At 41.2% G+C, this 288,358-nt stretch overlaps 1 protein-coding gene and 1 pseudogene across 1 annotated transcript; both read right to left on the bottom strand.

Moving 5' to 3' along the window:
* Positions 1–106,323: 106,323 nt before the first annotated feature.
* On the bottom strand, positions 106,324–231,221 carry TTC39B (tetratricopeptide repeat domain 39B). Its single transcript, XM_030292952.1, is given in 21 exon segments — positions 106,324–109,445; positions 112,661–112,777; positions 114,547–114,664; positions 124,986–125,094; positions 129,219–129,345; positions 133,832–133,923; positions 134,787–134,948; positions 136,389–136,448; positions 136,538–136,605; positions 137,507–137,615; positions 139,130–139,195; positions 140,585–140,690; positions 150,028–150,092; positions 153,288–153,355; positions 156,783–156,859; positions 157,833–157,964; positions 160,376–160,486; positions 164,627–164,722; positions 198,059–198,093; positions 230,978–231,178; positions 231,180–231,221. Coding segments are annotated over 21 exon segments (2,052 nt in total). The 3' UTR covers positions 106,324–109,354.
* A 36,721-nt stretch (positions 231,222–267,942) lies between these two features.
* Positions 267,943–268,559, bottom strand: LOC115499644 (annotated as a pseudogene).
* Positions 268,560–288,358: the final 19,799 nt, after the last annotated feature.

Consider the following 288,358-nt stretch of genomic DNA (forward strand, 5'->3'; position numbering starts at 1 on the left):
ACTTGTTAGACCGGCCTCCCTTATCAGCCCCCACCATTGAGTAAACTCAACCCCAGCAGTGCTTTGTAGCCACCACAGCAGTGGAAGTGTGTGCTCGAGGACTGGAGAAGTAGGAAATGAAGGAAACGAAAGCCATTTCTCTCTGATCAGCAGTGACTCTTGTGACAGCTGTGTGGCTGCCCTCTCCTCCACCCAGAGGGTAAACAGTGGGTCTGAGCAGGGCCAGGGAGAGCATTCATCCTTTCCGAGGCACTGCACTTTTAATTAAAAGCTCTAGATTTGGCAGGAAAAGCCTTTAAGTACCATAAAAAACACGAAATATTTCAGAACAGGTCTCATTCAGGATGAGATTTATACAGACTCCTAAGGGTTAAGTAAAGAACAGTCATTAATAAAACACACAGTACTTATTACCCAAGGTCTCTGAATGTGGGCACTGGCCTGAACAGGAATCCCACATATTAAATAAGCCTGGGCAAGATAAACCATCAACTGATGTGTGGCTCATTCCTCCTACGAAATCCTTCCAGTAAAAGAATACTGGGCTACTTTTTTTAACGACAAAGGGTTATTGTTAAACTTTTAGGTGAAAAGCCAGAGGGATGAGAGCCCCACAAAGACTGAAATCCTGGCTGTGCTGCTTCTTTGCTTTATGACTTTGGGCAAGTTCCTTCACCTCTCCCAGCCTCTGTTTTCTTAACTGCAAACATAAGGCAATAATGAAAATAGTATAACTATACCACCCAAGGGTATCATGGGGGATTCAGTAAGATAATTATGCAAAACACTTAGCATGGTAGCTGGTACATAATAAGCACTGAATAGTAGTCATCTATTACTATCATTACTCTGACACTGAGGGTTCAACTTGGCAATACTTTTCTCACTGTTACCATGATCTTGTTGTCTAGAGCCCAGAGAGTGCCTGTAAAGTAGCAGACACTTAATAGATATTTGCTGAATAAACGATTCGCTGAAAATCAGTGTCTGCTTACAACACTAGATTTCAAGTTTCACTGAGATGGGGTCCAAGAATTAACCATCCCTACGTTTTTTCAAAATATATTCACTGGGCTTCTGTGGTATTCCAGGTACGATGCCCTTGTAGAGTCTGTTTCAGACAAAGCGAGTGCTCAACAAAATTTTTATTTAAAAGAAGAGTTCTTGATCCTGGCCCCAAAACTCACTTGCAACACAAAGGCTAGTCCAGTGGACCGTTAAAAAGCCCCACTGGGCTCTCTTACATGGAGCCCACAGTTCTCTGGAATCCTTCATTCTAGAGAAACCAAGTCTATAAAGAAGCCTAGGAAATAATTAATCTTCTCAAGGAACATAGACCCTGGATTAGGCACTAATGTGTCAAAAGTGAATGGATGCTCCTTGACGGCAAGGATATTTTGTTTTGGTTTTCAGCTTTATGCTTTTTCTTTTTAATAAGTAAGTGAATGCTTTTTTTTTTAAAAATAAATAAACGAACACACACACACACACACACACACACAGAGGCCATAAATGATCACCTTTAGTTTATCACCATAATCCCAAACCCTCTTTGAGTTCTATAAGTCTAAGAAAAGGGCTCTTATTCTACAGAACAAAGTCAATTGTATAGTCACTGTTCTCAGCAACATGCAGGGAGGAAACTAAGTGTGTCTCCATAACCCCAAGAACTACCCATTAAACAAAGTCCCGTCCGACCACTCAACCCCAGTTCTTGCCATCCCCGCAACTCGGCCTCCAGTGACCTTCCGTGAGATGCCATTACACAGAGCACCGGAACCAGAAACTTGGCTCAGAAGAAGCGCCCAGTCACCCAAACGCTTTCCGGAACAGAGGACATATAAAGAAATTAATTTTGCAATGAGTGCACTTCCTGAGAAAAACAGCTTGCCTTTGTATCCAGTGCACAGTAAATACCTGATACGTATTTATTGATTGAAGGCACGACCAATCAAAATAGAGATTTTACCGGTCAAAATAGAGATTTTTCTGGTCTTCTGGACAGTCGTCCAATCCTTAGTGGCTGTTGAGTTCTATCAATGCCCGCAATCTCTTTCTTCCTTTCTTTTTCTGTTCTTTAAGAAGAAAACAAAACTACAGAATTTTGTAGTAATCACTTATACATTCTGGCAATTTGAATAAGAAGGCTTAGTATTAGAATGTCAAAATATATGCCTGACTTAACCAGGCTTAACTCTGGCCTGGACTTAACTGAGCTTCTAAGCAGTTGCTGTCTGAGGCATCGGCAGGCTTTGGCTTGTCAGACTCTTGGAGTTCTTCAGTGAAAAATCTCACAGATAAGGTAATTCTCTCCATTTAACTGCAAATGGGGGCAAGGCCATGTAACGGTCTTTCCAGACTCTCTGAATAAAAGATTTTTTAAAATAGGGGTGTCAAACCTTTGGTTGGGTTGGATGAACTTCAAACTCTTAATTTGGGCTCAGGTCAGTATCCCAGGATCATGGAATTGAGCCCCACATTGGGCTCTGCACTGGGCGTGGAGGCTGCTTAAGATTCTCTCTCTATCTCTCTCTCTCCCTCTGCCCCTCTCCACCACCCCCCTCTTAAAAAAAAGATTTTTTTAAACACTCTAGCTATTTTTTACATTGGATTTGGAAAGCTTATTATTTTTAAGAATTCCGGAAAGCAACATGTCACAGGAAAAACAAGATAGACTATAAAACATGGTTGTGTCACATTCTCTGGTCTGCTTTAAGGTGTTGGTAAAAAATCGTCAAAATGAACCCAGGGGTGCAACATTGCCTTCTTTATGTTGCCTTCATTTTGTTCATTCTCTAGGCCAAGTGGGTGCAAACTGGAAAGCCAAACAGTAAATAGGTATTTTTCTCCTCAGTTTCAACCAGCAGCTTGTGCCTCCCTTTGGAAAGGAAAAACAAAATGATATTTTAAAACATCTGAATAAAGAGACCAGGTTTTCTGCATGCAGGGTGCACTCAGCGAGAACCCGGCAAAGAAGAGGGTTCTAGAGGCTATACCTTTCATGTCTGGTGCAATTATTTTAACTGCTTCCAGGATTGCCCTAGCTAATGGTTTCATGGCCTCTGTACAGCTAAGAATGTTTGGGAGACAGATACACACACACAAAAAGAAGACAGGAAAGTTTCACAAAAGGCCACGGAGTGTGACGGAAGCAAAACAGATTTCAGAATCAAAACGCTATGTTCAAATCCGTAACCCAACACTTCCTGGCTATATGGCCTTGGATACATGTCACATGCTCTTTGAATGTCCAGTTCCGATGTAAAAAACAAAATGTAGATAACAGTACCTAGAAGGTAGGACAGAATTTTTCAAAATGCAAGTTGTTATACATTAGCAGGTCATAACATCATTTTGAGGTACACTCGACATTTTAACAAAATGAAAGAGTATAGAATAGAAAATATCAAGGGTCCATCACAAGATTCATAAGATAAGCATTGTTTCATGAATTTTTCTTCCATTTTATATAGGCGTATAATTACGTTATCTATGTATATTACATACAAGTATATACACAGACATAATTAAAATGTATTTCTTGTTAAAGATCACAGGAAAGGCTTAAAAAATTATTGTATGGAGGGGCGCCTGGGTGGCGCAGTCGACTTCAGCCAGGTCACGATCTCGCAGTCCGTGAGTTCCAGCCCCGTGTCAGGCTCTGGGCTGATGGCTCGGAGCCTGGAGCCTGTTTCTGATTCTGTGTCTCCCTCTCTCTCTGCCCCTCCCCCGTTCATGCTCTGTCTCTCTCTGTCCCAAAAATTAATAAAAAACGTTGAAAAAAAATTTTTTTAATTATTGTATGGATTTCATATAGATTAGAAGGTATGTATATGAAAATACGTAGCATGTAGTAGACGTTCTGTTATTGGTGGTTTCCTTTCCAAGGAGAAATGACTATATCTGGACAAATTTGTTACGAAATCACCACTTGTTATGGACTGAATGTTTGTGTTTTCCGCCCCCTGCCAAATTCACATGTTGAAATCCTAACCCCCAATGTGATGGTACCAGGAGGTAGAACCTTTGGGAAGTAACGAGGCCACCATGGCAGAACCTTCATGAATAGGATTAGTGCATATAAAAGGTGCCCCAGAGAGTTCTTCTGCTCTCTTTCCACCATGTAAAGATAGAAGTAGAAAATGAAAGTCTGCAACCGGGAAAAGGGGTCTCCCAGTGACCCAACAATGTTGGCACACTGATTGCAGATTTCTAGCTTCCAAAACTGTGAGAAATAAATTTCTGCCATTTATAAGCCACCCAGTCTATGGTATCTTGTTATAGCAGCCTGAACTAAGACACCATGTTTATGTATATGCCAGTGCTTCTCATTGCCTTCCTTTTTAAAAAAAAAAATTAATGTTTATTCATTTTTTTGAGAGAAAGAGACCGAGCACAAGCAGGGAAGGGGCAGAGACAGACAGACAGACAGACAGAATCTGAAGCAGGCTCCTGGCTCTGGCCGTCAGCACAGAGCCTGATGTGGGGCTCAAAACCACGAACTGCAAGATCATGACCTGAACCGAAGTCCGAAGCTTAACCGACTGGGCCACCCAGATGCCCCGCATTTTCTTCCTTTTTAATACAAGCTGTAACTTTTGGCATTTTGCTAAAACTAGCTTCTATGAGATATGAAGTGTCCCACCAAATGTTTGGACAGACCACTTTAAGATTATTTAGGAGGGGAGTTCATAAAACAAACTTCCTTACTTTGCGAAAATAGTCACCTGCCATTTGCTGTGGGTGCTTAGTAAGAGAAAAATCAGCTCTTGTGAGTTTGTCTTTACTAATTTTCTGGATGTAAAAGCAACATCTACAGGAGAAAGGGAGCTCACTGAACGCCTTATACGTACTAGGCTCTGTAACTACCTCCCCCTTTATTTTACAACTCTGCGAGGTATGTATTATTTTTGCCTTTGTGCTCATGAAGAAACTGAAGCTCGGAGGAGGTGAGTTATTTGCCCCAAATCACGCAGCTAGTATGGAACGGAGCCTGGATTGAGATCCAGGTCTGACCACAAAGACTACTCCTTTTTCCTCTGACAAGAAATAGCCATGACCCCACATTTTTCAAAGCAATTCATTATTCCCTTTCCCTCCCAGAGAAAGATGGCTTTTACCCACTGGTAAGACAAGGGCTTTTTCCACCAGTAGCGGTGTTCTCAGTCAGAAAAAACAACCCACCGCTAAGTGCACGAAGAGCTGCCAGAACTTTATTTGTTCCCACGCACACGAAGACTACTTTTCCAGCCTCCTCGCCCTTCCTACGGATGACCAGGTAAGTCCCACACTCATTCCCCAACCACAGTATTACTATGAGATTTAAAGAATGCAGAAACCAAAGACCTCACATGTGTGACCACGTGTATGTGGGCGCGCACGCGCGCGCACACACACACACACACACACACACACACACACACACATACCATGCCTCCCCCAGGAGTTCTTCTCAAAGTGCAAGCCCCCAGGAGCATAAAGAAGGTCATCCATCGTTATCTTACATTTGGCAAGGGCTGGAGTGGACTGTCTTTTCTTGACAAAAGCCAGACCAGGCGATGCACAGCATGGAAATGTCTGTGAAAACCAGTATCAGGAAAACAAAATGTTCTTATCAATGACATGTTAGGGGATGAATAAAATCTCCTGACTTAGCTCCAAATACCAGGATGGAGCACCGTCATAAGTCAATAAATGAAGAAGGTTGGTCCCACATTGTGTCTGAATCTCAAGGTGAAAAGAATAGGTTTACCAGTCAATCAGGCCCATTCAGTATCTTCATGGGAAGTGGGTGATGTTTATCTCCCTACCATTTTGCTTGTACCTTTCTTGGTCAGAGATACTTTTGATTTCAACGTTTCTTTTCCCCTCCTTGCATCAAAACCAACCCTCAAAAAAAAGAATTTTTTGTTCATTTGCTCCTGCTAAGGTGAAAATTAGTGATGTGACTTGATATGCTACCTATTCTAGGGGCTTCTGCCTCATAAGCAGGGACAAATATAGCAAATACTTTTAATTGTCTAATTTTGTTCCTTAATGGAGAAGCTAGTTTTTCTTCCTGATCCCTTTTTATCATAAAAGGTAAATAAACCATGAGGCTGGGAAGGAGGAGAAAATGACAGAGACAAAGTCCCAACCAGTCGGGGGAGGGGAGGGGCATAGAAATATCTGTCCTTCCTAGATGAAGGGCTAGAACAGAAGGGAAAACTCAGGTAAAGCAAGAAGGTTAAGCTCCAGATATCTTTTCCTCTTCCACTAGCTACCTCGAAGATGAGGTGACTTCGGAAACATCCAAAACATTGGAGCTGGTGACCCATCTTAGTCTAGCATTGTATTGGTGAAGTCGTGGTCCAGAGATGAGCCTTAACCTTCAGCTATACATTATCTTGACCATAGTGTAGGCAAAAAGGGGCATGGGGTAGGGTGTCAGTGAGAGGTTATAAATAGACCCAGGCATAAAGAGACTGTTTAATTATACCTGGATGAATTTACCACTGCTTTGGCAGTATAAGCAAGAAATAGATTGATTTCTTTCAGTAGATGCCTCCAATTCTGTTGAGCCCCCTTGACACTGAGTGGTACATCCCTTAGTGACATCCAGGACAGATTCCATACCTTCCTAGTCACTTTCAGGGATTAGAACAACCACTTTTCAGTATTAAAGGCTTAATTCTATTCCCTATACTCCTGCTACTGATCTCAAACTTACACCAGTTTGGACTGAATTTAAAAAATGTTATACGTGGTTCCCACTTGTGACAAATGCAAGGACTAAGAGATGGCTAAGTCATGAATATTACCTTCATGATAACTCAGGATAACTCAAAAGCAGCAGACAAGGAAAGAGTACAAAATTCAGCTGCGGAAGCTAGGTTCGAGACGCAGAGCTTGGGCAGGGGAGACAGAATGGTTAGCTCGTTAGAAGGGGGACAGGAATGAAGGGGGCCAGGAAGTAGCGACATCTGAACTAAATGCACAGAGGGTCAACGGGGCATTCCCAGAGAGAAAGACATTCCAGGCAGAGTCGGTCAGGAGAACAAAACCACTCAAACATTAGGTGTAAATAACTCTCAGAACAGCTTAGGAGAGTAGGAACAGTGATGCTAAAGCCATGTGGAGAGGATGCAGAAATAATCCTCACATGATTGGTTCTTTCATCGACTCCCTCAAAAGCCTCCAGAGGTGAATCCCAAAGGAGGTATTTCTACGGGGAACTAAGTGAAGGAAATTTAAGTGCATTGTTTTCAAGCATTACTTTCAAGTAACCTCACTGGATTTGAGGGAAGACATGGGGGTTCTAGAAACTTCGGTCTCTCTTTTTTTTCACACTAGTCACTCATTTTAATTCTGCTTCCAGGAGGGGCCAGAACCACCAACGAAGTAAAATAAATAAATAAATATGCTCTCTGGCGAATGTCAGAAAGACATTTGTTTCAAAATATACTGAGCAGTAGGCCTGTGTAGCCCCATCACCTAAGCCAAGAGTGGAGACAATGACTTCTGTTCTCTTCCGAATCCACTGTATGTATCTGGAGGCTGAGATGCTCAGGGTGATAGGTGACGAATGTTTGCTTAGTGTGTCTCATGGTTAAGTGCTTAAAAAGCTTCAAAATTCTTTCCCACCTGACCCGTTGTTCATAGCCAAGACTATTTACGAGATAGAATTGAATTTCCAGAGGACGTATTTCCTTGTTACAATCCTTAGTAATTAATATTTTATGGACAATTCTCACATTCTGCTAGATATAACTGAGGACGTTGTTAGCCCTTAAGACTAATAATGTCTGAATTTCATTTTATGGAACAATAAAGATTGTAAGAATGTCATTTTTCTGGTTTAGAATCTTCATTTATTGCATTTGCTTTAATATGGGTACTGCTGTTTGAGCTGTTATTATCTACCTTTTCCCTTTCAGATGTGATCTGGGGAAACAGTTTTCATCCCCTTTCACTCAGAACAGTGTCTGTCCTATGGTAGAAGCTCAATAAACACCTGTAATTCAGCAAAAGAACAACCATGGGAGAAAGGTAAGAGGTTGGGTTACGGAGTCAGAAACCTGATCCAAATCCTAGTTTCACCATTAACCAGTTGTATAAACTTGGGTGGTCAAGTCACTTAATATCTGGGAATCTCAATTCCTTCATCTTTACTCATGGGATAAAATACTCACCTCACCACACAAGTTACGACTGTCATGTGAAAGGATGTACATGAAGAAGCCTGGCACAAATATAAGGAATCAATAAATCCTAGTGGAACCGAAACTTTAAGCCAGTGCTAAAATTATTATTACCTAAATATAGCTCCAAGATGTCGTCACCTAACAATTCAACATGGCTAAACCTTTAGTTAATGCTGAGTGGTCACAAAGACTTCAAACTTCAGTGCGCTTGCAAATTTTGCCAAAGTGCAGATCCCTCCGCTGTGCCCATGAAGATATGGATTCATAAAGGCTCTGTATTTCTAATAAGCACCTTGGGTCATGCCTGCACAGGTGGTCTATGGCCCAAACTTGGACAAAAATGAAACTAAGGGCAGCGGCATAATTTAATTGGAAAAAAAAAAATTTAGATTAAGAGGGTGATAGCCCATAGCCAACTTGCATCCCAAACTATGGAGGGCCGGAGAGTGGGAGGGAGATGGAAAGCAAACAGGAAAGTTTTCACCAGCCTCTTCCGCCCTCCCCCACCAACTCACAAGAGTTGTAGGATTCCAGATGAATGGCAGGATTGTTCAAAGAAGGAGGATATCTGTACCGCTGGGGGCGGGGGCGGGGGAGGGGGGGGGAGGAGTGTGTGACTGACCCAGAAATATTTCTAAGTGTTTGGATGTTAGAAAAGGCCAAAATGCCTTTTTCTCTCCCTCTCCCTATGCTACCACTACCACAGACAAGCCTTAAAGCCATGTTTATTTCAGAACAAATCTAATCCATACATTTGTCTTGTTTAGACTTGTGTCAAAAATGTTTTTAGCGTTAATATAGAAGCAAGAAAAACCTTTTTTACTGTAAAAACAGCAAAGAGAAACAAATCTACCTTTGGTAAATATATTTTAACAACAGATATTCAGAATTGAAGACGGGGCTAAACAGAAAAACAATGTTGCAATTCAAAAGCAGTCAAGACAGATCTTTCTATAGCTGCAGAATGTTTAATTCCATCCAAAGCAAACATTCTCAACGGCTTTGAACTCTTAATTTACTGCTCTTGTGCACACATCCTTTCACTATGGCATGTAAAAAGGACACATTGTAATTAAGAGTAAATTAGTTTTGATACTTCATCATGATGCTTAGATTACTTCAAGCTACTTTTTAAGAGATAAATTTTTTCATGCAAGAGACTTGCCTTTAATCACAAAGCAGCCACAATGCTATTTATGTTTACTTCCTGAGGGTGAGCCAAGCACATTAGGGAAGTAGGACAGCTGTACTGTCTTGTAGTTCTGAATTTAGTGAAGGCTTGTATGTGGTTCTTTTCACAATCAAAGCTGACATCATAAGAGCTTTATACACCAAAGACAACCAAAGTATTTTGTCATCAGGGACACTGCCCAAAGTGGTACACTACCCTCCATGAGGGGAGAAGCTGAAGTGAGAGCAGAGGTAACCTGCCAAATCCTAGAACAGAAAAAAACTTGCATCCTGATGTATTTTCCAGGCTGCCTTGAGGAGACAGGACAATGTGGTGGGGACAGCACAGGTTTGCACGCCTAATATGCTGAAATACTAACTCTCTGCTCTTGTCCATCAATGTCTTTGAGTGAGCCTTGAGTGTCCTTCAAGGCTCATCTAGAATATGTGGGTGATAACACCTTGTTGGATCCTTCTAAGTGGTGAAACAGATAATATATAAGGGCACCTGAGTAGTTCAGTCAGTTGAGCACCCAACTCTTGATTTCTGTTCAGGTCATGATCACAGAGTCATGGGAATGAGCCCTGGGTCGGGCTCTGTGCTGAGTGTGGAGCCTGCTTGGGATTCTCTCTCTCTCTCTCTCTCTCTCTCTCTCTCTCTCTCTCTCTCTCTCTCCCCCCCCCCCCCCCCGCCATTCTCCCCAACTTGTGCTCTCTCTGTGTGTCTAAAATAAAAAAAATAAAATAATAAAAAAAAGAAGTAGGGGCGCCTGGGTGGCTCAGTCGGTTGAGCATCTGACTTCAGCTCAGGTCATAATCTCACAGTTTGTGAGTTCAAGCCCCACATCAGATTCACTGCTGTCAGCACAGAGCTCACTTTGGATCTTCTGTCCTCCTCTCTCTCTGCTTCTCTCCTGCTCAAGCGCACTCTCTCTCTCTCTCTCTCTCTCTCTCTCTCTCTCTCTCAAAAAATAAAATAAACATTTTTTTAAAAAAAGAAGTAAAATAGATAATATATGAAAAGTTCAAAGTAGTGGCATACCAGGGTGGGTACTGAAAGGAGATGTTCACCCAGGTATAGGTAAAAAGTTGATACACTACCGTAGAGATTTAGAAACAATAATAAAACTGACTAAAAGTCAACTTGTCTTTTGTTAGTACAATCCACAGACGATTCTAAATGAACCCACTTACCCAATACTTCTCCCACGGGTAGGGAACTCCCACTGAGCCACTCCCCTACCACGGTATGTACTTGGCTTAGTGACTGGAGCACAGTAGGTCCTTAGGAAATGCTAGTCCTCCCTTAATGGAAATAAACTAAATATATGTGAAAATAGATCTAACATAAGAAAAGAGCCTTCGGGCATGAATCTTTTTCAGCTCAAACTGAGCCCCAGTTAAGAACAGTAAAAAATAACATTTATAAGATTTTACAAAACTGATTTCTATCATCCAAGTGTTGACTGTCTTTACATGCTGTCTCCCTGTTCACCCTATACTTCACCTCCTCCACGATGAAGAGATTATCTACCCCATAGGCATCAGGAAGCAATGTGGATTTTGTGATGTCTTGGGGGAGATGGAGACGGTTTCTATCACACACAAAGTATTTCTCTCCAAAAATCCCCATTACACATCTCCATTTCTCCAAAATTCATCCTGAGCTCCCATCCAAAGGTCACCTCTCTATCCTTCCTGACGTAGACTTCCAGTCTCAGACTGCAGTACCTGGCCGTGGGTCTTTCCTTTGGGTCTCCCTGTATCTTTTAACCAGACACATTTAGATCCATCCAGATCCTTCCTGCTGTCTTCCAGTCTGGGAAAGACCAGCAAATATCAGATCCTTCTGCCGCCGTGTGTGAACTGAGTCAATAGTATATAACAACAAAAACAGCAACAAAATCTTCCTTCTTTTTTGTTCACATACGGAAATTTGCACATTCCGCCTTTGTGATCATTAACACCCAGAACTAACTGACCCACAGGAAGGGACAGAAAGAAAGGCACTCCAGTAGCTTTATCATAAATCACCCAGTTGAGTTTTAGTTCATACAATTAATTCAAAACACCCATAAAATAGCCCCATGGCCGTTAAGCATCAAATCCTAGAACGGTATCATACTGATACTAACGGTTCTCTGCCCTTTACACTCATCTTTCCAAAAGACAACCCCAAGAAAAACTAAAAATTTAAGCTGAATATCACATTGCTTTTATTTATTAAGAAGAATAAAAACTTCACAACAGTACACACATTGATGAAACAGAAGCGACGTAATAATAGAGTGGAAAAGAAGGCAATCGTGTAGAGGTCATTTTTAGCCCAACTCTCTCATTTCACAAAGTTAGAGTTCATGGTTGCAAACAGTAGAAACTATTTAAGCAGAAAAGTTGTTTTCTGGAAAGCTATTGGATAGCTCACAGAATTCAGATGAAGAGTGAAAAGCAAAACTGACAATACGGGCAGGAACCAAGGGAGTAACCAGTTGAGAGATGATCAAAATCATTCCATGGGAACGGTTTTGGACTCTGCCACTGGGGGCACCAACACTGGAGACTCATCGTTAACACCACTGGACTCTTACATCCACCATCACGTAAATAATCACTGGCTATCCTGGCATCTCTCTACCATGCCTTCAAGAGTCAAAGTCCTACGGTCAATTAATCTCTGACAAAGGAGACAAGAATATGCAACAGGAAAAAGACAGTTTCTTCAATAAATGCTGCCGGGAAAACTGGGCAGCTACATGCAAAAAAGGGTGAAACTGTACCCCCCCCTTTTGTCATACACAATAAGAAACTCAAAACAGATTAAAGACCTAAAGGTAAGACACAAAACCATAAAACTCCTAGAAGAAAACATAGGATATGGAGAAAAAGAAACCCTAATGGTGTCACCACTATGAAAAACAGTATGAGAGTTCCTCAAGAAATTAAAAATAGAAATATCATATGATCCAGTAATTTAACTACTGGGCATTTACCCGAAGAAGATGAAAACACTAATTTGAAAAGATATATAACTCCTACATTTATTGCAGCATTATTTACAATAGCCAATCTATAGAAGTAACACAAGTATCCATTCATAAGGGATTGGATGAAGAAAATACGAGGTATAGATATAGATGATATAGATATAAATAGATAGTGATAGATAGATCGATCGATACATAGATAGATAATGGACTATTACTCAGCCATAAAAAAGAATGAGATCTTGCCATATGCTATAATGTGGATGGACCTAGAGTGTATAATGCTAAGTGAAATAAGCCAGAGAAAGACAAATACCAAATGACTTCAGTTATATGAGGAATCAAAAAAATAAAACAAATAAAAAAACAAAAGCAGAAACAGACCTATAAATACAGAGAACAAACTAATGATTATCAGAGGGGAGCGGGGTGAGACGGATTGGCAAAACGGGTGAAGGAGAGTGGGAGACACAGTCCTGCAGTTGTGTAATGAGTAAGTCATGATGATAAAAGGTACAGCAGACGACATACGGTCAATGCAATGGTGATATCACTGTGTGGTAACAGAGGGTAGTACACTTGTGATGAGCACAGCATAACGTAGAGACTTGTTGAATCATTATGCTGTATACGTGAAAATAATGTAATATTGTAGGTCAACTATACCTCAATAAAATAAATTAAATAAATAATGAGATCTACTTACTTGGGGAAAAAGAAAGAGTCAAAGTCCTAGGCTACCTTGCCCAATTGGATCAACCTTGGGTCACATTTCTAGGGGCAACAGCTCCCTCACCCAGATACCATACATACACATGAATGCCCAGCGGGCTTCTGCTAAGTGTTTCAGCCTGCAGTCTCAGAGAATCTCTGGGGTAGAGAGTGAGAGGCATGTGGCACAGGGCCTGGGTGAGGTGCAGTCAGACTGTACCTGCAGGAAGCTGGTCGAAGTCCACACACATCTGGTCATCTGATTCTACAGTGGCCATGGAGGCCAAGAAGATTTAAAGTATAAACAAGAATGTGGTTTTTTCACATACTCCAATATTAACATCAGTGACACTGGGGTTTTTCAAAATATGGCAAGATCACAGGAAGCCTTATTGGATTGTATTGACCCTTTCAACAATTAAAAACTGTAACTCTAGGGACACCTGGGTGGCTCAGTTGGTTAAGGATCAGACTTCGGCTCAGGTCATGATCTGACAGTTCATGGGTTTGAGTCCCGCATCGGGCTCTGTGCTGACAGCTCAGAGCCTGGAATCTGCTTCAGATTCTGTGTCTCCCTCTCTCTCTCTGCCTCTCCCCAACTCATGCTCTGTCTCTGTCTCTCTCTTTCTTGAAAATGAATAAACATTAAAAATTTTTTTTAAAAAACCCATAACTCGGGGCGCCTGGGTGGCGCAGTCGGTTAAGCGTCCGACTTCAGCCAGGTCACGATCTCGCGGTCCGGGAGTTCGAGCCCCGCGTCAGGCTCTGGGCTGATGGCTCAGAGCCTGGAGCCTGTTTCCGATTCTGTGTCTCCCTCTCTCTCTGCCCCTCCCCCGTTCATGCTCTGTCTCTCTCTGTCCCAAAAATAAATAAACGTTGAAAAAAAAAATTTTAAAAAAATAAAAATAAAAATAAAATAAAATAAAAAACCCATAACTCTAAGCAATAGATTCCACATCAGTTTCATAGGCATTAACAATAAAACAATTAGAAAATTAATATGAGCCAGAGGAAGAAAATGAAAATCATCACTGGTAAATATCTTTTCATATAAATAAAAGCCATTCTACAACATCATTTTTCTGACTCCATTTAAGCTATTAAAGTTCGGCTAAATATGATTTGCAGGCAAAATACAGTGCTTTAATGGTCAGTAGATTGCTAGCTATAACTCTTAAAACTGTTGATTACAGTAACAGCCAAAGTAATGTTTCTAAGAGCAGAAATAAAATTCATAGAAGAAAAAAAAAACTTCCCGACTAAGTAGCTAATTGAGCAGAGTTTTAATGATCTTCTCTCAAGATAGTCTCAAAGGCCATGCTTGCATAATTATTCATGTTAACTCCACACTAACCCAAGAAATCCTATACCACAGAAAGGTCACTAAGGAATGAAAGGGAAAAAATAAAGAATTGATGGCAAACAGCAACACGATCAGTTACTATACTCAGTCAGATGATTAAATCTCAGCTGCCTGCGCGAGCTAAGTCTCAAATAAACATTTGTTTGACTGATGAGTGAATGACTGAGAAAGTCAAAAGGAAAACCATGACCTGTTTTTGGCTGCACAGCTTGAAAAATTCAAGGGAAAAGGAGAGAAAAGAATTCGATTTCAGTATTTCTCTATCAGACTATGGTGGAAAGTTAATACATGGGACCCTATACATATGTGCTCCGTTTTGAACTTTATTTTTTAATATATTTTTAAATGTTTGTTTGTTTATTTAGAGAATTCACATGAGCAGGGTAGGGGGAGAGAAACAGAGAGAGAGAGAGAGAGAGAGAGAGAGAGAGAGAGAGAGAGAGAATCCCAAGCAGGCTCCACGCTGACAGCACGTGGGGCTCGATGTAGGGCTCGATCTCATGAAGCATGAGATCATCATGACCTGAGCCAAAACTGAGAGTGGGACGCTTAACTGACTAAGCCACACAGGAGCTCCTGTTTTGACCTTTAAAATAAAAACTGATTTTTCTTAACTGCAACAATATCAATCGTAATGAGTTTACCAGAAACTGAAGCACAAGACAAGGCTTATCTGTAAGGGAAGCTTGTAGAAATGGCGGGGTCTCCTGTTCAAGTGCATCTTTGGAAGCACTTTGTCTTTTAGACAAACCATGGCAAATTAGTCATGCAAATTGGTCATGGTAAATTGGTCATAGAGGATGATGATACTCTACAGAAGTGTACACGCACTGGGGATATAGGATCCCCAAATAATATAAATTCAAAAACCTTACATTGGAAGTAGTCTTAGAACTTAATCTTCTCAATGACCCCACTGAAGAATCAGCTTAATACAACCCCTAGAAAATGGTACTCACAGAAGTCTCTGGCAGAACGAAAATGTATGTAAGGGTTAAGCAAGATCAAAAGATCTTGAGCATATACAAGTAAAGCTCTTTTCCCATTTTCCCTGAGGAACCCAGCAGAAAATAGTTACAGGAATGAGATTCACAGTGAAAGATTTTTAAAGAAAATTGGAACACCATTCAGCCTTGAGAAAAGACAATGACAGTGAACTTCAAGATTTTTTTTTTTTTTTTCTCTCAGGGTATGATCCGTTTCTAACTACCCACAGAAGGCCACAAAAGGAAAATTTTTAAATGATAAGTCATTTCATTCTTTTTATTCTATTTAAATTATAAAGCAGAAAAAGTGTCCTAAGAGGGAAAAAATCCTGAAGGTATGTGGCTAAATTCACTAATTCTGTGGAGATATTGGAAAAACAGCCGGATTTCAGTATAGCCTAAAGGCAAGAATAGCTGGACCACCTCCAAGACCCCATCAGTCTAGCATCAAAAACATCAGTGCTCTCATCAAGTCTTTCATGTGCCTCAGAAGAATTCAGGAAGTTCAGTGACTTTGGAGGTCAAAATTAAGGAGTCCAAGAATTCTATCTATAGCATTGCCAAGAACCTCAGAGTTTATGAATGTTTTTTAAAGATGGTTGAACAACTTCATGAGGGACAGAGAAAAAGAGAATACATTAGTGAAGACTCAAGTTCTTCCAAAACTTTTCTGGAGGGGCACCTGGGTGGCTCAGTTGGTTAAGCATCCAACTTCAGCTCAGATCATGTTCTCACAGGCCGTGAGTTCGAGCCCCATATTGGGCTCTGTGCTGACAGCTCAGAGCCTGGAGCCTCCTTTGGATTCTGTGTCTCCCTCTCTCTCTGACCCTCTCCTATTCACACTCTGCTTCTCTCTCTCTCTCATATAAATAAACATTAAAAAGAATTAAAAAACCTTTCTGTAAACATTTGTATTCCTTTCCATTAGGTCTGAGGCTTGATTTCAACATATCTACAAAATAATAAATAAGCTCATTACTGTTTCCAGGATGCTGGAAGAAGACACGAGATCTCTGGGTTAGAGACAAAGGACTTTACTCATGGCAAAGCATGCAGTATGAGCATTAGTATTTGGCACTAGTCACTTGTCTTCCAAATCCTACAGAGGGACAGAGGTCCCAGAGGGACTTCTGCACACATTGGTGGCACTAAAGGCAAGGAACACAGAACTTGCGGAACTCATCATTCCATTGGAAGCAAGCCTCCACTCTGTCCCAGAGGCAGACATTACTTATCTCTCAAGGCTGCTGAGTGCAAACACAGTCCTGAGAAATGGCCTGGGTATAAAGTGATGTTGGCCTTGCGTTCTCGGGCTACTCAGCAAGATGTTTAGGAGTATAGGATAACTACGGACACTATGTCTCCCATTATTTCCTCTCACTATCCCATTCTCTTACCTAACCCTCCTTCCTCTCCTAAAACTGTGAGGCAAAGGAAATACCACTGAATGGACTCAGACCCTTCCCCCAGCCTAGCTCATCACATCTTTAAGGTCTATGGCCTGAAGACAGCCCCTCAAACTCAGTTTCTTATACCATTTCGGATTCTGAGGACCAGTATCATCCTCTCTTGGTTTCCTTAAAGACTAGCTGTCTACGGCTTTAATATGCCCCCCCCCCTTTGGTGTCTAACTTCTATCTCCTTGTTGTCTTGACAGCACTAGAATGATCTTGTACTACACCATATACAGATCCCTCAAAAGATCCATTTTCTCACTCTGTCACTCATCGAGACCCTACATCCATCAGCATTTCTGAGAGAGATGAATTTCAGCAAACAGAACATCGATTTATGAAAGCATTATGGCTCTACTTTGGAATCAACACTGGCCTAATGCGTTCCATTTTCTGCAGTTTTGTCTTCATAGAAAGTGCTCACGATAGCTGTGACCAATAATGTTCAAATCTTGGGTCAGGGGAAATTCCCAGCCACCAGTCATAATACAACTCTCCTTCCTTTACCCAGGAAAGCATAATAAAAGCAAGTAAAAGTGATGTCATTATAGAGAAATTTTTGAATTCATTCCCATTTATTTGGTTAGAAAGTAAATCGCTTTCGGGACCCTTGGGTGGCTCAGCTGATTAAGCGCTTGACTTTGGCTCAGGTCATGACCTCACAGTTCATGGGTTCCAGTACCGCACTGGGCTCTCTGTTGTCAGTAAAGAGCCTGCTTTGGATCCTATGTCCCCCCCTCCCTCCGCCTCTCCCCCCGTTTGCACGCACATGCACTCTCTCTCTCAAAAATAAATATTAAAAAAAAAAAAAGACCTACTGAAACCTTCAGAGTTTAGCCAACATAAATTTCCATAAAAACATTTCCTGACTGCATTGGTTTCAGTCTATTTTAAGGTTAATTTAATGAAAGTACCAAGAAACTGTAATTGAGATTTTTTAACTCTTAGAAGCATTTCAAGTATTGCTAAGAGAAGAATTTGATTCTATGAGCTTTATGACACACACCCACATGCACAACCACACAAACACACAGAACATTGTCTTGTGTAACTCTTACACTTGAAAGTCAGGTTTTTTTTCTTTTCTTCTTTTTGTTATTTTTTTAATGTTAATTCATTTTTTTTCATTTTTTTAACATTTATTCATTTTTGAGAGACAGATCGTGAGTGGGGGAGGGGCAGAGAGAGACAGAGACACAGAATCTCAAGCAGGCTCCAGGCTCTGAGCTGTCAGCACAGAGCCTGACGTGGGGCTCGAACTCACAGACCGTGAGATCACGACCTGAGCTGAAGTCGGATGCTTAATCAACTGAGCCACCCAGGCACCCCTAACATTTATTCATTTCTGAGAGAGAGAGAGAGAGACAGCACGAGCAGGCAGAGAGAGAGGGATACACAGAATCCAAAGCAGGCTCTAGACTCTGAGCTGTCAGCACAGAATCTGACACAGGCCGAAACCACAAACTGCGAGAGAGTCAGTTTATCACATTTGCTTGGCTTCTTCACCAACCAGATATTTGTGCCATGCCTCGGGGTGGGGGGGGGGGGCAGAGGAGGGGCAACTCCAGGGGCAGGCCTTCTTCCATAAGTCCTTTTGAAAAAAGTTAATTCGGCAAATGACAGGTCCACCATTTCTCCTACATCCATATTGGGAAGCTCCCAAGTGTAGTCACACATCTACCAAAAAGGGGGGTTGGTCCCTATGCACAGAGGCACGAGGTATGGAGGCCAATTGGCTATCTCTGCTTCTCCCTTCCTCTCAATATCTAATGCTCTTTGATCTCTCTGATTTTAATATTCTCAGATCACACTCACTGTTTATGGGTCATGTAGAGGTAGGAGGGACAATCTGGAGCATTCCAGAGCCTCCTACTGTGGGGGTTCCAGAGGCGTCTGCCCCCATTTCTCAGTATCTCACCACATGTGGGCGCCATGCTAAGTGTTCCGACAGTTTACATACCTTTCGTTATCACAACAGTCCCCTGAATGTTCTCTAATAGTTGAGGAATCGGATGCAGAGAGGGTGTAAATGCCTCGCCCAGGGACCCAAGTGTCAGGCTCCAGAGCCCATGCTCTGTCCATGGACTGTGCTATAAAAGATCCAAAGGTGATCTTGAAGCCATTTTCTAGAACTTGAACTGTTACCTCTGGGAGGTCATTGTCCCTTTGCTCTTTCTGCTAAGGCTCAGACAAAAGAACGTGAGCGCAAACTACACAGCAAGAAAATTTGGGTAGACATGATAATAACGACACACTGAAACAGGGAGCTGGGAAACCAGCGACACTCCATCTTTAAGAGCACCTATAGAGGCAACAGCAACTGCCCATCTTTAGTTGTTTAGAGAAGACACAGGAGATCTTTCTTCTTTCAAGGTCAACTGATCCAAAGGGGAAAACTGAATCAAGGGAATACTAATTGCTAAGATTTAAGGTATTGGTTCTTCTGTGCCAGATTTTATTCCAGTGCTTTCCATTAGGGAATAAAACGAAGATCAGAAAAAAGCGAAGCACAACTTTTTCCTTGGAAAAGTAAACACTCTCCTCAAACTATTTTTTTAAATTACAAACTCGTTTCCGATTCTGTGTCTCCCTCTCTCTCTGCCCCTCCCCCGTTCATGCTCTGTCTCTCTCTGTCCCAAAAATAAATAAAAAACGTTGAAAAAAAAATTAAAAAAAAAAAAGGGGGCGCCTGGGTGGCGCAGTCGGTTAAGCGTCCGACTTCAGCCAGGTCACGATCTCGCGGTCCGTGAGTTCGAGCCCCGCGTCGGGCTCTGGGCTGATGGCTCAGAGCCTGGAGCCTGTTTCCGATTCTGTGTCTCCCTCTCTCTCTGCCCCTCCCCCGTTCATGCTCTGTCTCTCTCTGTCCCAAAAATAAATAAAAAACGTTGAAAAAAAAATTTTAAATTACAAACCATAAACCTCTATTTCACTAATTCTTTAGCTCTATGGGCAGTTAAAAAACTGTGTGGAGGGGTGGGTGAAGAAAGTGAAGATAATAAAAGCGATGCAAGGGTACAGCAGTGGAGAGGCGGGAGTAAGGAGAATATAGGAATAAAGGAGAAACACATTTAAAGGGGAGAAAGGAAGAGAGAAAGACTCAGAAGGAGAGAACGGGAGGAAAAATGGAGAAGCAAACTAATGAAGAGAGAAGACGAAGGAAAGGAAACCATGGTAAGATTTTTTTTTTTAAGTTTATTTTTTTTTATTGTAGGAGAGAGAGAGAGAGTGAGCAGGTGAGGGGCAGAGAGAGAAGGAGAGAGAAAGAATCGCAAGCATGTTCCGCACCATCAGCACACAGCCAGACGCGGGCTCCAACTCACAAACCATGAGATCATAACCTGAGCCGAAACCAAGAGTCGGACATGTAACTGATTGAGCCACCCAAGTGTACCAGAACACCATAGTAAGATTATTTTTACTTCACACTCTGCTGTTCAGTTAGGTTGTGAGTGCAACTTTAGGCCAAAATGTCAATGGCTTATTTCCTTCTACAATGCCTCGTTAACTGCTTAACCATTGTTCACAGGTCTCTAATGTCTCTTATTACGTTTTCAGAGTCTTGGCACCAACTGATCTAACTACAGCAGCTATTTGGAAAAAATATTGTTCCGACCACTTGCAGGGAGCCAGGGACTATCATTTTCATACTGAACAAAACCAAAATGAAAGACAAACTGACCAAGTCTGAAGCAACTTCAATACTACGTGAGGAAGCGAACTGGATTACACGGTTCACACTTCGGTTCAATGCCAAAAAATAAAATTAAGTTAAAGCCATCAAGAAGCATAATATACTTGTGATGCATTCTCACATAAAGGCATACTCTTGGCTGGATTCTAGACTTCCTCCCTTTGCTACGTCTGTTCCTCAAGCTAGTCAGAGTCTATTTATCTTCCTTCTCTGCTCGGTAAGTTCTTTTGGCCAGTCTCATCACCTCCTTAACATCTCCAAGATGTTAACTACATCATAACAGCAACGTGGCTCTCCTAGCCTCATTCATCTTGGCTTCCCATTCATTACTATATTCCACCCTAACTCAAGGTACTGAGGAATAGTAGCACACTTTTTAAGTTCAGTGGAAAATTCAGTCCAAGTTCAGTCCAAGTACATCTCTGCAGGCAAGTTTACAGATTTGTATGACACAAAATGGAATTTTGGAAGCAGAGTCGAGATGTTGTGGAACAGTCAGGAAGTCACCAGATGTTACTGTTACAGAGACTATAAAATGCTTTCTTCTAAATGTGCATGTGATTAGATCTTGGGGGAGCTACTCTATCATTATAGTAATGGGTTTGTTGTTTTTTTTTTCTTACAAAGTTGCATTTTTCCTACTCAAAGTCTCTTTTGACTAAATGAATTTCATATGTGTAATCAAAGCATTATGCATGTCATTGTACTTGGAGCTAATTTGAGCAATTTTTGTTAAAATTTGCCCACATGGTAAAGCACTCTTTGAAAACAATCTCATGAAAGAGACTTTTTAAAGTTATTATTTTAAACATAACCATGCATCTTTACTTCAGCTTCAGTATTTTTGCTCTTCAACCAAATGGGCATCCTTAGACGCAACATGTTTTTACATCACTGTGGGAATGACATTTTGGTTCTTAAGCAGTAACCAGAAGGTTGTATATTACACTACAAGAAAATTTTAAAACTTCAAAACCTCCTAGAAGTAAACAAATTTTTTAAAATATTATTAATAGTGAAAAATTGAAAATAACTTCAAGAGTATTCATTCATTCACTCAATAAGTGCCTACCTTGTGCTAGCTCTGTTCTAGGCACAGGAAAACCACAGGACAGGGCTTAGAACAGTCCCCATCTCATGAAGCTCTCATCCTAGAGGAATAGGAAATTGGTTACATAAATTATGGTGTATTCAAAGAGTAGAATACTGTATGATCCTATTAATGATGTGGTACAAATATATTTATTAATTAAAGCGACATTCATAGCATAGTAAATACATAGATAACAGAGGATTACAATGTGATGATTTTTATTTAATATATATAGTAACATACGAGGTAACAATTATTTGTGAGAATTCTTGGTATCAAAGTTGTGGTTACAGAAAAATTATTCGAATTTTACTATAGGTTCTAAATACTTCACATAAATGATTTTCTCTTATCCTCAGTCCAACTTTGTGCGGAGCTTGGGGTTAATATCATATTAAGTCCATGTTTAAAACAAGAGAATGAGGATTGAGGCACAGAGAGATTAATTAGCGTGCCTAAAACCACACAGCTTGTTGGGATTTAAACCCAGGAAGTTTGGGGGCGCCTGGGTGGCGCAGTCAGTTAAGCGTCTGACTTCAGCCAGGTCACGATCTCACGGTCCGTGAGTTCGAGCCCCGCGTCAGGCTCTGGGCTGATGGCTCAGAGCCTGGAGCCTGTTTCCGATTCTGTGTCTCCCTCTCTCTCTGCCCCTCCCCTGTTCATGCTCTGTCTCTCTCTGTCCCAAAAATAAATAAACGTTGAAAAAAAAAATTAAAAAAAAATAAAATTAAATAAAATTAAAAAAAAAAAAAAAACCAGGAAGTTTGGCTCTGGAGATGTGCAGTTTGAACAAGGTGCTATCTTGACTCACATGTGCTTAGGCTCATACTGTGTGAGTTCAAGTCCAGGCTAAGCTATTTGTCAGTCATAGGATCTTGAGCACGTTATTTAACCTCCCTAAGCCTTCACATCTTCCATTCTGAAATGCAGAAAACAGTAGCCACCCTGTCACATACTGTTAACATGTGGATTCAGTGAGAAAATCTGTGTAATACCCGGCACACAGGAAGTACTCAAAAAAATTACCTTCATCATCTTCATTATCATCATCTTCAAATTCTGGGGGAATAGATGCCCAAATATTAACAGTGGTACTCTCTAGAAGGTATAATCACAGAAGAAGAGCTTCCTTTTCTTCTTTTCATTTAACAGCACTTCCTACTTTCTCCATAATATATATGTATTGTGTGGTTCACAAACTATGGGATATAAAGTAAAATTCACATTTCTCAATTGCTGCATGCAACAAACGTAATCATTTCTATAGAGATAGACACAATGCTAACAATGCTAAACTTTCACGGAACACATTCCATTTATCAGGCACCACCTGGGTTGAGGAAAACATAAACATGAATAAGACATACAGCAAGCTCTGACAGATCTTACATTTTAATAGGCAGGGGAAATAGGATAAAGGGAGAAGTGTCAAGACATCAAGGGAGTATTTTAAGAGAGACACGCATACAATGTTATACGAGGCCACCAGAGACTAGAGCCTGCCCAGGAAGCAAGAGAAGAATTCACACTGAAGTGGATGGAAGTGTGAGGCACAGGGATCAGGAAACATGTCCCCCAACTTCTCATAGGAAAAAACAGATTATAACTATAATATGAGAGAAGTATCAAAAGTAACAAAAATCAGCTGCATAAACTATGGGCTGTATGTAAGTCACAGTTCTACTTATAAGGGACTTAAAATCTACCAGTGCCCTATCTAAGCACTCTGTGCACCCCCCTGGCAATCACATCACCTCTCAGCATGACTACAGTTGGGCCTTTAGCCTAAGTCCTAAAAATGAGTAGGAACTTTCTAAGTGGATAAGTTGGGCTGGGAGCATGGGAGACTTTTCTGGACAAATTAACTGAAGGTGGCGGGGGTGGTGGAAATGACACAGGGTTCTTAGAGAAAAGATGCAGGGACAAAAAGGAGCCTGACCCCTGGGAGGTGTCCATATATGAGGAGGACTGATAGGAAGAAAGATGAAAGGTCTTATGTGAATTCCCAGAAAGCCATGGGTGAGAGAAAAGGGGGGCTGGCAAGACAGAAGAGTCCTCATGGGACATGAGCTAGTAGATCATAGATGGCATGTTTCATTCTCATGCCCTACCACTCCCTGAGAGAGCAGTATTGACCAGAAACTCTCCCTCTGATCAAAAAAAGTGAAAATCTAAAAATAAAGCGTGATTACCAGTGGAGCAAACTGATTTTTGGATGTTACTTGGATCCTGTGGCTCATATATTGTTATTCTTTCAATTCCTGAAGAGATGTTTATTTTTTTTTTTAAAGACAAATAAAACTCTCACACTATCTTAACAAATTAAACAGAAAATCTCCAAGGTTGTCAACTGGGAGAGTTTCTCAACATAAGGGCAAACGTTGGAACTACATCAATGACTTAATACAAATCACTATGATAAATGGGAACACTTCCAAAAGTAAAACATGTAGAAGTCCTGAACAGGTAATTTACACACACACACACACACACACACACACACACACACACACACACACAAAGTATAAATGTGTAATAAACATAAAAAGATTAGGATTTTCCTCAGTAATAGAAGAAATGTAAATTAAAACAATAGAGGTGTCTGGGTGGCCATCAGTTAAGTGTTTAACTCTTTGTTTTGGTCAGGTCATGATCTCACAGTTTGTAAGTTCAAGCCCTGTACCAGGCTCTATGCTGACAGGATGGAGCCTGCTTGGGATTCTCTCTCTCTCTCTCTCTCTCTCTCTCTCTCTCTCTCCCCCTCTCTCTCTCCAAATAAACAAACAAACAAAAACAGTGAAGTACCACTGTTTTTTCTATGAAATTGAAAAATACTTTAAAAATTATAAGAGCCAATGGTAGTATTAAGGGAAATTTACAGAATAGTTTGATAATAGGTGTAAAAAATGCATACACTTTGACCCAACAATTTCACTTCTAGGAATGTATTATAAGGAAACTAATAAGGATATACATAAAAATTTATGGCAAAGATATTCACTCCAAAAGTATTTTTTCAAAAAAGAAAATTTATAGGGCTCCCAGGTGGCTCAGTTCGTTAAGCATCCAACTCTTGATTTCGGCTCAGGTCATGATCTCACAGTTCATGAGATCAAGCCCCACATCATGCTTGGTACTGACAGCACGATGTCTGCTTGGGATTCTCTCTCCCTCTCTCTCTGCCCCTCCCCTGCTTATTCTCTCTCTCCCTCAAAGTAAATAAATTTTAAAAGAAAATAATATTTAGAAACAATTTAAATGTCCAATAATCAGTGACGAATGAACTGAATAAATTATATTATCTTTAACTTTTTCCTTTGAAATAATTTTAGACTTACCAAAAAATTGTTTAACAGAACAAAGAGGTCTTTATAATAACTTTGAAACAAATTCCGGGGGTGTCTGGGTGGTTCATTCGGTTAAGCACTCAACTCTTGATTTTGGCTCAGGTCACACAATCTTACGGTTCTGGTTCACGAGTTTGTGCTCTGTGCTAACAATACGGAGCACACTTGGTATTCTCGGTCTCCTCCCTCTCTGCCCTTCACTCTCTGTCTCTTTCTCAAAAATAAACTTAAAAAAAAAAGCAAATTCAGACTAAATTTCTAGTGCCTAGAAAGGCGTTTTGGTTAGAGATTTCTAAATGGCCAAGGGGAATCTACCTACCAATTCTGGATCATTTTTGTGGGAAGAGTGTGGATGAAGTGCACTTCTGACATGCTCAGTAACCCAATGGTCATATTGACTTTGTCCACACTAGTGTAAGGCCATGAACTCCCATACTGCTGATGGCTTCATTATAAAATAGTCATATTGTCGGTGTTGCTGCCTGTAGAGGAAAGTTGGGGAAACATAAATGATCAAACAATGTTCAGATAAAGATTTGGAAAAGTACAAACCAGTGAAATTGACAACCGATGCCCAGGAAAATTCTAGAATTGACTATCGCTGAGAATTTGGACAATTTTATTTACAAAGATAACACCACTGTAAGACAACATGGGCTAACAAAAATGAATCAGTCCAGATAAACTTCTTTGATTTTTGACAGAGGGCCTCAGGAGTCATAGAACAAGAAACTATCAGTTACACTAAATCTAGATCTCATCGAAGAATTTTGTCTTTCTTTATATCTGTGACCAGCAGCAAATTTGCTCATTGACTTATTAAAGCATTTATAATTTATTAAATGTATTTGTGTCAACATAGCCCACTCTCATCTTTTTATTCCTTACACAATGTGCAGATACAGTAGGTACTCCATAAATGCTTGCTAAGTTAATGAGTAAATGATGCTACATATTAATTTTTGTTGGCAATTCTAGTAAACGCTTCAATGGAAGGTGAGTTTTAGAGAAAAGGTCCTAAAAGATAATTGTGAACAAAGGGCTCTGATTTCCTTTAGTAGTGGAAGGGGAAATTGAGTTTTCCTCTCTAGTTCCTAGATGAGAAAAAAATATATTTCAGACTGGGTCAGATGAGGGGAGGAATCTGTTAGTGCTTATAAAACAAACACTTGGGGTTCCAGTATAGTCAATCAGTCCACAATTACTTGCACCCCTTTTCTAAATCCCAAACCCTGGGAGGTGTTAACCCAGCTCACTGTCCCTAACATCCTTGGAAGTCAATTTTTCAGGATAATAAGATTTAGTATGATCTGAACTATAACAAGATAGTAAGGGACATGAATAAGGGAGAAGAGAGGCACGTGATGTGATCAGCTTGGGTCTCAGAAACCTAAAAAAATGTCCTCCTCTCATTTAGAAAGCCAGTATGGTTAGCTTTGCCTCATTTGCTTATACTTTTCTAGATTGAAACTAAGTACAAGTATATGTTTACCTTCTGAAATGCTGCCATTTTAATAATTCCAACTCTGTGCCAGAGAACCAAAGTCCTGATTTTCTAACCACCTTGCTGGTGGTTAAATATTTGTAGGAGTGTTGAGCTTAAAAAAGAAAGGGAAGGGAAGGGAAGGGAAGGGAAGGGAAGGGAAGAACAGATTTCAGGTCTTTAAATGAAAGGAAACAGCTAATCTTCTTAAATGTTCCAGTTAGAACATAAATTACAGGTAACTCCCACCATAAACACAGCTGCACTATCTCGTCTTGTGACATTAAAGACAAACACTCTTCTGTCAGGATCTCAGGAAAAGCAGAAGTCTGCCTTTGTGGGGAGCAAATTAAAACAGTTCTGTTGGCATCCCCAAAATGCAGTGTGTTTGAAGATGTGGGCAAACAACTCCTCCCTCCCATCCACTCTCTCTCTGGCTTTGAGATAAGTAGAAACATTTCCTTTAAACAGCTTCTACATGAAAGGCAAGGCTTTCCAGCTGGAATGAGAGCCTATGTGTCAATGACAAACACATGCACTGAATGTCAACAACACAACAGTTTGAAACATTACAGGAAGCGCCTTGAATGACTCTGTTCACTGTAGGCCTGACTGGCCATGCTGTTGAGACATAATTATAAAGGGCCCACAGGCACAGCTCCAGAGCTGGGCCCCATACGAGCAGAGGCTGGGCTGAGCTAGTATAAAGGGGCAGCTGACAAAGTAACTCATTCTTGAATACCTCAGATAATCTCAGTGTCACTGAGACAGTTTCAAAGCACCAAAGGTAAATTAAAATTAAAATGAGGCCATTTTGTATTGATTTTTTTAAATAGAACTATGGCTTTGACCTCTCTAAATGCAATGGCCAGAAATAGAAAGAGGAAGGGAGAAAAGAGGAAAGCAGAAGACCTAATCCTACCAAATCTTGGGCTAGAATCACAGAATGTTAGATCTAAATAGAACATTAATGGTATAATTCAGTGGTTCTCAAGCCTACTTGCATCTCAAAATTACCTGAAGAGATTAGGAAGAGTGAGATAGATACATAGACACATAGACACACAGACAGACAGACATTCCTCCCATTCCCCACCCCCATGAATCTGATGGACTTGAACTAGGGTAGGGTTAGGGCATAAGTATAGTTTAAGCTCTTGGGCAGAGAATTCGCTAGTAAATTCAGGGCGGATAAACAGTGATTACACAAAAAAAGTGTGTTCAGGGCTAGGATACCGAGGTTTAGGATGCTACAGAATCACAGACAAGGTATCACAGGCTAGAAGGAAGTTGTGATAGGCTGCTTAAATTGACCCTTAGGAAAGATGTCAAGGAAAAGAGAGGCAGAAATAAAACCGTACAGGTAGACAAGGCTATATGGCATGCTAAGGAGTTTGGTGATTATCCAAAGACATTTGGAAGCTGGTGCGAGACTTTAAACACGGAATGTCATGGACATCTGTTGTGTTTGCCTGCCAAGGCTCCCTTTTCCTCTCTGGCTAACAAGGGAACCCATTCACGGGGTTTGGGTGGGGCTGACTCCATCTTCCACGCCACAGGGATGGATGGGTAACCCAGGTCAGCCCAACGAAAGGCCCCCGTGACTGCGGCATGAGTGATTGAGTCATGGATAGGCCTGTGGTCTTCCTTGGGACCATGTTGCCAAAACCGTGTGGGAAGATGTTCTGTTTCTGCCTGGTCGTGCCGCTGGTAGAATCTGAGTCCTGGCCTGCCAGTGACCAACATACCCAGCAGTGGGTATATCTGAAACTCTAGGTCCAGCCGGAGCTCCCACCAAACTCCTATCTTTGGATTTCCCAGTGAGATGCGCCAACAAATTTCCTGATTTGCTTAATATAGTTTAAGTTTCACTCGCCCGCAAACAAACAAAAAACCTGACTAACGTAGGAGCATTATTGGGAGTTAGAAAAACCAAGCCAACTGCAGGGTAGAGAATGACATACCATTTCAGAGGCCACCTCAGTAATGCAGGCCGGACCTAGGCCATGAAGATGGTGAGGAGGTGATAAAAGACAGAGAGACAGGAGAGAAGGGCCTCACCATGATGTTTGGGAGGTGACTGATGGCAAAAGAAAAAAAGAATCACCAGATTTATGCAAATATTCATGGAATGGTTACTGTGCATAAAATGGGACAAATACCTCAGGAGGAAGTTGTGAGAATCCAACGAGTTGATACATATAAAGAACAGGCCTCCATTGCTGCCAGTAACCAGGGTCAGTGTAAGAGCTAACTTGAGTTATGATAGCTACATTTTGATGTCTTTGGTTCTGCACGCAGTTTCCCAGTCACTTTCTATTCCAGTATTGCTTGATGCATTTTGAGGTATCCTGCAAAAAAAAAGTTACAAAAATAGGAATTGATCTAATGAATATTTCAGGAAGAAACTCTTTTCCAAATCTGTCAGCAAGCCCATCTCCTTATATATGATGATGTGATATTCATAATGACTTCATAATTTAGAAGAAACACATTCTATTGAGAACTACTTGCTTTTAAAGACAATTTCAGGGTGCCTGGGTGGCTCAGTCGGTTAAGCATTTAACTTCGGCTCAGGTCATGGGCTCACGGTTTGTGGGTTCAAGCCCCGCGTCAGGTCCTATGCTGACAGCTCAGGGCCTGGAACCTGCTTCAGATTCTGTGTCTCCCCCCACTCTCTGCTCTTCCCCTGCTCATGCTCTTTCTCTCTCTCTCTCTCAAAAATAAATAAACATTAAAAAAATTTTTAAAGACAGTTTCATTAACTTAAGCTACTATAAAGTAATACCCAGGGCTAAAAGAATCAGGTTCAGTAAAAATAAATGATGTGCTTCTAGAGATTCTTGTAGACCTCATTTCAAAAATAAGAAAAGGGGGGCGCCTGGATGGCTCAGTCGGTTGGGCATCTAACTCTTGATCTTGGCTCAGGTCATGATCTCATGATTTGTAAATTCAACCCCCAATGACAGCATGGAGCCTGCTTGGGATTCTGTCTCTCTCCCTCTCTCTGCCCCTTCCCCCCTTGCGCACTCTCTCTCTCTGAAAATAAATAAATAAACTTTAAAAAAAGAAAAGGAAAACCATTCGTGCCTGCTCTTAGATGAATTTGTTAACAGAAGATTAATGGACAGAAGTATTGGAAATTCATAAAAAATAAAAAGACAGTTCGATTTCAGTGAAATACCAGCAATTAGGTATAATTGACACAAGTAGAAAGCCTAATACAATGCCTCAGAGAGACCCCAAGAGATCTAAGACCATGTACCAAGGGGATCAATGTACCAAGGTATCAATATTGTACCAAGGTATCAATACTGGGCCCCTAAAACCAAACCACCAGTTTTATTTTTTTAAATATCTTTCTATGTTTATTTATTTTTTAGAAAGAGACAGAGTATGAGTGAGGGAGGGACAGAGAGAAAGGGAGATGCAGAATCTGAAGCAGGCTCAGGCTCTGGGCTGTCAGCACAGAGCCTGATGCGGGGCTCAAACCCACGAACCACGAGATCATAACCTGTGCCAAAGTCGGACGCTTAACCAACTGGGCCACCCAGGCACCCCACACCTCCAGTTGGAGAAACGAGTTCCTACAAACTCAGTAGGCTCACTGTATTGTTCAAGGTAAGTGAAGAAGTCACTGGGAGATTGGCAGAGATCACGAACACTGCAACATGGTACACATTGGCAAGAAATGTTTCTCTAACATAAAGCAAGACAGCTTCATCTCGGTGCTTGCTCATCGGCATACAGCGCTCAGTGTTATTTATGCAGGAAAAAAAAAAAGTTATTCTCCTATCTATTTTGCCCCGTGCCTCCTGTTATTCAGTAAGATATGTCAGCCACCTCTGGGTGTGCACCAAAACATTTCTTCACAAGGTATTGATGTATACCAAAAACAACAACAAAAAAACACAAATGAACAGAAAAACTCTATTTCAGCTGGATCTGTCAGGTTTGTGTCATACAGACACAGACAGATGTTTCCACATGAGGACATTGGATATTATTTCTTGACTAGTTTCATTATCTCTTTTTCATTGTTGCATGGCATTTAAATGTTGTCGCCCTTCTATTGATTTTAGCTTGTGCATGCAACGATCATGGACCAGAATCCTTCACCAGGTTCAGAAAAACCCAGACCCAGACAACCGTAAGATAGCCTAGTCCCACCATGGGTTAGGGCAGGAATCCCTCCCACATCCTCGTCAAGTGATTTCTCTGCCTCTGGTTACCACTTCCAAGGGTGGGAAACAATCCTACCCATGCTACATTCTGAGGCATCCTTTCACATTTTCCCTTTTGTAGAAGAAGTCCTATCCCTTACAATACTACTTTCTGAGGAATATTTCTTCTCTCTATAAGCTACCAAGTAAAGAGGTACTCTTCAAATCCCCTAGGCTGGAGGCCAGCTTGCTGTCGTTACAGGTATGATTTTTGAGATGCAGGCAGATAACGCTCAGATTGCTAAAGCAGAGCTTCGCAATCCCCACCTCCCAAGAATCAAATGAAAGAGTTCTCTGAAGCTTTCTCTACAAATGCCCTCCGTGAAGTACAAAAATACTGCCTATTTCTGTAGCTGCTCCCACTCTCCCTACCCTGAAATTTCTTGTCTACATCTACTTAGTCCTGCTATCTCAGAGCCAAAGTCAGTAAAGGTTCCTCTTTGCTACAGATTCTACACAGAAACACTGATGCTGAATAATTTTCATCTTGACTCACATACTGTGCAAAGAGGCATCAGTTTTTAGCTAGAGTCAGGGATGATTCAATAATCACCTAAGGCTTTTGTTCTTAAACGTCTGTGGAGCCCTTTCAGAAATGCATGAAAGCTATGGCTCCTCTCGCCAGAAAAAAAAAAAAAAATGTATAGATCTTACATGTAAAATTTCAGAGTCAAAGGACACCCACTGGGGGAAGTCCTATGGGTAAGAATGTTAATCCAGGCCAAGCTTTACCCCTGAGAGGTAAGAAAAATAAGAAACATAAAGACAAATTACTGGGGTGCCTGGGTGGCTTAGTTGGTTAAGTGTCTGGCTTTTGATTTCAGCTTAGGTCATGATCTCACACTTCATGAGATCAAGCCCCCCACTGGGTTCTATGCTGACAGCACAGAGCCTGCTTGAGATTCTCTCTCTCCCTCCCTCTCTCTCTGCCCCTGCCCTACACACTCTCTCTCTTTCTCACTCTGTCTCAACATAAATAAACATTTAAAAAAAGACAAATTACTTGTCCAAGATCTTAACACTTAACAGTGGCAAGGCTTGCATTACACTCAGGGTCTCCTGATTGATTCCTGGTCTGGTGCCCTTTCTACCACCTCATGTTCTTGCTTATGTTGGAGGATAAAATGTTATTAAAAATTGGGAAGAAAGTGGAACTGTGATTCAGTTGCAACAAAGGCCTCGGCCAAACCCTGTAAGGAACTCTGGAACCAGGGTCACCATTCATAGTTGTCCTCACTGGAGGCAGGGGTGGAGGGTGAGATAGGTAGCCTAGACCCCTATCTTCCATATCAATAGATATGAGCTGCCTAGAAGACACGTGACCTTGGACTAGGAAGAACTCTTCAGGGCCTCGGTTGAGAATTGCCAGCCATCAATACTCCCAGCAGGACAGTGGAATGAGAACCTCTGTTCTAGGGAGGGGGGATTCTGGGCAGGACACCATCACTTCCGCTGTAGTGGGCTTGGAAACATTTGCAACTAGCCTCCTATTTCTTTTCAAACAACCCTCAAAATTTTAGGGTAACATTTCCTCTCTCCCTTTTCTTCTCATAGAACTATAATCAGCCCATCAACCATCAAGAGCAGGAAAAAAAAAAAAGCAACTACAATATCCCAAATATATCTGAACTATGGTTAGGACTCCTCTAAACACTATAATGACAATTGACCTTGACAAAATCAGGGAAGTCCATTTCCAAAAATAGTCTCTGGAGGATCCCAAAAGTAATGGAATGAAATTCATTGAGCAATGCACTGTTTCGCTTTATAGCCTTTCCATTTGTCATACAAATTATAATGAATACTTATTTCTTGATTTACATTTCGGCCTCCACACAATTTGCAGCTCCTGCCATGTTTACATGCACCATCTGGAAGAACTAATGAGCCCAGGAGCACCAGAAATTATAACTTGCTTTGACTAAACCTAGAAGATTTTTACTGGCAATAAAATGATTTTGCTTTTTTTTTTTCTTTCTGGATTTGAAAGGAGATTAAAACAGGAGTTTCACTGAGTATAGGGCAGAAATATGCAAAGCTAATTTTAATAGAATGAACCTGAAGGCATCTGGCATTACTAATCAATTCAGAATAATTTAGTCATAATAGCAATAGTCTCATGATAGAAAGTCTCTTCTGACACTGAAATTCTTAAAAACGATTACCTAGCCCATATGCAAATGTTGCTGTGGGTCTCAGTGGGCATAAGAGGGCACACACAGGAATGCTGAACAGCAGAGTCCAAGAACTTGGACTCTAGCCTCCCTTGGGCCTGGGCCTGGCTCTGGAACCTGCTGTTCATAGGACTCTGGATAAGTTACTTAGCTTCTTTAGATATTAGATGCCTTGTATATGAAACAGGGATAGTAGTAGGAACTACGTAATGGGGTGCTGTGAGAATTAAATGAGGTAATACAAGTGAATTTAGTTGAACTATTAGGGTATTGACCTTAAAGAAATGCTTAATCACTGTTAGAAGTTGTCATTTTCTGTCTTTAGAGAGTTTGCCAAAAATATATAACATATATTACATATGTCATATATCTAGATAGATAGACAGATATCATGTATATATTGTATATATGTAATCTTCTTTCAAAGGCAATTTAGTCTTTCTTGGGTCAAAGTTGCCCTGGGTGGAGAGTAATTAAATAATCTATACACGTGCTTGGTCCCAGTGCTTGTTTTTGTCCCATGACATGTGAAGGTCCCATGACATGCGAAGGTTAGTCCTGGTCTAGCCATCCAAGTCCAATGGATTCCAAGAAATGTAAGTAGGTATACAGATGGGGCCAACTGCTTAGCAGACATTTCACATTCTATTCTTCTTAAAAGCTAAATTTAGAAAAGGAAACAAGTGACTGTCCTAACCATTTCTCTTGCCATGGCAAACATCTCCCCAATGGCAAAGTGAAGGAAGGAGGCAAATATTAGGGCTACCCACGAAATCCAAAAAGATGTATTATAGTCCTTGGAAGGCTCTTCTAAAATTAATATACTTGACTTAGCATGTTAGCATTGATGTAATTTTGTAGTTTTTTGTAAAATACTATTTATTTATGATTATAAAATGAAAAAGTGTATACTGCATAAAATGTATTAAACTTTGAAGGAAGATAACAGAAATCACCCAAACCCTACAATCTGTGGAGGCTAAACACCTAACACGTTGATGGGCTTTCTGGTTTTTTCCTGTGCACAAATAGAGTTGTTTTTTATTTGGTTTTCAGAATTGTGATCATACTGCCTGTTTAGTATTTGACCCTACTTTTGCCATTTATATTACATGTAAACACCAGTATCTTTACACACTTTTTGAAAATATGACTTTAGCAATACGTAGTATCTCTTAACTTAAATTCCCTTTATGAATCATTGGTTGTTTTTAATTTTTTACTGTAAAAAACAGCTTCAATAAATATATTTACATATTAATTTTTATCCAAATATCTGATTTTTTTTTAATTTTTTTTTAACGTTTATTTATTTTTGAGACAGAGAGAGAGAGACCGCATGAACGGGGGAGGGGCAGAGAGAGAGGGAGACACAGAATCGGAAGCAGGCTCCAGGCTCTGAGCCATCAGCCCAGAGCCCGACGCGGGGCTCGAACTCGCGGACCGCGAGATCGTGACCTGAGCTGAAGTCGGACTCTCAACCGACTGAGCCACCCAGGCGCCCCCAAATATCTGATTTTTTTAACAGAAAACTAGAAATGGAATTACTACAAAGACTGTATTTTTAAGCCAATTATTGTCCATTAATTGCTCTCCAAAAGGACAATACCAGCTTATATCCCCATCGGCAATGCATAAGTACCTACCGTACCAAACCTCTGCCCACACCAAATTTCAAACCTTTTCAAATTGAAAGAGTATCTGATAAAAATAATTGATATCTTGGCAATAAGAATATTTTAATTACCTGAATTAAAATTTTCATTTAACTGAATTTTTAATTCTAAACTAAAATGTGAAAGTGAAGTCATGACAATTAGATCAACGTTTAATTATATTTTCTACTTGGGTGAGTCTTGTGGTTGAATTCTCCGTTGCCACCATCACTAGTTTCTGAGTCTCTGGAGGGAAGCACAGGGTTTTAGGCACCTCCCTTACCACCAAGCACAGTGTCTGCGTGCAATTCATGCTCAACAATTATTTGTGGCATGCAGCTGGTTGTGTTATCCAGCCTTTATGGTGACATAAGCCCATCTTGTGAAAAGAGGCAGATACAGATGACAAAACTCAGAAATGCCTACCTCCCCATCATCAGAGTCTTATATGGATCAGAGAAAAATTCAAACAAACCACAGAAAAATGGCTCTGCAGTGATAACATGGTACATCGTAGGCTAGAGCAAGAGCTTTCCTACTTCTTTTGACCATGACCCATGATAAGAAAAACATTTCCCTCATGACTCAGCACACACACACATATAGAGATATATAATAAAAATAAATACCACACATTTCTCTTACTATCTATGATGCACTCTGGTGTTTTCTATTCTATTTCCATTTTTAAAGAATGTTCATTACAAGTCATCAAATTATTTCACCATATAAGATGCGGAAAACAACTCAGCCGGGCAGGATCTGAACTGGCTCCAAGCTGCGTGGCAGCCTCAGAGGCCGTCAGCTCCCATACCTTTCAGGGGTTAGGGAGACCTTCCTTGACCCTCCGCTGCCCCTCCCCATGTGGGCACGTCTGTGGAGGATGCTTTCATTCTGTGTGGTCTCACTGCTGTGTCCGTGTTTCCTTAGGCCACAGATCCAGGCAATAGTTGGCACCCCGGACCAGTGTTGCAGTCTGGCTTGTGGTTCTAGGCCATGCAATGACAATAAACCTTTAATTATTAAAGACGAAACTTACGCAGTGAGAATGGATGGCAACTGTAATCAACCAGAATAATGAAAACCGTCAGGAAAGAGGCATAGATTTCACATCAAGGTCTCAGATGCAACAAAATTAGTTTGTTCTAAAAATCAGAGCAACTCAGAAGTAGAAGACTTCTAGCTTTATCACATACCAAACGTCAGCGTCCCTCACTGATTGCTGAAGGCCACAACACCCTCAAAGGGTGCCGGGAGCCCCTTTCTTCTTAGATGTTCTAGCATCCATCTCCTGACTCTGCGATTCACAACCACCCAACCCTCCCTACTGTCTGGGACGCAGATTTGGCAGTGGGAGCTGGAGCAACGTCTTGGACCAGAAAATAGAAGCTGATAGAACAAGAAAGGAGATGCCATAAAGTTGTCTCATCAACCCTGAAGCACGTACTCTGTTATGCAGAAGGGACACAAGCTTCTATCCTGTTGAAGCCACCTTACTGTGTCCTTTGCTACAACAGCTGAATCTGTATCACAACTAATTCGTGATCCGGTCACATCATGAAATACCAGAGTCCATTACGTGAACTCCAATCTGTATGGATCTAAAGCCCAGGTACTTATGGACCACACGGTGCCGCCCACAAAAACCAAAAGGAGAAAGTGTATCAGAAGGAGGTCAGGCTGGCGTCCAGAGAGTGCTAAACGCAAACGAATGTTCACTCTTCAATGCCTAGAAGAAACCTGTGCCACGTCATGCTGAAAGTTCAGGCCTCCTGGTCTTGAATTAAAAGCCAATAAACAGCTAGAAGGACAGAGAGGCATCCCACAAACCCCTCTTATGCAAGCACGATTCTGACAGTTGCAGATCAGAGCTGGACTCAGGTTTGCCGTGGGAAGCAACCACTCACTGTCAATAGCCCATGGAGATAACACTGTGTCTCTGACACTTCCCAGCTGAAGTCCCAAGAGGCAGCACCGGGACTGTGGGTACCTCTCATCCCACTCACCAAAGGCATTGCTACCACCTGGTTCCCAGTAGCACCCTGGAGCCTGACCTCGGAAGGAAGCCTGTCTAAAATCTACACTTTGAAAGAACCAAATCTGGCTTGCTTCAAGGACCTGAGTCCTTGTAAGCAGCACTCGTCAGCAGGAAAGCCTCACTTTCCATCATGAGTGGAATTGGGGGCGTTAGTTTGCTTTAGCGGAAACAAACAAACAAATGCCGGAAGTCCTGCTTTTCGCCCTGAAAGATTTTCAAATCCAGCCAAGTAAGCACTCTTCCCCTGTTTTAACTGATGCCCTGCCTGCACCCTCACCCCCTTCCCTGCCACCTTGCCACCCTGGAACACTGTGCGGAAGCACTCTAACAGAAACAGGGGGATCTGGAAGAAATTACAGAAATTTCTCTTGTTCCTGTGGACCTGAAGGAATCACTGAAATCAAGTCTGACCCCAATGTCAGAACTAAGGATCACGTGTCACAGCCAAGCAGCAAGGCTTCCCAACGCCATCAGCCCAGCTGTTTGTCCCTGTGGAAGAATGTAAGGCCGAGAACAGTTTCCAGCCAGCCCGTGGGCAGAAACAGAAACCCAACACCCCAGAGAAAGTCCCGATTCCCTGTAAACAAAGAAGGGAAGAACTGTTCATTACAGCCACTGAAGTCTTTTAATATCAGGCTCCAAGTATGTCAGGCACACCACACAAATTTAGCTTCACCACCTGTTCCGGAAAAGAAACACTCTTGCCAAAATCCCCCTAAAAGCGCATAGATATTCTCAGTGTGGATTAGCTGGGAGCCTTTTCAAATATGTTCTATATTAGAGTTTGTAAACTGGGCACTGGATGTACACCACATGGCTGCCGTGTAAGACATGTGAAGTTTTTGTTCTGTGTCTTAAAAAAAAATCACACTCCTTTGCTTTACAGTTTTTAGACAAAATTTGACAAAGTGGTAAGAAGTCCTAAAAAAAAAAAAATACCTACTTTGGATGTGACTCTAATTGGGGTCTTACTGCAGGGAAGAGACATACAATTGACAAATTCCACCATCCAAGAGAGGTGCCAAGAGAGAGTGTGGCTAATTGCCAGCGGAGTGGGCTAGACAGTAATGGATAAAACACAGATGTGTAAGTATGTTGGTAAGAAAACGAATAAAATGCAATGCTACAGGCAGGTAACAGAAAAAGTAATGGCTTGGTTAAGCCATTTAAAGGGTTCAAAAGCAAAGTTAGAGGGGCACCTGGATGGCTCAGTCAGTCAAGTGTCTGACTTCGGGTCACATCATGATCTCGCGGTTCACGAGTTCTATCCCCGTGTCGGGCTCTGTGCTGACAGTTCAGAGCCTGGAGCCCGTTTTGGATTCTGTGTCTCCCTCTCTCTCTGCCCCTCTTGCACTCGCACTCTGTCTCTCTCTTTCTCTCTCAAAAATAAATAAAACATTTTTTAAAAAGTTAGAGAAAATATCTATCATCTCAGTCAACATTTACTTGCAAAGTACCTTCCAGTCTATGAATTCTGATAGAGTAAATGAAATAATGTCTGTAAAGGGTTTAGGAAGATGCCAGGCACCTACTAAATTTTCAATACATGCTTGTTACTATGGTTGCTATGGAGATGAACCTGTGCTCCTGGGTACAATGTACCCCACCCATGAACTTGTTGAGCTCCTATCCTTCCTTTAAGAGCTAACTCAAAACTCCCCTAAAATCCTTTAGCCATTATTTCCTGCCCCAGGCAGTGTTTGGAGCTACTCTGCCAACAATTTCCAAGCACAGACTTACATTCCCAGATCCCTGCCCGTGAATTCAAGAATAATTTAAAAGCGAGGCATACAGACTATTCATCTGTGCATCTAACATGTAATTTGAAGCATGTTCAATGAATGAATGAGCCCCAAGTGCTAGAAGGAAAGACGTCAAGAAAGCAGGCCAGTAGAAATGGGCCCAGAGCGTGCCCCCAACCACCCCAGCCAATGGCTACAGATGAGATCTCACCAACATTCACATCTCAGTGTCAAGAGGTGATAGGCTTGTTAGCCTCTCCATACCACTTGGGCAGGAATCCAATCCCTCACAAAGTTCCTCTGAATTCTTTCTGCACTTCTCCAGAGGGGCTCTCGCATGCTCTCAAGTCCGTTCTGACCACCGCCTCTCCTCCTCCTTGCTAAATCTAAGCCCACTCCTTCCCCTGTGATACTTTTGCCTCGGCAGCCACACCATGGCACTGGGAACAGCCCCTCCGCCCGGGCCCAGATCCCTGAGGATCTGCCCAGCACAGACTCTCGATTCTGGCTGCAGGAATACAGGAATACAGAAGTGAGGAGGGAGAAGCAAGCTCTGTGTCCACCATGTGCAACTCTAGGAAGTGGGTTGGGGCTGAGGGTGGGGGGTGCGGGCTGAAGAGTCAGAGAGCTGAAACGGGTTTCTCAGGGAACACACACAGAAGCCACTTCTCTTTCTCCCTGAGCCCATGGGAACTCAGGGAGGTGGTGCTGGGAGGGGAGGGGTACAAGTGCCAGCCCCAGGGTCCTCATGCCCACTACTAGCGTCTGCGTTGGGATGGCAGCCCTCTCCTCCTCCTCCACAGAAAACTCTCGCAAAGGGCCCTCCCTGCAGGGCTTTTTAGCCACTGGGCATTAGAGACACAGTGCCCATGGCCTTCCAGCTATCTGGCCAATAGCCTCTGCAAATATTGAGACCTAGCACAGACAAAAAAAAAGTATTTGTTCCGGGGGTGCCTGGGTGGCTCAGTCGGTTAAGCGGCCGACTTTGGCTCACATCATGATCTCGCAGCTTTACAAGTTCGAGCCCCGTGTCGGGCTGTGTCTTGACAGCTCAGGGCCTGGAGCCTGATTCACATTCTGTGTTTCTGTCTCTCTCTGCCCCTGCTCACGCTCTATCTCTCCCAAAAATAATTTAAAAAAAAAAATTTTTTTTAAAGGTATTTGTTCCAAAATTTTTTCAAACCTGCAAAATTAAAATCTATAAACTCAAATAAAATGTTTACCAAATGTAACATTACATCAGCTCAAATAATATTTCCACATTAAGGAAATGTACCGTAGGACACGGGTGCATTTTCACGTGTCAGAATGACTTGGGATGGGTTCTTAAAAAATAAGAGCTCTGAGAGCCTCTGAAGGTCAAAACTGGCCTTTCATCCCTGCAGCCAGGTTCCTCCGACCATCTCCAGCCTCCTCAGTCTGCCAGACTCATCTGAAAAGACTGAAATGCAATTGTAAGTACACTTCAGTCCTTCAAAAAAACAAAACAAGATAAGCCTTTTGTTAAAGAACTATTAGAATATACACAAAGAATAGAGCGAACAGGAGAAACTTCCTCACTCTGAGGGACTAATTGCTGCTGGTCTCCGATGGCACGAGCACCTCCCTGGAGACTTCATCAGCATCGCAGAATAAGCCTCACGAGCCCGCTCCTCTTGAAGAGAAAATAAGTTTTTAAATGGATTTCATTGCAAGGTGGACTGACAACTCAACAGACACAGGCAGGCACAGTTGGCACAGAGTCAACAGCAATTTTTTATTTTAATCCACATCATTATGCAAAACAAATTAATTTAAGTTCTTAAAAAAATGTTTTCCTTTCACATCCTTCTTGCTGAGAAAGGAAAAGTTCCTTCTCCCTCCTTCTGCTGAGGAAGACCTGTAAGCATTGTGGAATCAAACAGAGTTGCGCAACACTGGGAAATGTATCTATACAGTTAATTTCATCATTGCTTGTTCTTCCTGTATAGTCCGATCCTGGCGGCTTCTTCCTCTCTGTGTGACAATACCGTCTCTTTGCCCTAGAACCCGGTCAATGCTCCCCTGACCTAGCTGACCTCAACCATTAATGCTCCCCAAGAAATACTCCTCCACCACAGATCTCATCTTCTTAACTGTTCCTCACCTTCTTTCAACCATCCCCCCAAACCTAGCTCTGTGCAAACCCTGTCCTCTCCTGATACGCCCATCACCTCTCACTGAGGCACAGCTGAAGCCCCACTTCCCTCCCACAGGCTTTCAGTTTGAGGAAACCATAACAACCCTTCTCCAAAGTCCCATAACATAGAGCTTTACCCCCACGATTTTACCCTTAAGTTTATGCTCTTGCATGTTATCTAAAATTAGTTCTGCTTATGTCTTACTCCACTAGTAAGATTCTGAAATTCCCTGAAGGAAAGAACTGGGACTCATACATCTTTTCTATCCAGCACAGTGCTAAGCACCTAGTAAACATTCATTGCCTGTTACATTAATTTGCTTTGGAATTTTAGATCTAATGTGGGAACTGTTACTTCAGCTACTTGCCGGCTTAGCCAGGGGGATTTTATAACTCCATAAATACATATGCAGAGGCTTACATGTGTGGTATAGTGACAGTAAAGTATTGCAGCATCTTTTCATTATATTTCCATTAAAAACAAAAACAAAAAACTACCATTGTTATTTTGACCAGTTCACTGATTGGAACCACAGAGGACTATACCAATATAAGCTGACAGACAAGTATATCTGCCTTAGTGTTCTCCAAAGAGCACACGTTGACCTTTCTTTTTTGTCCTCCACGTCAATATTGACTAATACACTCCTGGCATTCTGTTCAATGAACTCCAGAAAGAAAGAAGGGAGAGTAATTTATCACTAGTTAACTTTAATGTAACAGGGTAGGAAAAAAGTATCATTGTAGCAGCTTTTATCATACCCTCCTAGAAATGGAATAGTCTCTGAGAAACACTTTGATGAGCACTCAGAGTATCAATTCAAACAGTAAGGATATGGCTGTCCAAGAAGAGCTTGAAATTGCTGTAAGAGAAACAAGGAAAGGAGTTTCTTTGTTGTTTTAGAATGAGTGGAGGAGGGGCACCTGGGTGGCTCAGTTGGTTAAGCCTCCAACTTTGGCTCAGGTCACGACCTCATGGTTCATCTCAAGGTTCAGGAGTTCAAGCCCCAAATCGGGCTCTCTGCTGTCAGCTCAGAACCAGCTTTGGATCCTCTGTTCCCTCTCTCTGTGTCCCTCCCCCCTCCATCTCTCTCTGAAAAAGAAAAAGGAAAAGGAAAAGGAAAAGGAAAAGGAAAAGAAAAAGAAAGAGAAAAAAGAATGAGTGGAGGGGGCAGAGGAGAAAAAGAAAGGGAAAAGAAAGAGAGCAAGGAGAATACTTGTGATAAAGCCCTTCCCCCTTTTCCCTTTAGAAAGACACAGAAAGCCCCCTGCCAGCCAAAAAAGGAGGGGCCCAAAAGGATTCTGGAGAATTTATTGTGGACTTTTGTTTGTTTACTCTACTATGTGAAATATGACCCTTAATCCAACCATATGTTACTCAAATCCACTACCATGCTATTCAATTAGTTCTCTGCAGAACTCAATCTTAATGAAACTTAATCTCTGTACAATTCAAACTTTTCTCCACTCAACCTCTCCCCAAATCAAATTATTCTCAAGTCACTCTCTACTCAGTGAAAACCCTTTTCAATTCAATACTTACAGATGCTTTGAGTGAGGGTGGTGCTTTGGAATTTGGAGAGGTCTCAATTCACATCTAGGCTGTAGCAACGTAGCCAGAAGAAAAACACAGATGCAGTTGTCAGAGACCTTCCAAATGCGAGAGCTCCTTGTGAATTTTCAGAAATCTTGCTGGTGATAGATTTCTACAGACCATGGTTTCAAGGCACTCAAGTAAACTTACTAGATATGAAAGGAACAAGGGCTCTAGTTGATGTGAGTTACACACATTGTTTAAAACAGGGAATATGCATACGCAGACTCCGTGAAAGTAGGAAAAATCCTGCAGACCTGCTCAAGTCTAAGGTGATGTTTAACGTTGTCTATGCTTCTGGGAAAATCATTTCTAGCTAAGAAGTTATTCTTTATACCAAAAGGCATAGAAATCACCCAAGCAACATCTGTCACCACCATGCAATACCACTGGTGCAACATCAGAAGAACAAAGAACTCAGAACCCAGAAGCAGGGCCCAAAGGTACCCAGCCCAGAATTTGCAGGTTGGAGAGCAGGACAATGACAATGAGCAAGTAGAAAAATAAGTCATTATCAGGTAGTCAGCGACAGGCATTTTACAAAGCATCCTTTAAAGGATAACAAACCGGGGCTCCTGGGTTTGTCAGTCAGTTAAGCATCTTGATTTCGGCTCAGGTCATGATCTCACAGTTCGTTTGAGCCCTGCGACAGGCTCTGTGCTGACAGTGTGGAGCCTGCCTGGGATTCTCTCTCTCCCTCTCTCTCTGTCCCTCCTCAGCTTGCACACACATGTGCATATGCATGCACTCTCTCGCTCTCACTCTCTCTCTCTGTCAAAATAAATAAACTGTAAAAACAATTCAATTCAATTTAAAAAATAAAGAGCTTTACCTTAAAGGTACATCTGACATAGCAGGGTGAAATGAAGAATGGCAATTATCTACCACCTTTTGAAGTGCCACTAAAATAAATTACAGGAACTAAAAATGCACAAAGACAAAGAAAAAAATGGGGAAGAGATGACTGCCAGTAAGTGAGAAAACCCAGTATCTAAGAGAAAAATTATTTTAAAAACAGAGCCAAATCACCCACAGTACCTCGGAAAGGCTAAGGAGTGGACGCACCAGGAACCAGGAAGTGGAATGAAACCTAAGAAGGAAAATCTGTACACAAAGAAAGGAGTGATCAGACACTAAGGGCCCTTCTCCTTTCCTTACTTCTCTGCAAACAGGCCCTGGCTGTCCTCCCATTGCTTAGGAGACTGGAAGTTTAGTCTCTGAAGAAAATAGAGCAGAGAGACTTACAAGTAGCAGCTAGTGGAGGATTGGGCTGAAACACGGAGCTTCAGGGATGAAGGAAGGCCTTCCTAGTAAACGTTGGGTGTACATCCCCTTACCGTGCTGCTGGGAGACATATACTCTGTAGGAAAGATAATAACATGTACCTATCTAAAGAAACTGAACAGCATGAAAGGGGAGAGAACTCAACCGATATTGATATAGTCATTCTCTCGATGAAAACATTAGATCATAGCCCTAAGCTCACGTACTCTATTTCCGCTTCTAATGTGCTTTTAAGTGATTATCATTTTAATGATAAGATAGACCAGGATCTTCAGACACTTGAGCAAAGTTCGTAGCCTCACACTACCCAATTTCAAGACCTAGGATAAGCTGAATTAATGTTCACATAGGATAAACATAGAAAAATGAAACAGCAATAGACCCCTAGACATACGGTCAGTTGATTTTTGACAAACATGATAAGGCTATTCTCTGAGAAAAGAATCACAGAAGGATATCTATATAAACAAAAATTAACCTCATTGTATGCACAGAATTTACTCATAATAGCAAAAACCATAAAAGTTCAAGCGAAAACATACAAAAACATTCTTACCACCACAGATAGGCAAAGATTTTTCATACACAAAACATAAAAGACAAAAACAAAAGAACAACCTTAAAAAAATAAGTTGATAACATGTTTTAAGTTAAAATTAAAAAAAAATTTTTTTGAAAGACACATTAAAAAATGCAAAGGTCAACCACAATTTGGGTGAAAATATACAAAGGATTTGTACCCAGAAAAGAACTCTTACTTCTCAATAAGAAGACAAACAACCAGGGGTGCCTGGGTGGCTCAGTTGGTTGAATGTCTGGCTCTTGATTTTGGCTCAGGTCACGATCCCAGGGTTGTGGGATTGAGCCCAACAGGCTGAGCATGGAGCCTGCTTCAGATTCTCTCTCCCTCTAAACGATGCAGCCACTCTGGAAAACAGTATGGAGGTTCTCAAAAAACTGAAAAGAGAACCACCCTACTACCCAGCTATTGCACTACTAGGTATTTGTCCAAGGGATACAGGTGTGCTGTTTCAAAGGGGCGCATGCACCCCAATATTTATAGCAGCACTATCAACAATAGCCAAAGTTTGGAAAGAGCCCAAATGCCCAATGATGGATGAATGGATAAAGAAGATGTGGTGTATGTATGTGTGTGTGTGTGTGTGTGTGTGTGTATACCTCAGAGAAAGACAAAAATCATATGACTTCACTCATATGAGGACTTCTAACATACAAAACAGATTAACATAAGGGAAAGGAAACAAAAATAACATAAAACCAGGGAGGGGGACAAAAACATAAGAGACTCTTAAATATGGAGAACAAACAGAGGGTTACTTGGAGGAGTCATGGGAGGGGCGATGGGCTAAACGGGTAAGGGACATTAAGGAATCTACTCCTGAAATCATTGTTGCACCATGTGCTAATTAATTTGGATGTAAATTTAAAAATAAATTAAATTAAAATTAAAAAAGATTCTCTCTCCCTCTGCCCCTCCCCTGCTTGTGCTGTCTCTAAAATATAAAAATGAAAATTAAAAAAAAAGAAGACACATAACCCATTTTTTTTTAACCAGGAAAATACTTCAATAGGTAATTCACAAAGGAAGATAAACAAATAACAAATAGACACATGAAAATATTTTGAACATCATTAATCATTAGGGAATTTCAAATTAAATCTCAATGAGGGGTGCTTGGGTGGCTCAGTCTGTTAAGCATCCGACTCTTGATTTCGGCTCAGGTCGTGATCTCACAGTTTATAGGATCGAGCCCCCGGTTGGGCTCCATGCTGACAGGGCAGAGCCTGCTTGGGATTCTCTTTCTCTCTCTCTCTCTCAGTACCCCCCTGCTCGCTCGCTCTCTCTCTAAGTAAATAATAAGTAAACTATAAATAAATAAATAAATATCAATTATATACCATTATACACTCACTAGAATGGCTACGATTTTAAAAAGTAACAATATCAGTGTTGACAAAGATGTAGAACTCTCATACATTGCTAGTGGGATTGTAAAATGGTACAACCACTTGCCAATTGACCATATACTTTTTAAAATCAACATAAAATACCATAGAACCCAGTAACTGCTCTCCTAAATATTTCCTCAAGATAAATGACAACCTACCTCTATACAAACACTTGTGTATGAGTTTTATTACAGTTCTGTTCATAATAGCTCCAAGACAGAATGTCCCAATAACCCAAATGTCCATGGATAAATGGATAATCAAAGGTGATATATCTGTATACCTCTCAGCAATAAAAAGCAATAGAGGCAGACACAAGAGGATGGATCTCAAAAACATTATGATGAACAAAAGAAACTGACCACACAGTGCATGAGTCCACTTATACGCAACTCTAGAACAGGCAAAACTTATCCACTATGACAAAGAAAATCAGCGGTTACCTGGCATGGGGGCAGACTGACTGCAAAAGCGTATACAGAAGTTTTGGAGATGATGGAAATGTTATAAATCTGGATTGCAGTGGTGGTTACCCAGGTGTAAAAAACTCATCAAACTGTAAATTTATAATAGGTACATGTGATTACATGGAAATTATACCTTAATAAAGTTGATTTAAAAAAAAATCTCAACACTGACTTTTCCTCCTGCTACTCTGCTCTGTGCTTCTTGCTCCCTTACACCACACTCTCAGAAGGGCTATCTATTATTGTTATATTATTTTCTCTGCTCCCATTCTTAACAGCCCATTTCAAGTCAGGCAATGACCAGACCACCAAAACTGCAATTAGATCACTAAGGACATCAAGTTTCCTGATTCTATTATCAATTTCATACAGTTTCTCAATTACTTTCTTCTTGATATTCTCAGAATCACCCTTCTTTCTTTTTTGGTTCTCCTCTTACCTCACTAGCTTTTACTCACTAGTCTACTTTATTAGTTTCTCCTCGCTTTCCAACATCTATTTGGAATTACCCATGCTTAGTAATTCTCAATTCCTTCTCTGTATTTATTTGCTAAGTGATCTCATTCAGCCTGTGGCTTTAAAATTTTTTTTAATGTTTTTATTTATTTTTGAGACATAGAGAGACAGAGCATGAGCAGGGGAGGGGCAGCGAGAGAGGAGACACAGAATCTGAAGCAGGCTCCAGGCTCTGAGCTATCAGCCCAGAGCCTGATGTGGGGCTCGAACTCACGGACTGTGAGATCATGACCTGAGCTGAAGTCAGATGCTTAACTGACTGAGCCACCCAGGTGCCCCAACCTGTAACTTTGAATATTATCTATAAACTGATGATTATCCCTGACCTTTTCCTTCATTCCAAATTAACATACCAGCTGCCACTTGACATTCTACTTGAATGTCTAAGAAATGTCTCAAATTCAAAGTGCCTATAGAGGCTAAATGATGGACTGTATAGATTTTGAAGTCCTAATTTCCGGCACCAGTAAATGTTACCTCGTATGTTAAGGATCTTGAGATGGGGAGATTATCCTGGATTATCCTAAATGGCCCTAAATGTAATCACAAATGTCCTTATAAGAGAAGAAGGCATTGACATATTGACTAATGATGCCTAAAGTAAAACTTAAGGCTGTTGGTTTTGAAGATGGTGGAAAGGGCCAGCCAAAGGATGGAAGGAGTGAAATTCTAGAATCTGGAAAAGTTAAGGCAAAAGACTCCCCATTAGAACCTCCCTAGGGAGCACATGTAGCCTTGCCTATTCCTTGATGCAGGCTTGGTAAAACAAATTTTGGACTTGTGACCTCCAGAACCATTAGAGAATAAATTTCTGTTGTTTTAAGCCACTGAGTTAATGGTAATGTGTTACAGCAGCAACAGCAAACTAATACATTTCCTAAAGTTAACTTTTCATCTCTCTCATCTAAGTACCCACGCCACCTCATTCTCAATAAATGTCTCAGGCTAAAAAAATTCTTGGATAAACATTCCATGAAAGCAGGGACCATGTTGTATGCAGTACTGTATCTCGAAGCATGAAATAATGCCAGACACATAGCAGGTATTCAAGAAGCATTTGCTGAACAAATGGTTGAGTGAATACAGAACACAGAAGATCAATATCAAACCACACTTAATATGCTAAAGGTTAGAGACAGATATTGCATCCATGAAAACAAGAAAGAAAAAATGTAATATTAGAAACCAGGGCACCTGGCTAGCTCAGTCAGTGGAGCATGGGTTGTGAATTCAAGCCCCACAATGGGTATAGAAATTACATAAAAATAAAATCTTTTTTAAAAAATCAAAAATCAAAATAAAGAACTCTTGAAATTGAAAAATAGTGCAGCTAAATTTTTAAAATCTCATTATGAGGGTTGGAAAGGTACAATGAAAAAGCCAAGAATAGTATAGAAGATTAGAAAATTAGGATGCTGGAAGGCCAGAAAGGAGTGGTAGGATATATTCAATGTGCTGAATCAGAAAAAAAATGCAGCCAAGAATTAAGGCTGTCATTCAAAATAGAAACAGAGATAAAGAGTTTCCCAGACAAAACTAAAGGAGTTTGCGACCACTAAACCAGCCCTGCAAGAAAATTAGGGGGGGACTCTCTGAAGGGAGAAAAGGCAAAACAAAACAAAAATACCAAAAGCAACAGAGAATAGAAAGGACTAGAGAACACTACCAGAAACCCAACACTACAAGCAACATAATGGCAATAAATTCATATCTTTCAGTGCTCACTCTAAATGTCAATGGACTCAATGCTTCAAAAAAAAAGATATAGGATAACAGAAAGGATAAGAAAACAAGATCCACCATCTATATGCTGTTTACAAGAGATCCATTTTAGGCCTAAAAACACCTTCATATTGAAAGTAAGGGGATGGAGAACCATCTATGATCTAACGGCCACCAAAAGAAAGCCAGAGTAGCCATACTTACATCAGAAAATCTAGGTTTTAAAATAAGGATGTAACAAGAGATGAAGAAGGGCATTATATCATAATTAAGTGTTCTATCCACCAAGAAGATCTAACAATTGTAAACATTTATGCCCCCAACATGAACACTCAAATATATAAATCAATTAATCACAAACATAAAGAAACACATTGATAATAATACCATAATAGTAGGAGAATTCAACACCCCACTTACAGCAATGGACAGATCATCTAAGCAGAAAATCAACAAGGAAACAATGGCTTTGAATGACACACTGGACCAGATGGACTTAACAGATATATGCTGAACATTTCATCCTAAAGCAGCAGAACACACATTCTTCTCAAGTGCACATGGAACGTTCTCCAGAATAGATCACATACTGGGACACAAATCAGCCCTCAGCAAGTACAAAAAGATCAAGATCATACCGTGCACATTTTCAGACCACAATGCTATGAAACTCAAAATCAACCACAGGAAAAAATTTAGAAAGACAACAAATACTTGGAGATTAAAAAACAATCTACCAAAGAACGAATGGTTTAACCAAAAAGTTAAAGAAGAAATTAAAAAGTACATAGAAGCAAACGAAAATGATAGCACCACAGCCCAAAACTTTTGGGATGCAGTAAAGGTGGTCATAACAGGGAAGTATATAACAATCCAGGCTTTTCTAGAGAAGGAAGAAAGGTCTCAGATGCACAACCTAACCCTTCACCTTAAAGAGCTGGAAAAAGAACAGCAAATAAAACCCCAAACCAGCTGAAGATGGGAAATAAAAAGATTAGAGCAGAAATCAATGCTATCAAAATAAAAAAATAAAAACAGTAGAACAGTAGAACTGAACAATGAAACCAGGAACTGGTTCTTTGACAGAATTAACGAAATTGATAAACCACTAGCCAGTTTGATCAAGAAGAAAAAGAAAAGGACCCAAGTAAATAAAATCAAGAATGAAAGAGGAGAGATCACAACCAACACTGTAGAAATACAACCAATAATAAGAGAATGCTATGAGCAATTATATGCCAATAAAATGGGCAATCCAGAAGAAATGGACAAATCCCTAGAAACATATAAACTACCAAGACTGAAACATGAAGAAACAGAAAATTTGAACAAACCCATAACCAGGAAAGAAATCAAATTAGTAATCAAAACTCTTCCCAAAAATCAAGAGTCCAAGGCCAGATAGTTTTCCAGGGAAATTCTACCAAACATTTAAAGAAGAGTTAATACTTATTCTTTTGAAGCTGTTCCAAAAAATAGAAATAGAAGGAAAACTACCAAACTCATTCTATGAGGCCAGTATTACCTTGATTCCAAAACCAGACAAAGAACCCACTATAAAGGAGAACTATAGACCAATTTCTCTGATGAACATGGATGCAAAAATTCTAGACAAGATACTAGCCAACCAGATCCAACAATATATTAAAAGAATTATTCACCTATCTATTAAAAGATCAAGTGGGATTTATACCTGGGATGCAGGGCTGGTTCAATATCCACAAATCAATCAATGTGACACATCACATCAATAAAAGAAAGGAAAAGAACCACATGACCCTCTCAATAGATGCAGAGAGGGCGCCTGGGTGGCGCAGTCGGTTAAGCGTCCGACTTCAGCCAGGTCACGATCTCGCGGTCCGTGAGTTCGAGCCCCGCGTCAGGCTCTGGGCTGATGGCTCAGAGCCTGGAGCCTGTTTCCGATTCTGTGTCTCCCTCTCTCTCTGCTCCTCCCCCGTTCATGCTCTGTCTCTCTCTGTCCCAAAAATAAATAAACGTTGAAAAAAAAAATTAAAAAAAAAAAATAGATGCAGAGAAAGTATTTGACAAAATATAGCATCCTTTCTTGATAAAAACCCTCAAGAAAGTAGGGATAGCAGGATCATACCTCAAGATCATCCTCAATGGGGAAAAACTGAGAGCTTTCCCCCTAAGGTCAGGAGCAAGACAGGGAAGTCCACTCTTGCCACTGTTATTCAATGTAGTATTGGAAGTCTTAGCCTGAGCAATCAGACAACACAAACATGTAAAAGGCATCCAAATTGGCAAGGAGAAGGTCAAACTTTCATTCTTCGCAGACAACATGATATTCTATATGGAAAACCCAAAAGACTCCACCAAAAAACTGCTAGAACTGATCCATGAATTCAGTAAAATCGCAGGATATTAAAATCAATGCACAGAAATCAGTTGCATTTCTATATACCAATGATGAAGCAGCAGAAAGAGAAATCAAGAAATCAACCCCATTTACAATTGCACCAAAACCCAGAAAATACCTAGGAATAAACCTAAGAAGTGAAAGAAGTGAAAAATCTATACACTGCAAACTATAGAAAGCTTATAAAAAAACTGAAGAAGACAGCAAAAAATGGAAAAATATTCCATGTTCCTGGACTGGAAGAACAAATCTTGTCAAAATGTTGATAGTACCCAAAGCAATCTACATATGCAATACAATCTCTATCAAAATAACACTAGCATTCTTCACAGAACTAGAACAAACAATCGTAAAATTTGTATGGAACTAGAAAAGACCCAAATAGCGAAAGCAATCCTGAAAAAGAAAACCAAAGCTGGAGGCATCACAATCCTGGACTTCAAGATATATTGCAAAGCTTTAATCATCAAGACAGTATATTTCTGGCACAAAAAAGTAGACATAGATCAATGGAACAGAATAGAGAACCCAGAAATGCACCCCACAAACATACGGCCAACTAATATTTGACAAAGCAGGAAAGAGTATCCAATGGAATAAAGATAGTCTCTTTGGCAAATGGTACTAGGAAAACCAGACAGTGACATGCGAAAGAATGAACCTGGGTCACTTTCTTACACCATACACAAAAATACACTCAAAATGGATGAAAGACCTAAACGTTAAGATAGGAATCCATCAAAATCGTTGAGGAGAAAGCAGGCAAAAACCTCTTTGATCTTGCCAGCAGGGACTTCTTACTCAACATATCTCTGGAAACAAAGGAAGCAAAAGGAAAAATGAACTATTGGGACCTCATGAAAATAAAAAGCTTGTGCATGGTGAAGGAAACAATCAGTAAAACTAAAAGGCAACCGACGGAATGGGAGAAGATATTTGCAAACAACATATCAGATAAAGGGTTAGTATCTACAGTCTATAAAGAACTTCTCAAACTCAACACCCAAAAAACAAATAATCCAGGGAAGAAATGGACAAAAGACATGAATAGACACTTCTCCAAAGAAGACATCCAGATGGCTAACATGAAAAAATGCTCAACATCACTCATCATCAGGCAAATACAAATCAAAAAGACAATGAGATACCACCTCGCACCAGTCAGAATGGCTAACATTAACAACTCAGGTAATGACAGATGTTGGTGAGGATGCAGAGAAAGAGGATTCCTTTAGCATTGCTGGTGGGAATGCAAACTGATGCAGCCACTCTGGAAAAGAGTATGGAGGTTCCTCAAAAAATTAAAAATAGAACTATCCTATGACCCAGCAATTTTACTGCTAAGTATTCATCCAAAGGATACAGGTATGCTGTTTTGAAGGGGCACATGCACCCCCATGTTTATAGCAGCACTATCAACAATAGCCAAAGTATGGAAAGAGCTCAAATGTCCATCGATGGATGAATGGATGAATGGATAAAGAAGATGTGGTGTATATATACAATGGAATATTGGCTGGCAATCAAAAAGAATGAAATCTTGCCATTTGCAACAACATGGATGGAACTGGAGGGTATTATGCTAAGTAAAATTAGTCAGAGAAAGACAAATATCATAGGACTTCACTCATATGTGGAATTTAAGGTACAAAATATGAACATAAGGGAAGGGAAGCAAAAATAATATAAAAATAGGGAGGGAGATAAAATATAGGGGACTGTTAAATATAGGGAACAAACTGAGGGTTGCTTGAGGGTTTGTGGGTGGGAATGTGGGCTAAATGGGCAGGGGAATTAAGGAGGACACTTGCTGGGATGAGCACTGGGTGTTATATGTAGGGGATCATCACTGGATCCTACTCCTGAAATCATTATTGCACTATATAACACTATATATATGTATGTATACGCATATACATATATATACATACATATATACACATACATATATATGTATACGCATATACATATATATACATACATATGTACACATACATATATATGTGTGTGTGTGTGTATATATATATACACACACACACACTATATAACTTGGATGTAAATTTAAAAATAAATAATTTTTTTAAAAAGAAAAAAGAAAGAAAATTAGGATGCCTAATTCTAATTTAAAATTAGAATGGACATCCATGATCCAATTAACAGAAGATCCAGACAGAGAAAACAGAAAAGAAGAACAGGAAAGGAAATTGCTAAGGAAACAAAACAATTTTCCAAAACTGAAGGATGTGGATCTTTTTTTTTTAAGTTTGTTTTTATTTATTTTGAGAGAGAGAGAGAGCAAGTAGGGGAAGGGCAGAGAGAGAGGGAGACAGAATCCCAAGAAGCTCCCCACTGCCAGCGCAGCGCCTAATGTGGGGCTCAAACCCGCAAACCATGAGATCATGACCCAAGCTGAAGTCAAGAATCAGACATTTAACTGACTGAGCCACCCAAGCACGCCAGGACATGGGTCTTCTTGATGAAAAACCTATCGCTTTAAGTATCTTGCAATTTTGTCAATTATACCTCAATAAAGCTGGAGGGAAAAAAAGCTACATTATAAAAGACAATAAACAAGGCCTCAAAATCCTGACAGATGTGAACAGAATGCTATACCCTACAACACTATTAATTAATCAAGGTGGCATACAATAAAGACATTTTCAGACTGCCCAAGAATTCAAAAACATGCTTCTCATGCAAGGCTGTGCTTCAGAAAACCAAGATATAGACAGGAAAGACAAGGAATCTGCAAAATAATTGGCCCAAGACCCGAGAAGTCCCACACTGATTCCTGTGCTACAGACCCAGAGAGCAAAGTCTCCAGGGTGGGCGAGGGGCCAGAGGAAGATGAAGGAAGATGGGGGTGAAGGAATGGAACCCACAGATTTTTTTCAACTGTTTTATATGCTTAAAAAATTATTGAAAGATGTTTGACAAATCTATTGAAGCATCTGGGAAACAAACTGTTAATGCACATAGAGTAAACAAAGCAAACGAAAAGATAAGGCAATTGCCAACATCAAGATTAAAAAGTTATATGAGAGGAAATGTAATCGTCGCACATTACTTGCATCTGCAGTGAACAACTTATATGGTCATGATGCTGTAAATGCTAAGCAATGATTTCACCAAAACTGTGGGTACAACTAGAGTACGAGGGTGGAGACAGGAGCAGAATAAGCAGTGAGGGCAGAGACGGGGTGAGGAAGAAAGACAGCGAAAGCCTCATCCACAATGAATGAAAAATGTCTACAATTGGGAACAAGTACAGACAATCAGCATAAGCATATTAGTTAGAAATACTATAATACACCAAAAACCATAAAATACCTAGGAATAAATCTAACCAAAGAGGTGAAAAATCAATACACTGAAAACTACAGAAAGCTGATGAAAGAAATTGAAGAAGACACAAAGAAATGGAAAAAAAATTCCATGCTCCTGGATAGGAAGAACAAATACTGTTAAAATGTCGATACTACCCAAAGCAATCTACATATTCAATGCGATCCCTAACAAAGTAACACCAGCATTCTTCACAGAGTTAGAACAAATAATCCTAAAATTTGTACGGAACCAGAAAAGACCCCGAATAGCCAAAGCAATCTTGAAAAAGAAAACCAAAGCAGGAGGCATCACAATCCCAGACTTCAAGCTGTAATCATCAAGACAAATCATCAAGACAAAGCTGTAATCATCAAGACAGTATGGTACTGGCACAAGAACAGATACTCAGATCAATGGTACAGAATAGAGACTCCAAAAATGGACCCACAAACGTATGGGCAACTAATCTTTCACAAAGCAGGAAAGAACATCCAATGGAATAAAGACAGTCTCTTCAGCAAGTGGTACTGGAAAAACTGGACAGCAACATGCAGAAAAGTGAACCTGGACCACTTTCTTACACCATACACAAAAATAAACTCAAAGTGGATGAAAGACCTCAATGTAAGACAGGAAGCCATCAAAATCCTCAAGGAGAAAGCAGGCAAAAACCTCTTTGATCTTGCCACAGCAATTTCTTACCCAACATGTCTCCGGAGGCAAGGGAAACAAAAGCAAAAATGAACTACTGGGACCTCATCAAAATAAAAAGCTTCTGCACAGTGAAGGAAACAATCAGCAGAACTAAAAAGCAACTGACAGAATGGGAGAAGATACTTGCAAACGACATATCAGATAAAGGGTTAGTATCCAAAATCTACAAAGAACTTATCAAACTCAACACCCAAAAACAAATAATCCAGTGAAGAAATGGGCAAAAGACATGAATAGACCCTTCTCCAAAGAAGACATCCAGATGGCCAACCGACACATGAAAAATGCTCCACATCACTCATCATCAGGGAAATACAAATCAAAACCACAATGAGATACCACCTAACACCTGTCAGAATGGCTAACATTAACAACTCAGGCAACAACAGATGTTGGTGAGGATGCGGAGAAAGAGAATCTCTTTTGCATTGTCGGTGGGAATGCAAACTGGTGCAGCCATTCTGGAAAACAGTATGGAGATTTCTCTCAAAAAACTAAAAATAGAACTACCCTACAACCCAGCAATTGCACTACTAGGCATTTATCCACGGGATACAGGTGTGCTGTTTCAAAAGGACACACGCACCCCCGTGTTTATAGCAGCACTATCAACAATAGCCAAAGTATGGAAAGAGCTCAAATGTCCATCGATGGGTGAATGGATAAAGAAAATGTGGTATATATACATATATATATATATATATATGTATATATATATATATATATATATATATATATATATACACACACACATACATACAATGGAGTATTACTCAGCAATCAAAAAGAATGAAATCTTGCTATTTGCAACTACGTGGATGGAACTGGAGGGTATTTTGCTAAGTGAAATTAGTCAGAGAAAGACAAAAATCATGTGACTTCACTCATATGAGGACTTTAAGAGACAAAACACATGAACATAAGGGAAGGGAAGCAAAAATAACATAAAAACAGGGAGGGGGCAAAACAAGAGAGACTCACAAATATGGAGAACAAACTGAGGGTTGCTGAAGGGGTTGTGGGAGGAAGGAAGGGCTAAATGGGTAAGGGGCATTAAGGAATCTACTGAAATCATTGCTCACTATATACTAACTAATTTGGATGTAAATTTTAAAAAATAAAAAATAAAGTTAAATCAAAAAAAAAGAAATGCTATAATAAATAATGGGGCACTTGAATGTTAGTGATTTCAGCTCAGGTTGTGATCTCACGGTTTGGGAGTTTTGAACCCCACGTCTGGCTCTGTGCTGACAGCATGGATCCTACTTGGGATTCTCTCTCTCTTTCTCTCAAAATAAATAAATAAACTTAAAAAAAAAAGAAACACTATAATAAATAGTACAAGCAGCAACTAAAAGAGCTTAACAGGATCACTTTCAGGGAGGGCTGGAACAGAGGGTGGGAGGAATGAGAAGTGACTTTTCCTTATTACTTCCTAGTCCTATTGTATTATGTTTACACGTGTATAAGTATTATAGTACTTTGATACAAGACTTAATGATAAAGTCAAAACTAATAAAACTAAACAAAGGGCTCAGAGCCAGTATAGACGTAAAGAAAGAGAATTTCCCAACAAATAGCAATATGGCCTGTGACACAAGATAAGTGACGTCCCTCAGTCACCTGGAGCCAAGCAGGACCAGCAGAGTAAGAACAACCAGAAAAAAGGGAACACAGGCGTGACAGAACAAAGCGCTTTCTAGACACGCCTGGCTCAGAGTTTTTACCAACCCCTTTGTGAGAAGGAAACTGGAGAGCACTAAAACCATATATTGTTTTTGTTTTCTGCACACCATTTCTTCCCACGGAGAGACGAGTCTTTGGTTCTCTTCCCCAGCGTAGACGCAACCACTCTCAGCAAATGTGCTCCTCGCCCTCAGCAAGTCCTGGGGTCAAGAGCCCTTCAGGCAGGTCACAGAGAGACATCTGCACTGGCCCGAACCAAGGGACAAGTTCGAGGAAAGTTCCTCTGACAGAAAGCTAATGTATGAACTGTTTTAACCACGCAAACACACGTACAAACACATGCATGTACACACATGCGCGCACACACACACGGTGTCTAATTGGGAGGGATCTCTTCTTTTTAACTGTTGTCCTCTGGCTTTTTTAGTCAGTAGTTGCACAACATTTTAATTGAACGTCCACTTTCATCTTGACTAGGACGGGGAAGTGTAAATTGCATCGTGCGAGCTAAGCAAAAAGGCCCAGAAGGTTCTCGTCCATGGCATGACTTCGAGCAACAGATTATGTTCCTGCCAAAACTGACTCCAAAAGCAATTTACCTATACTACAAGACTGCTTGGATATAAAAGGATCTTGCTGTATTAGAGACTTCTTACAGCTAAGGCTGTCTATGCCATGGCTGTCCAGCTACATCTTCATGAACATATATTCATTGTTGAAATAGCCCCCCCCAGGCTTGAAGGTCTGCCATTTGTAGTCCATAAAATAAGCTGTGATTTTTTTTTAAAAAAAGTCTTTGTTTAAAAATAATGCAGTTACTTTAAAAAAAAAAAAAATCAAATTATGTTCAAAGAGTCGCGTGTGTAACCCAAAGGCAGTGGGGATTAAAGAATCAACTGGCAAGCCCAGCATGTGGGCCCGTGCCGAGTCTCCAGCAAACCCGAGCTAGAAGGAAAATAGGTGGGAAGCTGGTACACACAGATGGGGGTACTTCTAAATAAACTGGGAGACGCCGGAGCATTTTTGCAACCCAAAGCCAAGCAGGCTTCTAAAATCCTTCCTTCCATATTTACAGAAAAGACCACGCTGCCATAGGCATTATCAAGGCAAGTTCACCGTAAAGAAGAGACCTGGTGACTTTGATACTGCTGTGCCCCTGGGAAGCCATGTCAGTCACTTGTTGCCGGTGGTCGGCGCGAGGTCCAAGTGGAAAGCTCCAGGGCGACCCTGCCAAAGCCCATACCTCATGTGCAGCAGCTCCAGGAGGACCCACGTGCACGTGGACACAGGGACAGGAACCGCTCAGCCGTATCCGGTCGAGTGTTGTGGGATGAGGGAGCTATGCCGCTGGTTACATAGTGGGGGTTCAACTGGTCAGTGACAGCATGGTGTTGTCGTCCACGCCACAGACCCTGACACTCGGTCTGGTCTCAAATCCCAACTCAGCCACCTTCTTGCTGTCTCTGCTTCTGTTTCCTCATCTATAAAATAAGGATAATACCTCCTTCATAGCATTTTCTGAAGGTTTCTCTTTTCTCTTTCTTTTTTTCTTTTTTTTTAGAGAGAGAGCGAGCATGAATGGGGAGAGGGACACAGGGGGAGAGAGAGAGTCTCAGGCAGGCTCTGGGCTCAGCACAGAGCCTGATGTGAGGCTCGATCCCACAACCCTGGGATTATGAACTGTGCCAAAATCAAGAGTCGGACACTGAACCAACCGAGCCACCCAGGCACCCCAATTTTGTGAAGGTTAAATGAGTGTGTGTGTGTGTGTGTGTGTGTGTGTATATAAAATCACTTAGAAGAGTGGCACAGAGTAAATACTATGTGAGGATTGGCTATTAATATTATTCTCAGTTTCTATCTTTTTAATAATTTTTTAAAGTTTATTTTATTTATTTTGAGAGAGAGAGTGAGCACATGTGTATAAGAGTGGGAGAGAGGCAGAGACAGAGAGAGAGAGAAAGAGAGAGAGAGAGAGAGAGAGAGAGAGAGAATCCCAAGCAGGCTCTGTATGCTGTTAGCACAGAGCCCCATGTGGGACTCAATCTCACCAACCAAGAAATCAAGAGTCAGCTACTCAACCGACCGAGCAACCCAGGCGCGCCCTCAGTTTCTATTTTTGTTACCGTAAAGTCTGAGCTGAAATATGGCAGGATGATTAACAAAAGGGAACTGAATATGATGGAGGCAGCCAATCCTTGAAGCCAAGAAAGTCATGTCCACATTGGTGTGGCCCGATCAGCTGAACCTCTGGGTTCAAATCCCACCTCCCCCCATGTTTGCCACTGGAATAAAATAGAAATTACTCTAATTACGCCCAACCTGAAAACGCAGTGTGAGGATTAAATGAAATCCCATCAGTGAAAGTAGCTGAAAGTGAAAGTAACACAGCAGGCACTTCCTGAACCGTATTTTACTTTCCATTCCCTTACAAAGTGGCAACATACCAGGCAGCAAGCTCCCTGGGGACTGAATTAGATCTAGTGTCTTGGTTCCTGCTGTTGTCACCAGTGCAGTAATAAATGGCTGCAGCGAATATGTGCTCAGTCAATGGCAGTTGAGTGAATGAAGAAATGAATGAAGGAACCTGCTAACCAATTATTGATTCATAAGTGAGCAAATACATTTGCAAAGGATGTGTTTCTACGATCATCCCAAAGCAATAGATACAGACGAAATTAATATAAGAGGTGTTGAGAGTGACCACAATAACAAATAGTTCTGGGGTGCCTAGGTGGCTCAGTTGGTTAAGTGTCTGTCTCTTGGTTTCAGCTCAGGTCATGATCTCATAGGTTCATGGTCTTGAGCCCCATGTTGGGCTCCATGCTGACAGTGTAGAGCCTTCTTGGGATTCTCTCTTTTCTCTCTCTCTCTCTCTGCCCCTCCCCACTTGCATGCATGCACTTTCTTCCTCTCTAAATAAATAAATAAATAAACACTTAAAAATAATAAAATACAATAGTTTGCGGATATAGGAAATTATGAAAAGATTGGGAATAACCTAAATTCTCTATGATAATTGACACTTAGTCCAAACACTCTGTAATAAAACATAGCAAGCCTTCAAAAAGAATGAAAAAATTGAAAATGGAGGGAGATTACAGAGATGACAAGACACTGTATTTTTATGTAAATTAGAGAATACGTTTCTAGTCCTGAACATGTTTGACGTCAGAGATGAGGGACTCCAACAGAAATGGAAGAGGCCACCACTGAACACACTGGCAGTGTAGAGACCACTGAAGTTACTTATCTTTCAGGTCAGACACTGACCTGAAGACACTCTATGGAGTAGAGTCCTCTATACAGAACTTGCAAGTGAGAGAATATTAGAAACCTGTCCTGAGAGAGGAGAGGAGATATTAGTGCGTTTGTTTCCCCTAGGGTGATACAAAGCTCATGGGATAAATACCATCTGGACAGCACAGGAATGCAAAGGTGCACAAAGAATTAAGAACTCAGAATCCATGGAATGACCTCAGGACGGAGCTGATCTTGGGGCGCCGGGGTGTCTCAATCGGTTAAGCGTCCGACTCTTGATTTCAGCTCAAGTCATGCTCTCACAGTTCGTGAGTTCAAGCCCCACGTTGGGCTCTGCACTAACAGTGGGGGAGCCTGCTTCGGATTCTCTGTCTCCCTCTTTCTCTGCCCCTCCCCCACTCTCTCTCTCTCTCTCAAAATAAATAAATAAATATTAAAAAAAAAAAAGAACAGCGCTTATCCCATTACAAAAGGCTCTGAAATAAAACCCAAAGAGAAGTGTTAAAATGTTTTCAGACACTGAAACATCACTAAAATAAATAAACCCTTCCACAGTTTCTCTGAAGAGCACAATGTATATTCAGAGGTACACATTTCAATGTGCTTGCTACATTTTAATCTCAACTCCTTATACTGTACTTGGTTTGTACAAATAAAGGGAGATAGTTGGAGGGCAAAGTGATCTTAGGGGTTGGATGATCCAAGGAAAATCCCATGGGAAATAAAATTTATAGTGGTGATTCAAAGTTCTGGAAGGTTACTACAAGAAAAGGCAGTGCATCTATTTTCCAAGTGAGATGCCTTAGTGAGTAGCAACAAATATCGAGGTGCGACCTCAGAGAGAGAGTGGTCTTAAGTAAGTGCAATGCTTGCATCATGCTTCCAGAAAAGTCCAGGTACCAATGTGCCTGTGTATGTTCCAAACTTCCCCATTTCATAAAGCAACCAATTTTCAAATATTTTTGTTAAAGAGAACGAATTCTAAATGATATGCCCAGTTTTTGATGTTTTTCTTTCCAATTAGCAGTCTATCGTTGTGTTTTTAAAAACATTCTCCCCTTCTAATTGTTTTTCATGATAAAGATCCCCCTACAAAATTTTAATATTGTCATCATCTTATGAGAAGAAAAATTCCATACCAAAATTGGAAAAAGAATCATGATTTCTCCCTTATTCTCTGAAAACAAAAAATAATCAAGAAGGGCTTTGTTTTGGTATCTTCTGGTCTTCTAAGCACATGAGGGCTGGAAAATGGAATCGCTTAAATAACAACCCACATTGTTTCCCCTCACAAAACAGAATAATAGTGGGAACATTTTTGTGACTCCAAGGAAGCAAATGTTTCTAATTAGTGAACAAGATCAGCTGAGGTAGCTGCTCCGGGGCATCTGTGCCTCTCATTAGGGACACTATCCTGTAGAGCAAAACAACAAAACCGCCGGAATTCTGTTTGTGAAGGGTGCCACCTACCGAAGAACAAGCAGTACTACAGCCAGCGTCAAGGGGGTGGGGGTGGGGAACGATGGGGGAGTCAGGAAAAAGCGACAGTCCCGCCGTCTGGCGAGATTTCTTTGCCAAAAGGAGGCAAGAGGAGGGCATGGCACCGACTTAGCAGATACAGATACGGGTACGGGAGGGTCGGACTGGAAAGGCTTTGTGTGGAGAAGGTACTTACAGGGCCTTGCGGGGTCACTAGGGTTTAGCAAAGGGAGCGAGCATGGGAAGTGGAACTGGTTTGGAGGCAGGCAGGGGGGTGTGGAAAGCTCTGAGGAGGACAGCGTCCCGTGAGGAGATGAGACCGGCTGTAGAAGAGTGTTTGCACTGGGAACTTGCAGGAATGAGACGAAATACCGAGGGCAATACCCCTGGAGGTATTATCAAGGCCTTGGCAAATGACTCTCAATTAAGAACACGGGGTGGGGGGGAGGGGGAGAGTTGGCACCTGGGTGGTTTAGGCTTAGGTCATGACCTCAAGGTTTATGAGTTCAAGTTCAAGCCCACACGGGGCTCACTGCTGTCAGCACGGAGCCAACTTCAGATCCTCTGTCCCTTCTCTCTCCGCCCCTCCCCACTTCCCTTCTCTCTCTCTCTCTCTCTCTCAAAAATAAATCAAACATTAAAAAAAAAAAAAACACTGAGGTAATCATTTCACAGTATATACATGTATCAAATCAACATGCTGTATAGCTTAAATTCACATATTGTTATTTGTCAATTATACCTCAATAAGGCTGGACAAATGTAAAGTAAATAAATTTAAAAAAAAGTAAAGAACCAATGGATTATGGAAACAGAACTCTGTGAGAAACTACCGTACAGATGGCAAACCTCTTGACTCTTTGGAAATTCTCTCAAAGGCAATTATTGAGACTGAAGGTTGACATAATGTTCTGACAGGTAAAAATAGTGACCCTAATACCATCCTGGGCCCCCCAGCATTAAGAGCTACAGCACCTGTGGCTACCCCCCTAGATCATCAGTATTAGAGACCCAACCCTGCCCCCAAGACACCGAAGCCTGGATTCTGCCCACACATGCACCTCCTTCTCTGCTCCCATAAAAGTAATATTCTCACTTCTACTTCATTTTTTTGTTCTAAATATATTAATAGAGACCCGGCCATGTTCCGGGCGTGGGAACAAAGGTGAAGACAGATATGGTCTCTTTCCTCATGGCACTCACCATCTAGTGGAGCATGGAGACATTAATTACATAACTACACAAATGCTAGTATAAAAGTCACGAGTACTCTAAATTCAAGGCTGTGAGAACCTAAACAGGGATAACTGAGCTAGTCCAAGGGTGGAGGAAGCTATGTAAGGGGATTCTTACCAAGGAAACAACATTTGGCCAATATGGCTGCAGAGGGTGTCCTTCCTGGGGGTAGGCAGGAGACGGTTTGGAGTCCTCAGGCCAGGTTCCACCTTTTAACAGCTCTTTTTCTCTGGACAACTCACTTGAATTTCTTAGTCCTAGGCATGAAATGGGAAAACTAGTGGGAGTTAAATAATAAAATACACAGAATGTGCTCAGTGCAATGACTAGAACATAGTATGCCTACAATAAATGCTAGCTGATATTATTTTTCATATTAGTAATCCTCTCTGCTTTTATGCTGGAGTGTGGACAGTGAGGCAGAAGAGGAAAAGGAAAGATTTGCATTTAAAGACTAGAATTGGCATATGCTATTTATATGTGATGTGTCACTGAACTTTTGGATTCCAGGTAGAACACAGGATTCATCATAACACAGAAGCAAATAAAAACTCATAATACTATTAGAACTCTTTCTTAGTCAACTGGCTGGAAATTGAACCATTATGTTTAACATCATTTACATGGGAAAATGTGTTCCAATCCAAACTGAATTAACCAAAAAATATTTTTGAATACAATGCATTTGTTATTGGCGACTGTCCATTCTTCCACACAGAATTCTATAGGTGAGAGCAGTATTTTACATAGGATGGAAAGCCCCTGAAACATGGGGTAATGCCTTTCCATGGCTGTTGGCTATTCCACTTAGAAATGACGATAGTGATACCATAGCCACAACCTCATCACACCTGGGAAATTGTCATGGAAATTACATGACTTACCCAGGGACAGGTAAATGCACCTGAGAGCTAACGTCTCTTAATCAGGTTCCTTTTGTACATTTCATTAAAGTGTTACCCCTAACTAAAGGGAATGCTGTCTCTCTTCTAAGCCCTCTATTATGTTCACAGAACCAGTGTATAACAGGCAGAAACAAAACAAGCAATTTGCTGAGTTTCTGATGACTCTGTCCATTTGAATAATTGGGTGATTCAGAGAGATATCTGGCTTAAATTTTTCAAGTTTTATTTGTGCTTATTATGAGGGGGGGTGCAAGGGGGTAGGGGTGGAAAAAGAGAAGGACAGAGAATCCCAAGCAGGCTCCACACTGCCAGCACAGAGCCTGATGTGGGGCTCAATCCCACAAACCGTGAGATCATGACCTGAGCCAAGATCAAGAGTCAGACACTTAACCAACTGAGGCACCCAGGTGCCCCTATCAGGCTTAATTTTTTTAAATAAACTTAAGTGAGTATTTGACCTAAATGGAATAGTAAAATGTTTTAACTATGTTCAGAATGATTTACAAACATGTGAGAAAAACCTATGCACATATAGAAAAGATGGAGAAAATGTATTAAAATGTATTAAAACTGGTTGGTTTTCTGTGAAGATGACACAGAGAAATGGAAAAACAGTCCAGGCTCATGGATCTCAAGAACAAATATTGTTAAAATGTCTACACTACCGAAAGCAATCTACACATTCAGTGCAATCCCTATCAAAACACCATCACCCTCTTTCACAGAACTAGAACAATCCTAAAATTTGTATGGATCCACAAAAGACCCCCTGAATAGCCCAAGTAATCTTGAAAAAGAAAAGTGAAGCTGGAAGCATCACAATTCCAGACTTCAAAATGTATTACAAAGCTGTAGTCATCAAAACAGTAAGGTACTGGCACAAAAAGAAACAGATCAATGGAACAGAATTAAAAAACCCAGAAATCAACCCATATTTGTATGGTCAATTAATCTTCAACAAAGGAGGAATGAATATCCAATGGGAAAGGACAGTCTCTTTAACAAATGGTGCAGGAACAACTGGACAGCTACATGCAAAAGAATGAAACTGGACCACTTTCTTACAGCACACGCAAAAATAAATTCAAAATGTATTAAAGACCTAACTGTGAGACCTGAAACCATAAAAATCCTAGAAGACAACACAGGCAATAATTTCTCTGACACTGGCTGGAGCAACTTTCTAGATATGTCTCCTTAGGCAAGGGCACTGAAACCAAAAATAAATTGCTGGGACTTCATCAAAATAAAAAGGTCCTACACAGCAAAGGAAATAATCAGCAAAACTAAAAGGCAACCTACTGAACAGGAGAAGAGATTTGCAAATGACATATCTGATAAAGGGTTAGTATCCAAAATACAGAAAAAACTGATACAATTCAACACCCCAAAAACAAGTACTACAATTAAAAATGGGCAGAAGACATGAACAGACATATCTCCAAAGAAGACATCCAGAGGGCCAACAGACACATGAGAAGATGCTCAACATCACTCATCATCAGAGAAATACAAACCAAAACTACGATGTGGACCCTGCCCCTGCCTCAGTCGTGGAACTGTCTTCAACAGTCTCTGCAAATGGTTTCTGTGGCCTAGCGTCCCCTCCCCCATTCATGATTGTGCACTGAGGGCTGTGAGGGGTCACTGCCAGGGTTTCCACCAGCCCACAAACAGCCATCCCCTCCAGCGGCTTGTTCATGGCCGCCCATGACTGTTACCAGTACTGCCTGAGTTCCATGTCCAGTAACGGTTCTTGGGGAGTACAGAGTATACTGGGGAATCTGCCCCTCACCACCCCAGTCTCCCCATGGGTCACTGGTGGGCAAGCTTCTTTTTTGGGAAGTCCACTCTCCTATTCATGGCTACAGTGTTTGAGTCCCTAGAACCCTTGGAATCTCCTCAGGCCTTCAGCAACACAATCACCTGTGACTTGGTCCTAGAAGCCATGAAGAAGCAGCCTCGTGGCCAGCCTGGCAAAGCCAACACCGGGCCCCAATCCTGAATGGCCACCACCAGGATTCAAGAGGTGCTAAGCTCATCAGAGCCCCTCGTATAAACTCAGTAGGCTGCCACAAACAGAGACAATATCAAAACAGCAAAACACCAAAAAGGAAGTTGAGAGAATCCCACTCTACCATCCAAGTGGCACACAAGCCTTCGTGACACCCTGTAACTGTGTGCCTTGCACCCAGTAGAAAATAAACTCCAAGCAGCCAGTAAAAAAAAAGAGGGAGGGCACCTGGGTGGGTCAGTCAAGCACCTGACTCTTGGGCTCAGATCGTGGTCTCACGGTTTGTGAATTCGAGCCCCACATTGGGCTCTGGGCTAATAGTGCAGAGCCTGCTTGGGATTCTCTCTTTCCTCTTCTTGCCCCACTCTCTCAATGTCAAAATAAATAAATAAAAGCCACCACCACCACCACCACCAAAAACTACATGCAATATCACCTCACAGTCAGAATGCCTAAAATCAACAACACAAGAAACCCATGTTGGTGAGGATGTGGATAAAAACCCTCTTGCACTGTTGGTGGGAATGCAAACTGGTGCAGTCACAGTGGAAAACAGGATGGAGGTTCCTCACAAAATTAAAAATAGAACTACCCACGACCCAGCAATGGCACTACTAGGTATTTACCTAAAGAATACAAAAACACTAATTCAAAGTGACACCTGCACCTTTATGTTTATAGCAGCATTATTTACAATAGCCAAGATATGGAAGCAGCCTAAGTGTCCACTGACTGATGAATGAATAAAGAAGGGGTGGTGTGTGTATATATGTGTGTGTGTATATTTATATTTATACTTTTATATTTTTATCTATGTTTGCATATATATTTATATATGTTTATATATATTTATACACACACACACAATGGAATATTACTGAGCCACAAAAAAAGAATGAAATCTTGCCATTTGCAACAACATAGATGGAGCTAGAGGGTATTATGCTAAGCGAAATAAGCCAGTCAGAGAAAGACAAATACCATATGATTTCACTCATATGTGGAATTTAAGAAACAAAACAAATGAGCATGGGGGGAAAAAGAGAGAGAGGAAAGCCCCAAAACAGACTCTCTTGATTATACAGAACAAACCAATGGTTACTAGAAGGGAGGTGGGTGGGGGGATGGGTTAAACAGGTGATGGGGATTAAGAAGTGCACCTGTCTCGATGGACACCTACCAGGTGATGTGTGGAAGGGTTGAATCACTACATCGTATTCCTGAAACCAATATTACATCGTGTTAACTAACTGGAATTACAATTAAAACTTTAAATATATGTTTTCTCGAGGCACCTGGGTGGCTCAGTCAGTTGAGCATTAGACTTCAGTTCTGGTCATGATCTCATGGCTTGAGAGTTCAAGCCCCGCATCAGCACAGAACCCACTTTGGATCCTGTGTCCCTCCCTCTCTGCCTCTCCCTCATTCACGCTCTCTCTCAAAAATGAGATAGATATATATAGATATATATATAGATATAGATATATATAGAGATATAGATATAGATGGATAGATAGATATCCACACACATATATCTATCTATATGTTTTCTCTATTTTTTCATATTTTCTCCAATGGGTGTATAACACATAAAGTAAAACCTTTCACTATGTGGGATCAAAAAAAAAAAAGGCATATAACAGATCAAAAACATGAAATTTCTCATAATTGGAGAAAAGGGTATTCACTTCCCACAACTCTCAATAATTTCTCTTTATACTCAGGCACCATGGAAATGCCAGAGGAACGGGCGTAAATATTTTTATTTTTTAATCATATCGCCTGGAAGCCGTCCAATTCACTAAAAATCAATTCCCAGAAAACTATTTCAGTGAACTGCCAAATTAGAGCAAACTGGTTTTCGGGGGGGGGGGGTGGTGGTAAGGACCTGAAGCTGCATTGCCCAATTGTTTGATAAAACACACCTAATTTATGTTATAAATAGCAGTGCTGGTGGTGAGTGGACACTCCCTGATTCTTCTGAATTTAACTGCTTATTATTTACCTGGAAAGAGCTCAGTGATTTCTAAGACCATTTCAGTAAAGGGTTGAAACTCACAAGGGATCCTAAGAAAGACGCTGTTTTTCTTATTTTGCCTCTGAAATAACACAAAGGATTGGATACTCAGATCAGACTCACCAGAATCAGAGACATTACCCTTTCTGAGGCTTTACGGAACATCAAGGAGGGATCCGGGACCTGTGATTCAGCTTGCAAAGTCCTCTCTTGTGTCGTTTGCCAATATTTAACATATGCAATCATTGCCTTCACACACAAAAAGCTATCTCTATCATAAAACGTCTTCTTTATTCCTATAGTTACATAGCTGTGGCTCTCAAGCTGGCCCTAGTATATGGAGGGTGAGGAGAGACTGAAGAAAGAGGCCGACCACCCTAGATGGATAGAAGGCAGGTTTAATAAGCAAGGGGAACTTAACTTACAAGGCTTGTCTTGAGTGATGACAAGATGAGTAGGTCTCCACACTCGGCTGCCAGTCTTTAAAGTTTTTACAGAGGTCTTCATTGGGTTCAGTCACATATTCAGGCCAGATGATCTCTCTTGAGGCTGTGTCCTTAAAATGGCTCCAGCTCTGAGAACGGTGAGCAGAACCAACACTCCAAGGACAGGGGAGGGAGCAATGAGCCTCTGATTGCCCCGGAGCCAGCTGGAGGGTCAACCAGCAGTCATGCCTTCTCCATGACCTCCCCCAACAATAGCTTATGTGACTTCTTCCAGGAAGCCATACCCCATAAAACCAGATTCCTGGTCTGTTTGCCATGATCAATTTTAGGCCAGGTATATTCTGCAATGCTAAAAATATTCCACAATTAAGGACTCTCCCATCAGAGAATGCCATTAGTGTGTCTGCCAAGAAATCTGTCATTCATTAATGTGTTTACAAAGAGATGTGACCAAGTCTTCTTTCTGTACAGAGAGTCTCTCAGTAAAAGGGAGAACCGGCTGCATGCCTGTGGTACCTCTTTCTTCCCAGCCATCAGGAGAAAAATAATTTGTATTTATTTGCTTCTTTTATTAAAAGCTTTTCTTTCTTATTTCAAAAAAAATGTTTGAGGCAAAATACATAGATGAGCAAAATAATTTTAAAATATTTGGAGGACTTAAATCAACCTAATTCCTCATCCAGAGATGACCATTAATAGATGGATTATATATTTTACCATCCTTTTAATAAATGCATACTATTAGTGAAATGACATCGGGCTAATGGTCCTTGAGACACATGTAAATTATAAACAAGAATGGGGAATAGATTTCTTTTTTTTTTCAATATATGAAATTTATTGTCAAATTGGTTTCCATACAACACCCAGTGCTCATCCCAAAAGGTGCCCTCCTCAATACCCATCACCCACCCCCCCCTCCCTCCCACCCCCCATCAACCCTCAGTTTGTTCTCAGTTTTTAAGAGTCTCTTATGCTTTGGCTCTCTCCCACTCTAACCTCTTTTTTTTTCTTCCCCAAGGGGGAATAGATTTCTAGGAGAACAGTGTGAGGAGCTTTGCAAACCTTCTACCCAGCAAAACAACCATAACTAGTAAAGATTTACTTTTATTTTAAGTCTCTAGAAATTCTCCTAAAAGCATACAGCACTTAGTGAGTTACTCAAGGGGTACCTGGGTGGCTCAGTCAGTTAAGTATCCAACGCTTGATGTCGGCTCAGGTCATGATCGCACGGTTCATGAGTTTGAGCCCCATGTCGGGCTCTGAGCTCTGTCAGCACAGAGACTGCTTGGGAGTCTCTCTCCCTCTCTCTCTGTCCCTACGCTGCATGTGCTCTCTCCTTCTCAAAATAAATAAATGCACTTAAACAATTTTTTAAAGAAATATTTACTCAACAAAAATCTACTAAATCTCAGTAAGAATAACAAGAATTGGTGGCATCTCCCCTGAGCCCAGATCAGCACAATGGAAGCAGTAATCTAGCTGGTGCAGCCCAGGACACAGGGTTTCCATTTCCCCCAGCTCTCAGTTTGGGGCCACAGCATCTCTCCAGGAGAACCAGGCCATCAGCGTGTCTCATGCCCGCACAACGTTCATGTTGCCGAGGTCCTACCCCAGGCAACAATAGCTAAGAGCTCCCAGGCTACCTTCTATCACCCTCAAATCATGGGGCAGAAGCCCTATCCCAGGCATGACAGGCTGACAATACTAGGACCCAAATCCCCTTGATCTCAGCTCATTCATGGTCAGATTCCATGTCAGGAGGGGCAAGCTGAGAAGACCACAGGCTACTTGCCCATGCAACACACTGCTCATCAATCAGGGATGTCATTCTGAGAGAAGTGGACCATGTCCCTGCCCCAAGACGTCAACAGTTGAACATAGATTTTGCCCACTGTGAGAGACAAGCCATAAACACAGACAGCTTTGAATCTCTCCTTAAAGGAATGATTTTATTTGGAACAGGGTACAGGGAAGTTTAAGCCAAAGGGCACTATTGAAACAGTGGAGATTTTGGAGATAAGCAATTAAGATGAGACTGGTGACTTCAGAAGAATAATAAGCTAACTTGTAGACCAGTGGAAGTTTAACAGAGAACTAAGGAAAAAGACAGCTAAAAATGAGCCTCCTGGGATCAAAACAAAGCTCAAAGACTGGCCTCGAAGAGTTTTCCTCCTGAAAAAGGACCCAAATTTAATTAGATAAAATTATCAAGCAATTTATGTCCCAGGGCGTAGTTCAAAGCAATAAAGCCACCCAGCTAGAAATCAGAGAAGCCTAATAGCTGGGTGTGGTACCAACAGAGGTGGCCAGACTTTTAGAGAGATGAGGGAAAGAGACAGTCAAAGCAAGCCCTGCTAATGCTACCGTCATCCCACCATATCTTTGGTTATCCCCACAGCTGTACCCTGTGAGATGCAACATCAGAGGCTTTACCCCGGAGCACAGAAACTTCCAGCCAAGTCGCTGAACAAATAAAAGACAAAGACACATGAAAGTAACTACAATCCAAAGGGACAAAAGACCCAGAAAGTAAATAAAAAGGGTTAATATAACAAATACTATAGGTAAAGGGTTAATAATCCTTATCTATGAAAATTGGCCCTTCAGTTAACATTCTAGCTCTATCTTCTGGAGACCTGATAAAGGTAAGGAGTCTCACTCCATGAGGGAGATACAACACTGGGAGGCAGGTGCCTCTTTTGGTGTCTTGCTTGCACTGAGTAAATAAAGGTTGAGGTTGGACTGTCACCCTCAGTTTGGCTCACTGTCTTAAACTGACCACCTAAACACCTGAATCCTCAACAGGTGGAAGGTTAACCGTGACACTAAGTGTCAGTCCATTCAGGCTTCTATAACAAAGATAGCCTGGACTGAGTTGCTTATAAACAATAGAAACTCGTTTCTGACAGTTCTGGAGGCTGGAAAGTCCAAGATCAAGGTACTAGCAGAGTCTGATGAGGGTCACTTCCTAAACCACCTTGCTGTAACCTCACGTCGGGGAGGGAACAAGGGAGCTTTCTCAGTCTTCTTTTACAAGGGAATTACTTCCATGCATGAGGGCTCCGCCTGCATAACCTAATCTCCTCTCCCCAAGGCATCATCTCGGGGACAGGATTTCAATATATGATTTGGGGGGAGGGGATGACACAGATATTTAGTCTACAGCATTAAGCCATGTTTCTTAATGATTAGGATGACCCTTGGCTGGTAAAATTCATCTGGATCAGGGAAGACTGGAAATGAGCTTTAAATACTTGATCAGACAAGGGAGCCGTGGGTACCCCTGAGTGTGGTGACTCTGGTAACTGGAACATCCCTTAGAGGCCCTAGAAGCCTATCAAGCTGTTATTAAAAAAAAAAAAAAATTGGCAGGGCACCTGGGTGGCTCAGTGGGTTAAGTGTCCAACTCTTGATTTCGGCTCAGGTCATTATCTCAGTGCCCATGAGATCTAGCCCTGCGTTGGGCGCTGCTTGGGATTCTCTCTTTCCTTCTCTCTCAGCCCCCACTCCCCCCCCCCCACTTGCTCACACTCTTGCATGTGCCCTCTCTCAAAATAACTTAAAAAAAAATTAACTACTGTGAGATATGAGGCTTCCAAGCAAATGGGAGCCCTTGCCTTGCCTGTTGCGTCTCTCCTGCTCTCGCACCGGAGCTGAGCCGCTTGACCACAAAGACTGCTTTGGCCCATGGTTCCCACTTAAAATATGATGGCCATCTTTCTGGTATGAAATATTCTAAATCATTTGCAATAACTGCACAGTATCCATTGAATGAAGGTACCATAATTTCCTAAGCCTGGTGTAGGGCATAAAGGTCTTTTATGGCTTTTCTGCTATTTCAAACTATGCCTTAAGAAGTAAGTATGATATTAGTTTAATAGAGATATGATTATTCTAAGGATATATTCCTAAAAATGAGAAAGTCATATTTACTCTGCCTGAAATTTCTACAAAAAACCTTCTATGACCATTTCTCTGAAATGAATGCTTTTACTCAGCTCATCAATTCACTAGGTAAAGGCCTTATCCATACCTATTTTTCAATTATCTGGTACTGTATTTGTAATATTAACTAAACAGTAAATATTATTTTCCAGAAAACTTCCATAGAATAAATCCACTTGATCTAGGCAAATGTACTGCTTAATAGCTTTATAAATCTAACAGTCATAGCTTTTTACTTAGAGTTAAGGAATAAAATTAAGTTTATAGCCCGTGCATTTCTTTTTTCTTGCCAGCTAAACTAAAACAAGGAGAAGTTTCTTTGGTTCCTGGAGCATGTTTATAAACCTCTTCTAAAACTGGAAGTAATTTATGACTGAATGTTCTGTACTATACAGCTGTGTATCCATCTGGCCCTGGTGCTTTATTACCTGATATGTCTTATAGGGCACTTTTAAAAAAATATCTTTTCATCCACAGAGCTTATTTAATTTCCCTTTGCGTCTGGCCTCAATAATTCCAAAACTCTATTTCATCCTCATGGCAAACACACAAAATAAATCCCCAAATCCTACGTGCTATCTTCCCACAGTCATATTTATAAGGTCCATAAATCAAGGAGAAGCTTTGAAAAGAATTTTTCTTAAATTATATTTAGAATTTGTTCATCCTGTGCATAAGCTAAACTTCAACTGATACTGGAAGTTGGCTTTTGTCCCAAGTGGGAATATGCCTTTTTGGAATCATACATCTATCTACAAAGAAGTTGCCAACGTCTTACAAATGTTTCTTCTCAAAGAAGAGACCATTTCTAAGAAGTTACATTATTTCAAGGGGCAACATACAGAGGGCAATTATCCAATAAGCATTCATCGGCTTTCTCTGACTTTCAACCAAAAAGCAGCAAGAAAACAATGATCGCCTTTGGTTCCAACAAGACTGATATGGAGGGCTATCTCCTGGAAAGACCAGGAATCCTGAGCCATAGCTTCCAGGTGTATGCTGTGGTTAAATATCAGAGTGGACCAGGGTGGGAGGTTTGGTACGGGCCCGTAAGCACAGTCTTTGAGGACCCTCACTTACTCTTATCCTGCTTCTAGACTTGAGGGCACAACGATGAGAGAGGCAAGGGGATGAAGTCATTGTTTATGTCTTGTATAAGCCCAGATGAGGGGAACCCCATATCCACCGTCAATGCAAAAGGACAGTATACTTGTGAAATGGCATAACCTGGAACTTGAACTCAAGCAAAACCTGAGAAAACAGCACTGATTACCTTGGAGAGGTGGTGAGCCCAAGTGACAGAGTGAGGGAAAGTCTGATCTGCTTGGGTCACTCCACTGACCCATCCCCAACAATAAAACCAAACTTCCACTTGGTTTCGATGCCAATGGAACTATGGCAAATGAGGTGATTGTAGAGATCCTCCCCCCCACCCCCGCAAAAGCAGGCACATTGTCTGAGTTTAGGGAAGACGGAGGTAGGGGTGTGAAGGGGTGCTTTGTACAGTTCTAGGGCACAATGGAAAAGAGAACCTGGACCACAAGATCAAAAGCCACGTATCTGTGTTTTGTTTTTAGTGTTCCTAAGCAACAAGGAGAAGAAATTTGAAATTTCAAATTATCCATAATGTTCTCTTCAACTCAAAGCATTTAACTAAACAGCTAATAACGCCTACCATAATTTACTTAAAGCTTACCCTATTCTAGGCACCACGGTAAGCACACCATGAGTGACATCTCATTGAAGAAGTATCAAAAACAGCAGAGTATAAGAGTTAAGTAATAGAAGATTACTGTAAGATCCTCCCTAGGTTTCCTTTGGAGCAAGAACTGCGCCTTGTCTTTGCATCCGTCAGACAGCACTGGGCATTCATTCAGTGAGCACTCGATAAATATTAAACTAAATGATCTAAAGCTGTAATGAATTCAAGCAGTGAAAATTCCTCCAAAGAGAAGAAAGTCTTACAATTTTGGCAGTGATTCAGTGTTTATTTTTAGGAATGTAAATGACATCATAGAAAAGTTATATCGCCTATAGCATATTATTCTATTTGCTTTAAATATGCCATCTCGGAATACAAAAATCAAATCAAAGCCTGAGCCTATTCCAGGAGCAGCATTCAATTTTAACTTCCTTGCTAAGAGAGGACTTGCAGAACTTTCCCACAGCGGGAATAGTCCCCAAAGTATATCCCGCAGGGGACCACGTGCAGGTGGTGGTGCACACAATCAGCGACGCCAGCAAATGCGTTCTGGGTCAAATTAGAGAGGGCTGAGAACAGTTAAACTAGTTTCCTTGCTGGAATGCATACTGGCATCTTTATACTGCCCCATGTATGTTGTAAACCTCCGCAAAAGAGGATTGGGGCTGCGGCATTGCTCAGATTCCTGGTGTGAGGAACTGCTTTTTCGGTGCCACAGCTTGAGGAGCGGTGTTCCATGGAACCCACTTTGAGAAGCACTGGCCTGGGTCAGCCATGCCTCTTTGCCTATGTGTCCATCCAATGGTACTCTTAGATTCTATTTTCCTCATCGGCCAACCGTTTTCACTAGCTGGGACTTCTCTGCCTGTGGTCTAGCGTATTAGGAGAAGAGACAAGAAACAGCTCCAGAACTATCCCTTCTGGAGTACCAATCTCTTTTCTTTTCTTTTTTTTTTTTTTTTTGAGAGAGAGAGAGAGGATACAAGTGAGCAAGGGGCAGAAAGAGAGGGGGGTGGGGAGAGGGAGAGAGAGAAAGAGAGAGAGTGAGAAGTGGGGCTTGAACCCATGGATCGTGAGATCATGACCTGAGCCAAAGTCAGATGCTTAGTGACCCCAAGCACCAGTTTCTCCGGAAGCTGCTAAGACATGCCTTCAGAGGCACTGAGAAGATGGGCAAAGATGAAAGAACAATTGAGTGGGGCAAGGGAAACTGAGGAGAACACAGGACAAGGAGAAAAGAGAAAGAGAAAAAGACAACGTACGAAGGAGTACCTGGTGAGAAGGGATGTGACCCCACAACAATTAATGCCCACCTTCCACACTAACGTGACCATCCCAGAGTTGAGTTAAACTGAAGCCGGCAAAGAGGTGGTCGTGCTGGAGCAGCTGAAGCCCTCAGCCCCTTAGCCTCAGCCCCCTGAGCCAAGCAAGGGAAGTCATCTGCATACACAGCAAACCTTTACCAACCCTTGAGGTTTTCTTAACATTTCTATTCGGGATTCTGCTATTTTGAAGGATAATACACCATTCACGAAAATTATTCGATCTTGACAAAAGCAAAAGCACACAAAGGGTGAGTGGCAGGCAGGGACCACAGCCATTTGGCTTCAGAATCTCAGATTCATAGATGTTCCACGGGTAAGGACCTCAGAGGCAAGCTCGTTTTGGTGACTGTCTTTGCAAGTGGCCATCAGAAATGGGTGTTCTAGAAACGTTCTTTCTCTGAAAATCATTAAAGGTAAACTGCCAACTCACCCGTTCACTGCAGCTTCCTGGCAGGAGGGACATTCTATGGGATTCCTCGGAGCATGTCCCCTGTTACTAACATATTTGCACCGGCAGGATCAGATGCAACCTGGGGAATTTGAAATGTTACCTGCAACACTGACACCTGGTGGCTTCTACGTCCTACTGCACCTAAGTCAGGCAGGAAATAAGGCCTGGATTGTAAGCAATAAATATTTGGTGACAACATAAAAGTATTACATGAGTTCTGGAAAAGGAATCCAGAAATGTTAAGAATGAACAACCTCCACTCAGAGCTTATTCTGCTCACTATATAAAAAAATTATGACAAAAGCACTATTGTGATATAAGTCCTTCTTTCTACAGGGGAAGTAGCTAGGGAAATATCCAATTATTGGGATTGCAAGGATCACAGCATGTCTCCAGGTGATGTTTTAAGTGAGATTTGTTTTCTGCACTATGCCTCACCCGCACACCTGCCAGTGACCCTGCCCACACACTGCAACTTGAAAAAACGAAACAGACAATGGCATTCTCTCCTAAGAATCATGGGACCGGGAGGGGCACCTGGGTGGCTCAGTCGGTTAAGCGCCCAACTTCGCTCGGGTCATGATCTCACAGTCCGTGGGTTCGAGCCCTGGGTTGGGCTCTGTGCTGACAGCTCAGAGCCTGGAGCCTGCTTCAGATTCTGTGTCTCCCTCTCTCTGCCCCTCACCAGCTCACGTTCTCTCTCTCGTTCTCTCTCTCTCTCAAATAAATAAACATTAAAAAAGAAAAGAATTGTGGGACCGGGAGAACAAAAAATAACACTGTTTATCCAGAGAGATGAAGGCCGAGTATCCCATGAGGTAGAAAGAAAGCCAAAGAGGGCCCTGTACATGACGAAGTTTTGAGGAGTCAGGGTCTAAGAAGATACAGACACCGCTGGCCAAGAAAGAGAGGAATGTAGAGTATGCAAAGAGAGGCCACAAAACATGAAGAAAGGTAAAACAATGGAGAGAGAAGTGGACACAGGTGAAAACCCTTGGTTTCCTGGCCCTCTTGTGAACCTAATTTTTCTTTAATTAAGAAAAAAAAATCAAAGATTAGTTGGCCATACGTTTGTGGGTCCCTTTCTGGGTTCTCTATTCTGTTCCATTGATCTGAGTGTCTGTTCTTGTGCCAATACCATACTGTCTTGATGATTACAGCTTTGGAGTATAGCTTGAAGTCCAGGATTGTGATGCCTCCTGCTTTGGTTTTCTTTTTCAAGATTACTTTGGCTCTTCAGGGTCTTTTCTGGTTCCATACAAATTTTAGGATTATTTGTTTTAGCTCTGTGAAAAATGCTGGTGTTATTTTGATAGCGATTGCATTTAATATGTAGATTGCTTTGGGTAGTATTGATATTTTAACAATATTTGTTCTTCCTACCCAGGAGCATGGAATATTTTTCCATTTTTTGGTGTCTTCTTCAATTTCTTTCATAAGCTTTCTATAGTCTTCAGCATATAGGTTTTTCACCTCTTTGGTTAGAAATATTCCTAGGTATTTTATGGGTTTTGGTGCAATTGTAAATGGGACTGATTCCTCGATTTCTCTGTTGCTTCATTGTTGGTGTATAGGAACACAACTGATTTGTGTGCAATTCATTTTATATCCTGCAACTTTGCTGAATTCATGGATCAGTTCTAGCAGTTTTTTGGTGGAGTCTTTTGGGTTTTCCATATAGAATATCATGTCATCTGCGAAGAGTGAAAGTTTGACCTCCTCCTGGCCAATTTGGATACCCTTTACATGTTTGTGTCGTCTGATTGCTGAGGGTAAGACTTCAAATACTACATTGAATAACAGTGGCAAGAGTGGACATCCCTGTCTTTCCTAAACTTAGGGGGAAAGCTCTCAGTTTTTCCCCATTGAGGATGATATTAGCATTGGGTCTTTCATATGCGGCTTTTATGATCTCAAGGTATGATCCTTCTACCCCTACTTTCTTGAGGGTTTTTATCAAGAAAGGATGCTGTATTTTGTCAAATGCTTTCTCTGCATCTATTGGGAGGATCATATGGTTCTTGTCCTTTCTTTTATTGATGTGATGAGTCACAATGATTGTTTTGAGGATATTGAACCAGCCCTGCATCCCAGGTATAACTCCCACTTGGTCGTGGTGAATAATTTTTTTAATGTTTGTTGGATCTGGCTGGCAGGAAAGAATAGCCAATGGAAAAAATACAGTCTCTTCAGCAAGTGGTGCTGGGAAAACTGGACAGCAACATGCAGAAAAATGAACCTGGATCACTTTCTTACACCATACACAAAAATACACTCAAAATGGATGAAAGACCTAAATGTAAGAAAGGAAGCCATCAAAATCCTAGAGGAGAAAGCAGGCAAAAACCTCTTTGACCTAGGCTGCAGCAACTTCTTATTCAACACATCTCTTGAGGCAAGGAAACAAAAGCAAAAATGAACTATTGGGACCTCATCAAAATAAAAAGCTTCTGCACAGTGAAGGAAACAATCAGCAAAACTAAAAGGCAACCGACAGAATGGGAGAAGATATTTGCAAATGACATATCAGATAAAGGGTTAGTATCCAAACTCTATAAAGAACTTATTAAACTCAACACCCAAAAAATAAATAATCCAGTGAAGAAGTGGGCAAAAGACATGAATAGACACTTCTCCATAGAAGACATCCAGATGGCCAACCGACACATAAGAAAACACTCAACATCACTCATCATCAGAGAAATACAAATCAAAACCACAATGAGATACCACCTCACACCTGTCAGAATGGCTATTACCAACAGATGTTGGCAAGGATGCGGAGAGAAAGAATCTCTTTTGCACTGTTGGTGGGAATGCAAACTGGTGCAGCCACTCTGGAAAACAGTATGGAGGTTCCTCAAAAATTAAAACTACCTGATGACCCAGCAATTGCACTACTAGGTACTTTTCCTAGGGATACAGGTATGCTGTTTCAAAGGGAAACATGCACCCCAATGTTTATAGCAGCACTATCAACAATAGCCAAAGTATGGAAAGAGCCCAAATGTCCATCGATGGATGAATGGATAAAGAAGATGTGGTATATATATACAATGGAGTATTACTTGCAATTGAAAAGAATGAAATATTGCCATTTGCAACTACGTGGATGGAACTAGAAGGTATTGTACTAAATGAAATTAGTTAGGCAGAGAAAGACAAATATCATATGACTTCATTCATATGAGGACTTTAAGATACAGAACAGATGAACATAAGGGAAGGGAAGCAAAAATAATATAAAAACAGGAGGGGGACAAAACCTAAGAAACTCTTAAATATGGAGAACAGAGGATTACTGGAGGGGTTGTGGGAGAGGGGATGGGCTAAATGGGCAAGGGGCAGTAAGGAATTTACTCCTGAAATCATTATTGCACTATATGCTAACTAACTTGGATGTAAATTTAAAAATAAATAAAAATAAAATAAAATAAAATAAAATAAAATAATTTACCTAAGCTACTGGAAAAAAAAAGTCACAGAGGTAACTTGGGTGATTTCCAAGGCACAAAAGGAGTCCTGGTTTCTCATAATTAACATATCAAATCTTTCTTACAAATCTGAGTTGCTTTTCAAACTGCACTAATTCCTTAGTACTCTTTTTGCCTATTTTCCTTGTTTATCTCTGATGCTCAATGGTGCTGATAGAGCTGGCTTTTCAGTTGGAATGAGATTGGACACTTTGCTTCCATGTAGTTGCATTAAGGACTCAGCCATCTGGGACAAATATAACTTAAGGGTTTCTTTGTAACTCGGAAAGGCCCAATTCAGTTCTGTACCGATGTTTGTTCAGAGTCAGACTGAATGCATTCAAGTTTGCTCACCCTTCTTCCCTGTCTCACCCTACAGACTGGGGTGCCTGGGTGGCTCAGTCAGGTACACATCTGCTCTTGATTTCAGCGCAGGTCATGATCTTACTGTTGGTGAGACTGAGCCTTGCATTTGGCTGTGTGAGGACAGCATGGAGTCTGCTTGGGATTCTCTCTCCCTCGCTCTCTGCTCCTCCCCCCACCTCAAAATAAATAAATAAACTTAAAAAAAAAAACACAAATGTTTCTAAGACAGGTAACACAAAAATCAGATCCGTTCTACCACCATTGTTGACAATCAAGACCAACAGGCATTTTTTTCCTACTGTAAATTGATATGGCTATAAATCAAAACTGTTTTGACCTTAAGTCAACATTTATTTAACATATGATGGGACTAAATGATATGTGTCAGCCACTCTGCTGGGCATACAGATAAGGAATGTGATCCAAATAACTTGTTTGAAAGAGACATACTTTCAAATGAACTATAATTAAATGGTATGCATGCTATAATGTCTCCATGAAAAATACCAGGTAACACAGGAAGAAACAACGAATTCTACCTAAAGAACAGAGATAAGAAGATTAACACTTAGAATCAAGAAGGTCGCACAAAAAAAGCATTGGGAATATAATTTGTATCTCTTGTTATGAAATAAGAAGGGAAAAATTATCCTTATGTATGATTTATGTGCAATAAATCCTAATACATGATTGATCTATGACCACATGTGCAATGTATATAAACATTATTTCCCAGCTATTCAGTACCACCTCCATAAAAACAGCAAACTATAGAGAAAAATGAGATTTGGCTTTCCCAAGAGGAAGATGGTAAGGCCAATAATTATTTTTTTTTCTAATGTTTATTCATTTCCTGAGAGACAGAGGGCGAGCAGGGGAGGGGCAGAGAGAGAGGGAGACACAGAATCCATAGCAGTCTCCAAGCTCTGACCTGTCAGCCCAGAGCCCATGGTGGGGCTCAAACTCATGAACTGTGAGATTGTGACCTCAGCCAAAGTGGGACACTTAACTGCCTGAGCCACCCAGGTGCCCCAGTGAGGCCAATAATTCTTAAAATTCTCCCATTGAGAGGACCTGGGAGCAGAGTGGGTGGTCCACGTGCTGACCTGTCCTCAGATGCTGTCCCCCCACTCACCTGGGTCCCCCACACAGCCAAAACGTCCTTGATGCTCATGTGCTCATAATAATAATGGGTGGAGAATGTGGAAAGCTTGCACAGAGACGAAGGTGTGCAGGAAGAATCTTGCCCGCTGATCAAGGTAGAACAGAACAAATCAGTTGAGAATTACTCCGTGGATCAGAGCTGCAGGAAACAAATAACCACTGTCACACTGCATTTACCTTGTTGGTCAGGGTTGTCAAATGGACACCACGGCAAAAGGACAGAAACCACAGCTTTTTGCAGCAGGACCATTTTCTGAGGGGAACGGACAATATACTTATTATGCTCCATATTCTCTCGCCAGTTCAAGGCCATCCTAGGAGGATGCTGGCCATACTGTTACCTAAAACATCCTCGACTCTTTCTGGAAGGTTCCAGCAGGCCACATTCTTTACTCTTTCAAACATCACAGTTCCCAGTCCACCACAAACAGTGACTTAGAATCTTAAGACAAGAACCGAGGAGAAGAGACGGTGTGGGAGAGGCAAAGTGTCAAAAGCCTTCTTTATTTGGGATGCTACATTGTGCCTGAGGTGCACTAAACCAAGTGGCTTTCAACCTCACCTGTGGGGACGCCACGTGCCCCACGTAGGAGAGCCATCTTCTTCCTCTGGGTGGGAATATGACAATTAACCAAGTGATATGGAATCTGAATAGAAAATAAATTGTGCTGAATCTCACATATGGTGTCCTAAAAATGTCCAAAATGATGTCATCCAAAGTGGGGGGCGGGAGGGGGTGCTGCAATTAGATGGATGAGGAAGAGGCAGTTGAGAAAACAGATTAATGATGCCTTTGACACAATCAGCCTGAGAGGAATACTGGTTTCCATGACAACCAAACCACTTAACCTAAATTAACAAAGCTGTTAAAAAAGAAAAACTTAAAAGATGGGGAGGGGAAAACCCAGTGCATCCTCTTTGGGGAAATTAAGCAGCCTGTCCCCTCAGCGCCTGTGAGAGGTGTGTGTGTTAACTACATATCCGCGGGGTGTATATTCTCTTACACTCCCCGGTTCCCAGTAATTAGTGTTCAGAAGCAGTCCAAAGATGTTGAGAAATTGCAGCTAATTAGTGCAGTTTTCTGATAGAATGGCCTTATTATCCCGTTGCAGCCTTAGCTAGACAGCAAGAATAAGGAACAGACAAAAGACTGCTCCTTGCTTTTCCCAAACTTGGTGCTGAGGTTCACAGCATCTTCCCAGAACCGCTTTCTCAGAATCGGGCAGGTCAGAACGAACTCTGGAATTTCAGCTGTGGCACCGAAGAGCTGCTTTTACGGTGACACACACAGGCCGTTCAGGATGAGACAGTGTTCAAATCAGATAATACAATCTTTCTGCATAACTTAATGTCTCCCACGTAAAGGAAAAGTATTTTCTGAATTGCTGTTAAGACGGTGTAGAACTATCCCCAAATTTTTCTGGGTCTGAGGTGAACTTGAGTCTCAGCGGGCATGACTGGAGGTGAATCTCACAGAGGGAGGAGAGCAGAGAGAAAGCAGTGTGGTACATCTCAATTAGCTTGAAATTCTGCATTAGTAAATCCAACACTACTCCTCCATGCCCACTGAGCCTGAAGATGGCTGGAAAACGGGGACTTTGCCTCTTTGTTGTCTCTGTTAAAAATATGTCTTGTATGGGGTACCTGGGTGGCTCAGTTGGTTAAGCGTCCGACTCTTGGTTTCTGCTCAGGTCATGATCTCACGGTTCGTGGGTCTGAGCCCCGCATTGAGCTCTGTGCTGACAGCACGGAGCCTATTTGGGACTCTGTCTCCCTCTCTCTCTGCCCCTCCCCTGCTTATTCTCTCCCTCTTTCTTTGTCTCTCAAAATAAATAAAAATAAACTTTAGAAAAAAAAAGATTTTTAAACGTCTCATATGGATACTTGACTGCCAACATAAGAAAGCAAAAAAATAAGAACCCTAAAAATATTGAGAGTATAAGCTTTAGCATTTCTTCTAGGTAATATTCTCTGATTTTATGAGAAAAAAAAATATAAGTATTATAATCCATCCAGTTACGTTATACCCTTGCTAACATATACGATAGTCCTCCCGGTGGATGACTGAAACCATGAAGAGTACCACACCCTGTATACATGATGTTTTTTCCTATATGTGCATGCTGATAAAATTTTATTCATAAATGAGGCACAGTAAGAGACTAACAATAATAACTAATAGAAGAATCATAACAATATACTGTAATAAAAGCTATGGGAATGTGGTCTCTCTCTCAGAATATCGTATCGCAGGGGCACGTGGGTGGCTCAGTTGGTTAAGTCCGACTTCAGCTCAAGTCATGATCTTACGGCTCATGGGTTTGAGCCCCGCGTTGGGCTCTGTGCTGATGGCTCAGAGCCGGGAGCCTGCTCTGGATTCTGTGTCTCCCCCTCTCTCTCTGCTCCTCTCCCACTCGCGCGCTCTCTTTCTCTCAAAAATAAATAAATGTTAAAAAAAATTTTTTTTAAACATCATATAGCCAAGTACTCAGGCTTCTTGCGGTGATCTGAGATGCTGAGTGCCCACGTCATGAGATGAAGTGAGGTGAGTGACAGGCACTATGACACAGCATCGGGCTACCAATGACCTTCCCCCCTCATGTCAGAAGGAGGATCATGTGCATCCGGACCGTGGTTGGGGCGAGTAACTGAAAAGGCGAGAAAGTGTGGGAGAGAGAGAGAGGACGACTGCATTAAATTTTATGAAAAGCGAATACTCTGTCAGGATTTTGAAAAAGAAAATTCTAGTTTCTGTCCAGTTAATTTTTAATAATTAAATCTAAGAGGTAGAAAAAACGCACATTGGGCTTTTTTTTCTTTTTAAACAAATAGCATATGGTGCACACCCACACAGCATCCACACAGGTGTATCTCCTGTTTCACAACTTGGTTGTAAATTTGACTCACGTTTTGTTTCCGATGCTGGGGATGAGAAAAACATCACTTTATCTGAGAAACGGAGGCATTGCTAACGTGGCAGAGGAAAAGAGTACCTCACCATTTAAATGTTGCCTTGCACTTGTCACATGTTATTGGTGAAACCAAAAGAAGTTATTTCTTCTTTTGTGTATTGCCTGGGTCCATTTATTCTTCTGCTGGCGTCTTAGAATTTTTCTTGTAACCATTATTGAGATTTTAAAACCTTAAGGCTATTAATCTTATGCTTGCCACATTTATGAAAAACATTTCAGATTATTACTTTTTGATTTTAGGATGTGTGCTGGCATACAAAAGCTTTTCATTTTTACGTGGTGAAACCTAGTGATATTTGCCTTCCAGTTTCCGCCTTTTATGTGTACAAGTTGGGTAATACTTCAAGCAGTTTGGTATTCGTGTACATTCGATGTATCTATTTAGTTTATCTATGATTTATTTTGATGTATGGCTCTAACTTGGTGTATGGATCTGCATAATCAATTTCCCCAATACTTTTTGAGATATAATTCACATAACATAAAATTTACCCTTTTAAAGTGTACAATTCAGTGGTTTTTTAGTATATCCCCAAAGTTATGCAACTATAACCACTATAATTTCAAAACATTTTCACCCCCCAAAAGACACCCTGTATGTACCCTTTTGGAGACACCGCCCACCCACCCCCATCCTCCCTTTCTCTAGCCTCTAGCAACTAAGCTACTTTCTGTCTGGACATTTCATAATAGAATCATGCCCCATGTGGTTTGTGTCAGGCTTCTTGCACTTACTAGAATATTTTTGAAATTTGTCTATGTATTAGTACTTCATTCCTTTTTTGAGTAATAAATCACTGTATCCACATTTTATCCAATCATCACTTGATGGACATTTGAATTGTTCCTACTTTTTGACTAAATAATGCTTTTTGACTAGATAATGTTTATAATTCATGCACAGGTTTCTGCATGGGCATATGTTTTTAATTCTCTCGGACATATACTTAGGAGTGAAACTGCAATATTTTTGTTTCATAACGTCTTTCCCACTGATTTTTTTTAATTAAAAAAATGTTTATGTTTATTCTTGAGAGAGAGACAGACAGAGCATGAGCAGGGGTGGGGCAGAAACAGAGGGAGACACAGATTCTGAAGCAGGCTCCAGGCTCTGAGCTGTCATCAGCACAGAGCCCGACATGGGGCTTGAACTCACAAACCATGAGATCATGACCCGAGCCACTGTCGGATGCCTGAGTGACTCAGCCACCCAGGTGCCCCAATTTTTTTAATGTGTATTTATATTCGAGGGCAGGAAGGGGCAGAGAGAGAGGGAGGTACAGAATCTGAAGCAGGCTCTAGGCTCTAAGCTGTCAACACAGAGCCCAGTGTGGGGCTCGAACTCACAAACCAAGATCATGACCTGAGCCAAAGTCGGACGCCCAACCCACTGAGCCACCCAGGCGCCCTGCACTTTTTGACTTTTGCTCTTAGGTTCAAATTTCTATATATACAAAGATTGGTTTTAGCACTAGTGTTCTCTACTGTCCTGTCACTTGTTTTGCAAATACCAACCATTCTCCATTTTAGTAGCCTTACATCTGTCTTATTAGCTCATAGAGCAAGTCACTTTTAATTCTTCCTTTCTTAATTTCTCAACTATTATTGTCTGCTTACTCTTCCCTATCAACGTTACAATCACTTTGCCCCGCTGCTGGTATTTTGATTGGGAGTGGGAAGTTAACTAGGGAAAACTGACTGATGTCCTTTGCAATATCTCATCTCTCAACCCACAAACATGATATCTCTCTTCTTTTATTTAAACCTTCTGCCACATACGTCCCCCACTAAGATGTTGTGACTTCCCTCACATAGGACTCATCCATTTCTTGTGAAGGGAATAACTACAGAACTCTAACCTCTGAGAAGGTGAAGAGGACTCAGTTGAAGAGGAAGTTAGCCAAGCAAACACCTGAAGGAGGACCACTCCAAGCACAGCAAATGGTGAAGGCAAAAGCTCTCGGGTAAACATAAGTTAGCACATGGAAGGAACAAGAAGGCGAGTACAGCTGGGACAAAGTGAGCAAAGGAGAGTGGAAGGAGATGAAATGGAACTTAGCAGAGTCCAGATCAAATAAGGCCTTGATAATCACAGAAGGAACCTGGACTTGTGTCTCACACAAATAGGAAGACCCAGGAGATTTTAAAGCAGGCAGGCATTGCCATGATCTTGAATAAAGGTGGCTGCCCCTAGTCTGGCCAGGAAGGGACCCTCTTGATGAGACCAGGGCAGAGACTTAACTGCCACAGGGAATATCGGGGTGCTGGGAGAAGCCAGTCCATAAACACTCACCTTCTCTGAGTGGGCTCCTCAGGACCACTAAGCCCCCTCACCACCCACAGGCCACCAACCACTGCTCATACATTTGTTATGCTGGAGGCTGGTCCTGAAGCCACCAGTATCGCCTGAGGGAACTGCAGGTCCCAGGAGTACCCATTCCCCAGCTCCCTACTCAAGCACCTACAACAAAGCCCACACAATGACAGTAGCCACCAACACTTCTGGAAAAGAAGTTAGTCAGCAAATACCCTCCGCCTCAACTATGTGTCCATGCTTCTCCCTCAAAGCGGCTACGAGAAAGAGCACTGGAGGATGGGGCCCTCCAACACAGAGAAATAAGCCAGAAGTCACTGAAATCACCCACAAGCCCTAAGGGGTTTCTCATGGCCTCTTAGCCAGCTGGAAGCTGCCATCTTCATAGCAGCTATTGCCTTGACCTCCATCCCTCCCGTCTCCCCAGCTGTAAACCACAGCAGGCACACGCACGCAGAACATTCCACTGAGCTCACATCGTTTCACCTGGAAAGGAAGCTGAAGCTGCCGCCAGGCTGAGCAGGCCTATCCACAGTTCGATATGTTTCAAGTTCTAGAGAACTGTTACTCAGATCCATCCTAACCTCCTTCTAGTGGGCCTTCCTGAGCTAAGACACCTGACAGCCAAAACTACATTTCCCAGATACCCTTGCTGCTACCGGCATAAATTCAGTTCGATGTCCCAACAGGAGGCTTGAAGGCAGAAGTGAGGGAGACCCGCCTGCCCGCAATTTGGGTTGTAGAGGTTGTAGAGACAAGGGATTTTTCTGCGGCAGCATTCTGTATACCAAAGCTAAAGAGCAGGTGACCTCCTGGTACCAGGATTAAGCTACACAGCATGATTTTTAACTCAAGGTAGCCTTTTAATGCTCCACTTTGCTGATTCTGCCCCCCCCCCCCCCGGTGAGTCACTTCTTTTCATGTTCTGGAGTCATTCCTGGATGCCCAGCCTCAAACCTGCTTGCCCAACCATTCTAATGATTTTGTAAGCACCTGGTTTCCTGTAGTCTGTATCTTTTTTTTCTTACAGTACCAAGAATACTGGAAAAAGGGAGAGAGGAAGAGATGGGGAGAGAGAGAGGCAAACCAAGAAACAGACTGTTAACTATAGAAAACAAACTTATAGGTATTGGCGGGGGGGGGGGGGGGGGGGGGGCGGTGAATGGATGAAATAGGTGATGGGGATTAAGGAGCTCCAGGTGTGGTATGGTATTGTTGAATCACTGTATTGTATACCTGCAACTGATAAACACCATATGTTAACTCACAGGAATTGAAAAAATTTTTAAATAATAAGTAAATAAAATAAAAACACGTATATGTTTTAAAAAAAAAAAGTACCTAGAATGCTATTAACCCCAACTGATATTCAATTAGCAACAAACAGCCATGAGCGAACCAGTAAGGGGTTTGTCTCCTCAGCAATTCCCATAACAGCCCACACAGCCTCTTCACTGCACCTGAGAAATCTATTGTGCGAGGACTACTGTCCTAGAGAGGAGACTGCCTTCCCACGCCACCCCTCCTTCTCTACTCGGACTCAGTCATCTATCGAGCTTGAAGGAGCCTTCTAAGCGTCTCTTTCTGGCCATTCTACGTATTCTACACACTGGATGTCCCTGCTTTACCAAGGCTGCTTGCAGAAGAGTACAGAAGTCCTCAAAGTCCCCAAAGCAAATTCTTGGTAGAACAGTAATCATGCCAGGGACCAGGAGGTAGCCATCAAATCTATGTCAGATCAAATCTATGTCAATGTTGAAGTAGGAAATGAGTGCTTAAGTGTTTGCTCCAACTGGAGCACAGCAGAAATGGACTGAGGTGCCTGCCTGAGCCTGCTGCCTCTGCAGGAGATTTTCAGGCTCCTCCCAAGAGATGAGCTTCATGAAGCCTTAAGACAGGTAGAAAAGTGAGAAGTGGGAAAGCCACAGGGCAGCCCATTCAATCGCCATGAAATAATTGCCATATTTCTGCATAAGGCAGACCCCACGTCAGTGCATGCATGTGTATACAGGCACACACAAGAACACATGCATGTATACATATTTTCGATTTTAGGGAGCTTAATGGGGGGGGGGAAGTCTCCTGTGGAGCCTTGGAACTCCAAGAAAATGCTACTTGGCAATGCAGATTTTTTTCCCTTTGGCCAACAGGCTGTCTTCTGAATTGCTTTAAGTCTATAGGCTTTAATATACAAAAAGAAAAAAAAAGCATTAGAGATAACTCAAGTCTGTTAAAGTGCAGTGAGTTTAATTTTGTTCACTTAGCAGTGAAACTGGGTTTTGAGAGGACTGGTCGAGTATTCGTGTCCTTGGTGGTCTGCCCTATGAAAACTCAGCCACTCTACATAAGTGCCATGAGGACCCCTCACCTGTCCCGCTCTGAAGGAGCCCCTCAGCCTTCCCCTGGGGCACCCTGAAATAACCGACTCACACTCTGGTCCTTGCCGCTGGGCAACCTGCCCGAAGTCTCACTGTCAGGAGTCCTCAAGGAGTCCGGGAGTAGAGGCCGATGACGGCACAATTTGTGTCATTTAACTTGTATCTGCCGATCTGCGTTCTCTGAGTAAGGCCTATTCAGAAAAGAAGCCTGGGAACTAAGAGACAAACAGCTATGTCCAAAGGCAACTGCCAGAAATGTTACATGATGGCCCCTCCCCAAATCAAGAATGAAATGTCCTAGATGTAGACTTTCTATTCTTTTCTTAACATTTCACTTTTGGCATCTGTGTTTTCTTTTGTAAATAGCTATTTTCATTCTTTTGATGCTGCATAACTGTCTACAGTTTAAAATCCTTCTTGTCTCAAGGTGCCTGGGTGGCTCAGTCAATTAAGCGTCCAACTTTGCCTCAGGTCATGATCTTGCAGTTTGGAGATTCAAGCCCCGCATCGGGCTCTGTGCTGACAGCTGGGAGCCTGGAGCCTGCTTCAGACTCTATGTCTCTCTCTCTCTCTCTCTCTCTCTCTCTCTCTCTCTCTCTGCCCCTCCCCTACTCATGCTATGTCTCCCTCTCTCAAAAATAAATAAACATTAAAAAATACAAAATAAAACAAAACAAAACAAAATAAAACCCTTCTTGTCTCAGTAAGTGTCCGGTCATCCAATATTCAGCATTATTTGAATGATTCAGTACCACAAAACAAAATACATTGTAGAGAAGAAAAGCATACATTTCCTTAATAACACAACAATAACAGCCATTGCAATCATCAACCATCAACATTAGACATGAGTTAGAGTCTAAACCCAGACACTTGAGGAAGGGATGAAAGGCCCTAGAAAGCTCCTAGGTTCCCTTCTATCATTCACAGCCCGTAACGACCGGAAGCATGACTTCCCTTCATAAACAATCTCTGTCCTATGAAATCCTGTTCTTAGGGCTCTTACTAAATAAATGTCTGAGCCACAACCCAGGACAAGGAAGCCCAGGAGACAACTTGGAAGCCTACCCTGAGTGCCATCACCAACTCTAACCATGAACCATCTATTCTGTAGCTACATGTCTAATAAAGACAGGAAAGGAAGCAGCCTTAGCTTCACCTCCAGGTCCTCCCCCAAGAAGGGCTACTGCCAGAAGAGCTAAGAGCAGCTGGAGAGTTGGAGATTGCTCACAACATTCACGGGAGAGCCAACAAAAGGCAGTAATGAGAAGACGGTTGGTAGCTGGCTGTCTGCGAGAGGCCACCTGGAGAAAGAAATTGCTGTTCTTGGAAGAGAAGACTTTTCCCTTTGAACTAAGCTCTACGAACCACCCTTCCTTCGGAGGGCAGAAGATTGCTCAAATAAATCAAGAAACCAACTTTATGGTGAAGCAGGTGAGAAAGGAAAAGGTGAAATCAAAGATCTGATGCTTCCTAAGATTCTGGAAGACTTCCAGGGATCACTTGAAGGAGAAATGGAAACTGAACGTAACTATTAATGGAAAGCCACTGTAAGGACCATGGAAAAAGAGAGTTTATCTAGAAGGAAAGACGAGACAGTCATTGAACTTGTACTTCCCTGTGGCTTGATGTTTATTAAGTAAGAGCCACAAAGATGGCCTCTAAGTCAATGAGATTCTGTGGACTGGCACTGACTTGTTGCTTGATAGCCAACAGCAGACACGGGGTTCTAACATCAATTACTGGGATTTGTGTTCCCTTGGTCCTCAAATTCTACACAACAATATCACCCAACGGTGACACGGATTCTGTTAATCAAAATCTTAGACACTTAGACACTTTACTCAAACACTTTGATGTGTTTGAGTAAAGGAAGTATAGGGACACCGAACCCATCTAAAAAGATGAGGGAGGCATCCTGGAGGCACACAGTAAGTCCCCTCTTGGGGTCACACTTTGCCTAACTTGGCCTTCGGAGGATCACCGGATTGAGAAACGGCGGAGGAGGAATGTGTCCTGTTCTTCCAGGCTAAAAGTTGCACATAAATCCCTGACAAAGATTAGGAAAAAAGATTCTCCCAAGGCACTGGAATGTCAGAATATCAGAATATACACATTGCCTGCTAGATTAATGAGCAGTATAAACATTTACAAGCACTATCAACATTTCTATTTACATTTACTGCTGATGGATCTAACTTGTACGGGGGAGTATAGAGACAGTGGGAGAAGTGGACGGATACTAAGAAAGGTAGATTCCTTCGCATTTGCAAGAAGTGCTAAGGATATTATTATAAATTTAGTAAGTATATGCTTATAGTATTTAATATGCTTATATGTTAGTATACCTATTATAATATGTTTTAGATAGTTACATATGCATTATTATACTGTTGTTGAAATAATTATGCTGTAATCATTTCTTTAAAAACTGCCTTCTGTTTTAAAAAACTGTAATAAAGGATTCCCTTCTCTTTTCAGAGAAGCCATTTTGTGGACAAAAGACAGAAGATTTAGCTCTACATCAGCTCCATTTTTGCCACTCTTATCTCCATGCTCACTGACGGTTCACCAAATCAATGCTTTGCCAAATTAATATTTATTTGATACTGGAGGGAAATAAGAAAATACTCACTGCCTTGGGACTTCAAAAGATCACTTTAAATCTGAATTTTAAGAAGCCTTAATGTTATAAATAACTTCAGCCACAAATACAAAAGAAAAAGCATTTCCTCTTTCAATGAAGAGGAAATATAAAGTCGGCAAAATATCATTAAAATGGCTCTACTTTTAGTCGCAACACAGAAGTGTTTTGTTTAAACCTATTGATAGTTTACTAACATGAAGCATTAAGTGAAGACAAGGAGAAAAATAAAATGGAAACTTCCAGGGCTAGAACGAGCTCTTCTTAATTTCCATTTAATATTTGGGTAGGAACAATTCTTAGAAATGATCACAAACACAATAATTACTGGCTTAATCCTAAATAGATTTGCAGTCATTTCTCTTCATGTTATTTTTGGCATGCTGGCTGTGGCGGTAGCATGCCATAATGTTGATATAACTGGTTTCTCAGAAAACAAGATTTGTGACAATTTGCTCCATTCTGCTCCAGAGACAATCTGAGGCTTTCAAAAGGGGCTAAAAATGCACACAAATCTTCCCCCTCACAGCTGCTTCTTGTTTAACATTGTCAAATTTTCTTAATTAGACTTTCAGACTTTATGTGTGGCTTTTCTTTCCTCCCCCTTTAAAGCTCAAATGCCACTCTGCCCCTTTAAGATAAACGAGAGGCTGCACCAAAGATAAAGGTCCTGTTTTACTGGAAGAGCTCATTTTTAAGTTTGCCCTTAATATTACTGATCTGTATTAAATTGTATTCGATCCGGACCCCAACAGGCTCGATTTAGCTTTGAGGGCGAGCAGAGCGTGTAATTCACCCCAAGTGATAATTACTGATGAAATACCACGGGCACTCCCTGAACCCTCCTTATAAAAGTCTCTGGTCACGTGGCTCCCAATTTGTTTTCTCAACCCAAACCTCTCTCCCAAATCCCAGAGTCACCTATCCAGCTGCCCCATCGATATCAAGATGTCTAATAGGCATCTCAAATTCATTCTGTCTCCAACTGATTTCTGAGTATCCCCCCAAATCTGCTTCGTCTGTCACCTTCCCACATCCCAGCTGATGCAACTGTCCTTCCAGTCAACTCGGGGCAAACCCAACCCATCACACTCTGGACTGAGCCACCATCACCTCTGGATCACAGCAGTGGCCTCTTGTCTCTCTGCTGTGGCCCTTACGCCCCTCACCCTGGCCTCAAAGTGGCAGCCAGGGTCGTCTTTTCAAATCATAAGTCAGCTCACATCCCTCCTTTGCCAAAAACTCTGCAGTGGCCCCTCATTTCCGTCAGGGTAAGAGCCAGAGTTCTTAAAATGGCTCCTTTAATCTCACGAAGGCCCCTTATAAACCCACCACTGGCAATTCCCCACGGGTCTCCGGCTTTTCTGCTCATCTTGCGAGAAGAAACACTTTGCTCCAGACAATCTTTTCAAGAGTGTTTGGATAGCAAGCAGCTTTGGAAAGTACAGCATCTCCTTCCAGAGCAGAGCACAGGCTTACTCACTATCCCTCCATGTAACGGGGAGGCAGGCTCGCCTGCAGTCCGATAGGAGACACGGGGCACCCCAGCTGTGACACAAACTCACCAGGCATGTTATGTCCACCCGGGGGCCTCCCATGGCCTCCCTGGGACTTGGAGGGCAAGGGGAACCGAAGCAAATCTGCTGCTGGCAGGCAGCCGGCCGTGCCATGAGTAACAAGGAAGTCTCACACCTTCTGCCAGAATCTGCAAAACTGTGCAGGCTCAACTTGTCAGCTTGCAAATAGAGTAAAATCTTGGCCCTGCACAGGCCTGGACATCCATCTGACCCATCTCCTACTATCATCCTTGACTCACTCCGGCTCAGCCACACTGTCTGCTCCTCGTTCTGTGATTGCATCTGGCAGGCTCCTTTCTTAATGGTGCTGCCTTTTGTTTTCTGCCTGAAATGGTCCTCCCTCAGATATCTAGTTGGCCCCTTCCCCTTTGCCAAGTCTTTGCTCTAATGTCACCTTCTCGATGGGGCCGACTCTGACCCTCTCATTTAAAATTGCAACTGAGGGGCGTTTGGATGGCTCAGTCAGTTAAGCGTCTGACTCTAGGTTTGGGCTCAGGTCATGATCTCGCAGTTTCATGGGTTCAAGCCCCACATCAGGCGCCGTGCTGACAGCACAGGGCCTGCTTGGGATTCTCGCTCTGTCTCCCTCTTCCTCTCTGCCCCTCCCTTGCTCCTGCTGTCTCTCTCTCATGATAAGTAAATAATAATTTAAAACATTTTTAAAATAAATAAATAAATAAATAAAATTGCAACTGACCCTCTCCCTTCCTCAACATTCCCAGTTCCCTTTACTTGGCTCTTTTTTTTTTTTTTTTTTTTTTTTTTGCATTGTGCAGATCACCTTCTACCTTCCATACAGAGGGTCAGTGAATGTTTTCTCAAAGGCCAGATAATAAATACTTTAAGTCTGTGGGCCTAGAGGTCTCTTGTGCAACTACAGACAGTCCCCCACTTCGAATAGTTGGATTTGCAAGTTTTTGAGTTTACAATGGTACAAAAGCAATGAGCATTCAGTTGAAACTGTACTTGGAATTTTGAATTTTGAGCTCTTCGCAGGCTAGCCCTACGCAGTAGGATACTCTCTTGTGATGCTGGGCAGTGACAGAGGGCCACAGATCCCAGTCAGCTGCCCAACCACGAGGGTAAGCGACCAGTAACTTACAACCACTCGGCACCCATGAGCCGATGTGTTTTCCACTTTCAGTACAGAATTCATTACATAAGATGCTCAACACTTGATTAGAAAGTAGTGTTTTGTGTTAGATGATTTTGGCTCAACTCTAGGCTGACGCAAGGGTTCCTGCCATGTTTAAGGTGGGCTAGGCTAAGCTATGATGTTCAGCAGGTTAGGTGGGTTAAATGCATTTCTGACCTAGGCTGTTTTCAACTTACAATGGGTTCACTGGGTGCAACCCCACTGTAAGTCAAGGAAGATCTGTACCCAAATCTGCCATTGTAGTGGCAAAGCGGCCATAGGTAATATGCACATGAACGGGCATGGCCATTTCTAGTGACACTTTATTTACAAAAATTGACAGCTGGCCTGCTGCCTTTAAGTTACCAACCCCCATATTATATAACTTAGTTATCACATTTATTGTTTGCCTCATCCCACTAGAAGATCCATGAAGGCAGAAATCTGTTTTATTCACTAATATTTACCAAGTGCCTGGAACAGTGACTAGAGGAAATAGCAGGAACTCGATAAATTACTTGCTAAACAGAAGTACAATCAGGGAACACATACTTGTAGATCAATTTTCAAATAACCTAACTCAGAATTAGATTCAAACTTACAGACAATATTCGAGTTAGACAAAGTCAAGTAGGTCTGGCTTCATAATGATCCCTTCCCCTTAACTATCCCACTCACCAGTCAATGGGGATAAGCTTCTGGTCCAAATGAGCCTGTTCCCTCCTCGGTCACAGCTGTGTGAGGTGGGGGGGTCAGAACCTCTCCCAAGTGAGGCCAGTAACCCTCCTTCCCCCCACAAGGACTTGGAACCTGTATGGAGAGAGCCAGTCATCTCTGTGTGGCTGGAAATGTAACATATAAACTAGGAACTATGGACACATGTGGTAGACATGTACCTACCTGTCCCCTAGAAGCCAGGCATAACCACGTGCTTAGAACAACACAACCTGAATGGAAATGATGCATGTGAAAAATCGGGGTAAACGCTATAAAAGCCAGTGTACTTTTTAGCAAATGGTGATGGGATGGGACAACTGCACACTCACAGGCGAAAGAATGGAGCCCCTACTTCACACAATATACAAAAACCAACTCAAAACGGATCAAAGATCCAAATGTAAGCGCTGAAATTATAAAACTCTTAGAAGAGGGGCGCCTGGGTGGCTCAGTCAGTTGAGCGTCTGACTCTTGATTGCAGCTCAGGTCATGATCCCGGGATCATGGGACTGAGCCCTATGTCAGGCTCTGCTCTGGGTGTGGAGCCTGCTTAAGATTCTCTCTTTCCCTCTGCCCCTCCCCACCTCACGCTCTCACTCACTCTCTCTCTCTCTCTCTCTCTCTCGAGTAAATAAATAGATAAATAAATAAAATAAAATAAAACTCTTAGAAGAAAACCTAGAAGTCTATGTGACCCTGAATTAGGCAATGGTTTCTCAGATAGGACACCAAAATCACAACTAAAAGAAAAAAAAAAAAAAAAAAAAGGAAAAGGAGATAAAGTGTACCTCATCTGGGTGTCAAAAGGGCATGATCAAACAAATGAAAAGACAATTCATAGAATGGGAGAAAATACTTGCAAACCACATACACCCCCACTGTAGATCTCGCAGATTCAGTTCCAGACCACTGCAATAAGGTAAGTCAACTCAATTCTTTGGTTCCCAGGGCACATAGAAGATACGTTTTACACTACACTGCAGTCTCTTAAGCGGGCAATAGCATTATGTCTAAAAAAGCAATGTGTATACTTTCATTAAAAATATCTGGTTGACGAGGCGCCTGGGTGGCTCAGTCAGTTAAGGGTCCGACTTCGAGTCAGGTCATGGTGTCGCGGTTCATGAATTTGAGCCCCACATCGGGCTTGCTGCTGTCAGAGCACAGCCCACTTCGGGTCCTCTGTCCCCCACGCTCTCTCTGCCCCTCCCTTGCTCATGCTCTCTCAAAGGATAAGCTTTTTGTTTTTTTAATTTAAAAACATATTTGCCGAAAAATGCTAACCATCATGAGCTTTCAGACTCATAATTGCTGGTGGAGGGTCTGGCCTCGATGGCTGCTGGTCAGGGTGGGGGCTGCTGAAGGATGAAGCGGCTGTGGCGGTTTCTTGAAATAAAACAACAGTGACGTCTGCCTCCTCCGTGGGCTCTTCCTTGCATGGACAATTTCTCTGAGGCATGCAATGCTGTTTGATAGCATTTTACTCACAGAACTTTCAAAATTGAAGACCGCCCTCTCAAACCCTGCGGATGCCTGACCAACCAAGTTTACACGATGTCCTAAATCCTTTGTTGTCATTTCAACAATCTTCACAGCGTCTCCACCAGGAGTAGGTTCCAACTCAAGGAACCGCTTTCTTGGCTCCTCCGTACGAAGCAACTCCTCAGCCAGTAAAGTTTTACCGTGAAACTGCATCAATTCGGAACGTCTCTAGGCCTCACTTGTAATTATTCAAGTTCCCTTGCTATTTCTGCCGTACCTGCAGTTACATCCTCCACGGAAATCTTGAACACCCCAGTCATCCCTGCGAGTTGCAATCCACTTCTTCCAAACTCCTGTGCACGTTGGTATTTTGATCTCTTTCCACGAATCCTGAACGCTCTCAATGGCATCTAGAATGGTGGTTCCTCTCTCGGTTTTCAATTTGCTTTGGCCAGATCCATCAGAGGAATCACCTCCCAGGACACCTATCACCTCACGAAATAGATTTCTTAAAAGTCAAAGTGACGCCTTGATCCATAGGCTGCAAAGTGGATGTTGTATGAACATGAGAGCAACATACGTACATCTCATTGTACGTCTCCATCGGAGCTCTTGGGTGACCGGGTGGACTGTCAGTGAGCGGTAATATTTTGAGAGGACTTTTTTTTTTTTTTTCTGAGCAGTAGATCTCAACAATGTGCATACAATATTCAGTAAACCATGTTATAAACAGACATGCTCTCATCCAGACTCCGTTGTTCCATTTATAGAGAATAGGAAGGGTAGCTTTTGCATAATTGTTAAGGGCCCTTGAATTTTCTTAATGGAAAAGGAGCACTGGTTTTCACTTAAAGTCACCAGCTACATTAGCCCTAGCAAGAGAATCAGCCACTCCTTTGAAACTTTGAAGCCAGGCATCGATTTCTCTGTAGCTGCAAAAGTCCTAGATGGCACCTTCTTCCAACAGGCGGCTTTGTCTACACTGAAAATCTATTCAGTGTGGTCACTTTCAGTAATTATTTAGCTAGATCTTCTGGATAACTTGCTGCAGCTCCTCCTGCCCTTTCACCTTGCACTTGTATGTTATGGAGACGGCTCCTTTCCTTAAACCTTAGGCACCAGCCTCTGCTAGCTTCAAGCTTTTCTTCTGTGGCTTCCTCACCTCTCTCAGCCTTCACAGAATTGAAGAGAGCTAAGCCCTTGCTCTGGATTAGGCTTTGGTGTAAGGGAACGTTGTGGCGGGTCTGCTCTTCTCTCCAGACCACTAAAATTTCCCCCCACATCTGTAGCGGGACTATGTCATTTTCTTATCACCCGTGTGTTCACAGGAGTAGCACTCTTCACTTCCTTCACGAACTTCTCCTTTGCATTCACAACTTAGCTACCTGTTTGGCACAAGAGGCCCAGCTTCCAGTCTGTCTTGGCTTTTGACATGCCTTCCTAAGCTTAATCATTTTTAGCTATTGATTTAAAGTGAGAGACGTGTGACTCTCCTTTCCACTTGAACACTTAGAGGTCACCGTAGGGTTATTAATTGGCCTTGTTTCAACGTTATCGCGTATCAGGTACCAGGGACGCCTGAGGAGAGGGAGAGACACAGAGAACGACTGGTAGGTGGAGCAGTCAGAGCACACACAACATTTATTAAGTTTGTTGTCTTCTATGGGTGGGTTTGCAGCACCCCAAAGCAACCACCACAGTAACATTAAAGCAAACATAGTTACAGATCACCATGAAAAACGTAATAATGATGAAAATGTTTGAAATATTGACAGAATTACCAAAACGTGACACAGAAACACCAAGTGAACCAACAGTGGCGGGAAAATAGCGCAGACAGACCCTCGATGTAGGGTTGCCACAATTCAACTTGTAAAAGACGCGGTACCTATGAAGTGCAAAATATCAATGTATCTATTCGTAGTGTCTACGAAGGGACGCGGTATAAAACAAGGCCCGCCTGTATCTGATAAAGGTCTAGTATCCAGGATAAACAAAGATCTCTTACAACTAAATAATAGAGACCAATGATGAAATTTTCAAATGAGTAAAGAAATCAGGCGGATGCTTCTCTCCAAAGATGTCTAACTAGTTAATAAACATATGAAAAGACGCCCAACATCAGTAGCCAATAGCGATGTGCAAATCCAAGTTGTGACAAGATACCGCTTCACCCCCACTGGGATGGCTACACTCAAAAATCAGTTAAGGCGTCAGTGAGGATGTGAAGAAACTGGAACTCTCAGGGGTTGGCTACGGTAATGTTATAAGGTATGGCTACTTTGGGAACAGTTTGGCAGTTCCTCAAAACAGTTAAATGTACAATTACTATATGACCCAGCAGTTCCACTTCCAGGTATGTGCCTAAGAAAACTGAAACCACATGTTTGTGTAAAACCTCATACATGAATGTTCACAAGAGCATGATTCTTGATAGCCTAAAAGTGGAAATACCCTAAATGTCCCTCGGCTAGTAAACAAAGACAATGTGGATACAATGGAATGTTATTCAGCCATAAAAAGAAATAACGTATAGTTACATGCTACATCGTGGATAAAACTTGAAAACATTATGCTCGGGCGCCGGGGTGGCTCGGTGGGTTAAGCGGTTGACTCTTGATTTCGGCTCCGGTCATGATTTCACAGTTCGTGAGTCTGAGCTCCACATCGGGTCGTGTGCTGACAGCGCAGAGCCTGCTTGGGAGTCTCTCTCTGCCCTTCCCCTGCTCTCCCTCTCGCTCTCTCTCTCTCCTTCTCTCCCTCTCTCAAGATAAATAAATAAACATTAAAAAAAAAATTATGCTAAATAAAAGAAGCCAAAACCAAAAGGCCATATATTACATGGTTCCATTCCTATGAAATGTCAGGAAAAGGCAAATCCATGCGGGCCGAAGTTAGATTACTGACTGCCAGGAGGTGGGAGCAGGAAGGAATGAGAACTGACCACTAATGGGGTACAGGGCTTCTTTCAGAGCGATGAAAATGTTCTGGACTTGATGGTGGTGATGGCTGTATGACACAGTGGCTACACTAAAAAATATACTGAATTGTATACACTGAACTTTGTACTTTAAAATAGCCAACTTTATGTGAATTCTATCTCAACTTTAAAAAACAAGATGCATCAAAACCCCAATGAGACACCACCTACTGGACAGTTATAGACTGATGACGTCAAGTATAGAGGATGTGGAATGGGAATTCTCATACACTGAGGGTGGGAAGGCAAAATGGTACAGCCCATCTGGAAGAAAGGACGTTTTCTAAAAAGTTAAACATATTCTTACTTGTGACCCAGGAATTCCACTCCTGGTATCTACCCAACAGATATGAAAACATGTCCACACAAAGCCTTGTATATACAGGTTCACAGTGGTGTTATTCATGAAAGCCCAAACCTAGAAAACTCCAATGTCCATCAACTAGTGAGTGGATAACCAACATAGAGTATCTCCGTACCATGGAATACAATCCTACAACAAAAAAGAACTACAAATATATCCAACAACATGGATGAACATCAAAACATCATGTTAAGTGAAAGAAGCCAGAAACCACACACCCTATATTGTGCAATTCTGCTTATATAAATTGTGTGTTAAAGGTAAGACTATGGAGACAAAAGGTCAGTGTTTGCCTGGGGCCAGGGGATGCAGTGTGGGGACTGATAGCAAACAGGCAAGAGGAAACTTCCCGAGGTGAAGGCGGTGTTCAAAGCTTGACTGTGACAGTGCTTGCACAAAAGTATACGCTAAATGTAGCCTTGTATATTTAAAAGGAGTACACTTGACCGTATCTGAATTATACTTCAATAAAGGCATTTGACATTTTTTTGTTTGTTTGTTTTTTTGAGACAGAGAGAGACAGCGCATGAACAGGGGAGGGGCAGAGAGAGAGAGGGAGACACAGAATCAGAAGCAGGCTCCAGGCTCTGAGCCATCAGCCCAGAGCCCGACGCGGGGCTTGAACTCACCGACCGCGAGATCCTGACCTGAGCTGAAATCGGACGCTCAACCGACTGAGCCACCCAGGCGCCCCTGAAGTATTGTTATTTTAAACTGTTGAGACACGGGGTTGCTACCATAGCATACCCTGGCCCTAAATGTAGAAATTTACCCTAGAGATGGTATTGACTCAAGTCAATATTATTAAGTTTATCAATTAAGTCAAGGGAGGTTGGACATGGGAATGAAAACGATCTCTTGGATATACTGTGGTGTGATTATCTGGTACATGCTGCAGCATCAAATCGACCAAAACAAAACAAAAAAACCAAAACACAACAAATAAACAAAAACAGGAAAAAACAAACAACCACCAAAAAAACAGACTTAATTCTTTAGAGAATTATACCTTCCCTGAAAGGGATGGGAACTTCTGCAACTTAAAATGATCCTTTGGCCTCAGGACACCTGGGTGGCTCCGCGGGGGTAAGCATCTGACTCGGTTTGGGCTCAGGTCATGATCTCACGGTTCCTGAGTTCAAGCCCCGCGTTGGGTTCTGTGCTGCCAGTGCAGAGCCTGATTGGGATTCTCTCTCTCCCCTCCTCTCTCTCTGCCCCTCCCCATGCTTGCCCTCTCTCTCCCCTCCCTCCCTCTCAAAATAAACTTAAAAAAAGAAAAAAGATCCTTTGGCCTCATCACGAGGCAAGAAAAGGACTGAGAAAGTTGCTCAGTTCCTAAGGAGGGCAATTTCCCTGATAACCACTTGAGATGTGGACAAGGAAATCATGGAAAATAAAGAACCTCTCAGAAAGCGAAACCAGATGTCACAGAAAACGACAAGGGCGATACTCCCAGGAAATGAGATGAAGGCCTAATCAAAAAGCATTCTCCACTCCCCAGATAGGGAGACTCAAAATACGGGATTTTGTAACAGACCAGTGTTTGTTATGTGTTTCCCATGCTTCACTTTTCACAGTCAGAGTGGGAGTCTCTATTGGGGTTATCCTGCCTCTGCTCAACCGGTATGTAAGTTGTGTGTAGAGGGCAAAAAACATTTTAGTTCATGGTATCCCGATGAATTGGAACTACATTTGGACTTGAAATAGACTGCAGGGCATGTCATGAGATGCCACGATTGGATGGGATGTGGGGATTATCTCCCTCCAGGCAGCAATGAGTGTATTTTCTGTGAAGGAAGGAGAACAGACCAAGTATCTGGACTATGGCGGTCATTAGTGCTGTTCACCAACTATTTCTGGCACTTCTTCCAGGCACATGAGAGCGTTGTGCTTTCCTGCCCAGCTGAAGTTAAGTAAAGCTCTAAGATAAGCTTTGAACATGAACTGTGTGTCACTTTCAGGTGGATGCTTTAAGAGCCAACTCATAGAAACATAAACATACATGTTACACTGTGTGTTAACCAACTGGAATTTAAACATAAAGTAGAAGCAAAAAAAAGAGCCAATTCCCATATACCCTGCTCTCTTCTCACTCTCATGGCAGAGGGTGGAGACTGCGGCAGCCCAGGGCCCCGCGTGAGGACGGTGTGGAGTGGATCCCTCGCTGGCCTGAAGCAGAGATGGCACATGACAGAAACACAAGCCTTTGCCGTAGTCATGTTCCTCTCATCGTGCAGCCCATGGACCACTAGCAGAGGTTCATCTGCTGAGAAGGAAGTAGATGCATAGGAGACAGAGCAAAAATGACCTCTAAAGCTTTTTATTCTGAATTCAAATACTTCCTGAAGATCTCTCACATTCCTGCCCCTGGGTTCCCTGAGACACCCTTTACCCATGTATTATATGCTTCCTAGAATTGTTGGTTTTAAACTAGCTCAAGCTGATTTTATTCCCATCCAAAGAGTTGTAACGAATGCATTCCCGACTTTGTAAAATCCCATACGTCAAAGGACAACAAAGACAAATGTGAAAGCATGGGCCACACTAGGAGAACCACGGTGGATCCAGCCCAAATGGGAATGTGGCAGAGACATGCCAACTGCTGGCGATACCCATTTTCTCTTTCACCCTGAGACCACAGACTACATTTTTCTGCCTCTTTTGTCACTAGGTGAAGCAAGGTGCCTGAGCTCCAGCCAATGGAATGTGAACAGATCATGTGCGCCACCCCCCTCTCACAACCCTCCATGCTTTTCCCGCTTCAGCAGCTTGATGCAAAAGGACAGAGTGACCTTACCAGCCATGGATTGAAGACAACAGAGCCCCAAGACAATGAGCGTGGGTTACCGAATCACAAGAAAAGCCACCCACTGGCAGGAACACCTATGTTGTCACAGATATTAACTTACCCTATGTTGTGACAGATATTAACTTACCCTAACTCATCTAAAGGAGTAGAAGAAAGCATTTTACACTAGATCAGCCCTTTGTGGTTCTTTCGCACCTTCTCACCAAAGGCGGTAGTGAAATTGTCCCCATTTTACGGTGGGGTTAGGCAAAGCTCAGAGAAGTTAAGTTGCTGGAGAGGAGGATCACATGCCATTACCCAGCCGAGTTCAGCCTCAAATACAGACCTCCTCATTCTCAGAGACCAATTCTTCTCCACTGTGTTACACTGAATGCTAACGATTCCTCCTTAAACTAACGTATCAGCAGCCAATCTGAATCTCCCAACTATGAAACAGATGATAAAAAAGATGAAAGACAAGGTAATCCTCCCTCAAGACAACCGTACCATCCCATTTCTCCCTTCATGTCTCGTGCTCAGCCAAGAACATGGCATAAAGAGAGACCTTCCCATTTGCCTGAAACGGTTCTAAAAAGTCTTATCAAGAAAGAAAACTCTAAGTGTACATCACGCTACAATTAAAGACCAGCAACAGGTGTTGTGTACAGCTTTTACCCGTAGACCAACCATAATGAGACTGTAACTTCATCAAGCGAAAGGTACGTAAAAGATGGTATCACAATTCAATTGCATATTGTAGGTAGGCCAGTTGCAGCAATGAGAATATAGAATTCCGAGAGTACCTGGTAATTCAAACATGAATCTAGTAACGCAGAGTGTTCTGTAATACTGAGGAACGAGAAATAGAGCGTGTTGACTTTCAAGTTGGGAGGATTTATTTGCACTTAAAAATACAACTTCGAAGATGACATCTGTTTTCAAAAATGTCTTCATGTTAAAAATATGCTACAGGAACTGTTGTCTTCATGTTGAAAATGTAGATGTCATATCAGCATTAGCTTACAAGCCACGGGTGATAACATTAACAGAATCGGCAAGCAAATACTCATTGGGAATACAGTGTTTACATGAAAAATACCAGGGGTTCACAGTTTTCTTCTTTCTGCCTGACTTATATTGATAAAATGCTTTTATAGCCACAATCTATTTCATTTTCTGGTACCAGATCCAATGTCTATTTGACCAGCAGATGGATGCTACTCACACATTCATCTTACATAGAACTCACACATCTTCAATTTCTAAAAATGTTTTGCTCTGTAAAACTGTGACCACTGGGAACGGAAAAGATAGGAAACTAAGTTCAAGTGTAAAACGAGAAGAGAAAGAGGGAGATAAAATGTTGGCAATTTTTACTAATAAAACATTGAATTATAAAGTACGTACGGGTAGTTTAGATGATTCAACAAGAAACCATAGCATACACTGATTTACAAAGTCTATGACCTCTAACTATTTTTGTTTAATCCAAATAAAAGTGAAAAATACACATTTTCCAAGAATTTAAAAATCGATCTACATATCAAGGTAACATTAAGGGTTCTTAGGTAAGCAGAGGACAAGACAGGTTGATTTTGTTTGTGTTTTAAGGCAAAGTAAAATTTCCTCAGTGAAATACCTACAAAATAAATTTGCTTTAGAAATAAATTTCAGTAATAAAATAATACTTCTCACTTATTAAATATATATTTTACCTTTACATCTGATTTAGCAACTTACACCAAAAAATTCAAGAGTTCTATGAATATCTGCAAACAAATATTTAAAACACTAGCATATGATTGCCTCAGCTGTAATTCATTCAGGTGTTTGGATGTCAACAGTTAGCAAAGGGAAAAAATAATAAGGAAGGAGCTACTTCCCTATAAAATTTTCCCCTTTAGACAAGCTGAGAATGAGACGTGCTGGTAAGAATGAAGTAATTTTTCTGGACAGCACATATCAGTGGAACACGTGTTCTCCTTTTGCAAATCAAAGACCCAACGCTATGAGCACTGGGTGTTGTATGGAAACCAATTTGACAATAAATTTCATATTAAAAAAAAAGAAGAAAAGAAAAAAACCGTACCCAATGCTACTGTTTTCTTCAACCATTAAATCAATACCCTAAGATTTATAGTGTTTACCATAACCTTTTTTCATGTAAATTCTTTTCTTAAAAAAATAAATCACTGTATAGAAAGCAACTGTCTACTATGAAGAATAAAATCATTTCAGGTAAAAAATGAAGTAATTAATGAAAATTGTTTAAACTCGTTTACTAACCCGGACACTTGGTTCCAATAAATATAAGAAGGAATTAATATGTCTCTATGATTTCCCAAGCAGGGAATGTCATCCCTTCACATTGAGGAAGAACTTCCAGCATTTCAAAATAACCTAACTGCTTTAAAACTAAAACGATAAGCAACATTCTTTAACATGTCCGTTGTATCCAATTTCTCTGGCCATCAGTTCTGTTACACTGAAACGAACTTTTTTTTTTTTTCCTAAGTGATGGCAAACAGACTACCAATAATTAAAACAAATTTACTAGAAAATACTAAGCAGCAATAAAACAAAAGCTCCCACTGGGATATGCCAGCATCCCTTACATTCATCATTTAAATTGTATGTTTCTATGAACTACTAGATTAACCTACAAGGTGTATTGTATATTAATATGCAACAAGTTTTACTTCATGAAGTTTGGTATTATAAAGTACCTTGAGATTTCCTATTAAATATCTGATCTGTAGGCATTAAATACAGTGAGGTGGATACTGTAAGGTCCAGGCGGGGTCGTACTACATACAGTATTGCTGTGCTGATACATTTGTAAACTGGACAAAATGGGGCTTGGACTTCCTCCGAAGTTAGATCCACACACCCCTCTGGGATAGATCAGGCCAAGAACCTGCTCAGCCTTCTGAACCCACAAAATAGTCCCCGTGTCATTTCTTTCTATAGTTTTGAAGTTATAAACAGACTGGAATGGACTTCAACGCCATCAAAATCAGACAGCAACTGCTCGACAGAGAGGGTATTTGCTCTCACGATGAATTCTGATGTGTCCTTCATTTCAAGTTCAATAGTAACTAAATCTAACAGCAGAGGGAAAAAGATGAAACTACCAACAATGGGGAAGCAGGAATGGGGTTTCACAATAAGCAAAATAATACAAAAGGAACAATATGTGAATAACTGGTCTGGAGGAGGGGAGACAATCTGGAGGAAATCCTGCGCCCTTTCTGAAAGAGCAGGATAAAACATTGTCTATTTAGTATTTATAAGCTATTTTCTATCGATCTACCCATCTGATCTAGACATGTCTAAAGAGATTAAAAATATGTCAGGTATGTGAATATGTAACACTTAAACATACACATTAAAAATATTAATAATAGGCAGTAAAAGGTTTAAAATATAGAACTTAAAAAAATTTTTTTTAATGTTTATTATTTTGGGGAGAGAGACAGAGAGACAGAGAGCAATCAGGGGAGAGGCAGAGAGAGAGGGAGACACAGAATCTGAAGCAGGCTCCAGGCTCTGAGCTGTCGGCACAGAGCCTGACACGGGGCTTGAACCCACAGCTTGCGAGATAATGACCTGAGCTGATTCGGCTGCTTAACCGACTGAGCCACCCAGGCGCCCCATAAAATATATAACTTTAAATAAACTATCTGCCAAATTATTCTCTAAGTGAGTAACTAGTGCCTAATATTCCTTAAATGGTCATATTAGCATAGCTGAGTCAATGTTGAAACATTAATAATATACAGGGATTGAAAAGGCTACCACATTTTTCAGAATAATGTTAACCTTAGAAAATGTTATTTTAATCATAAAATCTACTAACATCGCAAAGGTGAGCACAACTCGAATGGCTTGTGCTACTGCATCTGAAAAAGGAAGGAATGTCTATAAAATCAGATTAAAAGAATAATGTTAAAAATATGGTCTCAATGCAGTATTTACGGAGCTCTGAGAGCGTGGAGAAGGATCAAAGATGACGCTGATCAATGATGAGATGAAAGTTTATGGGCACTTGAACAGAAAAAGCAAACCCCACAGATATATATATACATATATTTGAGCCAGAACTGAAAATGTAACTGTAGTGATTGGGTGATCAGAGTAGACAGCAAGGGAAAGCCAGAACTCCAGGAAGCATGCCCTTGGGAGGCCTTTACTTTAAACAGAACCACAGCATGTATAGAGGAGCACTCCCCAACACTCAGCATCATTCCAACACAAGCCACTAGCCACGTTTTGAGTGCTCAATAGTCCCACGTGGCCAGTGGTTACTATGCCAGACAGAGCAGGACTGAAGGAGAAACACCACTATCCAGAAGTTGAGTGAGGGGAGGAGATAATTTCCCAAGATTCATCCCAGGCCCTATGAATTATAATATCTTAGGGCATCTAAACGATCGCTGGCATCCTCCTTAACTCATTTTAACTAAATGCATTTGAATTTATGATTTGTAAATATGGAGAGAATAACTAAGAGAAAAAACACATATGTAAAAATGGAAATCAATAAAGAATTAATCAGAGTAACTCCAGAAATTTTTCAAGTTAGTCACAAAGACCTTTTTGTAATTATTATTTTCAGTGTGTCCAAAGGAAGAAAAACCATTATTGGAAAACATTAGGAGACCTACTTTAAAAGGAAGGATGAGGGGAGCCTGGGTGGCGCAGTCGGTTAAGCGTCCGACTTCAGCCAGGTCACGATCTCGCGGTCCGGGAGTTCGAGCCCCGCGTCAGGCTCTGGGCTGATGGCTCAGAGCCTGGAGCCTGTTTCCGATTCAGTGTCTCCCTCTCTCTCTGCCCCTCCCCCGTTCATGCTCTGTCTCTCTCTGTCCCAAAAATAAATAAACGTTGAAAAAAAAAAAAAATTTAAAAGGAAGGATGAGAAGTAGAATCATGATGACTGTAGGGACCATTAGTCCCTACCACAATGTAACTACATCTACAAGTAGCTTCAAGAGAAGAAAGACCCATTAGTCTTCAAAAGGGGGGAAGCCGCCTTCTTTATATACACATCGCACTGATTTGAAGCTCTCATCAAAGACTCATTAGAGTGACCTCTAAGTTCAACTATAAGTTTCCAGGCCAAGTAGGAATGACACATAGCTCTGCTAAACTTCCTCCTTTGCAAAAGAGATAGTTATAGTGACAGATTGCTTCAATGATTAAAAATCTTCCTTGGTGCTGATTATTTGGAAATTCACCACCCTACAGTTTCTACCCCACGTGTAGAAGAAACAGAATCAACGACCTTCCTTTTCCTATGTACCTTGAGACCCTGTATCCACAAGAAGCACAGACACATTAAAATACATGTCCATGTAAGAGTTGATGAAGTTAATCTTCCATTAATTATCAAGCGGAAATCACGCCTTCCTTGTCACCAATCCTACAAAGCATAACCTCTACTTGAGTTTTAAATGTATACAGCACTAATCAGAACCCTGGCTCTCCATTTAGTGAAAAGGAAGAAAGAAAGAAAATTATACCAAAAACTACACAAATTGCACAAACTGTCAGACACATTGGCAGCCCAAACCCATCACATATGCCCCTCAAAACATTAGATAAAATATTGTCACTTCAGCACTCATTCTTCACAAAGCACCCTGAATCCAAAATAACTCCAAAAATGCAGTATTAGCTGATGTAACATGAAACTGATGCCACCATGGCATCTTAAACAGGACAGGAAACAGGTAAATATTTGTAGCATTAATGATAGTACAACACTTAAACATTCATTGGATACACTATCCACATTACCAGATAACCATAAAAAGAATAGGAAGGAAAAATAAAAACAAAATAAGAAAAAAAATAAGGGAAAAAATTTTAACGGGAGCTAGGAATTTCTTTTACAGTTGTTTGGCAGTGAAGAATTAAAATAAAATAAAAATAACCAATATTAACTTATATTTTTTTTATATTACACCAGAAAGAGAAGTCTTCACTGACATTGGCTGTGACCTGCAGCTTCTCACAAAAACAATATAATATGGGAGTTTATACTTTAAAAAAATAATGCTACCAAAGCTCTTCGAAGGGATTTATAAACTACTTCTCAAGTTATATACAAAATAATTATTAAACATATTTTCCACTGCTGACATTGTAATAGCAGTTCATTCCATTTCCTCTTGCCTGGACCTCAAGTAAAGCTATGTAATTCATATTAATAACACATGATAGCTACCAACATGCTATCTGAAGGGCTGGTACTCTGACTCAAGTTATATTAATCATTTTCCGTCGGAAAGATAGCCTCAGCATTGGTCAAGAATTAGTACCTTATAAGAAAACAAGACCAAATACCTGCTAGGTACAGAATTACGTAGCAGGAAACAAACAGTAACGAGCAAGTTCATAATCTGGGTTATGCCAGACACATGAATAAATTTAAAGGTGTCTGAATTTCACACATTTCTTTCATTTTACATCAGAGACCACAAACTCAGCCAATAATTTTGTGTTGATATTGTAATCAGTGCATAAAAATCAGAATTATTACAGCAACCCATAGCCTCTCACAGTTTACAACAAGCCATCATATGCATTATCTAATCGAGCCGTCACAAGCACCAAGCACTGCGCTGGTATCCCCACTGGGGAGACTGAGTCCCAGAAAGGATGAGACTTGATCCATGTCAAGGAACAACGGACTAACAGAGACGGGCTCCTGACTCCCAATCTGGGGCTGTTTCTGTTAAACTGCAGAGGCTTCCAGCTTCCATGTAAGTTATTCTTCAACACAGAATAGAAATAGGACAAAACCCCGATCTATGGATCCATGAATTGTCTTTCCTCGCCCTGGATGCCATCTTGTCATTAGCCCCAGTACATACAAATGGCGGAAGTGGGGGCAGACAGTGATGACTGCAAAATAAGACACACACTTTGTGGAAATCATTTGGGCTGAACAGTTTGACATCGTTTGCTGAAAATACCTAATACACAGACTGACCGTTATAAAACTGAAAGAGACCTAGAAAGACATCTGTTCTTTTTCCATTTCACAGATGAGGAAAATACACCGATACAGAGAGCAGGGGGCTCCCTAAAGGTCACCCCAATGACTGCTAATCAGTAGCAGAGCCAGGCTCTCCACTGCATCCTGTCCTGATTGTGTTTCCTAGTTCAAGGACGAAGCACAGTCCGGATATTTACAAGGAACCATCACAGTGCTAGGGAGATTAGAAAATTAGATCTCACTCACCAACATCACGAGTATAAAAATTATTGATATTTTACATATCGTTTAAAGCAGCAGGAAATTTACTTCCTATAGACAAAAATAACCAACATATGTATTGTAGACTCTCATTGCTAAGGTTGAGGATAATTTCTAAAATATGACTTTGCTTCCCTTTAGTTTTTTGAATTTCGTTATTATAACAGACTTAAGCACATTCAAAAAAAAAGGGTAGTCTCTCAAAAATGTCACTACTTTTAACATACATGAAGAATAAAAAACAAAACAAAACAAAACCTAATATGTCACCATCTTTCCTAGATATAGTTCCCTTCATCCTATTAAGGACATTATCCTGTCCCTATTCACACCCACTGCTTGTCTTATTCAGGACACTTCAGGTTATTGTTAATCTTTTTTGAATGTAGGTGATTTTTATTTCCCCTCTTACATTAAATACTAGGCAACAAAATATCTCTGACCAACAAACCTAAAAATGGCTCAACTTATAAGCCATTTGCTACTTAAACATTAATTACCACATTAAAAAAATAAATAATCTAATTAGACTTCATTATTTTGTGAGTCCTTTAAAAGACTTCTTCACTCTCCAATTCAAATCTAGTATGAAATTCTTTTCGGAGAGGCAAAATGTAAGAATTTTCTAGACAGTACTCGATATAGAACATCGTTTCATAGGAAAAAAAAAACACACACACAGACACAGATCAACAGTAAACCACAGAGATGATAGAAAATATTGACAATAAAATTAGTTTTTTGTCTCTCATTCGCAAGATCACTTTTCCACTTTAATGAAAGGCCTGATCTACAGCAGATGCCGGTGCTGAGGGAAAATTCCATCCTTCATGTTCTGATCAATCTGAGGAGGTTTTTTTCCACAGGTGAAGAGCTGCCTGAATTCGAAAGTGTAGTCTGGACTCCATGGAGTAATCTTTGTAGTTGTTTCTAAAGACAATAACAATAAAATCGTAACGTCAAAATTCCTTCATATCCAAGGGCAATACCACCATCTCCCCTTCTTCTCATCTTCATTACTTATTTGCTTCCAAACTTGAATAGGCATTAACAGCAGATCTTGGGGAAATGTAGATTCTGATCCTGCGGGGGGAAGGAGGATGGCAATAGTCTATATTTCTAGAAGTCTCCTGGCAGTGATCTGAAAGTCATACTTTGAGTAGCAAGGTTCTATTTAATGAGCAAGCCATTGACAAACGAGGCAAGAAGCTTATGAAGAGGGTTTCGTAAATTCTGTGAACTATTATTCCTAAATAGTTGAGCTCCTTTTCTAAACCAGGAATTTTTAAGGCAGCCTCGGGTGAACATCATCAATCACCACTTCCCCACCCCCTCAAAAAAAAAAAAAATCATTCTGAAACGCTCATGCAACAACTACAACAAAGACAGCCACATGATGTGGTGACACCACAATTACTCCTATTCTCCACAGGCAAGTAACAATGGTTTGGCCAATAATTATTGTGTGAAAAGGTCAGAAGGGGCCATAAGAATCCACGGATTCGCTGACTACTCTGTTTATTAGATGATTCATGGTCACTTCTGTCTGCTAGGATTGCTAAGAATCAGCACAACAGAATGGCTTCGACTTTGGGCTCCTGCTTTCACACACTGCCCTGGTCCATGGGCAAGCTGTAACTCCTTCCTTTCAGTGGCAGTCATTTCTTTCTATAGCTCTTCATTGTACACAGGTCTAAGAACTACTTAATAGTAACCATCATAAGGGTTATTATTTATTCACAATATGGGTTATTATTCATAAACTGAATCAACTTCTTACTAGAGTTTACCAAAGGATGTGACTGGAAAGTTTCCTAAAGGTCTGGCCACTAACTTTGGCAACTTTGCGAAGCTCCAACTACATAAGGGAAAGTGCAGACATCTGACAGTCCGAGATGTCCGGGAAGTCCGTTTACGGAGGCATCATCAGCACTGGCTTGAGCTGGTGGTGACTTTCGATTGCTGATGGTCTTCCCGTTTAGTGGTGACTTACCAGTCTTATTTTCATCATTATAAATTTGTCTTACTGTGCATTCCTTAGGTAACACCAAGTGTGTCCAAATAACGGATACTTCAAACGACAGTAATTATAGTCTCTAATTTTCCAATAGTTAGATTTGAAGATACATACATGTCAGCTGAAATATGAGTCATTCTCACTCTCAACAAATTAGCTTTAAAAGTGACTCACTCAGATATCACCCTTTAAAAAAAAAAAAAAGGCAGCAGCAGTAGCAGCCTCTCTCAGCTCCATGATGCCCCCAAAGCTTCTTCCTCATTACTATGCTTTATTCACAGCAAAACATCCTGAAAATGGCCTGAAGCAGCTGACTCCATTTTCTCCCCTCACTGGTCAAAGTCACTTGATCTTCATCCTGCCAAGTTCTCTGGACTCAGCTTGCCTGGCCTCTCAGCAGCCATGATGACAACTGACCACTGTCTTCTCTTTGGAACACTTTGCTCCCTTGGCTTTCCTGGATGTCTTCCTTACTCACTGGCCACTTCTTCTGAATCTTATTGTTTAATCTCTAAAATGATGGCATATCCCAAGGCGCTGCGCTGGACCTCTTTCTCTAGCTTTATAATTTTCCCAAAATGGTTTCATCAAGTATCGTGGCTTCAAATATCACTGTCTCTTGTGCTGGTGACTTTGAAATCTCTACACTTGGCCTTGACGTTTGCACTGAACTCCATGCTTGTACTGCCAACTCACCATCTCCACACGGACACCTAACAAGCACTTCAAAATACCATGGTCCAAACAGAAGTATGTTTTCTCCTCTCCCAGAACCTCCTCTTCTAAGTATATCTCATTTCAGTAAAAAGTATCGTTTACTACCTAGTGGCTCAACCCCCCAGTTTAGAGGTTTCCTAGCTGTGGCTTTGGCCAGGAATGCTCCCCACCCAGTCTTCTGGTGACCGATCTTCTCAAGACTGGCTTTAATTATGCGAATCTCAACTACAATATCACCTCCTCGAGGAAACCTCCCAGACTCGACCCAATCTAAAGTAATACCCAGGGACTCTGTACCATATTGTAAATCTCAGCAAAGCATGTACCATTGCTATTTTTCTTATTTATTTGTTTATTCAACATCTCCCTCTAAGTAAGTTGCCTGCTTATGTATAGTTGTCTGTCTAGAGCCTTTACTGGTGTCTGGCACAAAATAAGTGCTCAGTGAATACTTGCTGAACTTGAGTAAATGAACAAACCAATGAATCACTAAGCTGTTTATAGCCTAAAGCTATTATGTCATTCTTTCTCCACTGTAAGAAGCATTCAAGAGGTTTGTGGTCAAACAGACCACAGGGGTTTTGTCTCTGCTAAGTGAGCCATGATCACAAGTCTGAGAGCCATTGTCTAGCAGAAATGAAAGTGCTTTGAAATTACCACAGTAGACAAAAGGAAAAGAGAGCCAGGGAGAGCTTCCGAGGGCTTCTTCAAATCACTGGCTCTTCAAGGAAATGAGAGATATGGCTGAATATACCAAGGGTCAGCAAATCATGACCAAAATAATGGCCAAATCCAGACACACCCATTTATTTACATATTATCTTCTATGACTGCTTTCATATACAGTTGAGTAGTTGCAATGAGACCTTAATTTTTTGTAAAACCAAAAATACTTATTATCTGGCCCTTTATAGAGTTTGCCAACCCCAATACAAAGAGAGTAAGTTAGAAATCGGTCATATAGGGGTGCCTCAGTGGCTCAGTAGGCTAGGCATCCAATTCTTGATTTCAGCTCAGGTCATGATCTCATAGTTTGTGAGTCTGAAACCCCACATCAGGCTCCACACTGAAGCCTGCTTGGATTCCCTCTCTCCCTCTCGTTCTGCCCCTCCCATACTCGCACATGCATATACACTCACTCTCTCTCTTTCAAAATAAATAAATAAAACTTAAAAAAAAAAAACAAACGAAATCTGTCATACAGATTCCCACAATCACAATATTTGTAAATAGTCACAGAGTCAAAAAGGTTAGAAATAGCACAACTGCAGCAAAACACATGAGCATAACATCATTACTAAGTTTTCATTAAGGTTTTAACCTCTAAGTATTTAACATTACTGCTGCTGTTATACTGGTATTGACATTCCACACTCTATAGCAAGCAGGAAAAGCTGCCATCACCACTTACCTTGCAGTTTCTAGGGTCTTTATGGCCTTGTCAATTTCCCCTTGGCTTTTGTACAAAAAGGCCAACTCAAACAGAGTAAATGGCACTAGGTAGTGGTCATACTTCAGTAGCTTTTCACTAAAAGAATGAATGAAAAGTGATTAAGTCTTAACAGAAGAGACGAATTGTTCCCTTTCAATGCATGTACTTTCCCCATTACTCAGAAAACAGGTGCAGCACTAAGCCTATTACCAGACAGAACTGTCATTATAAAGTCTAAGAACTTAATAAACTATACCAATAAGTAATATGCTTTGAATATATTAAACTTTTATTTTAATCCTTAATCTAAATCCAGCACTAAGCATTGTTTACGCCCCTTAGGAAGATGAATGTATGCAGATCTTCAAAGATTAACCCTGGAAAACACAAGGTCATCCTCCTAAAAAAGATGAACAGGTTCAGGAAATGATCCCATTTAGATATAAGAACATTGTATATTTTATACAGTGAAGTTTTATAAGGCTAAAAAAAGTCAATAAAGAAGTTGTCAACACTTCTGTTTTCAGCAATATTATGAAATCTGACCATAAAACATCTGGAAGCAATAAAAAATATATATAAGTAACACCCTTCCAAATGCATAGCTAGGCTCACAAGAACATAGAAAAGACTCAAACTAACAACAAAAGAAAGTCAGAACTCTAAGTGTGTGGATGATGTGAAAGCAGCATTGGGATATGCTTCAGCCTTAATCAACCAGGGCTTTGTATCTCAATGTCCATGCGGGAGATGAGGCCTTATGCCCACATAAGAGCAGAGACTGAGTCCTCTGTATAAATCAGGGGCCATATTCCATCAGAGAAAGGGCAGATTGGAAAAACCCACTCCCCGGCATAGTAGGAAGACAAGGGAAGTTGGCTCCTTGGCCTGCACTCCAGGTTGGAAGGAAAAAAACACATTCCTTGGGAAATTAATAACCAATAGGCCTGACCCCACATGAATTTGCAATTCAAATTTACATGGCCCTGGGGTGCCTGGGTGGCTCAGTAGGTTGAGCATCTGCGGCTCAGGTCATGATCTCATGGCTCATGAGTTCCAGCCCCACGTCAAGCTCTGTGCTGACAGCTCAGAGTCTGGAGCCTGCTTCGGATTCTGTGTCTCCCTCTCTCTCTCTCTCTGCCCCTCCCTCGCACATTCTCTCTCTCTCTCTCTCTCTCAAAAATAAACATTAAAAAAAACCAAAAAACAAATTTACATGGCTCAAATGATCCAAGGACCTCTAAGCAATGATATTAACATGAAAGTGGGCCTGGGCTGAAACTGCTTTGAGGGCATCTGGCAGAAATAAAAGCAAAATCACTTTAGAGAAACTCTTCTTCAATCCTAGCCTCAGAGGCATCTCAAGACAAAACCCCAAAGAGGGGAGCTCACGATCCAAAATTACAAAACACGTGAGCCAACAATTCACTATAGATTCGATAAACGTAACACATAGCACAAATGGGTCATCCTTTTGATCCTTCCAGGAACACGAGTAAAATAGAACTCAAGGGATACTTCTTTGTTTCCTTAAAGCAGTATATTACTTATTTGGGAAAGAGACATGGTCGCTTCCCTCTTATCAGAACACCTGTCCTGACCAGTCCTCCTACATTCTCGTATAAAACAGCGTTTAGTTTTCACAGAACTTATGGTTCTGCTTAAACTACCCAGTGGAAATGCATACAGCCATGTTCTTCTTGGTCTATAGCTTTGCTCTCAAAGGACGAAGAGAACACTACTGGATTCTCTCCCTGGGAACACCGAGGAAAATGTTAGCAGCGGGAGATAACCCATCACTGTCTCACAGCAACTTCCTGGAAACCACGGTGCACACGCCGCTTGGCTTCCTTGTCTGTCGGTACCTTTGGATGACGTGGTTGAAGCACAGCTCCGCCTGCAAGGGCCGCTGCAAGTTCTTCAGGCAGCACCCTTTCAGCAGCTTCACCAGGCACTCGTCGTCCACAGAGTAGTCGCTCAAACCTTAAAGCGAAACAAGCAGAAATCACACACAAAAGGAGAAATACTTAAAAATCGTAATTAAGAGGCAGAACTAATAGCTATTTGGTTTCAGAGGGATCTTTCTTTCAAATTTATTTATTTTGAGAGAGAGAGAGAGACAGAGACAGAGAGTAAGCACCAGTGGGGGAGGGGTGGAGAGAGAGGGAGAGGGAGAGAATCGCAAGCAGGATCCCTGCTGTCAGCATGGAGCCCAGCGTGGGGTTCAAACTCACGAACCGAGAGATCACGACCTGAGTCGATACCAAGAGTTGGAAGTTTAGCCGAATGAGCCACCCAGGTGTTCCTCAGAGGTATCATTTAAACACAAGGGAAGTATTTTTAGCACTTGTTATGTTTCACTTAATAAAATACAATGAAAATATTTTAAATTAAAAGAATAGAGAGTTCACTACATTAATACACCAATTTACTAAGGGGTTCACTCTATCCACTTAAAAATCTTTTCTCAGGGGTGCCTGGGTGGCTGGTTCCAACTCTTAGTTTAGGTTCAGGTCATGATCGCACAGTTCCTGGATTCGAGCTCCACGTCGGGCTCTGCACTGTTAGCAAGGGGCCTGCTTGGATTTCTCTTTCCCTCTCCCTGCCCCTCCCCAACATACATACACACATATGCTTGCTCACTCTCTCTCTCTCAAAATAAATCAACTTTAAAAAAATATTTGAGATCCTAAAAAAAATGCGTATTATAAAAAAAAATCTTTTTTTAGGTGCTCATTCTTGGAGTTATGTAACCTTAGATATAACAATAGGAAACCTGAACTCTAAATGAAGCAAGAGCTTTATTAATCCTATAAAAGGTAAAGCAGTGAGGAGCAAGGAGCCTGCCTCGTCCTGTGGTTCTGGCGTCTAACTGTGCTGGCTTCACGCATAAGCGGATAACACTTCCATATGGAGAAGCAGATGGCTTCCCACCCATTAAAAATTCAGGAAGTAGAATGCCCTCTCCAGATCATTCTGTTTACGACTTATCAATTCTCCCAGGTTATGTTCTTTTGGGGGGAAATTATGTCATAAAATTAGGCAAAATGGTTCTGAAGTGCATGTAAGTTACCTAAAACCCTCGCAAAACTTGCAACTGCTTGAGGCTAATGTGAAGGTTTTTCTTTCACCACGTTTTCCCTTTTGAAAACGACCCTTTGCCTTCCTACAGTGCAAGGCTACAGAATGTTAAACAAAAGGAATCATATTATGCGTGCCATCAACCTGACAAAGGTAGCCATTTCACATCTACCACTTCGGAATTCGGGGGTTTTGCAAGTTACTGCAACTAAGTCATTCCAAAGACACACTGCTAATTTACACGCTCAGCTGTGACAACAAACACAGAGGACTGGAGGGGCAGTCAACCAAACCAGTGAGGCCTGGGAGTCCTCATACTGAGATCCTCCTGCTTCCAGTACAAACCTCAGAAATCACCATCAACACACGCTGCTGTGGCTTGGGGATTGGTTTGTTTTTTTTTTTTAAGTTTTATTTATTTAAGTAATCTTTATACCCCATATGGGGCTCGAACTCATGACCCCAAAATTAAGACTCGCACATGCCTCCAACTGAGCCAGGCAGGTGCACCAACACACGCTGGTGTTTTAGTTAGTAAACTGCTTGTTTATGGGAGGTTAATGATGCTACTCAACCAACTGGAAGGGGATCACTTTACCTCTAGGTGCTAAAAACAGCTGACACTCACCTCTCGCTTCTAAGCTCTGATAGTTCATGCACCAAGAAAAATCACAGGTATCAATATCACATTACCTTTCCTATTAAAATTAAGGACTATTTTTCAACCCCTATCCACCCTCCCCCCACACACAAACATATCCATGCTTCTAAGCATGGATGCTTCACTGAAATATACATACAAGAAGCAATATCTTCCCAGGCCTAGAACCGAACCCTTAGGGACCATACTGGATGCTAGTTTTTAGTATCATTTTTATGCATTCTATTGAGTTCTGTATTAGCATTTTTGAAAGTTTGTCTTATAAAATTCTAGTGCTCAGTGAGTGATGGTTTTGCTGAGGAACAGCAAATCTTGCTGGAAAATTAAAGTACCAGTAAAGCCACACTTGGCTTTTATTTAGATCATGAATTAAGGATATGGAAAATGGGCTCAAAAACACCACATTCCTCCAAAAACCTTAGCAAAACCACTATTTCCTTACCACAGAACACTGTCAGATGATTATTTTCCCTTAAAATAGGAATGCTTTATCATGATTCTCAACCTCATGGGCAAGTTCACAGATGAACATTTCAACACACAATTTCCATTTTATATTCCAAGAAAAATATCCAAAAATGCTGCCAAAGCACATTTTCATCACAAAAGATCTGCTTAACTTAATAAAGCAGAGGGCAGGCTGAGGAAAAAGAAAGCTTGAAGCCGAAACTACAAAAATATTCACACGGAACTTTTTAGAAACCAGCTGAAATGCACCAAAGGAAAAATTTAAGAATAGATTTAGAAAGTGAAAAGCCATCGAGTAGCATTTTCCCTTTTATGTAACCCTGATCATGTTTGCTATATAATTCCACAAAGCAAGTAGTCAAAGCAGAACTACTCTACCAACTTCTGGCTACATGATGAGCTCAGTTAGATTTCCAATGGAACACTAACGGAATTAATAGCAGACACTGACTCCACGCGTGTTAACAAGTGTTTTTCTCTTATTAAACCTTATCCTTCCCTTTGCATCCATAACCAGCCTTTCGTAACTGCATTGTCAGACGAGAACACCAACTGTACCCTCTGTCATCTTTTACTTCAGAGACACTTGCCAAGAGGAAGAGAAGCAGAAACACATTCGATTCCCAACACCTCAGTTTTACAACTTCATCTTTTTTTTTTTTCAATTTTGGATCTTTTCCCCCTTACTCTGAAAGATAAGAGCTTAATTACTGAAAGGTCACTACTGGGGAGGAAGAGGGAGCAGGGATGGAAATCTGGTCATTTTCCTGCATAAAACAATGGACCCGGAAGAAATTATCATAAATTTCATGTATAAAATCTGGCAAAGATAATCTTCAGGAAGGAAAACTTTTTTTTTTTTTTTTTAACCCAGAGGGAACACATACAAAAACAGAATTGTACAAAGTACGGTGCATCTGTCTGAGCTTCCCCTAGCCCTGCTTAAATATCTCTAAGCCCATCATCTCAACGGATCATAAAAAGAGTAAGGAACGAATGGAGAGAACAGTCTGGTTCTCTAAACCTTTATTGCACTGCACATGCATAGTCTGATACATAATATTAACTCCTTTAAATCTGTCCCCCAACTAGTAAGGGACCAAATAAGCTTTGAGGTAAAGGCTGAAGAGACTGCTCAAATAGAGAAAAACTCAATAGTCCCTCAGGACTTCTTACTATATAAAGGTCCCGGGCTCTCGTGGTACTACAAAGGATAGACATTCAAGTATCAGAATTCATTGTACTGAACCAAAACCCTTTTGTTTATGGGAAAACACAAGAAACAAGCTGGTCTACTTTTCTGGGGGCGGTGTGGGGGCATAGTCTACAAATGTCTCCATTTAATAAAAAGAGGTTTTTCCTTCGCCTCCTGGTTTTTACATATGCACTTATTAAAAACATACCCATTTTGGGGCGCCTGGGTGGCGCAGTCGGTTAAGCGTCCGACTTCAGCCAGGTCACGATCTCGCGGTCCGTGAGTTCGAGCCCCGCGTCGGGCTCTGGGCTGATGGCTCAGAGCCTGGAGCCTGTTTCCGATTCTGTATCTCCCTCTCTCTCTGCCCCTCCCCCATTCATGCTCTGTCTCTCTCTGTCCCAAAAATAAAATAAACGTTGAAAAAAAAAAAAAAAAAAAAAAACATACCCATTTTCCCAATTGGTTTGTAGATATGTGGGCTTTAATCCTAGATAATTCCCCTACTGGCAGGAACAATGTTTTCTTAGCCTATCATAATTCTATAACTAATATGGAAAATCTAAGAGTATTCAAATGAGCAAGTTAATTTAAAGTAGACAAATTAGTTGAACAAAAATGAATACTAAAATTTGTTTAAAAGCCCAAATGGATGTTACAAAGGTGCATTTTGTGAAACCTCATTTTTTAAGGTGAACTTTCATGTGGTTTCATTTCATCTAAATTTCAAAATGATGTAACGTTATGTTGACATAACACTCAAATCAAAATGAAGTATTTTTCAGGACTCCTGGGTGGCATCCAACTTCAGCTCAGGTCACGATCTCACAGTTCGTGGGTTTGAGCCCCGCATCGGGCTCTGTGCTGACAGCTTGGAGCCTGAAGCCTGCTTTAGATTCTGTGTCTCCCCCTCTCTCTGCCCTCCACTGCTCATGCTCGTGCTCTCTCTCTCAAATATAAAATAAACATTTAAAAAACATTTTAATAAAAAAAGAAATATTTTTCCTTTTTGAATTCTTTCACATTGAAGAGTAAAGATCATCTCACACTCATTAGTATGGCTACTGCCAAAAAAAAAAAAAAAAACGAAAGAAAAGAAAAAAGAAAAAAACAAGGAAACGGCCACCAAAAAAAACCCCATAAATTACAAGTATTGGGAGGATATAAAGAAATTGGAACCTTGCAGACTGCTGGGGGCGGGGGGAATACAAAATGGTGCAGCCACTAGAGAAAACAATGTGGCAATTCCTCAAAAAATTTAAAATAGAAATGCCATATGATCCAGCAATTCTACTTCTAGGCATATATCTACAAGAACTGAAAGCAATCTCAAAAAAATATTTGCAAACCCATGCTCATAGAAGTATTATTTGTAACATCCAAAAAGTGGAAGCAATCCACACGTACAAAATGTGATGTGTACAGTCAATGGAATATTACGCAGCCTTGAAAAGGGGAAATTCTCACACATGCTACAACAAGGATGTATGCTGAGGCCTATTATGCTAAGTGAAATAGGCCAGTCCCAAAAGGACAAATAATGTAGGATTCCATCATACAAGCAACCTAGAGTAGTCAAATTCATCATAACAAAAAGTAGAAGTGTGGTTGCCACAGGCTATGGGGAGAGGGAAACGGAGTTATTTTTAATGGGTATTGAGAAGTTCTGGAGGCTGGTTGCACAACTATGTGAATATACTTAACACTACTGAACTGTACAGTTAAAAATGGGTCACATGGAGGGGCGCCTGGGTGGCTCAGTTGGTTAAGTGTCCAACTTCGGCTCAGGTCACGATCTCACAGTCCTCGAGTTCGAGCCCTGCATCAGGCTCTGTGCTGACAGCTCAGAGCCTGGAGCCTGCTTCAGATTCTGTGTCTGCCTCTCTCTCTGCCTCTCCCCTGCTTGCACTCTCTCTCTCTCAAAAATAAACAAACAGTAAAAAATTTAGTAACAAAATTAAAAGGATGTAAAAATGTAATTGTGAAAACAATAGTAAAGAAGTTTAATACAACTGTATATATAGAAACTAAGTAGAAAATATATTCGTGACGGAACATCTAGAACATACAGAGGAAGTCTAAAACGTCCACATAGTGAGTCTGTAAGTCTGTACTTCTACATACGCTCCTTTGGTTCTCTGTTAAATAGTACAAACTTTGGATTTCTCTTTTTGATCCCAGTTTCTTGAGTCTTTTCATCCACTTGTTTCCATGGGGCCCAGAAATCACAAAGAATCATCAGTCCATGAAGATAAATACCTCAGTATTTCGGCCACTCTATCTAACCTCCAGCTCAAAAGGGGCTTTTGTGTTAAAACTTTTCGGTAAGGGGGAGGAAAAAAAGAAGAGAAAAGGAACCATGGTTCTTTATAAAAACTCTTCCTTTAATATGGGAAATGGTATTACTCACCCTCCATCAGCAAATGACCTTTGTGTGGATAGTGGAGTAGATCATTCCATTTATCTCATCTCCCGTGATTACCAGTTTATATTTGCAGAATAGCTCTTTGTGGTAAGTGGATGGGGTATTGTCTGTGACCTCAGAACATCACTACTTTTTAGTCTATGGGCTTCTTCAACTATCCTGCCTGAAACCTTGACCTTGTTAGCAAATCAGGCCACTGATTCAGCTTTCACTCTTTTATATTTCTTCTCCTTATGATGTCAATCTAAAGTTAGAATTAATTTAAAAAAATTTTTTTTAATGTTTATTTTTGAGAGAGAGAGAGAGAGAGAGAGAGAGGCAGAGTACGAACAGGGGAGGGGCAGAGAGAGAGAGGGAGACACAGAATCCGAAGCAGGCTCCAGGCTGAGCTGTCAGCACAGAGCCCAATGAGGGGCTCGAACTCATGAACCACGAGATCATGACCTGAGCTGAAGTCAGAGGCTTAACCAACTGAGCCACCCAGGCACTCCTAGAATTAATTTAAATATGGAAAAATCAGCCAAAATGCCCAACAATACCAAAGAGCTGATTAAATTATGCTATGTTAGCTCCATGCAGGGCTATAAAGCTTTTTGAAATTATTCTAAAAGCCATTTAACAACAACTTAAAAGTCTAAGAGAAAACAATCTTCTGTGTCTGCAAAAACATAAGTCATCACAGAGCAAAAGGAAGCATGGAAAGTCACAAACTAAAACCAGAAGTATACTTGTACCTTGCGCTGCTCTAAAGCTCAACTGATTGTTCATCTTTTTCAGGTACGGACGTATTCAGATACAATTCACATACGGTCCAATTCACCCGTTTGAAGCACACAGTTCACTGGTTTTGAGTATATTATAGAGTTGTGCAACCAATACCACAATCTTTGAACATTCCACTTCTGGGTATTTATCCAAAGAAAGTGAAAACACTAACTTGAAAAGGTATTTTCACCCTCATGTTTATTTACATTATTTACAATAGCCAAAATATAGAAGCCATCAATGGAAGAACGGATAAAGAAAATGTTGTAGACACATACAGTGGAATATTATTTAGCCATAAAAAATAAAATCTCAGGGCACCAGGTGGCTCAGTCGGTTAAGCTTCCAACTCTTGATTTCGGCTCAGATCATGATCTCACAGTTCATGAGATCGAGCCCCATGTCAGGCTCCATGCTGGGAATGGAGCCTGCTTGGGATTCATATTCTCTCTCTCTCTCTCTCTCTCTCTCTCTCTCTCTCTCTCTCTCTGCCTTCATCCCTCCCTCTCTCTCCCTTCATCCCTCCCCCTCTCTCTCTCCCTTTGTCCCTCCCTCACTTGTGTGCATGCTCATGGCATGCGCACTCTCTCTCTCTCTCATCTCAATATTCTCTCAATAAATAAATACAATCTTGCCGTTTTGCAACAACACGGATTGACCTTGAGGGCATTTTGCTAAATAGTGTGATAAGTCAGTCAGAGAAATACAAATACCATACATCTCACTTATATGTGGACTCTAAAACAAACAGGGGCCCCTGGGTGGCTCAGTCAGTTAAGTGTCTGACTTCAGCTCAGGTCATGATCTCATGGTTCATGAGTTCAAGCCCTGCATCAGGCTCTGTGCTGACAGGCTAGGAGCCTGGAGCCTGCTTTGGATTCTATGTCTCCCTCTCTTTCTGCCTCTCCCCTACTCGAGCTCTGCCTCTCTCTCTCTCTCAAAAATAAATAAACATTAAAAAAAAGTTTTTCTTGGGGCGCCTGAGTGGCTCAGTCGGTTGAGCGTCCGACTTCGGCTCAGGTCAAGATCTCGCAGTGTGTGAGTTTGGGCCCCGCATCGGGCTCTGTGCTGACAGCTCGGAGCCTAGAGCCTGCTTCGGATTCTGTGTCTCCCTCTCTCTCTGCCTCTCCCCAGCTCATGCTCTGTCTCTATCTCAAAAATAAATAAAACATTAAAAAAAATTTTTTTAACTTTTTTTTCTTAAATAAATAAAACAAACAACAAACAAAATAAAAACAAGCTCATAAATTGGCGGTTGCCAGGGGTGGGGCATGGGAGGTGGGAGAAATGGGTTAAGAGGGTCAAAGGTATTAACTTCCCATTATAAAATACATAAATCATGGGACTATAATGTACATGGTAACTATAGTTAATAATACTTGCATATTTGAAAGTTGCTAAGAGAACAGATCTTAAAAGTTCTCAACACAGGGGTGCCTGGGTGGCTCAGTAGGTTGAGCGTCCGACTTCGGCTCAGGTCATGATCTCACAGCTCGTGAGTTCGAGCCCCGCATCGGGCTCTGTGCTGACAGCTCGGAGCCTGGAGCCTGCTTCTGCTTCTGTGTCTCCCTCCCTCTCTGCCCCTAACCCACTCGCATTCTGTCTCTGTCTCTCTCAAAAATAAATAAACATTAAAAAAAAAGTTCTCAACACACACAAAAAAAATTTTTTGTAGCTGTGTATGGTAACAAATGTTAACTAGACTTTTAGTGTTGCATTAGAGTCCACAATACTGAATCATTATGGTACACATCTGACATTCACACAATGTAATATGCCAATTATGCCTCAATTTTTAAAAGTTTATGATATATTAAGTGCAAAAAAAAGTAAATTAGTACACATCCAGGCACACTACGGTTACAACTATAAAACTAAGGCTAGGATGGGACAAACTAAAATCCTAAATTAATTGTATTATAGTAGCAAAAGTATGGGTGGCTTTTTTCACCTACGTCTATCAATCAAAATTATGTGCTTCATTTTTTAACCATAAAGAAAATCTTATTTAACATTTCAACCTCATTCTGTTGCTCCAAATACAAAAATGATCCAAATGAGGTCCTCATCCCTGGAGCTATGTTCAATATTTAATTCCCCATGTGGAGAATATATTGAGTATGGGGCTAACCACTCCATCAGTGCCCATCTTTTTCCAGTTATGAAATGGGAGTTAACTGTTATAATTTTCTCTGACTTTTCTTGAACTTCCATGGCCTTTGCCATGTTTATCACCATAGAAGTTTTCATGTTACTTCTGTGGTTAGAACACTCCGAAGGAGGGGCACCTGGGTGGCTCAGTCCATTAAGCAGCCGACTTCAACTGAGGTCATGATCTCACGGTTCTTGAGTTCAAGCTCCTATCAGGCCCTGCACTGACAGTGCAGAGCCTGCTTGGGATTCTCTCTCTCCCCCTCTCCTTCTCTGTCCTTCCCCCACTCGTGCTTCCACTCTCTCTCTCAAAATAAATAAATAAACTTAAAAAAAAAAAAAAAAAAAGAACATTCCGAAGAATAAGACCGTTATCTTGGGATAATACCTGAATGATTAGGAGGTTCAGGAGCAACACTTACAAAGGCTGCCATTTAATAGAATCATTCATCAAAAGATAAAGCCTCTATTTAAGATAACAAATCAGGCAATGTCAGAACAAGAAAACTTTGGATTTCATCTGGGTATCCTGGAATATCATCATCCCATTTTAAAAGAAACCAGAGGCCTAGAATGATGAGGTATGCCTTCCGGAGTCTCACAGCCGCAGAGCTGGGGCTGTAAGCCCAGATGGCCTGATTCCCCTTCTACTATGCCAGCTGCTTCCAGGAAATGGAGCTTTCAGCAAACTGGAGAGGGGCCTCCAGTACAACCAACAGCTATCACTAGAAAAATTAAATTGTGATAAAAGTTCAACTTGAAAACAATCTCTGTGTCTGCAAAAACATAACAGTCATCACAGAGCAAAAGGAGGCATGGAAAGTCACAAACTAAAACCAGAAGTACACTTGTGCCTTGTGCTGCTCTAAAGCTCAAAATAATTGTTCATCTTTTTCAGGTATGGACGTATTCAGATACAATTCACATATGGTCCAATTCACCCGTTTGAAGCACACAGTTCACTGGTTTTGAGTATATTATAGAGTTGTGCAACCAATACCACAATTTTCGAACATTTTCAACACTTGAAAAAGAAATGCCATACCCTTCAACTATCTCTCTCTCTCACACACACACCCACCCACACACACACACCAGTTCTCCCATCCCTAGGCAACCACTAGTCCACTTTCTGTCTTTATAGATTTACCTGTTCTCAATATTTCATATAAATGGAGTCATGCAATATGCTGTCTTCTGCAACTGGCATCTTTCCTTTAGCCCCCGTGCCCCCAAGGCTCGTCCACATTGCAATGTGTGTCATTCTTCCCCTCTTCTGACTGCAATCACCCAGACCCTTGCAGCCCAAGTGCTATGTCCTTGTGATGCATACAAATTAACATGGGCAGATGTGCACAGGGAAAGGACAGGAAAGTGGTTATAAAGAAAGAAAGAGAAAGAAAGAAAGAAAGAAAGAAAGAAAGAAAGAAAGAAAGAAAGAAAGAAAGAAAAGAAAAGAAAAGAAAAGAAAGAAGGAAGGAAGGAAGGAAGGAAGGAAGGAAGGAAGGAAGGAAGGAAGGAAGGAAAGAAAAGATTTCCGGCTTTTGCTTTTCATACTTACTTTCGTTTTGTAAAGCAGCCTCAGCCTTTTCAACAGTTACCAACAGATTTTCAGAAAGGTCTTTTCTCTTGCTCACTATTGGAAAACCATTCCAGACATACATCATTTCCTAATGAGGAAGAATGAAAAACCATTCGCAATTATGTGAGGTTATTCAATGTCCTTTACAACAAAGAAACTACTTCCTTGGTTGCTAGAGATCTCAAGACGACATTCTGGGATCATTCTCCTTAGCTTTCCTCATATGGAGTATAGTGCATATAATTTCCCCTTTTCTTGTTTTATGATATGCCTTTTTCCCTTTTATACCGTGAAGTAATTCAATATATATAGTATATTAGGTTTTTACTGAAAACATGTACTCATTCATTTAAGCATCTCCCGGTATTCAGTTCTTTTGGCCGATAATAGGTTACAAATACAGAAATAAATAGAATACTTTTAACTGATACTATAAACAATTGTTATTTGCTATACATTTTTGTTGTTATATTTAACTAAAGGGAAACATTTTAAAATATCTGCCAATTGTTGACATAAAATGTTTCCAAGGACTTCACTGGGAAGGAACACAGAAAATATTTTAATGGCTCTTTTATATCATTAAAAACATGTGACAGTCCAGCAATGCAATCCAATATGCAGAAAATGCATTCATTTAAAGGCCATATGGCTGAATGACAGCACCGAAAATGTAAACTAATGATTTCTCATTGCAAATTACGTTTCATAGGCTAACAGATGAGAATGTTTTTGGACCAAAAGCAAATATGCTTTTGCTTGAAAATATTTTTCTAACTTTCCTGGTAGTACAGTTCATATTTTTAAGGGTCTGAAATAAGCAAGATAATTAGTATCTTTTTAGAGATAAATGAATTTTAAAATATGATAAAGATATTGTTTGAACAGCTTCTCACAGGGAAGTAGTGGAAATGAGGAAAACACATTTGAGTGACAACAAAGTTATCTCTACTCTATGGCACTGAAAACTAAGATCATCACACTCTATTTTTTTTTTTCTAACAGTTTCTTGTTGCTAACAATGTTAAGACCTCAACTTAATACTTAACGGAATAGTTATGTGATGATTTTTTTAATTTTGTTTTTATCAATAGGCTCTTTTATCAGAAAGGGGCACCTGGGTGGCTCAGTCCATTAAGCATCCGACTTTTGGTTTCGGCTCAGGCCATGATCTCATGGTTTGTGAGTTTGAGTACCATGTCAGGCTCTGAGCTGACAGCGCAGAGCCTGCTTGAGATTCTCTCTCTCTCTCTCTCTCTCTCTCTCTCTCTCTCTCTCTCTCTGTCCCCTGCTCACACACTCTCTCAAAATAAATAAACTTAAAAGAAGAAGAAGGAGGAGGAGGAGGAGGAGGAGGAGGAGGAAGGCAAGCTCATATTTGAGATTTTATGAAAAATGGCAATTCGGTGAGATTCCTAGTTACCACAAATTCAAACCAATTCTACCCCCTTAAACCTGCAGAAAGAAGTGCAGTGAGTTACCCTTCCTTAAAACCCTTAATGATCGGGGCGCCTCGGTGGCGCAGTCGGTTAAGCGTCCGACTTCAGCCAGGTCACGATCTCGCGGTCCATGAGTTCGAGCCCCGCGTCAGGCTCTGGGCTGATGGCTCGGAGCCTGGAGCCTGTTTCCGATTCTGTGTCTCCCTCTCTCTCTGCCCCTCCCCCGTTCATGCTCTGTCTCTCTCTGTCCCAAAAATAAATAAACGTTGAAAAAAAAAAAAATTAAAAAAAAAAAAAAACCCTTAATGATCAAAGCAGGCTATAGTTATGTACACACCAGCATCTAAGCTGTAGGGCACAGAAAGGACTATTATGCTTTAGAAAGTTCTTGCAAAAGTTCTATGACACAAAGAAAAAAATTCCCAATGCAAATCACTTGATAGAAATCAATCAGGAACAGATCTAAAAGCTGTATATGGTAAACCAGCAGCAGGCTCCCGTGTTAGCTGGAAAGGGGGATGTTTGGTCATTTTTGTGATTTGCATGGTGTTCATGTTTTTATCTATGCTCGGATAGGATTGTAAAGTGATATTTTTGTCTCACTCCATCACAGGCACAGAATAACCTGGTCTGACAGTGGTGCTCTCAGAGATATCTTAAGCGGAGAATATGTGGACCTGGGAACTAGGTACAGGCTAGCTCCTATCTGACACCTGCTGGGGGCTGCAGTGCTCTTTTTCACAGACTATAGAAAGAGCTCCTATGAGTCGATGACAAAAAAACTAATGAAAACTTACGTTAGTATATGAACAAGTCACAAAAGAAGAAATAAAAATGAATCAGCACACGAAAAGATGCTCAACCACACCAACAGGCAAATGCAAATTAAAAGAGCAAAACACTGTTGGTAGAAATTTAAACCAGTACAGCCTTTCTGGAGCGCAATGTGGCAATGTTAAATAGTAAATGCATACACCCTTCAACCAGGAATTCCATTTCTAGAAATATTTCCAGAGAATTATATGACCATGCGCACACACACACACACACACACACACACAAAGTCAGGAAACCCCGAAGGAGGACTACAGATGTCAGCTTGCACGTAACAGCTTTTCTATGGTATGTGACACCTACGTAAAACCAAAGCCCCAAAGAGCCAGAATAATTTGAAATATTCAGAACTTTTTAAAGAAATCTCCATTAAGAAAATTTAAGTTGAAATTATGCTTTCATGAAGCCTAACCTAAACAGCGTAACAATTAAGAATGTGAGCTCCAACTTGTACCCCAATGTTTATAGCGGCACTCTCAACAATAGCCAAATTATGGAAAGAGCCTAAATGTCCATCAACTGATGAATGGATAAAGAAATTGTGGTTTATATACACAATGGAGTACTACGTGGCAATGAGAAAGAATGAAATATGGCTCTTTGTAGCAACGTGGATGGAACTGGAGAGTGTGATGCTAAGTGCAATAAGCCATACAGAGAAAGACAGATACCATATGGTTTCACTCTTAAGTGGATCCTGAGAAACTTAACAGAAACCCATGGGGGAGGGGAAGGGAAAAAAAAAAGAGGTTAGAGTGGGAGAGAGCCACTGAGAACAAACTGAGGGTTGATGGGGGGTGGGAGGGAGGGGGGGGTGGGTGATGGGTATTGAGGAGGGCACCTGTTGGGATGAGCACTGGGTGTTGTATGGAAACCAATTTGACAATAAACTTCATATATTGAAAAAAAAATACAAAAGGGAGTATATGTCATACAAAAGATGGTACAAAACAAGATCTGTTTAACTTCAGTTGTCTGATGAATAATAAAGCAAAGACCCAGCAAAAAAAAAAAAAAAAAAAAGAATGTGAGCTCCAAAACTTCACTGCTGAATACAACAGCCTCCAACCAATTAGGGCGCTTGAGCACGGAAGTGTGGCTATTCCAACCTGAGATGTGCCCTAAGAGTAAAATACACACTAGATTTCAAATAATTAGAACAACAGAAAAGAATATGAAATATCTCATTAAGTTTTTATTGGTTACGTGCTCAAACAGCAACATTTTACATATACTGGGTTAAACAAAATATATTCTTAAAATTATTTTAATTTTTAAATTTTTTTTACCTTTTATTTTTTAATGTGGCTACTAGAAAAGGCAGAAGCATATATGTGGCTTGCATTAGAATTCAACTCAACTTCAATTAAGCTGACTCACGTCTCTGCCTCAATTTCCTTATCTATAAAATGGGGCTATAAAGAGAAAGTACCCTTATGGTTACTATAAGAATTAAAGGATACATTTTTTAAAATAGGCTTTCAAAAAATATTAAATGATATATATTTCTTAATTTTTTTAATGTTTATTTTTGAGAGACAAAGACAGAGTGCGAGCAGGGGAGGGGCAGAAAGAGAGGGAGACACAGAATCCAAAGTAGGTTCCAAACTCTGAGTTGTCAGCACAGAGCCCGACGCGGGGCTCAAACTCATGACCTGAGCCGAAGTCGGATGCTTAACAAACTGAGCCACCCAGATGCCCCTAAGTGATATATTTTTAAAATACCATAATGCCTAGAACATACCAACTGGTCAAAAAAACATTAGCTATAATTTTTATGATTATTCCATTTTTAATAATTTATAAATCTTCGCCTTAGAAACACCCTTACAGTGGCTTTTGAGTTAAACTTCACAGCAAAAGTTAGGTATGCTCCCTGCTGCTACAACAGACAATTTATTTCTAAAACACAAACAGTAAATAAAATAAAGGCAGATACCAGGGCGGGCAAGACGAGCTTCACAGGTGCAGGCAACGAAGAGGAGTAACGTCGAGACTTCCTCACAGCAAACTTCTCGGTGGGGATGGATTTCCCCGCAATTCTCTGCTTCAGGCTCTCCACCTGTCTGCAAAGAGCCCAACCCCAACCCCAGCAACAGGTCATTAGGACACATACGTTACTGACACCCGCAGTTTCCACGCTGTGCTCCGCAGAACGGCAGCATCGGCAGTATCTGGAAATTTGTTCCAGATGCAAATTTTCAGACTCCACCACAGACCTAAGATCAATGACCCCAGAGCTGCACCCAGCAATCCAGAGGCTGGGGAGTCCTCCGGGTGATTTGGATGTGTGCTCAAACGTGAGAACCACTGGGGGCACCTTGGTGGCGCGGTCAGTTAAGTGTCCATCTCTTGGTTCGGGCGTAGGTCATGAGCTCATGGTCGTGAGACTGAGCCCCCCCCCCTCCCGCCCCCCACCTTGGACTCCATGCTGACAGGGCAGAGCCAGCTTGGGATTCTCTCTCTCCCTCTCTCCCTGCCCCTCCCCACTCACTCATATGCATATGCACGCTCTCGCGTGCTCTCGCTCCCTCTCAAAATAAATAAATGAAGTTAAAAAAAATGTGAGAACCACTGATTGACACACACTTCCCTCTAGTTAACTTAGCTCATGTCTTAATCTATCAAACACAATCAAAGAAATCTAGATATAAAATTGGCAATCTTCATAAGTAAGCAGGAAAGAGTCCCAAGTATTTACTTACACTGTGGATGCCCAGGGAAAGGAAAAGTGTGCATGGTACATTTCCTATTCCTATCTATTCTTACCTATTCCTACCTATTTGCTATGGCACAGATCTGCAAGATAATATGCCTCAAACACAGCCGTCGACTAACGTACCCTGAGCAAAAGTTTAGCAAACACTGGTTATTTTGAAAATAATCAGCTAAGGTCGTGCACCATGTTTACAAACTTCCTCTTAAAAGTCTAAGGAATCCCAACTGCGAAATTCGCAAGCCCATAAAAATGAGCATAGGATGGAGAGACCCCATGTTCCCAGAGCACTTTCTTACACACAAATTTGTAAGTGCATCCAACAGGCTGCTGCTCAGGGAAATATCCAATTACATCACTGAAAGAAAAGATGAAACAAGAGACAAAATACTACAATAAGAGGACAAGATTGTGTTCGGTTATTTCTGGGCACAACTTGGGGATAGGAGTTTCAAGGCAGAATGCTCATGATTGGATTGATGTTCGGTCACATCAGTGGAAGAAGCGGTGGAAATGTGAGGCGGGGGCTGAGGGCGGAGGACAGGAGCATGTACTGCACAGGAGACCGCACGGTTTGAACACTGCACAGGCTGTATGAAGAAAATGCTCATTTGGGCAACTCTCCTCTCATTGTCCTGACAAATTAGATGCTGTCATACAGCAGGCCTCGAGCTTTCTCCTGAAAATGAGACTGATTACATGTTTCACAGAAATTACTTTGATATGAAGAAAATTCACTCTGAGGTGGAAGAAATAAGACAGACTTAAAAGACTTCATTGTATCTTAATATTCCATTCCATTCCTTTTGTTGTTTGTGGGAAACAAGGACACGCATTGTACCAGTAAGAGGTGGTGTTTTTCATACCACGCCTTCCACTGAGGTTGATTCTACAGTTAGCATACATGGTCCTATGTTCAAAGAGAGCTTTCAAAAAGAAGATGAAAAAGCGGTCCTAGTCGTATCTTGAAATCTGCTGTGACAAGTCTGACGGTTCGGCTAAGATGTTATTTCTCATAACGTGGGCACAGAATGCAGTACTCCTCGTAAAAGGTTTTGTCGTTAGTTATGTCTGAAGAATGTAGCAGGGCTTCTCTGTTCTTAACCTTCTCATCTCCAGGGCTCATCTCCTCCCCTCTACCAGAGCCAGCGGGCCCCGCAGTTATATCTTAACACCACTTCATCACCTGCAACTTTTCTACTCAAAGCACAAACCCAAGCACACCACTCTGAATACCCTTCTCTTCATTCTAACTTGGCTGCTCTAGTAAGACCTTCAGTCTACTTGCCCTTCAACTTTTTCCCTATCCGCAGTCTCCCTCTCTCTCCCTGTTCCTCCATATTCCTGCTTAGATCGCCCTGTCCTTTACGGCCACACTCAATGGCCTCAGACCTAAACTCCCTTGTCCTCTGCCTAGTCGCTACACTCACCTGGCAGAAACCCAGCTCTGGTTGATGTTCAGTGTGCCTCTTCCCTGCACCTGCAGTGAGAGCTGACGGGTATCTCCGTGAATTCATCAGCACCGCCTTCAGATGGGCCCTTGTGCTACCTGCCATTCCTCCTACAGTGTTTCTCTCACCACCTCACTGTCCCGCTCTCTGCAACAATTGATTCCGAACACTCTCCATCCCCCTCGCACCTCGAGCCCACTCCTCCCTCTTTCAATAGATGACCTTGACTCCTCCTTTGTAAAGAAAGACACAAGTTAGGAGATGGAGAACCCTTCCTTGCATATTACAACACACAAGCTTGCCTGCCTCTGCACCTATCCTGGGCTTCCTCCCTTCTGATCCAGTAGAGGACCTGGTCCTCCTCCTAAATAAAACCAACCATGCCATCAGTGCTTTGGATTCGAACTCCTCCTGCCTTTTCAGCAAACTTACAAATATCAATTATCCCATTTCTTGCTTGTATGTGTAACTTCTCTTCTTCAATTGGCTCTTTCCCAGTGGTTTCTAAGAATGCTCACAACTCTCCCATTAAAACATTCTCTGTCATGATATCTCCCTCCAACTACCAACGCTCTCTCTCCCCTCCCCTTCATAGTCAGAATTATCCAGGGATGCATTTATACTCAACTCTACATTTCCCTATGTCCCATTCACTCTTCAGCCACCTCCAGTCTGACTTCCACCTCTACTCGAGTACGTTATCAGCCCCTGCTAGGGTTACCGAGGATCCTGTCCCTCTGTCTTGTGTTTAAATGGAATATTGTGTGTTGTGAGATGTATTTTGAGTCACGCGTGACCTTTCTTTTCTTTTGACTTATATACAGCTGACCCTTGAACAACATGGGGGGTGGTTAAAGGCACCGACCCCCACAGAGTCAAAAATCCACATATAATTGGGGCTCCTGGGTGGCTCAGTTGGTTAAGCGTCCAACTTCGACTCAGTTTATGATCTCATGGTTTGTGGGATCGAGCCCCATGTCGGGCTCTGGGCTGACAGCTCAGAGACCGGAGCCTGCCTCGGATTCTGTGTCACCCCCTCTCTCTGCCCCTCCCCTGCTTGCGCACACATGCTCTCTCTCTCTCAAGAATAAACAATAAAAAAATTTTTTTAAATCCTTAACTTTTTGACTCCCCCAAAGTTTAACTACTAATAGCCTTCCGCTGACCAGAAGCCTTATTGATAACAAATAGTTAACTCATATTTTCTATGTTGTATGTATTAATACCATATTCTAACAATAAAGTAGGCTAAAGAAAATCTAAGCAAATCATAAGAGAAAATACAGTATCAGTATTATACTTTACTTATAAAAAAAAAAAAAAAGAAAGAAAAAAAGAAAAAACCTGCGTGTAGGTGGACCCACACAGTTCAAATTCATGTTGTTCGAGGGTCAAGTGTACATAAAATGTAGCATAATGTCCTATCAAATATCACCTTTTGGCTCTTCATTTTTTTTAATATGAAATTTATTGTCAAATTGGTTTCCACACAACACCCAGTGGTTAGCTCTTTAATGTGCAGTGCTCCTTCCTGTAGCAGGGTCACCTCTGGTTTCTGTTCCCCTGGTCTGAAACTGTATCACTGCAAGTCCCTGCTGCCCCAGCAGCTCCTCCTCCACCTTCAGACACCACCTCACACTCGCGCCTCTACCTTCTTATACACACTTCTCCTCCCATTGGGGGATGGGCCGGGGATAGCGGGTCCTGTTGGCAATGCAAGTTATTATCAGCTTCTGGCTTGCTAACTGTGGTCTCAGTCACCCCGAGCGGAAAGAACACCAGGTTTGCTCAGGAAGACAGAACATGGTGAGTTGAAAATGCTTTCACATGTCCAAGTGAAGGGGGCAAATGGAAACTGGATATACAGGTCTGGAGCTCAGTCAGGAAATCTGAACTAGGGATGTAAACTTGGCCTGGCTGAGATTTCCTAAGGTTGAGGCTCTAAGACATCAACATGTAACAGCTGGATAAAAATAGGATGAGTCTACAGAGCTACTAAGATGGGATGGCAAGAAGAGTAGGAAGAAAAAAATTACTCAGGTATTGTAAGTTTGCAGTTATTTGCGTGACTATTTCATTGATGTCTGGTTCCACTACAAGATCATAACCCAAGGACAGGAGCCACGCCTGTTTATTCAGCACCTCACACGGTATCCTTCATACAGAAGGTGCTCAAAAGTAAGATTACAGATGATTTATGGATACTTATCTAAACGAAGTTAAACAGATTAGCTCACAAAAGACCTTCTATGAATATGGTTCTAAGGGTCCCTGCATCGAATGAGTAGAAATTAAAGAAAACATGAAGGTAACGCGTGGGAGGGCACTTAGGGGAAAAGAAAGAGGTGTTCGGGATCCCCGTTACAGCAACGGTGCCCTGCTTACCTGAATAAGATTACTATATCCTCTTTAGTTGCTACGACATCCTCCTCTGGAAGCATACTCAAAATTGCAGCTTTCAAGAATACGTACGTTGCCTTCAGGAAAAGAAGAAAAGCAGCCGGTTATAGGGCATCTCTAGGTACATGACATTTCTCTCTTGCAAGTCAGGAACGACCTGCAAACTGTCTAGATGTAATACTTAAAAAGCCATCAAAGAAATAAAAGGAAATGAAGTCTTATACTGCTGTTCCTATTGAGAGTAACACCTTTCAGTTAATTTTGACCATTTTCCTATTATACAACTGTCACGTTCATGGGTGAGAAAGATCACAGAATGAACAAGAAATATGCACCTCATTTCTCCCAACTTCTCACAAATAGATCAGAATTAATTTTAATTATGAAAAGCTTTGGGGCGCCTGAGTGGCTCAGTCAGTTAAACATCCGACTTCAGCTCAGGTCACGATCTCCCAGTTTGTGAGTTCGAGCCCCGCATTGGGCTCTGTGCTGACAGCTCAGAGCCTGGAGCCTGCTTTGGATTCTGTGTCTCCCTCTCTCTCTGCCCCTCCCCTGCTTGCACTCTGTCTCTTTCTCTCTCTCTCAGAAATAAATAAACATTAAAAAAAAAGAAGAAGAGCTTTGTCATAAGGGCATCATAAAATCTACAGAAAAATTATCAAAGGCTATTGATATTTAATAACTTTTAAATGTAAGTGCACTTCATCCTCAGAGGTAAAGCTTCTTCGTTTAAAAGGACTGTTTGGATGGCTTTTAGAGCATGTAGTGCTGAGGGATAGTGCTTATAAACAGTAGGTACTTAATGCCTATTTCCTCCAACAAACCTCTAAGTTGAGAAAATAATGTTAATGTCATACTACTGAACAAACAGTCCTAAACAAAAATTATCCTGGACACTTATTAGCAAACAGGTAACATCAATGAAAGCATAGCACTTTACCTTGGACCATTTACTTTCTTTGCAAAGCAGATCGGAATAGTAATATGCCTCCATCCAGTTTTGTTGAAACACATAAATCCACATCAGCTCCCAGTAACAGAGATGGTGAAACTGTTTCCATTCTTCTTGAACTGAAATGCATTTTCGAAGTATCTCTTGTGCCTATAAGTCAATTGCATAAAGCTGATCATCCAGATATTAGACAAGGAGGTAATAACCTAATGGAAAAATACATAAATCACTTTGTACAAAAAGAACAAAAGCATAACTCATTAAGCCACTCAATGTGATGATATATGTTCCTTTCCCTACATGCCATGATACAATTAAGTTCTGCCTCTTGATTTAGCTTCCTGAGGCGGCTGTGGAACTTTATAATGTGGGAGTAGTGACATTCCTTCCCAAGTAAGATATAAAATGCAGAAGTCCTTTACAAAAAAGCTGAAAATAAAAGTCAGAACTTCCAGAAGTTAAAATATACCTTAAACAAAGTTAAAGGCAGACTGGGAGAAGATATCACTATATCCACAACTGGCCAAGAATTAACCCTTAGCATACAACAATTTTATAAAATCCTTAAGAAAAAGACCACTCAATGGGAAAACAGTCAAAGATATGAATGGGTAAATCAGAGAAAAAGACATACAAGTGACAAGCATACATATGAAAAAATTTGTAAACTAAAAAATACAAATTTAAAAATTAAACTATCATATTTTGGCCATGACATGGGCAAAAGCAAAACAGATAATGTCCAGAGTTGCCAAAGTGCACAAGAAACAAGTGTTTTCACATCTTTATAGGAGTTTAAATGGAATAACCTTAAGTTAGAAGGGCAATTTGGCTAAATTTATTAAAATGCAAACATCTTTGACTTTGGAATCCTGATTATCAGAATCTATCTTATATAAATACACCTGTGCACAGAAACATACACATGATGATGGTTACAAGAGCATTATTTATAGTAGCCAAATGTCTATTAGTAGTGGACTGCTTTACTAAGTATCATATTTCCATCTCATGGAATAAAATCCAGCCATCAAAAAGAATGAAGGAGATTTAGATATACTGACCTGGAAAGAAATCCAAGACGCATTGTAAGTAGAAAAAAAAAAAACAAATCAAAGAAAAATGCGTATGTTTGACCTCATTGACGTGGAAGAAAATTATTTGTGAGTATATTTATATGAAAAGCTCCACACTCCTCTTCTTCAAGAGAGTCAGTAACTACTTTCCTTTGATGAGGAGTATGTACCATACAGTGAAGGAGAAGTTGTATGTTATGCCGGGGCTAGCTTCCAAAGTCAATATGTAATACAGAAACTGATGACATTGTTTGAAAACCCCTTAAATGTGCCCACCTGTACTTCGCATAGTCTACCCTGAACTGCCTCATGTACTTAAAGTGTAAGTATAGACTATATTCAGTAATTTATATACAGTAGATGCATATACCAAATTAAAATCGGGCATAAAAAATAACATATTTTTTCTCTGTTTCTGCCTAGTGCATACAGCTGAATCTACTTATATAGAATGAGTCTAATGCAACTCCACCTTACAGACAACTCCCCAAGTTATTCTCCCAAAATAAATTACCTCTTCCACATTTCCCTTCAGCAGCTCTATCCGGGCATGATAAAACAACATGAGGGAGCCCTGCGGAGAAAGGAAGAAGACAGACCAATCAGTGGTCAGCCCTGCTTGACTGGTCATGGTTGAAACATGCACTTGAAATTCTAGCATACATTTGGAAACTGCTGGAGGAAGGGTGCAAGGAGACTCTCGGCTTCCAGAACATTCACTTCTCCTGTACCTAGAAATTCAATAGGAAAAGCCTCAGTCTTCACAAAACAGGGTAGATACTTACAAGTAATTCTCCAAATTTCATTAAGATCTAGCAAACACCTAATCGTGGAAAAGATAAAAAACTGCTAATTTGGCAATTTTGCATTTGGGAAATAAAATAAGACAAGTCCCATCTCTGACTTCACTTTAAGAAAGCTCTGGCACAGGCTAATTCTTAAGAATGGAAGGAGCTGTCTTTGAGTCCTATTTGGGCTTTCTGGTTTTAATAGCAATATTAACTTATCTTAGCCAAACATTTAATCTTCTATGCAAAAAGAAATCTAATACGAATATGTTAAAATAGATCACCTTAAGCAAACTTTATACAACTTTTTAAGGAAAACAGATAAAAAAGTTCAGTGAAAGAAACCCTCCACCTCCTCTGCCAAATGTTACTATGACAAATGTCACTATTTTCCAGTTTTACTGAAAAAAGAGAAAAAAAGTAAGCAGATATAAACTATTAGCTTTTAGGGGCGCCTGGGTGGCTCAGTTGGTTAAGCGTCCGACTTTGGCTCAGGTCGTGATCTCACAGTCCATGAGTTCAAGCCCCGCGTCGGGCTCTGTGCTGACAGCTCAGAGCCTGGAGCCTGCTTCAGATTCTGTGTTGCCCTCTCTCTCTGCCCTTCCCCTGCTCATGCTCTGTCTCTCTCTGTCTCAAAAATAAATAAAAACATTTAAAAAAATTTATATAAAAAAAATTTTTAAAAAATAAACTACTAGCTTTTAGTGATATTTTTTCTAATTTTTTTAACTAAAGTATAATCAACTGTTATGCTGGTTGGACCAAGGGTACAACCTCAATGTTTTACTTACTCAGACGAAAGATAATCAGCTTTCAATGACATAAAATGTGGCACAGTCCTTACCAAGTATCAGGGAGATATAAGTGTGGAAAGCTAGAATAGTTAAGCAGCACAGTGGGGACCTCATGCTTCTTCCTGACGCGCCTTCCTGTAACTGCAGGAGCCCCAACTCCTGTGGGAAGTAAAAGCGTTTCAGAAGGACAGTGCATGACTGAAAAATCATATTCAGACACTACCGAGTGTTCACCTATCTCCCCACTCCGTGAAAGCAGGCTTTATTTTTTAAGAGCTTAGAAAGGGGTAATGCCTAACTAGAAATAAACTTCACATTTTAAACTGGCGTTAAGATAATCTCACAAATTCTTTCTATTATGTGATTCTACGGAGAGGATAAAGGCAGTGCTCATTTCATAGAAATGTTGTATTTCTCCTATAAGAATATTGATTTATTAAAACATATTGAGGATCTAAGTGCAAGGCATTATGGTTGGCATGAACAAATACAGTTTTGTCGTCAAAGATCTTTCCATCAAAATGCTACGTGAACCCACAGTTGTATTAAAATATTGTGAGTGTCATAAAAAAGGTGGGTAAGTAAATGATTCTGGGTTAGGAATACTTGAGCCTCACTGGGAGAGAATAAGGGAAAGTTTGAGAACAGCTGACATTTCTCTCAAACCTAATGGATGGAGAGGATCTCAACAGAACATTATTTGGAAGGATGGTGGCTAGGGAGGACATCCAAAATAGAGACCAGCAGAAGCACAGAAACAAAAAAGTACAAGGCCTGTTTGGGGGAAAAAAATAGTAGTTTCTTATACTTGTTCCCATATAGTTCTCAAAACCTGCCCTCTTTACTAACAGGGACAGCTTTTGCAATAAGACAACCCTGGTAATATCATATTGAGTATTACATTTAATAAATGTCATACACTATGAAGCAAGCACATGGAAATATAATGAACGAGGGAGGGGCGCCTGGGTGGCTCAGTCAGCTGAGCATCCAACTCTTGGTTTCAGCTCAGGTCATGGGTTCGTGAGCTCAAGCCCCACATCAGGCTCCACACTGGCAGTGCGGAGCCTGCCTGGGATTCTCTCTTTCTCCGTCCCTCCCCTCTTTCTTTGTCTTTCAAAATAATTAAGTAAACTTAAGAAGAAGAAGAAGAAGAAGAAGAAGAAGAAGAAGAAGAAGAAGAAGAAGAAGAAACAACATAATGAATTAAACTCATGGAAAACAAATTTCCTTAGTTTTGTCATGAAACTTGTAAAAGTACAAAGAAACCCAAAATACTACAACTATACTTGATCCGTGTGAATCATAAAATGTGAGACATGGAAATCTAGCCTAATTTCCTGGTTTTACAGAACACTCTAGGGTTGCTGAAATGTTAAAGAAGCATATTCTAACCACACAAGACTACTAAAGTCCAGCAAGCAGCAACCTTAGTAAAACATAACTTTGAATTCCAGAATTTAGGTAACAAAGATAAAAAATTTTAACTTTCAATAGAAAAACCATCTCGACTTCTGAAAAGTATGATCAAGACCCCAGTGGCTCTTTACTATCCTGCAAACAAATTGCCAATAATTGTCACACTAGTTATGAGGATGTATTGCATTCCTTCGTATCCAACAAATAATGTTTGCATCTTCCCTGTCAAAATTAAGATAAAATTAAATTTGTACCCTGTTTCCAGAAAATCCTATAAATTCTAGTAGTCTGATAATCCGTGCTGGTAAAAGGGAGAGCATCTGCAAGAAAAAAAAAAAAAAATACAAGCATACTTATTTGTTAGTGTATCTAACTATAGAGAAATGTTCACCTCCAAACAACTTTAAGTTTTAATAATTCAGTAATATGAAAAACTAGATCCAACTTTAAACCACTGTACATACCTCAATCATCACATATTGCACATACAGTAATCACTACCTGTGAATTAATTTCATTTTGCGAAGAAAATGAACCTAAAAAATTTAAAAACAACACAAAACGAACAAACAAAACCCTGGCCTTTTCCAGACGCTCTAAAGAATACATGCTCTTTTTATGTCGAATGATGAAGCGGTGAGAAGGCACTCCCTCAGGGCCCACTTCCAAATAAGGTTTCTCTTAACCTCCTTTCCCAGAAAGCAAGTCTGCTGAACTCCATATAACATGCGCGCATCACCCAAAAGTGAATAGCACGGTCCTGCGGTCCCTTTCTAGGACCACCCTGAGGAGCAGTGGGGAGGCACAAGCCAGCCAGTGCAGGACTTCGAGCGGTGCACCTGTTAGTTCCCTTTGCTTGGAAGGAGAGATGGCCACATGCGCAATTCTCTACAGACTCACAGGCTGAAGCCAAAGAGTTAGCTGGACGTTCAAGGATTTGGAAGCAGTATCACTGGGAAATTAATGACAAAAAGGTCTAGGGAGGAGTACAGTCCTCTCTGAATGAGCAAAAAAAAAAAAAAAGGGAAGATGTTTGTGTCCCATGTAAATGTTCACCAAAGCCTGACCTGAGCAGAGGAGGATTTTCATAACCAGATGAATAAGATGACCTGTTCTACAGAGACCAGTCAGCCTCTTTCTCCAGGCACCCCCATCATCGACCAATGGGCTCATGAACAAAGAGGCCATGGTGACATACATACTTATGTGTACTATTTCCTTTACCCCTTGACTTTCTCATCAATTCTAATCAAACCTTGACAAATATCAAAATCCCTAAATAATATATTACAATTTGACAATATCTACTCAAACTCTTTGTCTCCCTCACAGCATCATAATCGCTCCTCAAGGTATATCACTGCTGCCTCACCTATTTCCAATTCCAGAGCCACCATTGCTAAAGTAACAGTATTTCTGATGTGAAAACAGAACCAGATTCCAAGCTCCTTCTTACCAAAACTGTTACTAACCCATTCAAGTGCTGCACGCTTCCCCTATTGTACAATCCAAAACGACTCTGAGCATGTGCAGAACGTTACCACACATGCTGGCCAAAGTCGCCACCAGGTCACAACACAGAAAAACAGATCGCACTCTAGCTACTTGTCAACCAAACCCAGGTAGAGGTTCACACGCAGTAGAGAAGGCGCTGAACATCTTAGGTTCTTTTACAAAGGCTTCTGGTGGCTTTATAATTATTTACTTACCAAATTAAAGGCACCTATTCCAAGCTTGACACCCCCTTCAAACTCATAGAAGAACTGCTGCTCAACTTTGTTCTTCTGAATTACATGCAGGATAGAAAGACATTCTCTAGATTGAAGAAAAAATGTTATTGCATAAGTTTACTAGGACTCTGCAAATTCACGTTAAGTCAACTTTCCCACTTATGCACGATAAAGTAATTGTCATTAACCAAAATACTAGACAACTTTTAAATGGAGGCAGCTATGCTGAGTTTAACCTGAAGGCCACCTGGGGAATAGTCATTAAGGAAAAACGGACACACCCATTTCTACACTGTTTATCAGGACCCATCTTTCTGGGCTGAAAGCAAGACAGAGATGGAATGTGAGCAAGCATGACTCCAGAGCCACAGGACCACAGGGCTGTGACCTCACAGCTCTCCAGCAATATTGCACAGAAGCCTTCCTAGATGTGCTCCATCCCTCGGCTGCTGTGCGCACTTCAGCAACCCTACTTTCCACCGAAGGACTGAGATGCTACCGCCAAAAAGATGTGAATTTCAGTGTGATCACCATGATCTCAGACCAAATAAATTCTAGAGCTTGCCAATAGGAAGACTGAGGAAGGACAGCAAGTTCCATCAAAATTGCACATCTGTCTTTTTTTCCTATTCCGTCCAAGCAAATCTTTTAGGTTTCTCATATTAATTTCTTTTCTATGCACTTCCCCCCTCCCTTTCATATGTTCAAAAGGCACATACTTAATCCGAGAAGTGCAAATTAAAACTATAGGGGCGCCTGGGTGGCTCAGTTGGTTAAGGGGCCGACTTCGGCTCAGGTCATGATTTCGCGGTCCGTGAGTTCGAGCCCCGCATCGGGCTCTGTGCTCACAGCTCAGAGCCTGGAGCCTGCTTCGGATTCTGTGTCTCCCCCTCTCTCTGACCCTCCCCCGTTCATGCTCTGTCTCTGTCTCAAAAAAAATAAATAAACATTAAAAAAAATTTTTTTTTAAATAAAACAATGATAAAGATGTAAAAGTTGGTAATGAACAGGAATTGCTTACCAAACTGACAAATAAATTTTTAAAAGGTAGTAAGAAATAACCAGATATTATGTATCACCTTGTGTGATATAACTATGAAGCATACAACTTCATTTATGATGTATTCTAGCCAAATTTATTTAACTGGAATCCAGTAAGCCTACAGATCTCATTTCCAGTTTACAGGAAATAAAAGGAGCTAGAAGGCTGTGGACTGAATTAGTTATGTACCCCTCCCCCCACCTCACCTCCAAATTCCTATGTTGAAGCTCTATGCCCCAGTGTGAGGATATCTGAAGACAGGAATTTTTAGGAGGTCTAAAAATCCTTAATTAAAGGATGGGGTCCTAGTCTGGTAAGACTGGTGGTCATAGAAGAAAAAGAAGAGAGAGGTTATCTCTCTCTTGGCCATGTGAGGGCCAAGAGAGAAGGTGGCCTGGCTGTCTGCAAGCCAGAAAGAGAGCTCTCTCCAGAACCAGATCATGCTGGCACCCTGATCTTGGACTTCCAACCTCCAGAACTTCAAGAAAATAAAATTCTATTGTTTAAGCCACCCAGTCTGTGGCATTTTGTTCTGCAGCCTGAGCTGACTAAGACAAAGAACAACCTGAATGGAAACTCAGAAAAGCCATCAAACAAATCCATGGGACATTCTGCAGGACAACTGGCTTGGGCTTTTCAACAACCATCATGAATAGAAAGACTGTTCCAGAATAAAAGAGACTTAATGGACACAAACACAGGATGCAGTAGACAGTCGTGGGTTGCATCCTGATACAGACACACCAGCAGTAAAAGAAATTTGGGGCCAACTAGTAAAATGTGAAGATAGATTATTACACCAAATGAAGATTTATTGACATCGAAAAGTAAAAGAGCAGGTTATGGGGCACCTGGCTGGCTCAGTCATAAGACTGTGCAACTCTTGATCTCAAGGTCATGAGTTCAAGCCACACACTGGGTATAGAGAATACTTAAATATATAAAATTTTTTAAAAAAAGGAAAAAGCAGGTTACAAAAGAGTACGCACATTAAAAAATACATATAAAAAATAAAAAAATAAAAAGTACATATATCTTTACATTTGTATAGGAACAATTCTGAAAGAATACATACTAACATACTAGCAGCCATTATTACTGGTGAAAAGAATATGGGGTGTGTGTGTTAATATTTGTTCATCTACATTCTCCCATTTTCCTCAATATGTATTCTGCTTTTGTGATAATAAAGCATTATTTTAATTTTTTTTAATGGAAAACCAGTGTTGGCAAAGAAAAAAACAAATAGACATATTCATCTGCTTTGGTAAAAGGTGGTTATAGTACAGAGATTGGTAAGTTATTGGAACCTGAGCATGCCCATTCATGCATTTTTTGTCTATGGCTGCTTATACTCTACAGTCTCAGAATTGAGTAGTTACAACAGAGATCTTAGGACTCTCAAGCCTAACATATTTACCATCTAGCCCTTTTAGAAAAAGTTTGTCGACCTAATTATTTTTCAGAATGATTTTGCAATATAAACCAAAAATCTTAAACACATGCATACCTTTGACCCAATAAATCCAATTTTATTCTAAGGAAATAGCATGGATACACACAAAACTTTACCTATAAGGAGAGATACTGTATTACTATTTATAATGAAAATGTATAAACAAACTAAATAGGCAAAAACAGAAAATGAATTAAGAAGTCAGTCACATGAGTGTATATCTTTATACATACACACATATGGTATACCCACATAATGGTATGCTATATAGCCATTAAAATCCATGATGAACTAAAAATATTTAATGACCTAATATTTTGTGACATGAAGTGAAAGAGGAAATTTCAAAATGACAGGAAGCATGTAATTTCATTATATAAGAAGATAATTACAAGCTCAGGCACATGCATTAAAAACTCAAACATCAAAATATAGGTAGGATGGCAAGAGGCAGAAAAAATGGTCAGAGTTCTTTTCTTCTTTGATAAAAATATAAATGTTGTATTTTCTGATAACAGATGCTTGTTACAAAATTTCCAAATACGTGGAGAAGGTGTGAGTGCCTCCACATGACTATCCCGCAGAGAGATGGTCACTGTTAACAGCCTGGTACATAACCTTCTAGGAGGTTTTATGTGTTAGTGAGAATGCGATATTTAAAAACCAAATGGGATCATATAGCATATACGTTATATAGGTTATATTGCTGATTTTCCATGAAAATGCATGAAAGCTACCTTATTTTTTTAACAAGCGCGTATTATTCTATTCTATGGGATAATTTATTTAACCAGATTCTTATTGTTAAACATTTGTTTCCAAATTTTCCATATTATAAACAGTGCTGCTAAAAGTGTGCTTATACATTAAGTACTTTTCCTACATCAAGTACCATAACTATAGTTAATCTATCACAACTGTCCTTAGGATAAATCCTTAGACAAGGGACTTCTGAGATCAAAGGCAATACACTTTCTTAATTTTGATATACTGTCAAACATCCTCCAAAAAACTTGTATCAACTTAGACTCCCACCAACTTATGAGCTCGTCACACTGTCATCTGCCCTGAGCCTTTGGATCACATTTCCATTGGCATATTTTATTGTGGTATAGTTTGCCCTGACGAAAATTTAAACATCTATTTGGTCAAGTCAGTCTTTTATGGTTCCTGATTTTATGTCACACTCAGAAAAGCTTCTGAAATTGACATCATGTATCTACTGATACGATACACTACAAAGGACACAATATCACTTACATGGTATTCTTGCCATAAATGCAAAATCTGCATTTAATCATAAGAAATATTAGATAAGTCCCCACTGAGAGATGTTCTACAAAATAACTGCCCAGTATCCTTCAAAAATATCAAGGTCATAAAAATAAAGACAGACTAAGGGACTCTTTCAGATTAAAAAAGACTAAAGAAACATAACAACTACATGCAACATCTCTGATCTCAGATTCAGCTCTAGACCAGAAAAAGGACACTGATAGGACAATTAGAGGAATCTGGGTAAATGTTAGTACCCACGTTAGTTTCTTGAATTTAATAATTATACTGCAGTTCTAAAAGATGTTAACATTTGTGGGGCGTCTGGGTGGCTGTCGGTTAAGCGTCCAACTTCAGTTCAGGTCATGATTTCAAGGTTTGTGGGTTCAAGCCACGTTTAGGGCTCTGTGCTGACAGTTCAGAGCCTGGAGCCTGCTTCAGATTCTGTGTCTCCCTCTCTCTCTGCCCCTCCCCTGCTTGTGTTCTCCCTCTCTCTCTCTCTCTCTCTCAAAATTAAGTACACATTAAAAAAATTTTTTTCTTTCAACGTTTATTTATTTTTGGGACAGAGAGAGACAGAGCATGAACACGGGAGGGGCAGAGAGAGAGGGAGACACAGAATCGGAAACAGGCTCCAGGCTCTGAGCCATCAGCCCAGAGCCTGACGCGGGGCTCGAACTCACAGACCGCGAGATCATGACCTGGCTGAAGTCGGACGCTTAACCGACTGCGCCACCCAGGCGCCCCAGAAAAAAATTTTTTTCTTTAAAAAATATATTAACATTGGTGAATCTGAATGAAGAACACATAAAAATTCTTTGTAAAAATTCTGAAGTTATTTCAAAGTGAAAAAATTTTTAATAAAAGTTTAATGGCTTTAGTGCCTTAGGACTACAAAAAATACTTTCCTATTTTCACTAGTACTCTTTTAAAAATATTTTAGGGGCGCCTGGGTGGCTCAGTTGGTTAAACATCCGACTTCAGCTCAGGTCATGATCTCACAGTCTGTGAGTTCGAGCCCCGCGTCGGGCTCTGTGCTGACAGCTCAGGGCCTGGAGCCTGCTTCAGATTCTGTGTCTCCCTCTCTCTCTGCCCCTCCCCCACTCATGCTCTCTCACTCCCTCAAAAATAAATAAACATCAACAAAAATTTTAAATATCCTTAAAATAAATAAATAAATAAATAAATAAATAAATAAATAAATAAAAATATTTTAATATTGGGGATCCTGGGTGGCTCAGTCAGTTAAGTGTCTAACTTCAACTCAGGTCTTGATCTCACAGCTCATGAATTTGAGCCCCACACTGGGCTCTATGCTGACAGCTCAGAGCCTGGAGCCTGCTTTAGATTCTGTGTCTCCCTCTCTCTCTGCCCCTCGCTGCTCACGCTCTTTCTCTCAAAAATAAATAAACATTTAAAAAAATTTTTAATATATCTTAATATTAAATCCACATGGAATTTATTTTTATATTTTTTTTTCCAAAATGAAGAACCAATTTTCCCCAAACCATTTGTTAAAGTATCCATCTTTTCCCACTGTTTTGAAAGACATACATACATACATTCATATATATATATATGAATGTGTATATATATATATATGAATGTCACATATTTTTAATTCCCAGGTTAATGTCTGTGTATGCAAAAATACATGCATGCACACACACACATACACACACAGAGTCTGTTTCAAAACTCTATCTGTTCCATTCCATTGATATATATGTTTGTGCCATTTTAAGACTACTTGAATTGGGACACCTGGGTCACTCAGTCTGTTAAGCGTCCATCTTCAGCTCAGGTCATGATTTCGCTGTTTGTGGGTTCACGCCCCACATCAACCTCTGCTGACAGCTCAGAGCCTGGAACCTGCTTCAGATTCTGTGTCTCCCTCTCTCTCTGCTCTCCCCTGCTCATGTTCTGGCGCTCTCTCTCTCTCTCTCTCTCTCTCTCTCTCTCTCCCTCAAAACTAAACATTAAAAAACCATTTTTTTAAAAAGACTACTTGAATTCATTCAGTTTTTTTAAGTTTTTATGACTAGAAAAGCAATTAGCTCTTTAACATTCTTTTGTATCATCTAAAAAGTATTTCAGGGGCGCCTGGGTGGCTCAGTCGGTTAAGTGTCCAACTTCGGCTCAGGTCATGATCTCGTGGTTCACGAGTTCGAGGCCCGCATCGGGCTCTGTGCTGACAGCTCGGAGCCTGGAGCCTGCTTCGATTCTGTGTCTCTCTCTCTCTCTGACCCTCCCCCCACATTCATGCTCTGTCTCTGTCTCAAAAATAAATAAACGTTAAAAAAAAATTAAAAAAAATAAAATTAAAAAAATAAAAATAAAAAATAAAAAGTATTTCAAGAGGAAAACTAAAAACAAAATGTCAATTCCCAAAATTTCTGCCCCACCTATACGATTTTGAATGGAATATAATTTTATTAAATCACTTTGTGTGAAAGTATCTCTTAAAACACTAAATCTTGGTTCTGCACTAATGGGGATCTGCTCCTAGTAATGACACACACACTAGCTTGTATTAGATTAACTGTCTCACAGATAACAATTATAAACTTTAGAATTTAAATATTTTTTAAGTTTATTTATTTTTGAAAGAAAGACAAAGAAAGTGAGTGGGGGAGGGGCAGAGATAGTGAGGGAGAGAGAATCCCAAACAGAGCCAGATACAGGGCTCAAACCCACAAATCGTGAGATCATAACCTGAGCCGAAACCAAGAGTCGGATGCTTAACCGACTGAGCCCCCAGGCGCCCCTTAAATATACATTTAAAATGTGTTTTCAGGCACTGGAAAGTGAAAACAAAAAGTAGGAGAAACCTGGAGAAGAATTAGCCTTTGAAAGATGAGAACAACTCTCATATGGACTTCACATTTACATGGCTAGGCAGCTGAAGTACTCTCCAGGCCACTCAATATGGGGTGCCTACAACTGATACAGAAAGCCACACAGTCCCATTGCCTTAAAAAGTCAGAGTACAGAGTTCAAGACTGCCAGAATGGCTGTGAGGCAATGGAAAAATTTTCAGATGGGGAGAACCACACAGGAGGAAAAAACCAAGATCAAATTCTTGTTGGACCCATGAACTACTGGAATACTGGAGAGACTCCAAAGAAAAGCAAAAGCAAGAGCAAGACAGAAGAAATAAAGGAGCCATGACTTCAGGTGCTACCTTCTTGTAGAGAGTCAAGAGTCTGGAGTCTAAGTCTAGTCAAATTCATGATTCCTAGAACAAGTATCAGCACTCTTCCAAGAAGATAATAGAATCCAGAGTCTCTATAATGAATCAATACCTAGTGCACAATTTAAATACTGTTGTCAAGGGAAGACACAAAATGATATGACATATGGTCAAGAGAAAAAGCAAGCAATAAAAACTGACTCCAGGATGACCCAGAGAGCCAATCTAAAAAAACAAAAAACAAAAAACCATGCTTTTCAATAAACAGTACCACAGTGACTTGTTGAACAAAATCAGACTGACTAATATGTGTAATTGGACCTTAAAAGAAGAGGAAAACAGTGAAAATGGAGCATAAAAAAATATTTGTAGAAATAATGGCCACAATTTCTCAAAGCACACTTAAACACGTTGCAAACTACTGAGAACCAAAGGTACAAGAGTCTTCAAAGCAGTCAGAAGAAATGACACATTACAGACAGGGACTGGTAATACATACAACAGCTGACTTCTGATCAGAAACAACAGAGGCCATAATACAATGGACTGACAGTTTGAAAGTGGTGAAAGAAGAAAAAAGAAAACCTTGTAACCCAGAATCCTGTACTAAGCAAAAATAGCCTTCAAAAATGAAGACGTTTTCAGATAAATGAAAATGGAGAGACTATTGAAAGCAGACATGTACTACAAGAAATATTAAAAGGAATTCTTCAGTCCAAAAGTATACAGAAACGAATGAAGAATACCAAAAATGGTAACTATATATATGAGTAAATAGAAAAATCTGTAAGAGGGGCGCCTGGGTGGCGCAGTCGGTTAAGCATCCGACTTCAGCCAGGTCACGATCTCGCGGTCTGTGAGTTCGAGCCCCGCGTCGGGCTCTGGGCTGATGGCTCAGAGCCTGGAGCCTGTTTCCGATTCTGTGTCTCCCTCTCTCTCTGCCCCTCGCCCGTTCATGCTCTGTCTCTCTCTGTCCCAAAAATAAATAAACGTTGAAAAAAAAAAAAATTAAAAAAAAAAAAAAAAAGAAAAATCTGTAAGATATCATAGTTTAAAGAAAAAGTGTGACACTGCATCGTGAGGTTTATAATATATGTAAGTGTACTATCATAAGAATAGTATAAAAGACAAGTGGCAAATGAAATTATACTTCCACAAAGTTCTTATGTTTTATGGGCAACAGTGCGATATTAACTCTAAGTTGACCGTTGTAAGGTAAGAAGGATTTTATAATCACTAGAGCAACCTTTAAAAAATTAAAGAGGGCTATAGCTAAGAAAACAATAGAGGGATTGATTACACTGGAATATATATTTTTAAATTTTTATGAAAGCAAAGAAAGGCAAAAAAGAACTGGGAAAACCAAATAAGGCAAGAGAAAAAAAAAATGGTAGCCACAAGTACAAACATATCATTTGTTACACTGAGTAAAAAAAGCAAGATCCAGCTACAAGCCTCTATAAGAAATGCAATTTAAATATTAAAACAAAGATAGGCTTAAAATAAAAGAATATGTGACATGTAAACACTAATTATAAAAAAAAGCATGAATAAATACATTAATATCAGATGAAACAGACTTCAAGACAAGAAATAATCATAAGGAGTTAAGTAGAGACATTTCATAACGATTAAGAGTTTAAGGGGTGCCTGGGTGGATCATCGGTTAAGCATCTGACTTCAGCTCAGCTCATGATCTCACAGCTCGTGGGTTCAAGCGCCACATCAGGCTCTGTGCTGACAGCTCGGAGCCTAGAGCCTGCTTCGGATTCTGTGTCTCCATCACTCTCTCTGCCCGCCCCCCTCTCAAAAACAAATAAACATTAAAAAAAAATTTTTAAGTTTAATTCATTAGAAAGACAAAACAATTAAAACACACATCAATCTGATAACCAAGGTTCTAAACACTGACAGAACTAACAAGAGAAATGGGTGACTCCAGAATCAAAGTTGGAGATTTTTACTCCATGAACAAATCATAGAACAAGTAGATAAAAGTCAGTAAGGACACAGAACATATGAACAACACTATGGCCCACCTCCATTGACTATTTAAATCACTGCAGAAAACTTTATCAAGCAGGGCACTGCTCTAGTCTGGACCAAAGACATACCTGTAATTTTAAATCTATAAATTGATTTTAGGAGAGAGAAACTAAGATTATGTAATTAGAAATTGTGCTAGTAGCACTTTTTTTTTCAGCTATTTTTCTCAAAATTGTATTTAAACTTAAACTCTGTTGTCCTATAGCACTGAATACATACTCAGTAAGCTAAAAAATCAAGTGCATTTTCACCAACACCAAATGAAAAAAAACCTAGTCGTACTTAATGAGAATTTTTTAAAGTACAAAGGGGACACAGTATAAGAATCATTTAAAAATGAGATCTTAAAAAATAAATAAATAAATAAATAAATAAACAAACAAACAATGAGATCTTAATTTTTAACTTACTTATATATTTGGTAACTTGTCCTAATTTTGAGTCCACCTTTGATGAAGTTGATCATATTTTCATCCTGAAAACAATTCAATGAAGTAATTAGATCACTTAGCAAAAGATTCTTACACTGTCCTCACATCTGGGTATTTGTTTGATTAGAACAAAACCCTCCCTATCTTTTGAGGACATAATCTTTAAATGGAAACATTCCTCTTGCTTTACATTTGAAATGCTTTTCTGTAATTGGTCTTCCAAGTTAGATGGCAATAAAAAGAAAACATTTCAAAAATCTTTGCAACACTTCAAATAAGTAATTAAGGAAGTAATCCTTAGCAATTAGGGGCAAAATAAGTTAGTCCAAATCTACTGTAATAAACATCATCTACTGTGCAATTTTCTTCTGGGCTCAACAGAATCCAAACGGCTGATTTAAGGGATGTGCCTTAAGGGCAAACTTTCCAATCCATCATACTCCAGTAAAATGGAATGATGGTTCTTCTTTTGCAGGGTACTTTAGCACTCAATCTGTTTAACATTGTAAATTTCACTAATACATATTTCCAAAACAAAAATTATTGATCTGGATTCTAAACTGATTGTCACTAATATGCAATTTTGTTTGGTGGGAAAAAAATCACTTTACTTCTCCTTGCCTCATGGTCATCAACCATAAAATTGAGGCAGGGGGCCTAAATGAATGTCATTTTCAGAGTCAACATTCCAGGATTCTAAGAGAATCTCTTAACAAATTATATCCAAAACTGCTTAAAGGAAGTTAGTCAACAGATGGAGCTACTGGAGACAGTTCCCCTATTTCCCATTTCCGTGGACGATGTTTTGTTAGCCTATTGATAATGGAAAGCTGCTCTGGTATTTATTCACTGTGCACTTCAGCATCCTTCCGAAGAAAGAGAAAAACTTATTTTAGTATATAAGTTTCATTAATTATTAAACCTTTAACATTCAAATTATTATAAGCACTGATAAGTACAAAATTCACCATGCAACATAAATGTTCATCTTCTCATTTTAAGGAGCCTTATGCTTACACAAGTTCCAATACTGGCCAGGAAAGAATTTCTCAAATCACTTTAAAACCTGCCTCCAATAATAATATTTCATTTCATGATTCACCAAACATTGACTGAATGCCTATTTTACACCTGCCATCTGAATGCAAAATCAGTCAAGAGCAATAAAAGGCGCTAAGGGCTAGAGTCATGCACATGGGTAGAGATATGCACAGGAGGTCATGAGAGCACAAAGTAGGGGAGGGGGGTAAGGAGAGGCCCATAAAAGCTTCCTGAAAGCAACAGGCGCTTAAGGCATAAAAAATGATTAGGATGGGGCCAGAGGAAGGAAGGCAAACCAGATGTGAGCTTTGCAAGCAAAGGGAAACTGAAGTAGAAAGGCAAGGAGGCGTTAAAGATCATGGCATGTACTTGGCCATCTGTGTTTACGTCACCCAGCGCTGCTGCAGAAGCTACTGCAAAGACCGCAAAACCAAGGAGTAACAAAGCTACCTCTACCCATGCCACTCAGGTATACGTCATACATACCTGCCAATAGCATCTGAGCACATGGTAAGGGGGGGGGGCATAGGGAATTTGCGAGAAGACACTAGTTTAGTTTGAAACCTCCCCCACTTCTGATATTCTGATACGGAACCACTGCCATAGTAGGTGAGAGCTACAAGATGCTAAAGCAGAGAGATGACAAGGTGAGATTCTCGTCTCTGAGAGGGGACGCGGCTGCACAATGGACAATGAGCTGAGGATAAGAGAAATTAGAGCCAGAGGGTCGCTAGGTTGCCATGCAGCCTAGAGGAGAGCTGACGAACACTCCCACTAGAACAATCAGAGAAGGAAGAGGAAGCATGGTAAGAGAAGCATGACCATTAAACTGGATATGGAGGCATGAGGAGGAGGGAAGAGGCTTGCATATCTGCCGGATGTTTACTTACAAGTCCCCACAAATAAAGTAAGCCTGCAACTCCCGGATTTGATTGTCAAATCCCCATTTGGAAAACACATCAGAAAAACTGGGGACCTCCGTGACCAGCATTATGTTCACTGAAGCAGTAAGAATGCAGTTTTCAACCAGCCTTCAGAATACGTAGGGTTTTAGAAAACAGGGTCATAGAACAGACTGATTCAATTTTACTAAACCAGAACCCAACTTAAGGGGTAAGCCTCCAGGAAGAGAAAGGAGGGGAGGGGAGGGGAGGGGAGGGGAGGGGAGGGGAGGAGCGGAGAGGAAAGAGAAAGAGAAAGAGAAAGAGAAAGAGAAAGAGCTCTCCTCTCCCCTCTTCTCCTTCTTCTTATATCTTCTTCTCTCCCATCATACATTCTATCCCTGCTCCCCGTCTCACCTCTCCCTCTCCCTCTCCTCTCCCTTTCCCTTTCCTCTCCCTCTCCTTTTCTTTTCTTTTCTTTCTTCCTTCCTACGTGACCTTCCTTCCGGGAAGGAAGGGAAGAAAAAAGAAAAGCAACTCTTAATACAATGTAAAACATTGTAATTGAGTAAGATTTTCAATTTTACAATTGCATTTCTTCCCCTTTACAATGTTGACCCCACCTCTACCCCACTATATCCATCACTGCCACCCATGGGGCCATGAGGTTAAAATCCAAGTGGTGGAAAATAAAATGTTAGGCAAGGTACTGGCTGTAACAGTTCTTAGAGATAAAATTAAAATGTCCCAAAAGAAAGGTATTCATTGTTAGGTTTAGAACTTTTTAAATCTACTCTTCCATAGGAAGAAATAAAAGTAAGAAAGGGGAATGAGAATAGAAAGGGGCAAAATAAAATCCAGAGTTATATATGAAAAGCCTAGCGCTCAATGCATGCATACCTGAGCTTTGCTGAAGCAGCTGGTGTAAAGAAGGGAATGGCCAAGGATGAAGATGTGTCTTCTGCCCAGGCCATCCCGCGTGTAGCCCTCACCATTAGGAAAAGCAAAGACAGATAATCTCACGCTTCTCATCTAGAGAAGCAACCAGAAAGTAGGTGTGGTGGTTGCAAAACAGTTTCTTTACAAGGCAGTGGTTCCCAACAGACTGAAATTCAAAACAGACTCTAAGGGCATTTGTGTAGGAACAAAGCTTCCTGGGGTCTTTTTTCAGCCCAAGTTTATCAGAACGGCAAGTATCTTCTGTTACAACTCTGAGTCAAAAGAACTGAAGCACTGACATAGAATGAGCCACATTTTTTCTACGTAGTGCTGGCAGGCTTCCCCAGAAATACTGATTCTAAGCCAAACATTCATTACCTGCACAAACGTGAGTGCTGCTTTCTGTAGGAGACACTCGGCATAACAGATTTCGGCATGCATTTCCTCTATTAAAAACAAATAAAATTATATTAAGGAAAATCCTATGTCCACAGTCCTTGCTCTGAGATTTCAGAAAAGACTGATAGATCAATGAACCCAAGGGAGACACAAAAATCTAGCTTGTTCTGGTACTTCCACAAAAGGAGGATGATGACCTCAGTTCTCAGACACTTAGCAAGATTTTTCTAGAATGTGTAAAATGATTTAAGGAAGTCATCTTTGGCCCCATTCAAATAGAACTCCAACGAGTCAGACACTTGGTGCCAGAGCCCCAAACTCAGCTCACAACAGGAAACCAAAATTTAAAAGCACTTAAAAAGAAAATTATTTAACACTAAGTTAAACACATAAGTTTAACACAGTTATAAAGATTGAAAAAACAATCTTCTGTTTATGAATCCTAGCTTCCAAAATACGAAGGTATGATAGTCATGGTGGTGATCAGACACATTATTACCTTAAAGAGAGAACGCAATTCTCTGGAGTTCTGCAAAAAAGTACGGCCCTGAGTGCCAAGTCATGACGTGATATAAAAAGAGTCAGCATCAGCACCACGTCAGGCTATTTTGATCATGGAGAGATCTAGCACAGGAACAAGGCACTCACAAAAAGGACGGTGTAAAGCTATGTATATCCCAGGGACAGATGGAGTGCCCCAAAACACACAGCCCATCTTCCTAAACAATACCTTGTACTTGCAGAGATTAGGGTAGGAGAGAAACCTTTGCGTTTTTGGGTAAACAAAATCAGCAGCTTCCTGTTTTATCCATGGGATGCAAATTGGCATTTTACTTAAGGAAACGAGCTTGGCGTATTTAACAGCCTGGGCTAGGGGAAAGGTTCTGCCGTGTACTAGGTATCCCTCCTCTTCCTGGTGGTCATCCCTCCTCTCCCTGACGGTCATCCCTCCTCATCTCCGGTCAGCTCATCTGTCCCTCGGGTCATCCCTCCTCTCTCTGCTGGTCATCCCGCCCACCACCACCCCCCATCCATTACCTCATTTATAAAGTCCAGCTCATAATGTCTCTACTTCACAGCTGAAGAATCAAGTGAGGTGCTGCAAGCAGAGCTCACTATTCAGAGTAAGCGCTCCATTTTTGTTTGCTACTTTCGCTACGATTACTACCCTTGGCCCTCTGGATTTACTCAGCGTTCAGAGGAATAAAAGCAGTCTTCGATTTTTACAGTCACCTGAATTTCCTCTTCTTTCTATGTACATTTGTAACAAAGTGGGAACAGTTTGGAATTTCCCACTTTGAAAGCCTACTCAGTACCCCAGATTGCTGGCTTGGGCATGTGCGGGGAAGGCCCTGTGAGAGCGCAAGGTGTGTAAAGGCAGGAGTGTGAAATGAGTCCGGAAAGGTAAGTCGGGGCTGAATTATGGACAACCTTAAGCGTCAGAGGCTGGGCTTGATTCAGTAGGCAACGCTGAGTCCGTGCAGAGGTACGGGCATCCAAAGGATTAGACGTATCAGGGTTAAGTTAAAAATGGACAAATCTAAGAGCAGCTCAAGGACATAATGAGAAGACAGAGCTGAAAGGTCAAGAAAATTTGAACTCTGTAGACTATACGGAAGTATCCTTCATCTTAAATCCCTTTCCCATCCTAAGTACTGCATATACAGATCTATTTTCAAAGGAAATCTGAAAAACATTCAGGGCAATACGCCAGGCACGAGAGAAGAATGGGTGTGTTCCATGTTAAACCCACGAAAAGTTTAATTAAATATACTGACTCCTGCAGACAACCAGCCACTGAAGGATGTAAATGAAAATTACCAAGAGGAAAAACAAATCACATACTAAAGCTACAATGTTTTGACATGCCTCCTTGAACACAAAGTCTGTTTGGGTTGCAGTGACAGCCAAACTCATTAGGAATAAAATGCAACTTAATTTATAAAAGTCTTGTTCCTTCACTCTGTTTGATTTATATTCCTCAGTTCTCAAAATTAGCCATTTGGCATTTATGAGTAGGTACCTTACCAGAATATCTGTGAATCATAAACTCCTTAGTCTACTGAAGGAAATATCTTCAGCCTGCATTAAAATGTTAATTAAGCATGGCTTTGGATGTAAAAGTCTAAATTAACCTGTTTTTCAGAATATGCTACAGTCACAAGCTCATTTATTTTTATTATTTTCTAATTAAGACTTTATTCTTTAAAGCAGTGTTAGATTCATAGAAAAACTGAAGGGAAGGTACAGAAATTTCTCATGTATCCCTTGCCCCATGCATGCACTACCTCCCCCGTTATCAACATCCCCCACCAGAGTGGTACGATTGATGAACCTCCATTCACACATCATAATTACCCAAAGTCCACAGTTTACATTAGAGCTCATTCTTGGTGTTGTACATTCTATGGGTTTGGACAAATGTATAAAGACACGTATCCATCATCATGATATCATACAAAGTCTTTTCACTACCCTAAAAACCCTCTGTGCTCCATCTACCTTTTCATCCCTACACCCCATCCCCAGGCAACCACTGATCTTTTCACTGTCTCTACAGTTTTGCCTTTTCTAGAATGTTATATGCTTGCAATCATCCAGCATGTAGCCCTTTCAGATCGGCGTCTTTCACTTAGTAATATGCATTTAAAGTTGCTCTGTGTCGTTCTGTGGCTTGATAGCTCATTTCTTTTTAGCACTAATTAATCGTCCATTTGTCTACATGCACCACAGTTTATTTAGCCATTCACCTACTGAAAGACATCTCGGTTGCTGACAAGTTTTGGCAAATTACAAATAAAGCTGCTGTAAACATCTACGTGCAGATTTTTGTGCTGGTCCTAAGTCTTCAGCTCCGTTGTGTAAATATTGAGGAGACTGATTACTGGTTTGTAAGGCCAAACAAAGCATGTATAGTTTTGTAAGAAATTGCCAAACTGTCTCCCCTAAAGTAGCTATACAATTTTGCATTCTCATCAACCATGGTGTTTTTGATGTTTCAGATTAGGGACATTCTAATAGGTGTATACTAGCATCTTCTCGTTTGTTTTTTTTTTTTTTTTTAATTAGGAAGAAGTAACCTCCTACCTTATTCCAGATTTTCTAAAGTGTCATGTCAAAGACATTATAAAAAGGTAAGAACGCAGCAGCATCTATTTTCAAGATGTCTCTCTCAGCCATACATGAACACTCTGTTCCCTTTACTACAAGCCTACAAGAAAATGTGTGAGGTACAACGGAAAGAGCTGTGGCTTACAGAAAGGCAGATGGAACCTCGCTCCGCTAGGTGGGTAATCTTGAGCCATTAACCCAACTATTAACAGTGGTCACTCCTGCAGGGTGAGTTATGGTGGGAAAGAGAAAAAGATACTCCATTTACTTTACATTATATGCTTAAGTATTGAATTTTAGGAGTATGATCACGTTTTAACCTTCCCAAGACAGGGAAATATTAATCTTTTAAATGAGTCTCACCTTCAGTCAGCTGCTCCAATGAGCCCCTAGAAAGAAGACTTGAGAACGATTCCACAACTGTGCATTTTTTCCTGTATCTGTGGAGAAAAAGTAGAAGGGTGGTGGGAAATAGAAAGAAAAAATAATAATAAATCAGGCCGAGTTCACTTTCATTGGACATTCATTTCAGTCTCAGTCACACCAAAGAGTTACCAAGGAGGAACTGCAAACCTCAAACTCTAAACCCTAAAGGGCAGAGAGCACCCTTTTCAACACTGTGTCCCCGGCACCCAGCCCTGAGCCGATCTCCTGTGGGCACTCCATCCACACTTACTGGACACGTGAGTGGACAAACTCACACAACACAATGAAGACTAGCCCTGCCAAGCACCTGCACGATGCTGAAATCAGTATTTCTCTGGTAAGAGGCACCCACAGGTTAAGAATCGACTTAGAGTGTGATATTGGGAAACTCTTCATTTGCAGGGTTGCAACATAATTCCATGAGGATATAGTTTCACATTAAGTTTCACCAGTGCTGGTTAACAGCTGTTGCTGGGGTCTTGCTATACACACAGAGCAAAGATTAAAATAAAACTGAAAATCCATCTCATTTTCACCAACCAGAAGTGTCCAGATATGTCCTTTTAGACAAATAAAACTCTCCCTTCCGAACAGGCAGCATCCGCCCATATAAAAAAAGAGAGTTCCTTGCTTGGCCTGGCTTGGCAGGCAGGAGCTAAATTCATCTGTGCCACGGAGACCCTTGGGAGATGCTTGCTGTGACTGAAGTTACCAATGGGAAAAAAAGGGGGGGGGGGAGGGAAAAACCCGTGGAGGCACAGATGCCAACTGCTTGGCCAAACAAGAATCTTCTATAATTCCCAACAGGAACTTTCAACTCTACTAGATACAACTATGTGAGGCCAGGAGGCTTGGAAGTACAAGTCCCTTACTACAATTGTGGCCAACTTCAAACAGAGCTTCCCATCAGGCAAACCACGCTCACTCTGTCACACAGACATAAAGGTTTGTAGTTGCATCTCAAGTATTTAATTACTCAGTTCATACTTTTGGCAGGTCTGTAATGCATCCTTCATGGCAGAAATGCCATTTTGGATGTCCTGTTGCTCGAAGGTCAGGACGGCCTGCAACACCACAATAGTACTGTAGCCCAAGGCATGGTACATACTCTCCTTAGCCCTGGGGGGCAAAAAAAAAAAAAAAAGGAATTAATACGTTTCAATGCAGTTTAAGAGCATTCAGGTCTTGTCTGATACAGACCAGAAGAAATCCTAGTAAAAACATATCATGACTTGTACAGCGATAAATTTTACTCCTTCACCATAATCACTGAAATAATATAGACTGTGAAAGACACGTCCCAAAAAAAAAAAAAAAAAAAAAACTCAAGTATCAAGGACTTTCCAAATTACGCCCATGCAGGCAGCACTGAATGTTCCAGGTTGAAGCAGAAGCTGACAATTGTTTTTCCCCATTTCAGCACAAGGGGGCAGCCTGCGGACTCTTTTAGTAGAAAACCTTTCAAAGCAAATCAATTTTTCCCAAACACCGGGAACCTACTTCCTATCTTTAGTGTTGATAGAAGTACTAAAATACAGGCCACTGGAAATGTATTTTGTGACAGAGAGATTCTGATATATTTTTTGAAAGATAAAGACCCATTTTTAAAACCGGTTCATCTCCACTCCCAGCTGGAGGCCAAAGGGAAGCAAGACTTTTGCAATAAATTAGGTTGGCCACAAAGGGCCCAGACGAAAGTACATTCCAGACTTCGTATGTAATCTAATCCCATTATCCACAGTTCCTGAATAAAGTTCTTGATAATTCAAATTACTAAATTATCAGGAAGAACTGCTTAGACTCTTACGGGCATTAATTAGTCTTAAGGTATGACACATCCCAGACTCTCAGACTGTGAAAACCTTACCATCTCTTTTCTCAAAACTTCTCATCGTGTTATTTATAAGACTCAATTAGTTATTTACAAGACTTGAAATATTAATGCGCAGTTTTGTTTTTAAGTCAAATATCATCCACCATAGCCTGCTGCTATGCAAAATAAAAGCAAGCCACATTCTTCTTTTCCCTCATGGAAATACTCTAAACATCCTTCGGTAATTTGCAGTTTGTCCTGAATAGCAAGGTCACTGGCTGTTCAAAAGACCACAAAGAGTAACAGCAGCCCAAAGTTAATCATTTATTGTGGTCTTAAACCTCGCATTTTAAACCAAAAGCTCCAAGAGGGAAAAAAAAAAGTATGCAGTGGGAAAACCTATGTTTAACAGTGAAACATGCATCAAGATGAGAGAATCTTGACTAAATACAACACTCAATCACTTCTTGTCATTCCATGTTACCACCAGCTGGGGTGTCTGAGGCAGAGGAGAGTGGGGTCTTGTGTGAATAAAAAGTGAAGGAGACAGGCAGGCAGGCTGAGAGAGGAGAGACAAACAGAAAAAGGCAGGCAGGCAAAGAGGAGGAAGACCAGGAAGCAGAGACAGAAGATGGACAGAGAAAGAAGTCTGAGGGTCTGGGAAGGACAGAGGGAAACGAGGCAGGAGACAGGCAGGGTGGACAGTGTTGGAGACAACACTGGGCCATTTTCTCGGGCTGTAGCATCTCTTATCCTCTGGTCCTAACCCCTGAAATACTGTGATCACAGCTCTTCTACATCTTAATAGAACTACCACACCAGCTTCTCGGGAGGTAATTTCATTTTCTTTATTGAAGTAGGTAGTGACATACAATGTCATTTTAGTTTTAGGTGTGCAATATAGCGATTCGGCAATTCTATACATTATGCAACACTCACCATAATGAGCGTAGGAGGACTGAAAGTCCATGATCAGATTCACATTACTCTACCGACCAAAGAAAGGAGATTTCCGCTGTTGTACCCGAGCAACCTTCTAGAAAACTGTTATTAGCAGGTCTAAGTTTCGTCCAAGTTAAGTGTTGCGTTTGAAGGCACAAGGTATGATTACTCCTGTCCAGCTACAGTCACACTGTGGAGTTGGGGACAGTGCTCAAGGTGACACCTAGTAAACGGGCTAAGCACAGGTTTTGCTGCCACATTTGAACAATTAACAGGTATTATCAACTGAAATTAAACTGCTTAACTTATTTATCACATAAATAGGGAGTCCCAATAACATTTTTTATTATCTTAAATTTCTTTTAAAGAAAAGTTCTTTTTAACATTTGAGATTAGTATATTCTAATTCTTCCCATCCCCATTTCAAAGGGAACTTCTGTCAAAGGTATTTAACCTTTAGAGGCATATCCATTAAAGTATCTCACTGGAAAGAGCAAAATGAAACTCCACAAAACTATATGAGATGACAATATTTAAACACATATAGAAATTAAAATATGAGAATCAGAAACTTTCTACTGATTAAATTTGGAAAAAAACAGATTTTTTTTTTAACTGGATATTAAAACTGACCAAAAGTAAGGCGTCTCAACCAAATTAGCTTAGAAATATTCAGGCGGCAATGCAGATATGCTGACTGACAAGCAATGTATCAAAGACTCACCAGAAACGTCTGTAAAAATGTATTTTATCTAAAAGAAATTAAGTTAATTACCATGGTCGAAGCAACTCTAAGGCATCCGTGAATTTGTTACTCAGAAATAAGTTCAATGCCACTGAACATTCTTCTAGGCCACACTTGAGATCCACCTTCACTGATGTTGACCTAAGGATCAAGAAAAAAATACATAGCATTTCAATAGCTTTTACTATTAGAAGTTGTTGCGGGTGTGTGGGTGTGTGTGTGTGTGTGTGTACCCTTTGGAGAAAGAAAGACTGGGATTCTAACCCTTCTGAAACCTTCTAAAGCCTTTCTTATCTGTAAAATGGGAATACCACCACCTTCGTGAAAATGTCATGAGGATGGAATAAATCAACAAATAAGGCTGATAGCCCTCACAAAGACCACAAGGGTGGGAACTACCTTGATTCATAGGACAGGGAAAGTTATTGTGTTTTAGTTTGATTATGCAGGGGGAAAAATGTGCTTCAGTGGAAAACTGATTACCATCTAGACTGTAGAAGAGACTCCTTCAGATTGCTTTTGATTCTATAGGAACTGTCATACAACTCTGCACATTGTGTTTTCTTTTTTAGTTTTTTTTTCAATGTTTATTTTATTTCTGAGAGAGAGAGAGAGAGAGAGAGAGAGAACGAGTGCATGCACGCAAGCAGGGGAGGGGCAGAGAGAGAGGGAAACACAATCTGAAGCAGGCTCCAAGCTCCAAGCTGTCACCAAAGAGCCGGATGTGGGGCTCAAACCCACAAACCACGAGATCATGACCTAAGACTAAGTCGGATGCTTAACCGACTGAACCACTCAGGCCCTTTGTGTTTTCTTTTTTAATTTGAGTATAGTCAACACACAATGTTACATTAGTTTCAGGTATACAACACTGTGATTCAACTTCTCTATAGTTATGCTAACTGCTCACAAGTGTAGCTACCATCTGTCACCATACAATGCTATTATAATATTATAAACTATATTCCCTATGCTGTGCCTTTTATGCCCATGACTTATTTGTTCCCTAAGTGGAAGCCTGTATCTCCCACTCTCTTTCACCCATTTTGCTCATTCACCCATGCCCCTTCCCTCTAGCCAACCATTAGTTTGTTTTCTATATTTATGAGTCTGAATCTGCATTTTTTTTGTTTATTCACTTGTTTTTTAGACTCCACATGTGAGTGAAATCATGATATTTGTCTTTCTCAATCTGATTTATTGCACTTAACATTATACCCTCCAGGTCTATCTGTGTTGTTGCAAATGGCAAGATCTCAACCTTTTTATGGCTGAGTAATATTCCATAGTACGTATATACACCACCTTCTTTATCCATTAATCTGTGGACACTTAGGCTGCTTCCATATCTTGGCTATTGTAAATAATGCTGCAATAAACATAGGGGTCCAAATAGATATTTGGAAAAATATCTATTCAGGTCCTCCAACCATTTTTTAATCAGTGTTTTTTTAGTGTTGCATCGCAACTCTGTAAATCATAAGTAACTGATAGCAATGCAAAGTAACTGTTGTCTACAGACATGTAAACTCAGTAGGCAGCTTCAATGACCTTTTCTCCTTCATGTAAGGAGTTAGTTTTGCTGACTTTGGACATTAATTTCAACGTTCCTTAAGTCCATATAAATTTGTGCTGTTTTGGATTTCTCCTTTGAATCTATTATAACATCCGCCTAGCTCCCTCACTGATTAATGAGTTAAGCAAAATCTTTAACATGCGTTCGTTTTTATGTTTGTATAATCATTATGATTTTACCCTTTATTAAAAATTACCCGTTAGTTATTTATGACTGACAGAAGTTTTGCTCTTTAAAATTAGAGCCCTCTCCAAAATGTTTTGTGTAACAACTTTTAACAGGAAAATATTTCGGCAAGTAAATGAGCAGTATGATGATTTATTTAAAAGTACTGAAAGTCGAATTTCCATGCCACCAACCTCTCCAAATTCATGCCTTCAAACATGAAAACACAATCCCACCTCAGTTACTTTTCTAGCTGCAGGCTGGCTAATGTAGGTGTTCTGAGCACATTTAAGGTAGGCGAGACTAAGCTATGATGTTCGACAGGACAGGTGTATTAAATGGATTTTTGATTTACAGTGGGTTTATTGGAACATAAGCCCATCATAAGTCAAGGAAGACCTATAAATGTTGATGCAGTAGTTACCTAGGAAACTATCAGATGACTTAGAGGTTAACTCTGAGGGAGAAAACTCCTACTTCTAAAGAAAGCTCAGATTTCCATAAGCAGGGACATATGGAATGAAAGAGTAATGTGAAAAATAAATGCCTAAAGATCCTCGGAAGTTATTTTCAACCTCATTTCCATTCATCAATCTTCAAATTATTGTACCCCGTCTCTGTACGGTGAGAGCGGAGTCTTGCAACAGGCTGCCAACTTCAGGAGTGTTACGAACACACTCACAAATAGCTGAGGTTTCAAATGCAGACTCTGAAATGCTAAAGATCTACTGTATGACTTAAAGTTCAATAAACCTGTAAGGACAGATAAAAAGCACTTTCTCGTGGTACTAAAGCACAGCTTTAACAGGGTTGCCTCAATAAATGATCATAAATGATAAAGGAACAACATACATTTTGAAAAAGAAACAGTTACATTAATTGGAGAATGGGCAGGAAAAGAAAACATTACTTAGCAATTCAATGTGAAATTATTACAAAAAATATTAATGGACAGGAAAAATGTCATGATATATTAACTTTCAAAAAGCAGGTCACCAGGCTGGTTCAGTCAGTGAAGCGTGTGACACTAGATCTCAGGGTTATGAGTTCAAACCCCATGTTGGGTATAGAGATTAGGGAAAAGTAAAATTAAAAAAAAAAAAAAAAGGCAGACTACAAAAAAAAAAGGTGGAGGGGCAGGGCAAAAAATAATAATAAAATAAAAACGAGGTTACTAAATAGGATATTTAATATGATCCCAATTAATAAAAAATCAGTATGTCTATATATGAAGAAAAAAAGAAATAATATCAAAACACAAAAAAGTTACAGTGATGGTAATACACATTTTATTTTCTCCTTTGTGCTTTTCTATATTTCCTGAATTTTCTATATTCAACATTTCTTTAAATGCTCCTTAAGCCAAGGTTACAAGAATATTAAGTAGAAAAAAAATCATACTACAATATTCAATGAAAACCCTATGGTTGCATCCATATCAAAAAGTATATGCCCAGGGGGTGCCTGGGTGGCTCAGTAGGCTAAGCTTCCGACTCCTGATTTCAGCTCAGGTCATGATCTCACAGTTGGTGAGTTCAACCCCTGCGCTGGGCTCTGTGCTGACAGCAAGGAACGTGCTTGGGATTCTCTCTCTCTCCCTCTCCCTCTGCCCCTCCCCTACTTGTGTGCACTCACACTCTCTCACTCTCTCTCTCAAAATAAATAAGTAAACATTAGACAGAAAAGAAAAGAAAAGAAAAGAAAAGAAAAGAAAAGAAAAGAAGAGAAGAGAAGAGAAGAGAGGAGAGGAGAGGAGAGGAGAGGAGAGGAGAGGAGGGAAGGGGAAGGGAGGAAGGAAAAACAGCAAGGGAAGGGAAGGGATGGACCGTTAGGATGGAAGTCCTTGCGCGATGTCCTTGTTCGTACCTTGCCCTTGTTCCAGGTTTTTCTTTCTTGCCCTTCCTTACTTTTCCGTTCCTTTTCCGCGTTTCCCGCCTACTCCTTTTGGCACCTTTGTCTATTCCCTTCCCTCTAAAGTCCCTTCCCTTCCCTTCCCTACTTCCCTATCCCTCCCTTGCCCTTCCCTCTCCTTCCCTTCCCTTCCTTCCGCACTTCCCTCCCTTCCCCTCGCCGCTCCCCTCCCCTCCCCTCCCCTCCCTCCCCTCCAGAACCATGCCCCCTCCAACCAGAAACAAAAGATACATGCTGAGGAAAAAGACTAGAATGAAATACACCAAAATAACAGTCTGTGTTTAAGAGGTCATATTTACGGTGGCTGTTTCTCCTTTCTTCCATTTTCTTCAATGCCTGGCAATGTGGTTATATTATTTTATATGTGAAATTAATGATCTAAAACTTGTTTAAATAAAAGAGACTCAAAAGAGAGCTATGCCCCAAATGTTGTCATTTAGTTGTGCTCCTTTTGCTTTGACAGGGCCACCTCTTCAGAGCCCCTTGGCAGCTCCGTCTCCCCCTCCTACTTTGTCAAATGGACATCAGTCAGCAAAACACAAAGCCCTGTTCTAACATCAACATTACAATTCACCAACGGCTTGGACCCCTCTCCTGACATCCCTAAAACACCTGCACCTCTTCCTGACCTGTTCACGTTAGATGATCCGTGCCGTCCAGTGGACTGTTTTGTGTCAAGTGATGCAAAGGGTTGGCTGCTTGCTGCCATATTTGTGCGAGAAAACCTATTAATAAAAAAAGCAGAATAAGGTTTTTATTTCTTTGTCTTACAGGAAAAGACCACATAAATTCAAGTATACAACATAAGCCCTCCAATTATTTAGTACATCTCACCTCCATTTCTAATCAATTCAGAAAATCAAGTAACAAAAATCTATCTACTGTTACATGGTGAACATTCCTGAAACACAGCACCAATAAAATAACTTTTTTTTTCTAGTACACACACACAAAAAATGAACCAAAATCAGCTCCCCCAAAGCTCTCCACCCAAAGACAACAAGACAACATTGTATCTTGTATATAAATATCCTTCCAGAACTTTTCCCAAGTAAATCTATACAGATATTTTTATATTTTATTAAAATGGAATATTATTGAGGGGCACCTGGGTGGCTCAGTTGGTTAAGCATCCAACTTCGGCTCATGATCTCACGGTCATGATCTCACGGTCCCTGAGTCCAAGCTCCATGTCGGGCTCTGTGCTGTCAGTTCAGAGCCTGGAGCCTCCTTCAGAGTCTGTATCCTCTCTCTCTCTCTCTCTCTCTCTCTCTCTCTCTCTCTCTCTCTCTCTCTCTCTGCCCCTTCCCCGGTCAGGCTCTGTCTCTCTCTGTCTCTCATAAAATGAATAAATGTTTCATATTTATTCATATAAATGAAGGCATATTTTGGGGTGATATATTCTAGTTTCCTTCATTGTATGTTTAATTTATCCTGAATCTTTTCTTATAGTTACTGTAACATAATTTGTTACCTGCCCCTTATTTTGGGGGCATGTAAATTGCTCCCGATGTTTTGCGATTACAAACAATATTGTAATAAGCTCTTTACTGACTTGCCTGATCATTTCCTGAGGATAAATTCTTGAGTTAAAGAGCGTGTGTTTTGTTAGGGATCCTCTTTTTAAAAACAGCTTCATTTCTCATTATATATACACCACAGAGTTCTACAGTAACATTCAGGAGGTGGAGACTGATCTGGTTGGCAGATGCTTAGGCCATTTCATCCACCCAGGGCTCCCACCACAGACACATGGAGGCGGGGCCATGCTAGAAAAGGAAATTTTCATGGAGTAAGAATAAGCTCCCCCCGCCCCCAATGCCCGTATTGTAATAGAATCACCAGTCTCCTGCTTCCGTTCTTAACTGTACCCAAGCCTAGAGAGAAAAGGGTTATTGACTGCCCTTTTAGGAAAGTTTTAGTTATTTTTTTTTTTAAATTCTAAGATGTGCAATGCCCTCAGTTAAGTGGAGTTTGATTATAGCCCACCTTTCAGACCTCCCAATACCTTGTAATATTTTATATTCAACATTCATCTTGTCTTGAATATATCAAGTTCCCAAAATTTTATACATCAGGTTAGGGGAAAATCAAGGTTCTTCTTACAAAGGTGGTTGGATGTGGGTGGTAGGAGAAAAGAAAACCCCACAGCTAGGAAGAAATGTACTTTAGGCTGGTTATTTTCCATCACAAGACTATTTCACCAGAATAGAGGAAGCACTGAGCACTTACATAAACCAGACTCTAGGGCAGTGACAGCTACCTCTGCTTAGGAGCAAAAAGGAAAAAGATCTATTCAAAAGGTCATCTATCCATTTGGACCACTCTTGCCCATCTGTTCTATTACAGATTTATTTATAAGGGCCAGCAAAACATGGTCTCTGAAATTACTGTACCATTTACCTTCAGTTTTAATTACAAAATTCTCCTCAATTTCAAATTTTGCAATTTTTATTTAATGAAAACTAATTATTTTCCTTTAACATTTCTGATTTTGAGGGCATACTTAGAAACAACCTCCCTCCATAAACATTATATACCATAATTTTACCAGTGCTATTACCTTTTAATATTCAATTTTTTTATCTACTTATAAAATTTGAATAGTACAAGAGAGTGCTGTGTATTTTTTAATCTTTGGCATTTTTCCCAAGATAATTTTTAAAAGACCACATCTTTTGCCCCAGTGATTTGACAATATGTGACATACCATATATATAAAACATTGAAATTTATTAAGTTCTGCTAAATTCAAGCCTGCTATGCCAGGTAAATGCTGCATGTTTGAGAGTTACAATTACAGTGTCTTCACCAGACACAATAGACTTGAATTTAGCAGAACTTAATTATTAATAATGTTAGATTTTATTCACATATTCAGAGGTATAAAAGTTTAGATTAGATCTTTCTAGTCCTTTATGTTTTTGTATACATGTCCATGAAGTCCCAGAAACTCTACAGTATTTTAAAATTTGTACTAATATCCCAGTAAGTATATCACGCTACAAACTGGTTTTTTTATTCAACGGTATTTTTTGATGTAAACCTAATTCACTCACCTACACTACATCATATTTCATCAAGAACCTATTTTCTTCTTTTTTTATGACAAATGCTTCCAATACAGAGAGAAAATGACAGGAGTATATCTGGAATCTTTTGCATACAGTGAGAGCTAAATTTAATTGTTTCCCACATGGATAGGCAATTATCCCAACACCAACGAATAACTCATCCTTCAGCTACTCTTGGCTTGGAAATAGCACAAAAGGAAGAGCACACATCCTCTCAACGCTCTTGGAGCAGTAACAGGCGCCCCAGGAATATTTTTTTTAATTTATTTTTAAATGTTTATTTATTCTGAAAGGAGGGGAGAGTAAAGAGAGAGAGGGAGAGAGAATCCCAAGCAGGCTCCACACTGTCAGCACAGAACCTCATGCGGGGCTCATTCTCACAGACCATGAGATCATAACCTAAGCAGAAATCAAGAGTCAGAGGCTTAGCCATAACTGCCTGAGAGACCCAGGCATCCCAGGAATTCTGTAAGGCATATATACCTTTGCTTGATTTGGTATTTACTACCAATTAAGGTTCACATTAAGTAACAGATGAACTTGTAGATTTTTTGGTCTGGTAATTATGCAGATAATTTGGTAAGGTTATGGTTTTACTGCCTTGCAGGAGATTAGTAAATTTTGCGTATAATAAAAAACCTTATTCCAACATTCTTCAGTTACCCAAATGCTCTTGGAACCAGTTTTAACATCTTGCTGATTTCCTCATTGATAAATAAATCTCTGACATTGTTAAAACGAAAATCACAGGCCCAAAATGGCGTCACTTAGGCTGAGTCCCAAACTGGGGTTTAATAACTAATCCAACTCTAGATTCAACCTCCCCCAGAAAGGCAGTCTTAACCAGTCGGTCAGGAAATTTCCCCATCTGGGGCCGATGAGTCTGCATCACTGAGTGGCCAGAAGGGCATTCCCCATCCCCCAGAGGAAGATGAAGTCATCTGCATGATAAGACCTGTCGCTATTCCTCCTAAGGGAAAGAAATCTCATCTGGAACAATCCTTTTCTTTGCTAATAACTTTCTGGCCCCCACCTTCTCCCTATAAAAACCTTCCCTTTTCTTACAACTCCTCTACTTGCTAGATGGGATGCTGCCCCATTCATCAATCTCTTAATGAAGCCAATTAGATCTTCAAATTTACTGGGTTGAATTTTGGGGGTTTTTGTGTTTTTTATTTTTTTTAATGTTTATTTACTTCTGAGAGAGAGCGCGCGCAAGCATGAGTGGGGGAGGTGCGGAGAGAAGGAGACACAAAATCCCAAACAGGCTCCAGGCTCTGAGCTGCCAGCACAGAGCCCGATGTGGGGCTGGAACTCATGAACAAAGAGATCGTGACCTGAGCAGAAAATGGACGCTGAACCAACTGAGTCACCCAGGCGCCCCTGAATTTTGGGCTTTTTTTTTTTTTTAACACTATCTCTACAATACTACATTTTCACATCTATACACATTTATTCAGGTCTGATCTTATTTCCTTTACTAAAGGTTTCTATTATATGGAACGCTGCTCTGACGTTCAGATATCCTCCATGCAAAACGATCCTTAGATCACTTCAGTTTTATAATCTGTACCACCAAAGTGAGCACAATTGTTAAAAATTTAGGGGCGCCTGGGTGGCTCAGGCGGTTAAGCGTCCGACTTCTACTCAGGTCATGATCTCGCGGTTTGAGAGTTGGAGCCCCGCCGTCGGGCTCCGTGCTGACAGCTCTGAGCCTGGAGCCTGCTTCAGATTCTGTCTCCTCCTCTCTCTGCCCTCCCCTGCTCATGCTCTGTCTCTGTCTCTCAATAATAAATAAACGTTAAAAAAAATTAAAAAAAAAAATTTAACGAAGGGGCACCTGGCTGGCTCAGTCAGTACAGCATGCAACTCTTGATATCAAGGTCATGAGGTCAAGCCCCACGTTGCATTACTTAAAAAATAAGAAAGATTAAAAAAACAATTTAACCAAATAGAATGACTTGTCTGTTCTACTCCTATGCAAGGTATTGTATTCAGAAGTTAAAAGAAATGTATTTTCAGCTAGTGAAAAATACTGTGATTAGGTTGACAGAGCCTAAGAAAAACAATACATTGTATCTCAATTACAGGGATGAGTATGTTGGAACATTTGTCCTTCTCTTGCCCTGATTTTACTGCTTTATTTTTTTTAAGTTTTTAAACAGCTTCATTGAGACATAAATTCACAGACCATACAATTCTCCCATTTAAAGTATACAATCAATGGCTTTTAGTATGTTCTTAGAGGTGTGCAACTATCACCACAATGTGTATTTTGTCACTCAAAAGAAACTGTCCATCCATTAGCTGTCACTCCACATTTCCCCCTCCATCCCTTGTTTTAGGCAGTCACCCATCTGCTTTCAATATGAGCAGATTTTTCTTGGTCTGGACATTTCATATTAATGGAATTATACAATATGTGGTCTCTCATGACTGGCTTTTCCATTCAGCATAATGTCTTCAAGATACATGTTGATATATCTGTACATCATTCCTTTTTATTGCCAAATAATATTGCATTGTATGGATATAACACGTTTTGTTTACTGTTTCATTAGTTTATGGATATATGTGTTATTTCCGCTTTTGGGATATTTTGAATAATGCTATTAAAATTCATGAACAAGTTCTAATGTAGACATGTATTTCATTTCTCTTGAGTATACGCCTATGAAGACAACTGCTGAGTCGTATTGTAAGTTAATGTTTGACGTTTTGAAGAACTGTCAGACCATTTTTCCAAGTGACTATGTGATTTTACATTCTTACCAGCAATGTAGGGAAGTTCCAATTTCTCCACATCTTGTCCAACACTTATTAAAATTGTCTATCTTAGTGGGTGTGACAGTATCTCATCGTGGTTTTGACTTGCATTTACCTAATGACTAAGGATGTTGAGCATCTTTTAGCTACTTAATGGCCATTTGTAGATCTTTGGAGAAACGTCTATTCAGGTTCTTTGGCCATTTTTTAAATGGGCTATTTGTCTTTTTATTATTGAGTTTCATACTGCTGTAATTTTTAATCACTAGGTAAAACTATTTTCAAATGAAAAGCTTACAGCTACTTTTTTATAATTTTTTCCTCTCATTCAAATCATAATTAGCAGAATCGATTCAAATTTAATTCCTCCAGTAAATCCAACGCAATGTGCTATGTTCCTGAACAGTGAATTAAAAGATATCCCATTTTCAAAAGAAGGAAAAAAAGAAATAAAATTTTCAAAAACTAATAAAAAGACACTTCATATCCTTCATGTTTTTTCCTCTCTTTGGGGGAGAAAAGGGAGGAAAGCAAACAGGCCAAATGTTACTCTCTTGGAGGCACCATTTATATAATTTACAGTCTGGACCATGTCCACTGGAGCCATAAACACAAAACGCCAGTGGACATCACCACCAGGTTTCCAGGAAATCTACCGCTTACTATTTTGGACCATATGATCAGCTTGTGTTTCTTACTAAAGAAAACTGCTCACCAGACCAAATTCTGCCCCGTGGAGGTTTCCTTTCAAATAGCCACTCTCATCGCCAGATATCAAAGAAGAAGGGAGGTACGGCAGCTGCAGCTAGTATAGCAAGAACAGCCCAGAAATCAACGGGTACCCTAAATATGCTGTACTGGCAACCTCAATCCCAGACCCGTCGCCAGTGTTACAGAATCAAGGCAAAGGGATGTCAACATTCACTCTGCACTAGAGCCCCGTTCCTGTAGAGGGAAGATCTAAAAAGCTGGAAAAGGCCAAAGGGCAAGCACCAACGAAGAAGACAATTATTCTAATAAATCAGGTATTAATGAATTTATAAGCTAAATAATCTGCCCCTAAATAATCCTTGCTGAGACTTAGTACAAAGGCTTCCTCAATCAGAGCTGTACGCTTTCTTTCACATTATGTGTAGGGCTTGGGTGATTTTTTATATTCTTCATGCTTTTCTTACTTTTTTCAAATTTTCAAAAATGATCATGAGCTATTTTTAGTAATTGGGAAAAAAAAGTATATATTTTGAGCAATTTAAGTTCAAATTCATGAAGGGGACATTTAAATATTAATTTAAGGAAACACCTTCTGATCACCCCTTTTATATCACACACAGCTTATAATAGTTCTCCGGAAAAATATATAAGAAGAGTGTATTATTTTTAGCCCTTTCCAAGTGAGGAAGTTAGAATGCATCGCTACCCAACGTGTTTCTAATGTAATTTTACATCTCTTAGAACCCTTCCAAATTTTCACTACTTTGAAAAAGTCAGGACTTAAATGTTGCAGTTTTTCTAATTTTACCTTTTCTATTCCCTACATTGATAACACACTCCAGTGTTATTTTAAAGTTCTGAACTTAAAATACCTGTAATACTATATTCCCAAACTGTTTTCAAACTTATTATTTTATATATACATTTATGATTTCCACCTGATTTTTAATGTATCTACCTATTGGCTGAAAATGGGTTTATTCCTTTATTGAAAGGAACCGGCTCTCACGGATGGAAATCAGGAGATGCTATCAGGAGTTCTCGATATCAGCCCCATTTCCATCTTTGGCGGGTCTGAAAAACGCAGTCCACAGGGCCTGTGTGGGTGTCAGCAAGGTATATGCCAAGTGTCCCCTTAGCCTAATATGAAATATGGAAGTGGAAGGTCCATTAAAATAGATTCACTGGAAAGGTACTTCCTTTCACCCTAATTTTACATTTTTATCAGAAACCGGGATTAAGATAAAAAACAAGGTAACCAACTCAGCAAAAATTAATTAATTAATAAAGCAAGCAAGCAAGCTGGAAAAGGAAGCAGGGAATGGACCACAATCTAAAACAGTAATCCACCGGGTCCCTGGGTGGCTCGGGCGGTTAAGAGTCCAACTCTTGATTTCAGCTCAGGTCACGATCTCATGGTTCGTGAGTTCGAGCCCCATATCAGGCTCCGTGCTGACAGTGCAGGGCCTGCTTGAGATTCTCATTCTCTTTCTCCCTCTGTCTCCCCCTTCAAATAAATAAACATTAAAAAAAAAATAAAAATAAAAACTAAAAAAGTAATGCGCTAAATGAAAGGGTTACATTCAGTAAACTAAAATTTAATTTTCACACATAAACATCTGGGAGCACCACACTGCAAGCATTCTATCAGGTGTTAGACACATAAAAGTCATACAGTTCATGATCTCAAAGATGATATCTGAAAATATAGACTTCAAATAACTTACAACGTTTTACTACCATGTTGCTAAGTCACGTTGTTTTTATCCTGCTTATGAGTGCCTAAATTTGGATCAACAGTCCAACTAAAAAGCCTGTGTTCACGTCAGCAAGCTGTCTGCTGTGCCCCCCAGGCCAACCTGCCATGCCGGTGGGGACTCTGCCTACCTGAATAAAGAGACAAGGGCGTGGAGGTCGGCAGTACTCGCATCTGCTCCCAACAACCACACCTGGCCTGAGAACCACACTGTTCTAAAAGGACCAACAACTGGAAATGCAACCAGGAGCCGACAGCCAGGGAAAGAAAGGACTCAAAGCCAGTTCTGAAAGCAGAGCAGCTTAACTCGGGGACAAGCAGAGCTGGGGGAAAGCAGAGAAAAGGAAAGAACAAACATTCCCTCCCTCGCTCACATGGAGAAGGTTCCGATTCCCCCTTCTGGACCACCCTCTCTGGACCGCATCCTACTCCCAAATGACTCAGAACAACATAAAGTAATGTGCATACAGAAAAAGAATAATCAAACAAATGTGGCAAACTGTGAAAAATGGGGGAGGGGTATATAAAAGTTCTCTGTGTCATTCTCATACTCTTTTGAGAAGTTTGAATGTACTGCAAAATAATGTTTTTAAAAGACAGCAGAGCATGACTCTGGAGCAAAGGACAAAGACAGGGTCAAATGAGGGTGGCCACAGACCTTGGGCACCTGGGGACCAGCCAATGCCAGTGAGGAATGCCAAGCCCTCGGGGTCACGGGTACACCAACAGATCCGGCCATCACAGGTGCTTGGGCAAAGGGAGCAAAAGGCCAGAGGTTAATGCAAAAACATCCACTTAGATGAGACAATTAACCGAAGGGCAATAGCCAGAGTAGGGCTCTGTCCCCACAGATTGTGCTCCTGCACTCAGGTGCTGCTGGGAAGGAGAGGCAAGGGGAACCTTTGAGGAGGAAGATACAGGCCTGATGCAGAGTTTAAATTTTTACTGGACTGGGCACTTACCTCTCCCACTACCCCACCCTCCAGAAAAAAATCAGAGTCACTCCAAAAGAGACTATTTGAAATGTGAACAGATGATGTGCTCTTTCACTGACAACTTAATGTTTTTTTTTTTTTCTGTCCTCACTGGGGATGTGAATTCCAGAGCAAAATGAGAACAGTTGAAAAGAACAAAAGTTCATTTTCATGTAAAATATAAAGCACGCCTCAGACCCTGCTCACTAAGAAAGTGGACAGCAGCACTTAGGGTTTCTTCGGGGGGGGGGGGGGGGCAGAAAAAAACAAACTGCTCCCAACAAATGCCGTTTTTCCTGCTCATAGACACGGTAAATGGGACAGAGCTGGAAACTAAAACCAGAGCCTGTATCTTTGCAGATTCTTTCCTTAAGCAAAGCAAATGGGACTCCTTTGCATTATTTAAAACAAACAGCAATGGAATGTCAGCTTGGCAAGAGATCTAGGCAGCTACAATGTCATTTTGCTGGTTTTTAATTTTAAAAAATCCAAAACCCTTATTGGAGGGTTCTCTTCTTTCTAACAGAAAGCTAGTACCTAATCTCTTATTAGTCACCCTTTCTCACCGCCCTGTCATGTGACTCAGGAGAAGCATGCTGGGGCACAAGGCTGAACGCTGGGTTTCTGCCCCAGATGTGCAAGTCACCTGCAAGCCGTGACACGCTGGACCATTCACCACCTCTATGGATTCCAGTGTCCTCCTGTGCAAAAGGCAGCGAAGGGATACCAATCACAGAAAGCAGAAAGGTGGTTGCCAGGGGCTGGGGAGGGCAGTGGGGAGCTACTGTTCAAGGGGTATCGAGTTCCCACTTTACAGGATGAAAGACTTCTGGCGAAGGATGGCGGCGATGGTGGCACGACCGTGTGAACGTACTTCGTGCCACTGAACTGCACACTGAACAAGGGGTGAAGACGGGAAGGTTTATGTTAGGTGTATTTTGTCACAGGGAAGAAGAAACCGGGAGCAAGAAACAAAACAGAACAAAAAGAGCATTCGCACCAACAAAAAGCCAGAGGAGGGACGACAGTACCCTTTCTGCCTCACGCGGGAGTTATGAGGAGGAAACGCAGTCCATTTTGTGAAACCACTTTTTAAGCTGAGAAACCACATAAGTGTGGTGCTGATGTTGGTTAAAGAGTTAAGTGACTTAAGTGACTGGGGCCAGGAACTTCCCATTAGACAGACCACTGCACTCCTGCTACTCGGCAGCTGGGTGTTTCCTGCAGCCGTATTACTTAAGCAACACTCTGCCAGTTTCATTTTCTCAAAGTAGGCATGCAGATATTTTCAAGATGCAGAGTAAACGCAGGTCTTCCGTGTGACGCTGCATGGGGCAGGGGAGGGCGGTTCATCATTTCTTCTAAAACATTACGAACTACAACAAATTTTTAAAAAGCAATGCTAAAGGGGCGCCCGGATGGTTCAGTCGGTTGAGGGCCCGACTCTGGATTTCCGCTCAGGTCGTGGGATCGAGCCACGCATCAGGCTCTGCACTGACAGCACAGAGCCTGCTTGGGATTCCCTCTCTCTCTCAAAGCAAATAAATAAACATTTAAAAAAAAACAAAAAAGCAACACTAAGAAAGTTTTACTTTCATTTGGCTCACAATCCATGAGGAAGAGGGGGAAAAAAAGGCTACCTAAAAGCCTTTTTTTTTTGTTTTTCCAGGCTACATAATGTGTCTCTCCTCTTGGTTCCTGGCTCAGAATTTAAAACTCATCACAGTACGATTATTACTTCACTGTCAGCTGTGGTAGGTAGAGATGAGCTTTTTAAGGACAGAAATTCTGTGTCTTAGCAAAGAGATATTCACTGAGTTTTTGATGAATAAATGACATTTGTACTGATTGTATATTAACACCCTTGTGCCAAATACAGTCTCAATACCTTATATTTTATATCACACGTGTAGGTCATGGAAAATACCCTTGAATATGTTATCCTGGGAGCCATTCATTCCCAAACAAGTAGTTTTCAGTAAACATTAGGTAAGACAAACAAACCAGAAGGGGAAGCATGTAGATACTCAAGTAATTAAAGGTTAATTTTCTGGGGTATCTGGGTGGCGGCTCGGTAGGTTAAGTGTCTGACTCGTGGTTTCAGCTCGGGTCACGATCTCAAAATTTGTGAGATCGAGCCCTGCGTCAGCTCTCCACTAAGAGCACAGAGCCTGCTTGGATTCTTTCTCTCCCTCTCTCTCTGCCCCTCCCCTGCTCGCATGCATGGGTGCGCTCTCTCTCTAACAAACATTTTAAAAATAAAGTTTAATTTTCTTTAACTTTTCAACGTGTGGCTCTTTTCATAGCGTGCTGTATACATCCAGCCTGTGATATCAAGCAGGTACACAAATCGGTTTTGGTATACAGGGATCCTATTCCTTTAAAACCAAACAAACAAAAACATCCAACTTAATATTAAGGAGGGGTGATGACACATAAATGCTACGTATTAGGGCCCGATTTGCTGGATCACAGAAATGCTCAAATTCTGGCCCACCCGGTACTCAAAAAGAAAATGACTATAATCCCAAAGTACGAGAGAAATTTGAGTCTTGCTCCCATACTTCCCAGCCTTCTAAAATACAAGGACTTGAAATGAGATATTCTATAACCCAACACAAATACAAAACAATCACCAAAGAGATCCATTCATACTACCTGAATGGTCACTAAACACTTTCCACACCTGTGGACTGACGAAATATCAAAAGAAAAGGAAACCATGCCTGAAGGTCAGATCAAACTCATGTTCACAGAATCTGCCCATATATGCAGTTTGTCTTTCCCAATCTGAACCAAAGACAGAAGTGTAAATGTGGTGTTAAAAAGTGGAAAGCACATGCAAAATGTTAGGCAAACCTCTGGGCATAAGGCACACACACAAAAAATCAACCAATCAATCAATTTTGATGACACACGTCTCCAGGAATGCACTATGGCTTTATTTTAAGGAAGAAAGAGAGAAAAGAAAAGAAAAGAAAAGAAAAGAAAAGAAAAGAAAAGAAAAGACAAGACAAGACAGACATGGAGAGGGCTGCCTACCCCCCAAATCAACCTATGGCTAAGGGTATCCCTTAGGTACAAGGGCTTCAAGGGGCACCTCATCTTCCTTGTCTATAAAAGGAGACTGCAATTAGCACAGTTGTCTGTCATCAGAGATACAAAGACAGACTTACCATGGGTATTGGGACTGAAACAGGACACTTTTTTTTTTTAAGTTTCTTTATTTAGAAAGAGAGAGCACAAACAGGGAAGGGACAGAGAGAGAGACAGAGAATCCCAAGGCAGACTTCGCACTGTCAATGTGGAGCCTAATGTGGAGCTCCAACTCACAAACGGTGAGATCGTGACCTGAGCCGAAACCAAGAGGCAGACACTTAACCGACTGAGCCACCCAGGTGCCCCTGAAACAGGACGTTTTTAGAAGAGTCTAGTTCATCTCTTCTCCACTAAGATATCTTAGTGGATGACGGAGCAAAAAGGTTCAGGAAACCACTTGGTTCTCAAAATGCTCTACCTCATGATAGGCCTCAAGCTTTCTGCTAATCAAATGAGAAGTCTGATGCAAAAAAAAGGGGGGGGGCAGGAATTAAACACCATACGAGCTGTAAGTGCGTTGGTAAGTGGGGATTTCCAGTAAGTTTGTTTATAAATCACTGGGTTGGAAATCATATCTTCTATACAATAACTGATATGTATCTATCTGTGTGTATATATGTACATGCATGAATATGTACACACACACACACACACACACACACACTTCAAATTCTCAGCCTAAGCCATAAAAGCCTATTAAGCCCTAAATTATTAACTTTGGCCAGAGTGTTGGAACCAGGAGAGAGAGGTCTCATATCATGGGATTGAGGCCCGCTCTCCCAACCCCACCCCTGCCTCATACTGTGTCGGGGCCATCCACTCCAAACGTGATCCATGCAATCCTCACAATGAAGACACTTCGGTGGTTTGTCACTGCCCTTGCCACAGCTCCTCGGCAAGATATCTTTGGCATCTGTCTTCCTCTGACCGGCCTATCATCACCAGAATTGCAGGACTCCCAAGCTTCTCGATAAACCCGAAGAGATCATCGTGAAAGGGATGAGACTACATCACCCCAAAATATGTCACTTTGACATAAAGATTGTTTTGGGCTGAAGTCAATTAGCTCTCGCCCTCCCCATTTTGGTCTAAAAGCAGGGCAGAAATTCCCTTTAGTAAAGATGTTTGCCTCTCTCATATCAGGAAGAGAGTTACTTCGGAGATGAATCTTATCACCTGAGAGGACTCTTATCTGCACAAGAGACCTTACTAAACAATCCTTATTTACCATAGATTTCCTAGTCACCTTCCTACAATTTAACCCTCATCCTGAAGCCTAAAACCCCTTCTTTTGTCTAGCTTCTTCTCCACACTTTATCATCCTTTATTAAGATTAATATAGAAGTCCCAAATCCTAACCACCCCCTAAGGCACGTTTTGTGTGTGTGTCAACTCCCACATGTGTACACAATTAAACTTTTTTCTCTCTTCCTCATCTGTCTTTTGTCCATTTAATTTGCAGGGCCCAGGCAATAAAACTAAGAGGGTAGAGGAGAAAGTTTTGCCTCTCCTTTAATGGTCTGTCATATCTCAGGGCCTTGGTACTTAATAAACCCTCCTGCTATACCCAGTTGATCACCACAGCATTTATTTATCCTACTTCGTCTCAATGACAGTTTCGTTTTCCTTTTTCTCTTTTTTTTTGAACTAACGACAGTTTCTTATCTGTATCCCCCAATAAACTCTAAGTGCCCGAATGAACATTCATAATAAGCCAAGATATTTTTTCTGTTAAAAAAAAAAAAAAAAGTCCCAACTAGTTCACTCACAAGTAACCATCAGGCCATCAGGTAGCACAGGGAGCCCAGGGCTGTCAGGGAAGGCAGGTCCGGGTCTGGCAGGGACTCTTCTTCTTCAAAGCCAAGGCCAGCCAAACACCTTTACAGGTTCAGGCCTTTGCTGTTATTTTTGTTTTGTTCTTACTTGAACAATTCATTGTTTTACTCGTTTTGGTCTGTTCATTGCTTTTAATTCTGCTTTCGGTTTCTTAGTATCTTCTGATACAATAATGAAATAAAGGCCGGCTAGGAAATCTGGTTCCTGGCCCTCTTCATGTGATCTCGTCCTCACTCCCTACCCATCTGTAAATTGAGGCAGCAGTATCAGAACGGTCCATAAACCTAGTTGCCCACGATCACCAGGGAAAGCTGGTGAGCAGTTTGGAGACCCTCAGAAGGGGCAGAGATTTTAAATCAATCTCTAATTCCTCCACTTACTTCCTGTGTGGCCTCAAGCAAATTATTTAAGCTCTCTGTACCTGGGATTTCAAGTTTCTTACAGCAGAAACAGTTGCGTAGTTTATAGGATGGGAGGGAAGATTAATGTACACAGAGTACCAACTTGTGGCTGGCCCCCTGCAGATGCTCGGTAAAGGAGAAGGAAGCCCTGGCCCCCGTCCTGTGTATGCTCACAGCACCCTATCATTTCTCCACCACAGCCCTTAAGAGTTTCCAGAGGGCAGAGGGCATATCTTCCATACCCTCCACTCCATCCCTGTGTCCAGCACGGTTCCTGTGACAGCACCCAACATCACAGCAGACATCCAATAAATATTTATGGAATTAATGAATCAATAACATTCTAAGATATACTCACGTAACCAATTCCCCTTCCCCTCACTCTAGACTGCCTGCCTGACTACCTGACTGCCTCCAAAGCAGGGACCATTTCTTACTTACTGATCTGAAACCAGCACTTACACAGCGCCTGTCACATGCTTGTTGAACTAATTAAATTATTTTCAAAATCTCTTTCCAGCTCAAGTCCACCAAGGATCTGTGGCTTCAGAAGATCTGGGGCAGAATTAGTTGCAAGTATTTGTATGTCCTACACACATCTGGCCACAAACTATCTAGAAGTTGAATAATACCACAGTTGAAATGAAATAATAAGGTAGTTTTTGAATGATCCCCTCCCCTGCTAAAAATATCTGCTCCATGAGGGCAGATATAATACCTTGTTCATCATCATATCCCGAGAGCCTGGCAAGGACTTTGCAATAAACATAAATGTTTGTTGAATGAATGAATAAACAAACAAATGCATGCATGTATGCAAGCAAGCAAGTTCTTTACAAGTCTAGAAAAGGCAGAATTTCCTATTTTTAGGAATCCTTCCTAATTAAATTCAAAGTTGCTACATTTAGGTATAACAAAATGTTTAAAAATAAAAACAGCAGATGTTTGATCTCTGGGTGGTACAGTTTCTTTTTCAAAATCCTTGATTTATTTTATACTGCAGGAAATCAACCAAAATACCGATACCCACAAAGCTCATACAATATGTCACCCTAAGTCAAATGTGTTCTACATCTACAAATCTCACTATTATCAGTTGGTGTTTAAAACTATTTTGACTACTGATCTGTGAACAAATCAACTTTTAGGTACTGCTTCAGCTAATGTGATTTTATGGTAAAGGAATGAGATCAGTAACCAAATGATATGAATCCCTGAAATAATAAGACTTTTCATTTAACAAAGACAAATCGAGAACCTATGGGGGTTTTGATGGCACTCACAACTTAAGCTCTACCTTTACAAAACGTTCAAAATTCATCCAGTAATAATTCTCCAAGGGTACAGTTCTAGCCTCCAGTAAATTCCAAAGGGGGAAAGTGGGACACAATGACTAAGGACAGATGTTTAGGCTAAAGAATCTACGTCATCAGAAAAAAAATGGCACCAATTCAAACGCACAATTAGAAAAGGGGTAGTCATGCAAAGGTCACTTTTTGGTAACTCCCATTCCCCGTAATCTTCTACCAGAGAGACAGGGGGAAGCTAAGGCAGTGCTTCACGGTGAGAGGTAAAGTCTCGATCAACCCACGCTACCCTGAGAGCATGCCAGCGTATTTAATCTTTCTGTAAGGTTTTAATCACCCTAACGAAACAAAACCCGATCATGAAGCCAGCAACGGCCGTAAGACAAGCACAGTGAATCCAAAGTGAGCCGTCGTCATCCTTCCATTGTTCTGCAGCCCCGTGCACACCTTGCAGCAGCACTAAAACCAGCCACAGCACCCCGGGAAGACCACATCCTCTGCAGCAGCAAGATTGACTATTTTCTCCCATTTCGGCACTCACCCTCAGGAAGCCCGAAAAAAGGAGGGTAGGGGGGTGCGTCCTGGCAGGCTTGACACGAAGCCTTCAATAAAGACAAGGTCAACTAACAAAAATTGCAGGTCTCCGATGAGATTTAACTATTTTTTAAATTTTCATGGCTTTCCTTAAATTGAATCCTCGCAGATCTAAACAGAACATTGCAATCATACCCCCAGGAACAGCTTTAAAAATGCAACATACTCACAGATTCAGAGCAGCTGTAACTTTGGAGGAATGAATCTAGCCCCACTGTGGAGATGCCTTTCCCTCTCTTCTACCAGATTTTTTAAGGCAAACAAAAAGAAGAGACACTCCTCAATTTAAAGGCCAACAAAAATCCTCAGTTTCTCTTTTATTTCTTGGTCTCCAGTGAGACTCTCAATTAACGGTCATAAGAAAAGAAGTTGCGGAGGGGGGCAGACAGCATCCCGAGCTTCCCAGAGCAGAATTTAAGACATGTCAGTTAAAGTGGCAGCTACACTCGCAGCCGTGGCTGACGCTTCTGCGGGAAGGAATGCCGGGAGATTTTTCCCCCAGTCCCCGCTGCAGCCTAATTCTGATCCATCACTGTGCAATTATCCTAGAGCAACAGCAAGACAAACACAAATGGCATGGATTTATCAATCCTCCTGGGTCTCTTAATGATTTTTCACCTAATCCAAGGATTCATCTCCATTCAGAGCCAGTTGAGGAACAAAATGAATTCTGTTTTTCATCTTAAAGAAAATGTTAAGAGCAGGCAGATATTCCCAGGTTAGAGTTAACTTCTGTATCCCATGAACTCTTTTAAAACACTAAAATAAGGGAAAATCAAATTCTCTGAGGTTTTTAATCTTAACAGGTTAAATGCACAAAAGTTAAATTAGCACAGTGAAATACACATATGACCTAACAGTCACGCCAGTGTAGCTCTAAATGGCATTTTAAAATTAATATTAAACAATATTTGACCTGGTTTTGATGAAACTAAAAAGAAAAAAAAATGTAGGCTTAGAGATGGCCAGTGACTTTGCAACTTTCTTGTCTTGCTTTAGGTGCCCTTTCACATACTAGAATTGAACCATTTTTCATGATGAGCTCACCATTTCCACTGATTACAAAAGTATCAGGTATTTCCTGATTATAAAATAATAAACTCCTTTTGGAGAAATGGAAAACAAAGAAGAAATAATCACAGCCATAATCTCATAACCCAGAGATGACCATTGTTAATATTTTGTAATATTTATTTCTAGTCTTTTTCTTCCCTATATATACATATACAGTTTTAATACTATTGTTTTACATGTATTTACATACTACCTTTTCCACATGGCTTTATGTTATGATTATTTACCCATACATGTGACCTGTTCCTAAAAGTGCTCAAAAGAGTTAACGTATGCACTGACAGTCAGTCAACATACATTGTGTGCCTGCTATGTGCCGGGCACAGGGGACCCAGTAGTGAGAACACACATGGTCCCTGCTCCTTGGAGCTCTCGGTCCAGCAGGGAAGCCAGATATGCAGCAAATGATAACATGTGTGTTAGGTACTGTGTTCACAGGAGAACTAAAAGACCCCTTAGAAAAACATTTAAGAGACTTAGTCTTGCGAAGGTCAGGGTTTCTCCAGAGAGGCAAGCCCAACTATAGAATTATTAATTAATAAGTACAGTGTATTTCACACCTACATTTTCCCATCAACATGAATATCTTTTTACCTAATATTCTGTTTTCCTATACCAAAAGATTTAAGTCCAGCTATATTTTTGTGAATAATGTGCAACAGCTAAGAAAATAATGGATCTAGCGTGAATTTGAACATCATCTTTGAGAAATCACAAAAAGCAAACCACCCAGGTAATTTCAGACATCCTTAAAATCGTGAGTTACCACGTTTCTAAGAAATTGTCAGTGTAGCAGAATCTGGTTGGCTCAGTCGGTTGAGCATCCGACTCTTGGTTTCAGCTCAGGTCATGATCTCATGGTTTGTGGGTTTGAGCTCTGTGCTGGTGGTGTGGAGTCTGCTTGTGATTCTTTCTCTCCACCCTTCCCCTGCTCGTGTCCTCTCTCTAAATAATAAACTTTTTTTTTAAATCTTCAATGTAAAATTAATGTAGCTATGCTCAAAATCTCATAAAAGCTAAAAGACTCCTTTGAGAAGAAATAACAATTTGACATGAATCTGACATGACTGTAATGATGCATTCTAAGGAAAAAAACAAAACACCACCCATCCAAATAAATTATGTCATTCTCTAGGTGATCAAGGTCAACATCAATACTGATAAATCATGTTGATAGCATGTACCCTTGAAATGATATGATAAAAATGATAAAAATGACACTTTATCTCTGTAGTCCTCCTCCCAAAAATCCATAACCCCCCAGTTTCACCATGAGAAAACCACCAAACAAATTCCAATGCGGGCCATCCTGCAAATACTCCTCAAAACTGCCAAAGGTCATCAAAAAGAAAGAAAAGTCTGAAAAATCATCACAACCAATTTTGTAAAAACTCCGTAAATCTGAATAAAGTATGGACTTTAGTTAGTGATACTGTATTAACACTGGTTCACTCATCAAAATAAGTTATGATACCAATGTTGAGATGTTACTAATGGGAGAAAACTGGGTGTAGGGTATATGGAAATTCTCTGTACTATCCTCTTGACTTTTCTGTAAACCTAAACTTTGTTTTCATTGCTTATTTCTGAGAGAGAGCAAGCGAGCACACAAGTTGGCGAGGGACAGAGAGAGGGGAACAGAGGCTCTGAAGTGGGCTCTGCACTGACAGCAGAGAACCTGATGCGGGGCTCAAACCCATGAACCATGAGATCATGACCCGAGCCAAAGTCGGACGCTCGACTGACTGTGCCACCCAGGTGACCCTAAGGGATTTTTTTGGAAATTATAAATACCCTATAATCCCATCATGTTCAGATAGCCAAACCCAAAATAATTGGGTGTGTGTATTGTTCAACCAGATGTGCTATTTTTAGCTGTGTTAAACTCAATAATGGCCCCCAAAGATGTCCAGGTCCTAATCCCCAGAACCTGTGAATGTTACCTTACATGAGAAAAGAGATTTTGCAGGTGTAATGAAATTAAAGATCTTCAGATGGGGAGATTATCCTGGATTAACCGAGAGTGCTCCAAAAGCAATCACACATATCTTTGTAACAGGGAGGCAGAGATCTATCTGACATAGAAGGCAGATGTTGTGACTGTTGAAAGCAGAGCAATTTGAAAATAGCTGACTTTCAAGTTGGAGGAAAGGACCGTGAGCCAAGTGACACAAGAAATGCACCCATAGAGGCTGGACGTAGGCGATAAAATGGATTCTCTCCTGGAGTCTCTCAAGGGAGCAGAGTCATGGCCATACCATGGGTTTGATTCAGTGAGAAGCCATTTCAGACTTCTGACCTGCAGAACTCTAAGAAAATAAACATGTATTGTTTAAACCACTGTTTGTGGTTACAGTACCTAGAGTGTTACAGTAGCCACAGAAAACAAACACAGTAGCCTTGAAGACCTGTATTTCTTCTGTTTCAGTAACATCCCTCTGCAATGTGTGCCATCAAAGTGTTTTCTTTCTTGTTTTGTTTTTTTGGGATTAACCCTCTTCCATATACGCTCAAAATATTTTCCCAGTTAATTCTCTTTTAACTGAGTTTATGAGGGTTTTGTCATATTGGTCAAAACTATCCCTCTTTTCCTATTGGTGTCAGGCTTAAAACATACTTTCCAACCTAGAGAATACAGAATCACTTGCCCTCACTTGCTTTGAATAGTTAAATAAAACCCCCAATGCTTTTCTTTATTACGAAGAACCATGTTAAGCCTATATGTACGTCCCCACACCATGTCCCTCCATACTTCAGCCTCTGTACTAGCATCAACACCAAAACTCGGACAGAGAACAGATGATGTGAAGGAGGGAGACTGGAAACTTCCTGGACGCCCCCACCTATAGCCATGTTCCCTACATCGAGTCTGACCGCACAAACTAACCAACAGCCTAATGTAGAGAATGTGCTTGGCAAACATTTGTTAAGTTATCCAAACCAGGCATGTTCCCCTTATCCTTGGTCTGATGAGGTACATCCTGGAAATGGGAAAATGGGGAAACAGTCAAGGGTAGCAGCTGCTCTTTATTTCTCAAATATCTGTGAGAGTTAACTAAATGTCTTCTTTACTTTTTCACTTTTTTGAAAAATGCTTTTATGTCTTGAAGTAGCCATTGTGAGGCAGCATGAAAATAGTTGCATCAGAATTTCTTATAATTGTCAGCAACACTGGTTTTACAAAAACAGCCGTGCTCCCAATGTGACATTGTACATTAATTAACTGACGTGTAGGTCACATTATATCCACTTTACACGTTGCTGTTTTATAAAATGCATTCAAGTAAATGCCTTCATGGGTTAAAGACATACATTACAGAATAATTTTTTTACTTACACTGACTTGTCTGAAAATGCATCCTTATACTATATTAGTGACTAAGTTCTGAAAATATAGGAATCCATCTATGTATCTAAACAATAAAATTGCACTGGGACATTCCAAATGCTCTTTCAAAATAGACATGCTTTAAACAGTTGATCTTGGAATTAATTTTCTTGTAGTAAGTACACAGAATTATTTTAATCAAAGCAAATAATATGTTATTAGTGTAATTTCTTTTAAATTGCAGGCAAACTTTAAATGACAAAGAATCTCTTAAATAAATGGGGGATCTGACACATAGAACTTAACACACACACACACAGTTTTGTTTTGTTTTTTTTTAACTGCATAAAGATAAAGTCAAGCTGCCCTTATAGAAAACATTCTTACTGCCAAAATAGAAACTAAAAGCTCGTAACCGTATTGCCTACAGAGGAGATAAAACTATACGTATGCCTCTAAAAAATGTTAATTCATCAGAGTTACATGGAGCTTTAACACATTGAGTTCTAGCTGTAACATTCTGCTTACAGGTAAAAAGATACTCCCTGCTGATCTGAATACTTTCACTCTGGACAACAAAAATAAAATAAATAACACAAAAGTCACTTTACATGACAATAAAAATCATACACAAATCCCCAGAACCTCTTCAGTTTAAGCAGTTTCAGAGACCTTCAGATTTGTTAGTGGCTAAGCCTTTAGACTGTATATTAAATGTGTATCATACATTATACTCAATTGCACATGATACATAAATGTACCCAATGCAAATATCACTCCCCCTTTGAGGAGTTCTACCCATGATGCTCTACAAACATGACGACACAAAAAGATGACAGTGGGAAGAAGGGGAGAGAGGGAAAACCAGAGAGACTGATTAATTTTCAGCACATAAGCAGTGGAGACGTTTGACACATTTCAAAAGGCAAAGTTCTCGGGGAACCTGGGTGCCTAAGCATCCAACTTCTGCTCAGGTCATGATCTCACAGTCTGTGAGTTTGAGTCCCACATCAGGCTCTGTGCTGACAGCTCTGAGCCTGGAGCCTGCTTTGGATTCTGTGTCTCCCTCTGTCTCTGTTCTTCCCCTGTTCATGCTCGCTCGCTCACTCTCTCTCTCTCTCTCTCAAAAATAAACGCTTGAAAATTTTTTTTCAAAGGCAAAGCTCTCAAGTATCTGCATTCTGAGTGTTTTATTAGTCATTTTAGGAGGCTATTTTTATCGAGATGGATGAAGGTATCAGAAAACAAGGCAAATAAAAGATGGTAGAAAGTTAACAAAAGGCAGTCGAGCTCCCTATACCCCTAAGCATTTTGAGCTCATTTACATACACTTGAGATGAGAAGTGAGTCAGCCCCTAGTTGAGAAATGGCAGAGACACCAACCATCCTGGATAATGCTCACTATGCCCAAACAATTGGACATTACCTAATTATATACTTATTTGGGTTGAGCAACCTACCAGCTGTAATTAATCATCATTAAAAAAGAAACATACACATCCCCAAAACTCCTTTAACTCACTCTCCCTCTGAACGATTACAGCAATTATCGTTGTGCCCAGTAGCTGGTAAGTTCTCAATAAATGATGACGGGATTTTTTTAATGCACTAAAACTCCTTGCATTCTACTTTGAATACTCATCTACATTTTCCAATTAATACATTAATTCAAGAAATTCATTAAATCAACAAATACAAATTGAGCATTTACTACACGCCAAGCATGGTGTTGGGTACAGGGCACACCATGATGAGCAGAGCAGACCAGTCCCATCCTCATGGAACTTAGGTCAAAAAGGAAACAGACGGTCGAAAGCAGGCAACAATGAACTACAACATGACAAATGAAATGAGAGAGGCAAACAGGATGACAAAACAGGGAAGTGGGGGAGGAGTAACCTATTTAGTTGGAGTCATTAAGAAAGGTAGGAAGACATTCAAGCTGACAACTGAGGATGGCCAGGAGGAAGCCCAGGGAGGATTAGGAGGAAGTCACTCCAATCTGAGACACCAGCTCAAATCTAGGGCAGTGGAGGGCTTGCTCAGTCTAAAACTGGAAAGGGGCTTGTGGCTAGAAGGCAGTGAATGAGGGCAAGGGTTGCCCTGGACCAGGTTTCCATCTGTGTGTGGCGGCCTGACCACGTCAAGCCTTGTGGACTGAGGCAGACTGGGCGCTTCATCCTCAGAGACATGTACACTCATGGACGGATGCTTAGCAAGGGAGTGACATCATACCATTTCATGTCTAAAAGGATCACTCTGTCCCAATTCAAACAAACATGCTGTTAGGGAAATCTGAACACTGACAGTATCTTCAATGAATAGTCAGTTTTTTTAGGTGAGACAATAGTCTCATGATGCTTTTAAAAAGAGACCTAACTTTTACCTTATGTACTAAAATGTCAATTAAAGGATACCATATAAGGCATACAGATTAGACAACAGTTCTGTATCAACGTTAATTTCCTGACTTAAAATCCTAACAATAATTATGTAAGAGAACATCTTTGTTTTTAGGAAGTACATACTGGGATACTTAAAAGTAGAAATAAGTGATAATGTCTAGAATATGATTCCAAATAACCCAGGGGTGGATTAGAGATGAAATAAATTGGCCTTGGGTTCACAACTGTTAAAGGTACGTGATGAACACAGGTGAGTTCAGTTTACTATCCTCTCCACTTTGTTTGAAATTCATTTCTTTTAAAAACCAGGTAACTTTGGCCACTGTGTGGAGAATGAGCGGAGTGTAGTTGGGAAGGCGGAAGGACAGAGAATAAGGGAAGCAAGAAAACACAGCAGGAGGCTCTTAAAGTAATTCAGGCAAACCTGAGACTACCTCGAGCTAATGAAACAGAAAGGAGAGGGAGCAAGGGGTGAACAGACGGGAAATAAATTTGGAGGTAGACATCATCAGACCTGGAATCATGGAAGTTACGGGAAAGAGAAGGAATCAAAGATGTCTCCCAAGTATCTGGCTTGACCAAGTGAAAGAAGATAGGAGACAAGGAGAGGAGAAGGTTTCGGATGGAGAAGGCAGGTGACTATCACGAGTTCAGTCTGCAACACGTAAACTAAGGTGTCTGTGAAATATCCGAGGGATCACATAAGCAATGACTGGACCTATTACCCGTTACAACTATCAAAATAGTCCCAGACAGAGCATCACAGAGCAGTTGCCATGTCGAGAAGGGCACTGATGAAGGAGGTGAGGAACTCAGCACTGGGAGCAGTGTGCCTCTGGCTTTCAAACACAACCTGGGCATTGCTAGCTGGCTTGAGTGACAGAAAGGTTACTGAGTCTGCGGAAGGGGCAACCACAGTGGCAACCACAGGGGTTCATCATTCAGTCATTCTGCCATCAAGAACACCAAGTCTTCCCCTGGCCCCTGGGCCTCCTTGGTAAGATGAAGACAAATGGACCAAAGGGATGCTTAAGAAGCTTTCCTTTAAGCTATGACATCCTGTCAATCCTCCTCAGAGTGAAAGGGAGCTTTTACAGAATATATGTACCTTGGGGGCACCTGGGTGGCTCAGTCGGTTAAGCATCCAACTTCAGCTCAGGTCATGATCTCATGGTTCGTGGGTTCGAGCCCCACATCGGGCTCTGTGCTGACAGCTCAGAGCCTGGAGCCTGCTTTGGATTCTGTGTCTCCCTCTCTCTCTGCCCCTCCCCCCACTCATGCTCTGTCTCTCTCTCTCAAAAATAAATAAACATTAAAAAAAAAAAAAAGAATATATGTACCTTAACTTAAAATGTACATATACACTCATCTTGGAAGTTCCCAATATAATAACAGAACATTAAAGGACACCTAAGAGTACAAAAGAAAATGCAAAGAAGGGCAATTCAAGTAGTAACAACACAGGGGGAAGACACTAAGGATACTGTTCAGTCTGGGCTTCTGGGGGGAATTTTATTTCCATTTATTGTATTTCATTAACTCTGACACATAAATTTTCATCACATAATATGCCTGAAACCAGGATGCATCTTAAAATTGACAGTAACTGGGGCGCCTGGGTGGCGCAGTCGGTTAAGCGTCCGACTTCAGCCAGGTCACGATCTCGCGGTCCGTGAGTTCGAGCCCCGCGTCAGGCTCGGGGCTGATGGCTCGGAGCTTGGAGCCTGTTTCCGATTCTGTGTCTCCCTCTCTCTCTGCCCCTCCCCCGTTCATGCTCTGTCTCTCTCTGTCCCAAAAATAAATAAACGTTGAAAAAAAAAAATTTTTTTTAAAAATTGACAGTAACTATTTCAAAAAATTTTTCTGTAAGTTTATTTATTTATTGAGAGAGAGAGTGAGAGAGAGAATGAGTGGGGGAGCAACAGAGAAAGAGGGAGAGAGAATCCCAAGCGGGCTCCACACTCAGCACACAGCCGGACACGGGGCTCAAACCCACAAACCATGAGATCATGACCTGAGCCGAAACCCAGAGTCAGGTGCTTAACTGACTGAGCCACCCTGCTGACGCAACAGCAGCTCTGACTGGCCTAGATCAAGGTTCTCAGGGAGAGGATGTACATTTGCTTCGGCCAATCCCTTGAGGGCACCACCAACCTGATCCACTTAAAATGAAATTACCTGCTTGAAGTCGTTTGGGCCACACTGATAACTAATATTCAGACCACAAACTAGCTTGCTATTCAAATTAAGAGCGTTAAAAAGGTAAACACGGGCATACCACAGAACCCATCAATTCCACTCCTAGATAGTCATGCCAGAGAACTGCAAAAACACGTCCACAAGAGACTTGTACACAGTTATTCATGGCAGCATTATTTACTGTAGCCAACAACTAGAAACAATCTGAATGTCCATCAACCTATGAATGGATAAACAATACAGGGAATATCCATACATCTGAGTATTATTCGGCCATAAAAAAGAATGAAATACTGACATGGTACAACACGAAGGAGTTTCAAAATCCAAACACCAAAGAACATGTATTGTGTGATTCTGTTTATATGAAGCATCTATAGAGACAAATCTAGAGACAGAAATTAGTGATTGCCTAGGTGTGGGGGCAGGAATGCGCCGTGACTGTAAAGGGGGCACAGGTGTCTATTCAGGTTATATAAAGTGCTTTACAATTAGATTATAATGATGGTGGTATACTTCTATAATTATACGACACTTAATTGAGTTATATACTTAAAACAGGAATTTTATGGGATATAAATTAGCATTGTAATGGGGCTGTTTAAAAAAGAAATGATCCGGGCAGAGAATCTCATGAGAGGTTTTTCTTTTCCCTCCCTACCTAGTACCAAAATTGAAATACACAATTTCCCTTACCATGTCCTCCTGCATTACAGGTTTATTTTTCCTTCCCTTATGCAAGGTCTCCTGTAAAATTCTTGTGTTTTCTTCCTCAGTGGCATATAAGATAACGACATAAATGCCATCTTAAATCTAATAAGGTAATAGTCAACCTGGTTGAAAAAAACCAGGTGTGGGGGTATGGAAAGAGTCCCTCTCCCAATCTGAGCAATAATTAGATCACCAGGATGGGAGAGTTGGGCCAAACAAACTCAGAGAAAAACGAAAGGAAATCCGACTCTGCCTGGAGTTACTATTTATAATTTAACCACTATGAAGAAAAACATTAACTAGATGTTCTGCAGCTAGCATTTGCTGACTTTCACCCAAAATGACCTTAAAACAGAGCAAACTATTGTATAATAATTAGTGGATCCAACCTCATAAAAAAAAAAAAATGGGCTTAAAAACTTTATCTCATTATAATCTACAATTTACAGTTCAAAAGAAAAGGTGTAAAGAAGGAAGAAGGAAAAAGTCCCTTAAAATGCTATGCTACAGAATATTTTTATTTCCACCATAAGCTTCTTACCACTTGGTTAAAAATGTCTGCCTACTTCAATGTCTGGAGGTAAGGATAAATTCACAGTTCTTGCACATAAACACATCCATCGCCACTGCATCACACGGTCTCAGGACTCGATTCAACACATACAGATTTCTAGGTAAGGATAAATTCAGAAAGGTAATATGATGCTATGGAATATAATAGATCACTGCTGAGAACATATTAAACCTGCACCTGTTCTCACCGTCTCTGAATAAAAAAGAAAGTCTTAATTAACTAGTACCTGACCTGGGCCCTCCAGTTAATCAGACGGTTGTTTCATTGCCCACTAGTGGTTTTTATGAGAAGGAGGTTCATCAAAAACACTACCAAGTCGCAGTGATCCCATGTGGTTCATCCACGGTCTCCACTTGACAGAGGCCAGGGATCCTCGGTGACCCGACCTCGTTGTGTTCACAGGTGTGTCAGGTAACCCTGGCATCCCTCGAAACTCAACGCCAGTGCCAGGCTTCCACCTCCCAACCAGAAGAGAGCTAGCTCTCGCTCTCTTCTGGAACCTGAAACATTCTATTTATTCTTCACGTGCCACATCGCAGTCAATTTACACACAGACCCTTCTTGCACCCACCACTGTACTGTCAGAGATGACAGCTGTGCACCAACACTGGGAGAGAAGAATGCTGGTCATCAGAGAACCACGAGGCACATGCCAGCAGGGAACTGTTCAATCAGGAGGCGAGAGACTGCAGCACGGCTAAACCCCTGGCATATCCCTATAGATCAGAACATGGGTCTAACTGACAGTCCCTCCCTGAGAGGTCAGCTCCTTACGCCCAGCAGGTCGGAAAGTTGATACACAATTCTAATTTTTATTTTTTTTTAACGTTTATTTATTTTTGAGACAGAGAGAGACAGAGCATGAGCAGGGAGGGGCAGAGAGAGAGGGAGACACAGAATCTGAAACAGGCTCCAGGCTCTGAGCAGTCAGCACAGAGCCCAACGCGGGGCTCGAACTCACAGACCGTGAGATCATGACCTGAGCCGAAGTCGGACGCTTAACCAACCGAGCCACACAGGCGCCCCCACAATTCTAATTTTTAAAAAGGACCTCTTTGATGTGTCACTAACAGTCAAAGGGGAAAAAAAGCCTCTCATTTTCCCTTCAGTTCTAAACGGTGGAGATGTTTGTATGATCTAACAGTCTGCAAACCTAGTAACTTCCCAACAGAGTCAGTTAAAATAACACAGTTGTTACCACAAAGATTCGGAAGTAGGAAAATCTAAGTCTGTGGTGGTAAATCCATTAAGCAGAAAAGGAGAGCAGAAAATAGTTTTCTTTTGTGGAAATGATTGAAGGCCTCTCTCATCTCTTAGCCTGCGTCTATTCACTGGAAATTCGGGCAAAAATATTCACAGGAATAAATTAATCATCAGGTTGGCATGGGGACCATCTCTTGCTACAGAGAAGTTGAAGCATCACTGTTAGCACTAGAAACATAAAACAAAACATGTGGTTCACTCAGCAGGCGGAAAAAGAGCTCTACTGAGCTTAACGGCTAGAAGGTCACAGAAGGAATGTCATGGCATCACAAATTCAAGAAAAACTGAAATAACTAAAAGTTCACATACAAAAAAAATTGAAGAATTGTTTGCAATTAACTCATATTTGTAATCACAGGGGAAATAATCTGCTAAAAGAAAAGGATTGAATAATGGACTACTTCTGCAGTATTTTTTTTTTTATTTCAAAAAAGATGAGTAACGCAAGAGACCTGGGTACAGAAACACCACACTCTATGTTGAGGAAATAAAAGGATCCATCCAAGTGAGGTTTCCCTGTGAATGAAGTATATCCTACTAACTCTGAAAATGTCATTTTAAAACATTTCTACTCATTCTAAAATTTCCTTAACATATGTGACCCAATATGTGACACTCCACCTTTTTAAATGGAATGTACTAGATTAAATTTAACCTTTTCCCAATGTCTCAGAGACAGAATTATGAACATGATTTTCTCACTGGAGACTGAACAGCAAATCAGGGTTGAGGATGGGGGAAATAGTAAGGTACCAATATTTAGTGAGCACCTACTATGTGCTTTACTCCCATTACCACATTTAAATGAATTTTATTTTATCTTCCCAATAAATGTAGGCAAGAATGAAAGAAACTGACACTCAGAGAAGCTAGTCCAAGGCCTCTCAGGCAGTAAGTGGCAGGCTGGGAATGAAGCTCAGGTTAGCCCACCAAATCTGAGGGCCCGTCTCTCCAGAAAGGGACATCTCGTTTTGAATACCTAAACAAAGTAAAACCAGGTGGCTGTGCTTTGGAGTTCCATGACCATATGCCATATTTTCTTTCTCCTTTCACTGCCATTTTTTGTCACTATCAACAAACTGACTTCTAAACCACCCCCCTCACAACACCTTCCAGAGCTCTGGCAAAATTATGCCAAAAAGCAAAATTTATTAGAATCAGGTAAAAATTAATTATAAACAGACTCTGGATAGAGGCCACTACTACAAGCAAAAGGCAAGATTATTAGAACGTGAACTCTAATATCTACTATGGCTACGCATTCTGGCTTTGGTCTCTATGTCAAGGAGGTGAGGCTCTCTATGAGATAATGTACTGTATTAGTATAATGCATTTGGTGATACATTACTATAATATGTTGCTACTTACAAGAACATGTACCAGGGAGGGACATTTTGGCAACATTGAAAAGGAAACACAAAACTGTTAAAGAGACAGTCTTTTTTTTTTTTAAAGAGACAGTCTTAAGGGACACAAGAAACAATGCAGATCAGAAATCTAAAAGAACAAGATAAATTCTAAAATGGTTAAACCTGCAAGTTTGCTAACGTGAGCAGGACAGGGAAGTAAAAATTAAAAGAAAAAAGAAGGGTGTACGGGTGGCTAAGTGTCTGACTCTTGATTTCAGGTCATGATCTCACAGTTGCAAGATTAAGCCCTGTGTCGGGCTCTGTGCTGGGCGCGGAGCCTCCTTGAGATATTCATTCTCTCTCTCTCTCTCTCTCTCTCTCTCTCTCTCTCTCTCTCTCTCAGAAAAAAAAGAAACAGGAAATGATGGCAGATGTATAGAGCTGAAAAGAGCCTGAAAGAGGCAATGAATGGAAAATAAAATGTGAGAAACTTAGGAAGTGAGGTAGTGTTAAAAAAAAAAAAAAAAAAACCTATTGTTTTCAGGGGCCCCTGGGTAGCTCCGTCGGTGGAGCGTCCGACTTCAGCTCAGGTCATGATCTCGCAGTCCGTGAGTTCGAACCCCTTGTGAGGCTCTGTGCTGACAGCTCAGAGCCTCGAGCCTGCTTTAGATTCTGTGTCTCCCTCTCTCTATGCCCCTCCCCTGCTCATGCTCATTAATTAAAAATAAATTAATAAAAACATTAAAAAAAAAACTATTGTTTTCAGGATGTGAAAAATTATAACACAGTTGACAGTAGGAGCAGCCACACACACACACACACACACACACACACACACACACACACACGTTTTAAAAGTACACAAAACGTTTCTGATAGCGACGAATCAAAAACATCTCCATCACAGGGTCATTGTTGGGATACTGCTGTTCTAAGAACCAGTCATACTAACAATGAAACACCTGAAACAGTTGAATGAATAATTTTTATGCAAACACGGACATACAGATCAAAGGAACAAAACAGAAAGCCCAGAAACAGAGCACCATTATTCTAATGAATTTACTATTTCACAAAGGAAGCATCATACATAAATTTTCTTTCTTTCACAGACAGCAAATGGTGTTGGAAGGGTAGGTTAGCAATTTTAGGGTTGGCACGACGCAGGGTTCTAAATTCAATACAGTTGGGTTAAGTTCAGGGGTTTTTGTTTGCTTTTTGTTTTTAGTTCAACTATTTCCTTACTCATTTTCAGCCAGCTGGATCTGTCCATTTCTGAGAAGTGCGTTGAAGTCATCAATTACGATAACAGCCGCATCTGTTAGTTTTTGCCTCATGTACTTTGATGCTCTGTTGTTAGATGCATACACACGCATTAAGAACGGTTATGCTGGGGCGCCTGGGTGGCTCAGTCGGTTGAGCATCTGACTTCGGCTCAGGTCACGATCTCACAGTTTGAGTTCGAGCCCCACATCGGGCTCTGTGCTGACAGCTCAGAGCCTGGAGCCTGCTCTGGATTCTGTGTCTCCCTCTCTCTCTGTCCCTGACCCACTCGCATTCTGTCTCTGTCTCTCTCAAAAATAAATAAACATTTAGGGCACCTGGGTGGCTCAGTCGGTTGAGCGTCCGACTTCGGCTCAGGTCATGATCTTGCTGTCCGTGAGTTCAAGCCCCGCATCAGGCTCTGTGCTGACCGTTCAGAGCCTGGAGCCTGCTTTAGATTCTGTGTCTAACCTCTCTCTCTGCTCCTCTCCCACTCATGCTCTGTCTCTCTCTGTCAATTATAAATAAACACTAAAAAAAAAAAAAATTTAAAAAAAAAGAAAAAGAAATAAACATTTAAAAAAATTAAAAAAAAAAAAAAGAACAGTTATGTCTTCCTGGAGAATGGATCCTTCTATCATTATGTAATGTCCTTTATCTCTAATAACTTTCCTTACTTTGAAGCCTGTTCTGTCTGAAATTAATAGAGCTACTCCTGCTTTCTTTTGATTAGAGTCAGCATGGTATATTTTTCTCTATCCATTTACTTTGTTTTAATGTTTATTTATTTTTGAGAGAGAGAGAAAGAGAGAGAACAAGTGGGGGAGAGAGAGAGAGAGAGAGAGGCAGACAGACACAGAATCTAAAGCAGGCTCCAGGCTCCAAGCTGTCAGCTCAGAGCCCAACACCAAGCTTGAACCCACGAAACGTGAGATCATGATCTGAGCCGAAGTCAGATGCTAAACCAGCTAAGCCGCCCAGGTGTCCCTCCATCCATTTACTTTTAATCTAGATGAGTCTTTATGTTTAAAGTCATTGATACATACTTTTCGATCCATGCTGGCAATCTTGGTCTTTTAATTGGCATACATACACCACTGATACTCAAAGTGATTATTGATACAGTTGGATTAATACCTACCGTATTCTTTGGTTTCCTATTTGTTGCCCTTGTTCTTTGTTCCCATTTTTGTTTTTTACTCTTTTTCTGCCTTCTGTGATTTTAATTATTTTATATGATTTCACTTTATCTCCTTTCTTACATATATCTCTTTTTTTTTTAGTGGTTGCTCTAGAATTTGCAATATACATTTACAACTAATTCAAGTCATTTTCAAATATTCTCTGTACCATCTTCACAGTAATTGTTCCAAAATAAAGAGGTTATTTTTTTCAGTCCTAATCACAATTCAGTTTTTTTCTTTTTAAACCACATAAACAAACATTCAACAATATAAACATTAAAACATTTGGACAACATAAAAAATGTATAACTAACATAAAGAAAAAACAACTGGGGAGATACGTGAAGCAAATATAACAGAAAATTGAAGAGTATATATGTTTTACAGGTCATAAGTTACATAAGAGAAACAGTGAGAAAAAAAAGTTAAGCATGTAAAAGAAAACTAGAATTCATGGGGCGCCTGGGTGGCGCAGTCGGTTAAGCGTCCGACTTCAGCCAGGTCACGATCTCGCGGTCCGGGAGTTCGAGCCCCGCGTCAGGCTCTGGGCTGACGGCTCAGAGCCTGGAGCCTGTTTCCGAATCTGTGTCTCCCTCTCTCTCTGCCCCTCCCCCGTTCATGCTCTGTCTCTCTCTGTCCCAAAAATAAATAAACGTTGAAAAAAAAAAAAATTAAAAAAAAAAAAAAAAAAGAAAACTAGAATTCATATAAAAGGAACTGCAACGTGAACAATGGTAATAAAGAAAAACTTTAGTATATGTGCTGCCGAAGCGAGCACTAAAGAAAAAGTTTAAAAACGTAAGCAATTAGATATTATCTGACTAACAAAACCATTTCAAACAGTACCCAGTGGTGGTGATGCTCTATGGAAAGTCTAGTCAAAAGAAACCGCTTCACTTACACAGTATTGGTGGCCACATAAACTGATAAAACCCTTTTGAAAGTGCTATGGACTAAACTGTGTCCCCCAAATGCAGCTGTTGAAGCCCTTACCTCCAACGTGATGGTGTTTGCAGATGAGGCCTATGGGAGAAAATTAGGTGTATACGGGGTCCTGAGAGCAGTACTCTCATGATGGGATTAGTACTTATATAGGAGACGTCTGTCTGTCTGTCTGTTGTGTGAAGACATCAAGAGAAAGCAGCCACCTACGAGCCAAGAGTGTTCTCACTGGAACCTGACTGTGTCGGCACCCTGAGCTCAGACTTCCAGCCTCCAGAGCTACGAGAAAATACATTTCTATTGTGTAAGCCACCCGAGCTGCTTTGTTACGGTGTTGCTTTGTTACGGTGGCCCGAGCTGATTAATGCAGAAAGGCAATTTGAAATATATTGTATAAAGAGCAATAAAAATCTCCATCCCTTGTAATCCAGTAATCCTACATCTGTGAAGTTAATCTTCACAGAATCTTTGCAGGTAATTCAACAATATGACAAAGCGAAATACATGAAAATATTCATTACCTAGTTTTAAGTTTTTAAATTGGTTAATAATCTAAATGTCTAACAGTGGAGAAATGAGTAATTGTGGTGTTCAACGTGATCTAATAGGATATCATATAAAATCATTACAAAAACTATGTAAACTTACAGGAAATGCTTGCAATAAAATTAAGTGCAAACCAAAAGCAAAATTCTGCAATATGAGGTTACTAGTGTAAAAAAAATATGGACAAGATATAAAAGGTTAGGTATAAACAAAATTAAATTTTTTGGAAAACAATTTTTTATTTTAGTTTAATTAAGGTTATAAGAAATAATACTCAAAAATATACTTGTTAGTAACTTTAGACAGATCCTTTTTTTTTTTTTAATGTTTATTTATTTTTGAGAGAGACAGACAGTGTGAGCTGAGGAGGGTCAGAGAGACAGAGAGGGAGACACAGACTCCAAAGCAGCCTCCAGGCTCTGAGCTGTCAGTACAGAGCCCGATGTGGGGCTTGAAATCACGAACTGTGAGATCATGACCTGAGCCGAAGTCAGGCACTTAACTGACTGAGCCACCCAGGCGCCCCTAGACAGATCCTTTCTTAAGTATTAATAAATACATCCTAACTCTTGAATTACAGAGAAGTATTGCTTTCTGGCAGTAGTCACAACTCCCCCAAAAAAGTCAGAATGAAATATTTACATTTTATATAAGAAAACCGTCCAGTTTTATTTACTACATACTTCTTATTGTGTTACTACTTACATAGAGATGGTTTCCAATGCATCTTCAAAGATGTCCTGGAGGGGAACAAAAAATACAGTGAATTTCTCAAGAATCAAGACTATGTGTGTATATGCAGGGGCGGCGGGTGGCTGGGATGGGATGAAGTAGAGTCACTCAACTCCCACTAAGGGACTGTCTTCTAGAGAAATCAAGCAACTGAATTTAGGTAAGGGTTAATCTTTTTTTTAAATAATTAAGACTAGTAAAACTAGCAATCAAATGGGACCAGTTTGAAGAGTGTGATTTCTTTAACGGTGTTGTGTCTCCTTCCTCAGTCTCATTCATACCACACGCAGAATAAAACAAACTGGACTTGCCCAATTTCGTCTTTTCTTGCTCCGTGGCTGTTAGCATCCCCCGGACCTTCCTTTCACATCTAGCTTCATGAACCTTCTAGCTAGTCTTCCTGCCATCACCTTTTCTCCCCCCAGTTAATGTGTCCACAAAAGACAGCCCTTTCCTTCATGCCACTGGTCTGCCCGTCCAAAAGCTACAACAGGAGAAAAACCCAAGTGCAGGTGTGTACACACACACACACACCTCACACTCATACACACTAACACACTCATAAACTCAGTCATACACACACACTCACAAATACACATCCACTCACAAATGTACATACATATAAAGCTTACAAAAATCAAATCAGGCTCCTCATCCAAATACGTGGGACCCAACATAACCCAGTCCAATTTTCTTTTTTAAGTTCACTTATTTATTCTGAGAGAGAGAGCAAGCCAGGGAGGGGCAGAGAGAGAGAGGAAGAGAGAGAATCCCAAGCAGGCTCCACGCTGTCAGCACAGAGCCCGACTTGGGGCTCAATCTCATGAACCGTGAGATCATGACCTGAGCCAAAATCAAGGGTCGCATGTTTAATGGACTGAGCCACCCAGGTGCCCTCTAGTCCAATTGTCAAAGCATCTTTCTCCCTGCATCCATGCCACCATCACCATAATCCGAGCACAAGGACTTCACTGGTCTCCCCACTCCTACACTTGATACCCACCAATCGAGCCTCCACACAACTATATTCTTTTCTTTCTCTTCCTTTAATTAGCTCTTGCCATTCCACTGTCATAGACCTTTTTACAAGCTTTATTGTACTTAGAATCAACCAAACTCCTTCCCATGATCAACAGAGCCTTGAGCAACTCTACCTCCCTCTGGCCACCTCTCTACCCACCTGCACCCTGGCTCCCTCCATTTCATGTGCAGGCCTGTCTTTGTGGTCCTTGAACAAGCCAAACCCCTCCTACATCTCTCTTCATTGCTCTCTCCTTCCCAGAAGGCCCTTTGCTCAACTCTTCCTGTGGCTGACGCATTCCCATCCTTCAGTTTTCAGCTCACAAAGAGACTGTCTCTAATGACCCTGATTAAAATTACTAAGAATAGCAGCTCATAGTTTCTCATCATCTGATTTATTTCATGCATTACATTTATCATAATCTGCGATCATTTTGTTTACTTACTTGGTTACAGCCTGCCTCCATCAAGGCAGGTTCTTATTTATCACGTCTACAGAAAAATCACCAGGGCTTGGCACAGTAGCTGCTCAATAAATACATGTTGCCTAACGAGTGCGTAAACGGAGTTCGGACTGTCAAGGCACTGATCACATCACCTCATTTAGAGCTCTGATGCAGAAATGAGGAAAGAGGGCTACCTGAGCTCTACATTTAGGCAGGAAAGGGGGGGGAAAACGTGTAAATACTAAGAAGATGCAACGTTGCAAGTAGTGGCAGAAGGTCAGACTCTGGATTCCCCAACCCGCTAATCCACATTGGGAGGGAGGTAGAGTCAACGGCAAGTCAAACTTAACCACACTCTCCTGGAGCAAAAGTGGAAGCTCATCAATTAACTACCAGAAGAGAAATGAACTAGTCCTGAAGCAAAGGCACCTAAGCCAGAAGTAAAAAGAAGCTTCTCTGGCCTCCATTAAAAAATCCCCATTTAGAAGCAGACTCCTTTCTCCAAATCAAAAGTCTGTGGAGGCTGTTGGTATCACAGATGTTGTCATTTTGAATCACAGCACAACGTCTCACCTGTCAGCACACCGCTATCATCAAGACACCGTGGAGAAGGGAGAAACTCTGCTCTCCAGGAACACCAATCCGGCTGTGATGGTCCACTGCCTGTACCAGATACCAGCTCACAGTCCGTCTGGTGTTGTCAACCCCACCTGGGCCGATTTTAGCCAAGGAAGGGGGAACATAGAGATCACATGCCTGGAAGGCTACCGCGCACTGTCCCCTGCTCATGAACCTCAACCCAAAGCAGGGCACGCAGCACACACTGAAAGACTTCCCGAGTTCCTTAAGGAAGGACAACTCAGGGAGCCAGCTCTCAGTTTAAAAGGAGACGAGGCTTTTAGTCTTATGCAAGAAATACTCCCTCAGAAGAAGAAAAAATAAGAATCTCACACAAGAAATCATCTTCACTTAAGTAACATCTCTCCATTTTGTCATAAGCAGAGCGTTCTCTAAATAAAGGACGCTGGGGCGCCTGGGTGGCGCAGTCGGTTAAGCGTCCGACTTCAGCCAGGTCACGATCTCACGGTCCGTGAGTTCGAGCCCCGAGTCAGGCTCTGGGCTGATGGCTCAGAGCCTGGAGCCTGTTTCCGATTCTGTGTCTCCCTCTCTCTCTGCCCCTCCCCCGTTCATGCTCTGTCTCTCGCTGTCCCAAAAATAAACGTTGAAAAAAAGATACTTTTAAATAAAGGACGCTGTACAACATGGGGCCATAGTTAACGATACTGCCTTGTGTATCTGGAAGTTGCTAGGAGAAAAGATCTTAAAAGTTCTCACCAGCACAGAGAAAAGCATAACTCGGTGAGGTGGTGGATGCGTTAACTAACCTTATTATGGTAATCATTTCACAAATGTACATATGTCACATCTCTGCATTATATACTTTAAACTGACAAAATGCTAAATGTTACCTACATCTCAACACAGAAGCTGTGGAAATTTAGTTTATTTGAGAGAGAGAGAGAGAGAGAGAACACGTGTGTGTGAGAGAGCACAAGCAGGGGAGGGGCAGAAAGAAAGAGAGACAGAATCCCAAGCAGGATCTGCACCATCAGTGCAGAGGCCGATGTGGGGCTCGAACTCACAAACTGTGAGATCGTGACCTGACCTGAAATCAAAAGTCGGACACTTAGCCAACTGCACCACCCAGGCACCCCAGAAGCTGTGGAAATTTTTTTAATTAAAAAAAAGAAAAGGGGCGCCTGGGTGGCGCAGTCGGTTAAGCGTCCGACTTCAGCCAGGTCACGATCTCACGGTCCGTGAGTTTGAGCCCCGCATCAGGCTCTGGGCTGATGGCTCAGAGCCTGGAGCCTGTTTCCGATTCTGTGTCTCCCTCTCTCTCTGCCCCTCCCCCGTTCATGCTCTGTCTCTCTCTGTCCCAAAAATAAATAAACGTTGAAAAAAAAATTTTTTTTTTAAAAAGAAAAAAAGAACGTTAATTTCAATTTTTTTTCCATTTAGATGAATAATGAAAATTGAATAGAATATCTCTATTAGGAATGGAGAAAATGCACCAGAGTTCTAGAGTACTATTCTAATAAACTAGAGGAAAGAGAGGAAAGACAGGGAGAGAGGGAGAGAAGGAGAGAGAGAGAGCTCTATGAAGGCCAGACAAAAGGTGAAATGTTTTCATTTGGAAAAGAGGAAGGGTAAAGAGAACTAAGATTGAGCACATATCATGTGCCAGGCATTTTACAAAAGTTATCTCACTTGCTCCTCCCAATTTACATCAAGTAAATCGGGGTAAATCATAGGTAATTACCTGACCCATATGACACAGCTGGTAAGTAAAGGAATTGGGATTCAAGCTCAGATCTTTAACTCCAAAGTATTTCTTTACTGTTAAAACCATCCACAACTTGATATTAAGGCACCTGGGCAGAAGTTGCAAGGGGGTGGGAGAGGAGGGGACAGCATATCTTCTCAAGGTCATACAGCAACATGGTTGAGCAGGCCCTCCCAGGGATTAGCTCATTCTCTAGGAGAATATACTTGTGTTTGACTTTGCTATTTACTATCTGATTAGAACTCAAATACCGTGAAGTTACATGTTAACTTCTAGATTTCTGAGTGGTAGTAAAACCTTAAAGACTATAGTTTTACTACCCTGTAGGATACTACCCAGTTTTATGTATAACCTAGTAATCTTAATCTAACATTGCTTTATAAATACCCAGTTCCACAAATATTCTTTTAATCAGTTTACCATCCCAGTGGTTTCCTCCACAGATGGGTCAAATAAAACTTTTGACACGTTCATTTTATATCATTCTGGGAATTATATTTGTAATTTGTGGAAATTATACTTTGACGTGAACACTGACAACACACTCTCTCCCTAGGTACCTGCAAATACGGTCTCCTAGATCCCTGGGGAAACTGATGTGGATTCCACGGGGGAGAAGACAGAAGTCAGAGAAGTCTCCCGTACCTCCCGCAGCACATACCCAGGGGCCAATGGCTTCTTTTTCCTTCTTTCTCTCTAGGTCCCAACATCCACTTCAAATTGTCCCTCCCCTGCCTCTGCCTCAGGAGCTCCTTTCCTCTGTGGACTCCCATCTAGATCCCAGGTCTGGCACTAGGTCTGCACAGACTGCTTATCATCAATGGCCTCCCACCCAAGCACCAAGTACGCTCGCATATATTCTCCACCGAGTGCAATGAGACTGCTCTACCTGTAGTCTCTCTGCTTCTCCACTCACCACCAACTTCCCAGTGCTTCTCCAGAGCTGGTTTTTATTCCCCCAGTGATCACCACAAGCTGTTTCCCTTAAACTTCCCAGGCCTGGGTAGGCTCACGAGGTGGACCCCAGCTGAAACGCATACAGTCAGGAAAGCATCCAGAGTCCTTCAAGTTTAATGACAGTTAAGAGAGGAAAGATCACCCCGCTGACAAACATGATGTGCTCACAGAAAGCGCCTGTGTTTAGTTTCTTCCTTGAAGGCTACCTCATTTGCCTCCCCCATGGCCACGCTGGGCGAACCTTAAGGAGCAATTACCCTTGGGTGTAGTGTAACAAACACTTACGTGAGCCACACCTGGCTCCTGATCACACATTGCCTCAACACGGTACCTGGCTCTTCCCAGAGCCTATCTTGCCTCCCTGGCTGGAGTCAAGGGCCATCACACTGCTTTTAAATCCGCTTTAGAACCTAGCACGGTACTTTGCACTTCACCGACTCTTAGCAAATAACCGTTGGCTGACTGGCTGGCTGAGTACCCTTGTCTGGAGAGGAAAGGTCCTTACCTTGAGCGGTTTCATTTTGCAATTTAGCAAATGGACTGACTCTGTACATGAAGGATTCCCTGGAGGGCCTTCTGGAGGCAAGGCTAGCACTCCCGGGCCTGCTCCTGCTGGGTGGGGAGCCTGAAACTTTCCCCCTGTCCTCAGATGGAGAACCCTGCTCATGGGAACAGAGTGTTGGGGGGGGGGGCGTGGAGGGGGTTGCTGGGGGTGCTACATCAACTACTAAGGCTTTTTAAGCAATTTTCATCTTAATTTGTTATATTTGTCATATTCTGGGTAGCAAAAATGCATGCAAGTGCATGTAAGTAGCAGCAAGTTCTTAACAAATGTCCATTTAAGAATCTTAAATAATGAAGATACTAATGAAAAGGTTTACATTCTGTTGATCCCTAGTGTTTAAGCCTTATTTGGCTTATTTTAATAGCCAAATAAGCTATTAAAAGTAGTAATGTAAATACTCTATATTAACTTCCAAAGAGCCCAAACGGATTTACAACCTTTCAAGACTCTCCATCTGAATTTTACTTCATTTTGCAGTGTGAAAAGGAGTGCGTGGCAACTATTACTCCAAGAAGTAGGAAGAAACATGATGGAAATGAAAACTAGATACCACAAATCCAAAAGGCTGAGTCACTTCTCTAGGTCTCTCCCTCTCTCCCTTACCTCTTCCTCCTCCTCTGCCTCTTCCACCATTTTTCCTTCTCTCATACGGATGACTTCACCGGTCTGTGAGCTGATGCTACCCTGTTCTCATCGAGCTGCTGTTCTTCAGAGAGGGATGACAAGGTTTGATGGGGCTCTGTAGACACCTTCCTCCTCAGTGGGAGCCCCCCACCCCCCACCCCATAATACCAGACCCTCCTCACTGGAGCTTTCACCCAATGTTCCATTCTATTGACCAATGACGCTGTGTGTTTGGTACCATGGACTCAAAGAACCCCAGAGCTGCCAACAACTCTGACAGGTCACAGATTCTGCCCCTGGCTCTAAAGCACATCTGGACCATTCCCAGGGAGATGAGACATGATAAGGATGGCCCAACCTCCTCTGGGACTAGGGCAGGGATTTATAGCCACAGATATTGGGATCCCAAGGACCACAAACATTCCTGGGCCTGATATTCACCCCTGAATGATATTCAAAATGAGTATGAAGAGAATTAAGATATTCAAAATGGTTGTTGAATCACTATATTGTACACCTAAAACTAATATAATACTGTATGTAAACTATACGGATTAAAATAGAATTTAATTTAACTTAATTAAAAAACAAGATGTTCAAAATGGGACACAGGACTGACATCAGATGTTAGAATTTATCATTATCGTAGTGGTGTACCAGGATTTCTCAGGTATTAGATGTACATCTTTTCACACATGAAAGGAGAAGGGGCACATTGCTACAGGAATCATATGAGAAATACATAAACTGAAGTGACATCATTGCCCACTATAACATCAACAAAGCATTGATTTTTCTAAATTAGGGTTAATTCACTAAAAAAACATCTTTTTGGGGTGTTAATGAGGTGACTTTTAGAAGAAAGGCTGGGCAAAGACCTTTTTTAAAAAAACATATAAACCCTGGGCTCATCTCCCAGCAATAATTTTTCATTCTGCTCACACTTGCTATCCATTTCTCTCCTTACCTTTGTCAGGCTCAAAGAGGAGCCCATAGCCTGCCAGAGCATTTAAACTCCCCCATTGGATTCTGAGGGTTACAGCCAGCTGTGTTTTATATGCAAGGCTACATTTTTTATAATTTCATATTGTGTGAGGGAGCGGAGATGCCCTGAAACCCCCTGAAGCCAAATGTAAAGCCCAGCTTCAGCATCCCGTTTACTGGGTACGAAGGGCGCAACCACCACTCACACTCGCATTAGAGGATTAACATCAAAGCAAGTTCTCTGTGAAACCTTATCTGACCCACAGGGCTCTTCATCAAAGAGAAGGAAAGCAATTGGGGCCCATACACACACTCATATTCCAAGTTCCCACCTGGCCTTTGCAGCGAACAAAATGTGACCTACCCATCGTTTCAGAAGACCAGACTATGAACATAATTCTCAAATAGAACAGATTAAAAAACAACAACAACAACAACAACACGACAGAGTTCACCTTCTGAACCTACCCAGAAGGTTTGTAAAACTTGATTTGGGGGGATACACAAAGTAAAAAATTGTAGGTTTTCAAAGATTATTCAAAAATAGAGTTTTTAAAAATTTTAATAATACAAACAATAAATGAGCTGCCAGAAGAAAAAAAAGTTGGGCCTTAAAAGGTTTTTTTTTACACATTTGTCACCTGACATTGAAAATAGTCTCACACTGAGTACAGTTAATATGGTCAATTAATATGGCTCTCCGTTCCTCTCATGCCAAAAAAGTACTCTGATACTACCCCACAAGTTCTGTCCTTTTTTTTTTAAGTTTCACATTTACCAAAAATCATAGATCTGATGGTGAAAACTGGGATATAGAGTAACAATTCCATAGGAAGAATTACTTGGAACACAAAAATAAATTAAGCACATTTTCACTTAACAACTCTTACATGTCGATGAGTAAGGTTTTATTCAATGATTCACTCAAGCATCACAGGGGCAATGTAGTACATTTCCACCACAGTAAGGTGGAAAACACACATTTAGGCCTGGAAGTTACATTTGGGCTTGTTCTCACCCTTTCAATCCTTCCACTTCCCCACCTGTAGAATGGGGATTCCAATCACCTGCCCAGAACCGTTGCAAGGATGCTAGCGAGATAATGCACGTACAGGTCCAACTCAACACAGAATCAATAAATACAATGCCACAGGATACTAAATTCTCAGATATGGAATGAATCAGCAGACTCATAGAGACAGACTGGGATCCCTCCCTGGATTTCCTCGATAACCCTGTCACGCTAAAGATTCTGCACCCTCTTTTGGAAGAGAGACAAAAAAAAATGTATCTGGGAATATCTATAGCAAATAGGTGCTCAAAAATGTTAACTGCCTTTACTTCTCCCATCTTAAAATGCCTTCACCTCATCTCCTTTGATGCCCAGATCCTTCTTAATTCAGTAATTCAGTGTGTTACCCGACATGATTAACATAACTTAAGGGCACAGAGCTCAGGACCTCAGCTCACTGGGGAGCAGAGTGACCTTGGCCAACACAGTGTGACTTTGGCCAATACACCCAACCTCTCAGGGTTCAAGCTTCCTCATGAGTAAGGCAGAGATGATGGCACAGATATCATCCCTTACTCAAAATCCTAGCTTCTGTGAATTAAACAGAAATCTTCCCCAATAAGGCAGCTGTTCATCCATTATACATGCTAAAATAAAATCCCTCAGGGAAGGCTGGCAGTCAGAGAGACTGCATCTAAAAGGAATGCCGGGCTTTTCAAAGTTTGAGACGATTCAGTGGCACTAACTCAATAGCTAGTTAGTGTGTTAAGTATCAAGCAAAGTGACTCACACAATGATTCTCTGGAATTTCTAAGAACTTCTAGCCAAGCACAGAGAAACCATGATGAGAATTAAAAAGAAACCACCAGATGTCACTCTCACAAACAACAACTGAACTGGACAGCATGGCTCTAGTTTTCCAACACATGGATGAGGGTGTTACCAAAAAAACAAAACAAAACAAAACAGAAACAGCTAACCTTATGAAGGGGGAAAAGAAGTTCCTTTTCTGCATTTTATTAGAACTATGGAGCTGAGTTACAGCTAAGACAGGGGTTAAACTCTAAGGTGAGCATTCAAGGGGAAAACTGTGTATATAGTCAAAATTTACACTGAACAAATCCTGTAAATTACCATTATATGACAGAGTACACATGACTTTGGATAGACTCTCATAGAGGAGTGGTGTATGTGTGCAATTAAGAGGACATAAGCAAAATATGTTTTTCACAACTGTGTATTATTAAATTTATTTAACATAAATGAGGAAATTATTTTACTTGCCTGTACACCGTCTACTCAGCTACTATTTTTACGGCTGTAAAAGGAACCTTGCTAACCACTTAACATGTCAAGTGCTCCAGTCCTCTGGTGCAAACCCCACCGGATCTACTGTCAACAGGATAATATTTAGGACATGCGATTTGTGCAAAGGAATAATTTTACACAAAACAAACAGCGGCAAACAGAACCAAAAGGCTGAGTTTTGACATTTTCAACTGTCTCATTTTGAGACCATCACTAGCAGAGGTACTTTAAAATTAAAAGGGACACAGAAACCACAGCTTCTTCCTATGAAGAAATAACTGTCAATTCCATTTACCAACATCCAGGCACCACACTGGGCTCTTGGATGCTTATTTCTAATTTACAGACAATCATAAAAAGTGAGCAGTTCACCTCTACTGTGTTCTCATAACAACAGGTAACAACACCAAGTGCCAAGCACTGATCTAAATCCTTGACGTGCATTAGCTCATTTAATCTTCATAACAACCCTGTGAAATAAGACTATTACTACATCCAAATGAGGAAACTAAGACCAAGAGATTTAATTAATGTACCCAATATCCCATAGCTAAGCCTCAGTTTTTCCATCTGTACAATCGTTATAATACCACTTCACTTATAGCACTGTTGTGAGATTTAACTGAGATCACAGACCATAATAAACAATGTTTTTTCTTATCATTAAAGTGTTTCTACAGCTGAAAAGTCTCAAGGGCAGCCTACGGATGAGCAAAATGAAACCTCTTACATCATCTTGCTGGACCCCCAAATTTCCCAGCTATGGCAGAGTTAGCATCTCCTGTGTAGCTCTGCTCCAAAGTAGATGCCTTAAGGGGCACCAGGGGGGCTCAGTGAGTTAAATGTACAACTTCAGCTCAGGTCATGATCTCACAGCTCCTGAGTTCGAGCCCCACATAGGGCCCTGTGCTGACATGACAGCTCAGAGCCCGGAGCCTCCTTCAGATTCTGGGTCTCCGTCTCTCTCTGCCCCTCTCCCACTCATGCTCTGTCTCGCTCTCAAAAATAAGTATTTTAAAAAAGATTAAAAAAAAAAATTTTTTTACGTAAAATGCCTTAAAAGTAGGCCACAGAATCTTGTCACTTAAGATAAGTACTCAGAAGAGGCAGCTCCTGACGAGTAAGGCTTCGAAGGAGCCCTCAAACTAAGAAAACCCAAAATTCATGAGAGAGGAGGAAGGAGTACTTGAGCTCAAGAGGTTCAAATCCCGCTTTCTCCACACACTAGCTTTGGGGCCTTGGGCAAGCTATCGTCCTTCTTTGTGCCTCAGTTTCCCACCTCACTGGATTGTCCATGGATTAAATGACACAGCGAAAGCATGTACAACAATGACTGCATACAAAACATTAGTCATAACCGCTATTATCATTGGGACTTGTATCTCCTAAAGGCACTGGTGAGTGGCACGGTTTGCTGCAGCCAGGGCAGTTGGGTAGCACAACCCTTGGCACGAAGAAACCTGGTTCTACCTCCCTCTGGCTGACATGTCCTGGTGTCCCCAAACAGATCAGGCCACCACAGCAAACCCATGCACCAAATCCAGCCTGCCGCCTATTTTTGTAAATAAAGTTTTATTGGAACGCTACCACACTCAATCATTTACAAATTGTGTATGGCTGCTTTCCTGTTACAACTTCACAGCTGAGTAGTTGCAAGTGAAACCAAATGATCTACAAAGCTGAAAATACTATCTGGCCTTTCGCCAAAAAAAGTTTGCCTATATTTACACAACTGGATGAAACATCAAATTTCCTTACCTGTCCAATTGGATATTTTGAAGGTAGAGTAAGACACAGATGTGAAAAATCTATAAAATGGTAGGGGTAATTTACCAAAACCCAAAGCCTTAAGCTTTAAACTGAAGAGGGAAGTAATGCTAAGAATATGAGCTGTACAGAGTCCATCACTTATTAACTATGTGTGGCCATAAGGGAGCGACTTAGATTCACTAAGATTCATATTCATCATTGTAAAATGGGAATAGCAATAATACCAAACATGTGGGGTTGAAAGAATTACATAAGCTGTATGTAAAGTTTAGCTTGGTGTCTTGTCCATAAGTACTTGGTAATGCCAGCTCTCGTTAAATTATTACTTTTGTTGTTATTACTGCAGGGAAAAGTTATACGTGACCAAATACTGGACCACTCAGACAGCACCTTCCCTCTGCGGGTATCTACCCTCATGAGAATTATAGGGGCTAGCAAAGCAGAGATGCTGAAAACTGTTAATCTGTTCTCTTGGGGCATTCTAAGGGAGACGAGGCTAAAACTCCAATACATTCACTTCTCTAAATTGGAGAATTGGACTAAATTGGACTAAATTCTCCTTCACTCCCACCAACATTTCCCTCTCAACAGCAAGAAATTTTCAGCAAGAAGCTAAATGCCTACCTACCTGCACATTTGTATAATGTCGAGAAATAAACTTCACATTCTAAGACAATAACTGAATCAATCCCATCATAAGTGAAATGCTGACATTTTGGTTTCTAACAAGAAACAATTAAATATGGAAACTTACTCAAAACTGGCAGAAAGGAGAGGCTGCCAGAATGAATTAGTACAGATCATTTAAATAGCATCTTGAATGTAATATACATCACACATCAAAAAAAATTTTTTTTAATTTAAAATCCTAAACATGTAAAAGGAAAATACTAAAAATCTGGTAAAACTAATGCATTAAAAAGAATCTGAAATAACTGCAAAGGAGTACCAGGGAGCAGAGGCATTTGGGGCTGATGCAAATGTTCAAGACCTCAATTATAGTGGTGGTTAAATGGGTGTACACAATTATGAAATTTACCCTGTACATTTAGTATGGATGCATCTTAGTGCATGCAAATTATACCTCCATAAAGTTGGTTCTTTAAAGATTTGGAGAACGACCTAATATAAAAAATTTCCATACGAAGTGTTGAAATGTGGATGCTGATACTATAAGGCTATCATAATAATGGTGTCAGTTCTGCAGCACTCTTCATTGTACCAGGCACTGCTCTAAATGCTTTTACATGTATTAACTCATTTGTTCTTCTGAGCAGCCCTCTGAAGTGGCTTAGTGTGATCTCCACTTTACAGATGATGAAACTGGGACACAGAGAGGTTAAATAACTTGCTCAGGGTCACAAAGCATGGACCTGACAGAACTGGGATCTGAGCCCACAAAGTTCAACTTCAGAATCTGTGATTTTATGCACTGTCATTAAAACCTTTAAAACTCCTTGAGAAACAAATTTTGCAAATTCCACAAACTGAGCTATTTGACAAAATGACCCTCATCAAACCGAAACAAAGCTATGGAGATACAACTTCTTTCCACACCACAGATCTCACAGACTTAGGTACATGGTCATTTGTTTTGTGTCTGAGTTCCCTCCAGGCCACAGGTTCCGTGACGTATATCCATAATACCAACCAGGCACAAGGCATACACATGGCAACTGTGTCGAAACTACTATTTGAAAGAATAAACAAACAAATGAGTGGTCCAGGAATGCACAAACGCATGTGTTTACACTTCAAGCATCACTGTCGATAGAAATTTTGCTCACCTCTGTGTGTGTGTGTGTGTGTGTGTGTGTGCATGCGCGCGCGCGCACGCACTAGTTTCTTAAGTCAAAGTAAAGGTTATTCTGATTAATAAGCTATCCTACGGTTACTGAACACATCAAATGTCACTATGAGAATATATAAAATATTTCGCATGTTTATACACCAAGTGTTACGCTTTGCATCTTAATATATTGTCTCATATAAACCAGACAGTGGGTTTCTCTAAAAGAGGTGTAATTATCATCCCAGAGCTAATAAATGGTTTACACACAGGCCTACCTGACTCCATAGCCTGAGCTCCTATCCATCATGCCCAGTAATCTTACAAGTGGTTTCAAATTTATCTGAAAGGAAAACAGAATTTTCCTTGCCAAATTAAAGCTGTGGAGTTGGCACAGGAAGATATATGTATATGTTACATATACATATACATACATATATAACATATATATATATGTATATACACACACACACATATATATACATATTTATTTTATGATTCAGTTAAATCTTTCAATTGAAGAAAGAAGAATTATATATAAGTGAGGAATTATAATAAGTGATGCTAAGGAAATTGGTTATCTCTTAGGACAAAAATAAAATCAACCCATATACAAGTTTCCATATAGATTAAGTACACACACACACACACACACACACACACACACAAGATAAATGAAGAATATTTTTTTATAATCTTGAAACAAGGACAATCTTTCTAAGACAAAAACCCAGAAATCATAAAGAAAAAAGTAAAAGATAGGGCCATATAAAGTTTTTAAACTTCCAAGACAAGCATATGGCTAGGAAAAAATATTTAAGGCACCTTTACCAGACAAAAAAGTATTATTCATAATACGTAAAGAACTCTCTTACAGGTCAATGAGAGACAAACAACCAAAACACTCAATAAAGGGTGTGAAAAGTACTGTTCAGTGAAGAAGAAATCCAATAGCCAATAAACTTGGAAATGTGCACCTAAAAAGTAGTAGCAGTATGCCCATATGATTGACAAGAATATACAAGACTGATAATATCCACACTTGACAGAGAGATGCTGGAAAACAAACACATACCTTTGCTACAGTCTATATAGAAGCCAGTCTTACAGTATCTATTTTAAAACTTAAATGCATATACGTGGATAGCAATACTACTTGTAGGAATCTATGCTATTAGAACATTCATACACACACACAAGAATCCATCTGTTATGGAACATATTATATTGGGAAAAAGTTAGACACTACCTAAATGATCTTCTACACAGAAATAGTAAAATAAATTACAGCACAATTACATTACCCAATTCTCTTCAGTCATTATATAAAGAATAAAACAAACCATGGAAATATCTCTAAGAAATATTAAATTAAGGGGCGCCTGGGTGGCTCAGTCGGGAAAGGGCCCGAATTCGGCTCAGGTCATGCTCTCGCAGTTGATGAGTTCAAGCCCTGCATCGGGCTCTGTGCTGACAGCTCAGAGCCTGGAGCCTGCTTCGGATTCTGTCTCCCTCTCTCTCTGCCCCTCCCCCACTCGTGTTCGCTTGCATGCGCTCTCTCACTCTCTCTCTCTCAAAAATAAATAAAACACTTAAAAAACGAAATATTAAATGAAAAGCCTAGTCCTTGGAAAGATATAGGGAATATATTCATAAAAACTCAATGCTGATTTCCTCTGAGAAGGAGAAAGCAGGGAATGGTCAATGGAAAGATCACGCTTTGACTTTTGCATCACTTAGATCTTTTACAACAAGAATGCTTTTATGTATTATCTATATAATGTAAAAAATGAACAATCAGAACAATTTTAAAAAGCTTAAAGTATTACTTTGAGATAAGCAGATTCAACATTCCTAGAAAAAAACTCCGGCAAGGTAAAGTAACATGACATTTCAACTAATTTGTTTTATAACCTACATGCTTCCATGCCCAGGATAAGTAAGCAGCACTTTCAGTCCCTAGACAACATTTTTTTTTTTAATTCTTTATTTAGAAATAATTTTAAACTTACAGAAGTTACCAGAATAAGAACGGTAAAAAGAACACCCGTGTGCCCTTTACTCAGATTCATCTATTATTAACATCTTGCCCCATTTGCTTTATAATCTGCTCTCCCCTCTCCCTTCTACCTCCCTTGTCCATCTTTTCTAGCTAGGTACCTAGCCACTAATTTTTTTCTGAACCATTTGAGAGTAAATTACTCTCATATTGTGGCCCCTTTGCTGTAAATACTTTAGTGTGTATTTCTTAATAAGGATAGTCTCTTATGAAACCACGGTACAGTCATGCACTTCAATAAATTTAACTACCTGAAACTACTGTCCATATTCCAATTGTGTCAGCTGACCCAACAATTCTCCTTTTTGACATTTTTCCCTTGCAGTGCAGATCTATCTAGCTGTCATGTCTCCTTCACCTCCTTTAATTTAGAACATTTTCACAACCTTTCTTTGTCTTTTATGACATTGACATTTTTGGAGAGCACAGCACTCCCCTCCTTTTTTTGTAAATAGAAAAAGTTTAAAGTTTCTCTGATGTTTCCTCATGATTAGATAGATACAGGTTAGGCTACTACACAAGGGACACTGTGTCCTTGTCAGGTCATTTGTGTCTGGAGGCACACATATTCATCTGTCCCCACTAGTGACAGTAATTTGGATCACCTGGCCAAGGTGTTGTCTGATTTCTCCACTACCTTCTTATTATTTTTGTCTTGCAATTAATAAGGAGTTTGTGGTAAGACAGTGTAAGATCGTGTAAATATGCCCCCCATCCAAATTTGCCCCTAGATTTAGCACATTGGTGATAGCTACCTGACTCCATGTTTACTAATGATAGCTAAAGACTGATTTTCCAACTCCAGCACTCCCTCCTTTTACTGACAGTGAAAGTCCTCCCATATCCCCATTTATCTATCTAGTTATCATCAATATAGGCTCAAGGAGTCCCATTATTTAAAATGCCTATACACAGGGGCGCCTGGGTAGCTTAGTCGGTTAAGCGTCTGATTCTTGGTTTTGGCTCAGGGCATGATGGCACAGTGCATAAGTTCAAGCCCTGCATCAGGCTCCACACTGACAATGCGAAGTCTGCTTGGGATTCTCTCTCTCTCTCTCTCTCTCTCTCTCTCTCTGCCCTTCCCCTATTCACTCTCCCTCGTTCAAGAACAAACAAATTTTTTAAAAATAAAAATAAAATGCCTACACACATTACTGGCTTCAATTGTCCCCAATTTGGCCTGGGCAACTTTTAAATTTCTCACTCTTTATCCCCTCTGAGCATATTCTATCTAATACCTAGAACTTGCTTATTATGAGAATTCTGTTTTGCCAAGGAATTTTACAAGATTAAGGCACACCAAAACTTTAACAATAAGATGCAATCATTGTTCTGATTCTCCTAACAAAAATGAGGTATGTAGCCAGTGACTTACACACCAATGTACATTACAAAACTGGCTTTATTACAACGAGAATATTAAAGGTCTGCTCCATTTGCTGCCACCTGAAGCCATTTCATTACCAATTCTTAGCCGTTTGCTCATTGCTCTAAATCCTCGGAGGGGAACTGAAAAGACCATCAGCATTTATATCACAGTAACAGACATCTAAACTCTAAAACTAAGTCTCTTTATTTCTTTTTAAAAATTTTTTTAATGTTTATTCATTTTTGAGAGACAGAGTCAGAGTGCGGTGGTGGAGGAGCAGAGACAGAGGGAGACACAGAATCTGAAGCAGGTTCCAGGCTCCGAGCTGTCAGCACAGAGCCTGAGAGGGGCTCGAACTCAGTGACCGCAAGATCATGACCTGAGCCGAAGTTGGACGCTCAACCGACTGAGCTACCCTAATGCCCCTAACGCCTTCTTCTTTTTTTTTTAAATCACTTTCTTTTAATTGAGAGAGCTATCTGTACTGAAAACTGGCAAAAAAATATGCAGCCAACCTGAAAACAAAGAACTGCCAAAATTAAGAAGCTGAAAAGCACCTAGAAATAACAGAAGAAATCAATCGTAATAGAGTTCTGCTCGAGTCATAACTGACATTTGAAGAACTTCAGTATAATTCAGAGACAGGAGTTCCTGCGAGCCTTGAAGATTTACTGCAGAGGAAGTGGACCGACTCTGGGTGAAAATGAAGGTACACCCACTAAGATTCCCCTGTACAAGATCCAGAAGGCTAAGGCCACTTTCCTGCCCCTTTCTGGCCTTTTCTGCTGTCAAACAGGAGTGACGAAGCCGAGGTAGTTTCAAAAGCAGTGCTCCAGCGTCCAGTTTCCAGTTCCCTGTGTATAAAAAAGCAGGGGCAACGGAAGCTTCTCTATTCTGGCTTCCTGATCCCTGAATGACAGCTACTGCAAAGTGCCTTGAACATCTGGCTCTAGAATCAGCCAGGGAATAGGAGCACCTCCCCTAAGCAGTCAGCTCTGGATGGGACGGAGGTCATTCCCTGGAGGCTCAGCCTAGAGCTGCTCCTTCAGCCTCTCTGTGCATTTTGTAATCACCTATTTCCCTTCCTAAACTCATCTTACTTAAATGACCTACGGCAATTTCTGCTTCCTGCCCTGAAACCTGATGGAGTCAGACAGATGACAGAGAAAAAAATAAACAAGATAATACCCACTGTGATCATATCAAAGAGGAAATAAAAAGGATGCATGATAGAGAAAAGAGAAAGGCTGCTTTGAAGACAGAGCCTCAGGAAAGCCACACTTGGAACCTGATCTTTAAAGTGAGGATGGAAAGTTAAGAAGGAGCTGGTCATGTGAAGACCTGGCTGAAGTCTGCCAGGCTGGGGAAACACGCAAGAGCACCATAGTGGGAAAGTACAGGGTGCGTTCAGCAGATCTGCTGGAAGCCAGGATGGCTACAACACAGGGACCGACGACGGGGAGAACAGCAGATGAGCCAGAGGAGGAAAGCAAAAGGCAGACCACATAGACCACGGGAAGGAGCAAGGATTTTATTCCAAATGTTACAGAAAGCTTAAAGTTTTAAGGAAGGGAGTAACATGTATTCGTGTCTGTGAATGAGCATGTGGGCTGCAGACTGGAACAGATAGCAGAAGACACAGGAAGCCAGGAGACCAGTTAGGATGCTCTCCAAGAAGTGAGGGCATGAGAAACCCATAGTGGTAGTGTGGATGGAGAGAACGGGCAGGCTACAGTAAGGAGTCATGTTCTGGAGTGAGTTTCAACAGGACTAGATTATGAAAGAAATGTGAGAGTAAAAGAAGGGGAAACTTAGGGAGGGGAACAGAGATGGAGAATCAGATGAGGCACAGGCAGGGTTGTTTTGGTTAAGCAATACTGTTTTGTTTCCCCAAAGCCTTGTCTTTGCTCTTGAAATAATTACAGAAAGGACAATTTTCTCCAAATTGCCACAACTGAAATGGAATGAATGCTCCATGGTCTCCAATAAAGAGACAGGAGTTCATTCAAGCATGTCACACATCCCTGAGGGGAGCCTAATCTACTGTCCTGTGAAACCTGCTTCCCCAGATACACAGACCTGAAGTTCTGACTCTTAGCTAAATTCAAATATAACCTCCTCCTCCACAAACTACAAAGGGGGGTAAAAACAAGTAAGCCTTAAGAAGAAGAAATGATTCCTTGGGAATGCAAATTGGTGCGGCCACTCTGGAAAACAGTATAGAGGTTCCTCAAAAAACTAAAAATAGAACTACCCAATGACCCAGCAATTGCACAACTAGGTATTTATCCAAGGGATACAAGTATGCTGTTTGGAAGGGGCACATGCACCCCAATGTTTATAGCAGCACTATCAACAATAGCCAAAGTGTGGAAAGAGCCCAAATGTCCATCGATGGGTGAATGGATAAAGAAGAGGTGGTTTATATATACAATGGAGTATTACTCGGCAATTGAAAAGAATGAAATCTTGCCATTTCCAAGTACATGGATGGAACCAGAGGGTATTATGCTAAGCGAAATCAGTCAGTCAGAGAACGACATATGAGGACTTTAAGATACAAAACAGATGAACACAAGGGAAGGGAAGCAAAAAGAATATAAAAACAGGGAGGGGGACAAAACAGAAGAGACTCTTAAATATGGAGAACAAACTGAGGGTTACTGGAGAGGTTGTGGGAGGGGGGATGGGCTAAATGGGTAAGGGGCACTAAGGAATCTACTCCTGAAATCATTGTTGCACTATATGTTAACTAATTTGGATGTAAAAAATAAATTTTAAAAAATAAAGTGTAGGAAAAAAAGAAGAAAATGATTCTTTGATTCTTTCTAAGCTAGTAGCTCTACTTTTTTAAATGTCAACTATAATTGGATACATTTTTAAAAAAAAATTTTTTTTTTCAGAGAGAGCACAAGTGGGGGAAGGGCAGAGATAGAGGGACAGAAGATCCAAAGTGGGCTCCACACAGAGGGCAGGGAGTTGGACGCAGGGCTTGAACTCACGAACTGTGAGATCAATGACCTGAGCCAAAGTCACTCAACCGACTGAGCCACCCAGGCGTCCCAATAATTAGATACATTTTGATTTGTGGAGCCTCACATCTCAGTAAAGTCATCTCATCTATTTATGGAAAAAAAAAGTTTATTCTTTGATGAAAATGAATTCCATGAATCTCAATCGTTTCTATTTGGAAAAGCTGGGAGAAATACCACATACACACATATGCTATTATCACTAAACAAGCAAACTGTTAGAAATGTGAACACCTCAAGCTTCTAAAAGCATCAAGTGTGTGAATAAACTCCAGTCATCCTCATTTTGTGAATGCTCCCTATCTACCCCAGCCAGACCGCATGCTATTTCACTCAGCCCCGCTGCAGGAGTGAGGAAACTATGGTTCCACCTGCCTTGCCCTTGGTTACCTGGCTTAGGCAAGTTCTCCATAAGGACATTTACCACTGTTTGAATTTGAAAATAAAAAACAAACAAAACTGGGGCGCCTGGGTGGCTCGGTCGGTTGAGCATCCGACTTCGGCTCAGGTCACGATCTTGCAGTCTGTGAGTTCGAGCCCCGAGTCGGGCTCTGTGCTGACCGCTCAGAGCCTGGAGCCTGTTTTGGATTCTGGGTCTCCCTCTCTCTCTGACCCTCCCCCGATCATGCTCTGTCTCTCTCTGTCTCAAAAATAAATAAATGTTAAAAAAAAAAATTTTTTTTTAATTAAAAAAAAATGAAATCTATACACAGATGCTATTCAAATTAATGGCTGCAACTAAGTATTTATAGTATGACAGGCCCTGGGTGAGGTGCCAGGGTTGCACCTGGCACCTCTAAGATGGGCAGTAGAATCCCATTTGACTAATGAGAGACTGAAGCTCACAGAGAATCAGATTAAGTAACGTGCCCCTGGTCACACTGCCAGCAAGTGGCAGAACTCAACCCGTGTCTGCTAACCTGTAAGCCCACCCATGTTCCTTCTACTTTCTCTCTCACATGCCTTCCTGAGAAGACACAAACAAATCGAAATTTCAGGGATGCTTAAAAAGAGGCTGATTTCATTTGATTCTTCGTCCCACTTGAGACTTCAGCTGTGGTGACAGCCCCTTTCATTCTACTGCGAATGGCTTAGAAATGCAATTGCTTGTTTATTCCTCTAGCAAGAACTAAACATATTGGATAAAAAGCTAAGCATACTGGGTAGAAATCTGCCTTGGGAAATGAACTAGAAAATCAGGAAAAACCTTTATCCATGTACACTACACATCTGCTTTCTTGCAAATGGGACAAATTATTCATTTGGACACAAATTACATGTAGCCCTCGAACCTCTCTTCTGATGATATCGATAGTGTAAAAGCCAAATCAAGTACTGACCCAAATGCACCTTGCTCTCCAGTCCTGTTTTTTTTTGATGCCTAACACTTTTGCATTATCCCTCTGATATATAATGGCATCTCATTTTTATTTCTGCCTGGGAAATTTTGTTTTCTCCTAGCAATTTTAAGTTTTTCAATTATTTTAAGTGTTAAAAGTGTATTGAGGTGAGAGCAAATGGGTACAAGAATCTTTATGGGGTGTGGAAATGTTCTTAAATTGGATTGCGTTGGGGGGGTGGGCAAAATGGATGACGGGGGGTCAAAAGGTACAAACTTCCAGTTAAAAAATTAGTAAGTCCTGGGGATATAAGGTACAGCATGGTGACTATGTCTAATAATAACATGTTGCATATCGGAAAGTTGCTAAGAGAATAGATCTTAAAAGTTCTCATTACAAGAAAAATAATGTAACTATGTATGGTGACAGATGTTAACTAGGCCCACTATGATGATCATTTTGCAATATATACAAATATCAAATCATTATGTTGTACACCTAAAACAAATATAATGTTTTACGCCAATTATACCTCAATTTAAAAAAAAAAAAAACTGGACTCTAGTGATCTATGAACAATTCTGTAAACTTCCTAACAATCACTGAATTGTACACTTAAAAAGGAGTCAATTTTATGGTATGTATTTACACCCCTCAATAAAGCTGTTTTGATTTTCAAGTGTACTGAAACAAGGCTAATAGATAGGGAGGTGAATTCTCCTTCCTGGTTGAGAAGATAAAAACATCTCATTGTTAGAAACCCCTGAAGGGAATTCCTTTTCTGCTCTAGAGAAGAAGGACCACCCTTTCCTTTTGGAACAACGGAGCGTCTACATCCCATCCCTGCCAGATGTCGTGGCACATACGCCAAAAAAGGATTATCTCGTCTTCGAGGCAGCCAGGAATGCTGCACAGTTATTAAGCACCTCCACAGGACGGAAGGAGGGAATATCTAAGAAGGCTGGAGGAGGAGAGGTGTCCCCAAGTCTTCAATGATGAAGCAGAACTGGCCAGGTGATGAAATGGCATATCCAAAGCTGGGAAGTGAGAAAGGACTGACCTGGGAGCTGGGGCATAGAAGAGGAACTACAAGCACTTCAGCATGGCTGGTATTAGTCCTGTTAAGAATGCAAACATCTGGGAGCCACCCCCGCCCCAACCTACTGAATAGGAACGGCTCATGCGGGGGAGAGTAGGAATGTGCATCTTAACAAATCACCCACTCCCCTAACCTGGTGACGTATGCACACTAAAGTATGAGAACCAATGAGCTAGATTCTAGGGAAGGCCTTATATGTCGTGCTAAGGTGTTTGCATGATACCTTAAAGGCAGGGGTGCCTGGGTGGCTCAGTCGGTTAAGCCTCCGACTTCGGCTCAGGTCATGATCTCACAGCTTGTGAGTTCAAGCCTTGCATCAGGCTCTGTGCTGACAGTGCAGAGCCTGGAGCCTGCTTCACATTCTGTGTCTCCCTCTCTCTCTGCCCCTCCCCTGCTCACGCTCGGCCTCTCCCTCTCGGTCTCAAAAATAAATAAAGATTAAAAAAAAATACTTCGAAGGCAATGAGAAGCTGTGAACAGATTTTAAGGTAGGACTTGAACTTTAGGAAGAGCAGTCTGGCATGGCACATTGCTTTGGGGTTGAGCAAGAACCCTAGAGCCCCTCCACACCAGGAGTGCACACACACTGTCCCCTCCTTTACCTTTTAATTTAACCTCTTACACCAAGTAACTGAACACAAGCATACCTTTTACAGGTCACGGTCTCCTGTTAACATCTAGGTGCTACCTGAAAAGACTGTAACAATGCCACGACATTCGCCAGTGTTAAAGAGGGGATGGTCCTGCACAGCATAATGTCTAGAAAAACCAAAGGTTACCATATATACCACTACGTGTCAATAGGGAAAAGCCATTTTCAAAATATGAGTGAGAGTACCAATGCCTTCCTGACAAATATCCACGCTTTTCTGCTTTGAGCCTCTGTTTCCCATTCTCTTTTGTGGTTAAGTGGCTTCTCCCCACCACCTCAGGGAAGGAAAGGGTGAGGACTATAAACGCAGAACTGCCTGGGCTGGAGTCCTGGGAGTAGCCTGAGAGGTACCTGCATCTATCCTAAAGGAATCCAACTGCGACAGGGGTTGCGCCGGAGCCTGGATGGGCCGACCCTCACACGGCCAGTTTCTTACACAGTTGGGAAAACAATGTCAAGCATCCACACGTGCAGCCTCAATAACAAAAGAGCCAAGAGCCAACGTTTGTGCCCCATATGCTAAGCCCTTTATAGGACTTTAATCGCCACAATAACCCACTGAAGTAGGTTTTATTATGTTCATTTCACAGATGAAACCAAAGCTTAATTTATCCAAGGTAGTACATGGAGGAGAAGTTCAAACTCGTGTCCGTCTAACTCCAGAACGTGTACCGTACCACTTCATGGGATGTGTCAAATAAATTCCTGTTTTTTCCTAGTTTTTGATGCTTATAGGAATATTAAGAAAACAAGCAAATTGAATTCAAAAGGCTTACAACACATTATAAACAACTTACGTATAGGCCCTGAAATCACCTAGTACAAAGGTCAGCAAAATTTTTCCATAAAGAATTGACAAATATTCAGGCCACGTGGGTCATACAGTCTGTGCCCCAACTATTCAACTCTGCAGTTTAGTGAAAGCAGTCCCGGGCAACCCCTACACAACCAGACAGGGCTGTGTCCCAATATAACTTTACTGACAAAGACAGGAAGGAAGGGGGCAGAGTACATTTGTCCTTCTAAGTCTGCCACCCTCTGACCTAGTGGGAAGGGCACTGAATGTAGAGTTAGAGCACTTGACTTCTAATGCCAATTCCATGCCTAAGTGAGTTGAGGGACCCTGGGCCAGTCACTTCCTGTTTCTTGAATGCATGCTTAGAGAGTTTCCCTCTCAGTTGGCTGCAAAAATAAGGTAAAAATATATCTGAACACACAGATTCTTCACCAAACCCCTAAGTAGTAGGCAGTGGCAGCAACATCTTAAGGTAAGCAAAAGGAAAAGAGAACTACCACTTTCAGAGTAATCCTGAAAACGCTATATGCCAAGCTTCGTGAAGTAGACCCTTACTTCAGCCTCATCAGCACCCTTACGGGTAGGTACCATTATTCTCGTTTTATAAATGAAGAGCATCAGACAGGTTAAATATATGCCCGAGGTCACAGAGCAAATGGGAAGCCAGGATCTGAACCCAAGCTGGCCCTCTTCAGAAGCTCGATACTGCCGTGCACAGGGAGTGCTCCTGGGCAGTCAGCCCTCAGCCAGTGATTCTGCACAATGAGTACTCCTGGGAGAGGCTTTGCAGTTAGGCCTCATTCCCCTCTCTTGAGGAATCTCTCACCCTGTCATCTGTCTTGCCCTCCTCCTTTCAGAAAGATCATACCCTCTTTGGCCTGAGAAATGATGTGAGAATCTGAGGTTTGTTTCCTTTAGTTCTGAATGGAAGGACTGCACTCATGAGTTGAAAAAAGACCAGGAACCCCAGAACTCTGGGACGGAGCAGTCCAAGGAAGCGGGGAGAGACAGCAGTGGTGCGCCATGTGGTTCTGCATCTCAGAACTCAGCCAAGAGTAAGAGTCTATGTGATGAAACGTAAGTCTATGGAATTACTCAGGCATGTCTGACTTGTCTGCCTCCTTAACCACTGCATTGCAGTGGACAGTCATTTGTTTAAAACTTCCGAAACAAGTTAAGAAAGGACAAAGCAAAACCAAGAAATAGAATCCTCACTGCTTCCTTTATAAAAAGGCGGGGGGGGGGGGGGGGGGGGGTGGAGCCGAGGGGACCGGAGGGGAGGGGAGAAGAGAAGGAAACACATTCCCCGAATACAGGAGGACACATGTGTCTCCCCACTGTCAAAAAAGAAAATAGAAAAAGACAGACCCCAGCTCCCTAGCTGAGCACTGCAGCAACACACACAGCACTGCCCTCCTGCCTCAGCCACACAGCCCCTGCACGCCCCCCACTTGCACGCAATGGCCTCCGTCATGCTTCATCCTTGCCCAAGCCTGTTTCCTCTGCGGCTCCCTCCGCTTCAAGGAATGAAGGTGTGAGCTGTCCCGCTGCTGCCTGCTGAAATCCACCCCTCAATATGCAGATCAAAACCACCATCTAGATCATCGATGTCAAAGCTCAAGAGGACTTCAGAAATAGATGGCCAATGTCACCTCTTTCACGTTACCTGTGAGGAAACCAAAGCCCAAAAGGCTTAAAGGGACTTGCTCTTCCATCACACAGCTGGGTAGTAAAGACTAGGTCAGGAAACCAAGTCAGCTGCTTGCGGGTGGGGGCATGACATCCTGATGACTGCCCTGTGAGTGTCCTCTCCTCTTCCTAGGAGCACCAGGGTACTTACACTCTGTCTGGCCTCTCCCCTACTCCAAGTTAGAGTTGTGCGTTTGGGCCCACATTCTCAAGTGTCTGCTCCTTATCTTACCCACCATGTTATCCCAGTGCTTAGCTACACCTGCATACAGTGGGCCTTCAGAGGGCTATAACAGCCACTGACAAACAAAACACCAGAAAAGCACCTGCCTCTCCACCTGGGGTCCTGTCTCCCTCCAATCAGCCTCCACGCACTGCCAGACAAAGCCACCTACAGCGTTGGTCTCTCCAGACCTCTCCTTAGCTTAAACCCTTAAATGCACATGGTAATACCCACAATTTGGCATGAAAGAATCGGATGGCCCATCCTACCCTTCCAGACTCATTCTCTGCCACCCGGAGCACTACCGACTCTCCCCCCACCTCTATACCTTATGCCTGCTGTTCCCTCTCCCTGGGACACACTTCAAGAATTCCCCTCGTTACCCACTCTCTCCTCATGGTTAACCCCTATTCATCCTGTAAGATCCAGATTTTCTAAGAAATGGCCTCCTCAAGGAGACCATCCCTGACTACCCATCCTCCCTTTAGGATGAGGTGCCCTCCTTCTGCATTCCCAAAGCACCCTGGCAATCCTCCTTTATGGTCTCAGCACAGAGTATTACATCTATTTGTCTGTACACCTGCTCCCATTCCCTACTAGACCCCAACTTAGAGCTGGAGCTGTGTTTGCCTCTACAGCACCTAGTGCAATATTCAACACATCAAATTAGACTGAATAATTCTTACTTACTAGTTGCAATCAGACCCAACAAATACATATATGTCACGTTATTTCATTAAAATATTTTAAAATATGTAGGCCCTATGTATATGTCAGCATAATATCAGCAATACTAAGGGGACATGCCTAAGGATCTCAGCAGGGAAGCACTTTACTACACAGCCACAGTCTTTAAATAAAGAGCATAAGTAGCATAATGGCATTTGAACCTTCAGGCATTCGACACTTGAGGAGTCCCTTTAGAGAGGTGTGGTGACACAACCAATATGGCCAACTGGCCAGGGTGGAGGACCAATATCCACTAAGCAAGGAGTGGGAAGAAAGTTCTGACACAGTCGGGGACCAACAGAAAGCTCTCCCCAGAAAGCCTCACAAGCACTGGGCAGTCTCCAGATACTCATCTTCTGGAAAGTGAGCACAGAGTGACTTCAGGAGACCCACCTGAGATGGCCACCGGGTCCCCCAACACTCGGGCCTGAGAAGATGTCAACAAATGGTTAGGTGGAAACCATGAGCCTCACAGAATTCACACTATCAGATTCACACCGTCGATAATTAGTAACAGCACCAACGGGCAGGGAACTAAGCTAAGAAGGGAAGGCAAACAGCTAACCCCAGGAAGACCGGAGACCTGCCTAGAAAGAGCATACCTGTGCTACTGGACTTGAGAGGAAGGAAGCGGGTATCCAGGTACGAAGGGACGGGGAAGAGAAAGCGAAGGCAAGTTTCACTGAGAAGGTGGCATTCCAAGAAGAGACAGGATTTCAAGAGACTCAAGGTTGAACAAATCAGGAAAACTGCCGGTTGGTTAACCTGAGGAGGACGTGGAGGCTGATGGCATAAGCTGATGCTATTTTTACCTCCCACTAATCTGCAGAACCAATTTGTAAACACCCTTTCTCAGCCCTGCCCAAATTCACGCACTCATAAACAGTCCCTCAGTAATGAAAAGTCACAGTGAGGGGGTGCCTGGGTGGCTCAGTCGGTTAAGTGTCTGACTCTTGATTTCGGCTCAGGTCATGATCTCACTGTTTGTGAGATCAAGCCCCAGGTGAGGTTCTGTGCTGATAGCACGGAGCCCGCGTGGGATCCTCTCTCTTCTCTCTCTCTCTTTATCTCTTTGCCCCTCCCTGACTCATGCTGTCTCTCAAATTAAGTAACTAAACATTAAAAAAAAAAAAAAAAAAAAGGAAAGTCATAGCAAGCCACAAAGGTGAGCGTAATCTACATGAGGTACTCCCCATCCCTGTCCTCTACACCCATCCCTCGTGTGTTAACAGCACCACAGTCCAGCCACACAAGGAACCCAGAATTATCACTGAACAGCTCCCCACCCATCCCCATCCGCTGACCCTCAAACTGGGGAAAAGGCCCCCAAGACAATTCCTCCTCCATGTTCTCCCTCACATCTGGCCTCTTCTTTCAAAGACCGTGGCCTCTGCTCCACTTTTGTCCTTACCTCCTCCCACATTAACTCTTGCAACAAGCCTCTCGCCCTTCCTGCCGCCACTTCCACAATCTGGCTGCATTAACTTCACCAGATTCTTCTTCCTAAAAGAAATAACCTTATCACACTTGCCTGGCTAAAAAACCTTCCAGATTCCCATTTTTCAGGAGATTTCACCCACACTTAGCATGATGCTCCAGATGCGGTACCACATGATCCAAGCTGGCCTCTGTGGTCTCAGCCCTCACTGGCTCTCCCTCCCGCTGGCTGGGGGCCCTGCTGAACCCAGGTGTGCTCTCATTCCTGCCCATCTCAACTTCCACAAAGCCTGTGCCATATCCCACTTGCTCTGCCGGGCACAAGCCTGCTCACCATGCAAGACCCAGTTCAAATGCTATCTATCTCTTTATCTTAAAGTCTCTGTCAGCCCCTAAACTAGGGTGGCATCCCTGAGTTGCACCTGTTGTCCTAGGGTAATTACTAAAAGCATCCCATTTACTCTCATGCTGCCCTGCTACGGACAATAAATTACATGACCATTCTACCTAAAACCTACCTTGATCCAAAGACAGAACTAGTTACTTGCACAACTGTGTCTTTTGCTAAGAGCGTATGTTCCTCAAAGGCAACAATGCTGTCTTATCTTAGTGGGCACCTCCAGCACGTACAGACTGTTAGCACCTGAGACGTACTCAGTGATCACTGGGGGAATAAAAGAATGAATCTGATTCTTGGGCACCTGGGTGGCTTATTGGGTTAAGCGTCCGACTTGATTTCGGATCATGTCATGATCTCACAGGTCGTGGGTTTGAGCCCTGCATTGGGCTCCACATTAACAGTGTGGGGCCTGCTTGGGATTCTCTCTCTCTCTCTCTCTCTCTCTCTCTCCTCTCTCTCTTTCTCTCTCTCTCTGTCCCTCCCCAGCTGGCATGCATGCACTCTCTTGCTCTCAAAATAATAAACTTAAAAAAAAAAAATGAATCTGATTCTTTAAAAAACTGTAGCAATCAATCTTATCTAAACTTCATCTAAAACTCCAAAGATAAATTTTCTAAGTTAGAATTAGATCTCAGAAACCCTGAGCCAAAAAGGCAGGCCACAAAAGCACCTGCCACATTAGCCGTTTCTTTCTTCAACCAGTGTTTCTCACTTTTTTCCATATAGCCTTCTTAAGGAGCCCTTTTAGACAATTTTTCCTAACCATACCCGCCATGAAAGTTTAATAACACTGAGATGTATATGTGCTTTATACATTAAAAAAGCCAGTATAAAGTTTCTTCTTTTTTACTCAACAATGGATTTGGAATACCTAAATAAATATTTTAAGTTAAAATAAATATTTTAAGTTAAATTGAATATTTTAAAGCTATTAACATTTAACTTTATAACTGTATTTGCTGAGTGGCTTTTAATGTGTCAGATTACACATGCAAATTTCCAATTTCTACATAACAATATCAATGCAACCAAATTTTTAACAGACATTCAAAACTGCTATTTTTCAAAGGTAAAACAATTGAAAATTTGTCTTCTTAAAAATCACTTTTTAAAGAAGTTATTTTGGGGAGTGCCTGGCTGGCTCAGTTAGAAGAGTATGTGACTCTTGATCTCGGGGTTGTGAGTTCGAGCTCCACACTGGGTGTAGAAATTACTTAAATAAAAAATAAAAATGGAAACTTAAAAAAAAGTTATTTTTAGTGAACTTTTGTTTCACAGAAGAAAAGAATTTTTAACTTAAGTAGCTGCAGATATTCATTCAGATACTACTGATATGTTCTTTTCTTAGTACCTGACAACTACTGATGGACTGAATAACTTTAATAGGATTAAATAATAAAATATAACCTGTTCCTATTTAATTTTCAGATACCAAGTCATTCATGAAAGCACTCAGGGCCAAACATAAGCAACATCCACAAGGCAGCCAATGGGTGGCCTGTACATAGGAGGAGGTCACCAGGAGAGACAGAACTTAAAGATCAAGTAACTGATACAAAGTTCTCCAGTCCTTCCCATCTATTTGTCATAGGTTTATAGTATTGACCTTGCATACATACTGTATATCTGTCATGAACTTGATGTGAACGTTGCTTACGTAATACCCAAGAAAACTCAAGGAAAGAAATTTTAATGCTAAGTAATAAGATATTGTTGATCAAGCTCTGAAGGGCCATAAAACCATTGTAATATCTAAGATGTTTTTGCCTCCCTCCAGAACCCATTTCTGCCACCCTTGAGGTTGCAAGCCCTAACTTCTGTGTTCCCACATTTATCCTCCTAGCAACTAAACGGAAAAACAACAACAACAAGAAATACCAGTTTACCTAAGAAAACACTCCATCCCCCAGCCACCATGACAGTTTCTCTACCACCATCACCTCCTGAGAAACTCTGAAAGAAAAGGAAGTCCCATTTTATTAGCTCTCCTCCCAAAAAGGAGCATCCCCCCCACAAAAGTATAGACTTCTAGAAATGGAAGAACACTTAGGGTTCATCCAGCCCCACCTTCTTCAGATGAGGAAACTTAAAAGAACCCTAAGAAAATGAGACTTACTCAATGAAATCACTAAGTTGTAGACAGAAACCTTATCAGTCTGGTGCCCCGTTGTATCTGCGGGCAGATGTCTGCACACATACTGAATACATGGCTAACGGGCAAATTACTGACAGAGAGCCCAGTTCGTCTAATTCCTAGCTACTTTTCCAACTACACCGCATGGCCCCCTTCTACTTCCCTAGGATATAAAATAATAGCCACAAAGCCTATCAAGTGTATATTAAAGTGTTTAAAAAGCTCCCCAGCTGAAATAAGCCATCTTAGTTTCACACACCCAGTAAAATTGAAGAGCCAGGTCTTGTTCACTCCGTGTAGACATGGTAGAGTGCTCAGACCAATGAAATGTTAGGGACTTTCTACAAGGAAGTCAAGGGTACCCAGTCCACAATGCACTACTTCCTACTTGCTTACACGGCCTTGAGCTCTATTCTGGAGTTCTTATACACATGTCATATCTCCCTACCTAGACAGAGAACCCTAGAGAGCTAAAACGGTGTCTTCTCTTTCTAAGGCACCTACCAAGTTTCAGCACAGAGCAAATGTTCAATAAATGTTTGCAAAATTTTGGGGCCTGGGTGGCTCAGTGGGTTGAGCCTCCGACTTCGGCTCAGGTCATGATCTTACCGTACGTGAGTTCAAGCCCCACAGCCGGCTCTGTGCTGACAGCTCTACTTGCTTCGGATTCTGTGTCTCCCTCTCACTCTGCCCCTCCCCCCCCCTCAAAACTAAAAAAACATTTTCTTTTTTTTTTTATTTTTTTTAATATGTAGTTATTTTTGAGAGAGAGACAAAGCGCGAACAGGAGAGGGGCAGAGAGAGAGGGAGACACACAATCCGAAGCAGGCTCCAGGCTCTGATCCGTCACCACAGAGCCTGACACGGGGCTCGAACCCATGAACTATGAGATCATGACCTGAGCCAAAGTCAGACACTCAACTGACTGAGCCACCCAGGCACCGCCAAAAATAAATAAACATTTTTTTTTAATGTTTGCAAAATTTATACCAATAGAAATGGGATACTGTGAGGGATAAATGTGAATTTGGCAGGAACAAAAAAATTTGTTTATACTTTGCTCACCTCCTAGGACCAACATAGTACATTACATGTTAACAGGAGCCTAATAGTTACTGAATTTAAAAAAAGAAAAATAAAGCAAATAATGAGAAATTATTAAGAAACATCATTTCTGCTTTTATTCATTCATTTAACAAATGTGTATTTACCAAGAAGCTGTGTGCCAAGCTCTCTGTTGTTCTGAGACCCAACTTCCCCCACAGAACTAGAGTCCTCCTCCCTAGCTAGAGTAGCTTAACACTTCGGTTCGTCTTGTAAGCAGTGGGCATAGCTAGGATGACTATGTATTTCTATAAGCCCAGGACAGTCCCAATTCACACCTACTGTCCAAGTGTTAATTATTAATAGCATCCCCTTTCTTTCTCAACAATGCTCCGGTCTAGACAATTATATAGCCCTAAGACTACCAAATCTTTTTAGAATAGCAGACTAGGGATTCAAAAATTCACTCCATATTTACTATCTACTTCCAGTCTTGCTTCCTCATCTATAATATGGGCATAACACTGATCAAATTAACTGGTTATACAAAGGGAAGCAGTTGGGAACAGGCTGGAACATCACATTTAGATCATTTTGCCAGGGCCTTGCATGCCAGATATATAAATACTTAATATATAACAGACAGCCATAAAAACTTTTGAGGAAGGGAGTGTATGTATGGCCAAAGCGCCATGAAAGTGTTACTACCTTGATTAAAGAAAAGAACTAAGGAGGAAAGAAAAACAGGAGGCTCTAGGTCATACCACAAACACAGCCTAAAGCTATAAATAAAGAAAGGTTGTCATGGATGAAAATAGCAACAAATATGCTATTTCATCACTTGCCTTTATGTTTAGTGTAAAAGTTTCAACAATAAATAGATGCAACTTAGCAAATTGTGGCTCATTGTTTTGTGGTCTTGGGGGTCCTCATTGCAAGGGACTGGCTGTAAGGAAGGTTCTCAATGACCCGGCTTGCCCTCTTGCCGGTCAGTCGTGTAAAGGAGCTGTAGTTTGGTTTTTGTTTCGTTTTTATATTAAGGGCTACACTGAGAACACAATTCGTTGTCAGGAGTTTTCCAACATGAAAGAGATGGGACTGGAATCTTAACCCGCCTCCTCCAGATCTTCCACTATTGCATCATTTGAAACTAAACCTCCTCCAGCAGCGACTTGTAAAATTCAAGTCAGGTAAAATGGCAGCAGCAGCAGCAAATGTGGGTGCTGCTACCGGCCTCAACTTCCAGCGCAAGAGGGAGCGTCTCTCCGGAACTGCCAAGTGCGGCTGAAAGGAACAATCAATAAATCAACAGGTCCAGAGCGCGCGCCAAAGGGTGCTCAGACCCCCGCGCGCCCGCCACCGGAGGAAATGGCTATTTAAATACAGTGGAGAAGTGAAGAGGCCGGAGTCGGTTCTCTCCCGTCCACCACCGCCACGGCGGACCTGCGTGGGAAAGGCCCGTGCCCTGTGGACGGCGGAGAAAGCACCAGTTCCTGGGCTGCTGCTCCGGTCCTGCAGCCCTCCGGCCCCTCGGCAGCCCGTGCCCTGTCCGCTCGCGCAAACACCCCTGGGGCTCCTTCCTCAGCCTGTCCTCCTCCTGTCACCGACTGAAGCCTTTCGGTTCTGCCACCTGGAAACTTCCACAGGAGTGAGATTCCACAAACCCCGAGGGCCAGTATCGGGACTTCAGGGTCAGACCTCAAAAAGCCCAGGCGCTCCTGAACAGTCTCAGAACAGCCCAGGGCTGCGAGTCCCGCGCTCCCGCACACTCGCACCCAACCACCCGCCGACCCGACGTGGTGTCCTCTATCCCACGACCCCGCGGTGCCGGCGCCCCAAACTCCGCAGCGCCTCTGCTCCGAGCGCCCTCCTCGCGGCCGCAGGGAAAGACCTCCCAGGCCGGGTGCCCTCCCCACCCCCCACCCCCCCGCAGCCCCTGCCCCCTCCTCCGAACCGGAGGCTGCCTGTCCCAGACTGGGGACCAAGGGGGCGGACCCTGGCCGTCCCTGCCGGGCTCGCTCATCCCTCCCGGACTCCAAGGACAGTACCCGCACCCCCACCAGCCAGTACCTCGTCCGCCTCCAGCTCTGCTCCGTTGCCTACAAGCGCCATGTTCCTCCTCAGGCTGCAGCCACCCAAAACCCAGACAGAGAGCTCAGAGCCTGCGAGGTTTCTCGACTCGGGACTCAGCCCAGCGCCCGTGAGGGAGGAAGGGGGCGGCCCCGGGCTCCCGCCGGGTCGCGGGCGGGGCCAGCGCCGAGCTGAGCGAGTGCTTTCCCCGCCCCCGGCGCCCGCAGACCAGCAGAGCATCCATTTCCCTAGCCCGCGCCAAGCGGCCCCCCTCGCCGCAAGCTCCGCCCCCCGCAGGCCTCGCCCCGCCCCCCCACGCGACTCAAACTGAAAAGTTAACCAGGTTCCCGCAACGAGTCTCCGCCCCCCGAGTGGGCGGGGTCACCCGTGGGTAGGGTCGCTTGGTGGGCGGAGTCATCTCGCAGGCCGAGACTTCGGTGGTTTGGCCCACGCTCTGGGCGGGTGCTTGCCGGGGCCCAGGGGCCCAGCATAGTGAGCTGTGCCGAGGCGTGGGGGCGGGAGAGGATGGGGCTCTTGGTAGCCTGGAGGCAAGAGAGCGCCTAGTTGACGAGGTCGAGGGCGCGCTACTCTACAGGCCGGTGGAAGCGTCCACCTGGTCCGTGGGCCGATGCCAGTCCGCTTGCGTCGCCACGTGAGACTCACAGATAATGGGGACCAGAGGGCAGCCCTGGGTCACTCAAGATCACCTGTCACCCAGAGGCCTCTGTCATGCCACGTGCCCAAACACTACGTCAGATAGAGGCACGCTGTGTTTACTTCTGTGTACGTTTGAAAAATAAAGGAAAATCCACGGAACAGATATTTATATAATTTGGAGCTCCTCTACCCCTCCTCCCACTCCCCTGTCTCGATTATGTCCGCATAACATCCCACACTGACTTTTGTGGCCCCAAACACATGTATCTAATTCATGCTTGAACTGTAAGCTGTATGAGGGTTGAGATGCTGTCCACTTCTAGGCTGTATCCTCAGCACTAGAACAGTGCCTTGCACATAATAGGTACCCAACAAATATTTGCTGGCTGAGTTTAGAAATTCATTCTTGCTTCTAACATGTAATAATTAAACTATCCAACTAGAAAATTAAAAGCTATATTTTTTAGGGTTGGGGTATTTTTTGTCTGCTTTGTTTCACACACAATCAAATTCGCCAAGTTTAATTCCATGACAAATGTTTACAAAACACCATCCCAAAAGTTCCCTGTGCTCCTTTGCTGTCATTCATGCCCCCTCCCCCCTCCATGGCCTCTGGCAACCACTGGTCTACTTTCTATCACCATCGTTTTGACTTTGCTAGAATTTCATATAAATTGAATCATAGAGCATGTGGTCTTTTGTGTCTGGTTCGTGAAAGGCTATTTAATGGTCATCCAGTGATAATCATAAAAATAGCTAACATTTGTTGAGTACTTACTATAGGTCAGGACTATGCTGAGCACCTCATACATATTATCTCATTTATCCTTCATAACCCCATGAAGTAGGTACTAGTATACTACAGATGAATAAATTGAGGCTCAGAGAGTTAAGTAACTTATTTGAGGTCAAACAGCTTTAAAGCAAATAAGGATGCCTGAATCTGAGCTCCAGCAGTCTGACTTCAAGGGGTCGCTTTTAACCATTGTTCTGTACTGCCTCCAGCCACTCTCCCTCTCTTTCTCCTTACTTGTTTCAGTAAACCAACTGCCCACACATGTCTATTACACATGTTTTCAATAAATCCCCTTTGCATCCTTGAAACTTGCTCTACAATGGTTTCTATCCCATGAACAATGAAAAAAATAGGTTAGATTGTCCTGATGGTTGCACAACTCTGAATTTTCTACAAATCATTGAATTGTATGCTTATGGGTAAATTTTATGGTTATCTGTATTCTCAATAAGGTCATTTTTTTTAACTGGTCATCTTCTCTCTCTTTTTTTTAATGTTTATTTTTGATAGAGAGGGAGATACAGAATCTGAAGCAGGCTCCAAGCTGTCATCACAGAGCTAGAAGCAGGACTCAAACTCCCATGATCTGAGCCAAAGTGGGACACTTAACTGACTGAACCACCCGGGAGCCCCAACACCTTCTTTAAAAAAAAAAAAAAAAAAAATTAGTTATTTATTTTTTAGAGAGAGCGAGCCAGCAGGGGAGGAGCAGAGGGAGAAGGAGAAAGAGAATCTTAAGCAGACTCTGAACTAGACGACCCAGGGCCCAATCCCTTGGCCCTGAGATTATGACCTGAGCCAAAATCAAGAATAGGTCGCCTGACTGAGCCACCCAGCTGCCCCTGGTTAACACATTCTTTGGGTGCTCTTAGAATCAAATATATGGGCTAGAAGGGAACTAAGAGTCTTTTAATTCCAATACGCCTGAAAATTTCCATTCCTCCTCCCCTCCACCCTCTTTTCTGTTTATGCTTCACTTTCTGAGGCTAGATTCCCGTCTGGGTCCAGATTCTGCTCTATTACTCACACATGATTCCACTTTTTAAAGTTCATTGGTTCCTAAATTAATATCACATCTTTTTGACGTGAAACCATCTCATTGGTGGCTTCTCCCTCTCCCGTATGCTTTGTTATTGTCTTACAAATTTCATCTCAAATTGTGAAGAGATACAAAAAACTTGGCTCTAGATTTGTAGTATGTTGATGTTATTATGAGAATCAAGTCCAATTTTTTAGGAAATCTATTCTTATAAAGTTTGGTGGGTTTTCTTAAAAAATCAGGGATCATATCTGAAGCTCTGTATGTTTGTTTTTTTTTAAACAGTTAACATTTTAATGTATATTCTTAGAGGTTCTCTATGCTTAACATACATTGTTCCAATGGAATCATTTTGGGGTGTTTTTTTTTTGTTTTTATTTTTATTTTTTAATGTTATTTGAAACCAGGTTAGTTAACATGTAATGTAATTGTTTCAGGAGTAGAATTTGGTGATTCATCGCTTACATATAACACCCAGTGCTCAAGGCTCTGTATGTTTTAAATTCACGTCACTAGATAAGCAACACTCATATTTCTAAGGAAGCCAGTTGTAAACACTAAATGAATATGTTCTAGCCACTGGAACATCTAATCAAATTTGCTTTGCTCCTGGCAGATGCCAACTTTCTCTGCACATGTAGGATTCTACAAGATCATGAATCACAAATATAAAACAGATTCTTTCAAAAACCAGAATGGATTCATTTTTGCCACAGAATTCATTGCCAGTTTGCTGATAACATTGTACTCTTAACAGTCAAGTGAGATACTCAAATATTTCATTTCCCAAAAGTAACTAATATAGAGATTAAGCAAGAGCAAGTGCTTGATTTTTTTTTTTTTTTGAAGGCACACCTACTGACAGCTGTTTGGATTTCAAAATAATTCTAATATTGCTCACAATCTTATCTTTGGCATTAACAGATGGAGCATTTTTTTGTTGATACTTGACTTAAAAAGAAGTTGTATCTTCATCATTTGTGTAGTGGGAATTTTGTTTAGAAACAAAAATTTTTAGATGACCGTAACCACGAAATAAGTGCTCATTGTAAATTGCACATTTGTTAATGGCTTTGTCTCACATTCATATCTTAGCTCCTGGAGGAGAACTTTCCCTTCTAACATAGCCTCTCCCTCTCAATTACACGCTCCCATGTCCTCCTAACTATAGCACTTTTTCCTATCTGAACTATCTTGCTCATTTGTTTATGTGTTCTTGGTCTATCTCCCTCAACAGCAACACCTCCACACAGACACTGTAATGTAAACTCCCATCAGGAAAGGAACCCTGTGTTTTGTGTTTATAATAAAACCCCAGTGCCCAAAACTTAAAACAGATACTTAATGTATGGTTATTGAGTGAATAAATGAAAGTATAAAAAAGCTCATAGTACACAGAGCATTTTGTTTAGGCCTCGTAAAGCCAATGCTATAGCATAGTAAGTTTTTGTAAAGAGGACAGAACCAGTAATAATGAGGGACATTAAAGATGGCAAATTACGTGAAATACAAAAAGTAAATACTGTTTTTCTTAGGATAATGTGCAAAGCATGATAACTGTCTCTGATGCCAACTCATTTTTTCAAAATTATATAAGCATTTAGAGTTCCCTCCATGACCTAAAAGGGATTAATTCATGTCTCTGGGAGAGGCTTAAATGCTAGGGGAAGAAAACTCATCATTTAGTGGAGGCTGAAATATCCCTTAAGAATATCCCTATTCTAGGCATTTTGGAGCTGGGTCAACATTCAGTTTACCAGTTTATCAGTTCTTTGTTTTAAATATATATGTAAATATAAATATATATTTATACATTATATATTTTTTATGTTTCTAAAATCTTTCCAATCATCTTCCTATTTATTTTCCCTATGTCTCTTTAAATTATATTAATCTCATTTTTAAAATTTTTTTAATATTTATTTATTTTTGAGAGACAGAGAGAGAGACAGAACGTGAATGGGGGAGGGGCAGAGAGAGAGGGAGACGCAGAATCCGAAGCAGGCTCCAGGTTCCCAGCTGTCAGCACAGAGCCCAATGTGGGGCTCGAACCCACAAACTGCAAGATCATGACCTGAACCAAAGTTGGACGCTTAACCGACTGAGCTACCCAGGCACCCCTAATCACATTTTTTTCAGATGAGGAAAGGTATTTAAAGGGAAATGACTCTGGGCGCCTGGGTGGCTCAATCAGTTACGTGTCTGACTCTTAGTTGCAGCTCAGGTCATGATCTCATGGCTTTGTGGGTTTGAGCCCCACATTGAGCTCCACACTGGCAGGACGAAGCCTGCTTGGGATTCTCTCTCTCTCTCACGCTCTCTCTGTCCCTCCCCCGCTTGTGCTGTCTCTGTCTCTCTCAAAAAAAATAAATAAGCTTTAAGAAATTAAATTAAATTATTAAACTAAATTGAGGGAAATGACTCAACAAAGGCATGTGCCCTTTCCCCCTTCTGCCTCTCCTCCTTCCCACAGCCCGGAAGAGAGATGTGACGGTTGGAGCTTCTGCTGTCCTATTGAACCATACCTTGAGAATGGAAGCCAAAAATTAGCATGGTGGAATAAAAAGACAAAAGGAGTCTGGATTCCTGATAACAGTGGAGCTGCCCCAAAAGTACCAATCCCACATTTACGTTACGTGAACGATAAATCCGTTATTATCTTGCTTAAGCTACCATTATACTGAGTTTTCTGTGATATGCAAACAAACCTAAATCTAAACGTACACGTGTCTAATTCAAAGTGTTATTAGATGCTCCACATACCTTCCCACTCATCTAGCTAAAGCATTTGTAACTTCCAGTCGGTGTGGGCTTGGACAGGTGGGCTTGGAGCAGTTTGGCAGCCCAGGTACACCTTCCCTCCTGAGGATACCTCCCCCAAGTCCTCTTTCTCTGGGCAATGTTGGGCCTTCTTTTCTGGCATATCTCCCTTCACATTGCTGGAGTCTTTGTCCTGGAAGTCCAAAAATTTTCCACGTTCTGAAGGATACTAGCATCTTTGTTTAGTGACCTTCTCTTTGTATTTCACACACAGCTTTAGTAAACCAGTCATTATCTTTGACCATCTTCAATTCTGCCTTCACAGCCTCTTTTAGGCCCAGCATTTGCAACACTTCTCATTGGGCCCTTTGGGTTTATACCAGGCGGTTCCTACACTCACCTAGAGGAGGAGTCACAGACACAAACCTTCTCCATAAGGCTTACATACAGTGGGGAGCCTGTGCTGACAGCTCAGAGCCTGGAGCCTGCTTCGGATTCTGGGTCTCCCTCTCTCTGCCCCTCCCCACTTGTGCTCATGCTCTCTCTCTCTCTCTCTCCCTCACTCTCTCTTTCATTCTCTGTCTCTCTCTCTCTCAAAAAATTACGCCTTGGAAAAATTTTTTAAGACTTACATGTAGCAACATCTATATTCTGAAATCAGTTTTGACTCAGCACTATAGTAATTAGCTCTAAGTGTCTCAAAAGCAGTGATTCTTAAACTTGAGCATGCAACAGAATTGTCTGGAGGGCTTGTTAAAACACAGATTGCTGGCCCAACCGCCAGTCTCTGAATATCTAGGCACAGGGTGGGGCCTGTTTGCTGCTGTTGCTGCTGCTAATTCAAGAACCATGCCTTGAGAACCACTGTTCTAAATTGTGGTAAGCAACTTGAGTCCTTTGGGCACAAGCAGCCTACCCGCCATATAGAGCCCCCCCCCCCCCGCCCAAGAGTTCAGGATGAGAAACTAGGAAAGTGTTTTTTGCTGCTACTTAGGACACAAGGTCTAACATTAACATGCCATCTAAATGAAAGGCTGTGACAGTTTTCTCCTTGATAGTCTTCCCACAACTACAAAGTCTAGGTGGTAAGAATATCCCTTAATTTTCCATGGGATTCAATAAAACCACTTTCATATCATTTTTCACACATTTTATTTTTATTTTTGTTTTTTATTTATATTATTTACTTATTTATTTAATCCTAGTTGACAGGTGCAAAAAAAAGGTAGATGTTCGGGGACATGGGTGGCTCAGTCGTTAAGCGTCGAACTTCACTTCCGGTCATGATCTCACAGATCGTGGGTTCGAGCCCCGTGTCAGGCTCGGTGCTGACAGTTCGGAACCTGGAGCCTGCTTCAGATTCTGTGCCTCCTTCTCTCTCTGCCTCTCCCCCACTTGCTCTCTCTCTCTCTCTGTCTCAAAAATAAATAAACATTTTAAAAAATTAGGGAAAAAAAGCCAGTCACTGCTCCAAGTGAGCCTGACTCCCACCCAGATGTCAGACCACCTGTGGTAAAGCCTCATCTCCTAGCTCCTTGAGACCTGGATTTGTAACCTTTGAACAATGCACTTCAATTCTTGCACGTTTTTTGGGCATGTCAAATAGAGAATAGGGTGTTAAAGTACATAAATGCTGGAATTCTAGTAGCTAGACTGAAAGAAGCCATCCTTGACCTTCAGTTATGATGGAGTGTGGGTGGTGAGTGGAAGGAGCCAAGTAGGTCATTTTCCATGTTCCCAAATTCCCGGCTATCGCAAGTAATTTCCCTCACCATGCCATACCAGCTAATGTGCTTCTGGGAAGAAAAAGACTTTGAAGGTGAAATCATTTATGCTATTCGATATACTTGGTACTGCCTGTATACTGTCTCTTTGATGTTTCCAGCTGACTTGGAATTCCCTGTTGGTTTCCCAACAGACAGCTTTATCTGGAAACACGTTTAAACATTGAAAAGCAGGCTTTTAGTCAATAACACAACTTTGTATGGTGACAGATGGTAACTAGACTTACAGTGGGGATCACTTCGTAATGTATAAAAAATATCAAGTCATGGGGTGCCTGGGTGGCTCAGTTGGTGAAGCATCCGTTATTGATTTCAGCTCAGTCATGTTCTCATGGTTCGTGAGATCAAGCCCCACATAAGGCTGTACGCCGACAGTGTGGAGCCAGCTTGGGATTTCTCTCTCTCTCCCCCTCTCGCTGCACCTCCCCACCCCAGCTCACATTTTCTCTCTCTCTCTCTCTCTCTCTCTCTCAAAATAAATAAACATTAAAAAAATATATATCAAGTCACTACGATGTATACCTGAAAGTAATAGGATAACATATGTCAATTATCCTTCAAATAAATAAATAAATAAATAAATAAATGGAAGGAAGGGAGGGAGGGAGGGAGGAAGGGAAGGAGAAAGAAAGGTAGAAAGGGTGGGCTTCAGGGTGATGGCTCTCAGGTGTAGCCTGGGATCCTCTGACCACCTCAGCTGTGCATCTAAGGTCAGAGGCAGCACAGTATTATTTCTGCAGGTCTGAACTGCTCTCTCGTCTCCTAAGCACTTTGATGACAGTCCTGTGGGGTAGGCAGGGCTTACGTTACACATGAGAAAACTGAGGCTCTCAGATGACTGGCCCCAAGTCACTACTGAGTGGGATATACCATGTGAAGGCCCTTTGCTGAAAGGTATTTTTCAGGGATATAACCATTGCCTGGAGGCAATTAGGAAAGGCTTACATACCCCAAATCTGCCTCAGTACCACGAACATGTCCCAGAAATTTGTGAGCTCCCCTACCACCCGCCTCCCACCATAATGACTGTTAGTTTTGTCATTATCAGGCAATTCCAGGCCTTTGGGGACATAGACCCTTGGCGGACTCAAAATGTACTTTAATGGCACTGTTCATGCACAAGGGATCAATAAAAATCATAGATGTCACACTGCAAAGAAGGCTGAAATAAGCCCAGAGAACTACTTCCTGAGGCTAACAACTCTTGACCCAAAAAAACCTACCTAAATGCACTGAAGAGAGACCCAAAGAAGGTAGATTCTGAAGCTGTTGGGGTCTCATACTTACTCTGTGACTTTCTTGTTTTTTTATGGTTTTAGCCAGAGGACAATCTGTACAGTCGAACTAATTCACAGAAGCTGAGGACAGAGTGCAGAGCCACCACCGCAGCTGGAAGTTGAGAAGAGTTACCCAGGAAAGGGAAGGGGTAGAGGGGAAAGCTCCGACTTCTGGGGGCATGAACTCTTGCCCCGATCTCTGACTGTCCCCCAAGGCCATGCACATGTGAGGCCAATGCCAAGCGGCCTGGCTGATCTTAAAAGAGCAGAAATGAAATTTCAGCAGCCACTGGCTGCAGGGGAAAGAGTGTTTACGTTCATGTCTAGCCAAGTCAACCGATTAAAACATAAGTGACCTTGGAGATTACTTCATAATGTATGTAAATGTTGAATCACTGTGTTGTACATCTGAAATGAATGTAATACCATGTAAAAACTATGCTTCATTAAATAACAATAATAATAATTCAATACTCTTCAGGGGATCTAAAAGAATCCAACTCAAACTCTGGCATATTTGATTCTAAAAACCATCTTCCTCACGGGGCCCCTGGGTGACTCAACTGGTTGAGCAACCTACTTGATTTCTGCTCAGGTCACGATTCCACCTGCGATGGGCTCCACGCTTAGCATGGAGCCTGAAGAAAGAAAGAGAGAGAGAGAGAGGGAGAGAGAGAGAGAAAGAAAGAAAGGAAGAAAGGAAGAAAGAAAGAAAAAGAAAGAAAGAAGGGAGGGAGGAAGGGGAGGGAGAGGAGAGAAAGAAAGAAAGAAAGAAAGAAAAGAAGAAAAGAAAGGAAAGAAGAAAGAAAGAAAGGGAGGGAGGAAGGGAGGAAGGAAGGAAAAAATACTTTTAAAAACTATCTTCCTCACTGCTGCACTTTATCTCTTTATACTCTATTTAAGGGATCTCTTTTCAAGCATTGTAGGTGGTGAATGGGAAAATTAGCACATCTTCCTTAAAAAAAATTGACAACAAGGATCGAGAGCTTAAAATTTTAGGGGTGCCTGGGTAGCTCAGTCGGTTGGGCATCCAACTTCCACTCAGGTTATGATCTCAGCTGGTGGGTTCAAACCCCAAGTTAGGCTCTGTGTTGACAGCTCAGAGCCTGGAGCCTGCTTTGGATTCTGCCTCTCCCTCGCTGTCTACCTCTCCCTCACTCGCACTCTGCCTCTCTTTCTCTGTCTCAAAAATAAATAAACATTTTTTAAAAAGAGTTTAAAGTTTTGCATAACTTTGCACTCAGTAATTCTTCTCTATGGTCTTACCTTGTAGAAACAGACAAGAGTGCAAAGATATATGGAAAAAATTTTTAATTGTAACACTGCTTTTAAATTTTAAAATTGCCGGACAGGGGCGCCTGGGTGGCTCAGTCGGTTAAGCGTCCGACTTCAGCTCAGGTCATGATCTCACCGTCTGTGGGTTCGAGCCCCACGTCGGGCTCTGTACTGACAGCTCAGAGCCTGGAACCTGTTTCAGATTCTATGTCTCCCTCTTCCTCTGACCCTCCCCTGTTCACGCTCTCTCTCTGTCTCAAAAATAAATAAATGTTAAAAAAAATAAAAAATAAAAAAAAGTTTTAATAAAAATAAATAAATAAATAAATAAATAAAATAAAATTGCCAGACCACCTGGGTGGCTCAGTTAATGGTCCGACTTCGGCTCAGGTCACACTCTCGCAGTTGATGAGTTCGAGCCCTGCAACGGGCTCCATGCTGACAGCTCAGAGTCTGGAACCTGTTTCAGATTCTATGTCTCCCTCTTCCTCTGATCCTCCCCTGTTCATGCTCTGTGTCTCTCTCTGTCTCAAAGATAAAATGAACATTAAAAAAAAATTTTTAGTTGCCTATTAACTATCAGATAGATGAAGATAGAAAATTTGATAAAACGTGTCGTAAAGGGTTATTATTGATACCGGACTGTCATTGTTACAGTTCTAGGAAGGACAGTTTGGCAATAATCTACTAAAATTACAGAATGTCAACAAGCCCACATCTGGGAATTTATCTTATGGATATACTCACCTATATGTAAAACTACCTGTGCACAAGGTTACTCACTGCAGCAATATTTGTGATAATGCAAGCTTGACAGCTAACTAGCCAACAACAGGAGATTAGCGAAATACTTTGCGATGCTTCCAAACAATGAGGTAAAATAAAATACATAAGAATAAGGAAGCTCTTTAAGCAATGATCCAGAATCATCTCCAAGATACATTATTTAAGTGAAATAAGCAAGTCACAAAACTGTGTTAATTGTTCCCCAATATTCTTTCACGCTTCTTCCACAACCCTCAGCCAGATATTTGGTCATCTGGAACCACTGCCTTTTCCGGAGTCCCCTACAGTTGGGCATGGCCGTGTGATTGGGGACGCTCCTCAATGAAGCGGGAGCGAAAACAGCTACATGGCAGTTTCCAGGACCCTTCCTTAGACCCAGGGGTTCTGTGACCCTTCCCTTTTTTCTCCATTGGATACACTCCATCCTGCTGCCTGGACGATGGATCGTCTCATGCTAGTTCATGATTATACTAGAAAGAATCTGCATTCTCCTTGAAACTTGGGCAAGTGCCAGTCCACATTCTCTCGGAATTTTACACACGGGAGAAATAAACTCCCATCTTAATGCTTAAGTTACAGCTACTGTGGGTTTTGGTGTTAGTTGAAGTCGAACCTAACCCTAACTCTTACGCAGGTATAAATATCGCAAGGCTTTTGCGACCTATGACTAAATTGCCCTCCAGAAAGTCTGTGCCAAGTCGTTCCGCAGTGAGTACTATGTGAATGGGGAGAGGGCTCTCTTTGCTACACTGGGCCGTGTCCCAGATGCCAGATGCCAGCTGTCTTCTGAATCCAGAGACAGAGAGAAAGGATCCACAAATGTGACGTGGATGCCAGGACAGGCAGAGGCACTAAGATGTTGCGACCAGCGCAACAAACACCGAGATCGGGGTCCTGAGGGTAGGAGAATGTAAGAAAGAAAAGAAAAGAGAAGCCAGTTTGGGAACAGGAGGGTACCCTGGGCTGATGGCCCAAGGGACAGCTTTATTGTTGCTGTACACAATCTTTTATATCAAGACTCTTATGGATCAGGTCATTCTAAGAATAAACAGGTTTCACATGATCGCTGCCAGCCAAAACATTTAGTTCTGTGTACCTTGTGAACTTTCTAAACGGGTCACAACAAGGCCTTGTTGATAGATTGCTAGCAAAACACGGTTCCCATGTTTGTTTCTCTTTGACCCGGGGTAGAAAAAGGGGGGTAACATTACTGCCAACACCCACAGACCACAGGCTTCAGGAATTAGCTTTCTCAGCCTTGACAAGGCTTTCGTATGCCTTTGCAAGTGGGGGAATGGGAGGGGGAACCACCGGGTTGGCTGAGTCAACAGGGAGCCGTTGCTCGACCCGGTCTCAGCCTGGCACCGGGGTCCGGCCTCCCACACTAAGACCAGCAAGAAGGAACTTCAAAAATCCAGGCTTTCCTTCCTGACACTGGTTTCACCTAACCAGCCTCCCTTCCTCTTTTCACTTTCGGTAGTTGCTGGAGCCCTTTGTTCTCTTCTATTCTGAGTCCCCTGCCATACCTGACCCAGACCTAGTCTCCAGTGGGAAACTAAGGATTTGGATACCGCCCCTCAAGCAGAGCAGGAAACAGCAGCAACCACTCCCCCAGTATCTGCTTCAGCCTGGTGAGTACGGCACTGGCCAGCAGGGGTGGGGCTCACTGACCCACAGTCGTGACTGGTATACCAAGCAGGAAACGATAAGATACGTACAAGCAGGAAGCAACTTAATTCTCTCTCTCCCATTGCCCTTCCTTGCTGGTTGTGTTATTTTCTGCTCCTACGGGGCAGGCGCCGTAGCTTGTAACATCACTCAGAGATGTTCTGTAATCCAACCTCATAATCCTAAAACTCCAAATGTCATTCAAATTAAAACTTCCTCCCACCCCGTTTCAGGCTTTTGCAACGCAGGAAAACAGCCCATTCTTACTTTTTCTCACTCTTCCTTCCTGCCTCTATCACTAGCTACACTTTTGGGCCCCTCATAGGACAGATGTTGGGGGATACAAACTTGCAGTGACTGCTAAATAAATCCTGGGGATCTAATGCACAGTATAGTGAATATAAATAACAATCTTGTATTACAATTGTCAAACTTGAGAATAGACGCGAAGTTAATTATTCGGACCACTAAAAAAAAATGATAATTATATAATGTGATTGAGGCACTATCAACTGCTACAATGGCAATTACATTATAATACATAAATGTATCTGGGGCACCTGGGTGGCTCAGTTGGTTAAGTGCCTGACCGGCTCAGGTCATGATCTCACGGGTCATGGGTTCGAGCCTCATGTCAGGTTCTGTGCTGACAGCTCAGAGCCTGGAGCCTGCTTTGGATTCTATGTCTCCCTCTCTCTTTGCCCCTCCCCTGCTCACGTTCTGTCTCTCTCTCTCTCAAAAATAAATAAACAAAAAATTGTTTTAAATGTATCAAATTAACATGTTGTACACCTTAAATGTATACAATATTATATTTTTAAAATTTTTTTTAACATTTATTTATTTTTGAGAGACAGAGAGAGACAGTGCATGAGCAGAGGAGGGACAAAGAGAGAGGGAGACACAGAATCCGAAGCAGGCTCCAGGCTCCGAGCTGTCAGCACAAAGCCTGATGTGGGGCTCCAACTCACAAACCATGAAATCATGACCTGAGCCAAAGTTGGATGCTTAACTGACTGAGCCACCCAGGCACCCTTATACAACATTATATTTTAAATGCACTTCAATTAAAAATAAAAACAAGTAAAAACTTAAAATTGGGGGACCCTCCAGGTCCAGAAAATAAAGGAGACAAAAGCTCTAACTTGACTAATACAGGGGCCCTCTTTGTGTGCAGATCACAAATGTTGATCCTTCTTCTCCCAGGGGGCCTTTGCAGATTCTTAGAAAACTTCTGCAAGTATGGATTATAACCTCCCTCATCCCCAGTGCTTCCCACAAAAGCTGCTTCTTTTGGTGGGGTGACGGGGGACCCTTCATCTCTCCAGATGTTCTTGGAAAATACCTGAGGATCCCATTAACAACAACCTACAATCAGCCTCATCTAATGATGTCTGAGAAATACACACTTGTCCCTAAGGTCAGAGGATGCCCAGCTCGTCCCCAGTGAAGCCCTTCCTTCCTGATCAGTCCTCAGCCAAGCTTCACATAGACCTCCATAGACAGACACCAGACCCTAAGCCTCCCAAGCTCCAATGCATGCCTACCACACTTTCTGAGTGGTTTTATTGAAAACTCCCTCACTAGAGTGGAAGAGAAGGACAGTCCCCAGCTGCCTCTTCTCTTCTGCCAGAGTGGGGTAGAGAGAGGGCTGCACAGGACGCAACAACCCTCTCCTCCAACCAGTTTTACTCTTACTACTTCAGTGACCGCTAAGGAATTCTTAGCTTTCTCTTGTATCACCTTGAAGTGGGTAATAATTCAAGGTCACAGAGCAGATGTAGGAACTTGCTCCCTTTGCATGAGCCACAGAGTTGATCTAGTCTCTGCCTTGCCTGTAAGTGTGCCTTTGGCACACACTGTTTTATAGGCCTCTGGGACCTCCCAAACCAAAAGGCAACAAGAACTATCACATTCAGCATCCTTTAGATACATATTACTTCTATATGCAGAGAATAATCTGGAAAGATACAGAAGAACCAGGTAACACTGTTTGCCCCTGGGGAGAGAATTGTCTATTGGAGAATTTGGGGTGGACACAAGAATTTTCAGAATACACTAAAGAGATACCATGCCAACATGTCTCCACTGCTTTTCTGGTAGACTATCTCTTAGTTTTAAATAACCAAACCTATGAGAACACACATATTTTTCAACACATTTTCATTTTCATTCAACGTCTACATATAAGAAAAAATTATATTGGCATTCCGCAAGTATTTTTCAGAAAAACTCTTGAGTTAAATTCCAAAAACAATGGCTAAAATACCAGAATCTCATTTAAATGCTTTTGAAAAGTCTACTGAGTGTCAACAACAGGGGCCTCCCTCAAAGACGTTGCTGATGCAGAGACATTACCTCCTGCTAGACAGCTGTTGTTTACAACTATATTGTTTAGTGACATGGAACATTTTTCACCCTAACAAAATTGTTTGTTTAACTATGTCTTGATTATATTTTAAGAATTTAAGGCAGGGGCACCTGGGTGGCTCAGTCGGTTAAGCGTCCGACTTCAGCTCAGGTCAAGATCTCACGGTCCGTGAGTTCGAGCCCCGCGTCGGGCTCTGTGCTGACAGCTCAGAGCCTGGAGCCTGCTTCAGATTCTGTGTCTGCCTCTCTCTCTGACCCTCCCCTGTTCATGCTCTGTCTCTCTCTGTCTCAAAAATAAATAAACATTAAAAAGAAAAATAAAAATAAAGAATTTAAGGCAATTGGGGTCAATATTTAATGCATTATAATTTTTTCACTTATTATTCACTTATAATATAAGAAAACCTTGCAAGCATAATTCACTCTGGAAACACGTTTGCAATCCAAAGCACTCGTATATCAAAGCAAATTTCAAGAACCATTGGCTCAGTTGTGATCATGTGACATTCAGCGTCACTTACTACTCATATTGCAAGACATTGCTCATCTATCAAGTTAAAATTTACTTATTAGAAATGTTTGCTCGTCTTGCAGGACACTTGCAGAATAAGTTACTCACAATCCAAGGTTTACTGCATTTACTAGTGCATGATGTCATAATACTGTCGAAGAAGCATTAGACTTTCTGTGACTTTATTTGACTTACTGGACTTATTTTATTTGACTTTATTTGACTTCTTTGACTAATGGTTTGTTCCCAGGCTCTGTAAAGTTAGATGTCAGCTTATAAACAATTGATAAGTTGCAAGCAATTTCTATCCAGCAAAAAAAGGTTTCCCCAAAGGTTTAAGTGTTACTGTTCAATAGTACCTTAACCAGTTTTGCATTCCACTTATCAACCTCATTTTATATTCTTTCTTTCAACGTTTCTTTTATGCTCTTCTGAACCTGTGTTACTCTCCTACTAATTCTCTTATTAATGAATTAGATGCATTTTTTAGCATATGCCCTCCATGTGTTTATGAGTCATATTTTTAATAACTTTCTGAAAATCCTAAAATTATAATTTACATTTGAATGAAGAAATTATAGAATCACAATCCTACTTATACTTAGGATGTGTGTATATGCAAAAAGAAGTAGTTGAAATAATCGTTATCAAAATAGTAACATTGATGGTTTTTTCTGAGTGGTAGGATTTGGTGTTTTTTTTACTTTCTTTTTCACACATCCCTCTATTGTTTACATTATTTTTAAATTTTTTTTTTTCAACGTTTATTTATTTTTGGGACAGAGAGAGACAGAGCATGAACGGGGGAGGGGCAGAGAGAGAGGGAGACACAGAATCAGAAACAGGCTCCAGGCTCCGAGCCGTCAGCCCAGAGCCTGACGCGGGGCTCGAACTCGCGGACCGCGACATCGTGACCTGGCTGAAGTCGGACGCTTAACCGACTGCGCCACCCAGGCGCCCCTATTGTTTACATTATTTTACAATGTCCTTGTATGACTTAAAATTAGAATAAATAATAATACAATTTATTCTCATTATTTGCGGTAGTTTGACCAACACCAAATTAGCAAATACTGAACCGTTGCTCCTAGGGGAAATACAAGGTTAGTCCTGCAAGTTTCTCGCCACACGTTTTTGTCAACTGATGAAAACATAACTTTGTTTTATATATATTTCTCTCCAAAGACATATATTTATTTAATATATATTGGTGACTCATTGTATTGACTCCACAACCAATAACAGTATAACTTATGCTTAAGCAAAGTTTAGCCACACATGTACCTTCTCTGGGTACAAAGTTAGACCCTCAACCGACTGAACCACACAAGCGTCCCAGGGCCACATACATTGACTTCCAAATTCACACAAGGGCAAACCAGTTGGTAATTAATTTCCCAAGGAATGTGTTATTTCCTTCCAACGTGGAGTGGGGCATAGAATGTTAATGTTTACATAGTATTAGATATATCTTAATTTTAACATTGTCACTGGTGGAGAAATTGTGTTTGAGAAATGTAAATCTCTATTTCTGGTACTTATGCCCAGCTGAAAACTGGACATTTCTATTGCTGAGGAGAAAGGGGAGAATGGATATGGGGGTGGTAACACATTCTCTGCCACACGTCTTCACGCTTCGGTTTCCTTATCTGTCAGGTGGAAATCAGAACACAATCTAGCACATGGAGTAAATCAGATAATGTAAGTGAAGTGCCTGCTCACAGTGCACATTGTGCATGCTCAGTGAATGTCAGCAGGTGCTTGTGGAATATAAATGATCTAAAATGATAAGTGTCTGGGAATGCAAGCTGGTGCAGCCACTCTGGAAAACAGTATGGAGGTTCCTCAAAAAACTAAAAATAGAACTACCCTACGACCAAGCAATTGCACTACTAGGCATTTATCCAAGGGATACAGTTGTGCTGTTTTGAAGGGACATATGCACCCCATGTTTATAGCAGCACTATCAACAATGTCCAAAGTATGGAAAGAGTCCAAATGTCCATCGATGGGTGAATGGATAAAGAAGAGGTGGTTTATATATACAATGGAGTATTACTCGGCAATTGAAAAGAATGAAATCTTGCCATTTGCAACTACGTGGGTGGAACTGGAGGGTATTATGCTAAGTGAAATTAGTCAGTCAGAGAAAGACACATATCATATGACTTCACTCATATGAGGGCTTTAAGAGACAAAACAGATGAACGTAAGGGAAGGGAAACAAAAATAGTATAAAAACAGGGAGGGAGACAAAACAGAAGAGACTCATATAGAGAACAAACAGAGGGTTACTGGAGGGGTTGTGGGAGGGCGGATGGGCTAAATGGGTAAGGGGCACTAAGGAATCTACTCCTGAAATGATTGTTGCACTATATGCTAACTAATTTGGATGTAAATGTAAAAAATTTAAAAGAAAATTAAAAAAAGAAAAAAATAAATAGAAAAAAAAGGGAAGTGTCCCCCAGGCACCCCTCACTCCTTTTTTTTTAACCTGAGATAATAAAAGTAACATCATCATACTCGTTTTGAGTAAACAGACTGCAGATTAATAGACTACTTTTCACTCCAAAGCCAGCAAGGATTCACTTAGAGACATTTGTTTATCAACCATTTGAATATGGACAGTGAGGGGCACCTAGGTGGCTCAGTTGGTTAAGCGTCCTACTTTGGCTCAGGTCATGATCTCACAGCTCGTGAGTTCAAGCCCCGCGTCAGAATGTGTGCTGACAGCTCAGAGCCTGGAGCCTGCTTCGGATTCTGTGTCTCCCGCTCTCTGTCCCTCCCCTGCTTGCATTGTCTCTCTCTCTCTTTCTGTCAAAAATAAATAATTTTAAAAAATTGAATATGGACACTGAAAAGTTGATGAAACAATAAAGAATAAAGATTTGGGCTGATTTTTTGTAATCTTATTTTATTCTATTTTCTTTGATGAAGTTTTGTCTCTAACCCAAGTATAACCTACAATCAACTCAAATGCATGTTTTTTTATACTTCTCACTTCATCTTCCTAGCCATTTTTTAAATCTACATGAAAACAATAAAAGAAAATTTAAAAACCTAAAAAGTAAAATCTCTGTAAAAACAAAGCTTAATTGGAAGACAAGAGACATGATGCTCGGTTACAGAAACTAAAACTGAAGAATTTTCTTTGAAGTAGAAAATAGCTTTTTGTCTCCCATAAAACTGATAGACACCACTTTTCAGGTACCTTTCATATAAAATCTTTGTCCTCTACCTTAAATAGAAAACTTGATCTAGGGGCACCTGAGTGGCTCAGTTGGTTAAGCGTACAACTTCAGCTCAGGTCATGATCTTGCCGTTGGTGAGTTCCAGCCCCAAATGGGGCTCTGTGCTGACAGTTCAGAGCCTGGAGCCTGCTTCGGATTCTGAGTCTCCCTCTCTGTCTGCCCCTCCCCCACTCACACTCTGTCTCTCAAAAATGAATAAACATTAAAATTTTTTTTAATTTAGAAAACTTGATCTAAGCTCTTATCCCATAAAATTCTTAAAGCAAAGATCTCTGACCTGATCTTGAATGAAGAATGTAAAATTTTATGCTAGAGAGCCTAGCTCTGCTATAGTCTCCTTTTTATGAATTTTTAGCGCAGCCAGTCAAGGGAAGGTACGCGTGAATTATTTTTGAAGCTTCTGCTATATCACAGTTGAGATTTAAAAAAGAAAAGAAAGGGGCGCCTGGGTGGCGCAGTCAGTTAAGCGTCCGACTTCAGGTCGGACGATCTCGCGGTCCGTGAGTGAGTTCGCGGTCCCTGAGTGAGTTCGAGCCCCGCGTCGGGCTCTGGGCTGATGGCTCAGAGCCTGGAGCCTGCTTCTGATTCTGTGTCTCCTTCTCTCTCTGCCCCTCCCCCCTTCATGCTCTGTCTCTCTCTGTCTCAAAAATAAATAAAAACGTTAAAAAAAAAATTTAAAAAGAAAAAAAAGAGAAAAGAAAGCTACCATATCCGCTAGGCCCAACTTCCCCAGACGAAATTGAAAGTCCTGAGAATTTTTCTTCTTCTGATCCCCATTTCACCACCACAGAGCAGTTCGTGTGCCTCAACGCCTGTCATGTTTCTTAGGAGTACTGATCACACTCTCTCTCCCAAACTCTGGGATTTTCTTAACTCATGATTTATTCTGCCACCTGTATTCATTCAGCAAACGTCTATTGTAGCCTACGTTGAGCAAAGCACCCTGCTGAACCTGTAGGTGTAATAAGGGGCTTGAACCAGGACGATTTACTCACTAGTGACTAGTAGTCACCAGGTACGGACAGGGCAGATCTGTGTTTTGTGGGCCTAAAATGTATAACGATTTAGCAAAAGAGGAATTGGGGGCACAAAATCAGAAATATAAAATTAGATATGAGTATTTAGAATGGGAAAGTAAATAATTTTCAATGCTAGAGGCATGGAGATTCAGATCCCTGTCTTCTGATATCTCTTTGGGCAATTTATCAGAAATGCTTTCACAGAAATGCTTCTGGGTTGCAATGCGGCTTTCCCTGCACACTTGGAAACACCCTACAACTGTCAGCAGCTCCCAGCCGAGAGCAGCCTGAGCACGTGAGGGACCCAGAAGTTGAAATCTCATTAGCTTCGTGGTGTAAACATTAATCTGCCTCCGGGCGCACACACCTTGCAAATTCTCCAAAAGTAAGTTCCAAGTAGCAAGAGAGTTTGAGGAGGATTGACTTCGGTGTCGTCGGGGAAGACATCCTAGGGCAGTTAATGCTTAAGAAAACCCAGCAAAAAGAAGGGTAAAAAATGGAAGAGGAACTAGGATTTCAGGCCAGTTGAGAAATTTGGAGTTTACAAAGCACCACCCCAATCCCATTCTGAAACACTGTCTTAATTGTTGTCTTTCTCCTGGTTTTGTTTCTCCTGTGATGTTAAAGACAGCATATTCTCTTTCTTTCATGCTTTAGATTCACTGTTTCCAACTGCTTTTTTTATCTTTTCAGTTGAATGTCCTCTCTTTTTTTTTTTTTTTAATTTTTTTTTTTCAACGTTTATTTATTTTTGGGACAGAGAGAGACAGAGCATGAACGGGGGAGGGACAGAGAGAGAGGGAGACACAGAATTGGAAACAGGCTCCAGGCTCTGAGCCATCAGCCCAGAGCCCGATGCGGGGCTCGAACTCCCGGACCGCGAGATCGTGACCTGGCTGAAGTCGGACGCTTAACCGACTGCGCCACCCAGGCGCCCCGAATGTCCACTCTTAAAGGCCAAAAGATTAAAACTGAACACCAGAGCTCATTAATACCCAGTTTGAAAAAAAAAATTGTATGTCTAGGGGCACCTTGGTGGCTCAGTCAGTTAAGCGTCTGACCGGCTCAGCTCATGATCTCACAGTTCGTGAGTTCAAGCCCCATGTCGGGCTCTGTGCTGACAGCTCGGAGCCTGGAGCCTGCTTTGGATTCTGTGTCTCCCTCTCTCTCTGCCCCTCCCCCACTAGTGCTATGTCTCTCTCTCTCTCTCTCAAAAATAAATAAACATTAAAAAACTAAAAAAAAAATTGTATGTCTAATGGTAAAATTCTAGTTAGGGACATGCTCTAACCAACAAAGATGGAACACTCTCTCATAAAACGGAATTTTTATGGATGAAGTCCATACTGTCATGGAGACAGAGGTCTGAGACCTTCCGGTAGACGCGCTCTGCTCCTTGTGATACCTTACTCTCCATTCTCTTCCTTCCCTGGGAACTGTAGGATCCCATACCTCTCCTGACCCCACCCCAGAAGTTGTCTTGACACTTTTCTCATCCCATGCTGACTGCCCTCTGGAGGATCTTATCCACTGCACACGTAAACTGTCATCTAAGAGTAGAATTCCCAAGCCTGCCTCTCCAGCTGGACCTCCTCCCCAGCTCCAAACCTGTGCTTTGTCAGCCAGCTTGACACCTCCTCCCACGCTTCATATAGCACATTAAACCCTTCCCATTCAGACTGTCAGGACACTCAAGAGTCATCGTTGACTCACTGCTGCCCCACAATCCCACATTTAATCAATCCCGGAGTCCTGTCACTTCACCTTTGTCATGCTTCTTCTCTCCACCCCCCCTAGAATCTGGATAGTAGCATCTCATCATTTCTAACTTGAATTTTCAGCTGATCTCACTCGGTCCAATTCTTTGGCTCATCAATGGACCCTTCACATCAGGTTGGTAGATTGGCATAGGGTGGACAGCCAGGGTCCAACATGGGTTCAAACAGAATCTCGGCTTCCCTGCTTTGTGACTCCTAGCAAGTCACTTAATACAACTAAACTGCAATTTCTTCATATAGAAAGGCAATTATTAAGTCATACAGATGTTATAAGGAACATAAGAGTAATCTACATAAAATATCTATTACACAGATATGCTTATTACATTTTACCTGGTACTATAAAAATTCTTATCAAAGTTATGATCTAGGGGCGCCTGGGTGGTTCAGTTGGTTGGCCATCCAAGTTTGGCTCAGGTCATGATCTCGTAGTTTCCAGGTTCGAGCCCTACGTGAGGATCTGTGCTGAGAGCTCAGGGCCTCCAGCCGCTTCAGATTCTGTGTCTCCCTCTCTCTCTCTGCCCCTCCCCCGCTTGTGTAGTCTCTCTTTCTCAAAAATAGAGAAAAACATTCAAAAAAATTTTTTTAAGTTGTGATCTAAAAATTCAAGGTTAGTCACGTGCTAGAATTACTAGTATGAATAATATCTAGGCCTTGTCTACTTTGGGGTACGTGGGAGACTGCTTCCTGGCCACCTTCCAGTTAATGGGACCATGTGACTAGTTCTAGCAAATGGGCCAAAATATAGACATTTAAATATGAGATTTTGATGTGTCCATCAAAGTGACTACAGAAAAGAGCCCCCACACCACTTTGCAAAGGACACATAGTATGAGCAATTCAGATTCAGTAGGCCTCTTAACTTAATCAAAGCTTTGTGTCTTGATCACATTTATATTATTCATGTTAGTAAATGCAAAATCTAAAGGGAAAAAGAAAGTACAACACTTTACATGGTTTCCTTTCCTGTCCTTGGGGTGTGTGTGTGTGTGTGTGTGTGTATTACATTTTCTTTTGATGTTGTTTTTGTTTCGTGTGCCAAAGCCCTGGAGACTTGCTAACTTCGAAGATGGGATGAAACTTGGCCCATCAGCCATTTTACCTTCCACATCTCTTCCCCCAAGTGAGCTATTCCTCTGGAGAGTTCCTGGCTTCAGCGACTTAGCAACTTGAGTGAAACAGTAACAAACACAAAGTAATGTGTGGAGAGGATCAATCTTTGCAGATATAATCTGCCTCTTACTGTGACTGGGGCCTCAGGAGAAATTGAAACCGGACACTGATCTTCGGCTTCTCCACAGCTTGTGGAAGGAAGATAAGGAGATTTACTGGCAAAGCCATCTCCCTCACCAGGTTGCGAGCACCTCAAGGACTTAGCAGGCATTTTATTGATGTCTGTCTCAACAGCACCCAGCAGTGTGAAGGATTAAAGGATGATGAACTCTGCCCCCAAATTGTTTGTGATCTAGTGGAAACATTAAACTGGTAAATGAATAGCCAAAATACAGCCCGGAGAGCATAAACTACCGACAAAAAAGTGCTGGGATTTCAAAGAAGGAAGCAATTCCATCCAGCTGAATGGACAAGAAATCTTTACTAAGGAAGTGGCTTTAAGAGAAGTAGAAGAGAGGGGCACCTGGGTGGCTCAGTTGGTTGAGCATCCAACTTCGGCTCAGGTCATGATCTCAATGGTTCTTGAGTTCGAGCCCCATGTTGGGTTCTGTGTTGACAGCTTAGGGCCTGGAGCCTGCTTCGGATTCTGTGTCTCCCCATCTCTTTACTTCTCCCCCACTCACGCTCTGTCTGTCTCTCTCAAAAATAAATAAATGTCAAAAAAAATTAAAAAAAGAGAGAGAGAGAGAGAAGTAGAAGAGGAAGGGCAGAAGTGGGGGCAGGAAATGCCAGGCAGGAGAACGCTAGTAAAAAATTTAAAAAGGTGACATTCTTTATCTTAATCACTAGCACCAGAATAGAAGACAACATTCTTTGTTTAGACAAATACTTGAATAAGCTACTAGAATTATAGTTCCTAGGTGACTACATGGCCAGAGCAAATATCCTGATCCCTACACCATGCTGGGTAAGACTCTGACACATAGCCAGGTTGGGGAATCAATGCCCTGAGCCATACACCTTCCTTTATTATTCTGGAATACACTAAGCATTTTAGGAAATGGCAAGGAGTTCAGAGGGGCTAAGATGCTGGGATTGCCTAAGTATGTCATGGAAGATAGCCTAAAAATAGAAGTTGGGGGTCATATCATAAAGTGCAAAATGCTGTCTTATCAAATATGAAGTTTATTCTGATATACTCAGACCATTCTGATAGCCCAGACCATGACTCTTGTCAGTAATGCTCCCACTATCCTTTTGGGTTTTTTTTTTACTTTTTGTTTTTTTAAGAGAAAGTGATGGAGAACAGGGGAGAGGAGCGAAGGGAGAGTGGGGTGGGGGGAAGAGGGAAAGAGAGAGAATCCTGAGCAGGCTCCACGCTTAGCACAGAGCCCGTCCCAGGGCTCAGTCCCACGACCATGGGATCACAACCTGAGCCAAATCAAGAATCGGATGCTCAAAAAGAAAAAAAAAAAAAAAAAAAAGGAATTGGATGCTCACCCAACTGAGCCACCCACCTTTTTTTTTAATTTATTTATTTTGAGAGAGAGAGAGAGAGAGAGAGCAGGGGAGGGGAAGAGAGAGGATCACAAGAAGGCACCGCGTTGTCAGCACTGAGCCTGATGCAGGGCTTGAACCCATGAACTGTGAGATCATGACCTGAGCCAAAATCAAGAGTTAGACGCTTAACAGACTGAGCCACCCAGTCGCCCCTTTTAAGACAGATTCTATGTGCACTTTACTCAGTTCCCCTCAGTGGTAACATTTTACAAAACTAGAGTATAAAACCATATCCAGGATGTTGGCATTGGTAGAATTCACTGATCTTATTCAGCTGGTCCTCGTTTCATTTGTACTCGCAGATGTTGGTTTATTTTGTTACATACAGTGCTGTCACACGTGTAGGTTTGTGGGTACACCACCACACTCAGTTGAGCAGTTAGCCCCAACACCACAGAGATACCTTGTGTTGTCCCTTGATAACTACACCCACCTCCCTCCGATGGCCCATTACCCCCAACCCTCATCCCTAACCCCAGACAACCAATAATCTGTCCTCCATTTCTAAAATGTTGTCATTCCAAAAATGTTATATGAGTGGGATTATATAGGATCCATTTTGGAGGGTTGGCTTTTTTCACTGAGCATCATTTCCTCATGATTCATCCAACTTCTTGCACGTACCCATTGATTGTTCTGTTATTGCTAAGTAGTATTCCAGGGAACATATATTCTACAGTTGGTTTAACCGTTCATCTGTTGAAGAACATCCAGTTTGGGCTATTACAAATAAAGCTGCGATGACCATTCATGCACAGGTCTTTGTGTGAACATGAGTTATCATTTCTCTGGGGTAAAGGCCAAAGAGTGCAATTGTTGGGTCATGCCGATATTGGATATTTAGTTTTATAAGAAACAGCAGCTGTGGGGCACTTGGGTGGCTCAGTCGGTTGAGCGTCCAACTTCGGCTCAGGTCATGATCTTGCAGTTTGTGAGGTTGAGCCCTGCGTCAGGCTCTGTGCTGACAGCTTAGAGCCTGGAGCCTGCTTTGGATTCTGTGTCTCCCTCTCTCTGCCCTTTCCCCGCTCATGCTCTGTCTCCCTCTGTCTCTCAAAAATGCATAAACATTAAAAAAAATTTTAAAAGAAACAGCAGCTGTGCCATTTTACATTACCATGAGACATGTATGAGTGATCTAGTTTCTTCACACCCTCACCAGCATTTTAGTTGTCTCCATTTTTTATGTCAGTCATTCTGATAGGTACTTACCATTAAAAATAAAACCACAGGTCCAAAATGTTGTCATTTAGGTTAAGGCCGCACCTAAGTCAATAAACCAAGACTTAATATCTACCCTAACTGGAGTTCAAACCCCCCAGGAATGTAGCCTTTTAACCAGTCAACGCAGGAACTTCCTGGTCACCACTATTTACTGACAGACCCCTTAGAGGGGCGACCTTGCTAAAATAATGGATTCTTTTCTCTGCTTGGTCTCTACCTTTAAAAACCTTTCCTTGGGGCGCCTGGGTGGCTCAGTCGATTAAGTGGCCGACTTCGGCTCAGGTCATGATCTCGCGGTCCGTGAGTTCAAGCCCCGCGTGGGGCTCTGTGCTGACAGCTCAGAGCCTGGAGCCTGTTTCAGATTCTGTGTCTCCCTCTCTCTGACCCTCCCCTGTTCATGCTCTGTCTCTCCCTGTCTCAAAAATAAATAAAACGTTAAACAAATAAAATAAAAACCTTTCCTTTTCTGTAGCCCTTTGGACTAGCTTTTATCTGCTAGATGAGATGTTGCCTGATTCGTATATCAATTAATATAGCTAATCACATCCTTGAATTTTATTTGGTTGAATTTTTGCTATTTAATCATAAGTCATTGTAGTTTTTACTTGTATTCTCCTAATGTTGTTGAAAATGTTTTCATGGGTCTATTTGCCCTCTATATATCCTATTTGGTGAAATGCCTGTTCATGCCTTCGCCCATTTCCTAACTGGGTTGTTTGTATCTTTACTCTTGGGTTCCAAGAGTATCTTAAATACTGTCTTTTGTTGGATATGTGGTTTGCAAATAGTTCTTCCCATTCTATAGCCTGTCTTTTCACCCTGTTCACATGGGCGTTCACAGAACAGAATTTTTCATTTTGATGAGTTCTTATTGTGCAGTTTTTCCTTTCATGAATCATCTAAGAAAACTTTAGTTTTCTAAACTCTAGTTAGTCCTAGATCCTGAACTTTTTTCTTGTTTTTTTTTTAATGTTTATTTATTTTTGAGAGAGACAGAGACAGAATGTGAGTGGGTTAGAGGCAGAGAGGGAGGAAGACACAGAATCCGAAGCAGGCCCCAGGCTCTGAGCTGTTAGCACAGAGCCCTATGTGGGGCTTGAACCCACGAGCTGTGAGATCATGACCTGAGCCAAAGTCAGATGCTCAACCGACTGAGCCACCCAGGTGCCCCTAGAAATATTTACTTTAAAAGCACTTTATAAAAAAAACCAAAACCAAAAAACAGAAGTGATTTAGATTAAAAGCTCCAAGGTGTATGGTTTCGGGTAGGTGTTATTGCTATCTATACCTTCACCCCCATTTGTGAAGCCATTTTAAGTAATTTCAAGTTCATTAATTTACAATGACGTATCAAGCCCAAAGAGTTCCATTTTTTGACCATGGATGTCCCATAGTTCCAACCCGCTTGTTGAAAATGCTATCCTTCCTCCATTGAATTGCTATTGTACCTTTTCACTTGTCAGTTGAATAGATTTGTGTGGGTCTGTTTCTGGGTTCTCTCTCTTGTTGCCTCTGTACCAATCACTATCACATTGTCTTGATTACTGCAGATACATAGTAAGCCTTAAGAAGAGTGATTCCTCCCCCATGATCTTTTTTGTCAAGAATGTTTTAGCTATTTGGGGGCCTATGCCTTTCCACAAATTTTGGGATAACCTCATCTCTATTTCCAAAAAGCTTGATAGGATTTTGATAGGAATTACATTAAATTTATAGATAATCTGAGGAGAATTAGCATCTTTACCATGGTGACACCGCCAACCCATAACACAGTACGTCTCCTTTTTGGGGGGATGTTCTTTGACTTTTTTTTTTAATTTTGTTTTTTTTTTAACGTTTAGTTATTTTTGAGACAGAGAGAGACAGAGCATGAACGGGGGAGGGTCAGAGAGAGGGAGACACAGAATCTGAAACAGGCTCCAGGCTCTGAGCTGTCAGCACAGAACCCCACACGGGGCTTGAACTCACGGACGGCGAGATCGTGACCTGAGCTGAAGTCGGACCCTTAACTGACTGAGCCACCCAGGCGCCCCTCTTTTACTTTTTTAATCAATCAAAATTTTGTAATTTTCAGCATACAGATATTGTTCACATTTTGATAAGTGTATTCCTAAATAATCTGTTTTCTCTGGAGCAATTGTAAATGGTTTTGCATTTTCAATTTTGGTGTCTGCCTTTTCATTGTTAGTATGTACAAATACTTCTGAGAGATGTGTGTTGATCTTGTATCCTATGACCTTGCAGAACTCACTCATTAGTTCTAGGAGTTTTTTTGTAGAATCCTTGGAATTTTCTGCATAGATGACCGTGTCATCTGCAAATAGAAATAGGTTTATTTCTTCTTTTCTATCCTGTATGTCTTTTATTTGTTTGTCTTACTTACTGTAGTGACCAGAACTTCCAGTACTGTGCAGAATACGAGTGGTGAGAGCTGACATACTGCTTTGTTCCCAATCTTAGAAGGAAAGCATTCAGCCTTTCACCATGAAATATGATCTTAGCTGTGGGCTTTTGTAGATGCTCTTTATCATTTGGAGGTAATTCCCCTTTGGGGCGCCTGGGTGGCTCAGTTGGTTAAGCATCTAACTCTTGATTTCTGCTCAGGTCATGATCCTGGAGTCGTGGAATCCAGTTCCACATCAAGCTCTGCGCTGAGCATGGAACCTGCTTAAGATTCTCTCTCTGTCTCTCTCATTCCCTCTGCACCTCTCCTCACTTGCACTCTCCCCCAACCCCCCCTCAAATAAAAAAAATTTTTCTTTAAAGATGGGACTGAATGATAAAGTTATGAGTCATTCAAGAGACTTCACTTTCACATTATATTCTCTGTGATATATTTATATTATTTACGTAGGCATATATTATTTTCATATCTTGAGAAAACACTTTTCAGGGGCCCTTGGGTGGCTCAGTCGGTTGAGCATCCAACTTTGACTCAGGTCATGATCTCACAATTCATGAGTTCAAGACCCTAGTTGGGCTAGCAGAGGCTACTTCAGATCCTCTGTCCCCATCTCTCTCTCTGTCCCTCCCCTGCTCATGGTACCTTTCTCAAAAATAAATAACGGGGCCCCCGGCTGGCTCAGTCCATTAAGCATCTGACTTCAGCTCAGGTCAGGAGCTCCTGCTTTGTGAGTTCAAGCCCCACATTGGGCTCTTCACTTTCAGCACAGAGCCCGCTTTGGATCCACTGTCTGCCTGTCTTTCTGCTCCTCCCCAGTTTGCACTTTATCTCTGTCAAAAATAAATCAACAACAACAACAAAAATTAATCAAAATATAAAACATTAAAAAATACTTTTCAAACATACATTTGAAGATTAATTTTTAAAAGAAATGACCTTGATCCCTGTGACCTTCCCCATCACTTGCCTTTGTCATACACACTCATCAACAAACACAAAAATACACAGACATTGCAGCTTCAACGGAGCAGTGCCATTATTTATGCCAATCTCAGAGATAAAAAAGCAACTTCTGCTTCTCAACAAGATGGAGTAACAAGGCTCAGATTTATCTATCTGCCTGAAATGACAACAAAACAGTGTGCGTAATAATTGTAGGTGGAAGCAATCTTTTTCAGACATTGTACATCAGGCAGTGTAGGATAACAGTGACTGAGAGATAGGACACAAACCCAATAAGCCTGATCACTACCCATATTTACTACCTGGAAAGAGTTTCCATGCTGTAGCTTAGGGGGGCAGAAATTAGATAAAGCCCAATAGTCCCCCTGAATGGAGGAAGCAAATGAAATCCCAGGGAGACAGAGGGAGCTCACAGGGCAGTCTTAGAGAAGGGAGAGTGGCAGAGAGAAATCTGGAAATCTGCAGGAGATTCCCCCTTGAGTCCTCGGCTAATGAATCATCAGCACATCAGTGATTAGAAGAACAATCCTAGGAGATCATGCAGTGCCAGTAAGAGTTAATAGTCCACCAGAAGGAGTGGGAAATGGCATAATTTATAGGACATCAAGTAGAACACTCAGAAGGGAATTGCCTTAGTAGTGAGCCAAAATTAGCCCTTGACCAAATGCTGCTCTGATCCTCCTTAACCAAGCTTAAAAGCAAGACCCAGAAGTAAACCAATGTTTCCAAGTAACTTAACGGTTGTCCCAGAATAAAGCTCAACGGTATTTATAAAAATCCGAAAATATACAGCACTCAACAAGATTAAAGATACAAAGTCTGACATTCACCTGAAGATTATCAGGCATGCAGAGAAGTAGGAAAAAATGACCCGTATGAAGAGAAAAAAAAAACCAATCAATAGAAACAGATTCAGAACTGACATATATGAAAGAATGAATAAACAAGAACACCAAAACAATAATTATCATATTCCATATATCCAAGAAAGTAAAGACCAAGCATATTAAACAGACACATTAGGAACCCCTGGCTCGTTCAGTCGGTTAGGCGTCTGACTTCGGTTCGGCTCAGGTCCTGATCTCATGGTTCCTGGGTTCAAGCCCCATATCGGGCTCTGTGCTGACAGCTCGGAGACTGGAGCCTGCTTTGGATTTTCTGTCCCCCTCCCTCTCTCTCTGTCCTCCCCCACTCACACACACACACACTCTCTCTCTCTCTCTCTCTTAAAAAATAAGTAAACATTAAAAAATTTTTAAACCAAAAGAAACAAATAAACAAAAGCACATTAAAGGGGCACCTGGGTGGCTCAGTCAGTTAAGCATCTGACTTTGGCTCAGGTCATGATCTCATGGATCATTAGTTCAAGCCCCACATCAAGCTCTCTGCTGTCAGTGTAGAGCCCACTTTGGATCCTCTGTCCCTCTCTCTCCCTGCCCCTTCCCTGTTTGCACGCACTCTCTCAAAAATGAACATTAAAAAAAAAAATTAAAGACATAACAAAAGACGCAACATGAACTTCTAAAGGTGAAAAATGCAATGTTTGAGATGAAAACTACTCTAAATAGTAGTAACAGTAGATTAGATACTGCAAAATATATTCATGAATTTGAAGATACAGCAACAGAAATAATCCAGAATAAACACAAAAATAAAAAGACAAAAAGTAAATAAATAGAGCATTAGTGAGCTGTGGGATAACTTCAAGCACCCTAAAATATGTATAAGGGAGTCACTAAAAGAGAGGAAATGGAGGGGAGAATAGAAAAAAATACTTGAAGAAATTACCAAAATTTTTCCAAAGTTAGTGAAAATTATAAATCCACAGATCCAAGAAGTTTAGCCATCACCCATCACAAAAATAACAAACCTTTCTTGGTTTAACTAAATAAGACAGGTATCCTCTACTTCCAGAAACTTAATGTATTTATTATTTATCACTAATTACCAAATCATCCCAGAATTTAGTGGCATAAAACAATAATAATAATTTATTTTCTCTCACAATTCTATGAGTCAGGAACTCAGAAGGAGCTCACGAGGCAGCTGTGGTTCGGTGTCCCATGAGGTTATAATCAGATGAGAGCTGGGCGGAATTATCTGAAACCTTGACAGGGTTCACTCACATGACTGGCAAGTCAATGTTGACTATTGTTCGGGAGCCTCAGTTCCTCAGTTCCTCAGTTCCTGCCCTCTCCTCAAGGCTATTTGAGTGTCCTTGTCACATGGGGGCTGGCTTTCTACTAAGCCAGTGGTCCAAGAGATTCAGGCAGAAGACACAATGCCTGCTACTACCCAGCCTCAGAAGTCACATACATCGCTTTTGCATTTAGTCTGTTAGTCAAATAGGGCCAGCGCTGATTCGGTGTGAGAGGGACAAAGTAAGATTGAACCAAAAGGCAAAGATCGCTGGGAGCCATTTTGGAGTTGGCTACTGGACTCAACATTTAAGAAAATTAAAATTACCAGAAGAGAAATGATGAGCAAAGAATCATATAATGCAAGCATTCACTAAAACTTTCCTTTAAATAATAAATGCTTAATACTTTAAAGACATGATTCCATTTAAAAAATTGACTAACTTGGAAAACATCTGTTGCATAAAGCAAAGCACGCCTGTAACTGACCACGGTGACACTATATCCTTCCATGAATGACCTCAAATCCTAGGATACACTTACCTTTGGGTTGCTATTTTCTGAATTGTTTCACTATGCAACTTCATCCAGGGATCTATAGAAGCAAAATGTCACAAATTACGGATTATATTTCAGTTTACTTGTGTGTTTCTTTCCATGTAGCAAGATTGGTGTTTAATTATGGGAGGGAACTCTACTACAGGCAGCTGCTACGGTCTCAATGTTTATGTCTCCTCAAAATTCATATGTTGAAATCCTAATACCCAGTGGGATGGTGTTAGGAAGGGGTTGCCTTTGAGAGGAGGAACCTTCACAAATGAGCGTAGTGCATTTATAAAAGAGGCTCTACGGAGGTCACTTGCCCTGTCCACCATGTGAGTATATAACGAAAGTCAACAGTCCAAAGGCAACCCTCACCCAACCGTGCTGTCATCTTGATCTCAGACTTCCAGCCTCCAAAACTGTGAGGAATGAATTTCTGCTGTTTATAGCCACCAGTCTGTGGTATTTTGTTGTAGCAGCCCCGACAGACCAAGACAGAAGCCTTCGACTGTCTTCAATTTCAATACACTCACACTGCTAAAGCATATGCCTGGATTTAGTCTTCCTACTTCAGCTGGCCAATGATAATTTCAAGTTCTCACATGATGATGTCATCTGTAAGCCACTGTCCCTGTGGGGCATCAGTCTTTGGCAAGGTGTAGGGGAAAGTTGTTTCAGCCGTGGTGTCACCATTCAGGTCAGCAGAGACATCACTCCTCCAGGTCTTAACATGGCCACACTGGTGTCCCTATCTTACCTGGAGGGACAACATACCTCACAGTGCCTGGCATCTGGAGGCCTGGAGCTTTCTCCTCTCCTTACCCCCCCACCCCACCATGCTGTGGGGAGTCCATCTAGCATTCTTCGACTGAGCCCAGCACCCCCTTTCACCTTCCTGCTTCCCTTAACCTCACCCCAGAGTAAGGTGCCTTTGAAACCTCTCTCTCATAACAAGTCACCTGTTTGCAAGGAAAGAAGGCCCTGCATAAACCTGATATATTCTAGGTCTCTAGGAATGAAATGCTCTTTATCACATGTGAGACTATTACTGGACTTTCAGGTACTCAAACTACAAACACATTTCCAAGAGTATGTTATGTACAAAAGTAGAGTCTGCCTGTACTAGAAATAACAAAAACTGACCAAGGGTAACATAATAGAGGACACATTGTGTTTTCTCCTCAAGAAGAACTCTTCCTAAGGTATGAGAAACAAATTGACCTGGCTTTAGAAAAAAAAAAAAAATCCTTGGCTCAAAAACAGACACTCAGATCAATGAAACAGAATAGAGAACCCAGAAATGGACCCACAAACGTATGGCCAACTAATCTTTGACAAAGCAGAAAAGAATATCCAATGGAATAAAGACAGTCTCTTCAGCAATTGGTGCTGGGAAAACTGGACAGCAACATGCAGAAGAATGAACCTGGACCACTTTCTTACACCATACACAAAAATAATCTCAAAATGGATGAAAGACCTAAATGTAAGATGGGAAGCCATCAAAAGCCTCGAGGAGAAAGCAGGCAAAAACCTTTTTGATCTTGGCCACAGCAACTTCTTACTCAACACATCTCCGGAGGCAAGGGAAACAAAAGCAAAAATGAACTCCTGGGACCTCATCAAAATAAAAAGCTTCCGTACAGCAAGGAAACAATCAGCAAAACTAAAAGGCAACCGATGGAATGGGAGAAGATATTTGCAAATGACATATCAGAAAAGGGTTAGCGTCCAAAATCTATAGATAACTTATCAAACTCAACACCCAAAAAACAAATAATCCAGTGAAGAAATGGGCAAAAGACATGAAATAGACACTTCTCCAAAGAAGACCTCCAGATGGCCAACTGACACATGAAAAAATGTTCAACATCACTCATCATTAGGGAAATACAAATCAAAACCACCGTGAGATACCACCTGACACCTGTCAGAATGGCTAACATTAACAACTCAGGCAACAACAGATGTTGGCAAAGATGCGGAGAAAGAGGATCTCTTTTGCATTGTTGGTGGGAATGCAAACTGGTGCAGCCACTCTGGAAAACAGGATGGAGGTTCCTCAAAGAACTAAAAATAGAACTACCCTACGACCCAGCAATTGCACTACTAGGCATTTATCCATGGGATACAGGTGTGCAGTTTCGAAGGGACACATGCACCCCAATGTTTATAGCAGCACTATCAACAATAGCCAAAGTGTGGAAAGAGCCTAAATATCCATCGATGGGTGAATGGATAAAGAAGAGGTGGTTTATATATACAATGGAGTATTACTTGGCTATCAAAAAGAATGAAATCTTGCCATTTGCAACTATGTGGATGGAACTGGAGGGTATTATGCTAAGTGAAAGTAGTCAGAGAAAGACAAAAATCATATGACTTCACTCATCTGCGGACTTTAAGAGACAAAAGAGATAAACACAAGGGAAGGGAAACAAAAATAATATAAAAACAGGGAGGGGGACAAAACAGAAGAGACTCATAAATATGGAGAACAAACTGAGGGTCACTGGAGGGATTGTGGGAAGGGGGATGGACTAAATGGGTAAGGGGCACGAAGGAATCTACTCCTGAAATTATTGTTGCACTATATGCTAACTAATTTGGATGTAAATTTAAAAAAATAATAAGTAAAATTTTTAAAAAAAGAAAAAAAATCCCTGAATATTATTTACAATGTTTAGTGCCACTTCAATTTATGTCTGTAATTAAGGCTTAGAATGACCGTGGTATGACTAGACGAGTCTTTTCAGTTAAGTGTTTTGATCTTCCCTCTGACCCACACACTCACAAAATACCAGCACAACTGCAAACTCTTAACTAGGAAACATGGAATGCTATACACCCATACATATGACTCACCCATACTTACACACTCATTCATTTTGCAGTTCTTAGATTTTTACACAGATTTGTTGAATGGAATTTGGAATAGTTGGAGAAAAGCATCGTTCTGAGCAATCTCTTAAAAAGAAGAAAAAGCACAACCATCACCCTGCAGGACAAGGTATTTGGCTGATAACTTGGATTGACTCTCCCTCTCTAAACAGAGTTCAGGGCTCATTACAAAAGTCAAGGCAGTATGTTTTGTCTGTTTTGAATGAAATCGAACCTTCTTTGAGATCCCAAGGCCAAGTGTGGTGGCCAGCATGGTGGCAGGTGCAGTGGCAGACAAAGGAAAGTGAGGCCCAGTCCCTTGACCTCAAGGCTCTTGAACACTGATGGGAATCCAAGAGGCAAGACGGGGAGGAGAAAAGCCCAGGGGACCCTCTCCTAAATGTACATTTGGGTGTAGCTATAGACTACATGGATAATCTGAAAATAGCTGGAGTTAAAGCAATACAGATTATTACTAAAGGACGGCATTTTTAAAAACGTTTTCTTGGGGCGCCTGGGTGGCGCAGTCGGTTAAGTGTCCGACTTCAGCCAGGTCACGATCTCGCGGTCCGGGAGTTCGAGCCCCGCGTCAGGCTCTGGGCTGATGGTTCAGAGCCTGGAGCCTGTTTCCGATTCTGTGTCTCCCTCTCTCTCTGCCCCTCACCCGTTCATGCTCTGTCTCTCTCTGTCCCAAAAATAAATAAACGTTGAAAAAAAAATTTAAAAAAAAAAGTTTTCTTCATTTTTGAGAAAGAGAGAGCATGAGAAGGGGAGGGGCAGATAGAGAGGGGCACAGAGGATCTGAAGTGGGCTCTACGCTGACAACTGAACTCCCAGACCATGACATCATGACCTGAGCTGAAGTTGGATGCTCAACCGATTGAGCCACCCAGGCACCCCTACAAGATGCCATTCTAAAGGTAAGGACAACCAAGCCAAGGTGGAAGTTTGTCACAAGTCACAACAGGCTCCCTGATGGAGCAGTGAAATTCTTCCCAGTAGCTTGCTTGATGTAACTTAACAATTACTCAGTTGTAAGTTACAACTTGTAACTTGTAGATATAACTTACAATTGTTTTTTGCAGGAGGACAGGCACCTGGATCTAGTGTCCATTAGAGAGCTAGATGGGCTCCCGGGATTCTGGGAAGACTTGGGGGTGGGCATAGGGTTTGTCAACAATATGATTTCACAGAAGGAATGTATGACTGACAATTTTCATCACACCCTTTAGAGGCACACACTGTGTCAGAGGACAACACTGTCCTGAATACTGTCTTTTCCCAGAAGAAAACAAAGATGGGGCTGCCTCCTGGTGTCTCCTCTTTCCCAGCTGCTGCACGTTATGTCCTTAAAATTGCTTTGCAAGTACAAGATGGTCTCATGAATATAGGAGAGTTGGCCATGGCCAGGAAGTCAGCAACTGAAGCTTCAACACTTCCCTTTCTAACACCAAATGTACAATTCTCTATTCAGCCTTCAAGAGCCTCTGTAATCTGACCTTACTACCTCCTCAGATGCATCTCCCACTACCTTGAACACTCCAAGTCCAACCCGGGAGTTCCCACCCAAATTGCCCCTTCTCCTGGAAATCCTTCCCCGCACTATTCCCTACTCCCTTTGGCTGCCTTTAATCAATAACACAGATACTTGTGTTCTAGAGAACACATCAGTCAGCTGTCCAGTGTTTCTCCAAACCCATTTCATGAACTGATGTTTGGGGAGAGCTATGGTTGATCCATTCATCCATTCATCCATTCAGCTGCGGTTCATAGGGCCTCACCTGGGCCAGGCACTGTGCGAAGAGCCATCCTGCCTGAGTGCGGTTCCCCATCACAATAACCCTTCATGGTGCCCTGATCCTCATGTTTTCCCTTTTAGTGTTACATGTTATAAATGGACTCCGATGATTTGTAGAAAAAGGAGAATAAAACAATAATGTAAAATTAAACACAAGTCCTATTTTCTTCATGAAGCTAAAGATAATCAATTATTGGACCATGAGGGAATCTCATAGATCACCTAGTTCACGGCTCTCAATGCCCATGTTCTGATTTGTCATTTCTTTCTTTATTAAGCCCCGCAGATGATTGGGACACCCAGCCACAGTTGTGAAGCAGTAACTCGTTCCACTTATGTCATTTTCTGAGCAACTGGAAAGAAAGAGATGACATAACATTTGCTGAATGCCTACCATGCTGCTACTTGGTTACCTACCTTATGTAATAACGGGTAAACTGAAAGCAAGGATGTCCAGGAATTTACTCAAAGTGACATAGCTAGGTCATGGCAGACCTAACATTAGAAACTGTATGCCCTTTTTTTTTTCTTTTTTGAGAGAAAGAGAGAAAGAGAAAGAGAGCAAGTGGGGGAGGGGCAAAGGGAGAGGGGGAAAGAGAACCCCAAACAAGCTCCACACCCGGCGTGGAGCCCCACACAGGGCTCAGTCCCATGTCTGTGAGATCATGAGCTGAGCTGAAATCAAGAGTTGGATGCTTAACTGACTGAGTCACCCAGGCGCCCCTAGAAACTGTGTGTCTTAAGTCCTAGCCCCAAATTTTTTCCTCTGCCTAACTAAAAATAATTTAATTAGTATAAGCCTTTAATATAGATGATCATATTTCATTTTTGCAAAAAAGAAACCATTAAATAGGTACTGTTGTTATTACCATTTTATACAAGTGTAGACATTGAAATAAGCATACAGATATAATTAACGTAAAGTCAGTTTGCTAATACATGGCAAAGACAGGACTTGAATTCAGATTTTTTTTATCCACTTTAGGGCTAAATTTTAATAGGATGTGAAAGTTTGAACTCTTACATTTTATTTTTTTAATTTTTCTTAAGTTTCTTAAGAGAGAGGGCAAGAGCAAGAGAGGGAGAGGCAAAGAGAGAGAGGGAGAGAGAAAATCCCAAGGAGGCTCCATACCATCAACTCAGAGCCCGAGGCGGGGCTTGACCTCACAATCACAAGATCGTGACCTGAGCCAAGGTCAAGATTTGGATGCTGAAGCGACTGAGCCACCCAGGCACCCCTGAACTCTTACACTTTAAATAAGCAAAGCCTTAAAATCATCCACTGGTTCAAAATGGTTTTACAGAAAAACTAATCTGTAACAAAATCTAGGCGTGGAGTGTGAAGATACCGCTGGTTTTGAGCAAATTGTACAAAGGTATAAAGGGGGACAGGACAAAAAAAAAGAGAGAGTCTCGGACATTTACAACAGCAGGCATTTTCTCTTCCTCTTCTTGACAGGAGGTGGGAGAGAACCACTGAAGAAGAAGAGCTTTATCAAACACATCTAGAGGCTCACTGTGTGAGAGCCAAGTGCTGCGTGTACTTTACAGCACAGATGTCTTTGGCCTTGGCTAAACCTCAAAGATAGGCATCAGCAATCAGCCTCTTTGCCTTCAGTTCCTCAGCCTTATCTTCACCACCCCTGAGATCACATTGAGTTCCAACTGGGATGATGGGAGCATTGAGACAATGGTGGCACACTTCAGGATACCTCTGTACACAGACATTTTCCAAAGATGCAGGACTCACCAGAGAAAACCCAACTGAGAATACATCCCTTTGAGTAGAGGATGGGGGCGTAATCTGTCATCTTCTTGCCCAGCTGTGTCCACAAGCCCCGATTCGCCAGTTTTGCATCCACCATAACATTGGCAGAACAGTTGTCAAAGACGGTGAGGCTGTGGTCTCCAGAAAATGCATTAGTTGTGTCACCGATCAGTAGGCAAGTTTTACCTATTGCTCCCGTCACCACATGCTTAATGGCCGGCATGTAGGCTACAGCATTGGGGCGCAGGGTGCCGGGGTGCCGTCCAAGCTGCCTTGCCCTCCATGGGCCACCACCCAAACATAAAGACTTTTTATTCCTACATCCTGTGCCCCACACTCAATGGCTTCCTTCACTGAGTACAAGTGTGTAGAACTCATGATCTTTCCTCTACCTGCCTTTGATACTTATGTGCTGTGTCTACTATAACTTTATCCTGCAGTTTCATAGCATTATTCTTAAATCCCCACTTGGGCTGCAAGGCAGAGAGAAAAGCACCTGAGTTCTGAAATTAGACAGTCTTGGGGTTTAATCTCTCTTGCCACTTGCTATTTGGGGGAACGTAAGCAATACCAATAATGGCTCACGTTTATTGAGTGCTTAGTATGTTCCAGAGATGGTGAGAGTTTAAAACGTATTAATTCATTTAACCTTCAAGAAAGGAGATAAATACAATTAACATTCCCATTTTGTGGATGAAGGAATTGAGAGGATCAGTTTTCATATATGTAAGGTGATGACAGCCTCATCTAATTGGCCAGGTTGTCATGAGGCTTACAAGAGACGTCACATAGGAAGCACCTACTATCATGCCTGGAACACAGGAGTACTTTTCACGATTTGTTCTCTCCCCTTCACCTCTCTTCCTGGTGCACAAAGACCACATCTCTACTGCTTCTGCTCTCCCCGAGTCTGAGGCACTGGTGAGCAAGTAGCAGGGACATGTAAGTATTATCAATGGTCAATTTGGTAGATTGAAACTCGTCTCAAATTTGACCTTCACCTTGGCTCAGTCAGTTGAGCGTCCAACTCGTGATTTCAGCTCACACCATGGTCTCACAGCTCCTGGGATGAAGCCCGGCATTGGGCTCCATGCTGAATGTGGAGCCTGCTTGGGATTCTTCCTCTCCCTTCTGCCCTCCCCTGCTTGTGCATGCTCTCTCTCTCTCTCTCTCTCTTTCAAAATAAATAAATAAACTTTTTTTTTTTTACTTTGGGTAGATTATGTCATTTAATCCTCACAAAAGCTTTAGGAATTGCATACTAATTTGTCCCCGTTTTCCCGATAAGGTTTTTGAGAAAGACGTCATTTAAGTACATTGGCCAAGGTCACTTGGCCAGCGAGTAAAGAGTGCAGCTCTAAAACTCAAGCCATCTGATTTCAGAGCCCTTGCTTTCAGTCATTTCCTTCAGGTATGCCCTCGTATTTGTGAGGGCTGGAAATACTGTGGCGCAAGGCTCCTTAGCGCAGTTTGCTTGCTCCAACACAGCTAGCAGAGTTGGAAATCCCCAGTTTCACAGTGGAGCTCTGAGGCCGTAAAAAAAAAAAGAAAGATAGCAGAAGCGTTGGCAAAGATCCTCTTTTGCTTTCTCAGCAAAATGCACACATGTTTTAACAGTAACTACTCCAGAGGGTATAATAATTATCCTGTGGTCAGTAGATGGTTTGTTGTTGTTGTTGGAAATGTTTATAACAAAGACAATACCAATACGTGTCTCATTCACAAGACATTAGGCGTCCCACAGTGATAGCATCTGGACAGGTGACTGTAATTTTTTCCATTACTTTTTCCATAGTCTTTTTTTTTCTTTTAAATATACATCTAAATTAGTTAGCATCTAGTGCAACAATGATTTCAGGAGTAGATTCCTTAGTGCCCCTTACCCATTTAGCCCATCCCCCCTCCCTCAACCCCTCCAGTAACCCTCCATTTGTTCTCCATATTTGTGAGTCTCTTCTGTTTTGTCCCCCTCCCTCTTTTTATATTATTTTTGTTTCCCTTCCCTTACGTTCATCTGTTTTGTCTCTTAAAGCCCTCATATGAGTGAAGTCATATGATTTGTGTCTTTCTCTGACTGACTAATTTCACTTAGCATAATACCCTCCAGTTCCACCCACATAGTTGCAAATGGCAAGATTTCATTCTTTTCGATTGCCGAGTAATACTCCATTGTATATATAAACCACCTCTTCTTTATCCATTCACCCATTGATGGACAATTGGGCCCTTTCTATACTTTGGCTATTGTTGATAGTGCTGCTATAAACATGGGGGTGCATGTGTCCCTTCAAAACAGCACACCTGTATCCCTTGGATAAATGCCCAGTGGTGCAATTGCTGGGTCATAGGGTAGTTCTATTTTTAGTTTTTTGAGGAACCTCCATACTGTTTTCCAGAGTGGCTGCACCAGCTTGCATTCCCAATAAATAAACATTTTTTTTTTAATTTGATCTTAATTCCTCTTTCATCAAAGATACCAAACATACAGGGGCACCTGGGTGGCTCAGTCCATTGAGCATCTGACTCTTGATTTTGGCTCAGGTCATGATTCCAGGGTCGTGAGATAGAGCCCACATCAGGCTCCATGCTGCAAGGTGGAGCCTGCTTAAGATTCTCTTTCTCTCTCTCTCTCTCTCTCTTTCTCTCTCCTTCTGGCCCCTCCCCCACTTGCACTCTCTCTCTAAAATAAATTAAAAAAAAAAAAAAAAGGTACCAAACATATGGATGCTAACCTTTGTCATTTTCTCCGACTGCCACTACTCAGGCAAAAAATAGCCAGTGAAGCAGCTAAGCTTTGCTGAGAATAAGAGCCAGCTGATATGTTCTACCATCGTGTTCTGGATGCAGTTAACTAAGAAAAGATCATTTAGAGCTGGATAATGACAAGGTCTAAACAGCATATAACTCAGTGCTTTGTCATCTTGGCAAAAGGAATCACCTGGGAACCTTTTTGAAAATATTGATGCCTGAAAAAGCATACATATATTTATTCATGCCTGAATCCACTCCAGAGGTTCCGATTTATTTGGTCTGACATGGGCCCCAGGCACTAAAAATGCTCAAGTTCCTCATATGACTTACGTATAGCCACGGTTTCAAATAACTGATTTGCCTGTATACATGAATGGGAAATCCATTTTAGCCAGTCAAATTATTAGGTGGGGGTGGGAAATCTGTCTCCCTGCATGTGATATCATTTAGACAGAACAAAATATTGCATCGTGAAATAACCACAGAAGGAAGTTGGGGGAAAAATAATATGGAATAGGACCAGCAAACACATGGCTACCCCTCCCTATATTTACTCAGTAAATCAAGAGAGTGTCTGGGTTGTTACAGGAGATAAAGCTTAGTCTTGCACTAAGTATACACATGCTTAAAAAGCTATTGTAAGACAGTATTTTCTCAGTAAACCTTGATCAAGAACTTATTATGTGCCAGGAATTGGGTTCACTACAAGCAAGAGGAAGATGGGTGGTTCTTGACCTCATGAACTCAGTCTATCAAAGAAGAGAGAATGTAGAAGGTGCTTTTGTAGAATATGTGCCTGGTGCTACTGGGACAAGGAGGACAAAGCAACTATCTCATGCCAAGGAGAAAGGAAAGACAAGGAGAGTTGTTAACTGTATTCGATTATAAAGGATTGAGAAGGAGGAATTCACCAGGCCCTCTTCGATGGAAATGGTATTCCACTGAGGGACTAGCATATGCAAATGCAGTGACATAGGAACAGCTGCTATAGGATAGGTCTATAAGTGGTACCATCGGTATGAGTTCTCCTACAGTAAGCATGAAAGACTGATGGAAGATTTGAGCCTTTCCATGGCATTTTGGAGTTTAGATGACAATCAGCACTATCTAAGATAACCTTGTGATGGTAGATATTAAGGGGATGGTCAACCAAGAGAGCGGATGAGAGTACTTGACTTCAGCTCAGGACATGATCTCACAGTGTGTGGGATCGAGCCCCGCCTTGGGCTTTGTGCTGACAGCAAGGAGGCTGCTTGAGATTCTCTCCATCTCTCTGCTGTCTCTCTGCCCCTTCCCCCCAAATAAACAAACAAATAAATAAACATTTTTTTAAAATCTCACTTATGATCCACCCTTCTCAGCCTGCTGTTCACCCCTTAGACTATCTTGGTTGCAGACCTCCCAGACAACAACCCCAATCCTTGTTTGCAGTTTTCATCATTGTGTTGAGCCTCGGCCTCAGCGCTCAATCCTGTTTGGCCAGCTGCAAACTTCTCTTGACAGAATCTCTTTCTCCACCTCGCTGTGTCACCATGGGAAAACAGGGGGAGATCCCCTCCCAAGGTGCCACCCTCACATGGTGACCCCAGCAGGCTGGCTCCGGTTCCTGAAGTAGGTCAGGGAGAAAGAAGAAAGGGAACCGAGTCTGGTGCCCTGGTTTCTGTCTTGGATGATTACGTGGGTGGAGGTGACAAGAAGTGATGGCTCCCCAGTGGGGAAACACAGGAGGACAGATTTGGGGAGGAAGTTCATGAGTTCAGTTTGAGGTTTGTTAATTTTGAAGTACTTTATATCTCCTTCCTGAAATCTCTACAAAAATCAGATATAAGAACCTGATATATAGCAATCCAGTCTTCCTCTAGGAACTCTTCCCGATGTCCCTTCTTCCCTATTGACGTTCCTCCCAATTATTTCTGATTTACATTTGTCATCACACTTGCCAAACCTGTATGAGATACTGGGGTGGAGTTTGCTGCTGTCTTTGAACCCCACCATCAGCCAAAGCATGAAACCCATAGCATGTATTACGTTAAGTGTGATGGATATAAATGAAAATTCATTCGACTGATTACTATTAAGAGATCAGAAGTGCAGGGATCCGGTGTGAATGAGGAGAAAAAAAGGACACTTTTCTATAGAAGGAAGAAAGGAAAGGTAAATTATAGAGTTGTCCCCAAAAAGCTGACATTGTTTCACAGCCTTTAACAAATGAGGTTAAGGGTTCATGATTCACTTTGATTAGGAAAAGTCCTAAATTGTCTAGTCACACACTTGTGAAACTGAGTCAGAATCAGATTCCTTCTGACCTGCTTTAAATGTACGAGCATGATGAATACAGTGCTTATTCCATTATTAGTATTCAACAGGCATTTAATCTTGCATTTAGGAAGCTCCCGGTTAACAGTCACTGAGTGAATGAAGAAAAAAACTTTAGCTTGCCCTGGGCATATGGGCACCAAAGGCAGACAGTTGAAAGATAAACATATTCCAGTTAACTAGATTTACTTTAACTAACTCCACATGCTTACTTTTATTTTATTTTTTATTTATTAAAAATATTATTTATCTTTGTTATTTATTTTAACAAGATAAAACTCACTAGATGTTAGTAGATCATCTCTTAGGTATGTAAACAGATAAAAAAACTAGATGCAATAGGACCATCTATTCTGGGAAATATCCATGATAACTTTTTGCTTGGACAAACTGGAGGCATAGTGTATAATTATTGACAGAGGGATTTTTAAACAAACTTTTCCATATTTTTGCCTTGATTGTTTTGTTCTTAGGGTACTCTTTTTTGGGTCCCAGCTCTCCCTGTCATTGGTGCCCTATAACCAAATAGGGCAGGAATTTAATTTACAAGATAATGAGTGCATATTCAACAGAAAAGTCAACCTACCCACTCTTAGATGCCCTGGTTGCTATTATGGAAACAAGTAAACCCAGATTAAAAAAAAAAAAAAAACTCAGTGATAAGAGTCTCCTTTTACAGCTCCTTCACTGGGCATGGGGCTCTTTTCATGCCTACAAATCACTGTCAAGTGGATTAAACATTGCTCTTCTCTCATTCGGTTCTTAAAATTAAAATGACTCTTTTTCTTATGATAAAAGCAATGTTTTGCATTATAGAAAAATCTGGAAAAAACAGATAAGTAAAGCAAGAAGAGAAAAATACCCTTGATGTCATTGGACTTCTTGCTAATTGGTCGACTGCTGAGACAGGGATAGAGATATACTGCTGACCGACATAGACAAGAAATGTTTGTCAAAAAACACTGGGGACAAGATCCAGCAATGAATGTGCCAAGAACCTAGTCCCGGCTTACATGTCACGGCAGCTATGAGTCCCAAAACCAGTTTCACTGCATACTAGTGGCTAAGACACATCCAAATGGGTGTCTCTTCTAAACTTTGCAATTTGTGGCATAGAGTAGACACCCAATAAGTGTTCAATGAATAGTAGCCAAAATGTTTGTTTTAGGAGACAATGCACCATTTCTCATAATGTTATCACTGGTCCACATATACTTTTAGTAATAACTCTTCTTCATGGTAATCCTCTTCAGATTTTGTCTTTTATTTCATAACCTCAGGATTATTCACTTTGGAAATAGCCAAAAGTCACTTGTAGCTGACTTTAGAAAATCCTGGGAGGGTCCAAAAAGTTTCAGAGAGCCACACACCAAAAAAGCAGGTCAATTAGACAAGATGGTCTGGTCTAATTAATTTCCTGTGCTTCCAGGATGAATTCTTTTTTTTTTTTTTTTAATTTTTTAATGTTTGTTTCTTTTTGAGAGAGAGGGAGAGAGCCAAGTGGGGAAGGGGCAGAGAGAGAGGGAGACACAGAATCCAAAGCAGGCTCCAGGCTCTGAGCTGTCAGCACAGAGCCCAACGTGGGGCTTGAACACACGAACCTTGAGATCATGACCTGAGCTGAAGTTGGATGCTTAACAGACTGAGCCACCCAGGCACCCCTAGGATGAAGTCTTGCTCTCAAACATGGATTCTGCCTATGAGTTTGATACCTTGGGGGTTTGGAACTGTGTTCTGCCACAGACTTCAGTACTTTTTTTTCCAGGTCATGGCAGAAAACTCAAGCCTACTTACTGCCTACCGTTTAAAAAAGCAATTTAAGGGGCGCCTGGGTGGCTCCGTCGGTTAAGCGGCCAACTTAGGCTCAGGTCATGATCTCGCGGTCCGTGAGTTCGAGCCCCGCGTCGGGCTCTGTGCTGACAGCTCAGAGCCTGGAGCCTGTTTCAGATTCTGTGTCTCCCTCTCTCTGATCCTCCCCTGTTCATGCTCTGTCTCTCTCTGTCTCAAAAATAAATAAACGTTAAAAAATAAAATAAATAAATAAATAAGCAATTTTAAAAATCCCCTTTTTCCCCCAATTTCCTTTAAAATAAGAGAAGGATATTCCTGGCTGCTCTGTTTATCACTCAACTGAGAGTCAAAATCTTGACGAAAATATTTTCCCAAAGTTTTTTTTTTTTTTTTTCCAAAAAAAAAAAGTTTCTTTACATTTAGCTCTTACGGTTCATTTTAAACATATAATTATTTAGTGTTCACTCTTGCAGGAGAGCAAAAAAATACCTTTTCCCTCTACTGGGTTCAGTAAATTGGGCCCTGCAAATTAGACTGAAAAAAAAAAATAGATTGACAGGAGAAAAAGATTGATTATGTATGCATATGGGTAGGGGTCTTACAGAAATGGAATGAAAACCCCAAAGAGGTGCTCAGCACTGGAGACTTATATACCATTGTAACAAAGGGCAATACATTTTTGAAGAGGAGAGAAAGCAATGAAAAAAAAAATAGCTTCTAGGGGCAGTAAATTGTGGAAAGGTAAATACATGGGGAAACTAATGGAAGATAAGGGTATTTTCCTAAGATTTGTTTGTGCAAGCCCATCTTGGTGCCTGCCCACTTTCCAACCCCTTATGGCTGTAAAACTTCCCCAGGAGAGAGGATTTGGGGCAGTCCTCATTTCTCAGAAGTTTCTGCTTAGACACAGGAAGGCTTTTTTCTGCATCTATTGACTCTCAGCTGTCTTCGGCTCAGAATAAATATGCAAAGGTGACATATTTGGGGGTGACATACTTTGAACCCTTTCACTCTCATAATTAATCATCCGTTTGAACACACTGAACCTTAGAGAGCAGCTTTCTACAATGTCATAGACATCTTTCTATCCCCCTTTTAAAAGTTCCCTGTTTTCTTTCAATCATTTACGTTGGCTACAGACCTTTGTTTTTCATCTAAACTGTCTTTTTTCAAAGTGTCAAGTGTCTTGAGGTTAATTTCGCACAGAATTGTATATTCCTTCATTCAAATATCAATTACTCATGGAACTCAATTCCTCCTATCAATTATGCATGTCCATTCACCACAGGAGCTAGAACAACCCTGAACAACCAGGATGTGTCACACTCCCACTGTGACCACACCTTGGTTTTTATAAACCACGTAGGACAGAGATATAACTTGAATTGGGAAACTCCATGCTACGTCGACAATTCTCAACAGCCTTTTTTTTTTCCTCTCAAAATACCTTCAGTTAGTTTCATTTCTACTACAAAGTATTATGGCACAAAAATAGCTACGAAGGACAAAATAACAAGTCTAGCCTGGGTTGAATTTGCACGTAGCAAATCAGTTTGTAAGTAAATTTTAGTAGCAGCAACAGCTCCAGATTACAATGATCGTTTGTCCATGGACATCGCTCAAAATAAGAAGTCTCTTTACAGCTTCTCTTTAAATTGGCAGCATTAAAGGTGTCCTTGGAGAGTGGCCAAAAGGAGAACAAGTCTCATAAACCAAAAGGCTTATAAAAATCTAAGTTAAAAAGAAATCTGGCTCGCCTGGGTGGTTCAGTCAGTTAAGCTTCCGACTTCGGCTCAGGTCATAATCTCAGAGTTCTTGAGTTCGAGCCCCACATTAGGCTCTCTGCTGTCAGCTCAGGGCCTGCTTTGGATCCTCTGTCCCACCCCCACCCCACTCAAACGTGTGCATGTGTGTGTGCATGCATGCGTGCGCTCTCTCTCTCTCAAAAATAAACATTAAAAAGAAAATCAAGATAGTGGTTACCTTTATAGGAGTAGGAAGGCTATGTAAGGAGCTTAAGATACATCATTAATTTTTATTTCTTAAGCTCCATGAAAGGAAAGAAGAAGAGGAAGGGGGAGGTTTTTAGGGGACATGGGAAAAAAGGCCAATATTGATTCCATCTCAGACATTCTGGTTCAATTGGCCTGGGTTAGAACTAGCTTTGGCTATTTTGGGTAACTATCAAGGAGCAGCCAGAGTTGAAATGCCTCACTTACAAAACAGAATAGCTGTTAACTTAATTAGGAAGGGAAAAAATTGGTCAATGGTACCCCCATTTAAAAGTCATTTTAACCATCTGTCATTCTTGCAAAAGCAGAACCAATGCATGTAATATTTGTTTCTCCAAGCGTTTTAAATAAAGGGGCCCTGGAGGTCTGCATGGGGGGTTGGGGACAGGTCTAAATTGGATGCTTTAGAGATTCACCAATGTGATTTAATACAACCAGAGTGAACAGTGGTGTATGCAGCCCATTTGACAAAAAAGACTTCAACTCATGACACATCAATCAGCGGGAATAACAGTTGTTCGAGCCGTTCTTATGCTGGGGAGGCTCCCAATCGGTAAAAGAGGAGGAATGATCATTTCTAGGGACAGTGGACTAGAAGGAAGATATTCTACAAAGTTTTTAAAAATGCACTTACCTTTGGGGCGCCTGGGTGGCACAGTCGGTTAAGCGTCCGACTTCAGCCAGGTCACGATCTCGCGGTCCGGGAGTTCGAGCCCCGCGTCAGGCTCTGGGCTGATGGCTCAGAGCCTGGAGCCTGTTTCCGATTCTGTGTCTCCCTCTCTCTCTGCCCCTCCCCCGTTCATGCTCTGTCTCTCTCTGTCCCAAAAATAAATAAACGTTGAAAAAAAAATTTTAAAAATGCACTTACCTTTTATGAGGTTTCCAAACATACAGAATATAACCACCATCATAAATTTGAACTTCTTGGGAGGGTTCTTATGCTTTTACTATTTGTTTGTTTATATTCACTATTGTTGATGTATCCATAAACAATTTTTGGTATTATTTTGTAACTTTTAAACTTTATGTAAATGGTATTGTGTGCCACATGTACATGATTTTCATAACACTTTTTTATTTATTTTTTGTTTGTCTATTCTTATTTATTTTTTTCATTTACATTTCAGTTAGTTTGCATATAGTGCAACAGTGATTTCAGGGGTAGATTCCTTAATGCCCCTTACCCATTTAGCCCATCCTCCCTCCCACAACCCCTCCAGGAACCCTCTGTTTGTTCTCCATATTTAAGAGTCTATGTTTTGCCCCCCTCCCTGTTTTTATATTATTTTTGCTTCCCTTCCCTTGTGTTCATCTGTTCTGTGTCTTAACGTCCTCATATGAGTGAAGTCATATGATATTTGCCTTTCTCTGACTAATTTTGCTTAGCATAATACCTTCCAGTTCCATCCACGTAGTTGCAAACGGCAGAATTTCATTCTTTTTGATTCCCGAGTAATACTCCATTGTATATATAAACCACATCTTCTTTATCCATTCATCTATTGATGGACATTTGGGCTCTTTCCATACTTTGGCTATTGTTGATACTGCTGCTATAAACATGGGGATGCATGTGTCCCTTTGAAACTGCACACCTGTATCCCGTGGATAAATGCCTAGTAGTGCAATTGCTGGGTTGTAGGGTAGTTTTATTTTTAGTTCTTTGAGGAACCTCCATCCTGTTTTCCAGAGTGGCTGCACCAGTTTGCATTCCCACCAACAATGCAAAAGAGATTCTCTTTCTCCGCATCTTTGCCAACATCTGTTGTTGTCTGAGTTGTTAATGTTAGCCATTCTGACAGGTGTCAGGTGATATCTCACGGTGGTTTTGATTTGTATTTCCCTGATGATGAGTGATGTTGAACATTTTTTCATGTGTCAGTTGGCCATCTGGATGTCTTCTTTGGAGAAGTGTCTATTCATGTCTTTTGCCCATTTCTTCACTGGATTATTTGTTTTTTGGGTGTTGAGTTTGATAAGTTATCTATAGATTTTGGACGCTAACACTTTATCTGATATGTCATTTGCAAATATCTTCTCCCATTCCATCGGTTGCCTTTTAGTTTTGCTGATTGTTTCCTTGCTGTACGGAAGCTTTTTATTTTGATGAGGTCCCAGGAGTTCATTTTTGCTTTTGTTTCCCTTGCCTCTGGAGATGTGTTGAGTAAGAAGTTGCTGTGGCCAAGATCAAAGAAGTTTTTGCCTGCTTTCTCCTCGAGGCTTTTGATGGCTTCCCATCTTACGTTTAGGTCTTTCATCCATTTTGAGTTTATTTTTGTGTATGGTGTAAGAAAGTGGTCCAGGTTCATTCTTCTGCATGTTGCTGTCCAGTTTTCCCAGCACCAATTGCTGAAGAGACTGTCTTTATTCCATTGGATATTCTTTTCTGCTTTGTCAAAGATTAGTTGGCCATACGTTTGTGGGTCCATTTCTGGGTTCTCTATTCTGTTCCATTGATCTGAGTGTCTGTTCTTGTGCCAGTACCATACTGGCTTGATGATTACAGCTATGTAGTATAGCTTGAAGTCCGCGATTGTGATGCTTCCTGCTTTGGTTTTCTTTTTCAAGATTGCTTTGGCTATTCAGGGTCTTTTCTGGTTCCATACAAATTTTAGGATTATTTGTTTTAGCTCTGTGAAGAATGCTGGTGTTATTTTGATAGGGATTGCATTGAATATGCAGATTGCTTTGGGTAGTATTGACATTTTAACAATGTTTGTTCTTCCTACCTAGGAGCATGGAATATGTTTCCATTTTTTTTGTGTGTCTTCTTCAGTTTCTTTCATAAGTTTCTATAGTTTTTGGTGTATAGATTTTTCACGTCTTTGGTTAGATTTATTCCTAGGTGTTTTATGGGTTTTGGTGCAACTGTGAATGGGATCGATTCCTTGATTTCTCTTTCTGTTGCCTCATTGTTGGTGTATAGGAATGCAACCGATTTCTGTGCAATGATTTTATATCCTGCAACTGTGCTGAATTCACGAATCAGTCCTAGCAGTTTTTTTGGTGGAATCTTTAGGGTTTTCCATATAGAGTATCATGTCATCTGCGAAGAGTGAAAGTTTGACCTCTTCCTGGTCAATTTGGATGCCTTTTATATGTTTGTGTTGTCTGATTGCAGAGGCTAAGACTTCCAATACTATGTTGAACAACAGTGGCGAGAGTTGACATCCTTGTCTTGTTCCTAACCTTAGGGGAAAAGCTCTCAGTTTTTCGCCATTGAAGATGATTGCTAGCATTGGGTCTTTCGTATATGGCTTTTATGATCTCGAGGTATAATCCTTCTATCCCTACTTTCATGAGGGTTTTTATCAAGAAGGGATGCTGTATTTTGTCAAATGCATCTATTGAGATTCTCTGCATCTATTGAGAGGATCATATTGTTCTTGTCCTTTCTTTTATTGATGTGATGAATCATATTGATTATTTTGTGGATATTGAACCAGCCCTGCGTTCCAGGTATAAATCCCACTTGGTTGTGGTGATTAATTTTTTTAACGTATTGTTGGAGCCGGTTGACTAATATCTGGTTGAAGATTTTTGCATCCATGTTCATCAGGAAAATTGGTCTATAGTTCTCCTTTTTATTGGGTCTTTGTCTGGTTTTGGAATCAAGGTAATGCTGGCTTCATAGAATGAGTTTGGAAGTTTTCCTTCCATTTCTAATTTTTGGAACAGCTTCAAGAGAATAGGTATTAACTCTTCCTTCAATGTTTGGTAGAATTCCCCTGGAAAGCTATTTGGCCCTGGACTCTTGTTTTTTGGCCGATTTTTGATTACTAATTCGATTTCTTTACTGTTGTTTTTTTTTTTTTTTTCAAATTTTCTATTTCTTCCTGTTTCAGTTTTGGTAGTGTATATGTTTCTAGGAATTTGTCCATTTCTTCCAGATTGCCCATTTTATTGGTGTATAATTGCTCATAACATTCACTTATTATTGTTTTTATTTCTGCTGTGTTGGTTATGATCTTTCCTCTTCCATTCCTGTTTCTATTTATTTGGGTCCTTTCCTTTTTCTTTTTGATCAAACTGGCTAGTGGTTTATCAATTTTGTTAATTCTTTCAAAGAACCAGCTTCTGGTGTCATTGATCTGTTCTACTGGTTGTTTGGTTTTTTGTCATTGTTTTGTTTTGTTTTGTTTTTTTGGTTTCAATAACATTGATTTCTGCTCTAATCTTTATTATTTCCTGTCTCCTGCTGATTTGGGGTTTTATTTGCTGTTCTTTTTCCAGCCTTTTAAGGTGAAAGTTTAGGTTGTGTATCTGAGACCTTTCTTTCTTCTTTAGGAGGCCTGGATTGCTATATACTTTCCTATTCTAACCGCCTTTGCTGCGCCCCTCATAACACTGTTTTGAGATTTATCCATGTTGATACATGAAGCTATAGCCCATTCATTTCATCACTGTTCAGTATTCTTTTATATGACTGTATTATGATCTATCCATTTTCCTGTTAATGAGTATACAGATTGTTTCCAGGTTTTTGTGATTACAAGCAACCCGTTAATGCACGTTTATGCACATGTGTCCTTGAGCACAGAGTTTCTTTCTATGATTTGTGCCTAGAAATGGATTTTTTGCGTGTGTGGAAGGATATGAACCCTTCAACTTCACTAGACTTTGCCAAATTACTCTCCAAAATGGTCATACAACTTTACATTTGCACAAGCACTGTGTGAGAGTACTTAATGTTTCAATGCAAGTTACCAATCTTTAAAATTTTTGTCTAGGGGCGCCTGGGTGGCGTAGTCGGTTAAGCGTCCGACTTCAGCCAGGTCACGATCTCGCGGTCCGGGAGTTCGAGCCCCGCGTCAGGCTCTGGGCTGATGGCTCAGAGCCTGGAGCCTGTTTCCGATTCTGTGTCTCCCTCTCTCTCTGCCCCTCCCCCGTTCATGCTCTGCCTCTCTCTGTCCCAAAAATAAATAAACGTTGAAAAAAAAAAATTTAAAATTTTTGTCTAATTAGGCCTCTTTGAAAGTGTTGCCCATGAGGGGTACCTGGGTGGCTCAGTTGGTTAAGCATCTGACTCTTGGTTTCGGCTTAGGTCATGATCAGATTGAACCCCATGTCAGCCTAGAGCCTGCTTGGAGTTTCTCTCCCTCTCTCTCTCTCTCTCTCAAAATAAATAAATAAAGTTAAGGAGTGTCTGGGTGGCTCAGTCGGTTGAGTGTCTGACTTCGGCTCAGGTCACAATCTCATGGTTTGTGAGTTCAAGCCCCACGTCGGGCTCTGTACTGACAGCTCAGAGCCTGGAGCCTGCTTTGGATTCTGTCTCCCTCCCTCTCTGCCCCGCCCCTGCTTGCACTCTGTCTCTGTCTCTCAAAAATAAATAAACATTTAAAAAATTATAAATAAATAAATAAACTTAAAAAATGTTGTCTATGAAACAGTATCAGTTTTTTTGGGTTTTGTCTTTTTTTTTTTTTTGTACTTCCTGTTTACAAGTGAAGCTTGTCCTCTTTTCATACATTGATTTGCTTCTCTTGCTTTCTCTTTCAGGAATCACCTATTTGCATGCTCATTTGTGTATAGGATTTCTTTTCCTATTTAAATTGATTTGTAGAAGTTCAACACATATTCTGGATACTATCTATCACTTTCTCAATTGTGTGTGAGTTTTCAGTATCTTTGTCCTATTTGTGACTTCTCTTTTCATTCATATGTGAGTCTTTTTTGTCCGGAAGTTGTAATTTTAATATTCATAATGCTCAAAACTGATGGTTACCAGAGGGGGGAGATAGGGGGATGAGTGAAATAGGTGATGGGATGAAGGAGGGCACTTGTGATGAGCACCGGGTGTTGTATGGAATTGCTGAATCACTACATTGTACACCTGAAATGAATATTATACTGTATGTTAATTGAATTTTAAATAGAAACTTTAAAAAACATTCAAAATGTTCAGTCTTTTCCTGTATGTCTTATGCTTATTGTGTCTCATCTAAGAAATCCTTTACTACCCTGTGGGACATAAATATATTCTCCCGTATTAACGTCTAAGTTTTGCACTTGACAATGAAATCTTCAATCCATCTACAATTTACCTGCTTGTGGAGTGAAGTGAAAGGATCTTATTTTCTACCACATACATAATGAATTATTCCAGCAATATTTCTGGGACAGCTCGATGATCTATGACACTAACTCTGTCACATGCAAATGGATCTAGTTCTAGCCTTGCATTCCATTCTGTTGGTCAAACAGTCCATCTGGGTACCAATATCGCACTTTCTTAATATTATAGCTTCAAAATAAGACTGCAGACAGGGGTCGCCTAGTCAGGTAAGCATCCGACTCTTGATCTCACCTCGGGTCATCATCTCACTGTTCATGAGTTCAAGCCCCACATTGGTCTGTGTGCTGATGGCACAGAGTCTGCTTGGGATTCTCTGCCCCTCCCCGACTTGTGCTCTCTCTTTCTCTCTCTTTCTCTCAAAATAAGTTAAATAAATAAATAAATAAATAAATAAATAAAATTTCATACATCACAGGGACAAATTCTCTCTTCTTCTTCAAAGAACATTAAAAACATTGTTTTGATAAGGGAAGCAATTGCTATGGTCATTTTACAGCCTGGAGGTTTATGTTACAGCCGGTATTACCAATTGTTTCTACAGAATGCCAGAAAAGTGGCTATTTATTGTCATTGAAAGAAGTCTTTACAGATGGCTTGCTAATCTGTCCTTTCCTTCCTCAAATTCAGTGGCAGGAAATTTATTTGTTCTATTTCTCTGAACTATAGACATTTCTCAATTTCTGTTTTTGCATAGATGATACAGTCACATGGTTCAAAAACTAGAAAATTAAAAAAAAAAAGTACAGAGTCTCCCTCCCATATCCCCGTCTTCCCAGGTTCCTCCCCTCCATAGGCTATTACTTTTCTCAATTTCTTAGGTATCTTTACAGAATCTCTTTCTGCATGTATAACAAATATAAATATGGGTCTTATTTTTCACTTTTTTTTTTTAACTCCAAAAGGTGTCCTCTGCCTTTTTTCTTCATGTATGGTATATTTTACGGCTCTATGCACATCAACACATAGCCAATGTCCTGATTGCTTTCACATTTCATTTTATTTGACATATGTGTATATGTATGTATGTATGCGCGTGTTTAGCCAGCCCTCCACCGATAGACCTTTGGTCCTTTTCAACCCTTTGCTTAAGCAAAGATTGCTGCATAATGATCCTTGTAGAGACGTCTTCTTCCCATGGGTCAGAACACTTGTAGCATACAGTTCCAGAAGTAGAAATGCTGGGTCAAAGGCTGTGTGTGTTAGCCATCTTGGTAAACGTTCCCAAATCCCCCCATAGGCATTGAACCAGATTATACTCCCACGAGCAGTATACCAGAATGCCATTTCCACACAGCTGCACCCACAGAACACGGTATCAAACTTTGGGAGTTCTGCCAGTCTTCCAGATGTTGACATTCTTCACTCCTTCCTCTGCTGGATTCCTAGTCTTTGTCTTCTCGGTTTCTAGGAGCTCTTTATTTACCAGGAGGACCAGTCCCTTGTGTATGATAAGGGTTGCAAATGTTATGCCCCAGTTGTCTGTCTTTTCAGGTCACATAATTTTGCTTTTGCTTTTGCTTTAATTTTCATGCAAACTTTGCTTTTGTGTAATCAATTTATCCACCTTTTCTTTTATGGTTTCTCGATTTCAAGTCATAGGTCAAAGGGCCTTTCTCACCCCAAGGTTTTAAAGGATTCCCTTCTGTTTTCTTCGAGGACATTTATGGTTTCATTTTTCACATTTAAATATTATATCCATTAAATATTATATCCAGGAGTTTATCCTGAGATAAGGTGTGAGGTATGGTGCTAACTTCATATTTTTCAGATGCCAGTATTATGAGGCTTTATAATGTTTAATATCCCATATTACTATTTTTTTATCATTGCTTTTATCTTCAGGTTTTTCTTACTTTTTTTTTTTTTTTTTTTTTGAGAGAGAGAGAGTGCATGCACAACCAGGGGAGGGGCAGAGAGAGAGAGAGAGAGAGAGAGAATATCTTAAGCAGCCTGCACACCCAGCACAGGGCTCCATCCCATAATCGCGAGATCATGACCTGAGCCAAAATGAAGAGTCGGACGCTCAACCGACTGAGCCACGCAGGCGCCCCTTACTATTTTTTAAATATACAGTTTAGAATCAAATTTTCAAAACTGTGGGGCACCTGGGTGGCTTGGTCACTTAAGCATTGGACTTCAGCTCAGGTCATGATCTCACAGTGAGTTCGAGCCCCGTGTCAGGCTCTGTGCTGACAGCTCAGAGCCTGGAGCCTGCTTCAGATTCTGTGTCTCCCTCTCTCTCTGCTCCTCCCCCGCTCACGCTCTGTCTCTCTCCGTCTCTCAAAAATGAATAAGCGCTAAAAAGAAATTTCTTTTTAATTTTCAAAACTAAAACATTTTCAACAAAATAAACTTGAGTCTCTCTCCTCCCTTTCTTCCAAAACAAATAAATAAACATTAAAACAATAAAAAAAAAAAACAAAAACAAAATGAACAACAACAAAAAACCAGAGTGCCTGGATAGCTCAGTTGGTTAAGCATCCAACTTCGGCTGAGGCCATGATCTCATGGTTCGTGAGTTCAAGCCCCACATGGGGCTGTCTGCTGTCCACACGGATCCCGCTTTGGATCCTCTGTCCCCTCTGCCCCTCTGCAGTTCGCGCTCTTTCTCTCTCTCAAAAAGAAATAAACATTAAAGAAATAAATAAACTTATTGAAATGTTTGTTGGGACTGAATTAAATTTATAAACGACTTCAGGGAGAATTATATTTGTGGTTCCAAGCCTTCTTTTGCATCTTTAAGAATTTTTTCAAGTTTTCTGCCTATGGGTCTTGGACATTTTTTGTTTAGTTTATTCCTAGGTATTTTAACTTTGTTGCTGTTGCTATTATAAATGGGCTTTTTCTTCCTTTTGTCTGGTTGTGATGTGTATATATCTGTAAAGCTACTAAGCTTGTACCTACTTAGTTATTGAGTAGTTTCTTGTTCATTTCTCTTGGGTTGTTCAAGTTTACCATCATAACCTCTGCAAACAGTGATAGCTTTACTTTCTCCTTTCCAATTTTTATACCTCTAAGTTCTTTCTATTGTCTACGTGCCTTAGTTAAAATCTTTGGCACTCTGTTACATAATAGCGGTGGCAACGGACAGCCTTACCTTGTTCCTGGCTTTATTGGAAATGTTTCTAAGTTCTGCCATTAAGCTCGAGGTTGGGTTTTGAACTGAGATCAATCTATTTTGCCATGTTAAGGAAATATCTATCTATGTCTATTTTATTCAGTATTTTTTATCAAGCAGAGTTTTTTAATTTGGTCAAATGCATTTATTCTCAGCACCTACGGAGATAATTCTATAATTTCCTCCTCAAATTAATATAATGAAATATATTAAAATGTTAGCAATATTGAAATTTCTAGAATAAGCTCCAGCCCATATTTCATTTCCTCCTGCTTTCTGGCCATAGCCTCCTTTTCCTCACCATCTCCTTCTAAGTTCGTCTATTTCTGCTTTGGGTCTTCTTCTAGAGGAGCAATTTCTTTTTTCTTTTTAATGTTTATTTTTTGAGCGAGACAGAGACAGAACGCGAGTGGGTTAGGGGCAGAGAGACGGAGACGCAGAATTCCAAGCAGGCTCCAGGCTCCGAGCTGTCAGCACAGAGCCGGACACAGGGCTCGAACTCACTGACTGTGAGATCATGACCTGAGCCAAAGTCCGATGCTCAACCGACTGAGCCACCCAGGCACCCCAGGAGGAGCAATTTCTTATATTTAAAAAAAATTTATCGCAAAATGTTTGGTGACTATTTTCGTCATTATTTTTTGTTGTTATCGCATCTGGTCAGTTTTGCTGCTGTTTTTGTCAGTATGGAACGAGTTGAGTTTCCCTGGCCCAGCGATTTGCAGTAATTGCTTTCAGGAAGTAGGTTGTGCTAGCACTTTCTGAGATGAGCTACCACTGAGCCATTGCATTATTTTCCACATATCTTTGTTGCATGGCATGAAAACTTGCACCCCTCTCCAATTTTTTCTTTCGCTGCTACACATTTCATATTTATAAAGGCTGAACTACTACCTGGATTCGCTATGTTAACATGAATGAAGCCATTTTCTTTTTCTTTTCCTTTTTTTTTTTTTTTTTTTTTTTTTTTTTTTTTTTGCATTACCAGGACACCCATATAATTATTATCAGGTTTTTAATGATTTGATGATGGGTGGGGGAATAGTAGACAAGTCTTGTTTTCTTTTACGAAGTGGAAATAAATTTTGTCTCTAATTATAAAGTTAAATACCTTAATTTTTAAAATGAGACAATACGGAAACTTGGCTCTGTAATTCTATAAATAATTTATGACTCTTCACATCTTGTTGTTCTAGGCTTTCAAGCTTTTTTCTAAATATACTCACAAAGTATACACGCTCACATGCATTTTTTTTTTAAAGAAATCCTAGCATGTATTCTGTTTTGTAATCTTTTGTCACAGTCTTTTTTCTAGGTTAATAAATATAGACCTATAGCTTTTCGGGGGATACAACATCATTGATATTACCAATCTTCTATTGACTTAGGCGATCTCCCGTTTTTCACGACTGTAAAAAATATTTCCACGAATGTTTCTTGCTCTTGTCTTATGGCTTCCTCTTGTTTTTCTTGACGTATATTTGACATACAATATCCTGTTAGCTTCAGGGTTTCACGTGTATAGCATAGATACTTGATCTTCTTATACATTGTAAAATGACCCCCACAATAAGACTGCTCACCATCTATCACCGTACAAAGTGATTACACTAGTATTGACTATAAATATTCCCTGTGCTGCCCCCCATGACTCCATCCCTGTGATTTCTTTACGTTATAACTGGAAGTTTGTATCTTTTAATCCCCTTCATCTATTTCACCCCTAACTCTCTTCCCGCTGGTAATCAACAGTTTGTTTCCTGTATCTATGAATCTGTTTGGGGTTTTTTGTTTGTTTATTCATTTGTTTTATTTTTTACATTCCACATATAAGTGAAAATCACATGGTACGAGTCTTTGACTTGTTCACTTAGCATAATACCACCGAGGTCCATCTATGTTGTGGCAAAGGGCAAGATTTCATTCTTTTTATGGCTGAGTAATATTCCCTTGTAATA

The sequence above is a fragment of the Lynx canadensis genome, chromosome D4 (genome assembly GCF_007474595.2).
Source record: "Lynx canadensis isolate LIC74 chromosome D4, mLynCan4.pri.v2, whole genome shotgun sequence".
NCBI lineage: Eukaryota > Metazoa > Chordata > Mammalia > Carnivora > Felidae > Lynx > Lynx canadensis.